This window comes from Lynx rufus, unplaced genomic scaffold (genome assembly GCF_022079265.1).
Source record: "Lynx rufus isolate CCGP_SWC_20201006 ecotype Redwood Valley unplaced genomic scaffold, mLynRuf1.p SCAF_43, whole genome shotgun sequence".
Taxonomy (NCBI): Eukaryota; Metazoa; Chordata; class Mammalia; order Carnivora; family Felidae; genus Lynx; species Lynx rufus.
Window position 1 is genome coordinate 542,584 of NW_025814860.1, and position 275,245 is coordinate 817,828.

General features: G+C 56.1%; 13 protein-coding genes and 2 long non-coding RNA genes across 39 annotated transcripts in view; 8 read left to right on the forward strand and 7 right to left on the reverse strand.

Moving 5' to 3' along the window:
• The first annotated feature begins 6,348 nt into the window (after window positions 1-6,348).
• Window positions 6,349-22,862, forward strand: LOC124525565 (uncharacterized). 2 transcript variants are annotated; one of them, XR_006965525.1, is made up of 5 exons: window positions 6,349-6,622; window positions 10,132-11,551; window positions 14,270-14,366; window positions 22,154-22,379; window positions 22,768-22,862. It is a non-coding gene; the product is annotated as an uncharacterized LOC124525565 (long non-coding RNA). The 2 variants fall into 2 exon arrangements; XR_006965524.1 differs by having other exon boundaries at window positions 10,183-11,551.
• Window positions 22,863-46,998: 24,136 nt separating this feature from the next.
• MEIOB (meiosis specific with OB-fold) lies at window positions 46,999-71,317 on the forward strand. The gene is made up of 13 exons (XM_047098058.1): window positions 46,999-47,067; window positions 48,651-48,708; window positions 51,070-51,201; window positions 52,871-52,943; window positions 55,015-55,210; window positions 58,357-58,457; window positions 59,355-59,407; window positions 59,501-59,596; window positions 62,813-62,914; window positions 63,466-63,619; window positions 66,444-66,627; window positions 67,341-67,427; window positions 71,207-71,317. The coding sequence occupies exons 1-13, from the start codon at window positions 46,999-47,001 to the stop codon at window positions 71,315-71,317; spliced, it is 1,416 nt and encodes a 471-aa protein (XP_046954014.1).
• An 8,861-nt stretch (window positions 71,318-80,178) lies between these two features.
• FAHD1 (fumarylacetoacetate hydrolase domain containing 1) lies at window positions 80,179-81,818 on the reverse strand. The gene has a single exon (XM_047097866.1). The coding sequence runs from the start codon at window positions 81,536-81,538 to the stop codon at window positions 80,873-80,875; it is 666 nt and encodes a 221-aa protein (XP_046953822.1). The 5' UTR covers window positions 81,539-81,818; the 3' UTR covers window positions 80,179-80,872.
• Window positions 81,752-100,906, forward strand: HAGH (hydroxyacylglutathione hydrolase). Of its 4 annotated transcripts, XM_047097864.1 has the most exons (10): window positions 82,049-82,120; window positions 82,332-82,462; window positions 84,622-84,797; window positions 85,354-85,418; window positions 89,331-89,448; window positions 90,414-90,522; window positions 93,295-93,398; window positions 93,678-93,779; window positions 100,037-100,116; window positions 100,624-100,906. In XM_047097864.1, exons 3-10 carry the CDS (start codon window positions 84,678-84,680, stop codon window positions 100,721-100,723), a joined length of 798 nt encoding a protein of 265 aa, XP_046953820.1. In that variant the 5' UTR covers window positions 82,049-82,120; window positions 82,332-82,462; window positions 84,622-84,677; the 3' UTR covers window positions 100,724-100,906. The 4 variants fall into 4 exon arrangements, with proteins under 4 accessions (XP_046953821.1, XP_046953819.1, XP_046953820.1 ...); XM_047097865.1 differs by lacking the exons at window positions 82,049-82,120; window positions 82,332-82,462 and adding an exon at window positions 81,752-81,819; XM_047097863.1 differs by lacking the exon at window positions 82,332-82,462 and having other exon boundaries at window positions 82,045-82,120.
• Window positions 100,713-108,101, reverse strand: LOC124525479 (uncharacterized). 3 transcript variants are annotated; one of them, XR_006965514.1, is made up of 5 exons: window positions 108,058-108,101; window positions 107,891-107,967; window positions 101,700-102,187; window positions 101,082-101,378; window positions 100,713-100,805 (listed from the first exon to the last, which is right to left on the reverse strand). It is a non-coding gene; the product is annotated as an uncharacterized LOC124525479 (long non-coding RNA). The 3 variants fall into 3 exon arrangements; XR_006965515.1 differs by lacking the exon at window positions 101,700-102,187; XR_006965513.1 differs by lacking the exon at window positions 101,700-102,187 and having other exon boundaries at window positions 101,082-101,272; window positions 106,961-107,967.
• A 2,791-nt stretch (window positions 108,102-110,892) lies between these two features.
• On the forward strand, window positions 110,893-115,031 carry IGFALS (insulin like growth factor binding protein acid labile subunit). The gene has a single exon (XM_047097971.1). It carries the CDS (start codon window positions 112,492-112,494, stop codon window positions 114,808-114,810), a length of 2,319 nt encoding a protein of 772 aa, XP_046953927.1. The 5' UTR covers window positions 110,893-112,491; the 3' UTR covers window positions 114,811-115,031.
• A 599-nt stretch (window positions 115,032-115,630) lies between these two features.
• On the reverse strand, window positions 115,631-119,363 carry NUBP2 (NUBP iron-sulfur cluster assembly factor 2, cytosolic). 2 transcript variants are annotated; one of them, XM_047097981.1, is made up of 7 exons: window positions 119,315-119,363; window positions 117,772-117,890; window positions 117,479-117,677; window positions 116,749-116,903; window positions 116,537-116,647; window positions 116,344-116,413; window positions 115,631-116,236 (listed from the first exon to the last, which is right to left on the reverse strand). In XM_047097981.1, the coding sequence occupies exons 1-7, from the start codon at window positions 119,328-119,330 to the stop codon at window positions 116,091-116,093; spliced, it is 816 nt and encodes a 271-aa protein (XP_046953937.1). In that variant the 5' UTR covers window positions 119,331-119,363; the 3' UTR covers window positions 115,631-116,090. The 2 variants fall into 2 exon arrangements, with proteins under 2 accessions (XP_046953937.1, XP_046953940.1); XM_047097984.1 differs by lacking the exon at window positions 119,315-119,363 and adding an exon at window positions 118,163-119,270.
• A 148-nt stretch (window positions 119,364-119,511) lies between these two features.
• SPSB3 (splA/ryanodine receptor domain and SOCS box containing 3) lies at window positions 119,512-125,233 on the forward strand. 4 transcript variants are annotated; one of them, XM_047097976.1, is made up of 7 exons: window positions 119,520-119,786; window positions 120,836-120,973; window positions 123,397-123,574; window positions 123,668-123,855; window positions 123,975-124,077; window positions 124,167-124,292; window positions 124,506-125,233. In XM_047097976.1, exons 1-7 carry the CDS (start codon window positions 119,613-119,615, stop codon window positions 124,844-124,846), a joined length of 1,248 nt encoding a protein of 415 aa, XP_046953932.1. In that variant the 5' UTR covers window positions 119,520-119,612; the 3' UTR covers window positions 124,847-125,233. The 4 variants fall into 4 exon arrangements, with proteins under 4 accessions (XP_046953928.1, XP_046953930.1, XP_046953931.1 ...); XM_047097974.1 differs by having other exon boundaries at window positions 119,515-119,786; window positions 124,167-125,233; XM_047097975.1 differs by having other exon boundaries at window positions 119,517-119,786; window positions 123,397-123,855.
• Window positions 120,226-128,678, reverse strand: EME2 (essential meiotic structure-specific endonuclease subunit 2). Of its 6 annotated transcripts, none has more exons than XR_006965519.1 (9): window positions 128,318-128,678; window positions 127,973-128,109; window positions 127,595-127,687; window positions 126,852-126,943; window positions 126,571-126,667; window positions 126,286-126,401; window positions 125,911-126,100; window positions 122,982-125,825; window positions 120,226-122,300 (listed from the first exon to the last, which is right to left on the reverse strand). XR_006965519.1 is itself a non-coding variant. In XM_047097979.1 (9 exons), the coding sequence occupies exons 1-8, from the start codon at window positions 128,676-128,678 to the stop codon at window positions 125,655-125,657; spliced, it is 1,257 nt and encodes a 418-aa protein (XP_046953935.1). In that variant the 3' UTR covers window positions 120,226-122,300; window positions 125,631-125,654. The 6 variants fall into 6 exon arrangements, 4 of the variants coding, with proteins under 4 accessions (XP_046953935.1, XP_046953934.1, XP_046953933.1 ...); XR_006965518.1 differs by having other exon boundaries at window positions 122,472-125,825; XM_047097979.1 differs by having other exon boundaries at window positions 125,631-125,825.
• Window positions 128,629-129,799, forward strand: MRPS34 (mitochondrial ribosomal protein S34). The gene is made up of 3 exons (XM_047097988.1): window positions 128,629-128,967; window positions 129,056-129,098; window positions 129,188-129,799. Exons 1-3 carry the CDS (start codon window positions 128,647-128,649, stop codon window positions 129,481-129,483), a joined length of 660 nt encoding a protein of 219 aa, XP_046953944.1. The 5' UTR covers window positions 128,629-128,646; the 3' UTR covers window positions 129,484-129,799.
• A 90-nt stretch (window positions 129,800-129,889) lies between these two features.
• NME3 (NME/NM23 nucleoside diphosphate kinase 3) lies at window positions 129,890-130,983 on the forward strand. Of its 3 annotated transcripts, XM_047097987.1 has the most exons (5): window positions 129,890-130,036; window positions 130,128-130,258; window positions 130,356-130,457; window positions 130,535-130,647; window positions 130,724-130,983. In XM_047097987.1, exons 1-5 carry the CDS (start codon window positions 129,991-129,993, stop codon window positions 130,839-130,841), a joined length of 510 nt encoding a protein of 169 aa, XP_046953943.1. In that variant the 5' UTR covers window positions 129,890-129,990; the 3' UTR covers window positions 130,842-130,983. The 3 variants fall into 3 exon arrangements, with proteins under 3 accessions (XP_046953943.1, XP_046953942.1, XP_046953941.1); XM_047097986.1 differs by having other exon boundaries at window positions 130,356-130,639; XM_047097985.1 differs by having other exon boundaries at window positions 130,356-130,983.
• A 2-nt stretch (window positions 130,984-130,985) lies between these two features.
• MAPK8IP3 (mitogen-activated protein kinase 8 interacting protein 3) lies at window positions 130,986-178,912 on the reverse strand. Of its 7 annotated transcripts, none has more exons than XM_047097967.1 (31): window positions 178,547-178,912; window positions 162,921-163,041; window positions 161,594-161,664; window positions 161,272-161,363; window positions 154,797-154,941; window positions 151,009-151,255; window positions 150,313-150,415; window positions 149,996-150,114; window positions 143,468-143,479; window positions 140,875-140,932; window positions 140,560-140,712; window positions 139,934-139,988; window positions 138,710-138,840; window positions 138,188-138,244; window positions 137,935-138,105; window positions 137,206-137,332; window positions 136,967-137,062; window positions 136,692-136,847; window positions 135,943-136,108; window positions 135,105-135,287; window positions 134,821-135,010; window positions 134,598-134,717; window positions 134,440-134,520; window positions 134,288-134,355; window positions 134,054-134,202; window positions 133,482-133,653; window positions 133,282-133,395; window positions 133,047-133,085; window positions 132,692-132,871; window positions 132,456-132,605; window positions 130,986-132,383 (listed from the first exon to the last, which is right to left on the reverse strand). In XM_047097967.1, the coding sequence occupies exons 1-31, from the start codon at window positions 178,862-178,864 to the stop codon at window positions 132,262-132,264; spliced, it is 3,966 nt and encodes a 1,321-aa protein (XP_046953923.1). In that variant the 5' UTR covers window positions 178,865-178,912; the 3' UTR covers window positions 130,986-132,261. The 7 variants fall into 7 exon arrangements, with proteins under 7 accessions (XP_046953923.1, XP_046953925.1, XP_046953921.1 ...); XM_047097969.1 differs by having other exon boundaries at window positions 137,281-137,332; window positions 139,907-139,988; XM_047097965.1 differs by having other exon boundaries at window positions 139,907-139,988; window positions 154,797-154,938; window positions 178,547-178,911.
• Window positions 178,913-182,572: 3,660 nt separating this feature from the next.
• JPT2 (Jupiter microtubule associated homolog 2) lies at window positions 182,573-200,478 on the reverse strand. Of its 2 annotated transcripts, XM_047097994.1 has the most exons (6): window positions 200,393-200,443; window positions 196,429-196,554; window positions 193,661-193,809; window positions 188,722-188,864; window positions 186,187-186,235; window positions 182,573-185,261 (listed from the first exon to the last, which is right to left on the reverse strand). In XM_047097994.1, exons 3-6 carry the CDS (start codon window positions 193,803-193,805, stop codon window positions 185,074-185,076), a joined length of 525 nt encoding a protein of 174 aa, XP_046953950.1. In that variant the 5' UTR covers window positions 193,806-193,809; window positions 196,429-196,554; window positions 200,393-200,443; the 3' UTR covers window positions 182,573-185,073. The 2 variants fall into 2 exon arrangements, with proteins under 2 accessions (XP_046953950.1, XP_046953949.1); XM_047097993.1 differs by lacking the exon at window positions 196,429-196,554 and having other exon boundaries at window positions 200,393-200,478.
• Window positions 200,479-200,905: 427 nt separating this feature from the next.
• CRAMP1 (cramped chromatin regulator homolog 1) lies at window positions 200,906-258,328 on the reverse strand. The gene is given in 22 exon segments (XM_047097840.1): window positions 200,906-204,770; window positions 207,174-207,319; window positions 208,270-208,434; window positions 209,086-209,317; window positions 209,856-209,924; window positions 210,374-210,552; window positions 210,738-210,842; window positions 211,653-211,734; window positions 214,018-214,092; window positions 214,187-214,368; window positions 216,207-216,384; window positions 219,532-220,239; window positions 220,241-220,675; window positions 221,100-221,181; window positions 222,436-222,559; window positions 222,986-223,071; window positions 232,180-232,228; window positions 235,075-235,158; window positions 239,772-239,925; window positions 245,892-246,094; window positions 255,600-255,952; window positions 258,083-258,328. Coding segments are annotated over 21 exon segments (3,855 nt in total). The 5' UTR covers window position 255,952; window positions 258,083-258,328; the 3' UTR covers window positions 200,906-204,605.
• Window positions 258,329-264,177: 5,849 nt separating this feature from the next.
• Window positions 264,178-275,245, forward strand: part of IFT140 (intraflagellar transport 140) — a 71,161-nt gene continuing 60,093 nt past the window's right edge. Inside the window, exons 1-8 of the mRNA XM_047097841.1 lie at window positions 264,178-264,351; window positions 265,907-266,128; window positions 270,259-270,380; window positions 270,496-270,638; window positions 272,200-272,375; window positions 273,349-273,440; window positions 273,927-274,033; window positions 274,612-274,757. Coding sequence (XP_046953797.1) covers window positions 264,205-264,351; window positions 265,907-266,128; window positions 270,259-270,380; window positions 270,496-270,638; window positions 272,200-272,375; window positions 273,349-273,440; window positions 273,927-274,033; window positions 274,612-274,757 — 1,155 coding nt within the window. The 5' untranslated portion in view covers window positions 264,178-264,204. The remainder of the gene's footprint in view (window positions 264,352-265,906; window positions 266,129-270,258; window positions 270,381-270,495; window positions 270,639-272,199; window positions 272,376-273,348; window positions 273,441-273,926; window positions 274,034-274,611; window positions 274,758-275,245) is intronic.

A 275,245-nucleotide genomic window follows, 5' to 3' on the forward strand; every position in this document is an offset into this window, starting at 1 on the left:
GCAAAGCGGGGAGACACACAGGCTGACGAGAGAGTATTGCTGGGGTACAGACTCACAGGCAGGCCCAGAAGAGCAAGAAAAAACAAATCCGGGATTCCTTTGCCCCTAAGGAGTTCAGCACCTCATGATGCGCTCCAAAAGAGCCCAGAAGTCTGGGGAGTCAGAAAGATCGGGAAAGAAGGAAAGGAGACAGACGCCAATGATGATAATGCCTACTGGAGTTTCCTGGGCGCAGAAGAACCTATGAAAGTTCTCAATACGGTGTCAGGACGAGGCAGGTGTTCGACCAGTGTTATTTTATTTTATTTATTTTTATTTTATTTGTTATTTTATTTATTTATTTATTTATTCATTTTATTTATTTATTATTTTATTTTATTTTATTTATTTTATGTTATTTGATTTATTTTTTATTTTTTTATTATTTATTTATTCATTTTATTTATTATTTATTTTATTTTATTTATTTTATTTGATTTATTATTTTATTATATTATTTATTTATTCATTTTATTTATTATTTATTTCATTTATTTTATTTTATTTTATTTTTATTTTATTTGTTATTTTATTTTTATTTTTATTATTTTATTTATTTATTTATTCATTTTATTTATTATTTATTTCATTTATTTTATTTTATTTGTTATTTATTTTATTTTTATTATTTATTTATTCATTTATTTATTATTTATTTATTTGATTTATTATTTTATTTTTATTATTTTATTTATTTATTCATTTTATTTATTATTTATTTATTTTGTTTTGTTTTATTTATTATTTTATTTTATTTTATTTATGTTTATTTTTGAGAGAAACAGAGTGCGAGCGGAGGAGGGGCAGAGGGAAAGGGAGACACAGAATCCAAAGCAGGCTCCAGGCTCCATGCTGTTAGCCCAGAGCCTGACGTGGGGCTCAGACTCATGAACCTCAAGATCATGACCTGAGCTGAAGCCGGTCGCACAATCGACAGAGCCAGCCAGGCGTCCCAATCAGTGTTATTTTAGTTCCGCGTCAGGTAGCTGTGTCATTACCCTGTTTTGCAGATGAGTAAACTGAGGCCGAGGAGGGCCACGGGTTACAGGAGCTGGCAGGGCACACATAGCCTGCTTCATCCGCTCACGGCTGAGCCTCCGTGCCCGAGCTGCAGTGGGAGGGGGCCGTGTGCATGCCCCCTCACAGCCATACCCTGGGTGGACAGGGGTGGCCGGCGGAACCCCGAGATGGCTCCCAAGACTTCCAGCCCTTGCTATGAATGTCTATAAACTGCCCCCCCCCCCCCAGCTTGGTGGGGGACCTGTGAATTCAATGCATGTTGCTAATCGGCAGACTTTGGGTTTCATAAGGGAGAGAGGCTGGAGCGAGGCTGACCTAATCCGTGGGGCTCCTGGAAAGGGGTCTAGTTTAATGGGTTGGGGGTGATGAATGTTGTGCAACAGGTCAGAGGGGTGGGCGCACAGCTTTGGGAGTGCACTAAATGTCCCTGAATCGTTCCCTTTGAAATGGCTAATTTTATGTTCTATGAATTTCACCTCTTAAAAATCAGAAACAGAAAGGGAGAGTCTTAGCATGAACTGCAGCAAATAGCACACACGGGGGGGGGGGGGCGGGGGGGATTCAGACAACACACGTGTACTGCTCACAGTTGTGAGGCTGGAAGTTCAGGATCAGGGCGCTAACAGGTCCGGTGTCCGGTGGGGCCGGCTTGCTGGCTGGCGGAAGGCTGTGGCTCGGGCCTCGAGGGGTGGAGAGCAGAGAGAGGAAGCGGTTCCCAAGCCTCTTCTGATGGCACTGGTCCCCTTCCTGAGGCCCCACCCTCATGGCCTCATCACTCCTAAAGGTCCTGCCCCTAATGCCGTCACCTGGGGGCTTGGGTTTCAACATATGTTGTTTTGGGGGCACCTGTGGTCCATAATGGGGGCTAGAAAGGCAGGGACTCAGTCACGCTAGGGAATGGATTCGGCCGACAGCTGCGTGAGGCTGGGAGGAGCCCCCAGACCCCAGATGACACCCCCTACCCTGGCCCAACCTTGATGGGAAGCTTGGGACGCCTGACTCGTGGAGATGGCGAGGCCCCAGTGGGAGCTGGATTTGTGCTCATTTGTTACACAGCATCGGAAACTAATACAACACGGTGAGCCAGCTAGGAAGAATGTTCCGGAAGTGGGAAGCCAGGCTGACAAGGTTCATGCCGCCCTCACTTTCTGGATCGTGAGGTGCGAAGGATCCGGAAGCTAAGGCATGGTGACTCTGTCTGCACCAGTGGTTCCTGCCCGTGGGCCCACGTGGGCGGGCGGCTGTCCCAGGTCACCTAGGCTGCCACTTCTCCCCAGGCGGGCTGGGAAGGCTGGCGCCGCTCTGGGTGAGACCCAGTGGGGGTGCAGTCTGGTTTTCATTAAGTATCAGAAGCTCAGCGTTAATCCGCGCCAGAAGCAAACATTTACTCCCCGCCTCGCTGTAAACACGAGTGCTTTGAGACATGGGTCCTCAGGCCATTGGGGAGATGCGCGTGGTCCTCCAGAAGCTCCTGTCTGCACAGCAGAGCTTGGGTCTGGAAGACAGGAGGGCCGGGGTGCACACACCAGACCTGACGGTGGCTGTGCGGCCGCGCCAGGCCCGAGCTGGCGGACAGCGGCAGGCGCGGCCTCCATCCTCGTCCAGGCGGCGCGTAGGGGTTGTGAGAGGGCATGCCCTGTCCCAGAAGCTTTTCGGGGCCGTTTCTAGTCCCGTGACCTGCTTGATGTGAGATTCAGGCGGGGATCGACTCTTCAGGGCCCGAGGTCCTGTGCTCTGTGAGGGACCCCCTCCCAGCCTTGTCTGCCAGCGGAGTTGGAAGGTGAGGCTGGAATTCAGGCCTTCGGTGTGGGGGGGAGGGGGTCCTGCCCCAGCAGACAGGATGCGAGGCCACGGAAGCATATCTGCTGCAGGGGTCCGTGGTGAATTGCATAGTGTCCCCCCCCAAATTCGTGTCTACCCAGAGCCTGTGACCGCGACCTTGTTTGAAACAGGGTCTTTGCAGATACAATTAGTTAAGGATTTCAAGGTGAGAGCATCCTGGATCAGGGTGGGCCCTATCTCCAGTGACTGCTGTCCTTCTAGGAAGGGGTGGCCACACAGAGACGCACAGAGAAGGGGCAGAAACACTGAGGCTGGACGGCAGCTCCAGGAGCTGGAAGAGGCAGGAAGGGGCCTCCGTGTTTTAGGGGAGCCCAGCCCTGCGACCCTTTGATTTCATCCTTTGGCCTCTGGGGCTGTGAGACATTACATCTCTGTTTTTAAAGCTGCGCGGCTTGGGGCGCCTGGGTGGCGCAGTCGGTTAAGCGTCCGACTTCAGCCAGGTCACGATCTCGCGGTCCGTGAGTTCGAGCCCCGCGTCGGGCTCTGGGCTGATGGCTCAGAGCCTGGAGCCTGTTTCCGGTTCTGTGTCTCCCTCTCTCTCTCTGCCCCTCCCCCATTCGTGCTCTGTCTCTCTCTGTCCCAAAAATAAATAAACGTTGAAAAAAAAAATTAAAAAAAAAAATAAATAAAGCTGCGCGGCTTGTGGTGCTTTGTTGTGGTGGCCCCAGGACACTCACCAGGGTTGGGGAAAAAGAGTCTGGGCTTCCCCCACCCTGTGAAGGTCCTGGACTCGGGTGGGCGCCGGGTGTGGTTGGCCCATGTGTGCGGGGGACATAGCAGGACCTCAGTAACACGTGTGTCCCGCCTGTGGGACAGACACATGACTTCTGTTTGAGGGCCTGCCATCCACCTGAAGTCGCCCGCCGGCCGCGTTGAGGGAGGGAGCCTGGGGTTCATTTCCCACCGCTGCCTTAACAAAGCACCACAAGGGGTGCTTGGCTGGTTCAGTCTGTTAAGTGTCTGACTCTTGGTTTCGGCTCAGGTCATGATCTCATGGTTTCCTGAGTTCCAGCCCTGGGTTGGGCTCTGTGCTGACATCGAGGAGACTGCCTGGGATTCTTTCTCTCTCCCTCTCTGCCCCTCCCGTGCTCGCGCTGTCTCTTTCTCAGAAATACACTTTAAAAAGAAAAAAATCACCTCGAGCGCAGCCTCTTGAGGCTGCCAAACGTTCTCTCCCCACAGTTCCAGAGGTCGAAGCGTAGCAAGGGTCTCCCTAGGCTAAAATCAAGGTGTGGGCAGGACAGCATTCCTCCCTGGAGGCCTTGGGGAGACTCTGTTTGCTGCTCAGGCTGTTGGTGAAATTCTGTTCCTGGCGGTTGTAGGACTGAGGCCCGTTTTGCATGCTGGCTATCAGCTGAGGGCCACTCCCAGCTTCTGGAGCCCAGCCACTCCTTGGCTCCCGGCCCCTCCACCTTCTCCAAAGCCACAAACAGCGGGTAGGAGTCTTTCTCGTGCTCCTGATCTCCATGACCTGCCAGGGAAAGGTCAACGCTTTTAAGGACACCTGTGAGGACACATTGGGCTTGTCCAGATAACCCAGGACGATCTGCTCCTTGACTTAATCCCAGATGCAGAGTCTCCTTTGCCACATAAGGCACATATTCACAGGCTCTAGGGATTAGGATGCGGACACCTCGGGGGGCCATCATTCTACCAATCGCAGACCCCAAAGCAATGACCCCAGGATCTGCCTTTGTTTGGGGGCCCCAAGGCGTCAGAGTCTGGGGGTGGCAGTGACCTCATTGCCTGTGCCTGTGGCACAGCCTGTGGCTGGCTGTTTCCACTTGTTGGGCTTTTCTCCATTTGGGGCTGAGTCACCTGCTGCTGTCTAGCAAGATGGCCCAGACTCTGCAGGCTTGGCTGCACCACACACCTGGGGGAATCTCCACAGGTCCATGGGGCTATGGGTTTCTGCGTAACAAGCTCTCGGGTAATTCCGCTGCCAGGCTGGGGGCTGCAGCCTTGCCCACCCTCAGTGCTCCCCCAGCCACACTCAATGCTCCCCTCACCACCCCCAGTGCTCCCCGGCCACCCTCGATGCTCCCTGACTGCCCCTAATGCTCCCTAGCCACCTCACAGTGCTCCCCGGCTGCCCCCAGTACTCTCCTGACCACCTGTGGTGCTCCCCGGCCACCTCTCAGTGCTCCCCAGCTGCCCCTAGTGCTCCCCAGCTGCCCCTAGTACTCCCCGGCCACCTCCCAGTGCTCCCTGGCTGCCCCCAGTGCTTCCCGGGCTACCCCTCAGTGCTTTCCGGCCGCCCGTAGTGCTCCCCCAGCCAGCGTAGTGCTCCCCCAGCCAGCATAGTGCTCTCAGCTGCCCCCAATGTTCCTTGGCCACCCCCCTAGTGCTCCCCAGATGGCCCCAGTGCTCCCCCGACCACCCACAGTGTTCCCCTGCTGCCCTCAGTGCTCCCCGGCCACCTAGCAGTGCTCCCGGATGCCCCCAGTGCTTCCCCTGCCACCCCTCAGTGCTTTCTGGCCGCCCTCAATGCTCCCCCGGACAGCATAATGCTCCCCAGCTGCCCCCAATGCTCCTCGGCCACCCTCTGGTGCTCCCCCAACCACCTGCAGTGCTCCCTGACCACCCGTAAACGGTCCCCGGCTTCCGTCAGGGCTCCCTGGCCGCCCTGAGTCCTCCCCGGCCACCCCTAGTGCACCACCAGCCACCTGTGATGCTCCCCGGTTGCCCCCAGTACTTCCTGGCCACCTCTCAATGCTTCCCAGCTGCCCCCAGTGCTTCCCTGGCCACCCCTCAGTGCTTTCTGGCCGCCTTCAGTACTCCCTGGCCACCCCCCCCCCGATGCTCCCCCAGCCACCCGCGGTGCTCCCCGGCTGCCATCAATGCTCCCTGGCCGCCTGCAGTACTCCCCCAGCCAGCACAGAGAAGCAGGCTTGGCCCTCCTCTCAATACCAGGTCACGCTCCTCATTCGAGCCCCTTCACCCGCAGCCCTGGGGTGTGTGAGTCTCCTTCCCGAGGGCCGAGCACCCGCTCATTCCGTCTGGACGTGGGGCGGCCCCGCCCCGGACAGGGCTCCGCAGACGCCAGCACAGGGCTGTGCGTCCTCCCTCCAAAGAGGGGAAAGCAGGCGGCCTGGCAGGAGGCCCCTGGAGAACAAGATCGCAGGGGGGCGGCGGCGGGCGAGCCAGGCAGCCGCCGTGTGAAGCCCCCTTCCCGTGGGCCCCGGGCGCAGAGACCCTGCGAGCCGCCCCCGGGCGGGGCTTCCTCCGAGGTGAGCAAACCCGGAAGGGGAGGGGACGCTCCCGGGGCTGCAGGAAACGGGCCTCGTGCCGGCCCACCCCTCGCTGGCTCTTCTCCAGCTCGCTCTGCTGGCCCGCCTCTCTCTCTCTCTCTCTCTCTCTCTCTCTCTCTCTCTCTCTCTCTCTCTCTCTCTCTCTCTCTCTCTCTCTCTCCCCCCCCCCGCCCCCCTCTCTCTCTCTCTCTCCCCCCCCTCCCTCCCCCCCTTTTTCTCCCTCCCTCCCTCTCTCCCTCTCTCTGTCTCTCTGTCTCTGTCTCCTCCAGGGGAAGCCTGGCTGCAGCTCCCAGGGCTGGGCGGGTTGCCCCCTTCCGGCCTGAGACACGGGGGTGGGGGAAGCTGGCGTGGCCAACAGCACCTGGAGCTGGCGGTGGGGTGCTGACCAGGACGGCGTCACCGAGGCCGCGTGCCCTCATCCCCGTGCGGTGCAAGCCGTGTTTCTTGGCGGTCTTAATGGACTTCAAGAGGTGAGTGTAACCACTATTCCCATTTTACAGAGGAGAAGACGGAGGCTGTGAGGACCTCACTGAAGCCCTTGCTGCTGAGAAAAGCCCCCGCCGGGCCTTCAGCCCAGATCTGCCTGGTCCGGAGCCCAGACCCTTCCTCTCTCAGGATCCTGATGGGGTGTCTGGGGCCCAACGGGGCACCTCGGGATCCAGGAGGCAGAGGGTGGAGGCGGGGTCGCTGCAGCAAAGGTTTCCAGGAGGAGGTGGGAGCCGGGGCTTTTGCAGAAGTCGGACGGGGAAGGCTGGTCTCCAGAGAGGGTCCCGGGGCCGCTGGCCCGCGGGGCCCGACCGGCCCTAGGTGGGAATTCGCCTGTGCCCCCTCTTGCAATCATGTCCTGGGGTGGTTTGTGCGTCTGTCCCTGCCCCAGCTGAGGATACGCCACTAGAGAAGGCTCGAGGCTCCAGAACCCCTCCCGCCCAGACTAGGGAAAAAATCAGAGCCACGTCGCACTCCTGAGAGGGGCAAGAAGTGGCAAGCCTGGCCAGAACCAGGGGTGGGCATTTAAGTTGTAACCCACGGGCTCCTGGGGGTGCTCAGGCCGTTAAGTGCCCGGCTCTTGATTTCTGCTCAGGTCATGATCTCATGGTTTGTGAGTTTGAGTCCCGCGTGGGGCTCTGTGCTGGGTGTGGAGCCTGCTTGGGACTCTCTCTCTCTCTCTCTCTCTCTCTCTCTCTCTCTCTCTCTGCCCCTCCCCCACCCGGCTATTTTTCTCTCTCTCTCAAAAAAAAAACCAAAAACCAAAAATCATAACCCAAGACCCTCTGGGTCACGTCCGTTCCTGGCTGTCTCTTGCTCCCTCCCCCTTCCCTCTGCTTTTTGGTTTTAATGGTCTCTTTCAGCTCCAGGTTCTGGTGACTTGGAATAAAAAAGAATGAGCAGATTTGTCAGCCTTCTTCTAAGCAGGGTGGTCACGCTCCCCAGGCTCCGAGAGGCCACCTTCAGTCCGGGGGGCCAGGGCCGGGTCGGGGACGGGGTCACGTCCCCTGTCTGACGGGTCCCGTGCTCTGTGTCGAGGGTGCAGACGCAGAGGAGATTCAGCTGTACGCAGAGAGCACACGCAGGCAGGTCAGAGTCAGAAGGTTGGGAGGAGGAAGAGAGGCAGGGAGCCAGCCAAGGACACTTGCGGGTGACTGAGGATCGTCACAGGCACCCAGGGGCCTGGTGACTCATGAAGGCACACACGCTCCAGCCTGACAGAGGCCCTCCTGCCTGCCCAGGACCGATGAGTACGCCCTGGCCGGGGTACCCCGAGGCCAGCACCCCATTCCCGTGGGCCCAGGCGCCAAGCCATGGTGACAGGGCCACCCCAGGTGTCTTTTTTTTAAGTTTATTTTTGAGAGAGAGCATGAGCAGGGGAGGGGCAGAGAGAGAGGGGGACACAGAATCCGAAGCAGGCTCCAGGCTCTGAGCTGTCACTATAGAGCCCGATGCGGGGCTCAAACTCATGAACCTTGAGATCATGACCTGAGCTGAAGTGGGACGCTTAACCGACTGAGCCCACCCAGGCACCCCTGGACCACCCCAAGGATCTTTAAACCACCACACCTGGGCACGTGGGTACCTGGCTGGATGGGAGTAGGCGAGAGGCTCACACCTGCCAGGACCAGGGTGTCTCTGGGGGTGCAGAGGACCCGGGACCCTGGTCTCCCCTCCCTCGCCACCTAGTCTCAGCGCAGCCATAGTTGCAGGGTGGGGAGGAGGAGGGAGAGTGCGGAGAGTTTTTTTATTTAGTAAGTGAAGATACAGGATGCCCAGTTAAATTTGAATGTTGGATAAATCAATAATTCTTTCGCCTGAGCATGTCCTATGCTTATATTTAAGATGTATTCTTTGTTTATCTGAAATCTGAATTTAACTGTGCATCCTGTGTTATATCTGGCGACCCTGTGGGCAGGTCCAAAGCCTGAGAAGGCTGAGGAGTGGGTGCCCGAGGTGGGCGGTGAGGTGGTGGGAGGTACCCTGCACGCTGGGAGTCCAGGGCCTGAGGATGCTTTCTTGTCTCGTTGGACTTCACTTACAAAACACGTGCTCAAGGATAGCAAGAGTTTTAAGACAGTGACAGAAGAGTGTCAGGCCAAGTGTGGGGTCCTTCTGAGAGGAGGCGCTGTGTGGTGCCATTGCAAAGGGCCACACCCATGAAGCTAGCCTTGGGTATGTCCCCCGATATGTATATTAGAAATTAAACTTGAGAGGGGCGCCTGGGTGGCTCCGTTGGTTGAACATCTGAATTCAGCTCAGGTCATGATCTCACAGTTCATGGGTTCGACCCCTGCATCGGGCTCCTTGCTATCGGCACAGAGCCTGCTTCAGACCCTCGGTCCCCCTCTCTCTCTGCCCCTTCCCTGCTGTTCTCTCTCTTTCTGTCTCTCTCAAAAATATAAATAAAACAGGGGCGCCTGGGTGGCTCAGTCAGTTAAGTGTCCGACTTTAGCTCAGGTCATGATTTCACGGTTCATGGGTTCGAGCCCCGCGTCAGGCTCTGTGCTGACACCTTAGAGTTTGCAGCCTGCTTCACATTCTGTGTCTCCCTCTCTCTCTCCCCCTCCCTTGCTTGTGCTCTGTCTCTCTCTCTCAAAAATAAACGTTTAAAAAAATTTAAAAAAAACATAAAAAAAGAAATTAAACTTGAGAAAATTTAAAATATTAACTGATTTAAAAATAATAATAAAAAATTAAAAAGAAATAAAAATAACAATAATAAATCCCTTAGCGGTTAACTACAAGTAACATGTTTTTATGAAAAATGATTTTATTTCAAAAAAAGAATTTTATTAAAAAAAACCCCACCGGAATTAGCAAGATCTGCTTTTACATTTTTGCAAGTCTTTTTACTATTTGGCCTCACAGAAGACTCCGGAAGACAGCTGGATTCGCATATCTGCCTTTGCATGCACCCATTTAAAGTGGCCACTGCCACATTCAATTTTAGAACGAATTTTAGAACGTTTTCATCGCCCCCAAAAGAAGTCTCATACCCAGTAGCGATCACACCCCACTCCCTGCCCCCTGACCCCTGGCGACCACTGGTCTACTTCCTGTCTTTCTGGATTTGCTTATTCCAGACATTTGATATGAGTGGAATCATACAATAGGTGGCCTTTTGTGACTGGCTTCTGTCACTGAAGGTGATGTTCTCAAGGTTCATCCACGCTGCGGGGTGTGTCTGTGCCCCCTTCCTTTTGATTTGATTTGATTTTATTATTATTATTTTTTTAATGTTTATTTACTTTTGAGACAGAGAGAGACAGAGCATGAACAGGGGAGGGGAGACCCAGAAACCAAAGCAGGCTCTAGGATCTGAGCTGTCAGCACAGAGCCCGACGCGGGGCTTGAACCCACAAACCGTGAGATCATGACCTGAGCCGAAGTCCGACGCTCAACCGACTGAGCCACGCAGGTGCCCCCATTTGCTCATTTTTAAAATGCATTGTCTGGTTTTTTTTTTTAATTGTAATAGCTTTTTATAAAGTCTAGATATGAGCCTCTTACTGGACGTATGACGTGTAAATATGTTCTCCAGGCTGGGGGGCTGCCTCACAAGTCGGGTACTCAAATGTCAAGAGGTGGAGGAGAGAAGCTCCAGCTGGAATGTTCATCTGGGAGCGCCAGCGTGCAGGGGGGAGTCTAAACCCCGAGACCGTTCTCCCTCGCCCGGGGGTGATGGCTGAGGACGGGACAGAGAAGCCTTGGGGTCCCCCAACATTTAGAGTCAGGGGCCGGAGAGGGAGCCAGCCTTGGGACGGGCAAGCTGTGGCCGCTGACACAGGAAGGCAGCCAGGAGAGGATGCTGTTCTGGAGCCCAAGTGAAGGACGTCTTTGCAGGCGGGGGTCATCCGCGGTGCTGAGTGCGCTCATCCACTCGCCTCACCTCGCACGGCGACCTGGTCTGTGGTGGGGGTCGTCCTGCGTGCTGCTGCTAACACCCCTTTCCGCTTGTGACAACCAAAGATGTCCGGACATCGTGGAGCATCCCACAGCGGGACAAATCACCCCAGCTGAGAACCCCCGCGTCAGGTGCGTTTAGGGACAGGGAGGCCTGTCTTAGCCACCTCCTGTTCACGGTGGACGCTCAACACCCGATACTGGACAGATGACACCAGTCGTGGCTTACCAGTGACGTGGACTAACGGCCCAGCCACGCAGGGCCACGGCAGTTGCACTTGGGAACAGAGTGAGCCCGCCGGGGATGTGGGTAGCAGGCTTTGTGGTAGCAAGACGGCGAGGTGCCCCCTTCCTGTGGGAGCATCTGACGGGCCCATGTGAACAATCTCGTGGGCTGACAAGGGACCTGAAGCCCGCTGTTCAGGGCCGAGCAGGTGCTGTGCTCCGTCTGACAAGGACGAGCCTCTCCGTGGGAGCTGGAGGGAGGCCTCCGGCTCGGTCGCTCGAGGCCCCCTGGTTTCAGGTGTCAAGGCAGGATGTCACATCGGGTCTTAATTCTAGGCCTTCCACTGAAGGCCCCTGGGCTCCTGCATGGCAGGGGCCGAAGCCGTCCCATGGCCGGGTCACTGGGGAAGGCCCGGCGTCGCCAGCAGGGTCAGTGTGTGAACACGGGCCGTGACTGCTTCCCTTGAGATGCCCGTGGCCTGGAGCTCGGTGGGACCGTTCCTCCCCACTCCCCACTCCTACGCGCTTCGGTCGACTTCCTTTTCTACGTTGTATTCACCTGTGCAAATGTTTGCGTGCCCAGCTCCCGGGGTGGAGCTGCGTTTCGGAGGAGAGAGGCTCTTGCTCTCACTGCTTGTTTAATTCTTTTCCCCTCCCAGGGACACTCAGCGTCTATTTTCTCCTGCACACACGCACAGGTCCTGTCTGAGGGGCGATTAAGAACGCTTTGCCTTTCTGCCCTGGAAGTGAACCTGCAGTGAAAGGTGATTCACCGGAAAAGAGTGAGTGTGCATGTTGTCTGCTCCTGGTAGGAGTCAGCGCTGGGAGGACCGTGCGGGTTCCGGGGTCTGTCCCTCCGGCTCGGATCTCAGGCTGCGGGCAGCATGTCCGTTTTCGCCGTAGATGGATGGGCAGAAAATCAATGTTTTGCTCTGCTGACAAAGACACCCCTGACAGCTCAAAGGCAGGAGACCATTAAATACCACAGATACATGATTCACGGCGGAGGTGAAGCTTCGAGCGACCGCTGGGGGTGCCCCCCGCCCCCCTACCCCAGGAGTGCGGTGGCTAGATGCGGGAGAGCAGAGTTTTTTCTTGGTTTTTTTTTTTTTTTTTTTTTTTTGACATTTGAAAACTTTTTATTATGAAAAAATTGTAGACTTAAGAAGCGTCCCGGAGATGGGGCGCCTGGGTGGCTCAGTCAGTTAAGCGGCCGACTTCGGCTCAGGTCATGATCTCGCGGTCCATGAGTTCGAGCCCCGCGGCGGGCTCTGTGCTGACAGCTCGCAGCCTGGAGCCTGCTTCGGATTCCGTGTCTCCCCCCTCTCGCTCTGCCCCTCCCCCGCTCACGTTCTGTCTCTCTCTTTCTCAAAAATAAATAAACATTAAAAAAAATTATAACTTTCGCCCCTACTCTTGGCATTTGTTGGTTCATGGAGCGTTTGGTTTGAGTTCCAGAAGCTCTATGAGCAGCCTTCCCTCCCCTCCTCTGCAGAATCAAACTCAGGCTGCCAATAGCCTTGAGGCAAAGTCCTTGTAAAGTCCGCTGCGAGTTAGCGGACCCAGGGAAACTGTCACTACGCGTGTCACACATCAAGGTGACACAATTACATGAGCGGCTCCAAGAAGCCGTTCTGTCCAGATATTCCTGTGACAGAAATGACCCAGGGGCTCTGCTCGTGTCTTAGGTTCTGGTTGCACATGTGACTTTTAGGGTTCGATCAGAAGTCACCCGTGTCTTCAAGCCCACATTGCTGCCACCAGCGTGTCACTTCTGTCAAGAGGCGTGTGTGCAATTAATACACGGGAAACCAATTATAAGAAACACATCAGGTATCAGCAGCACAGCACAAATCCGGCCTCCCATTGACTGATGCCAATCATCTTGGACACACACGCCCTCAGCCCTGGTTTTACACCTTCGGGACTGTTCTACTTTGTGTCGGTCTGTCACTTTGCGAGTGTGCTCACTGCGGTCTCTGCTTGGCGATGCACCTGGGGTATGTGTGCACAGAATCGCGAGGGTGTTTCTCGCTGCCAGTAGTCTCGCTGCTTTGTTCCGACTCTTCTCTGGTACACGACGGAAAGCGTACGGGAAAAGAATAAAGAAGTAAGACCCGAAAGGCCAAGCGGGGAGATTAACTGATGGGGGTCACGGGGGCAGCCAAGGCTGGGAGGCTGGTGTGCACCTGCCGGAGACCAGGCTCCCACGGTCTCAGTCACTGGCCTTCTGGGCGGAACGCTTCGTCCTCCCTGGCCTGGTGGGCGTGGCCTGCCAGTCGCTGGCACAAGCCACAGACAGGGGCCCCTCACTCCAGAACTTTCCGAGGTGGCCCACCTACTGCTGGACGGATGGGCCGCTCCAGCATTCCTCCCTCCAGCGGCGCGGGCTGAGGACAAGGCTCCCGCAAAGGGCAGGGATCTTGAGTTCAGCTTTCAGCCCCAGAGCCCAGCCCAAGGCCTGCCCACCCCCAGCCCAGCTCTGTGCTCAGCGAAGCTTCCTGCGGGCGAATCAGGGGAGGCGCTCAAGCCCCCAAAGCCTCGCGGGCCTCCGGAACATCCGGAATGTCCTCCAACAGAACACCCTGTTTGCTCAGCGCTTGATGTTGAGTGTGTGGCGCTCGATGTCGGTTGACGGTGTCCTGCGTCGATGAAGTGTTCGGCTCGGGCTGGGAGCGAGGGGACAGGAGGCGGTGCTGTTCCCCTGTGGTCGGGCGGCCCAAACGCAAGCCCTGGGGCTGGACATGCGTGTGCGGATCCCCCCCTGCAAACTTCAGAGGAAAGTCTCAGAGTTATTTCGGGGCCGAGGACACTTGCGTGTCATAAGAGAGAATCGCAGACCCTCTTCGAGGGGCTGTCAGGTGAGGGGCTGGATGGAATTGTTTTGAATTAGTTGTCATTGCTGGGGTGGGGGGGGGCGGCTGTGCCCCTTGCCTGTGGGCCGGGAAGAGTCCAAGGAAGTGGCTTTGTGATTCTCCCCGGTGAGTCAGGTGAGTGGGGATTGAGGGGCTGAGGGCTGCCGGTCGGTTCACTTACAGCGTCCAGAACTCTACTTGTCCCGGGGGAGGGCACCCCAAAATACGGGCTTGGCTGGGGCTCCTCGACCAAGGCGGGGGGGTCGTGCTGGTAAGGGACTGCTGTCATGGTCACCTCTTCTCGCATCCAGACTTTTCCATGGATCAGGGCCCCCGGCACAACACTGGGCCCACCTGGCTAATTCAGCATCACCATTTTGTGAGGGCAGCTGATTAGAACCCTCAATTCCCTCTTACCAGGGAACCTAACGTCGTCACATCTTGGGGGTTAGGATGTGGCCGTCTTTGGGGGGCCATTGTTCTGCGGACAAGACCCACCACCAGGAGGTTTCGAGCCCCTGAGGGTGCATCCCAGACATGCCATGCAGAGAAGGCTCTTGGCATAGCCGCTGCTGGGTGGCTGGGTGGCTCGGTGGCCAGTGCCAGGAGGCAGAATCTCAGTACCTGGTGCCTCCGCTCCTGCAGACATTAACAGGACATCGAGATGACCACAGGCTTCGTTCACGTCTCATTCAAGACAGAACGAGAATGTTCCGGAGCCACAGGAGGAAAACAGAAACTGGTAAGAGGAAATTTAATGACAGATTTGATAGTAGCACTTTAACGTGGGGTTAATATACATTATCACGAAGTTATCTTACATTCTTGTTTTTTGTTCTTAGCCTTTGAGGTCCGACGTGTCTTTTACATTTACGGCACATCTCATTTCAGACCAGCCACGTTTCAAAATGTTTTTATTTTTAGTTATTTAGGGGTGCGGGAGGGGCAGAGGGAGACAGAGAATCCCAAGCAGGCTCCGTGCTGTCAGCACAGAGCCCGATGTGGGGCTTGAATTCGTGAACCGGGAGCTCGTGACCTGAGGTGTAATCAAGAGTCGGATGCTTGACTGACTGAGTCACCCTGGTGCCCTCAGACCAGTCACATTTCAAAGGCCACACGTGGCTGGTGGCCCCTGTATCAGCCAGTGCGTTTCCAAATCCCTAGGAATTCACAGAGAAAACGGTTTCTAGTTCAGAAGAAACATTCCCTGTTTCAGGTGGAGACATAACCATGTGGCAAGTTACCGTCATTGTCCTGCCTCCTTCCCTCCTTCTCTCCTTCCGTCTTTTGGGGACTGGGGCTGTTCTCCTCACCCCCGGGGGGAGCTTGCGTGAGTCGCTTACCCTTTTAAATTTTTTTTTTTTTTCAACGTTTATTTATTTTTGGGACAGAGAGAGACAGAGCATGAACGGGGGAGGGGCAGAGAGAGAGGGAGACACAGAATCGGAAACAGGCTCCAGGCTCTGAGCCATCAGCCCAGAGCCTGACGCGGGGCTCGAACTCCCAGACCGCGAGATCGTGACCTGGCTGAAGTCAGACGCTTAACCGACTGCACCACCCAGGCGCCCCACCCTTTTAAAGCTTCTGTTTATCCGCCTGTAACGTGGAGAAGGTGGTTCTTTCTCCCCTGCATTGTCAAAAGGCCTGAACAGCACGCTCCTGGCACTGGTACTGGACGGATGGGGGTCCCTGTCCTCACCGTCATGGCGATCAGACCCGCTGTGGGCCCGGCTATAGGCCGGCTGCCACCGGGAGCTCCCTGCCCCAGAGGCAGGGTGGTTAAAGGTTTTCTAAAAACTAGGAAATGATGTAAGTCCAGTGCTAAACCCCCGGTGCTCTAAGGTCAGAAAACAACCCTGTGACCCGGAGGAGACACGAGCCCTGCGCGGGGCCTCCTGGGACTCTGTGTCAAATAGCAGGACAAAATCCCTGCTCCGTTCGTCTGTTCCAGCACCAGGGCGTGTGGCCGGTCCTACTTAGGTGTCACGTGGAGTAAATTCTCTTGATTCCTTGGTGGTTGAGTCACTGTGTGTCCCGGGGCCTGGCTTCCTCTCCAGGAGCAATCGGGGTTAGGGAAAAGACCTCTCAAACGGGTCAGCAGCCTGCAAGGGTAAACAGAGGCATCCTGGCATGTGGCTGTGAGGTCCCTGCCCCTTTTGTGGACGACTTGACATGCCTCAGCGGCACGGTGACAGGTACCCTAGAAGCCCGAGGGACCAGGCAGACAGCCCTCAGTGCTCCCATGCTTTTCTGCTGGCAAAGAAGCTTCGCAGTGCGGGGTGATTAACAATCCTGGGAGGGCTGTGTGGCTTTTCTCGAATTACCAAGAGAAGGGTCCCCCTTCCTTGTCATTTAAAACAATTTTCTTTATGTTTATTTTTTTAATTTTGTATTTATTTTCTTTTTTTTTTTTTAATTTTTTTTTTTAAATTTTTTTTTTTCAACGTTTATTTATTTTTGGGACAGAGAGAGACAGAGCATGAACGGGGGAGGGGCAGAGAGAGAGGGAGACACAGAGTCGGAAACAGGCTCCAGGCTCTGAGCCATCAGCCCAGAGCCCGACGCGGGGCTCGAACTCACGGACCGCGAGATCGTGACCTGGCTGAAGTCGGACGCTTAACCGACTGCGCCACCCAGGCGCCCCTAATTTTGTATTTATTTTCGAGAGAGAGAGAGGGAGACACAGAATCCGAAGCAGGCTCCAGGCTCCGAGCTGTCAGCACAGAGCCCGACGCGGGGCTCGAACTCGAGAACCATGAGATCATGAACTGATATGAAGCCGGATGCTTAACTGATTGAGCCACCCAGGTGCCCCATATGTTTATTCACTTTTGAGAGAGAGAGAGAGAGAGACAAGGAGGGGCAGAGGATCTGAAACAGGCTCCATGCTGACAGCACAGAGCCCGATGTGGGGCTCGAAATCACAAACCATGAGATCATGACCTGAGCGGAAATCAAGAGTCGGATGCTTAACCGACTGAGCCACCCCGGGGAACTCCCAATTTTTTTCCTTTAAAGTGACTAGTCCTACATGACTTGGTGACCATGGTCTCCAATATGACCCTCCAGTACAGCCTTGGACGCACGATCAATGCACCCAAACACATCCTGGTGAAAAATTAAACATTCTCATTGAACCCGTGCAAATAGATATCTTGCCATGAAAAGAGTTTCCGAATTCTCAGGGCTCAGTGATAATCAGATCATTTTTAAATGGTTCAGCTTCTGAAAGCAGTTTTACTGAATTGCTGTGGACTACAGATGGCTTACCAAGGGACGGGGCTTCCTTGTGTCCCCAGAAAGTAGAACATTAGAAAGACATCAACCATACCCCAAACAAGTACCTGCAATAACCCTTCCCTCCACATCTTTTAGTCCTATGTGCAAAGCTGTGTTCCCCGGGGGCTCGGCTCTCGGAAAGGCTCCTGATTCTCAATTAGGAGAGTTTTGGAAATCCAGACTTGGAAAACCATTGCCGTCCAAAAGCCCGTCTGGGCTCAGAGGTCTGTCCTCCGCAGTTTCTTCTGTCAAGTGTCAACAATCTGATCAGAAGAGTCCCTTCCCAGGGGGCTGGGGCTGTTGGAGACGTGCCGGCAGGGGGCTTAGGGCAGGGCCCATAGGGGAGCGTGACTGTCTGTGCCTGCCGAGACTTAGTGGCTCTGGTTACTTTATTACTGCGAGTTTTCAGATCCGAACGGTCTGATGAGAGCTCATAATAAGAATGCGGTAACTTCGCAGGGAATCTGGTTTTCTCCAGGGCACACAAAACAAGGTAATAAAACCGTTCTGAGTTTTTTTTAGACAAAGTGTCTCTAAGGCTAATGATTAAGCCTGTTTTCAAAGCAGTCACTGAATATTACATCTGATTTATAACAGTGAACGGACATAATTTTTATAAAGGAAAAAAAAATCTCATGACAGAACATGTAATTATTCTGAGACATAATCCTCTTTTTTTTCTTTTTTTAAGCCAACAATATCAAGTAGAGAGATTCAATAAGTCTTTGGAGTAGACATCTTAGACATCTTTTTTTTTTTTTAACGTTTCTTTATTTTAGAGATGGGGGGAGAGAGTGGGGGAGGGGCAGAAAGAGAGGGAGACACAGAATCCGAAGCAGGCTCCAGGCTCTGAGCTGTCAGGACAGAGGTCGATGCGGGGCTCGAACTCACAAACTGTCGAGATGGTGACCTGAGCCAAAGTCCGATGCTCAACCGGCTAAGCCCCCCAGGCGCCCCGTAGCTCTGATGTGCATCTCTCACTGAGAATCTCTGGGCTAGAAAACGTTCCATTTAAATTAAAGAAGTAAGGTTGAGGACCCCATTCTAATAGTAACTGAACGGGTGACGTAATTTGATTCCCTTGTGGGCAAACAGAGGCATAGTGCCCCCAGGATACTGATAAGTACAGGAACTAGGACGGGATTATTTCATAAAGGGATTTGATCCGTATTTTCACCTATGTTAGCAACTATTTTAGAAGCCAGGCCATTAAAGAGGATCCAGGGGAGACTCCCAGGTAGCCCAGCATTTCGGAGACACTTCTGTAAATAACAGTTTCGTCCACCAACATGCCTGGGCGGTGGGCTGAGGGCCTCTTCTGACTTGGCCGCTCTTCCTGTGTTGTCCTCATGCTACCCACACAGGCACAAACCCAACTATTTCTAGCACCCACTTTTATAAGGCGAGAGAACAAACCTTTGTGGCCCTGGGAAGGATCTGCTGGCAAATCGTAGAGATGGTGTTAAGTGAAAAAGATATTCGGAGGGTTTTATTTATTTATTTTTTTCTGCATTTGGGACCCCATTCTAGGAATGCAAAAAGGAAAACGTTGTCTGCGGAGATTCGGACACTTGGCTGAGATAGGGTCACGAGTGAGGCGCCTGGGTGGCTCAGTGGGTTAACCGTCCCACTTTGGCTCAGGTCCTGATCTCGTGGTTTGTGGGCTCGAGCCCCGCGTCGGGCTCTGTGCTGACAGCTCAGAGCCTGGAGCCTGCTTCGGATTCTGTGTCTCCCTCTCTCTCTGTCCCTCACCCGCTTGCATTCTGTCTCTCTCTCTCTTGAAAATCAATAAACATTAAAAAAAAAAAAACTTAAAAAAAAAGATAGGGTCATGAGTGCCTGGGAACCAGTCCTAGGTTACCTATTTAATCAAAGTGGAAATAAAATTTTGAATGATACACACAGAAGGCAATCTGCTGATAAAGAACATTAGCTCTTTTATAGGTGCAGTACCTCTGGGGGTTGGTTCTCCTCTTGAAAAATCGACAAAGTTGACATTGAGCACAGACACGTATTCTTTTTTTTTTTTTTTTACGTTTATTTTTATTTTTGGGACAGAGAGAGACAGAGCATGAACGGGGGAGGGGCAGAGAGAGAGGGAGACAGAATCGGAAACAGGCTCCAGGCTCTGAGCCATCAGCCCAGAGCCTGACGCGGGGCTCGAACTCATGGACCGCAAGATCATGACCTGAGCTGAAGTCGGACGCTTAACCGACTGCGCCACCCAGGCGCCCCTGACACGTATTCTGATAAGACCCAGAATCTCTGCTATTCAGGCAATGGAATGAATCGCTTTCACGTGTCCGGAGGGCGCATCAATCAGTAAACTAAGAAGGAAGCCCAGAAAGTTGAGCAGACCTCTCTCAAATTTTATCACGCTTCATAGCTTCTTTCCAGACCCAAGTATTATGAACCAAGGCAAACAAAAATCACTTCTCAAGTTTTGTCCTTTCATATTCTGGAGCAAACCAGCTGTCATTTTAGGACCACGTTTCTGTGTCAGGGGGTCTGAGAGATCAAAACAAATTTCATGATCTCATGAAGACATTATTTGTGTTAACACATGGCACATTCATCAATGCTCTCTGAACACCGATCAGTACATATTTCAGAAATGTCATTTGACCCAACAGTGTCCTTTATAACATTTTTCCCCCAGTCCGTGATCTCATATTGCATTCAGTCGTCGTGTCTGTAATTCCTTCTAATCTGGAACAGCTCCTCTGCTTGGCTTGTCTTTTGTGATGTTGACGTTTTCGTAGACGACAGCCCAGCCCCACCAGAAGAAATAGAATGTTTCTCATTTGGGGGTTTCTTATATTTCCTCACGTTTGGATTCAGTTATTCGCCCCCAGTCAGAATTCCACGGAAGTGGTCTTTGCAGGGTGTCACGGCTCCAGCTACCCCTGATGGGGGACGTGATTTCCAATCACTCATGTCAAGAAGTTCTGAGACAGAGCCTCAGTAAGAGTTGCTGGTTTTCCCTGGTGACCACTAAGCAGTATGTGGGCAGATGCCGTGCAAACACCCTGCTCCTCGTCCATTTGCCCCATTAGATGTGACATCCGTTAATGACTCTTGCCTTTACCAGTGTCTCTGTGATGGGTGCAGAAGGGTGATTTTCCGATTCAGCAACCTTCCACCCACACCAGTCGGCATTCTCCTGAAGCGAGAGCCCCCACTTCTGCCCCGTTTGTTAATTTACGTATTTATTTTTGGTGTGGACTCATGTTTCTTAAAGATAAATCTGTGACAATTTCTTAATTGTCTCAGTGTCCAAATTATCCCAAGCGTGATCCGTGGGAGTCCTGTCAAGCGGGCTCCTGGGTCCTGTAGACCCACCCCCGTCATACTTTTGGGAACTTTTCCTTTCTTTCGGTATAATGAGGTAGTTCCGGCTCATTTTGGCCTTTTCTCCCCAAGTCCTGGAAAAATCAGCCATTTTTCTGGGGAGCCTTGGTTCCTGTTAGTGAGGAAGGGTGTTAGGGGCCAAGTTCTGGGTGCTGGGTGTGCTCGGTGGAGTTGGGGTGTCTTTGTTTAGAGACTCAGACAAAGCTAGAAAGTAAACACACGTGTGCACGCACACACACAGATATCCACGCACACAAATGCTCGCATTCACGCATGTGCCTACTCGGAGGTCGTGTGTCTGTGCCGATTTCTCTTCTTCCCACCCATCCTCCAGGCCACATCCCACCACCGTCGATACCTTTATTTGCTCAGTCCTACAATAGACCTAAAGGAGCTTCAGGACTGCTTCACAATTTCTACCACAAACAACAAATCTGGGAAAGGGTCCAGGAATTGCTAGCAGTTTTCCTAGTGTGCTGACTGCCCCTGCCCTTGGAGACGGAGTGTGGCTTGTATGCAAAGTGAAATCCTGTATTTTTTTTTTTTTAATTTTTTTAATCCTGTATTTGTGAATGCGTGGGATTCTTCTCAGGGCCTTCCGGGGGGCAGGGGGCAGTGACAGCCATTCAAAATGCAGTTGAATTCACGTGTTTTGGTTTTCTTTAGTTTTAGGGCTTTGGTCTTCCCATCCTTGTTCATTTGCTTTTACTTTTCAAGCATGCGGAAGGCGTTTGAAACACTTGAACCTATGCAAACAGGTTACACATAACATCGAAATTACTCTTCTAACCGTTTTCAGTGCACAGTCCAGTGGCTTTAAGCACCGTCGCACCGTCGTTCAGCGACCACCCTCCATCCCAGAATTCTTTGTCTTCCCCAACTGAAATGCCGTCCCTATGACACACGGACCTCCCCTCCCCCATCCCTGGCGCCCACCATCTACTTACTGTCTCTGTGAATTTGGTGACTCTAGGGACCTCATATAAATGGAATCATATGATATCTGTCCTTTTGTGACTGGCTTATTCCACTGAGTGTCATGGCCTCCGTGTCCATCCATCCTGGAGCAGGTGTCAGAATTTCCTTCCTTTTTTTTTTAAAAAATTTTTTAATGTTTTGTTTTTTGAGAGACAGAGACAGAGCGTGAGCAGGGGAGGGGCAGAGAAAGAGGGAGACACGGAAGGGGAAGCAGGCTCCAGGCTCTGAGCTGTCAGCATAGAGCCTGATGTGGGGCTCGATCTCATGACTATGACATCGTGATCTGAGCCGTAATCAGCAGACACTTAACCTACTGGGCCACCCAGGCACCGCCTGTCCCTTTTTAAAATGAACTTTTTGGGGCACCTGGGTGCCTCTGTCAGTTAAGTGTCTGCCTTCAGCTCAGGTCATGATCTCACAGCTCATGAGTTCAAGCCCCACATGGGGCTCTGTGCTGACAGCTCAGAGCGTGGAGCCTGCTTCAGATTCTGTGTGTCCCTCTCTCTCTGCCCCTTCCCCACTCATGCTCTGTCTTGTCTCACGAAAATGAATAAATGTTAAAAATTAAAAAAAATAACAAAATAAAATGAACTTTTTATGCATTCAGATTGGGTTGAACAGGAGGAAAGGCAGCCAGGTCACCACTGCAGGAGCTCTGTGGTCTGCTGTGTCCAGCCCGGGGCTCCAGGAGATGGGAACACTTTCCACCCCCTTCCCTCTCCAGGGTGGGCTAGACTTACTGACTCATTTCACAGTGAAGGGCCTGGAGAGGGGGAAAAAAAGTAACTCTGCAGCTAAGAAACCTGGCAGGTGCACTTGGACCAGGTGATCAAGGTGAGCGGTTTGCGTGGACGTGAGGCATCCCAGCCGTGATGTGGTGAGAAGGGCACCTGACCTCTGAGGTTGTTCCCCCAAACCCAGAACCCCACTGTAATCTCAAGAAGACATCAGACAAACCCAGGTTGGGGGACACTGAGCACGACGCACGACCACCCCGAGACTGGCAGGACCACAAGGAGCGGCGGACGACCGAAGGAGACCGGGGCGCCTGATGGCCAAACGCAGTGTGGTCCCTGGATGGGCTCCAGTGACAGAAAGAAGACCTTAATGGGAAAACTGGTGAAATCCAGGTCAAGCCTGGAATTTGGTTAGTAGTAACTCGCCACTCCCAGCCTCCCAGTGGTGACAAATACGCTATGGTTATGTAAGACGCTATGGGGGGTGGGGCTGGGGGAAGGGTATTCGGGGCTCGCTGTACTATCTTTGCAACGTCTCTGTAAATATAAAATTGTTCCAAAATAGAAAGCTTATTTTGGAAAACTGCTAAGGATCAAAAAGCTGGCACGCGGGCTCTCAGCATATTGAAAATGCAAACACCAGTTAAATAACGGTGAATCGCAGGGACATTTTGATCAGAAATGTTTTTTGTAGGAAACAGTATCTTGAAAAAGTCATTCTGCGTGGGGTTTTTAGACACCGGCGAGGTCCTCTGTATACTGATCACGTTTCTGACAAAAGCTTCTGTATCTTTTCAGAGAGGAAGCTAAACGTCAAAGTGGTGACAAATTGGGCGTCTGGGTGGCTCAGTCGGTTAAGCGTCCAACTTCGGCTCAGGTCATGATCTCCAAGTTTGTGGGTTTGAGCCCCTCATCGGGCTCTGTGCTGATGGCTCGGAGCCTGGAGCCTGCTTCGGATTCTGTGTCTCCCTCTCTCTGCACCTTCCCCACTCACACTCTGTTTCTCTCTCTCAAAAATAAATAAACATTAAAAAAAAAACAACAAACCAACAACAAATTGGTGACAGTTCCTTCCCTGTGCTGATGTCAGCCAAGACGTCCCCATCCTTCAGCTCCTGACCTTCTGGCAAGATCGACAGGTGACCTCTTTGCATATGGTAATCATCTAGGTATGTTACCTTCGTGATGACTTCCTCTGAATGTAAGTGTCTAAGTCATATTCTAGGTGAAGTTACCTCTGAATTATCCAAAGTACATTTGAGAAGTAACATTGTTTCCAGGCTAGTGTAAGAGGTTCTCCCCAACTGAGTAATTTGGTGGCACCATTGGTGGGTCATTTAAGGATTTGGACGGTGGGACTTGATAGGTCCAGGGAGGAGGATGATTTATTGCTCTTCAGGTGATTGGAGGAGGTGGTGGGTGAGGTGGGACATTGAGGAGGTGCTGATTGGACCAAATTAAGATCCGCCTCCTTCCACCACAGGTGTGGTAGCCAGATTTTAAAGACTGTTCAGCCAATGTTGAATTCTCTCCAAGCTAATCATTTCATGCTGGTTTTGATTTATTTTATTTATCTTTTTAAAAACATTTTTTAACATTTATTTATTATTGAGAGACAGAGAGACACAGAGTGTGAGCAGGGGAGGGGCAGAGAGAGGGGGAGACACAGAATCCGAAGCAGGCTCCAGGCTCTGAGCTGTCAGCACAGAGCCTGATGCAGGGGCTTGAACCCATGGACCACATGATCATGACCTCGGCTGAAGTCGGACACTTGACCGACTGAGCCACCCAGGCGCCCTGAAACGGGAACCGAAATTTAACGGGGACTATTCTGGCTAGCCAGGGCTTTTCTGCAAGCCAGCACAGTAATTGTATCTGCAGATCTTGTCTCCTCGGTTTTCAAGTCTGTGTGTGCAAGTCCCAGGAGCGTTACTTTACTGGCCCAAGCAAGGGGCATGCACGTGGCGGGGCCTTGGGGGTCCAGGAGGACTGAGCTGGCACCCTGGATCTCCCCAGCTTTCATCCTTCATAGGAATAACCTCTTCCTCATCTTTGTGTCTCGGCATGTGGTGCCGCGTGGGCTTTGGACTCCTGGGAGGAGCTGGGTAATCAGCATAAAAAGGAAATCAGGCTTTTAATTGATCATTAGGAATTGCTTCTTTCCATGCCTGGCTCTGGTGTTGCCCTCTGGGCTCATTTCCTACAAGGTAAGAAGTGTGATGAACTGTCCATCCCGGGTACGGTGCAGACGCAGCCGTTTCTTGTGATTCGCAGTTGCAAAGTCTAGAAAGTCACGCTGGACCCGAATGAGCACACGCTGAAGCCTCTCTCCCCGGGGAAATGCGGGCCCAAATGCCTGCGGGCCTCTGATCCCGTTTTCATCGACAGATCAGTACGTAACCTGTTTTATGACGGGCTGTGTTCACAGACACCTTATTTAACATACACGGTGAACTCACGGCCCCCGGTGGTCTAACTCCAGCCTGAACAAAGCCTACGGACAAGGTACTTTGCCCACGAGCCCATCTCGGCACCCTGCACTAGGGAGAGGGAACGTCTTTTCCAGCGGCAAGATCATCAGCAGATAGACACAAGTGAGAGCAAAGCGGGTGTGAACAGATTCGAAAAGCACACTTCTCTGCAGTGGGGGAGCTGGGGCGAGACGGCGGTGGCGGACCTCAGCTGGGTCAGGAGACTCCAGGCGTCTGCCCTTCTGAACGTGTCCGTGAATGACCGCCAAAGTGTCGGGCACGGCGTTTGGAGTTACAGGCACATTTTATCACGTGGGCGGTTTCCCAAATACGGAATCTGTGAATAATGAGAACCGACCGTCTACCTGGGGAAAGAAACGTTTTCATCGAGAGTGAGTCTGGAAGGTGAATGCTGAATTATTTCCTTGTATGTATTATCTTTTTTTGTGTGTTTATTTTTGAGAGAGACACAGACAGACAGAGTGCGAGCCGGGGAGGGGCAGAGAGGGAGGGAGACACAGAAACCGAAGCGGGATCCTGGCTCCGAGCTGTCAGCACGGAGCCCGATGCGGGGTTCGAAACCATGAATTGCGAGATCATGACCTGAGCCGAAGTCGGATGCTTCACCGACTGAACCGCCCAGGTGCCCCTGGATGCTGAATAATTTTAGAAGGTTGATTCTTTTTTGAAAAACTGGATGATCAGGGAAACAGCGCCAGGGCAAGCCCCATTTTCGCTCTACTGCCATTGTGGCTTCTGAACCGGAAGGGAGGAATTCAGCACGGTGATGCCCCCCTCCCTCCCTGCAAGAGTCCCTTGAAGATCAGGACAGCGGCCGCAGGTGGAAGGCCCCCAAAGCAAGCATGTGACGCGTGAGAGAACTTATGAATGTGCGCAGGTGATCTGTCCACACGGGTGTCGGTTTCCCTGCTCGTGGAAAACACTCTGACAAAAGACGTTTTTTTTTTTTTTTAAATTTTTTTTTTCAACGTTTATTTATTTTTGGGACAGAGAGAGACAGAGCATGAACAGGGGAGGGGCAGAGAGAGAGGGAGACACAGAATCGGAAACAGGCTCCAGGCTCTGAGCCATCAGCCCAGAGCCTGACGCGGGGCTCGAACTCCCGGACCGTGAGATCGTGACCTGGCTGAAGTCGGACGCTTAACCGACTGCGCCACCCAGGCGCCCCTGACAAAAGACGTTTTTAAAAGACGGAGGGGAAAGGGGGAAAGGAAAAACCTACAAGCCACTCACCTTGTCTTTATCCCTAGAGTAGAATGGGGTGCATTGAGTTTCCCGAGCCATTTCTCTGGAACCCAACGTCTCGGGGAGCGGAAGGTCGACTACCCTAAAATCTGATAAGAGTCTCATATTCAGAACGGCCCAGTTCTGTGCACAGCCTCAACGGGAGACACAAGCCAGGTGCTTTCACGACACACTGGGATTGTTTTGTGATCCAGCCGAGACACCGGTGTTATCGAAGGGTGATGGGGTGCCCTTCCGACGTCTATAGTGCGTGCATGCGTGTGGCTGCCGGCGTGGGACACTTTTTCTGGGGTCAGCGCCATTCCCTCTCTCCTCTTTGTCGTGTCTTCTGTAGATCTTGGGATGGGGCAGGGATGAGGGTGCACGAGGAAAAAAGTGGAGCTATTTAAAGGAAACAAGCAGTATTTATAAAAGTCTGAGACCAAATTCAGTCTGTGCGGTTTATGCAAATTACATACACACGTTGGCATCTCCAGCTGTATACGTCTCTAGAGTGCCCTTGGGAGTTTCGGATTCGAGACCCACAGAGCAGCCCTGATCTCGACGGATGACCCCACCGTTCCTCTCCTGTGGCCCGGCAGCCCGGCCCACCGATGTGCTCACACGCAGCGCTTTGACCGTCACACAATAAAGGTAACTTCTCTCACAATGAAGCTGTCTCAGACGGAATGTATGTCATTCTACAAAGGCTTCAGGGCACATTAGGGAAGAAACTTTTTCTTTTCAAGCCAAGAATGTCCTTTGCTACGGGACAGCCTGTAGCAAACAGGGGGCTCCCAGAAACGACCTGTGCAGGTGTTCACAATGGATTCCTGCTGGAAGGTTCTGGATGTCTCAGAAAATAGGTTTGGGGCCCCCCCGGGGGGCTCACTGGGTTAAGCCTCCGGCTCAGGTCATGATCTCACGGTTTGTGAGTTTGATCCCAGCGTGGGGCTCTGAGCTGACAGCACAGGGTCTGCTTGGGTTTCTCTCTCTCTCTCTCTCTCTCTCTGCCCCTCCCCCAATCCTGCACTCATTCTCTCGAAATAAATAAACATAAAAACAGAAAATAGGATTAGAACATAATGTACTTAAAAAACATTTTTTTTTAAAATTTTTGAGACAGAGAGAGACAGAGCATGAGCAGGGGAGGGGCAGAGAGAGAGAGAGACACAGAATCTGAAGCAGGCTCCAGGCTCTGAGCTGTCAGCACAGAGCCTGACGCAGGGCTCGAACTCACAAACCACGAGATCATGACCTGAGCTGAAGTCGGACGCTTAACCGACTGAGCCACCCAGGCGCCCCAGAACATGATGTACTTTTAAGAATGCAATGGAACGTAATCTCAGAAATGGTTAACGTAACCCAGGGTCCAGTGTGTGGCCTCTGTTTAATGGCACCAGAATGAGAAGGAATAAGTCCCGTACCTCTCAAGGCAGGGATGCTTTCAGAGATAGGAAGTCGAGGGAAGGCCGCCACATGGCGTGTCAGGGTCCTGGGGCCCGTCCCTCGACCTTGGGCAGCAGGTCTGTCCTGGCAGTACAGCAATGCTGTGACATTCGGTGTTATGACAGTGGCATCACAGCCAAGAACTCAGGACAGCCTGACTGAGCCAGAGTGTGGACGGGCGCACGACCCCCATGTCACCCCTCGAGAGCAGGGGAGCTGGGGCGGCGAGACCAAAGGTTTGGCACCCGAACCTGTGCCTTCCTTATCATTTGCTACAGGCCTGGAAACAAATGACGGCATCCCGGACCTCTGTGTCCTCGCTCAGCGGACACACCAAGGTACTGGGTCGAGTGCCGTCCCGCCACAAAATTCACGTCCCGTGGGAAGCTCAGAATGCGACCTAACGTGGGAATGGGGACTTTGCAGGTGCAACTAGGAGAGGTCACACTGGATTAGGGTGTGCTTGGAGTCTAACGGCTGGTGTCCTTACCAGAAGGCAAGACCCAGACGCACACGGAGGGACAGCGCCGCCTGCCAGCAGGAACAGACTGGAAGGATGCGGCCACCACCCGAGGAAGGTCAGGGACGGCCAGCAGCACCCCGGAGCTGGAAGAGGTCAAGGACTCTGCCCGAGAGCCTCTGCGGGGAGTGTGGCCCTGCACACACCTTGATTTAGGACTTTCGGCCTCCAGAACTTGTGTTGTTGGAGGCCTTCGAGTTTGTGGTTGTTTGTGACCATAGCCCCAGGACACTGACGAGGGTGCCCGCAGGGGCCGCTCCACCAACCAGACGTGTCCCTGGGGACACACCTTTGCCCTTCCTGCCTTCTGCACAAGCCAAAGCTACAAGTGACAGCAGAGGGAAGTGAGGCCAGGCCAAGCACAAGACTTCAGAACCATTTTCAGAACAAGCAGGGGCTTTGTTGATTGACGGCATCTCCAGCAGTGCCTGACACAGTGTATTTTTTTTTTTTAATTTTTAAGCTTTTTTTTTTTAATGTTTTATTTATTTTTGAGAGAGAGAGAGAGACTGAGCACAAGCAGGGGAGGGGCAGAGACAGAGGGAGACACAGAATCCGAAGCAGGCTCCAGGCTCCGAGCTGTCAGCACAGAGCCCGACGCGGGGCTCGAACCCACGAACCGTGGGCTCATGACCTGAGCCAAAGTTGGGCGCTTAACTGACGGAGCCACCCAGGCGCCCGAGAACTGTGTATTTCTTGAATGAACGCATGAAGGACGGAGTATGGAGCACAGGATAAATCAGTGTTGCTGCTTTCCAAATGGAGGCAACAGGCTAAATGAATAATAAATAAATAAATGAAATGAAAAGGCAACACACAAAATGGTCACGAATATCATGAGTGTTAGAAGGAAGTGAGTAGAGTGCTGAGATACAAAATAACCGGGCGACCCAGGACGGAATCACATTGGCCGGGAGAGGCCTCTTTAAGGCAGGACATTTAAAAGAAAGAAAGAAAAAAAATAAAAAAGCAGGACATTTAAGGTGAGACTCATTAGTAAGGATGAGAAAGAGCCAAGCTTGGGGAGAAGGATTCCAGGCACACAGCAGGTGAGTGCAAAGGCCCTGGGGCAGAAAAGAGCTGAAATTGTTCCCAGCACTGGAAAACCCCTCAGGACATGGCTTGATGGCTTGGCCGAGTTGTAGATGAAGGGATAAGAGGGGAGGTCAGGAAGGGCTTCAGGGCCCGATCACCCCAAGCCTTGACAGGGTGAGCTGGGGGGGGGGTCAGATAAAATACAGGACACATAAGTTTGTAGTATAGTCATGTCTCGTGCGATATTTGGGACACATAAAAAAATGATTCATTGTCTGAAATTTAACAGACGTCCGGTATTTTTATCGGCCAACTCTGGCAACTCTAGTTCTGAGAACTGAAAGAACTGTGTCAAATGACTCAAGACTGAAAAAATGCTAAGTGGTCTTTTTCAAATAGAATTTCTCTTGTCTTAATGTTTATTTATTTATTTTGAGAGAGTGTATGTGTGAGCAGGGGAAGGGCGGAGAGGGAGAGAGAGAATCCCACGCAGGCTCTATGCTCAGTGCGGAGCCCAAAGCGGGGCTCGATCCCATAAACCCTGGGATCATGACCTGAGACGAAACCAAGGGTCAGACGCCCAACTGGCCGAGCCACACAGGCACCCCCTACTCAGAAGACTTTTACTCTGAAATTCGTTCATGCTGCTTTCTCCCTTCCCTTCTCTGGGGCTCCCGACCAGCAGGTGTAAGGGACGTACAGTCTCCCCACTTGTGGGTGGTGGGCGCCGGGGGTTTGGGTTTGCTTGGGGAAGTCTCTGGAGGAGGTTAGCCAAGGAAGGTACATGTTCTGGGTAATTTTTTTTTTCCAGCAAAGATTTCTTTGTATCGAGGTGGAATTCATATAATGTAAAAGTAACCGTTTTCACGTGAACAATGCCGTGACCTTCAGTGTTAGAGAAGACGCAGAGATCATTCCCCCCTACGCCAACTCCACGGGTCCCCAGCGGGTCCTCTGCAGATCGTCCATTTGTCCCCTGAAGCCCACCCCTCTGCCCGAGCCCTCCCTCACGCTGACCCCATTTCTCTCCCTGGGCTGATCTGTTTGCTTTCAAACCCACAGGTAACAATAGTAAAAATAATCGTGAGCAACTAATGGGAACTGATCGCAGCCTTAGATGCTGGGAACTCGCTTGTTTATTTGCCCGAAGAGCTCTGTGACTAGTTTCTATCATTATCCCCCTTTTAGAGTGGAGTCCACTGAGGCACAGAGAAGTTAACTTACCATTTTCTTTGTGAAATGTGTGCTTGGAGTTTTAAAAAGGCTTTCTGACACCTCAATAATGCCTACAGTTATGAATCCTAAACCAGAAGCCAGGAGAGTCGGTAACAGTCGCTCACTACAGGGTCAGAATGAGAATTTAGATGGATATGGCTCGTGTATCGAACATTCGCGTTACCACTGGCATTGTTCTGTGGTTTAAACATCACTGCTGCTAACATCGTGTTCCCAGCCATGCAGCCGCTGGCGGGAGGAAAGAAAAACCAGGACCTTTACGGCTTCTGACTTTTATAGCCCCTGGTCTGACGGCGGAGGATGAGTTCATAGGTGCTGTCGTCACATGCTATAAATACAACTTCATATTTTGTGCCTCGAGGTGGGATTTCGATACACCTTTAAGGGTAACATTTTCCTGGGTGAACTTTTTAAAAACATTTTTCATGTTTATTTATTTTTGAGAGAGAGAGAGAGAGCATGTACAGAGGACGGGCAGAGGGAGAGGGAGACACAGAATCAGAAGCAGGCTCCAGGCTCCGAGCTGTCAGCAGAGAGCCCAATGTGGGGCTCAAGCCAGTGAACCGTGAAATTGTGACCTGAGCCGAAGTCAGGCACCTCGCCCACTGAGCCACCCAGGTGCCCCCTGGGTGAACTTAAACAAGTGCGATAGATTTTTTAAGAAGCAGAAAACAAGTGGATGAAATTCTTGTCTACACTGCATGTAGTATGGATAAAAGCAATATGAGTTCCCATTGGAAAATGGTGTTAATCTTGAGCAAATGACTTTGTGAGTTGTTGGATGCTACTGGGACCCGCCTATTTGTGTTATCGGCGAATTTGGAATTGATTCTTTCCAGGAACATTAACCACAGTGAAATGTTCTGGACAGGGGTATTAGTAACATCTCCTAATTAATTAAAAAAGAAAAAAGGTAATTACATTCTCTGTCAGGGCCCTTAAATCATTTTCTGCTTATGAATTCTTGAAGCTGCTTGAGATTTGCTCAGATCTTTAGTTGAGCTGGTTAAAGACAGACAAGCATGAGCTTGTAATAAACATTTAAGAGTGTGGCGGCTGCCCGGGTTGGGTCAAGCGGGGTTGGAGGAACTAGGAAGTTTGTGGAGAGAATCCGACGAACCCGCACCCACCCTCCAGGCACCTCCCTCACTCCCCCCTCCAACCACCCTCCCTCACTCCCCCCTTCCAACCACCTCCCTCACTCCCCCTCCAGCCCCCTCCCTCACTCCCCCCTTCCAACCACCTCCCTCACTCCTGCACCTGGAGATTGGTTTCTGGACCTTAGCACAGCAGCCGGGCGCTGAGGCTGACAGTGAACAGAAGGAGTCTGTGGGAACGAGGGCTGAGCCCCCTATGTCAGCGTGTCCTTCCTCAGCCCCATTGATGCTTGGGGTCGGATTCTTTATTGCGGGGGCTGTCTGATGCGCATGCACAGTAGGATGGTGGGAGCACCCTGTCCTCTATGCACCAGGCGCCCCCCCACCGGCTGTCACATCACCACGTGTCCCCTGGGGGACAGTCACTGAGCTTAGTTGGCTGGAGGAACTGAGCAGGCCATATTTGAGGGTGGGGGCCAGATTTAGCAAATGAAACTACAGGACGCTGGGTTAAAGTTGAATCTCTGCTACACAATGAATACTTTTTTTTTTTTAATTTTGTATTATATGTCTCAAATATTGCATGGGCCGTACTGGGTCCCCTGTATTTTTTTTTTTTTTAAGTTGATTCATTTATTTGGAGAGAGAGAGGGAGAAAGCCCCAGTGGGGGAGGGCCAGAGAGAGGAGAGAGAGAGGATCCCAAGCAGGCTCCACGCTGTCAGTGCAGAACCCGCTGTGGGGCTCGAACCCATGAATCGTGAGATCGTGACCTGAGCCAAAATCAAGAGTCGGCTACTCAGCCGACGGAGCCACCCAGGCGCCTCGCGAATGTGTCTTGTTAGCAGACTCGGTTCCCCGTCAGCTTTCCGGCTTTGATGGAGCCAGTGATGGCCGGCAGCTCAGGCCGTCCGTCCAACAGACCTCAGATTACTGAGTTCTGCCAGCAGCCGCCCGAGCCTAGAAGATTCTTTCCAGCTGAGCCCCTTCAGATGAGGCCCCAGCCCTGGGTGACACCCTGAGACGGCCCCGGGAGACCCCGCGCAGAGGACCCAGCAAAGCCATGCCCACCGCCTGAGCCACAGAGACGGTGATGACAAATGGGCTCGTCCCCAGCTCTGTTTTGGGGCAGCTTGTAACAGAGCAATAGATTCCTCGTGCCTTCCCTTTGCACAAACGAGATCGCACGCTGGCCGCTGTTGTGAGCGCTCTAAGAAACTACACACAAGAGCTGCTGGAACGAGGGCCAAGGGGTACAGACTGACGGTGCCTCCATCGGGCACAGAGCGGTGCCCTTGTCTCCCTGGGTTTTTTCACCAAACAGTAACTTGCTGCCCTAACGGTGTGACAAGTGAGGTCGGTGTCAAGCCGTACGTAACATCGAAGGAAATGTGCAAAAAGGCTGGGCCACCTGGGTGGCTCAGTCAGTGAAGCGTCCAACTTGGGCTCAGGTCATGATCTCACAGTCCATGAGTTCAAGCCCTGTGTCGGGCTCTGTGCTGACATCTCAGAGCCTGAAGCCTGTTTCGGATTTCTGTGTCTCCTTCTCTCTCTGTCCCTCCCTGCTCGCGTGCTCTCTCTCACTATTTATTTATTCAAAACTAAATAAACATTAAAAAAACCAAATAAATCAAATAAAAGGCCAGATAGTAAATATTTGCGGTTTAGTGGGGCATGTAGTCTCTGTTGAAACTGTTCAAGGCTGGGGCGCCTGGGTGGCTCAGACGGTTGAGCGTCCGACTTCGGCTCAGGTCACGATCTCGCGGTCTGTGAGTTCGAGCCCCACGTCGGGCTCTGGGCTGACAGCTCAGAGCCTGGAGCTCATTTTCGGAATCTGTGTCTCCCTCTCTCTCTGACCCTCCCCTGCTCATGCTCTGTCTCTCTCTGTCTCAAAAATGAATAAACGTTAAAAAAAAAAAAGAAGAAAAAAAGAAACTGTTCAAGGCTGCCATTACCACGTCTAAACAGCTCTAGATTATACGAGTGCCAGTGGGCGTGGTTGTGACCCATTAACACTTTATGGACACTTAAATTCGAATTTCGTATCATTTCCACATGTCGTGAAATAGTCTTCTTTGGATTTCTTCAACCATTAAAAAAAAACAAACGTAGAAAACATCGTATGGCTCACCAAGTCGCACAAAAAACAGGTGGCAGCCAGATTCAGTCCACAGTCCACTTGAAAAAATGCCGTGTGTCATTCTTTGGGATTTTTATTTTTTTATTTTTTATTTTTTTTTAATGTTTATTTACTTTTGAGAGAGAGAGACATAGTGCTAACTTCCCTTCCTCCCTTGGTCCTTCTCCCATTTCATTCTGTTGCTCACATTTAGTCACCATGGATATATTTTCTCTTATCTGATATTAGGGATTTCTTAAGGACAATAATAATATTTTTCAAGGGATTTTAACACTTTTCCTCCATATATCTCTTGTAGCTTCTCCTTTCATTTAAATGCTTCATCCCAAACTATTTCGCATGGGTCTTGTGTCTCAAAGTTTCTGAGGCCTTGGATGTCTTAAGAACAACATATATTTTAAAGTTTATTTATTTTGTAAGGGAGGGAGAGAGAGAGAGAAGGAGAGAGAGAATCCCAAGCAGGCTCTGTGCTGTCAGCTCGGAGCCCAATGCGGGGCTCTATCCCACGACCAGTGAGATCATGACTTGGGCCAAGGTCAAGAGTTGGCTGCTTAATTGACTGAGCCCCCAGGCGTCCTTTAAAATTATTACTATTGAGGTATAATTCATATATTGTAACATTAATTCTTTTAAAGCGTACAGTTCGGCAGTTTCTAGTATATTCACAAAGTTGTGCAACCATCACCACACTGTAACTGGAGAGCATTTTTATCGTGCAAAAAAGAACACCCGTGTTCATTAGCAACCACTCCCTGTTTACTCCCACCCCCAGTCTCGGACAACCTCTGCTCTGATTTCTGTCTCTAGGGATTTGCCCATTCTGGGCTTTTCCATGTCATTGGAGGAAACCGTCCTCAACTCTACAATCATTAAACACCCCCTCACATCAGATCTTTACCAACTCTTCTTCTTATGGGTTATATTGTGTCTCCAAACTATGTTTCAGTCCTAACCCCGAGGACCTCAGAATGTGACCTTATTTAGAAATAGGATCTTTGCAGATTTAACCAGCTTAAGATGAGGCCATTGGGGTGACCCCCAATCCAATATGATTGGTGTCCTTACAGGAAGGGAAATTTGGGCACAAAGGGAAGTTGATGTTAAGATACAGGGATAAGATACAAGAAGTCTACAAGCCCAGAAATACCCAAGATGGTGGAAAAACACAAAAAGTTGGAAGGAGCGAGGTGGATCCTTCCCTGGAGCCTGCACAGGGCTCCTTGCCCCATCTCCTTCCTGCACGCCGACACCCTGGCCATTCCTCAGTTCCTTGAACACAGATAGGACAGCTTGGACCATAAGGATGGGACCACACGGGTGAGCTGGAAAAAGCCTGGGTCCCTGACAGTTTTGCCAAGTAACCCTGGAGCGTTTGCCTTTGGACTTACACGTGAGACAGAAACGTCTATCTTGCTTGCGTCTCTGGTATTTGTTTACTGTTATCTGCAGTCAGAATCAACTTCATGGGTGTGCTTCTTGCGTGGTGGCCCAGGGTTCCCCACCTGGAAGGGCCCTGTACCTGGTTTACCATCTGCTGTCGCCATCTTGAAATTCTGATTAATATTGGAACAAAGGGCTCTGTGTTTTCATCGTGCACTGGGCCCTGAAAGTCGTGGAGGTGATTCTGTTTGCCACTGGATCTGATCCCCAATAATACAGCCTGACTCTGAAGCCTGCGCTCTTTCTACTTCCTGGACAGCCATTCTTTTAGTGATCAAGTTCCAACATCAATCGTTTGTGCCCGGAGCGTCGGGGATGTGGGTTGTTTTTGCTCCTTGGTGTCCATTCGCCTTTCTGTTAGAAGGACAGCAAATTTCCTTTAAATTCAAAAGTTTGGGACAGTGGGGGGGGGGGAGGAAGGGGGGAGGGAGGGAGAGGGGGCCCACCCTAGCTCCAGGGTTGGGCATTTGAAGTAGGCTCATCAATGCTTTCCATTCCCTGGTCATAGGGATTGATTCAGGGTGGGGACAGTGACCCATTTCCAGACAGTGACAGTCAGACCAGAATCTGTATTTCATCCGTAGGGACAATGAGCCCCATAGGGGACGCAGAGAAGCTGAGACTTGGGTTTAAGCCTCCGGATTGGGTTGTTTGTTTGTTTGTTTGTTTTTGAGAGAAAAAGAGTGAGAGAGAGAGACAGAGCACGAGTGGGAGAGGAGGAGGGACAGAGAAAGAGGGAGACAGAGTATCTGAAGTGGGCTCTGTGCGGACAGCAGCCAGCTGACACGGGGCTCAAACCCAGAAACTGTGAGATCATGACCTGAGCCAAGTCGGCCACTCAACTGACCAAGCCACCCAGACACCCCAAGAGTTTTGTCTCAACTATCCCGACTTTTACTAGAACCAGTAAAATCCACCACCAGCACCACGATCCGTTTCCTTGAAAGCCAGTTGGATTGTATTTTGTCACTTGCAATGACAAAGGCCCTAATTAACCCATAAAATGAACCCATAAAATTTTCTCAAACAAAGCGCTAACCTTCACAGTGCTATCTTAATGAAACTATTAAGGACTATCCTACTCACAGGATTCTGATGCGTTGTTGTTGCTGTGGTTTTGGGGGCTCCTGTGACACAGCAGATCATATCTGGCAAAGTGACCAAGATATCTCATAGGGGCTGGGCAACTTCTGTATCACAGGGTCAGAAAGAATCTATCTGTTTAGCTATAGTACGCATTTAGGTCTTGAAGAAGTACACTCAGATGCACAGGGGGAAAGGGAAAGGCGGTGAACAACATAAAAAGTCTTTATCCAGGGGCGTCTGGGTGGCTCAGTCGGTTAAGCGTCCGACTTCAGCTCCGGTCATGATCTCACGGTTCGTGGGTTCGAGCCCCGTGCCGGGCTCTGTGCTGACAGCTCAGAGCCCAGGGTCTGCTTCGGATACTGTGTCTCCCCCTTTCTCTGCCCCTCCTCCACTCAGGCTCTGTCTCTCTCTGTCTCTCTCTCAAAAATAAATAAACATTAAATTTAAAAAAATTAAAAAAAAAGAGAGCCTAGCAAAATATAAATGAAAGGATGTGATATACAAAGTCTTTTTTTCCCCTGTTAATCCATAGCTTTAAGCCTTTGAAATAATTCGATCAGTGGTTGGTATCACGTGAAATGGTGACCCCAGGGCAGTCTGTCAGTTCCCTGTGTGCCATTTTTCAACAGCATGGCGTAATTATAATGGACTTTATTGACACAATAAATATGGGAGCACAGGTGGTATCTGTTTCCAGTTGTCTAATTGAAGAAATAAAGATCTTGTAATATAGACTTGACATGGAGAATTTGTCAAGCCACAATAAAATTTTGCAATAGCTCTGACCTTGGGGTCATAAAAAGACTGATCAGGAGGAAAAAATTTTTATGATCTAGGAGCGATTCCATTGACTTATTTCACTCTTCGCTGGAATGCCAAAATGGAGGGAACCGCTTCCCACTGCTGCTTTTCTAAACCCGAGTGGGAAAATCAATACAAATACTGTCTGAAGTCATGAGCTACCGTTAAGTAATAAAACACAGGCAACTTTTATTTTTAAGAATACTGACCCCGAAAGAGTGAGGGATCCTGGAATTTTTTTAAAAAAATTTTGTTTTTAACGTTTATTTATTTTTGGGACAGAGAGAGACAGAGCATGAACGGGGGAGGGGCAGAGAGAGAGGGAGACACAGAATCGGAAACAGGCTCCAGGCTCTGAGCCATCAGCCCAGAGCCCGACGCGGGGCTCGAACTCACGGACCGCGAGATCGTGACCTGGCTGAAGTCGGCCGCTTAACCGACTGCGCCACCCAGGCGCCCCAAAATTTTGTTTTTAAAATTTACATCCAGATTAGTGAGCATCTAGTGCAACAATGATTTCAGGAGTAGATTTCTTAGTGTCCCTCCCCCATTTAGCCCATCCCCCCTCCCACCACCCCTCCCGTAACCCTCAGTTAGTTCTCCATATTGATGAGTCTCTTGTGTTTTGTCCCCCTGTTTTTATATTATTTTTGTTTCCCTTCCCTTGTGTTCATCTGTTTTGTGTCTTAAAGTCCTCATAGGAGTGACGTCCAGGATATTTGTCTTTCTCTGACTAATTTCACTTAGCATAATACCCTCCACTTCCATCCATGTAGCTGCAAATGGCCAGATTTCATTCTTTTTGATTGCCGACTAATACTCCGTTATACATTATACCACATCTTCTTTATCCATTCATCCATCGGTGGACATTTGGGCTTTTTCCATACTTCGGCTCTTGTCGATAGTGCTGCCATAAACATGGGGGTGCATGTGTCCCTTCGAAACAGCACACCTGTATCCCTTGGATAAATGCCTAGCAGTGCCATTGCTGGGTCATAGGGTAGTTCTATTTTTAGTTTTTTGAGGAACCTCCATACTGTTTTCCAGAGTGGCTGCACCAGCTTGCATTCCCAAGGGGTCTTGGAATTCCCGGTGTGAGAGAAAAAACATTGGTGATTTTCTTCAAAACAGATCAAAAGATCTTGTAATATGGAGTTGACATGGAGAACATCATCTTATCTTGTACAACTCGAATAACGTTTCACTTAGGGATAAACACAATAAGAATACCAGTTACGGGATTTCCTTCCACATTTTCCCATCCATCATTTCCCAGGGATGACTACCCCAACTACGGCCCTGAGGTGTGTAAAAAAGAAGCCGGGGGGGGGTCATGTTTATTTACGTTTGACACAAAGTAGATCATGCCCCCAATTCAGCTGCAGGCTAGAGCTAGAAGCAGCCCTACAATGTGAATCTGCTGGTCTCCCTGTCATCACCAGAACCACCAGAACGTAAAGGCTGATGCGGCTCAGGTCATGATCTCACAGTTTGTGAGTTCGAGCCCCATGTTGGGCTCTGTGCTGACAGTTGGGAGCCTGGAGCCTGCTTCAGATTCTGTGTGTCTCTCTCTGCCTCTCTCTCAAAAATAAATAAACATTAAAAAAAAAATAAAAACAAAAACAAAAAGCTTCGGTCCAGGAGATCGTGACACATACACAAATAAACACACTGTGTTTCCCCGCAGGGTTTGTACTTTTGTGTTCATTTGTGTCCCGCTGGACCTGTCCAAACCCTTTATTTGACAGATAAGGAAAACGAAACTCACAGAGTCTTGACCGACACCGCTCATTAGTGGCAAAGCTGAAATGTGACCAGACAGCTTGACTTTTAGTTCCTGTGATTCCTGCTAGCCACTCCTAAACCCCAGGTATTTCCTCGTTTTAGATACGTGTGTGCGCAAAGAATCCGCTACGATAAGAGAGCTCTGATGAGTGTATATGGAAATTAAGCACAACGAGACCTATCTGTCGTCCTTTTCTCAGTGATGATTTTAAATTTTGAAACGTCTTTCATAATTGGGGTTTTCTCGTGCTTCCTTTGGCCCGTGCCAAAATATCAAACAACAGAGATAAACGATCGTGCTCTGAGCAAATTACTGAATGTGTAAACAAACCTAACAAAGGCGAAGCCTGGGATTTGGACCCAGAATGAGAAAAGGGTGGTGCTGCGCACAGCTTTTCCCAAGCACCTGTATTCTTACCTTGGAGGACTTTTGGACTCTGGGATTGGCAGACTGAGCAGGAGTTATCATCCAAAGCGGTGGGGTGCCTTCATTCCAGGGAGCTCTGAAAAATCTTTTTTTTTTTTTTTTTTTGAGAGAGAGAGGGACAGGGTGTGAGTGGGGCAGGGGCAGAGAGAGGGGGAGACACAGAATCTGAAGCAGGGTCCAGGCTCTGAGCTGTCAGCACAGAGCCCGACGCGGGGCTCGAACTCACGGACCATGAGATCATGACCTGAGCTGAAGTCAGACGTTTAACTGACTGAGCCACCCAGGTGCCCCTCGAGGGAGCTCTTATGAAAATGTTTTCTAGAAGTAATAATGCGATGACGAACGTGATGGACAATGAAGCGAAGGCAATGGAAGTAAAGACATTGTGCTCACGGGGTCACCAGGTGTCATATCTTTAAATCTTTTTTTTGTTTTATTTGTTTATTTTGAGAGAGAGAGAGAGAGAGCATGAGCACAAGTGGGGGAAGGGTAGAAAAAGCAAAGGAGAGAGAGAGAATCCCAAGCAGGCTCTACGTTGTCAGTGCAGAACCTGACGCAGGGCTCGATCCCATGAACCGTGAGATCATGATCTGAGCTGAAATCAAGCATCAGATATTCAACCGACTGGGCCACCGAGGTGCCCCATGAAATTCATTTCTAAACATAAATACATTACCTACGTGCAAGTCTTGGGGAAATGGGCATGTTTTAGAGAAATGGTGGGAAAGAGGGGTAGCGTTTTAAACTGAGTCCAAATTCTAGAAAGCGATGAATGCCAAACTAGGGAATTGTGACTCGAATCCAGGGGTCTGTAAATGATGGCTCACAGGCCAGACGTAGCCCACTGCCTGTTTGGTAAATGGAGTTTTACCAGGACACAGACATGCCCATTTGTTCAGGTATTGTCTGTGGGTAGTTTTGTTTTGTTTTGTTTTGTTTTTTTCACTATAAGGGTAGAGCGGAGTCATTTCAACAGAGACCATATGATCCCTTCCAGAAAAATATGGATTCACTCGATGATGGACAGTATTGAAGGTTCCAGAACAGAGAAGTGCTGTGGTCAGTCTGGCATGGGGGTGTAGGACGGGCTGGAACAGAGAGAGGTCCGAGTCATGAGACAGGATGCCACTGGAACCCAAGTGAGAGTGGTTGCCATAAACATGGGGCGACAAGGACAGGTTCAAGAGCCATTCCAGGAAAAACGGAACCTGCCACCTGGTTAGAGAAAAGCGGCCCAGAAGACGGGATTCAAGGCTACCTTTGAGGCTCTGAGCTCCGCAGAACTGGAAGACCAGCGGCTGGCCCGGGGTGAGCGTCTGACTTTGGTTTTAGCTCTACATCCCTGGTCCCTCGGGTGGGGCAAGCGCCTGGGACGTTGCTGATGTGCGGCTGGAACGTGAGAGGTCTGTGATACAGTTCACGGCAATGCCACTGGTAAAGGTATGTTGCCATAAGCTAGGAGGGTTTTAACAAGTTGTGCGTGTCTGATGTGCACTGTGATATAAAGTGGCCCATGACAGCCCTCCAGAGAGGTGCGCCCTTCGTGATGTCACAGCAGTAACTTCCTGGTGGGATCGACTGAGGGGCAGCCAGAGTGGGCTCCAAGGACCAAATGTGTCAGGTCTCCCCTGGTGTCCCCTCCCTCAGCGCCTGTGGACATCAGGCACGGGGAGCACAGAAGGGACACACTGCCAGGCGCAGCAGTCCCTGTGCGTGGACGACAGGCACTACGGGGTGCCCAGCCCGCTCACTGCTCACTTTACCACGGAGCATTGTGCACCTGGGGCCCTCATAGGTTCTCCAGTCCCTTCCGAGTTCCACCTGGATTCCGGCTGCTTCCGGTCAGATGTTACTGTTCTGTTTCTCCTCTCTGCTGGTGGAACAAGTCAAGTTCTTTCCGGCTTGGGCCACCCAGACTTGAGAAGGGATCTGTTCTTCCCATAGCCCCCTGGATTCTGACTCAGCAGTTTGTATGGATCTTCCCCAGAACTTTCCAGAACGTTCTTGGGCTCTTGGTGCTTGGGCTACTACTCTGGAGTTGCTAGTGGTTTGTTTTTTTCATGAATTCTCTGCCTTCTGATGCTTCTTCAAACCTTCCCGAGTCCTGCTCCCCCCAAATGTGCTTTCACTCTCCTCTCGTTTGCCCCAGTAGCCCCTAATCACTTTGTATTGCCCTTGAACCCTATATAGTTCTTACTGTCCCATTCATGGGCTGCCTCGCTCCTCTTCTCCAGACAAACGTGTGCAAAAATGTACACAAATATCTGTAAGCGTTAGCACATCTACAATCTACTTAAATGTTGGCTGGTCCCTGGATGGACAGAGGAGTGGGGAGTGACACTAATGATTGATCAGTCAGTATTTCTGCACCCGGGACGGATGTTGTAATTACAGGATCAACTTCAGAAAAGTTATTTTGTTGTTAAGTATATTAAAGGTGGTGTTGCAATTCATTAAAATAATTGCCAAGCTTTTCCTCCCGATTAGTAAGTGTAAAGTTGATTACTATATATTTTTCCTGTCACTCCTTTGTGACATACCCCTAAGATGGTTTGACAGCTGGCATGCTCTGGGGAGGCGACGGGCACAGCCTCATACCATTTCTTTAGGCAGACACGCAAGCTATCTTACCTCTGACCTTTGTTCGCTCACCCTTGACTTCTCCATCAAGTGGCAAGCCTAGGCATTCCTTGTCCTTGCTTCTGTTCACATCCATCCAAAACGCATTGACAAGTCAATTCTATTGTTAAGAACAAACCAAGTTGACAGAATTGCTATAAAAAACGGATGAAACGAATTCTTTTCGCAACAAGAGGGTCCCAATCTGATTATTTACATCAAACAACCCCACTGTTTTAGGCTCGTGTTTCCAAGCAGCATGTCTTATGAAAAGCCTTTTGTGTCCTAGGCTGACTATGCTCGCTTAATCTCAGATAGCTTTCAGCGAAAATTAATTTACTAAGATATGAAATATACAAACAAAAGTTAAAAAAAATGTGACTCCCCTACTGAGGCTCAAGTGAAAAATGCTTGCAAACTGTTTTTATACTTTCTTTTTTTCCCTTTAAAATTGACTTAAAATGCCAGTTCATTCTTTTTGGAAAGATCACGATATGTTCTTTTAAAGACAAAGACTGGAGAGGAAAACGGACAATTTTTTTTTTTTTAAATTTTTTTTTTTCAACATTTATTTATTTTTGGGACAGAGAGAGACAGAGCATGAACGGGGGAGGGGCAGAGAGAGAGGGAGACACAGAATCGGAAACAGGCTCCAGGCTCCGAGCCATCAGCCCAGAGCCCGACGCGGGGCTCGAACTCACGGACCGCGAGATCGTGACCTGGCTGAAGTCGGACGCTTAACCGACTGCGCCACCCAGGCGCCCCGAAAACGGACAATTTTAAAAAGCTTTCTCTATTCAATTTGATATGTTGGGCATGTAGGTACTTTATTTGGCTTTTGATTGTTATTTGGGAAATTGAAAACTAACAAATGAGGAAAAGTGAAAGCTATGTTGGGATGGTAACATAAACTTGCCTCTGATGTTGTATTTTTCTTTTTCTTTTATTTTTTTTAATGTTTATTTATTTCTGAGAGAGAGAGAGGATGAGCAGGGGAGGGGCAAAGAGAGGGAGACGGGGAGAGACAATCTGAAGCAGGCTCCAGGCTCTGAGCTGTCAGCACAGAGCCCCGACACGGGGCTCAAACCCACAAACTGTGAGATCATGACCTGAGCCAAAGTCCGACGCCCGACAGACTGAGCCACGGTTGTACAGTAAGCACCAAAGTTGTTTCTCCTTTTAAAGGGAGAAACTCAACAACTTCAATAATGGTACACGTGGACAAATTTAATAGCTCTAGCTGCTGGATCTTGACTCGTTTGCCCCTGGTTAGTACTCTAGTAACAATAATTCGTTTATGAGTCATTACACTAAAGGGATTTCCAAATGGGGGTAATGAAAATCACGAAGAGCCGGCAATTTTTGTCCGGCTCACCTGAGCCCAACAGCCGGCACCCGTAGTGGCCCACCCGGTTGGCACCTGTGCCCCTCCCCCACCCGACACGCTGGAGACAGCGCCCCGGGGCCGCCCGCGCCCTCCTCCCCGGGGGAGGGGGGGTTCCTCCCGCGGCCGCACCCTCAGGCACAGGCACGCGCACCTGCAGAGCCTCGTCCAGCCGCGTCCTGGGACCCTGGGACTTCTGCTGGGCGCCCGACGCGCGTGCGCAGGCGCCCGACCTTCCGCAGCCCCGCCGCCCCTGCCCGCTGTCCGGGCCGGCGGGGACGGCAGAGCCGGGGGCCACGCACGCTCTAGTCTCCCGGAGCCCCGCCCCTCACCAGACGCGGTCGGAGCGGGACCTCGGGGCCCTCCGGGCGGCGGAGGGAGCGGGGCGGGGCCAGAGCGAAGCGCTGGGCGGAGCACGCGCCAGGGTGGAGGGCGCGGCGAGGCGAGGCGCGGAGCGAGGGAGGGCGGGGCGTAGGGCGGGGCGAAGGCCGTTAGGGGCGGGGCCTGCGCTGAGGGTCTCGCGGCGGGCGGGCGGCGCCGCGCGCTGTGGAGAGGCGGCGGAGCGAGGGCAGGGCGGGCGCGAAGAGCCGCGGGGCGCGGCGGCTGAGGTGAAAGCCGCGGTCGCGCCCCGGCCGGCCTGGCCCGGGCGCGTGGGGCCGGGGACGCAGGGCACTCCTTGGGACCCCGAGCGCGCGGACCGGCGCGGTCTGTGAGGGGCGCGCGCGCGAGGGGCCTGCGGCGACGCGTCGCGCGGGGCGAGTCGGGGTTCGAGTCGCGCGGCTCTCCTTTCCTTTGCTTCCCCCTGCGTGCGGGGCGCGGCCTTCCGAAGCGGGGTTCGCGAAGCCGGCTGGCCGGAAGCGCTGTCGTCGCGGCGAGGGGACTCCGCGGCCGCGTGTCACGGAGGGTGGCCGGCGGCGGGGCGGGGGTGCGGCGGACCGCGGCGGCGGCGGCACCACTTACGTTGGCCCCGGGGCTCGCTGGTCGGCGCCGTGCACCTGTGCCCCGCAGCCGAGCCGAGAGGCGCTGTGGGGACGCGGCCGGGCGAGCTGAGCGCGGCGCCGGCGTCGCGGAGCCGAAGAGGGACGCCGAGGGCGGGCGGGGACGCGGGCAGGGCGGCGGGAGCGGTGTTCTCTGGAGACCGGCAGGATGTGCGGAGCCCGTCTCGGGAAGAACCGGGGGGCTGTGGGGGCTCCTCGGGGGGCCGGGGTCGCGTCGGGGGGACTGAGCGGTTTTGGGGGGCGTGGTCTGGCAGAGGCCGGATGAGCTGGACGTTCCAGGGCCGCACCTCCGCGTTGGGACGGAACTCCGTGCGTGCGACCGAGCGAAGTGTTGAAGCAGTTCTCTGTGGTGTGGAGAGGGGAGGGAGGGGGAGGCAAAGGTGGAGGTAGGGAGGAGTAAGGAGGTCAGGGGGAGGGAGGAGGGCAGGGGAGGCAGAGAGGGGTACGGAGGTCAGGGAGGTCAGGGTCGTGGCGCAGGGCAGGGCGTGGGCGGGATGGGGGAGGCAGAGAGGGGTACGGAGGTCAGGGGGAGGCAAAGGTGGAGGTAGGGAGGAGTAAGGAGGTCAGGGGGATGGAGGAGGGAGGGGGAGGCAGAGAGGGGTACGAAGGTCAGGGAGGTCAGGGTCGTGGTGCAGGGCAGGGCGTGGGAGGGATGGGGGAGGCAGAGAGGGGTAAGGAGGTCAGGGGGAGGCAAAAGTGGAGGTAGGGAGGAGTAAGGAGGTCAGGGGGATGGAGGAGGGCGGGGGAGGCAGAGAGGGGTACGGAGGTCAGGGGGAGGCAAAAGTGGAGGTAGGGAGGAGTAAGGAGGTCAGGGGGATGGAGGAGGGCGGGGGAGGGCGGGGGAGGCAGAGAGGGGTACGGAGGTCAGGGAGGTCAGGGTCGTGGTGCAGGGCAGGGCGTGGGAGGGATGGGGGAGGCAGAGAGGGGTAAGGAGGTCAGGGGGAGGCAAAGGTGGAGGTAGGGAGGAGTAAGGAGGTCAGGGGGATGGAGGAGGGCGGGGGAGGGCGGAGGAGGCAGAGAGGGGTAAGGAGGTCAGGGGGAGGCAAAAGTGGAGGTAGGGAGGAGTAAGGAGGTCAGGGGGATGGAGGAGGGCGGGGGAGGCAGAGAGGGGTACGGAGGTCAGGGGGAGGCAAAAGTGGAGGTAGGGAGGAGTAAGGAGGTCAGGGGGATGGAGGAGGGCGGGGGAGGGCGGGGGAGGCAGAGAGGGGTACGGAGGTCAGGGAGGTCAGGGTCGTGGCGCAGGGCAGGGCGTGGGCGGGATGGGGGAGGCAGAGAGGGGTAAGGAGGTCAGGGGGAGGCAAAAGTGGAGGTAGGGAGGAGTAAGGAGGTCAGGGGGATGGAGGAGGGCGGGGGAGGGAGGGGGAGGCAGAGAGGGGTACGGAGGTCAGGGAGGTCAAGGTCGTGGCACAGGGCAGGGCGTGGGAGGGATGGGGGAGGCAGAGAGGGGTACGGAGGTCAGGGGGGTGGCGGAAGCCAGCGGATTCAGGAGGCAGTTGGGAGAATGCGCAGGGCCGGCCAGGGCGGTTTGGGATCAGTGCCTCGAAGGACAGGATTTGGTGGCGGCCGAGTCTGAGGCCGGCTCCACCGGACCGCCCCTGGCACCCAGGCTTCCCGAGTAACACACCCCTTCTGGGCTCCGGAGAAAAAAGTCAGCGGAGTGTGTGGCAAGGGCCCGTCCCTCCCTCTGCTCCTGACTGTCATCCTAGGCCTCAAATCGGCTGACTGTGGCCTGCTCAGAATTGGGGACGATGGCCTCAAATTCAGAGGGTTGGTAGGGTTTGTCCTGAGGGTCCGGCTGTGAGCCAGACGCCTTAGAGCCAGCAGTGGGGCCCAGGGCCCAGCCATGCCCTCACCAGGCCTGAAACAAGGGGCCGGAGGGAGGTTGCCTTTTATTTTTCCTAGTTGCTTTTGTTTATTTATTGTTAATTTTCAAATGTTTATTTTTGAGGGAGACACAGACAGAGCATGAGTGGGGGAGGGGCAGAGAGAGAGGGAGACAGACTCGGAAGCAGGCTCCAGGCTCTGAGCTGTCAGCCCGACGCGGGGCTCGAACTCACGAACTGCGAGATCATGACCCGAGCCGAAGTCAGAGGCTCAACTGACTGAGCCCCCCAGGCACCCCGACGATTTTGTTTTTAGAAATCATCTTTCGTTGACCGAGTTTGCCTTTTTATTTTTTAAAAGTAATCTCTATACCCAACGTGGGGCTTGAGCTCACAACGCCAAGACCAGGATTCGCATGTTCTACTGCCTGAACCAGCCAGGCGCCCCAGAAGGTTGCCCTTTGAAAGTGGGAGGAGGGCCCAGAGCTCAGGAAGGGGAATTTGGGAGATGGGGGGTAGGGCAGCCCGAGATTGTCATGCTGTGTCTGATGTCCGTAGCGTAGAGCCAGCTCGGAGCAGGCGCTCCACAGCTGTTCCCCGTGGCATTGCCCCCGTGTTCCCTCTACCCTTGCCAGGGATCTGGATCCGTGGCCCTGAGGCTGTACACATCCAGGCCTGCATCTGACCCTCTGTTTTCACTGCTGCTCTGAGGCTCCTGGGTGAGGGACCAGCTCCCAGCCCTGCCCGTCCTGATGCAGGGCCTGTGGCAGATCAGACACAACCTGCACGTGTTGAGTAAATAAGTGAAGTCGAATAAATCTACCAGTTTGGTGCAGCTGACAAAGGTTGCTACACTGAAACCTCTTACAGTACAGTGAGTGATGACCCTGAGGGCGGGGCCACCATCCGATATTTTGGTATCATCCATTTGATATTGAGTGCTTTTTATGTGCAAGGTAGCCTTGAAATACACTCATGAAAATCTCTGAGGTGCCATCCTTCCCTCATGGAGCTTCCCATCTAGAGATGCGGGTAAAACACTACCTCTCCCACACACAGTGTAACCAGATTTGAGGTATTTACCAACAGTTTGCTGTATTTCCAAAAGTAGGATTTATGCTAATAAATATTTAAGTCTGCAAGTGTCCCATTGAATCATCTTTACCTGAAACTCTAAACTTGCAGGGTGCTCAAAAATTGCTAAATTTACATGTTTCTGGGAAGTGGAAGTTAAAAATTACAACCTAACTATATCATTCAAAACTGTAAAAGGACTTTTTGAAACCTGTTTTTTACAGGTTTGATCTGTACTGACTTATGTATCACTGTTAAAATAGAAACTTTTCCCAAAGACTGAATAAAATATCTGAGGCTTTCCTAGACGATTTTTTAAAATCTTGGCACTTTTCATGGTTTTTTCAGTTATTTAATTTATGCATTCAAGTTATGTTTTCTAAAATGTAGGTAGAAGAATGGCCAACTCCTTTGCATCAAAGACCTTCACGGCACTTGCAGATCTGTATCCAAATATGGCTAACCTGGTAGGTTTTAAGATCTAGTGGTTTGGGTCTCTAATGAAACTATTTGGTAACATTATATTCCATCAACATTATTGACTTGACACGTGCTTATATAATTGACAAGATACTCACTGCATCAGTACCATTATTAGATATTAGGTACCCCGAAACCGCTTTGAATTTATGTCAGCGACATGAAAATTAGTCTTTCTTTTGGTCAGAGGGTAGGACATTGTAGGTATGATTAGCAATGGTTCAAAATAATCAAGTTTAGTTGTATTGTTTTAATTAAATATTTACTAACAGCTCCAATTTAGCATAATAAAATTAAAACATTTTTACTCAGCAAGATCTATTCTCTGACCAAACTGTACTTAAGTTATACATTTAAATACTTATCAGTAGGCTCCTTTTATGACCTAAAGGTACACGACAGATACAGTTGTGAAATATGTGAAAATTCATTTTTTACTGAAGGGCTGCAGGGGGAGTCCATCATTTCAAATATACGAAGACTTATTTAGTCAAACAAAATCTAGATGGAATCCTATTATCGTAAGGTAGTCACACCCCCTTACCTTCCCTGCCCTAGCAAATCTGTTGTTTATATCTGGCATTTACAAACCCGGTTTCTTAAAATGGGATTAAATTTACTTGTAACTGTAATAATGTGTAATGAGAAGTTTGTTAATGTTAAAAAATAATTGTTGCTGTTATAGTGTTTCTTGAAAGGTAAGCTATTTGTTAATTTCCTCATCGGTTAGAAAGTTGTACTCGATATTTCCATTAGGTGTATTTTTACAACAAAATTTGGTGAGATCTGCATGCATATGGAATTTAAGAAATAGCAGTGTGTCTAAAAGTAGTGAGACTAGTTAATAGCTCAGCTAGAATGTGGTAGTCTTGAAAGTTTGAACATATTTTAAATGTAACAGATTATTGCAGGCTTAAAATCAGCTGCTAGAATTAGTAATGTAAGTTTAGATTTATCTTTTCAGGAAAACATTTTTATTTCTTAAAGTACTTTTTCAATTTTTCTTTGGTAGTCACTAAAGAGAACGTTAAAATGTTTAGGGAGATGTTAATATCTTTAAGGTTAAGATCTACGACTTCAGAGCATAGATTTATTAGCATTAATATACAAGTTTTGTTACAATCAAATTTATATTACCGTTTAGCGTGTTTGGATTACAAAGCTAAGCAATTTTATGTGGCTTGTTAGAAAGTCCTATATTAAGGAAAGCTTTGAAGACCGTGGCAAATAAAACTGTATATACATGTGTTTTGAATGAATTCAGTAAGAATGGATAGCAATGCGCAGCGACTGCGCTCCACCTAGTGATTGAAAGTAAAGTAGAAACTTGCTAAGTATTAAATGATTATATTTGCAGTGGCAGTTAACTGTCTTATTGCTTCGTACTATTCCTCGTGGAATTGAACATTTATGAAGTTCTTTTAGATGTTTGTCTGGAGTAAATCTATTTAAATGGCTCCTAGTCAAAAATGTTTGTTAGAGCCAGTAAAATATAACAAGTCCATGAAATTAAATTTACCATCTACATCTGTGTTTAATATTTGTCTTCTATAACCCTTTTGTTTTTCAGAAAATAATTGGTATAGTTATTGGGAAAACAGATGTCAAAGGCTTTCCAGACAGAAAAAGCTGAGTTCTGGTTGACTCTTTGCTTCATTTTTCATCAAGTGTGGCTTATGACTGCAACAAAGTATATTTAAGTTATTGAACCTCTCATGCCCATTGAACTCCTTGAGGGCAATGGCCATGCTCTCTATTGTATGGTAAAGTACTTGATTTAAGGCCATATGTGGAAGGACGTTAAAATCATTTTTAATGACATGTACAGCTGTGTGGCCATAGTAAGGACTCTACCTTAACGATCACTCTCAGCCTCAGAGGTGCACATACACAGGTACAGCTAAGACAGAACATGACAAAGGACAGGGGTTTTGAGCACGGATGTGTCATGATAGAGTCGTGTTGAGGGAGAGAAGTCCAGCAGCACATCTGCATGTTTATTCAACCAGACCACCCAGTGGAAAAAATCCATTTTTTGTATGCGGAAAATACAGTTACCTTTGGTTTTAGTGGTTCTCACTGAGTTGTTTGACCTATGTAAAGCTTTTAGGACTATGAAAACATAATCCAAGACTAAAATTAGATTTTCAAAATCAACTCGTTTTCAAACTATTGTAGGTGACACAGAACAATACCATATAAAACGCCAAAACTAGCGACGCATTACTGTTAGCTTTTCAAACGTCAGTGCTGCGTGTTAAAGGTTGCAGTCTGAGTGCTTCTGGACCGCTGGAGGGAGGTCAGAGCTCTCATTAGACAGAAATTTTGTTTGAATCACCTGAGTAATTATGCCTATCTTTTTTTGACTCATGGTAGCTTTCTTTTATTTCATGGAATTAAAAAAAAATTTTTTTTAACGTTTATTTATACTTGAGACAGGGAGAGAGACAGAGCGTGAGTGGGGGAGGGACAGAGAAAGAGGGAGACACAGAATCGGAAGCAGGCTCCAGGCTCCGAGCGCTCAGCTCAGAGCCCGAGGAGGGGCTCGAACTCGCAGACTGTGAGATCTGACCTGAGCCGAAGTCAGACGCTCAACCGACTGAGCCACTCAGGCACCCGTATTTCATGCGGTATTCTTAAGTTTGATGTAAATAATGAAGATGTCATTTTGCACCCATGCTTGCTTACACCTTCACTTATTTCATCATGATTAATTAGATAGAATTATCATTTGAATAGTTTGAGCAAATCCATATATCTGTTTTCTAAGCTCTAAAAGGAATAACTTAAAATACATGAATTAGAAAAATGTCAGTATTTAAACATTTGCTAAAATCACAACAGTGAAATACAATTTTTACCTATCAGACTGTGAGGGTAGAGAGCTGTTCCTGTGGTGTTTGACTACTCTTTATGCGTATATGCACAAAACTCCTTTTGGAGACAAGGCGTGCTTACTGACTTTAAGGAAACATTACACATGTATTAATATGTTTTCACTAAAAATTCAAGCAGTTACAGAAGGTTATATAGTTGAAAAATGAACTTTTTAATTCAGCCCCCAGCTCTTCTGAACCTAGTCTCCTTCCCGAAGGTAAACGCTAATAACAGTTTGGTAGATACCTGTAATTTATACATGAATGTTAGGTTGTATTTAAAAACATTTTTTTTAATGTTTATTTTTTTTTGGGGGGGGTGGGTGTTGGGCAGAGAGAGAGGGAGATAGAATCTGAAGCAGGCTCCAGGCTCCAAATTGTCAGCACACGGCTTGACATGGGGCTGGAACTCAACGAACCAACCATGAGACCGTGACCTGAGCCAAAGTCAGTTGCTTAACTGACTGAGCCACCCAGGTGCCCCACTTTTTAAAAAAAAATTAAAAAAAAAATTGTTTTAGTGAGAGTGAGTTTAGGAGAGGGACAGAGAGAAAATCCCAGGCAGGTTCCACAGCCTGACGCGGGGCTCTATCCCACAACCCTGGGATCTTGACCTGAGCCAAAATCAAGAATTGGTTACTCTACCGTCCGGAGCCACCCAGGCATCCCATGGTTGTATTGCTTTTTTAATCAGCAAAAAAGCAGGGAAGAAATTTTATTTAAGGAGGAAAGGATGTTCCTGCTGACCCCTAGTGGCGCATTTGGTAGCACACATTTATTTATTTGAAGTAATTTAGATCTGAATTATGACTTAGTTTAAAATAATATCAGTAAGAGAGAAATTGCAGAACCTAAGCTACTATCTGTATGGTTCAAGCCTATGTGTCATTTCCCTCGAAATCCACAGATAACTGGGGAAAGAGAACAGAGGGGTCAGTCGTGAGGGGAGTTACCGACTGGCAGCTTTGAGATTCATACAGGCATAACATCGTAGAATTTGTATCTGAAATAATATTTTTACCATGTGTTTGAGTATGTTTGTTATCATAATAATCCTGTTTATTCAAACTTAAGAGTTTTCATTTGAAACATGAAAGCATTGGTTTCCCTTAGATGTTGGATCCGAGAGGTACACTTTCAGTTTTACCATTCGGGACTCACCAGCCCATTTTGTAAATGCAGCGTCCTGGGGCAGCGAAGGCTATATCAGATCTCTTTCTGACAGCTTTAGGATTGGAGAGTGTGGTAAGTGGGCATTGGTTCTTAAACTGTTTCTGTTAGACTGTTATTCCTGTGATGTATTTGAGGGAGTCAAAATAAAACACGGTTCCTAATTCTCAAGAACCTTATCAGAAGGAAGGCGTGCAGCTTTTCATTGCTTGAAATCCATTAATGTGATACTCCCGTATTTTTACCAGGTAGCTTTACGATCTTTGGTTTCTTTCCTTTTTGAGTTTGCGTCAATACCTGTTGTAGCGATAGCCACTTGTCTTTCCGCAAACATGATAAGGCTGCCAGGTAGCTTTTGATAAAACATAATGTTTGAATTTTAATGGGACTTTAAGAAGCTTTGCTTTCAGATTCAAATACCAAGTCTTTGGTATCCTTTGCCCATCCCAGGATCCCTCTGATGGGCCAGTGTACTGTACTAAAAAACAAGGACTCTGGAAACAGATCTGGGTTCAAATCCTGGTTCCAACACTTATTTACATCATGGCTTTGAGGAAATTTCTTAACCTTGTTGAGCCTCAACTATACATTAGTGCCCTGTAGATTCTCGTGAGTGTTAAATGAGGTTGTGCGCCTGGTGTCAGTGCAGAACTTTGTCATCCGCTGGGTGCCAGCTCCAGCCTCGTGCGGGAGACAACACGTACACCAGCCCTCTTTCGTGGTAGGAAAAAAAGGGGAAGAGTAGCGCACATAATTGAACTATTCCTCTCCAGTGCTGCGGCATCCAGCAGGGTACTACGTGTTCCTGTGGCTTAGCACCTACTCGTACATTTATTCCCTTGTCTTGTGAGCTGGCAGCGTTGTTTGTAGTGTCTCTGTAACTGAGTGATAACATGTGGACTCTGAAGGCAGAAAACTGTGCAAACTTCACAGGGCCCAGGACAGTGAGAAACATTTCTTGGATGAATGCCAGTACGTTAGTTATGTGGAGCTCAAGATATATTTTGGTTTTAAACCATATGTGGATGGGTGTGAGGGTGAATGAGATAAGGGATTCTGAAGGCATTAAGGTTGACGATAATGATAAAGCTAAGTAGGATCTCAGTGTGGTGGAGTGAAAAGATTACAAATTTTGGACCAACAAGTGTAAGTCTAGCTCTACTACTTTCTAGATATAAAACCTAAGAAAGTTATTTAACCTCTGTGACTTCTTTATTTGTAAAAAGGGATCATCATGGAGTGGTTGTGTGAGGAATTCGCAAAACGGCACAGAGAGGTCTCATGTAGACCATAATGAGGAAACAGAAGCCCTAAAATGTTAAGTCATAAAGCTGATGAGTTGTGGAACTGAAATCAGGAGGTGGATTTTGTATCGCTCTTTCTGCCCCAAGGCTCTCGTTTCCCAAGGCGACAGTGAATGGGGTGAAGTTCACTTAAAGTATAGGATTTATGGAAGGGCAAGTCATGACCAGATCACATGTTGAGTGTGACTAGTCAACAAAGCAACGTTAAAACAGGTCATCAGTTGGGATTGAAACCCAAAACACAAGAAATGTCATCTGGGATCAAATTGATGGTCAAACCCTGGGCTTCTGTGCCTCACCGTGCGGTAAGAAAAGGACCATGAAGGATGTGTAACACTGACTCAAGTTAGAAATAACATTGTAATGTTCATTGTTAGGAACACCTGTTCTTTATTTATCTAGTTACTCTTCTGTGATAGTATCTTTTCCTCCTCTTGTAGTGATCATTGAAAATCCTCTCATCCAACGAAAGGAATTAGAAAGAGAAGAAAAGTTCAGCCCGGCAACTCCTGGGTAAATATTCCAGCACAGAGTCAACACCTTTGTGCGAGAGTGACCGTCGCTGTTAAGTGCCTGTGCGTCAGGTTAGCAGAGGGCTTAATGAGGGTAGAGGCTTCAGCCTAAAAATTAGAAGTTTAGTTCTTCCTCACAGTATTTACCTTTGATTGTGAAGTAATGGACGTTGATACAGGAGTACATGAAAACTGGCTTTGTTACCTTTATTCTCGTGCTTACATTTAGACAAATTTGACTCTAGTCACATTAAAGCTGAGCAACAGGAAGGAGAGCTAAATCTTGTAAGTCCAGTATATGTGTCATAGCCAAAAGGTACGACTCTGGCTACATGCCTTACTCTCTTAGTTCGTGTTGTCTGGAAGCAGAACCAGGAGGAGCTTTTGTGTGCAGGTGGTGGCTGTCAGGGGCCGCCTGTAACACTAGGGTCAGGGTAGAGCAGAGAGGCGGCTCGACCGGAGCCAGGAGGGAGCTCTGGAACGTGAGTGGCACCCCTGAAGGAAGGGCAGTGGGCTTCGGGCCCCGTGTTCGCAGGCCACTGGCGGCGTTCCATTCCCCGCTGCTGGCATTTCTGATGGAGGACGGTTCTCCAGAGAAAGGTGAGGCTGGTACAGGGCTGTCAGTGGGACTCTGTCCCACTACACACATACCCTCCCCCCTTCCATTCTGTCCTCGCCATATACCAGACCCCAGTTCTCGTTTCTCTTTCCACTTTCTGAACACACTGGGCTCCGTGCACCGACACCACATGCATTTCACTTCCCTCTGCACAGAGCAGTCTCCTCTCATCTGCTTTGGACGCTTGCTCCTTCTCCTCAGTGAAGTGTACACTTGAACGCCACCTCCTTAGGCCTTCTCCGTTTACTTTGTGTTAGTGGCCCTGCCAGTCCCTCGCTGGGACCTCGCCCTTTGCCCTTATCATCATAACCTGCGATCTGAAATGATTTCATTGCTGTCTGTCCCCCACTCATACCTGTGAGCTCCATGAGATCAAAGGTCTTGTCCGTCTTCTTACCACTGTATTCCCTCTGCCTAGACTAGGGTTTGGCACATAATAGCTCTCGGCAGATATTTATGGAATGAACGGATGAATGGATGGAGGGAGGGTCAGGAGGAAGAGCATTTTTGGTAGAGGGAACAAGCATGAAACCTCCTGGCATTTTCCAGAACAATTAATAGTAGGTTGAAGCATAGGAAACTGTTGCTATTTGACTATATTTGGTCTAAAAACTAGTGCGGGTGCAGGTGTACGTGTCACTCTCATCATCTAGTATCTGATGTGGCTGGAATACAGGGCAAGGGCAGGGAGCAGTGGGAGGGAAAGCTGGAGAGAAGAGCAGAGAAACCTCACAGGCAGCTCTGCCTGCCTGCCTACCAACTTCATTCTCTGGCGATGGCTAGCCCAGAAGGTCTTTGAGCTGGGAAAGAATATGTTCATATTTGTGGTCAAGGAACATCACTTCAGCTACCTGAGCGGGGAAGGAAGCTTAGGAGACAAAGCAGTAGTTGGGGCGAGAAGTGATAAGATAAAACCCTGCAGAAGTAGGGGGGGTATGGGAAGAGGGCCTGGGTTAGAGGGCTGGACAGAGGCTCCCGGAAGGGACTTGGGAGTTGATTGGCTGCATGGGGAGCGCACCTCAATTCAAGTTCAGTATGTAGATGTTGGGCATCTATTCCACAGAGAGCATCATTGGAGGAAGTCTGTGCACGGTCCTGATGCAGGCAGGGCAGGGGGTGTCAAGAGATGGCAATGATGGGACACCCCCACCGACATTTTACAGTACTTTTATGCCCCTCTTTCACAGAGAACAAAACAGAAGCTCAGAGTTTTGGGCAAGGTCAGAAACTCGTATGCTTACAACTCGGGCACGGATTGGTCATCAGAACATTTTCTTAATGAAAATACATTTTAGACAAAAAATATTGTACAACATTTTTCACTGTTTCTGAGGGTATAAATTGTCTTGATATAGTCTAAGTCACAAGCAAAAAGATAATTTAATGTGAACCTGGAAATATTTTTCTACTAGAAAGTCACTTGATTTTAACTATTTGTGTGTTTACAATTTAGCAACTGTAAACTATTGCTCAGTGAGAATCACTCCACCGTAAAAGTTTGTTCCAGTTATGAAGTGGACACCAAGCTCCTTGCTCTGATATACTTACCTATTAAAGACTCTCGTGATTACTATTCACTGGGTGATATTGTTGCAAATGGACACAGTCTGGATGGAAAGATTATTAACGTGCTTGCAGCTGTGAGGTCGGTGAGTTAAAGCCTCAACAAAGCCAACCTCTCTTTGGCAGGGAGTCCTATCACTGCATTTCTGTTTGGAAAGTATTAACCAGTTGGAGTAAATTTTCTTGATCCATAGTCACTTGAATTCAGAAAATGGTACACGTTCTCATCAACATCAAAGTAGCATTTTATCTGTGAGTGAGTAGCAAAAGAAAATCATATTTGAGTGTGAAATGCAGCACACCCATAAATGATCTACTAACTGTACGAGAGCTTTTCATACTTGGCTTAAATAAAGACACGAATGGAAAGGGTAAATTCATTGACTTGAAGATCTGCAGGAAGTCTCCTGAAGGAGTGGAAGTTGGAAAACTCATGTCGTCCATTCGTGTGTGTGCTCGTGATATCCTGAGATGGGGGTGAGAATATCCACTGTGTGGCCGGTCTGTGACCTAATGCAGGCATCGTGGGGGGCTGCGGAGCCCCTCACCAACGGCACATCATCATCTCTCTCTCTCACAGTTGCTGCAGTGAGTTTCAAACTGTTGGTCAGACTAGTCACTTGGCAGGCATTTAGAGGGAGATCTCAAAAGTAAGGTTTCAGGGCCCCTGGGTGGCTCAGTGAGTTAAGCATCTGACTCTTGATCTCAGCTCAGGTCATAATCTCAGGGTCATGAGTTTAAGCTACTCTGTGCTGGGTGTGAAGCCTACCAAAAAAAAAAAAAAAAGTTTCACTAAAAAAAGCTCACGAAGAAGATGAAAGGAGCAAGACCAATTCCTCAGTATATATAGTGATGATAGTCAAAGACCATATATGTGTATGTATATGTATATGTATATGTATGTGTATGTGTATGTGTATGTGTATGTGTATGTGTATATGTATATGTATATATATGAAATAGCCCTGGGTATTGAAGATAATGTAGATAATGTTGTAAGTAATTGCTCATTGCTTTTCTGTATTAAATGACAGGGTTGATTCTCCCTGTTGACAGACCTGTGATGGTGAAGCCACGTCTGCTTTGCTGTCCACCTTAGCCCCAGCCTAGCACAGTGCCTGCCACATAGTGAGCCCTCGATATAATTCAGATCAGAGGAATAAATACCCTATATGAAAATATTGAAAAACAGAAGCGGTGCCTTGGTGGCTCAGTCAGTTAAGCATCCGACTTTGGCTCAGGTCATGATCTCACAGCTCCTGAGTTCAAGCCCCGCGTCAGGCTCTGTGCTGACAGCTCAGAGCCTGGAGCCTGCTTTCGATTCTGTCTCCCTCTCTCTGCCCCTGCCCCTGCCCCTGCCCCACTCATGCTCTGTCTCTCTCTCTCAAAAACAAATAAACATTTAAAAAATTTTTTTAAATTGGAGAGATCCCTTTCTGGGCAATTTATCTTGTTAAAAAAATTTTTTTTTCAATGTTTACTTATTTTTGAGAGAGAGAGAGACAGACAGACAGAGAGAGGGAGACACAGAATCTGAAGCAGGCTCCAGGCTCCAAGCTGTCAGCGCAGAGCCCAACACAGGGCTTGAACTTATGAACCCTGAGATCATGACCTGAGCCTAAGTCAGACCTTTAACCAATTGAGCCACCCAGGCGCCCTGGGCAATTTTAGCTTCTTAGGTAAAGGCGAAATATGATCTCAATTTCCCTGCAATTCCATATAATGCCATTATATTACAATGTAGTAAGAATTCTCTAAAACTCAGTATCGAGTATAAACAGAAGCCTGCAACAGCTTTTCCTGCTTAACCGCCGTGGGTCTGGTACTCTCTTTTCTGGGATGATGTTACCTCTTTGTTTTCCCATTCTTTCTTCTGCCATTTTGCTTCCATCCCTCTTTCATTTCCTTTTCTTCACATTTTTGTTTAACCCTTTCTCTCTTCTCTCTTACCTCTTTCTCTTCACTTTAGAGGCCTTTTCCTGCAATTCTCTCGTGTGCTGTGGTGCGGCAGACCTCTGTCCTCCTCAGGCTGTGCTTTCCTCCGACTTTCCTTCTAGATCCTGCTCTATTGCTGGCAGCTGTGTCTTTCCTCAGCTCCTTCCCCCGGAGCTCAGCCCTGCCGGGAGATGCAGTGGTGACAGTAGCTTAAGGAGCAGCTGGCTGGCCGCCCATGCTTGGGCCACTGCTGTGCGGCTGTCAGAGGGGCCTGCTCTTAAATTTGAGAACTCCCTGGGGGGACAGAAGGGCCCCTGAGCTTACCTCCACTTCCGTGATCTTCTTCTCCGCAATGTGGGTCAAATGAGATGGGGGTCAAAGTGCCCTCCCATACGTCCCTCATTTGGTCCTCACCACCTTATCCCTATGGAGGCGGCAAAGAAGGCATTGATACCATACCTGTGCTAGCAAGAAGAGGTTGCTGAGGCCTTGGAAGACTGAGCTCATTCAGTCACTTATACTCCATGCCAGGCTCTGAGCCAAGCCACGGGGATCACAGGGTGTTGAAAATATACTTTCTATCCTCAGTGAGTCCACCTAGATGCCACCCAGGGGCTTGTCTTGGAGCATGGTTTTTGACATGTTGAAAACATCCCATAGTCTTAAAGCACATATTTCTGTGTCTCTCTTTAATCAAAGTGTGTAACTTATAACTTCAGCTAAATATACCTAGTTTAGATAAAAGATGTTAAAAAAATTTTTTTTAATGTTTGCTTATTTTTGAGAGCGGGGGGAGAGGGAGGGGCAGAGAGCGGGAGACTCAGAATCTGAAGCAGGCTCCAGGCTCTGAGCTGTCAGCACGGAGCCTGATGTGGGGCTCAAACTCCCGAACGGTGAGATCATGACCTGAACCGAAGCCGGACGTTTAACTGACTGAGCCACCCAGGCACCCCAGAAGATGCTTTCTAAAACTGTGTGTGTGCACCCCAGAAGATGCTTTCTAAAACTGTGTGTGTGTGTGTGTGTGTGTGTGTGTGTGTGTGTATGTGTGTGAGAGAGAGAGACAGAGACAGAGAGACAGAGAGAGAGAGAATCCCAAGCAGGCTGCACTGAGCCATTCAGATGACCCCTAGATAGAAGATTCTTTTAAAATCACCAAGTATATAGTAGTGATTCTTTCTATTTTGATATTTTAATTTGATATTTAAAAGATAAAGATTTGAGTACTTCCATTAACAAACATTTAAGTACCTCTACAACTATAGGTGAAGAGTAATTATTTCCTTCAATTCCTAAGGTTGGAGAACCAAAATACTTTACAACTTCAGACCGAAGAAAAGGCCAGAGGTGTGAGGTGAAACTCTATGATGAGACGGAGTCTTCTTTTACAATGACATGGTAACCTCCCACCTCTGTTCCAAACTGAAATCCCTGCTGTTATCACCAAGACAGAATGCTTTTGTTTCACCAAAAAGATGATGGATTTCATAGTAGGAGAGGGGTAATGACTGGAGAGAAATAATTATTGGAGACTTTGCTCTTGTACATTGACTTGTTACACTCTGTGCTGTAAGATTAACTTAAAATGAGATCTGTAGGCAGCACGGGATTGTTTAGATGGACTCCACTGTGACTGGTTCATTCTTGTTCTCTGCTTTATAACAAACAATGATTTATTTGGTCCCATTGGTAATAAACCAGCCAGATTTTCCCTGATTGCCTGGGTAGCGTCCTGGAGTCAGGCTGTGGGAAGATGGTAGAAAAGCAAGTGTTGTCCCAGGCTGCACCTGGGGCACCGTAGGGTAGGACGTGGCATTATCTAGACACCAGAAGCCAGGGCACCAAAAAAAAAAAAAAAAAAAAAAAAAAACCACAAAAACCATTAATGTGAAACAGGCCTTCAACCCATCAGGTCTCCTGAACAGTTTATCCAATGTGGGAGCCCCCTCTTAATGGTCTGACAGAGAGACTTTAAAGGCTTTCAATTTGTAGTGACTCAGTTCTAACTCGCCTGGAGTGACCTAAGTAGTGGGCAAAGATGGAATTGATGGGGCAGAAGTTGTTAAAGATGAATAGTATCAAAGGAATGATTTATCACGCAGTTGTTAAATGCTTTGTGAAATAGACCGTGTGTCCTGCAAAATGCAGGAGAAGCCAGCATCCTTAACTTGTGCCTTGATAACTTGGGGAATCGTTAACTCCAGCCATTAGGACATTCTTTTTTTGGTAAATAAAGTGGTCACTGCCAGTTTTCCCTAATGTATTTGACTTTTGTTTCTTTTTAAAAATATGCAGTTGGGATAATGAATCTATTCTAGTTGCACAGAGCTGGATGCCACGAGAAACAGGTATGATACTGTGATGCTTGTGTTCACTGTTTGTCATTTTTTATACCCCCCCCACACATAATAATTTTAAAATGGCTTTTTCCCCCTAAACAGTAATATTTGCCTCAGATGTAAGAATAAGTTTTGACAAATTTCGGAACTGCATGACAGCAACAGTAATCTCAAAAACCATTATTACAACTAATCCAGGTAAAAGGCTATCTGAAATTTCTTATCCCTTTGGAAATGTCTGTCTGACACATTTCAGTATTTGTGCAGTATATTTAAGAATGAAAACAGTGCTTGGATTTCATTTGAATTAAAAGTGAAAACTGCTTTATCTGCTTTACATCTATATTTCTTAAATTTGCAGCAAGCTGTCTCTTTGCTGTCTTTACTAAAGAAATGTGAAAACTAGATTCATTTTTAGAGCATCATCCCTTGTAATCATTTCTGAGAGATCAATGCTATTGATCGGATTACCTAAATTTCTGTTTTAAAAATAAATTCAGTTTTACTATATTCAAATAATTTCATACTGGAGTACTGAGAACATATACATAGTATCATTAGTTCATAGCATGAATGAAATACCCCTAAGGCCCACAGGCGTGGATGTTGAAAGCAGTCACAGTTTATTCCAGCATGCAGTCTGGGGAGCGGGATCTGGGGAGACGTGAGGGGTTGGTGCCTTTAAGGACCCTCAGAGCACTTTGTACTGCAGATAGAATGCTTAGCCTGGCACCAGAGCCGGAATGACCCTTCACAATCTCAGGAAGATGTAAATACGACAGCCTTCCCTCTCGAACAGCAGCTCACTCTGCCGGCCACTAACAGAGCATCGACACTGACCGGGAATTACAAAGCAATTTTCTGTCTTTGAGCAAACCATTAGCAGAATTTTTTAAAGTATGACCTAAAGCGACAAGACTCTGTTGTCTCCGTAAGTGCACTGGACCTTGCACATCTGCCCAGGGACGCCGTGTCCCTGAAAGTGGTGTCGTGGAAGGTGACGTGATGTGCCCTGGCTTGCCTTCGTTGAGATCTCATCTGCTGTGCACATGCTGTGTGCCAGGAATTCTCCTGGGGTCCAGTGACAAAACACAAATGTCTCTGCCCGCGTGATGCTCACGGTCTAGCAGGAGAGAGAGATAAGAAACAACAAAGATAACACATCTGTGGGTTATGAAGTATTTAAGAAGAAAAAGAGGAATGGGGTCAGGAGGGGCCAGAATGACATGGTGGGTATAGGGAAGGTTGGCCTCCTTGGGAAGGTGACATTTGAGCAGAGACGTGGTGAGGCAGTGAGAGGGTTAACCACAGGAAAGAGCGCCAGGCAAAGGAGTAGCCAGTGCAAAGGCCCAGAGGCTGGACGGAGCCTGCTTGTGGGTGGAACAGCAAGGAGGCCAGTGTGGCTGCAGCTGACGGAGCACAGGCAGGAGGAGGTGTCAAGGTCAGAGGGGAGGGTGGGTCTCAAGAAGGCTTTATAGGCTAATGAGAGGTCATAGGGAAGGGGAACCAGGTCAGGATTTGGAGCCGAGGGTGGAATTTTCTATGAACTAAAAGGATCGCTCTATCTGCTTTTTATAAACCGATGGTGGCACAACTGTGATCTATTGTCAACATTTAAGACAAGACTGCACTCTTTGGTTCCTTTTCTTTCCATTTCTTTCCTTGAGAGGAATACTATGGTTTATTATTTTTTAATAATTTATCAATATTAATAGTTTTAATAGTATTATATAGAGTAATGTCAATGATTAAGAAATCTCCATCCTTTAAGGGTAAATTAGGCCTGGGAAAATTTCTAAAAGACATTTGGGTTTGTCTGTTGGAAAAGGTTATCAAGCTCATTAGGACAAAACTCAAAGCTAAGTTAATGAGACACATATTCAATGGATGTTGTCTATTTGGTTCTGAAAACAGATGCAAAGGTGAAATGTCAAAGTGTTTGAGCAATGCCAGCATCACCTGTATTGATGCTGTGAATAGACAGTGAAGAGACACCTGTTTCTCAAAGAGAAAAGGAGAGTACTCAGGAGGGTGTGTGAATTTTCATGTGCATATTTCAAAAAAAATTTCAATGTTTGTTTGTTTTGAGACAGATAGAACATGAGCAGGGGAGGGGCAGAGAGAGAGGGAGACACAGAATCTGAAGCAGGCTCCAGGCTCTGAGCCGTCAGCACAGAGCCTGACGCAGGGCTCAAACTCACGAACCACAAGATCATGACCTGGGCTGAAGTAGGTCACTTAACCAACTCAGCCACCCAGGCGTGCCTCATGTGCATATTTAATCACCCTTATTTCTAATTTCCTGGGCTATACCAGCCAAGTAGAAATTAAAAACCTCTACTGGCTTAAACTGTCATCCTAGCTTTGCTTATGGCTTTCTCTGCCCTGTGAGTGTCCACCACACAGGCCTGAGAACCTTGTCGTCGGCAGGGATCTTCATAGCCACACCTGCAGGGGGGGTAGGGGGTGGGGGTGGGGGGTCGTGGTTGGATTTCTGTGACCCCGGTCCAGCCCCTGCCCCTGTCTCCAGTGCCACAGTTCCGTCCGTGGTTCTGAAACATGCATTCATTCACTCACTCACTTACAAATATCTGTTGAATGCCTTTTATTTGCCAAGCACTGAGATGACGTGAGTCCTTTCTGGAACAAGGCCGGACACGATGGATGGATGGTCAGATGAGTGAAAGGACAGTCCCTATACTGGGTATGAGAGCCTCAGGGCTGGAAAGGCAGAAGCCCTGCTCACAAGGAATTTCAGGATGGTTCTGTGAAAGCTCAGTGATAGGACTCCTGGTTGAACAGGAGCGAAGGAGAAGTGCCTGCCTCTGCCCCGGGGCTCAGTGGGGAGGGGCCCCCGCAATGGCAGGTCTACAGAGTGTTGGAGTCGGTCAGGGAGGGCTGAAAGGCCGTCAGGTGTTGGAGGTTGGGGGCTTGGGCTGAAGGTGTCGGGGTCACATGGAAACCTTCTGGTACACGTTCTGACTATTCCTGAGAATACTTGTATTCCAAGTCGAGGAACAAGACTTTCAAATAAACTTAAAAATTTTTTTCTGATCAGAAAAGAAATGCATATAAAATTCAGAAAATACTAAAAGCAAAAAGGGAAAACGACACCTATACTCCTACTATTTTACAAGAGAATCATTTCTTTGATACATACTCTTCCAGATAACCTTGCATATCTGTGTGTGTGTGTGTGTATTTAATTTAAAGGAAATTGTTCCACATAGTTTTGTAAGCTGCCCTTTAACAATGTCTGGTCTACATCTCTTCACTGAATAGACTGCTGATGGCTGCACAATATCCTATTTATGTTTTCATATGCCTTTACTTATTGAAAATCATTTTGGGTCACTTGCAGTTATCTAAAAAGTGATCCATTGTTTTTCATTTATTGTGCATTTTCGATTTAAGATACACCAGAAGCTAACATCCTGTTGAATTTTATAAGAGAGAATAAAGAAACAAATCCTCTGGATGGTGAAATCGACAGTTATCTGAAAGATTCCATAAGTTGTAAGCGACCTTTAAATGTTATTTGGATTTTTAAAAGGAAGTACTTTGTTTTACACAGTAAAAGATACCATATTCTTATTCTGTAACTGCTATATTTCCACTTTCTCAAAGGTTGTATAAAACTTTTAGAGGTTTCTAAAACCTTTTGCCAATCTCATGGGAGCTACAAACTTGAGTTGACTGTCTTTTTCTTACTTTTAAGAATTATTTATGTATGTAGATAGGAGTCCTTTTTATCCTCTAAGGTTGCTAGCATGCCCCACTCTGAGGCTTGCCTTCCCACGCTTTTACTGGTGTCTTCTGATGACCAGAAAGTCTTCAATGAAATAAAATGAATTAAAATTGCCATTCTTTTCCTTTTTTTTTTGCTTTTTTTTGTTGTTATGTCCATTTATATAATCAGGTTTAATATAGCAGATATAATAATTTTTCTGTTACTTAACTGAGACTGTTACACGTTCTCATTTGAACTTTATAGTTTTTCTATTTGGATATAATCTTTCGGAGTTCTTCGAATACATAGAGAGCTGTTAATTACTTTTTATTTTTAGTAAATGCAATAGTTGATGTCTATACAGTTGAACAATTAAAGGTAAAAGCTTTGAAGAATGAAGGGAAAGCTGACCCTTTCTACGGGATTCTTTATGCTCACATTTCTACACTGAACATTGATGGTGCAACCACAACTGTCGTTCGACGCCGATGGTAAGCAGACCTATTACTGTCAGCAAAGTCATTCTTGTAAGAAATAAAGACCAACTAACGTCAATAAATTTTAAGCCCTACGAAAGTTAAAGATATTCTTTGAAATAACAGTGGTTATATATTTGAACGAAAGGTATAAATGAATAACCCATACTTAAATTTCCAAGACAGACTACTTAGATTGAAAGATTATAATTGCCTTAAATTTTTTTTAATGTTTATTTACTTTGGAGAGAGAGAGAGAGTGAGTGAATGAGTGGGGAGCAGAGAGAGAGGGAGACACAGAATCCCACGCAGGCTCCAGGCTCTGAGCACAGTGCCTGACGTGGGGCTCGAACTCACAAGCCGCGAGATCATGACCTCAACTGAAGTCAGATGCTTAACCAACTGAGCCACCCACGTGCCCCAATAATTGCCTTTAAAAAAAGATTTTAAGTAATCCCTATACCCAGTGTGGGGCTCAAACCCATAATCCTGAGGTCAAGAGTGGCACACTCCACTAACTGAGCCAGCCAGGTGCCCCTATAACTGCCTTTAAACAAAAAGTTCCTTTTTTTTAAGAGTCTCATGCTCTACCGACTGAGCTAGCCGGGCAAAAATTTCCTTTTTTTAAAATATTTATTTTTGAGAGAGAGGTAGAGCATGCAAAAATGGAGGCGGAGCAGAGAGAGGAGGGCAGAGGCTCCAAAGCGGGCTCTGTGCTGAGAGCTCAGCCCAACACGGGGCGCAGACCCGCAAACTGTGAGATCATGACCTGAGCTGAAGTCAGACCGCTCAACCAACCCAGCCACCCAGGCGCCCAAGCTTTCTCTCTCTCTCTCTCTCTTTTTTAATGTTTATTTATTTTGAGAGAGAGAGAGAGAGAGCAAGGGAGAGAGGCAGGGAGAGAGGGAGAGAGAATCCAGCAGTCTCCATGCTCAGTGTGATGTGGGGCTCCATTCATGACCATGAGATCATGACCGAGCCAAAATCAAGAGTCAGCTGCTTAACCGACTGAGCCACTCAGGTGCCCCTATAATTGTCTTTTAAGGTAAAATTTGATTTGCTGTGTTTCTGTAGTCACAAAATAAAAAGATATAATACTGCCAGAAACTTCGAACTGAGATGACAAGTGACAGCATTTAAAATTTTTCCTTGTTTATTTTTGAGAGAGAGAGAGCACATGTGCATACCCACAAATGGGGGAGGGGCAGGGCAAAGGAGAGACAGAATCCCAAGCAGGCTCCACACCCTCAGCACAGAGCCCGACTTGGGACTCAAACTCACAAACCGTGAGGTCACAACCTGAGTCTAGATCAAGAGTCAGACACTCAACAGACGGTGCCACTCAGATGCCCTTAGCATTTAAAAAAAAATTCTTTTCAGCTGTGGGCGCCTGAGTGGCTCAGTCGGTTAAGCATCTGACTTCAGCTCAGGTCATGATCTCATGGTTCATGAGCTCGAGCCCTACTTCTCTGTGTCTCTGCTCCTTGTGGTATTTCTCTCTCTCTCTCTCTCTCTCTCTCTCTCTCTCCCTCCCTCCCTCCCTCCCTCCCTCTCTCCTTTCTGCCCTCCCTCGTCTCTCTCTCTTAAAAAAAATTATTTTCAGCCACATGGTAAATATGATTTCTAGCCTCTCCTAGGTCAAAGTTATTGTACAAAAGCAAACCCCAGTAGATTTAATAATCTTAGCCAAAAGATGCTTAGCAAGAAACATCTAGGACGTTACTATGAATTTTTGTAATTGAAAATTTTATTGAGATAGTTGTAGACTCACATGGAGTTGTAAGAACTAATAAAGAGAATCCATGGATACTTTCTCCACTTCCCTCCGATGGTAACATTTTATGAAACTATAGTATTACATCGTAGCCAGGGTATTGATATTAATTCAATCTGATGATTTTTATTCAAATTTCACCAGACTGACATGCAGTCATTTGTGTGTGTGTGTGTGAAGTTCTATGTGGTTTTATTACATGTGTAGCTTTGTGTATCTACCACCACAGTCAGGATACTGATCTATGGATTTTAAAAACATTTTATGATTTGGTATTAAAGTTGAAAAAAAACCAGTGTGGAGGTGGCAATGTATGTCAGGTGTTTACTTTTTGAAAAATATTTTTCAAAAACTTTTTGAAAATTTTAATGTCTTTCTCATTTTTTCCTACATCTTTAATATTGATACGTGAGGAAAAGCATCTGAAATTTAGCTTAAAAGTGATACGTGCCCAGACAAGAAAGCACCGTCTTCAGATCGCCCCTCCACTTGAGAAACTTGTCGGTCTTTCTGTTCCACGTGGCTAAAGCAGACTGCTCCAAACATATGGAACAGCCTGTAATTCCCCTAAAGAGAGAAGAGTGGGCTCCTGGCAGTACTGACAGCATTCAGGGTGTGAACTTGACCACCCCTAGGATTTTTCTGTCAACATGTGGAGGCCTAGTACAGAAGCATCATGTGAGCATTTGTCGAACCCGGGCTTTCCGGGGACAGGGCATGATCCTTGCCCTCAGCGCCCTGAGCCAGGGAGACTAGACGGACGTACCTGCAGTGTCAAGGAATAGGCCGTGACAGATTTCCAGGGCTGAGAGCCGGTCCTGCCGCTGTCTGCAGAAGGGAGGGGGTGAAGGAGCCCCAGCAGGGGGATGCAGGGCAGTGGAAAATGGGATTGACCGCAAATTGTGGTGTTGCCTGCTTCGCCCGTCCGTCTGGCATTGCACTGCTCTAAGGGCTCCAGAAGTCCTTACTCTGCTTTAGACTTTTAAGGGAACGTGGTTCTTCAGCTAGAGATCAGGTTGGTCATTTACGCCCTCACCTGTTATCACTGTCTTTGTTTCTTTTCAGCTCGGGCTGTGGATACGTTATGAAGGAAGCATCCGGCACCTGCCCTACTTGCCACCGAGATTCTTTGGAACTTAAATCTGTTTTTCTCAGCTTCCACTTGCTAATTGATGTCACTGACCACACAGGCACCCTCCATGCCTGCAGCCTCACGGGAGGTGTTGCAGAGGAGACTTTAGGCTGCACGGTAAGTAGCAGAAAGGAACGTGTGTTTAGAAATAATTCCAGATTGAATTCTCTTCCCCCGAACATAGGTTATTTCAGTGGACATTTGATAGAAATTAAGTCATTAATAAAGAGGTCTGGGGGAAAAAATCAGTCTTGATGGAAACACACATTGCTTTAGTGAAGAAATAATTGCACGTTTGCCAATCACCGCTGTCTTGCTGCTGGGAATAGTGTTGGAGGCTGTTGGCTGCAGTGGAGAAAGACCTTCTCTGTCTGTAGTCACAGTGGGCAGAACAGCGCATTGGGGGGTGCCGATCGGTGGTGAGACAGAAGGAGGGTTTGGCGACGCGCCACGACCAGCTGCGCAAAGTGAGCCCGATGCAGTCAGCGCACACGGTGGCCTCCATCGGGATGGCAGCAGATATTTAGGGGCGTGTGGGCTTGATGACAGGCATGTGTTTTCTATGGTGAGAACCCGCTCCTGAAGTTTACCATTAAACCTCGGCCCCAAGCGGTTTCTAGTTTGTGAAGGGGAGTTTTCTGGACTGAGCCACCTGACTCCCTTCAGGGGTTTCCTTCAGAGCCTTTCTGACCTCTCCTCCATTTAGAGAATTGAGCTGTCACTTGTGTGAATAAAATCCCAGTCAAGTGAGCAAAGTGAAGCTCCACATTGCTGTCAAGATGAGTTATTTATACAGACTTCGGAAATGTGTGTTTGATCGTTTTAACCAGGTGAATGAGTTTCTTACAATGACGGATGAACAGAAAACAGCGCTGAAGTGGCAATTTCTTCTGGAGAGAAGCAAACTTTACTTAAAAGTTAGTATATTTTACAGTACTATGTTACTCTGTATATTCAAGTAATAAGAAAATCCTAGAGTAAGACCTAGAAAGTTCGGGAATTTGTTATTTTTAATGCCCAATTCCACATGTGCAGAAGGACTTGGCTACTGTGGAAACAATGCAAGTCATCTGTTGTTTTGTTTTTTTTTTTCCCGTAAAGTATAAAGGGACTCCACAGGACACCAAAGAAATAGACCAGCAAGGGGTGCCTGGCTGGCTCAGTCGGTGGAGGGTGGGATTCTTCATCTCAGGGTTGTGAGTTCAAGGCCCACGTTGGGTGTAGAGATTACTTAAAAATAGGATCTTTAAAAGAAAGAGAGAAAGAAATAGACCAACAAAGACACTATATGTAAGGTTAACTCCAAGGCAGTGCGCTGGGCTGTCAAAGCTGGTCCTCGCCCTGCCCCACCTGTGTGGCAGTGCCCCTCAATTCAGTAAGCAGAACTGGATGGCACGGTCACATGCGTGGGTGCGGGGGGCTACACAGTCTCCGGGTTTGAACTCTAATCCCGCCACTCAGCCTCTGTGACCCTCTAAAACGCTGTGGTCCTGCTGCTCTAACCAGAGCAGGGCCTCAGCATTGGGGGGAGGGGGTGGTGTCACAGAATCTTAGTATTCAAGGGGAAAGGGGACTGAGACAAACTCCTGTTGTTTTGCAAATGCGGAAAATGGGACCAAGAAATACTGCTACTTGTGCCAGGTCACAGGTGAGATAGGGCTGCAGCCTACGTGACTCCTCTCCTTCTGCCAGTCTGAAAAGTTTTCTCCTTCACACTCTTCAAAGTTTTTAAGCTCCTCTTTCAGAGAATTATATCTGTCTGTATTTACTGCACGAGGACGTAACATCGAGAACAACCTAAAACACGTTCATGAGCACACATTCCTTTAACAGTCTGCAATGTCGTCATCTCATGTTCCATAGCCTCTGGAAAACCACCGTGTGTTCTGTGGAAGAATGAGAATAAAAAGGCCAACCGCGTCTTAGTATAATCACGGAAGTAGTTGTGATCTCACAGAGACTCTAAAATAGTCTTTGAGAACACTGCATCTCCACCAGCCCAGCCTCAGAAGCAGGTGTTCCCATTTTCCAGTGGCTTCTTTCCTTGTGGCCTCAAGCATATCCGAGTGGGTTACCGACATGGAGTTACCTATGGTCTCACTGATATTTCTAGGACCTTGCTTTGAGACTTCTTCATTGCTAGGCCTAAGGGGGAAATTGCAAGGATATGCTGTGTCTCTTCCACCATTAGCATGGGTCCATGTGAATACTGTCCGTTCCCAACTCAGAACATACTCAGATCTATGACCGACTTTGTTTTCCCTCCAAATATGAGGTGCAAGTTGCTAATGAATTTGATCAATTTAAATTCATGGCAAGTTACTTGCAGTTTTCCTAACTCAATTCAAACATACCAATACATTGCTCTCAAGTAAATATTGTACCTTCCCAAAGAATATTTTTAAAAAGTATTTAAGTCAGATTGAACAAAGATTTTAAGCAGATATAAAATGGTCATATCACAGGGCCACCTGGGTGGTTCAGTCAGTTAGGTGGCCCATTTTGGCTCAGGTCGTGATCTCATGGTCTGTGAGTTCAAGTCCCGTGTTGATCTCTGTGCTGACAGCTCAGAACCTGGAGCCTGCTTGGGATTCTGTGTCTCCCCCTCTCTCTGCCCCTTCCCTGCTCACTCTCTGTCTGTCTCTCAGAAATAAACTAAAAAGTTAAAATGATCATAATACAAAATGTAATAAAGATCTTGGGGCGCCTGGATGGCTCAGTCGGTTAAGCGGCCGACTTCGGCTCAGGTCATGATCTCACGGTCCGTAAGTTCGAGCCCCGCGTCGGGCTCTGTGCTGACCGCTCAGAGCCTGGAGCCTGCTTCAGATTCTGTGTCTCCCTCTCTCTGTGACCCTCCCTCGTTCATGCTCTGTCTCTCTCTGTCTCAAAAATAAATAAACATTAAAAAAAAACTAAAAAAAATGTAATAAAGATCTTGAGAATCAAATACAATTTATCAATTATTTTAAATCAGTTAAAAAATGACAAAAAGTATTGTTGTACAGATGGGATATTTTGTATATGCATATTTCAATTAAAAATAGGGGTGCCTGCGGGGGCTTAGTCGGTTGAGTGTCCAACTCTTGATTTTGGCTCAGGTCATGAGCTCATGGTTCGTGAGATCGGGCCCCACACACTGGCTTCCGCGCTGAGTGTGGAGCCTGCTTGGGATTCTCTCTGTCCCTCTGCCCCTGCCTCTCTCTCTCTCTGTCTCTCTCTCTCTCTGTCTCTCTCTCTCCTTCAAAACAAACAAACAAAACTATGGCTACTTCAAATGGTTTAGTTGGAGGGATTTCAAAAGAAGGTATTTTAATGTTTTAAAACACATGGTGATATTACTACAGGTCCTTTTAAGTCTGATGTTAGTGTCAAATGATTTCCAAAAAGGGTAAAGCCATGACTGTCATACAAAAATAAAATGAACACATCACAGATTTAATTCAATTCATTCGTTAGTGAAGAAACCAGGAATGTGTCCTCCCTGAATGAATTCAGAGGAGAACCGGGAGAAGAGGCATAAAGGCAGGCTACCAGCAGTGCTGAAGCGGGCTTCTGTGCACCTGCAGAGTGGTCCTTCTGCAGGGCAGAGTGGTCGAGTCCTCACCCAGATGGAGTTTATCTGGATTTCTCCGAGCGGGACCACTATTTGCTTCACTATCTGTTTCCTGCAACTTAAAAACCGCTCCATCAAGGCCCTGAAAAGTGCTGCCGAATGAGGCAGCTCCAGCGCTCCGGCCAGCCGCACCCCGACTGGGGGAGGGGGGTGGGGACGCTCCATGGGAAGGTGCCCACGGAGCTTCGTTGCCCAGTTCAGTCTCGCAGTGTTTCCTGCCAGGAGTCTTTTCCTAGTAGTCTTTGAAAGTAAACCAGCTAGCTGATGTGCCCTTCTGCCCTGCGTTAAATAAAATGTTGGTGAAGGTGCTTTATTGTCAGAAGGGAGACGTTGTTATCAATAAAGCACATCACCACGTCCCCATAGCCTGACAGATTAGGTCGCCACCACGGGTTAACATCTGTCACAGCTGCTGGCTTGACACACTTTATTTTATGCATGATTGTACGCATGTAACCTCTGCACCCAATGTGGGGCTTGAACTCATGACACTGAGATCAAGAGGTACATGCTCCACTGACTGAGCCAGCCGGGTGCCCCTTGAAGACACTTTAAACCCTTCTTTTTGTTAAGTACTGGATTTGAAACTCCAATTTTCCTACCAAAGAGAAATGTCATGAAACAAATAACATAGATTTTTACAAAATCAGCATCAGGAGCCACATCTGTAATTTCTCTCCAAACTGGCCCTGGGACCGGGACTCTCTCAGGTGTATGCTCACACCTGCAGAACAGCTCGTCGCGGCTCTCTTGTGCTCACTGGTTTTCAACTTTATATATGTGGTGGTTTTTATTTTTTTTATTATTTTTTATTTTTTTTAATGTTTATTTATTTTTGAGACAGAGAGAGACAGAGCATAAACAGGGGAGGGGCAGAGAGAGGGGGAGACACAGAATCCGAAACAGGCTCCAGGCTCTGAGCTGTCAGCACAGAGCCCGATATGGGGCTCGAACTCACGGACCGCGAGATCATGACCTGAGCCGAAGTCGGACGCTTAACCGACCAAGCCACCCAGGCGCCCCTATACGTGGTGGTTTTTAAAGTTAACTCTCTCTCTCTCTCTCTCTCTTTTCTCCCTGCAGTTCTTTTTATCACATAGAGCAAGGGGTGGACTGAGAGTTAGCGTGCTCTCGTGTAAGCTTGCAGACCCTACTGAGGCAAGCAAGAACTTGTCTGGACAAGGAAATACTTAAAACAGGGTATTTTAAACTCTGAACAAGGATATGAGCTTGGACTCCCTGGAAAGTGGAAAACGAGTTTGAAGATTATGGATGAAATTGTATTTTGTTCAAATGTGGTAAAAATGTTTCTATAAATTGTTATTATGTTACCTTCTGGAGTTGGTTGAGAGGGGTGAATCTTAAAATCTCTCATACAACCCAGCTCCTTTGTCAGAAGTCCTTTTCTTCCAGCTTTGCCCAAGTTGGAAAACGTTTGCATGAATTAATAAACAAGTTTAATCTTCCCCACAGATATGAATGATTTCTTTTTTTTTTTTTTTTAATTTACATCCAAGTTAGCATGTAGTGCAACAATGATTTCAGGAGTAGATTCCTTGGTGCCCCTTCCCCATTTAGCCCATCCCCCCCCAACCCCTCCAGTAACCCTCTGTTTGTTTTCCATATTTAAGAGTCTCTTCTCTTTTGTCCCCTCCCTGTTTTGATATTATTTTTGCTTCCCTTCTCTTATGTTAATCTGTTTTGTGTCTTTTTAAAAAAATTTTTTTAACGTTTATTTATTTTTGAGACAGAGAGAGACAGAGCATGAACGAAGGAGGGTCACAGAGAGAGGGAGACACAGAATCTGAAGCAGGCTCCAGGCTCTGAGCGGTCAGCACAGAGCCCGACGCGGGGCTCAAACTCACGGACCGCGAGATCATGACCTGAGACGAAGTCGGCCGCTCAACCGACCGAGCCACCCAGGCGCCCCTGTTTTGTGTCTTAAAGTCCTCACATGAGTGAAGTCCTATGCTATCTGTCTTTCTCTGACTAATTTCACTTAGCGTAATACCCTCCAGATCCATCCACGTAGTTGAAAATGGCAAGATATCATTCTTTTTCATTGCCAATATATGAGTGTATTGATATACGAGTATCGATAATACTCCATCGTATAAATATGCCCCATCTTCTTTATCCATTCATCCAGCGATGGACATTTGGGCTCTTTCCATACGTTGGCTGTTGATAGTGCTGCTGTCAACGTAGGGGTGCATGTGTCTCTTCGAAACAGCACACCTGTATCCCGTGGATAAATGCCTCGTAGTGCCACTGCTAAGTCGTACGGTAGTTCTATTTTTAGTTTTTTGAGGAACCTCCATACTGTTTTCCAGAGCGGCTGCACCAGCTTGCATTGCCACCAACAATGCAAAAGAGATCCTCTTTCTCCGCATCCTCGCCAACATCTGTTGTTGCCTGAGTTGTTCATTTTAGCCACTCTGACAGGTGTGAGGTGGTATCTCACTGTGGTTTTGATTTGTATTTCCCTGATGACTGATGTTGCACATTTTTTCATGTGTCGGTTGGCCATCTGGATGTCTTCTTTGGAGAAGTGTCTATTTGTGTCTTTTGCCCATTTCTTCACTGGATTATTTGTTTTTTGGGTGTTGAGTTTGATAAGTGCTTTACAGATTTTGTATACTAACCCTTTATCTGATATGTCATTTGCAAATATCTTCTCCCATTCTGTCGGTTGCCTTTTAGTTTTGCTGACTGACTCCTTCACTGTGCAGAAGCTTTTTATTTTGATGAGGTCCCAGTAGTTCATTTTTGCTTTTGTTTCCCTTGCCTCTGGAGATGTGTTGCGTAAGAAGTTGCTGCAGCCGAGATCAAAGAGGTTTTTGCCTGCTTTCTCCTCGAAGATTTTGATGGCTTCCTGTCTTACATTTAGGTCTGTCATCCATTTCGAGTTTATTTTTGTGTCTGGTGTAAGAAAGTGGTCCAGGTTCATTCTTCTGCATGTCGCTGTCCAGTTTTCCCAGCACCACTTGCTGAAGAGACTGTCTTTATTCCATTGGATATTCTTTCCTGCTTGGTCAGAGATGAGTTGGCCATACATTTGTGGGTTCATTTCTGGGTTCTCTATTCTGTTCCATTGATCTGAGTGTCTGTTCTTGTGCCAGTACAATACTGTCTTGATAATTACAGCTTTGCAGTGTAGCTTGAAGTCTGGGATTTTGATGCCTCCTGCTTTGGTTTTCTTTTTCAAGATTGCTTTGGCTATTCTGGGTCTTTTCTGGCTCCATACAAATTTTAGGATCATTTGTTCTAACTCCGTGAAGAATGCTGGTGTTATTTGGATAGGGATCGCATTGAATCTGTAGATTGCTTTGGGTAGTATTGACATTTTAACAATATTTATTCTTCCTATCCAGGAGCATGGAATCTTTTCCCATTTTTTTTTGTGCCTTCTTCAGTTTCTTTCATAAGCTTTCTATAGTTTTAGGTGTATAGATTTCTCACCTCTTTGGTTAGATTTATTCCTAGGCGTTTTATGGGTTTTGGTGCAGTTGTAAATGGGATCGATTCCTTGATTTCTCTGTTGCTTCGTTGTTGGTATATATGAATAATTTCTTTAAGCCCCTTTCCTCTTTGCCTTGTTTCCATGGAGAAGGATCAGAACTTCTGAAAATGATGTCCCTGGAGCTTGGCAGGGGCTGACTGCTCTCCAGGAGCTGGGGAGGGGCGGGAACAGTAGAAACCGGGGTCAGTGCTGGGCAGTGGCTTTGAACGCTCAAGAGCTTCTCTGATCCTCTCCTGTGATGACACATGAAGCCGCTCAACGCTTATTGAGGCTGGCTGACTCAGGGCTGACAGGTGTGAGCCCGACTCAGCTGGGAGGAGACCAGCCTCAGAAGTTCTTAGGGGCGGCGCCAGCCTGGGGCCTGGAAGGATGAGGGTGTCCCGGCAGGACGCCACCCCCACCCCGGCTGTCCTGCTCAAAGCCCCGGGGCGTCCTGCTCAGCCCCGGCCGTTCCACACTTGCTGCATAGACCCACCAGCACAGTCAACACTGGCCCGCAGTCTGGGAGGTTTGGCCTCTCCGTCCCCCACGCCCGGAGTGAAAAACAAAAGGTAAGTATATGAAACTCTTAGAAAGCAGGTGTTGGGACATAAATTTGTCAGCAGTGTGGTGTTTGCTTTTACCACGGGCAGCCGTGGGTGGACCTGGTGTGTCCAGACCGTGGTAAGAAACAAGATGATGGAGGACTTGCCCGAGTTGGGCAGGCAGGGAGTGTGCCCGATGAAGCAGGGTACAGGTGTCCATCCAGACGGCAGGCAGGGAAGGAAGGAGGAGGGTGGTGGTGGTGGGGGGGGCGGTGGTCATGCCCTTCCCATTGGAGCGGGCAGGTTCAGGGTGGGGAGGAGAGGGAAGTTGAGGGTGCCCGCCTGGTGTCCACATTCACACTCTGTTGGTTAAGCAAGAGTGGGTGTCCAGGAGCCCAGGAGACGAGGCAGGACACCGGGCCCTGATGGTGTGTCCCGACCTGCCGTGCCCGGCCCCCTGGTGCCCTGACCTCTAGCAGCGGGTCCCCCAGACCAAGGCCTGGACCACAGGTGCCAGGACCAGGTGTGGGCTCTTACGGTCCATGGGCCTCAGCTGCTCTGTTTTGCCACTGGCTTCAGCAGCCTCATACAGACGCCTTCTGAGCATTGGGCTGTGAAATTGCACGGGCATTCTGAAAACACGGGCATTCTGAGATTGGGCTGTGTTTCACACTCCGTGTTCTCTAGCCACAGCCTGAGGACCCTAGCAAGGTGGCAGAGGGCTCTGAATGGCCTCCGCGCAGCTGCCTTGGTGACCTGTGAGTCCACCAGCATTTACTTAAGAAGACCCCGTACCTGTCACTGGAGGGATGCCCTGACTGTGCGTTTCTTTTTTAAATTTTTATTTATGTATTAATTTTAATATGAAGTTTATTGTCAAATTGGTTTCCATGCAACACCCAGTACTCATCCCAACAGGTGCCCTCCTCAATACCCATCACCCGCCCCCCATCAATCCTCAGTTCTCAGTTTTTAAGAGTCTCTTATGTTTTGGCTCCCTCCCTCTCTAACGTTTTTTTTTTTTCCTTCCCCTCCCTCATGGTCTTCTGTTAAGTTTCTCAGGATCCACATAAGAGTGAAAACATACGGTATCTGTCTTTCTCTGTATGACTTCTTGCACTTAGCAGAACACTCTCCAGTTCCATCCACGTTGCTACAAAGGGCCAGATTTCATTCTTTCTCATTGCCACGTAGTATTCCATTGTGTACATAAGCCACAACTTCTTTATCCATTCGTCAGTTGATGGACATTTCGGCTCTTTCCATAATTTGGCTATTGTGGAGAGTGCTGCTATAAACATTGGGGTACAAGTGCCCCCATGCATCAGCACTCCTGTATCCCTTGGGTCAATTCCTAACAGTGCTACTGCTGGGTCATAGGGTAGGTCTATTTTTAATTTTGTGAGGAACCTCCACCCTGTTTTCCAGAGCCGCTGCACCAGTTTGAATTACCACCAACAGTGCAAGAGGGTTCCCATTTCTCCACATCCTCTCCAGCATCTGTAGTCTCCTGATTTGTTCCTTTTAGCCACTCTGACTGGCGTGAGGTGATATCTCAGTGTGGTTTTGATTTGTATTTCCCTGATGAGGAGTAATGTTGAGCATCTTTTCATGTGCCTGTTGGCCATCTGGATATCTTCTTTAGAGAAGTAAGTGTCTATTCATCTTTTCTGCCCACTTCTTCACTGGATTATTTGTTTTTCAGGTGTGGAGTTTGGTGGGGTCTTTATAGATTTTGGATACTAGCCCTTTGTCTGATAAGTCATTTGCAAATATCTTTTCCCACTCTGTCGGTTGCCTTTTGGTTTTGTTGATTGTTTCCTTTGGAGTGCAGAAGCTTTTTATCTTCATGAGGTCCCAGTAGTTCATTTTTGCTTTGGAGATGTGTCAAGAAAGAAATTGCTGCGGCTGAGGTCAGAGAGGTTTTTTCCTGCTTTCTCCTCTAGGGTTTTGATGGTTTCCTGTCTAAAATACAAATGGTTTCCTGCCTAAAATACAAATTTTAGGACTGCTTGTTCTAGCTTCGAGAAGAATGCTGGTGCAATTTTGATGGGGATTGCATTGAATGCATAGATAGCTTTGGGTAGTATTGACATTTTATTTCACCTGATGACACAGGAAGTCTATAGGGCCAGGGGTCAGGCCACAGCGAATCATAGGGGCGCCACAAACTGTAACTCACACCTTTATGAAATGAAGATGACAAATTGGTTGGTACCTAAGTTTGGTTGTAGATTGGCCAGAATTCACACACTAACAGGTAAAGAAGCTACTCCGTCCCACAAAATACACAGGCCCTTGTCCGGGACCTGCACTCCCCCGCTGCTCTCCAGGAGCTGCTCTGCCTGGTCTCTGCGTCCTCGGACCTGCAGCTTTGCTCTGGCTGTCCGCAGTCGCATGGCGGCTGTACGATTCTTCCTGATCCACTAGTGGTTCATTTCGGGAAGATCCTCCTCTCCTAATGCTGCGCCGGTGAGTTTATTTGCCTGATACTGTGCACGTGGCAGAAACACGGTGTCCGTGTGTCCGTCTGTCACTCATCTTGAGGAACCCTGGGGTGGTTTCTGCTTTTTAACTATATTTTGTTATAAAGTTTGACGTGTTTATTGTAGAAAAATTAGAAAATACTAGATAACAAACGGGGAAAGCCCTAACTTCCCGCCCCCGAAGTCCTTCCCTGGTGTGTGATGCATTCTTTTCTTGTGTGTGTGTTTTTGCTGTTGTTTTTTGTGGTAAAATATACATCACATAACACCATTTTAGCCGTTTTTAGGCTTACAGTTCAGTGGCATTAAATACATTCACAATGTTGTGCTGCTGTCACCACCATTCATTTCCACATGGTGGTCACCATCCCGAACGGAAACTCTGCCCCCATTAGACTAGAACTCCCATTTCTGCACCCCCAGCCCCTGGGCACCTCTAATCTACCTCATCTCTGTGAGCTTGCCTCTTCCAGGGGCTTCATACACTGTGTGACCTTGTGTGTCTGGCTTTTTCTCCGAGCATCATGTTTTCACGGTTCACCTATGTTACAGCGTGTGTCAGTCTCATTCCTTTTTATGGTTGAGTAGTTTCCGCCGTGTGGATGGAAGGGAGGCTAATCTGCTCATCTGTCGACGGACGCTTGGGCTGTTCCCACCGTTGGCTCTTGTGGTCAGCCAGTCAGCGCTGTTACAGACGTGCGGGTACAAGCACTTTTCATTTTCCTGTACGTCTTTCCTGTCACGTATCTGTCTTTCTTTGTGAAAACATACAATTTGCAAACGCAGGTTACATTATAATCTGCTTCCACACTGGGAACTTTGTGATCACTTACTACTGGACACAACTTCAATGGCCGCATATCCTCTCATCACAGGAGTGTAGGGTGCTGAGTGTCATCTACCCAGTACTGCTAGACATGTTAGGTGCTCCCCAGCTTTTGCTGTTGTAAACACCAGCTATAGCTAAGTGTCCACATTCTTACTTCCTTGGGATGAGTTTCCGGACATTAAATTGCTACAATAATACCAATAGCTGACATTATCGAGTGCTTTCTACGTGACACATTGTAACAAACACTTTACCTATAGTATCTGATTTACTCAAGTACTGTGTTTCCAGTAACAAAACATTTGAAACGTGTGCAGCCTGCCGGGGCTGCCGGGCCTCAGCCAGGTCCCTTCACGTTCAGCTAGACATCTCCAACCCTCAGCTTCCCTGGGAGGCGGAGAACCATGTGGGGAAGTCATGGGAAGGGTGGGGGCAGGTCCCAGCAGTGACTTCCCCTTGGGACGGCCAGTGCACTGAAGCTCGCCTCTAGCTCTGAGCCCACCACGTTCTTTCTTAGCTTGCTCTCTGCCTTTTGCGGTTCCTCTTGAGTTTTCTCCTGAGGGTGGTCCTTCAGTAAGTCACCTGAACAAGAACCCCACTCAGCTCTGCCATAGTACCAGCCATAGAAAGGGATTATGACACAGCCAGAGAAAGGGATTACGAAATCTGTATTCACTGACCTGGAATGATGTTTCATAGTCTATCAAGTGGATGTATTCATTTTTTATAAAAGCTCAAGAAACACTAAAGAACAAGCGCAAAAGAACAAATGTGAACCATAGGTTCTACAGGAACTACTACCGCATGGGATTTTTCCCTTCAGGGTGCTGACGGTATTGTGTGTAAGAAGGTCCCTGTCCGTACGAGATGCGCACTGGAAGGGTAGAGGGTTTCTGCAGTTTGCAGTTTTCCAATGCAAGTGCGCTTAGGCATATGTCTGTGTGGAGGGGAGAGGGGGAGAGCAAACATAGCCAATATTGACAATTACTGAATCTAACGAAGGGTGTACGGAGCTCATTGTATTATATTAGTCTTTCAACTTTTTGGTAGGTTTAGTTTATTCAAAATAAAAAGTTGGGGGGAATATGCCTCCTGGGCTTACAGTGATTTTAGCAAGAGCAGGAATTGTGGGAATTGGTGTCTCTCCGTGTTTTATTCTCCCAGCCAAGGACTTTCTGTGCTATAGGTGCAATGCTGTAGTCAGCCATTTGTGACAAAGCCCATGCCACCACTGCGGTGGACGCTGACCTCAGGGGCACCCTGCGCTCCCTGGGAGCTGGCTTGTGCCACTGGGCGCTGCATGTGAGCACTGCTCCTGCCTCCTACCTTTTGGCTTTGAAGGTCTGTCAGCTCGATGGACTCGTCTCAGTTGAACCTTGTATCCTAACCTAGTTAGACTGACACACTTTCAATACCAGCGGGCCCTTGAGTCAGCTCTTCCCCTTAGGAGAACCAGCCGGATGAAATAACTGCAAACGTGCTCACTCTACTAGCAAGTAATGAGAAACGATTTCAATTGCCAACAATGGGGGGACGGACTTGAGAGTCTTACGCGGTCACTGAAATCAGGACTGCAGAAATGTGCCAACCGACATAGCACAGTCACAATGTACGGTGAGAAAAACAGGTTAGAAAATTGTGTTATGAGCAGATCTTCTTTTAAAAAATCACAGGGGCGCCTGGCTGGCGCAGTCGCTTGACTTTGGCTCAGGTCATGATCTAGCGGTCTGTGAGTTCGAGCCCCATGTTGGGCTCTGTGCTGACAGCTCGGAGCCTGGAGCCTGCTTTTGGATTGCGTCCGCCCCTCCCCTGCTTGTGCTCTGTCTCGCCCTGTCTCTTAAAAATAAATAAATGTTTAAAAAAATTAAAAATTACAATGTCATCCACAGGTTTGGAAGCAGGTAGACTGCATGCTTCACTGTAGCTGGCTCTGGGTGAAAGAAATTTTGGGTGTTTTGCTTATTCATGTTCCCTACCTCTTCTGTAATAAGCGTATACTGCTTACGCAGTTACAATAAGAAACCTGATTAGAAAAGAAGACAGTGTGACACTCAGTAAACAAGTCCAATCCCGGCACCTCACAGTAAGTGTGGAATTAAATGTGAGGGTTGCCTAATACCTAAACGTCTGAGTCTTCTTGTAGATCTGCTTACAAGATGCAGCCTGCCTTGTGGTCAAGACTTCAAGTTCTGGTCTTAGGAAAGGTGGGTTAGAGCACGGCTCTCTCCCTCAGCTGAGTGACTGTGGAGCCAGGCCGGCTGGCCTCTGAATCCACATCTTCCTGTGTGACAGGGACGGCAGGCAGAGCAATCTCACAGCTTTGCCGAGGGTTCAGTAATACGCGGAAAGCTCTTGGCACGGTGCCTAGCAGTACTAAGGGTTCAATAAATGTGAGCTATTATTAAATGAGATGTCCTCAGCTTTCTGGGAGGGGCCGGCGGACGCTGGCACTGTGCGTCCTGCCGAGACTCTCCGTCCGAGGAGGGCAGGCAAGAACAAGAGTAGCTCTGCCAGGCCATTCAACTTCCCCGAAGCCTCCTGTGTCCGGCTGGAGGTGGAGCTGCTGATTAACTCTGTTAGTAGAGCACAGTGCTCCAGAGGCCAAAGAGCAATGATCAAGGTTTGAAGCCCCTTCATGCGAAAGCGTCCTTCCTAGCCACTACTGGAGGAGAAAAAGTACACTTTAAGGCCAAACAAAAGATAGCATATTTATTTGGAAAATAATCGTTTCAAAATGATCTCCCAAATTCAGAATCTACGGGCCATGGCACAGATGGGTGAGGTCATCATTAACTGGTCACTTATTACAATCTTAAATTAACTGATTACGGGAGCAGTGGTTTTCCCCAGTTCCGTGATAAGAATCACTTAGAATGCTGGAGATTAATTCTGCCAATTAATATGGTGGGCCTGGTATGTGTCAGTAAGGTGGGAATTTTTTATTTTTACAATACCTCCAGATGGTTATCGTGATCAAGGAATTTTAGAAAACATGATTTTCAACTTCCTTTGCAGATTTTCAGTGTTGAATTCCTGATCCCAGAATGACTCACGGAAAAGTCTTATCCAGTCTGGTTTTAGGAAAGGAAAGTAAGGCCTCTGAACATTTAGTTTGATAAATTCTCCTCTTTGGAAGCTTCACGAAAACTTTGTTTTTTGTTTTTGTTTTTTTTCCTAAAAGACAATCGTTCTTTCCATTTCTGGCCCAGCTTTTCGATCACGTTTTCCTGGAAGAGTCCGTCTTCCTTAAGTCATAACAACCCAATTAAGTCATATTTAAAAATTATTTCTTATTAAAGCATCGTTGCATTTAACAATTTTGCTTGCTTCTTCTGTCCACCTCCCTTCTCTCCTGAAACTTAAGAAGTCCGGGTGCTTTGTACAGACTCAGTACTCTGGCCTTTCGACCTTAAATCTCATACTGACGACCCCGTGTATGCCGGCCTGGATCTCATCGTTTTCTTTAACGGGTCCGACTCCCTTTGGCGTCCCGGTCAAGATAATATCTCCTTCTTCCAAGGTCATTATCTTAGAAACGTAGCTGATAATGTAGGGGATGGAAAAGATCATGGAGGACGTGTCACCCTCCTGCCTTAGTTCGCCGTTGACCTTGAGCCAGAGCTTCAGGTTGTGAGGGTTGGGGATCTTCTCTTTGGGCACGAACGCGCTGACGGGGCAGGAGGCCGTGAAGCTCTTGGCGAGGGTCCAGGGCAGCCCCTTCTTCTTGCACTCGTCCTGCACGTCTCTGGCGGTCATGTCCAGGCACAGGGCATAGCCGGCCACGTAGTCCATGGCCGCGGCCTCGGGCACCGCGCGGCCGCGCCTGCCCATTACCACGCCCAGCTCGAGCTCGTGGTGCAGGTTGCGGCTGTAGGCCGGCATGAGGATGGCCGAGCCCTCGGGGGCGTAGGCGGTGGACGGCTTCAGGAAGAGCACCGGCTCGCTCGGCACGGCGCTCTGCATCTCCCTGGCGTGCTCCGCGTAGTTCCTGCCCACGCACACGATGTTCTTCCCCCACTCCCAGAAGCGGGACAACGGCCTCGGGGCTGCCATGTCCCGGCCGGGCGACCCCGAAGTCACGTGACTCCGCAGGAACCCGGTCACCTGATGCCTACGGCGCCCGGGAGAGAACCAACTACCTCTGAGCGCCGTCCCGTCGGCTACGGCCAGTTCCGCTCTGCGCTCTACCGGGCGCTCGGGAGTCGCAGCGCTCGAACTCCTGGAAGCCGCTGTCCAGCAGCTGCCTCGGCCATCGGTCTGGTCCCTGGAGAGAGGCGGAGGCCCTGACGCTGCTCTCCGGTCCCCGCCTCAGCCGCCTCCCGGCCCGAGCTCAGGTCCGCCGCTGCCGGGCCGCGAGCGGGCACGGGTTTGGACGCGAGCGCCGATTGGTCGGGGTCTGGGGCGGGGGCGCGAGACGTACGCCGATTGGCTGGGGGGCGGGGCAGCGGGCGCCGATTGGCCGCGGCGCGCCTTCGGCGTGTGCAGCCCGCCCGCCCCTCGCGTCGCCGCCGCCGCCGCCGCCGCCGCCGCCGCCGCTGCCGCCGCCGCCGCCCCGGGTCATGGTGCTCGGCCGCGGGCTGCTCGGCCTCCGGAGCGTCTCCGCACTGGGAGCCGCCTGCGCCCGCCGCGGCCTGGGTACGTGGGCCGGGGCTGGCCGGTGTCTGACGAGGCGCGCGCCTGACAGGGGTCGGGGGCGCGGGGACCGGCCCGCGGAGGGGATTCCGCCTGCGTCGCGGCCGGGTAACGGCGGTTAGGCCGCCGCGCCCGCCCGAGGGGGGCCGGGGCGCCGGGGACGGCCGGGAGGCGCCGGTCCGCCGCGGGCTGACGCTGTTTTCTGTCGACACAGGCTCGTAACCCCCGCGCAGGCAGGCCGCCTGGGGTCGGGAAAAGGCGCCGCGGCGCTTGAGTCAGGCTTGGCGGGGGCTGAAGACAGCGGGGTCACTGGTCAGCTGGGGGTTGCTGCAGGAACTGTGCCCGGTAAGGAGCCTCGCGCCGCCTCCCCGCCCCTGCGGGCCCATAGCCCCGGGGAGTGCGTTCTCGTCTTCTCCTCCAGGAGAAACCCGGGCCGCACTATTCCGAGGTGTAGACAAAGGGCACAGACCCGGCGCGGGTCCCGGGAGCCGTGGGAACCTTGACCCCCCCCCCCCCCCCCAGCTTCTCTGCCTCACCACCCAGCCCTCCAGACTGAGAGGCGTGGGACGCGCCGGCCCAGGGGCCTGCTCCTGCAGCTGTCACAGTCACCGTGTTCCCTCCCGCCTTGAGGGAATGTTTTGACCTTGATCTTGAAATCTTTTTCCTTATTCCTGACGTCTCTTGTGGCTGGTGTAGCGGCAGGGGCAGTAGGTTAACCTGAGCCTTTGGAGATGGTTAGTCGTTACCCGAATGACCACACAGCTGTTAGGGACAGGAAGCCAGCCCCTGCAAATCTCAGCGAGCGCTCTCAGGGGTCTGGAGTGGGTGAGCTGTTGCCCTTGCTAAGGGAAGGGCCCCCGGAGACCCTCACCGACTGTCAGGGCCTCTGGCAGATCGCCTGTCTGGGGCTTGGTTTCGGCTCAGATCATGATCTCATGGTTTGTGAGTTCAAGCCCCGGGCAGCCTCTGTGCTGACCGGGTGCAGCCTGCTTGGGCTTCTCTCCCTCCCTCTCTCTGCCCCTCCCCCTGTTCGTGCTTTCTTTTTCCCTCAAAATAAATAAACTGAAAAAAAAAATCCATATGTTAAAAAGAGAGAGAGAGAGAGAGAAGCCACTCAAAACAGGTCTCAGGACTTGGCCCCGACTACAGGCTGCAGTCCTGTGCCCTCTGCTTATACACAAGCAAACTGGTTGCAAACCAGTGAGCTGGAAGCACTTCTCAGGCATATAATTTTTGGAAAAGGACTAATGTTTCTGGTGGTGCCTGCAGAAATAATTGTGAGTTCCCCAGGCTCCCCAGGAGAAGCCTCAGCACAGGTTGTAGATAGTGTTCCTTCACTGGTAGCGCTCCTCTCCCAGCCTGCAGAGTCTTGCTTTAATCCTTTAATCCTGTCACCACCCCCCCCCCCCACCCCACTCTGCTCTGCAGTCCTTCCTGGGCCCTGATAGCACTGGACTTTAGCAGAGGTGGAATATCACAGAGACTGGATGATACAGAAATGTTTGTTTTGCCGTGGGCGAGAAGGGCCGGGGAAATGCCAGCCGCTTGTCAGAGGAAGGGGGAATTGGATACTTGGTGTCCTCTTTAAAGCTGCGGTTCGGCCAGTTTCCCCATGAGCACGCCACCGCCCCTGGGGCCGCGGTCCGTCAGTCAGCTGGTGCTGCCTGCGTTTTGGATCCCTTCCGGGAGAGGCCCCCCCATCCCGGTACCGACCCCAGAATTTCACGGCCGGGTCCTGTCACCTTTAGTGGTGCTGATCTTTTTTTGCGTTAAGACTTAGAGTATTGTTGGCGCCTCTGTGAATTTTTAGGTCGAATAAGTTTGTTGAAAATATCTTGGCACCTGACTCCTTGGTGGAGGATGCTTTTGGCTCTTGCCCTGGCGGGGTCCTGTGGCTCAACAGATGGTGATTCCGTCTCCTACGCACTTGAATCTGGAACCCTGGTGGCCCCTGGTGGGTTTTGGGGGTTATCCAGACTTCCAGTTCTGCCCTTTGAAAGTGGATATCGTTCTCTTCTCTGGCTGGAGGCCTGGGAGGGGCGGTGAGCCCGTGTGACTGAGGCTCTGTTAGCTGGGCCGCGGGGCACTGAAACGTAGTCCCGCTGGGCATGTGCCCTTGGGGCTTCCTCTCTTCCTGGTCTGAGTCAGGTGTGAGCACCCAGAAAGAGCGGCGGTCACAGCTGACGGTGATTTGATCACAGCCACAAGCTGGTCCTTCTGTCCTCTTGGAACCCGCGAGAAAGAAAATAAGGATCATGGTCTGAGAGAAATGATTTGTGAATATGCACATGAGTAATTTTCTGTATTTTCCTTGCGGATATGGTAAAGTGAGGATATTTTCTTCTTTACCAAAGGAACTCAGAGAAGCAGACACGGCGAGCCTTACGCTCTGTTGCTCGCTGTCACTTCCCCAGGTCGTGGCATCAGGACGCCAGGGCTCCTGTGCCGTGTCAGCCTGGCGCGGCCTCCTGTGGACGCTGACCGGGGCTGCCCTTTGTCTTCAGGTCCGGCCCTGCTGGGCGTCCTTCTCCATCACACGGACTGTAGGAAGAGCTCCACCATGGACCAGGGAACCCTGAGGGTCGAGTTGCTGCCCGCGCTGACCGACAACTACATGTACCTGATCATCGACGGCGAGACCAAGGAGGCCGCCATCGTGGACCCGGTGCAGCCTCAGAAGGTGGGAGGCCCCAGCGCCGCGTGTTTGTCCCCCCGCCGGGGTTCCTATCTGCAGTGTCCTCGCGGCTTGGCCGAAGCTAAACCGAAATTAATCCATTTGGTTTTGAAAAACAACTGAACTAGTGTCCGGCCACTCTGCTGTGGGGCGGAAGGCCAGGGAGGGGTGGGGCCGGCAAAGGCTGGGGCGTGGAGAGAAGTGGGTTTCTGTCTGTAAGGTCCCTGGTGGGGGGCGGGGAGCAGGAGCCCCCTCAGCCTGCCCGCCCTTCCACGAGGCTTGCTGTCCCTCCGCACTGCCTCTGGGGGCGGCGACATCGTCTGGAGGGGCTCAGGTTGTGGCTGGCACGGAGCTGCCACTTGCTGCATGAGAGAAAAAGGCCACCTTTGCCCTGCGCTGCTGGAGGGGTGTTGGGGGGCGGGGGGGGCACGGGTCGGCAGGGTCAGGTCAGGGCCCAGCCCCTCCCGGCAAACCCCGGGTCCCGCTGGGCACCGCCGCGGGCTTTGGAGCCAGTGCTGGGGGCGTGGCCACGGCCCATGTCTTGTCTCACGTTTGGCTGCAGGTCGTAGAAACGGTGAGAAAGCACGGCGTGAAGCTGACCACAGTGCTCACCACCCACCACCACTGGTAAGCTCTGGAGCCCGAGCTACCTCCACGTCAGTCGAGCTGCCTGGGCCTGTACGCCCCAGGCTGGCGTCCGCGGGGGTCGGCACCTTCAGGCTCCCTGGACCCTCCCACAGGCGGAGGCCTGGGGCGTCGGGGTCCCCGGAAGCCGTCCCTTCCCAGCTGTATCCTCTGCGCAGCCGAGGGCTGGCCCCGGCGGGACCGTGAGAGGACTCGAGGGCGCCAGCCTCCGGGCTGCTGCCCCTCGACCTTGGCCCCGGCCACGGGCTCTGCTAACTCCGGGGCTCTGTGGGGAGGACCTCCAGCCGCATCTTTGAAGGCTCTTGGGCTTGTGTGATGGGAGACCGGCTTTGATGTGGGGGAAGAAACTAGTCTAGACGTCAGTGTTTTTAAAAATCAAGCAGGTGTATTTGGAGAGGTTGTGGTTTTTGAAATTTGAAGGGAAAAGGATGAAAGGAGCACTTGTGTTTGGGTTTTAGACCCTCCTGTGGGGTTTCTGAAACTTTTGAGTTTCTTCTCAGCTGGAAAAAAATCTTTATTTGGCTCATTTTCTTTTCTAATTAAGTGCCTGAGGGCAGCCAGCCCCTGACAGCCCGTCCCCGAGGCTGCCGCTGCGCTTGAGTCTGCGCGGGGCGTCTTCCCCGTGGGAGTGTCCTGGGCACGTGGGTCGGCCAGTTTGCTCTGTGGTGGCACCTTCTCGGTCGATGTAACTAAGCCGATGAGAGTCTATGGGGGCGTCAGGTGTTAATTCCTGGTGCTGACGGATGGGTTTACTGCCGTGCCCTTGGCCGCTGCCCAGCCAGCTGCTCTTTCTGGAAGGTGCCCCGCGGGCTGCGGTCTCCTGCGCCAAGTAACCACCACGTCACTTTGCTGATGTTGCGATGCTTTGAGGTTTTTCACGCGTTTGTGTTGGAACACAAGATCCCAAACTGGGTCCCAGGCTGAGCCCCAGGGCGTAGGCGCCTCCCTCTCTCACTGTCCTCGCTCTCCTCGGTGGAGGCGGAGGTGTTTCTGCAGGTCAGTGGGGGACAGTGCTGGGATGCTGGCCTGCGTGGAGCTGACCTGGGGGTGGGGGAAGGGCCTGCCCCCGTTATCTCTGGGCTCTGCCGTGTCTGGGCCCCCGGAGGACTCCGCAGATAAATGTGTGGTGAGGAGCAGGCGCTCTCTGGCCATCCACAGCCCTCGCCTCGTCCTGGGAAGGCTGGTCTGGTGTTGGGACACTAGCCCTGCTCCGAGGTCAGGGCCCTGGGCTCACGCTGGCGTGGTTCCAGCCCCACAAGGCCAGGGGTGGAACTCTTTTCCTGTTTCTGAAGCGCAGGTCAGGCTGCCCCCATTGAGCGCTGGGAGCCCTGGAGGAGCGTCCTGGCTGAGGTTAGAATCCCTTGCAGGGTGGGGGTGGGTGGGGGGCGTGTGTCCAGGGCTGGCCTGGCCCCAGCTCGCCCTCTGCCTCTGCCCGTTTGTGTGTGTCTATTTGTTTGTTTAGATATAAGTGTTTGTGTTTTAAAGTTTTTAATATTTTAATTTTTAACATTTTATTTTAGAGAGAGCATGAGTGAGGAAGAGGGCAGAGGGAGGGAGGGAGGGAGAGAGAGAGAGAGAGAGAAGAGAGAGAGAATCCTATGCAGAACCCCACAAGGGGTTCAATCCCATGACCGTGAGACCATGACCTGATGAGCCTGAGTCGGGTGCTTAACTGACTGAGCCCCCCAGGCACCCCTAAAGTGTTAATTTTGACTCCAGTTAACGTACAGTGTTACGTTAGCTTCACGTGTACGGTACAGTGATTCAGCAATTCCATACGTCACCTGGAGGTTGTCACGACAAGCGCACTCTTAATCCCCATCCTGTTTCCCCCGCCCCCTCTGGTGACCATCAGTGTGTTCTCTGTAGTTAAGAGTGTGTCTCTTGGCTTGCCCCCCCGCCCCGATTTGTTTTTCCCTTTGCTCGTTTGTTTTGTTTCTTAAATTCCACATATGAGTGAGATCACACGGTATTTGTCTTTCTCTGACTTATTTTGCTTAGCATTGTACTTTCTAGACCTATCTGTGTCGTTGCAAACGGCAAGAGTTCATACTTTTTTATGACTAATGTTCCGTTGTGTGTGTGTATGCACATAAATATATCGCATTTTCTTTATTCGTTTATCAGTCAGAGGACACTTGGGCTGCTTCCTTACCTTGGCTGTCGTAGATAATGCTGCTATAAACATTGGGGTGTTCTTGTATCCCTTGGATAGATACCTGGCAGTGCAACTGCTGGGCCGTAGGGTAGTTCTGTTTTTAATTTTTTAGGGACCTCCATACTTTTCTTCAGAATGACTGCACCGGTTTGCATTCCCACCAAAAAGGGTTCCCCTTTCTCCGCATCCTCGCCAATGTCTCTTGTTGCCTGAGTTGTTCACGTGAGCCATTCTGACAGGTGTGAGGCGATACGTCATTGTGGTTTTGATTTGCATTTCCCTGATGATGAGTGATGTCGAGCATTTTTTCATGTGTCGGTTGGCTATCTGGATGTCCTCTTTGGGGAAGTGTCTATTTGTGTCTTTTGCCCATTTCTTCACTGGATTATTTGTGTTTTGGCCTGGACGGTCCCCTATGTCAGGAGCATCACAGGCACATCAGTTCGATAAGTTCTTTATAGATTTTGGAAACCATCAACCCTTTATCTCATATGTCATTTGCAAATATCTTCTCCCATTCTGTCAGTTGCCTTTTAGTTTTGTTGATTGTTTCCTTCGCTGTGCAGAAGCTTTTTATCTTGATGAGGTCCCAATTTTTGCTTTCGTTTGCCTTGCCTCCAGAGGTGTGTGTAGTAAGAAGTTGCTCTGATTGACGTCAAAGAAGTTACCGCCTGTGTTCTCCTCGAGGATTTTGATGGCTTCCTGTCTTCATTTAGGCCTCTCATTCATTTTGAGTTTATTTTTGTGTCTGGTGTAAGAAATTGGTCCGGGTTCATTTTTCTTCATGTTTGCTGTCCAGTTTTCCCAGCACCACTTGCTGAAGAGACTGTCTTTATTCCATTGGATATTCTTTCCTGCGTGGTCAAAGAGGAGTCGGCCATCTGTTTGTGGGTCCATTTCTGGGTTCTCTGTCCTGTCCCATTGATCTGAGTGTCTGTTCTTGTGCCAGTACCCTACTGTCTTGATGAGGACAGCTTTGTGATACAGCTTGAAGTTTTGGCTTTCCTCTTCAGGGTTGCTTTGGTTATTCGGGGTCTTTTGTGGATCCATACAGATTTTAGGATCGTTTGTTCTAGCTCGTTGAAGGATGCTGGCGTTATTTTGATAGGGATTGAATTAAACGTGTAGATTGCTTCGGGTAGTATCGAAATTTTAGCGATTTTGTTTTTCTACTCCACTTCTTGCAAACGCTTTTGTTCAGTGTATTATAGTTCTCAGAGTACAGGCCTTTCATCTCCTTGGCTAGGTTTATTCCTGGATATCTTATTCTTTTGGGTGTAACTGTAGATGGGCCTGTGTGCTCAGAGCGGCGGGTCCCAAACTGGGACGAGGGGGCCTTTGAAACTCCCGCTGTGCCAGCCACCCCCCGGCCGACGGCGTCAGGAGCGGGGCAGAAGCCAGGACTTGGTGCTTCTTACAGATCCTCTGGAGACTCTTATGTGCCCAAAGCTTGGGAGCTGGAGGCTTGGGGATTATCCAGGTGTTTGCGATTTGGGTCGGTAGCTCCAGAAGCTTCTCCCGCAACAGGGCAGGGGCACAGAAGTGCCTCATTTGGGAATGGCGTATCTGAGAGCGTTCTTTTCAGTGGAGCCAAATGACACTGAGGCCAGTTTCCTGTGTTGGGAGATGCGTTCCCGCTTCTGAGAAGGTAACCAGGAAAGAACATCCGGTCGGGGTTCAAAAGCAAGCGGGTCCCTCCCATGAGCAGGAGCCCAGGTCTCCTTTCCAACTTCCAGGGACCACGCTGGTGGGAACGAGAAGCTGGTCAAGTTGGAGCCTGGGTTGAAGGTGTGTGGGGGCGATGACCGGATCGGGGCACTGACTCACAAGGTCGCGCATCTGTCCACACTGCAGGTGAGCAGCGAACGAATGGAAAGCACTCGAACATGGTTGGCCTCTGGGCCTTAAGGGGGCGGGGTGTGGCAGGGACACTTGCCCTGCTCCTGGCAGTTCCCTCCCCTACCCAGGGGCCCAGAGAGGACCTCGAGGGCTTGGGATCGGAGGCAGCATAACCTGCGAATGGGTGGAGGGCCTCTCGGGGCCGCCTAGGCCTGCACGGTCCCCAGTGTCAGGAGCATCACAGGCACGTCAGTAGGCCGATGGTCCCGGCTGCGGGGAGAGGCTGCCAGGCAGGGTTTTGAGACCGTTGGGGAAGTGGAAAAATAGAGCACGCACGCATCAGGTTCTCACATCAGCGTCACGTCTCTTGGAAGTGATGACGATGTGCGGTTAAGCGAGGGGACGTCCCTCTCCTAGGAGACTCAGCTGGAGCCTTTAGGGGCGATATGTCAGCGCGTGCGCGACTCCAGGTGTGTGTGCACAGGACACGCTGCGGACGGGCGCACCGTTAGCATTTGGTGACCGGGTAGAGGTCACAGAAGTTCCTCTTTTTTTCAGTTTTTTGGTAGGTTTGAAAGTTTTTTTTTAAAGTTGGCAGGAGGGCAGTGGGAGACAGAGAAGGAAAAGCAAACGGAAGGTCAAGTACTTAAGAAGGAAAGCTAGCTTTTCTAGCACGACACCTAGTTCAAATTTGGCCCGATGTTGAGGAAGAAAGCAAAAGAAGCCCCTTTGCTTTTGCACACCAGCAATACCAGGTTGCAGGGTGCGCCTCGCCTCTGGGGCGCCCTCGAGGTCGGGGTCCCACGGTCACCGGCGAGATCTGTGTCCTGCTCAGTGGAGCAGTGGCGATGGGAGCCGCGCTCTCCTTGGGGCGTTGAGGGTCTGAGGAGGAGTCCGTGGGATCGGTGGTCCACCTCCTGGAGCCCGTGGGCGAGTTCGCGGTGTGCCGGGAGCCCATGCCAGTGCGTGCTTCGTTTAAGGTGGGGTCTCTCAACGTCAAGTGCCTGTCGACACCGTGCCACACTTCCGGCCACATCTGCTACTTCGTGAGCAAGCCCGGGAGCTCTGAGCCTCCTGCTGTGTTCACAGGTGAGGAGTGTTCTGATGTGCGTGCTGGGGCGGGGTGCACTTTAAAAGACCCCCGTGACTTAGGTTGTCTGAGAGCTCGGGGCAGAGAAGCCGAGCGTTTGCGGCCAGGCTTCCCGAGCAGGGCTGTGGCAGGGGGCCGCAGGGGGCCTGCAGCCCTGGGGGCAGAGCACGGGAAGACCGCTGTTTGGATGCACCCCCGGCCTCGGCCTGCGTGAGTGGCCGGCAGGTAGGCCTTTCCAGCAGTCGAAGGGGCTTTTCCCTTCGGAGAGAAAGTGAGAGAATGTTGCTGCTGATGGGGGAGCCGGTGCGGACCGGAGCGGCAGAGCGTATCAGCCCCAGCCTCGAGCAGGCCCTGCGGCGGCCAGAGGCAGCGTGGGGGCCCAGAGCGGCTCTGCAGCCGGGCGGGTGCGTGTGGGGATCCGGGTGGGGACCCATGTCGGCTCTGCGGCGGGGCTCAGTCAACAGCCAAGTGCGGCGCGGGTGACATGAGACGTTAACTTGGGGAAACCACAGACGGAGCGTGGGGTGCACGGGGCCTCTGGGACCTCCACAGCGCTCGTGAGCCCCTCTTCCCCCGTCGAAGCCGACTTTAAAGACTGCAGCCGTTCTCAGTGTCTTCGGTGGTGCAGCAGCAGGAGGTGTGGTCCCTGGGGTGACCCCGAGTTCGGGCTGTGCAGCCCTGAGCTCGCTCTGGGCCTCGCCCGCCTGTGTGGGGGCAGGTGGGCACCGGGCCCGGGAGAGTCTGCGCCCCTGTCATTGCTGCGTTGGGTGGGTCCTTGGACGTCAGTCTGCGCATCTGCCGGGTGGGCTCTTGGGGGTTGGAGTGAGGCGGGTCCCTCGGGACGGCACAGAGGGGGAGAAGACGTGTCCCCGCCTTGGAAGGCGGGTCTGCCTGCACAGAGACCCCGGTCTGAGCCCAGGCCCATGCGGCACGTGTGTCCTCCATGAGACCACGGCCGGCGGGGGCGCGTTGTACGTGCCAAGTCACGTGTGCCCTCGCGGTGCCGCTCAGGTGTCCGCGGCACGGACGGTGAGGACTCAATGTGTGCGAACCGGGACGTCTGGCAGGTCCCGGTGTGGAAATAGGGGAAGGCCGGGCCCCCGAGTCTCCTGTTCCTGTGTGCACCCCGGCCTCCTCTGTGGTCTCTCTGGGTTCTAGCTGGTTCTGACTCACCCTCCCTGGTGGGGCTGTTCAGGGGCACAGCCCAGTCCTGACCCCACTAGGATGTCCTGTCGTCTTGTGGGGACAGTACTGCACCACACTGTGATGGCCCCACGGTGGCACCCTGGTCCTGGGTTGTGGTCCCAGCGGCCCCCCCACCCCCACCTCGGGGAAGAGTGTGGCCTGCACTGATGGAGGAGGACTCCCCGCCACCGGGGCCTGGAGAACAACGGTGCCTGAGCCCCCGCTTGGCACGGAGCCCTTCTCAGGGAGGACCCAGGGCGGGAAGCAGCAGCCCACAGAGCCTCAGTGGGGATCAGGAGCAGGGGTGTCAGGAGGAGGGGAGTCAGGAGGAGGGGTGTCAGGAGGAGGGCCAGGAGGAGGGGTATCTGGAGGAGGGGTGTCAGGAGGAGGGTCAGGAGCAGGGGTGTCTGGAGAAGGGTCAGAAGGAGGAGGGTCAGGAGCAGGGGTGTCTGGAGAAGGGTCAGAAGGAGGAAGGTCAGGAGCAGGGGTGTCTGCAGAAGGGTCAGAAGGAGGAGGGTCAGGAGCAGGGGTGTCTGGAGAAGGGTCAGAAGGAGGAGGGTCAGGAGCAGGGGTGTCTGGAGAAGGGTCAGAAGGAGGAGGGTCAGGAGCAGGGGTGTCTGGAGGGCCAGGAGGGGAGTCAGGAAGAGGGTGGAGGTGGGTCAGGAACAGGGATGTCAGGAGGAGGGGACGCCCCTCTAAAGGGCTGAGGCAGGAAGGGGGTCTGTGAGGCGGCAGGCTCGGGTCTTGAGGGCCCGGGTGGTGGCCGGTGGGATCCCGGGGGTTCTATGGGCTGGCACTGCCGCCCAGGATGAGAGGAGACTTGGGGAGGGGCCCTGGCTGGCTCAGTCCGTGGGGCACGTGACTCTCGGTCTCGGGGTTGTGAGTCGAGCTCTACATTGGGTGCAGAGATTACTTAAGAAAAGAAAAAACAACCCCCAACACGATTATAAAGAAGTAAAAAGATGGGGCGCCTGGGTGGCGCAGTCGGTTAAGCGTCCGACTTCAGCCAGGTCACGATCTCGCGGTCCGTGAGTTCGAGCCCCGCGTCAGGCTCTGGGCTGATGGCTCGGAGCCTGGAGCCTGTTTCCGATTCTGTGTCTCCCTCTCTCTCTGCCCCTCCCCTGTTCATGCTCTGTCTCTCTCTGTCCCAAAAATAAATAAACGTTGAAAAAAAAAAAAAAGTAAAAAGAAAAAAGAGGCGCCTTAGGGAGGTGGGCCTGGGAGGGCTGCTGGGTGAGTGGGGACAAGGGCTGGTGGGGGGTCTTGGCGCTATGGGGACAGGCTAGGACAGTGAAGGGAGGAGTCGGGAGACCCTAAGGGGTGGGTTTGAGCCGCTGTTGGCGGGACTGGTAGTGCCAGTTAGCAAGACTTGACCGGAGAGGTTGGGGCACGGGAGCCGAGAGCTGGGTGTCTCTCTGAGTCCAACGTGGCAGTTGGGGGTGGCCCATCGGGGGTCTGGTAGAGGCCGGCTGTGGGTACAGCCATGAACGCTTGGTGTCCAGTGTAGCTCAGGAGCTGGCCACCAGCCCCTCAGGGGGTGTCCTGCCGGCAGCCCCCCACTGCTCCGTGGCTGTCCCGTTTTGCAGGCGACACCTTGTTCGTGGCTGGCTGTGGAAAGTTCTACGAAGGGACAGCGGACGAGATGTACAAAGCCCTGCTTGAGATCCTGGGCCGGCTCCCTCCAGACACGGTAGGTGGGGCCCCACGGGGCGAGGTCCTCACCTCCCACCCGTCCTGTCCCCCGTGTTGGGAAGAGTGGGAAGGCAGAGGCATTTCCTCTGGAAGCGTGGCTTTTCTTGTACTATTTATGGCTGTTTAACGTACACGCGAGAAATGCCCGTTGTCCTCAGGGACACCTCGGTGCGTGTCGCTAAAAGTACCCGGCCCAGAGCCCCGCATGCGTGTCTGCGAGGGCTCTGAGGACAGATCACGGAGATTCTCTGAACTCACAGTTTGGTGTTCTCCTCAGAGAGTGTACTGCGGCCACGAATATACCATCAACAACCTCAAGTTCGCGCGTCACGTGGAGCCCAGCAATACTGCCATTCAGGAGAAACTGGCCTGGGCCAAGGTGAGTGGGGTGCCCCGGGCGGGGGTGGGTCCGAGGGTCCATGATCCCGAAGTGCCTCTCTGGGAGCAGCGCTGTCAGGGCGCGGTGTCCAGTGTGGGCAGAGGGCGCTCCTCCTGGCGGGCAAGCCAGTCTGGTCTCGGAGCGGCCCTCCTGGAACTCCGCGAGGAAGGCCCAGTTCTCTGGTTAACGTCCTTTCTGACACAGTGGGGCCGGGTTGGGCCTGGGAGTCCGCATTTCCAGCAGGTGCCCGGGTGAGGCCGGCGCCGCGGGTCCCTGATCTGTGCCCCACGTCCTGAGCACAGGGTAGGGGGGACCGTGAGTGAGCACCTCCGCCTCCCGTTTGGGGAAAGCGCACCTGCCGGCCAGCGGCGGGATTTGCCCCAGAGGCTGCTAGTCCGGAAGGCATTGATTTCCGTGGCGACCCCTAGGGGTGCTCAGAGGTGTGGCCGCAGGGGTGGCCTACTGTCCCGGAGGCGTCTTCAGTGGGGCGTCTGCAAATGCTGCTGCAGGTGGGTGGGCTGAGGGAGGTGCCCCTGGACTTGGGGGCCCTTCCCCATCCGGTGGCTGACGGGTGTCAGTAAGCCACACCTGGAGGCCTCAGGTGCCGCTGGGCCTTCTGCTCCGTTCGTGACCAGTGCTACTTTGGAGTTTTGTTTCTTAATATATCACCTGTTTTTTTTGAGCATCTTTATCAGGTTTTGGACACGGGCTCACAAAATAACACCTGTAAGACTTCAGACACTACCTCTATCACTTGGTCAACATTATCCCTTTTTTTTCGCAGTGCACGTAGGCGAGTATTTTAGTGATCTCCATGAACTCACCCTGTGTATGTACCACACGTACTGTCCCCTTTCATTTAGTAATGGGTCCTGCTGCTTTTTCCATAGCAATCTATTCATACTGAACTAATTCGCTTCGTAGTTACCTACTTTTATTAAAAATTTTTTTAAGTGTTTATTTTTGAGAGTGAGAGAGACAGAGTGCGAGTGGGGGAGGGGCAGAGAGAGAGGGAGACACAGAATCTGAAGCAGCTCCAGGTGCTGAGCGGTCAGCACGGAGCCCGACGCGGGCCTCCAACCTACGTGGGGCTCAGGTCATGACCTGAGCTTCACTGAGCCCCCCAGGCGCCCCCGTGCACATTGCACTAATTTGCTTCATAGTTATCTACTTCTAAAAAACTAATCTTAACTGAGGATACTTTCCATTTGATAAAACATGCCTGTGTTGAGTGAGCAGTACACGGTTTGATGACTTTTGACAGTATGTGCCCCTGTGTGAGCCCCCCACCCCCAGTCGAGATTCAGAGTTTCCCTGGTCACTCTGCTTTCACCCCCCAGCTGCAGATCGGCTGTCACGTAGGTCACTCTGTTCTGGAGTCTCAGAAACAGAGCCGTAGAACACTGGCCGTGTCTGGCTCTTCAGCTCAACGTCACTGGAGATTCATTCCCGTTCTTGGTTTCTGAGCGGTGCGCTGTACTGCAATTTGTTTATCCGCGGTGGATGGACTCTTGGGTCGTTTCCAGCGTTTTGCTATTGTAAACAAAGTTGCCGTGAACCTCCGTGCACACGTCTTTGTGTGAACACAGGTTTCCCGGTGTGTGGGTACAGACCTGGGGCAGTGGGGCCCGGCCGCCTGAAGTGTACGTTTAACTTTGAAGAAGCTCCCGAGCCTCTTGGCCCGCCCTCTGGGGACGTGTAAGCCCCAGGGGCTCCCCGTGCATAGGTATCGCCGACGTTTTCAATTTCAGCCGTTCTAACAGGCGTGTAGCCGTGTCTCCCTGTGGTTTTAAAGTTTCCGTTGCTCTGGTGGCTGTCGGCCTCTTGCAGGCCCTCTTTTGTGAAATGTCTGTTCAAATCTTTGGTCCATTTGAAAAACTGAACTCCGTTGCAAGAATTCCTTATGTATTCTGCAAACACGTCTTTACCAGATACATATCTCAAATATTTTCACCCGGTCTGTGGCCTGCCCTTTTATTTTCTTAAGTGTCTTTTCCGGAATAAAAGTTTACACTTTTGATGAAGTTCAGTTTGTTGATATTTTCTCTTTACACCCTTTGTGTCCTAAGAAATTTTTGCACACCCCTTGCCGCCAAGACTCTGTGCTGTGTTTTCTCCTGAAAGTTGTATGGTCTTAGCTCTTACGGTCATTCAGATTTATACTTAGGCCCGTGATCCTGCTCGTATCGACGTCGGTGTCCGTGTGAGGTCGGGGTGCGAGTGCATTTGCTTTTGCCAGTTGACATCCTACTGCACAGCACCATTTGTTGGAAAGATCGTCCTTTCCTTGTTGGATTACCTTGGCGTCTTTGCTAAGTAAAACGGACAGTGCAGGCGTGAGTCACCTCTGGACCCTCCTCGCTGTTCCGTGGGTCTCTGGGCTTCTCCTCCATCAATAGCAGATGGTCTCCGTTACCGTAGCTTGTGGTAAGTCTGGGAATCAGGCTGTATGAATCCTCCAACTGTGGTCTTTTTTTTAAAAATTGGTTTTGGCTCTTTGAAGCGCTTTGCATTTCCATAGAAATTTTAGGATCTTGTTAATTTTTACAAAAAAGTCAGCTTGGCTTTTGATTGGGACTGTGCTGCAACAAAAGATTTGGAGAACTGAGATCTTCACAGTATTGAGTCTTTTCATGAATATACTGTCGCTTTCCATTTACTGAGGTCATCAGTTCCTCTCGGCAGTCTTTTATAATCTTCGTTGCCAAAGAAGCTGTGCAGGTTGTTAAATGTATCCTTAAGTACTTCACATTTTTGTATTTGGCTGAAAATGATTGTTGAAGTCTTCAGCAACACAAATGATACTTGTTTGATCTTGTATCGTGACCTTGCTAAGCTCCCTTACTCTAGCGTCTTTTTCGTAGATTCCTCAGCACACAATCACATCATCGGCTAAAGAGACACTTTTCTTCCTTCTTTTCCGATTGATGTGCCTTTTATTTACTTTGTTGGCCTAATCACACTGGCTGCGGTGTCCGGTACGATGCCGAATAGAGACGGTGGGAGCGGACACCTCTGCTTTGTTCCCGGTCTCGGCGGGGAAGCATTCGGTGTGTCACCTGTACGTTAGCTGCAAGTTTTTTGTGATCTTTCTTAGGTTAAGGGCGTTCCCTTCCATTCCTGGTTTTCTCAGAGTTTTAATCACAAGTGGGTGTTGAATTCTGCAAACTGACTTTTTCTCTAGTGTGTAACCATATTTTGTTTTTACTGTTAATATGGCGGGGTACATCGATTGGTTTCATTTTTTTTTAAATTTCTTTGGACAGAGAGGCAGAGAGAGGCTCCGTGCTGATGCGGGGCCTGATCCCACGAGCTGTGAGACCATGACCTGAGAAACCGAGATTCGGGTGCTTAACCGGCTGAGCCCCCCGGGTGCCCCCTCAGTTGGTTTCAAATGTTAAACCCACCTTGCTTTCTGGACAGATTTTGTCATGCTGTGTTACGCTGCCACAGTCCCTCTGTGTCTGTGTTCACAAGGGATATTGGCCTGTAGTTTTATTTTCTTGTAACGTGTTTGGTCTTAGTACTGGGGCAGAGCTGGCCTCATTAAGTGACTCGGAAGGTGTTTCCTCGTATTTTCTGAAAGAATCTTTCTGTGATACTATTTTTTTTCCTTTAATGTTAGAATTCACCATTGGAACCATCTGGACGTTGAATTCTCTTTGTGGAAAGATGTCGTCGTCGTTGTCAGAAGTGGTGTCTGTCTTTTGTGTAGGGCTCCTAGATGTTTGCATCTTCTTGAGTCCATTTTGTTAGCAGCTTCTGTCTTTCAAGGAACTGTGTACATTTTGTCAAGGTTTTCAAATTTGTTGACGGTTTTCATGCTGTCTTTCTCGAGTGTCAACTCTGTGGCGGTACAGTTCACATGTGATAAACCGCATCAGTTTCAAGTGAAGGGCCGAGTGAATTCTGACAGATAAACTGACACCACTGAAACGACGACCATTATGATGAAGACACAGAACGTTCCACCACCCCCAAAAGGCTTCTTCACACCTCACTGTCTTCGCGGCTCCGGACACCTACCGATCTGCTGGGTGCCCTAGAGCCGTTGCGGTTTTTAGAATTTCGTGTAAATGGAAGGTACCTTATGCACGGTCTCCTGTTCACTCAGCAGCAGGATTCGGAGGTGCACCCCTGCTGCTGCGTGTCAGGAGTTGATTCCTTTTCACCGCCGAGCAGTATTCCATTGTTGGGTTTATCCGTTCCCCCGTCCATAGATGTTTGTGCTGTTTCCGGGCGTTGGCTGCTGTGAACTTCTGCGCACAAATCCGTGTGTGACACACCCTTTCGTTTCTCTCGAGTAAATACCTAGGAGTGAAACGGGTAGGTGGTAGCGGTGTATGTTTGACTTGTCAACTTTTATTTATTTTTGGGACAGAGAGAGACAGAGCATGAAAGGGCGAGGGGCAGAGAGAGAGGGAGACACAGAATCGGAAACAGGCTCCAGGCTCTGAGCCATCAGCCCAGAGCCCGACGCGGGGCTCGAACTCACGGACGGTGAGATCGTGACCTGGCTGAAGTCGGATGCTTAACCGACTGCGCCACCCAGGCGCCCCAATGTTTGACTTGTAAAGGAAGTGCCGAGTTGGCTTTCTAAGTGGCTGTCATTTTACATTGGTGTCAGCCGAGTGTGAGAGTTCCACTCGTTCCACAAGCTCGCCAGCCCTCGGCATCGTCACTTGTTGTGGTTTTAGTCATTCTAATGGGTACGTAGTGCAGTCGCATTGTGGTTTTAGCTTGCATTTCCCTAGTGTCTCAAAACGTTGAGCGTCTTTTTATGTGCTTATTGGCCATTTTGTGAACTGTGTGTTCAAATCTTTTGGCCATTTAAAAATCTGAACTAATTTTCGATCACAAGAGAATTTTGTAAGTATATGCTGGACGCAAGTCCTCTGTCGGCTGGTTTCTCTCGTTCTGTGGATTGCCTTTTATTTTTTTGACAATGTTTTTTGAAGAGCAAACATTTTTAATTTTGATAATCAAGTCCAGCATATTAACTTTTTTATGGTTCATACTTTTTATCTCTTATCTAAGAAATATTTGCTTTACCCAAGTTCAAAAAACATTAAAAAAAAAATTTTTTTTTGACACTTATTTATTTTTGAGAGAGGGGCAGAGAGAGAGAGGGAGACACAGCATCCGAAGCAGGCTTCAGGCTCTCAACTGTCAGTATAGAGCCTGATGTGGGGCTCGAACTCATGAACCGTGAGATCATGACCCGAGCTGAAGTCAGACATTTAACCAGGCGCCCCAGCACTCATTTTAATAGATAATCTACAAGGTGATGACCGTGTATGGTCCTCTGACTATACGTGTCAAGACGTGTTTTAGAATTATCCTTAGAAGCGTTAACTTGTTTCCTTCCCTCATAGGAGGTGGAGAAGGAATTCTCAGGAGGAGTGAATACTGGAGGAAGCAGGGAATATTCTAAAACACCCAGCTTGTTTTCACCAGAAGGGGAGGATCAGAGATTAGCGACAAGCCTTCATCTTGACCTCCCACCAGACCCCTACTTGGCATCCCACCAGCGGTTGAAGGATCACCTCTTGCCACCACTGGTCACGTTTGGGGGTGGCACCGGGACCCTTGGGTGTGAGGGCCCTGCGTGTGGGTGCTGACAGGTGCTGTCCAAGCTCTGACCCTGTGGCCCTTGAGATCAGCCCGGCAGAAGAAGGGCAGGGGCCGCAGGGAGGGCGGAGACCCCCAGCTGCCAGCTGACGTCCCGCACAGGTCTGTACAGGAGTGACCAGTGGGCCAGATGGTGCTGATCAGGAGTGAAACCATCCCGACCGGAGGGCTTGTCCTGGGTTTTTCTCCTGGGGAGCCTGTGACGAGAGCTTGCCGCCTTCTAGAGGGGCTGTGAGCCCAGGGCAGGGACCATGGGCACCTGTCACCTCGCTCCTGCAAGCAGTGAGCTGTGCGTGGCCCATGACTGGTCTTGGTGCAGGGATGGTGGTGTTTTCTTCTGCGTTTTCTGCGTTTTTGCTGGTTATTTTATCATGTAAAACACACACTTCATATCAGAGTAAAAGTTTTCGCGTCCCCCTCCACTTCCAGGACAGCAAGGGGAGAAGGGACAACTTGTTGGTGGTGGCCGGGACACTCGCGTCTCCACAGCGGGAAGGGGCCCGTCCTTGCACTGACCTGACCCCGTTCACTTTGCCTTCTGAGTTGGATGGTATTTTAAGATTAGAAAGTACTCTGAAATGTTCCTTTAGATGTTTCTGTGTTCACGTGACCTCTGTCCTCTGCAGGAGAAGTACGGTATCGGGGAGCCCACAGTGCCGTCCACCATCGCGGAGGAGTTCACCTACAACCCGTTCATGAGAGTGAGGTGAGGGGCGTGGGCACCTCTGGGTCGCCCTCGTGCCGCCGGCGGGGGCCCGCTCACCAGTCCCTGCAGCTCCCGGGTGGCTCAGGCGACGCCACGGGGTCTTAGCAAGTGCCCTGAGCCTAGGAAGCAGGTGGCTTTGTCAGGGGTGCTCTCCTTACACATGGCCAGGGTGTGGGGTCCTTTCTGACACCGCAGTCAGGATCCACGCGTGGGCAGGCACGGTCCCCGGGAATCTCGTGGAGCTCTGTCACCGGGGCGCTGCCGGGAGCCAGCGTGGAGTCCGTGTCCCCCGTCTCTGGGTCACTGGCAGGACGGCTTGGCCAGCAGGCCTTCTACCGTTAGGAACACGCGAGTTGGCCGTTAGCGCCGGCCTTTCGTTTCGAAGAATGTCCCGACTTCTGCCTGCTCTTTTCTTCCCTGGGGCCCCGGGACCCCAGGGGCCCTGGGGCGGGCGGTGGGCCGGGGAGCACCACGTGCGGCCTGCAGCCTGGCCTTCGGCTTCCGCAGGGAGAAGACGGTGCAGCAGCATGCCGGCGAGACGGACCCGGTGACCACCATGAGGGCCATCCGCAAAGAGAAGGACCATTTCAAGGTGCCCCGGGACTGAGGTGGCCGTAGGGCCTGGGGCGCCCGTGGCCGCTGCCGCCTTCAAGCACATTTTGGGTGTTCAGATGTTTTAGGTGAATTTCCTGCCAGGAGTGCAGGAAATTCAATCTTGGCTTAATTTTAAATTAATTTCAGAGCCCTTTGCCCGTGTTATCAGATGTTCTAATGCATATTTATAAGAGAAGTCTAGAAAGTGTATTATTCCCCGATGCTCTGCTTGCGGACTCTCTGTTCTCTCTGGCCTTCGGTGGGGCCCTGGTCCTCGCCGTGTGAGCCCCACATGGTGCCCTGTGAGAGCCGGCCCTCTCCCCGCCCCGTGCCCCCAGAGCAGGACGTTTGGGGGACGGCGTCGCCCTCACCTCCTTCTCTGGTGGGTCCTGTGGCGTCCTCTTCACAGAGCCGTTTCCGTGTGGACGTGGAGTAGAACCCCAGCCCCACCTGGGGCACTGGCCTGGGCCGGGGCAGTGAAGGGTTCGTTGACACAGCGTTTCTGTGCTTGGGGCCTCCGCCCCGCGGTGCCCCGATCCCTGAGTGCCTGGTCCTGGGCCTCCTGCAGGGACAGGCGTGGACACCGTGCCTCGTGTGGATGAAGGAGCTCTCCGACGCGACCGCCGGCACCTTGCCGCCCCCGCTGAGGTTTGATCCATCTGGCCCCCCTGCAGGGAGAGGCCCCCATCACCTTCCCCCTGGCCGAAGTGCGGGGAGGCCGGGTCCCTGACCTGCGTGTCCTTGTCCTGAGTTCCCTCTGCTTTTGCCGGAGGAAACCCCGAAAGCCGCTGTCCCAGGCAGCGGCCATTTCCTTAGCCAGCCGCCGCAGGCCAGACCCGGGCTGGGGGTGGGGGAGCGGGGCGGGCTCTGGCTGCACCGAGCCTCAGCCCAGGTGGGGGGTAGCGGGAGGACCCAGAGGCGGGAGGGGGAGGGACGAGGCTCGGGGCCCAGCGGGGGGGGGGGGGGGGGGGGCAGGACGGGCTGCTCACGTGTGCACCCGGAGGTCTTCCTGGTTCAGACCCGACCTCCTCCGCTCGGCTCTGCCCTGCGACGCACGGCGCCCGAGGCCCTGCCTGCCCCACCCTCTCCTGCTGGACGGCCCACGGTTAGTGCTTCTCGTCCAGCTGAGGTTGTCTCCCGCCACTCTCCTCAGACGGCCTCCGGTTGCCAAGGACCGGTCCAGGTCCTGGCTCCGCAGCTGCCCGTGTGGCCACGGTGCCGTGCGGCCGGGGAGCAGTCACCCTTGTCCAAAGAGGATGCCTTAGGTGGAGCCTCAGCCCCCCTGCGCCCCCAGGTGTGTCAGGGAATGGGGTTTCTGTGGGTCCTTCTAGATGCTTCATTTTGTAGCTCTGTACCGCCAACTGGGCGTAGTGGCGTGGGCGTCGCAGGATGCGTCGTGGTGCTTTGCGAGGCCTGTCGGTACCAGAGAGCGCGGGTATCCGGTGTGGCCCTCTGCTGTGCCCCCTCCGGCCGGGCCCTGTGCGTGAGCAGTTCGCGTGTAGCCAGGGACCCCACGGCCACCGCCTCCCCAGCCCACCTCCCCCCCCACCCCATGGGGATGTGTTTCCTTAGTTTGCGTGTTACCGACTGCACGTTCAGATGCCAAAGAAGAGAAATAAACGTTTCTGAAACGTACGAACACAGAAGCGCGCCCCTGCACCCGGCCTCTCCCCACCCCGGGAGCCCCGGATAGCAACTCCCTTTGCACGTGTTGTCCTTGGTGGTGGGACCCGCTGGGCCACCCCCACTGGCTCTTGGGCTGTGGCGCGGCTCAAACGCTCTCACGTGGGCCCCAGCTGGCCGTGGAGGACGGGCACTTCCACGCGGGAGAACGTGTTGGCCCATCCGGTGGAGGAGTCTTGTCCGCCGCACGAGGGTGTGGACCGCCCTGGGGCTGCTCCGCGGGCGTCGCGTGTGCTGGCATCTGTGGCCCCCCGGGAAGCGAGCAGGGCGCTCCGTGGAGGCTGCACGAGAACCGGCGGGGACGGGGGAGGCTGGCCGTGTGCGTTTCCGACCCCGGGCTGCCTCTCCTCGGGCTTCTGGCCAGTGTTCCGCTGGCTTTGCTCCTCGCCGACCTTCCCCGTTGAGGGTCAGCCGTGCTCCGGTCACACGTGTTTGAGTTGGTCGCTCCGCACCCTTTCGTCTTATTGAAGAAATCTTTGATGGAGTCAAGCTCGTGTCTCCTACTTTCCGTCCTCTGCTGCCCTCCTGGTTACGTGCTTGCTTCTGACACTCGTGTTTGTAATTCACGTGAAGATGCTGTTAGGCCGGCGGTCGGTGGTTTGCCTCCCTGGAGGCACTTTACGTCCCCCCTGCTCGTCTGCACCGCCAGCCCGAGGGCCCGCATCCGGGGCTGCAGACCCGTTCTGAGGCCCCACATTCCCCCTTACTACAGCTTTAGAATAAGTCTTCGTTTCTAGGAAGGGACACGGCCCCACCTGGCCCTTTGCCCGTATGTACGAACGTTAGAGTATTGACGGCTGTGGTTTGGGCCGGAATAGGGTTCACCGGATTTCTGGACTTGTGACAAGTGTCAGGCCATAGACATGCCCCCCCGTCTGGCATTAGGGTCTCTGCTGCTCTTCCTGCTGCTAAAACTCGTGTAGTGCCAGTGTCCGCGTGGCCCTGTGACGGAGGCTCGCGGTCCCCAAGGAGACTGTCCCCTCAGATGGCTGTAAGCTTGGCCCCCCCCCAGGCCTCCTGCCCTTCTGACCAACTGGCGGCGACTTCCACGCATTCCCACTGACCCCTCACCTTCCGTAGGTCACCAGCATGACTCCTAGAACTCAGAGAAGTGCCACCGTGATGATTTCGCAGTGTGATTATAATGGGCACAGCCAAGCAAACAGGGCCCGGAACGTGGGCTGTGCCCGCTGTGGCACACGTGAGCCTGTGTTGAGGTGCTCTGGGGTCACTGCGTCATCCCTGGCCCTGCGAGTGAACTCTTGCCACCGGGTGGGTCCTTTTGGTAGGACTGTCCCCCTCGAGTGACCGCGTTAAGGTAAATTCAGGTGTGTTGAGGTTGCTGTGACCATGTGGGAAATTCCAAGGAAGTAGAGACTCCTTGCCCAACCCAGGGGAAGGCAGAGCGCCACGCAGCACTTGCCTGGGTGACGTCGGGTGTCACGGCTTCCTTCCCAGACGTCGGTTCTCCGGGAACGTCAGTCCCAGTCTACTTTGTTCTTGTCGTAAATGGCGTCTTTTTCAGATCACGTCAGTGCTCAGGAACGTAAAGGAGCGCAGTGAGCTTTGTTTAGGGAACCTCCTTTTCCCCACGTGGGCTCCGTTTCCTTCGTGAACTTTCTGCGGTCTTGCTGCTTGGCCTTTTGTCCCGTGGGTCTCCCGTATTGAGGTGGGGGGAGGGGAGAGGGGCACTGCTCCTCGTCCTGAACCCCAGTGACCGGTTTGACAAACACCTGGGGGCCGAGGCCGAGCTACCCTCGGGGTTGAGTGAACACAGAAAGCCCTGCCCTTGTCGAATTTCTGTCCCGGTAGAGGGACGGAGTGACAAGATGGACATCCTGGGCAGCTCGGACTGAGGAAGCACTAAGGAAAATAAAGTGGGCAAGGAGCAAGCGGGAAGCCTTGTGGCCAGGGAGGTGACGTGAGCAAAAACCAAAGGTTCAGGGAGAGGGCCTTGCTGATCTCTGGGAGAGACCAGCGAGTGCCGAGGCCCTGGGGCAGAAGTGCGCGACAGGAGCCCAGTGTGGCTGAGCCGTGAGGGGAGGCGACTGGGGAGCGGTAGCAGGCGGGTCGCTGGACAGGGTGCGGGGGGACCCTGGGGGCCACTCGCAGCCGTGCGGAGGTGGGGGCGGGCAGGTCTCCACGGGATCTCGAGTGCGTGTGGGGCCGCAGGGGAGGCCAAGGGGTTCGCAGCGTGAGCCGAGCAGTGAGCACGCAGTTGTGGGGGGTCCAGCTGTGTCCACTGGGGCGGGGGGCGGGTCCAGGCCGAAGCGCGCCCTCGGGAGTCGCCAGCACCCGGGAGGCTGGGCGCGCTAGCGGGGCAGTGAGGTGGGGACGCTGGGGCGCCGGCAGGTGGCAGGACACGCAGAAGTGTGGCCGAAAGTCACCCCCAGGGGAACCGGGCTTCGTCACACGCTTTCCTCTGGTCTGGCCGACTCTACGTGAGTGTGTCGGCGGCTGCACTCTGGCCTTCCTTGTACAAGCCCGGTCTGCTTCCTCTAAATGACGGCAACATGGGGGGGGGGGGTGGCAGGGGGAGGTCTCTTCACTCGTGGGGAGCTCGAAGGAGGTGATTCTGCAGGGAGCCTGGTGCTCGCTCTGTGCACTTTTTCACACCACCGGCTCCCTTCGTAAACGGTTATGGGCTGTCCCTCCGTGGGTTTCAGCCACTTGGGGAGACGTCTTTGTTTGCAACATTTTCTCTTCTCTCTTTTCAAGAATTAAATCTCCATACCCAGTGTGGGGCTTGAACTCACATCCCACTGAGCCAGCCAGGCACCCTCCTTCCAGCATTTCCTGAAGGGGTCAGGGGTGCCCTCCTGCTCGCTGATCTCTTGCTGCGGCTCCCGCCTCCTGGGCTCCTAGGTGTCGCCTTTCTGAGCACGGATGCAAAGCTGGGAGCCTGTCCGAAGCGTACGGTGCGGGGCACGGCGGTGTGTCTGGGGCCTGGCGTGGCTTCTCTCCTTCACCTCTTCCCTGACACGTAGGGGCTCTGAGGCGGCCCGTCCTCCTCCCATCGGGCACGAGCCCAGGGCCCCCGCGGCCCGGGGAGGAGTGCTGAAGTCTCTCCCTAGGGCCGTGCGCCTGCTTTCCTGGCTGAGGTCTGTCTGCCCTGCTGTGGTGCTGCTCTCCAGCTAGGAAGGCGCTGGGGTCCTAGTGGTGACCGGGCCTTACTAATCAGAACCTACCACATGTCTCTGTGTACCAGGTGAGGTTCACAGCAGTGACCCGAGTGTGTGTTTCAGGGCCTTTGAGGACATTCATCGTGGTGTAGCCCCCTGAACTTTTCATCATCAACGTGTCAGTGAAACCATAAAAGCAGAGGCTTCTCTTGGTCCGTCTCCCCAGGATGCCGATCCTGGGCCGGGGCAGCAGGGAGGCCTGGGACGTGGTCTGGTATGGGGCCCACAGATCCAGACGGCGAGACACCCTGTGCCCATGTGCCGCCGGGGCTCTGTCTGCATCACAGGTCAGCCCTTAGCAGAGGTGGGGGTCAAGCCCATCCGGGGTCCCACGGCGGCCAGGTGGGTGTGTGTAGGCGGGGAGAGGGGGGCGAGGAGGCAGGACACCACATCCTGTGTCTTCCTTCCCCGGCTGCCAGCTCAGACAGGTGTCATAATTATGTGTCACCTGGAACCCTGACTTTCTAAGAGTCCTCTGATGAAGCAGCAAATGGCTCCTGTCCACTGAGTGGGCGTGGCAGCCCCTGGGGACAAAGAACACTTCGTATGTACAGCGTACGCAAGAGTACAACTGAGAACTCGCAAGGAAGATAAGTAATGTAGCGGTAAGGATTAGAGGTCTTGATTCTCGGCAAGAGCCAGACCGCGTCGATGCCATCGCCAAGGACGCGGAAGGAGCACGGCGCGCGACTGCTCGACGGAACCCGCCTGGGTTCAGAACGGCCCGCGCAGCGGCGGCCTCAGGCACAGACCACAACTCCGGCCACGGAACAAGTCGTCCTAAGTTTCCAGAAGCCAACGCATACAAAGTACGTCCTCTGACCCCAGCGGAATTAGTTACCTGTGGCGGAACGAAGTGAGGAAAACCTCCCCCCGTTTAGAAGTGAAGTAACAGATCTCTAAGCTTGGGGGTCAAAATAAGCAAAAGTGGACACCAGCGTCTGTCAGACACAGACAAGCCCAGGGCCTCCTACACCTGCACAGAAAAGGCTTCTACCTCAGGAAACTAGAGAAGAGCAAGAGAAACACAAAGGAAGGAGAAGAAGACAGGAAATCAGCCGGACAGTAAACCCAAAACTCTCTGAAAAGATCATCAAGTTGACAGACCCACAGTGATACAACACCCAGGTTCCCGAATTCACGCGGGAGACGGGACCGGACCACCCACCCTGCAGAAATAAACGTCAAGGCCTCTCCAGGAATGCAAGTGAACGACACCGATGAATTCCTACAGACACAAATCACTTAAATGGACTCAGAAAAAAACAGAAAAACACCACAGACCTGTAATAAGAAACCGAATTAACACAGAAAGTCTAAAGTTCACACAAAGGAAGAGCCTGGTGACTTCACGGAGCATTCGGTCAATAACACCCATCACTCACAAACTGTTTCAGAAGACAGAGGGACGCTTCCCAGCTCCTTTGCGACGCAAGCCTGGGCCTGACAGAAGACTAGACATCGGTGTCCCTGGTGAACCCAGATGTTAACTTTGTAACACAGCATCAGTAACCCAAATACGGCAGCACTTGCACCATCAGCCGCACACCGGAAAACCAACAGACGTCGCGGCCCATCCTAGGGGAACGAAGGACAAAATCCACGGGATCAACTCAACGGACGCAGCGAAACAAGGAACGAAACCCGGCACGTTCGTGGTGAGAAGTGTCCCACCGCGGGAAGGCAGCTTCCTTGGCCTCAGGATAAAAGACACCCGTGCGAAGTTTCCTCGCGGACCTCGTGCCGGCAGCCTTGAGTCGGACCCGGGCCACGCCGGACCACAGTGTCTGCGGGGCTGCGTCCTCCCGGAGGCGTCCTACTGCCGGAGGCGCCCACGTTCCTCGGCTCCTGGCCTCCTCCCTGTCTACTCCCCACCCGTGGTTGGGGTCCTCTCACTGCCTACGCCCGCCCTTCCTGACCCCCCCGCCTCCACCGTCAAGGACCCCTGTGGTGACACTGGGTCCATCTGGAAAACCCAGGTTAGTCTCACTATCCAGGCCGATCGGCACCTCCACTCCCTTTGCCCGTGTAACCCGACACAGTCCGGATTCCGGCGGAAGGACAGGGTATCTTCGAGAGCATCGTTCCGCCTGTCAGAGCATCAGAAGTCATGGTGACGGGCCGACTGCTCACCTCCAGCACCAGGAGCAGGCGAGGGAGGTGTGCTCTCGCCTCCGTACTCCACATCGTACTGGGCGTGCAGCGAGGCACAGAAAGGAACAGAAAAGGGGTAGTACACAGACTGGAGAGAACAAGCGAACACGTTCTTAGTCACAGCTGATAGGGTCCTACGGAATCCAGATACATGCACACACCTGGCCGGTGAGTTTGACGGTCCCGGACACAAGATCGGTAAGAGAAATACAGGATCTTTCTACCTGCTCATGACCACCTGGAAATGAAATTCAGACCACTTCATTCACAACAGCACCAAGACTAATAACATAAGTAGAAACTATTTTATCAAAAACACAAGGGGCACCTGGGTGGCTCAGTCGGTTAAGTGTCCAACTCTTGCTTTCGGCTCAGGTCGTGATCTCAAGGTTGTGAGTTCAAGCCCCACATCAGGCTGGTGATGAGCAAGTATCCTGCTTGGGCTTCTCTGTCTCTCTCTGCTCACGCTCGCTCTCTTGCTCTGTGTGAAAATAATAAACGTTAAAGTTAAAAAAATAGTGTCAAGTTTAGAAAACTTAAGGAAGATGTGAGTAAATGGGAAGGTACTCCGTGTCTCTTGATCAGAAGAACTTTGTGATCTTGGGTTAGGCACACAAAAAGCATGAAACACAAAAAACCTCAGTAAGCTGGACTTCACTAAACTTTCACGTTTCAAAGGACAAGGTTTTTTTTTTTTTTAATTTTTTTTTTTAACGTTTTTTATTTATTTTTGAGACAGGGAGAGACAGAGCGTGAACAGGGGAGGGTCAGGGAGAGGGAGACACAGAATCTGAAACAGGCTCCAGGCTCTGAGCCATCAGCCCAGAGCCCGACGCAGGGCTCGAACTCACAGACCGCGAGATCGTGACCTGAGCCGAAGTTGGCCGCTTAACCGACTGAGCCACCCAGGCGCCCCAAGGTTTTTTTTTTTTTTTTTTTTTTAAATTGGTAAGCCACAGGCAAGGAAAAGTATCTGCAAGTATCGTGTCTGATAACCGACAATTAAAGTCTGACAACTCAGAAAACAATTTAAAAACGTGCAAGACTCAGATCAACACCCTGCCCGTGAAGACGAGGACCACTGTGCACATGAGAAGGCGCTCGGCCCTATCTGTCCACGACACGGAGGGTCGCGGGATGGGAGCAGCTGACCTGCAGACAGCACACCCCGCGTGCAGGTGAGGACGAGACCCAGCTTTTGAGAATGGTTTTTTAAAAAGTCAGACATAAGGGGTGCCTGGCTGTCAGGAGAGCACGAGAGTTGATCTTGGGTGGTGAGTTTGAGCCCCACGTCGGGCATAGAGGCTACTTAAAAATAAAATCCTTAAAAAGTTATACATAAATATCCTGTGAAGCAGCAATTCCACTCCTGAGAACCTACTGGAAGGACGAGACACATGTCCACACCAAGACTTGTATCTAAGCGTTCACGCCAATGCTGTAGCAGCCCCCAAAACAGAAACAAAGCAAGCGCCCATCAGCTGGCGAGTGGACCCACACGTGGTGCAGATCCCTAGGGCGACAGCCGTTCAGCCAACAAGGCACGAAGGACTCACACGCTGCTGTGTGGGGGACGCACAAGACCACAGAGCGCACACAGGGTCCTGTAGCGGCGGGGGGGGGGGGGGGGGGGACGCCGTCCAAACCGCAGGGCTGTGCACTTTCTACGCATCACAAGGCTGTTGGCGCGGAAGAGAGCCGTCGGTGAAGGCGTCGCGCCAGCTAACGCTCACTGTGCCACCCCACAAGCGACAGGCGCGTCCGGCCCGGACTGATGGGAGACGGAACCCAAGGGAAAAAAAGGGATCAAATAATATCAAGAAGCAACAACCACCTAGGAGAAAACCTACACACGACCCGAGATCCCAGGAGCACCGAGAGCACCGCGTGTGGGGGCGGGAAGACAGCATGGTGAGAACACCCGTCCGCCACGAACCTGAGCACGACCCTCACCCCGACAGGCTCCGGTTTCGGCTCACACACCCGGCAAGCTGCTCCGGCGACATGTGAGGAACCAAAAGGGGCCACGTGCAGGTGGCTGGACTGCTCCGGCGGGGATCTGCTCCACAAGCCACGGACACTTCCCCACACCCTCTGGCCTCGGGGGCAGCCCCCCACGGCCGGGGGCCCCGACATCGTGTCCACACGCACATCCACGGTGCAGTCTGGTCCCTGTGGCACACGGGATGTGACCACACGAGGGTCTGCACGGTCAGGACTCTGGGTTTGCTGTCCCTCAGGCTGGCACCCGAGGAACCCAGCTCAGTGACCCTGCAGGGTCTAGGGACAGCAGGCAGGATGCCACGGCCCACACGTGCCCGATGGGGGACTTGTATCCGGAGAAGAAGTTTTTAAACACACACATCAGACTATCCGACAATCGAACAAAATCACAAAATGGGACATTCCCCAGGCGACAAGCCCGAGGTGCTGGTGCGTCACCAACATTTGAGAAACAAACGACAGCCGACGTTCACTCCCCTTTGGGGCCGGGGACGGCCGGGGACGGCCGGGGCGGGGGTGCGGTGTGCGACTCGACCGCCCAGAGCAATCCAAGTGTCGCGCCCCAAGGTCTGAGCTGGACGCCGGGACCGCTCAGCCTCCACGACAGCAGCGGCCAAAGCCAGTGCGCTAACCCCGTACACAGAAGCTTGGAAGCGAAGGACGCCGCGCGCCTCGGGCAGACCCTCGGGCGGTCAACCGTGCGTGGCAGGAGCATCGAGGGACCCGGCAGCCGGGACAGGCCGCTCTGGGAGGCCTGGGGCGCCGGGGACAGGCTGGCGTTGCGGCAACCCCCAGCCCCCCGAGTTCTCCAGCGCCCCACCCGGGATCTGTAGACAGCACGGTCCCCTCCCCATGCTCACCCTCCCTTACCGACGAGGGTCCTCGGCCACGAACGTGCTGAGTCCGCACTTTGCGCTGTGTCAGTGCGTGTTTACCGTGTAAATTTCTGGGCGTGGACTTTCTCCCGGCAGATCTATAATTTCTCAGAACGACCTGGAAATCAATCAAAGCTCAATAAAGGGAGAGATAAAGCTGCCCTCACCCCCAGGCATGAGCAGCTCAGGCAGGGCAGGGGCGAGGCAGGGTGGGGGGCTGGGGAGGGGCGCCGCAGCTGCCCACTGTCCCCTCCACGGGGCTGTGAAGCAACCGCCTCCCTCCGGTCGCCTCGCGGTGGGGGCGTCACGTTGGAGTCTGAACGTCCGTCCGCAAGCCCTGCCTCCAGCCCCGCCTGCGCAGCCAGAGGAGGGCCCCGTGGGCAGAGGCCGGGAGGCGGGGCTGGAGGGCCGACTGCACCCCGCCAGCCCCAGGGAAGAGGGGTTCTGGGCAGCCAGAGCAGAGGCCGGTGGATGAAGGCGCAGCAGGGCTCCCCTCGCTCGAGCAACCAGCACCTTGCGGCCCCCCTACTTCCTGGCCTGACCCGGGGCTGCCCGCAGGCCAGGCGCTGGGCCGCCATCCTGTACGGAGCGGGTTGGCCGTGCCCCCCCCCCCCCGCCCCCGCCCCAACAGCTCTGGGGACATCAGGAGTCCCAAAGCAGGTGGAGGCTGGTCTTGCGGCGCAAGACCTGGCCCCCAAGGCTGGGCCTCCCTCCGCTCTTCCCGGGAGGGCAGTGCTAGGAAAGCAAACACGAGGTGGCCGGGAGCCCGGCTGCTGTTCCTAGAAGAGGCTGGGGGAGGAGGAGCGGCCAGACACCAGCTGACCCTGAGGTCGCAGAAGCCCCGGGGAGTCCTAATGAGGACCCCACCCAGGCTGTTAGGAAACGGGCAGGGGGAGGGAAGGTGTGGCCAGCATGCCAGACCCAGCTCCTACTTAACTCCCACGTGGCCATCTGCTGAGCGGGGAGGGCCCCCACAGCGGCCCGAGGGGCCCCCACCTGGGCTCCGGGGGCTGGCCGAGCAGCGGGGCCTCCTCTCCCCGCTTCCCCAAAGCTGTCCCAACCACAGGCTGCTGCAGGGGAGACCCCTGCCCCCGCACGCCTGCTGCCCCAGCTCTGCTCCGCTCAGCCCTGCAGGGCGAAGGTGGGGGGACACGCCCGTCCCCCAGAGCTGCACCACCGCCCACCTCGATCCCCAAAGGTGGCTTCGGGGTGAACGCGGCACCCCCCGACTCTCCCCTGTGCTACCTGCACTCTGGGCACTCGGGGCCGATGCTGGCAGCCGGGCACGAGGGGGTTAATGGAACCCGGGTCAGCAGGGCTGGGCTGGCCTGCGGCAGGGTGCTGGCTGCCCCAGCAGTGGGGAAGTCAGAGGGCAGGAGCAGCCGGCCCCAGCAGACGCACCCCTGCTCACTGCCCGCCTGTGGTCTGCTCTGCACGCGGGATGGCCCTGAAGAGAGGTGAGGCGCCCCCAAGTGCCCCGGCCCCTCGTTCTGGGGGCAGCCGCCCGGCCAGGGGCGGGCCTTTCTGGGTGGGCCGATGGGGGAAGTGGCCCTGCTGGGGTCCCAGAATGCCTCAGGTCCCTCTGTCCACCTCCACTCTGGTCCCAGGGCCCAGGACAGTGGCACAGGGGAAGGGTGGGAGTCCCCTCTCAACCCCCAGAGACCCTCCCCTGGGGACTGCTGCCCTTCCAGCCCTGTGGGGCCTGGTCCCGTCCACAGGGGATGGGGCATGCTCTGACCTCACGCTGAGTCCCTGAGCCCTTCCAAGGGCCGGGACAGGCCCAGTTCTGTGGGTAGCCCAGCGTTCAATGCAGGTTTTGGGGTGGCGCTGCTGTGAGGCCCAGCGCCCTTTGTCCTAACACACCCCTGGCCCCTGGTGAGGGGATGGTGTTCTGTCCACCCTGCTTCTGTCCCCATGCCGGCAGCGGGCTGCATATGCCAGGGAGCACCCGTGTGAGGGCCCTCCAATCTGGGGGCAACGGCCGGCGCTCGAGGGCAGCGAGCACACGTGACCCGGGCCTGTGCCAGAAAGCCCTCCCGCATTCCCCCTGGGCCCACCTGGCAGCCTGGCCGGTGCCCGTGTTCGGGACGCAGACGGCCGCCCGGCTCTACGGGCAGGTTTCCTCCGGGAAGGGGCATCGCCGCCCTGCCGGGTGGAGAGGACGGTTGGTCTGGAGCCGGACGACAGCTGTCCTGTCTGGCTCCGCTTCTAGTCCCGGCGGGGTGAGTACGACTCGGCTCCCACCTTTCTGCCGCCTGACTGGCAGCGCCTGTCTTTACGGTCACGTGCTGTGGTCTCGGTGCCGAGTTCCACACTGGGCTGCGGGCGCAGGCCGAGGCCTGGAACGTCCCGGGTCTCGCTCGCCCCGGGACTCACGTCCTCCGGCTCCTCTCCTTGCAGGAGGCCCGGCCCTGGCCGTGCTCCTGGTCTCCTGGGCAGCGCTGGGCCCCTGCGGCCTGGAGGGAGCGGAGCCCGGGGCCCCGGGGAAGGCCGAGAGCCCGCAATGCCCAGCCGTCTGCACCTGCGGCCACGAGGACTATTCGGACGAGCTCAGCGTCTTCTGCAGCTCCAGGAACCTCACGCGGCTGCCCGACGGCATCCCGGACGGCGCCAGGGCCCTGTGGCTGGACGGCAACAACTTCTCCTCCATCCCCGCGGCGGCCTTCCAGAACCTCTCCGGTCTGGGCTTCCTCAACCTACAGGGCAGCGGGCTGGCCAGCCTGGAGCCGCGGGCACTGCTCGGCCTGCACAACCTCCACCACCTGCACCTGGAGCGGAACCAGCTGCGGGGGCTGGCGGCCCACACGTTCCTGCACACCCCGGGCCTCGCCTCGCTCGGCCTCAGCAACAACCTGCTGGGCAGGGTGGACGAGGGCCTCTTCCGGGGGCTGTCCGGCCTCTGGGACCTCAACCTCGGCTGGAACAGCCTGGCCGTGCTCCCGGATGCCGCCTTCCAGGGCCTGGCCGGCCTCCGCGAGCTGGTGCTGGCGGGCAACAAGCTGGCCTACCTGCAGCCCGCGCTCTTCTGTGGCCTCGGCGAGCTGCGGGAGTTGGACCTGAGTAGGAACGCCCTGCGCAGCGTCAAGGCCAACGTCTTCGTCAAACTGCCCAAGCTCCAGAAGCTCTACCTGGACCACAACCTCGTCGCCGCCGTGGCCCCCGGCGCCTTCCTGGGCCTGAGGGCGCTGCGCTGGCTGGACCTGTCGCACAACCGGCTGGGCGGCCTCCTGGAGGACACCTTCCCCGGCCTGCTGGGCCTGCACGTCCTGCGCCTCTCGCACAACGCCATCGCGGGCTTGCGGCCCCGCACCTTCAAGGACCTGCACTTCCTGGAGGAGCTGCGGCTGGACCACAACCGCATCCGGCAGCTGCCCGGCCAGGCCTTCGAGGGCCTGGGCCAGCTGGAGGTGCTCACGCTCAATGACAACCAGATCCAGGAGATCGAGGCGGGCGCCTTCCTCGGCCTCCTGAGCGTGGCGGTCATGAACCTGTCCGGGAACTGCCTGCGGGCGCTCCCGGAGCAGGCGTTCCGGGGCCTGGGCCAGCTGCACAGCCTGCACCTGGAGCGCAGCTGCCTGGGCCGCATCCGCCCGCACGCCTTCGCCGGCCTCTCGGGGCTGCGCCGGCTCTTCCTCCGGGACAACGGCATCGTGGCCGTGGAGGACCAGGGCCTGCAGGGGCTCGCGGAGCTCCTGGAGCTGGACCTCACCGCCAACCGGCTCGCACACCTGCCCGGCCAGCTCTTCCAGGGGCTCGGCAAGCTGGAGTACCTGCTCCTCGCCGGCAACCGGCTGGCGGCGCTGTCCGCGGACGCCCTGAGGCCCCTGCGGCGCGTCTTCTGGCTGGACGTGTCGCACAACCGCCTGGAGGCCCTGCCCGAGGACGTGCTGGCGCCGCTGGGGCAGCTGCGCTACCTGAACCTCAGGAACAACTCCCTGCGGACCTTCGTGCCGCGGGCCCCCGGACTGGAGCGCCTGTGGCTTGAGGGCAACCCCTGGGACTGCGGCTGCCCCCTCCGGGCCCTCAGGGCCCTGGCCCTGCAGCAGCCCGACGTGGTCCCCCGCTTCGTGCGGGCAGCGCCGGACGGCGACGACGGCCAGCCGCCCGCGTACGCCTACAACAACATCACCTGCACCGGCCCCGCAGCCGTCGCCGGCCTCGACCTGCGGGACGTGGCCGAGGCCCACTTTGCTCACTGCTGACCGCGGGCTCGCCGGCCCAGAGCCCGGCAGGGACACGATGTCCGCCTCGGGGGCCAGGCGTCACCTGCTTGCTTGCTGGGGTCCCGTCCCTGGGAAAACCCAGGGCAGCCGGGGGGTTCTGCTGGTGGGGGCACCGCCATCACATAGCACCCCCCCCCCCCCCGCAGTCGGTAATTAAAAGCAATCTAACACATGCGTGTGACCGCAGGGGTGTAGCCTGGGGGGGGGAGGTTGGGAAGAAGGGTTCCATCCCGGGTCCCCGTCCTGTGTCCCCCCACCACCACACCCCTCCTAGGACGCCCGCCCACACCTGAGGGGCAGCAGCACCCACCCCGGGGCCCCGGAACCTCGGCTGTCCTCTTCGTGCAGTGTCCCTGGAGGCCCTGGTCCTGGGAAGCCGAGGTTCAGCCGGGACAGCCTCCATTGCCAGCTGGGACACCGGTCCGTGCCCCCAGCTCCTGGCCAAAGTTCTCGGCAGTGCCCCCTTTGCCGTCCTTTCCACACCCGGAAGCATCTGTCCGTGGCGCGCCCGCCCCTGTCCCTCAGGAAGTGGGACCGGAGGTTGCCCTCCACCTCGCTCCTCTCTCCTGCTCTCAGCTCTGCCCTGGGCCCTGGGGCGGGGGGAGGCGGGAGCGGCTAAGCCTCCCCCAACGCACATGCCTCTCCGCCATCACCAAACCCTCCACGTGCTGCCACCACACTTGACCCAAACGTATCCAGGGGGCTCGGGGCCAGGGTGCCTGCTGAGAAGTGCGCAACATGCAAAACAGAGCCGGGACCGGGAGAGGAGAGTCTGGAAGCATCAGACCTGTCACCGCGGTGAGAGGTGGAAGGGAGAACGTTTAATTGTGGGTTCCTTTGAAGTGACAAGCTTAACACCTCACGACACGCTCTCTTCTGTCACCACCCCCCTTCTGTCACAGGAGTCCCGAGGACAGCAGAGGCCCCAACGATTTTCCAGGCACGTGGGCTTTGGGGCCCAGGGGGAGACGGCTGCCGTTTGGGCACCGTGAGACCAAGTGGGAACGTGCCAGCCAGGGAGAGCTCAGGCCACCGGGACCCCACACGTCCCCCTGGGCCCTGCCACGGGCCGACCTGGGGGAACCACTCACTGTCAGCCGCTCTGCTGTCCAGATGCTACGGGAGCACCGGACTAGCTCCAGGGGCAGGGCTGAGGGAGGGAATGCTGGCCCCACACCCTTCTGCTTGGGTCTGCATATACTCGGCCAGGAGGCCCGTGGTGGGGGGGCTGGGCCGGGGTGGGGGGGGGGAGGGTTCGATCAGGGGACGCGAGCAGGCGCCTCGGTCAGAACTTTCTGGGCTATAGACAGGAGCGCAGGGAAGGCTGGGCTCTCAGGAAATTCCCGGATGAAGTCGCGACCCTCCTCTAGGCTCTTAGTGAGCTCTGGGTCCAGGGGCACAGAGCCTGTGAAAGGAGACGGCAGGGGAGGGGCCGTGAGGGCGGCGGGGAGGGCCCCGCAGAGGGGCTCCCAGAGCCAGCCCAAGGGCCAACGGGGGCCGCAACGCACTCACCCAGGAAGGGGACTCCGGCGTGCCTGGCCAGCTCCTCCCCGCCTCCCCGGGAGAAGATGCTGGTGCACTCCTACAACAGACACGTGCTGCTCCCTCCGTCGGCTCCCCCACGCCGAGGGGCAGGTCCCGGGCTGTCCCAGCCGGCCCAACCCCCTCAGGGGCTGCTGACCCCCGCCGAGTCCCCACGACTCACCGCGCAGTGTGGGCAGACGAAACCGCTCATGTTCTCCACCACCCCGAGCACCCGCAGCCCCGTTTTCCTACAGAAGGTCAGCTCCCGCCTCACGTCCCCCACGGACACCGCCTGGGACCGAGGAAGAGAGGACCGTGGCCAGCGGGTCACTCTGCCTAGCCCTGGGTGTAGGGTCCCAGACCTCCAGGAGACCGAAGGAGCTCACGGGGTACCTGGGGTGTGGTGACCACGAGGGCCCCCAGGGGACCGTAGGGACGCAGGGCGTCCACGGTGGCCATGTGCTCATCAGACGTCCCTGGTGGCGTGTCTACAACCAGGTAGTCCAGCTGCCCCCAGGCCACGTCCGACACGAACTGCTTGATCAGCGCTGTAGCGACCCAGGGAGGCCCGGGGGCAGGTGAGGCCAGGGTCTCACGGGGGCCTCTCCAAGTCCCTCGCCAGCAGCCAGCCTCCAGCAGAGGGCCGCCCGAGGGCAGCAGAGCAAGCCGTTCCTCTGGGAGACGGAAGTGCACCGCGCGGCAGGGAGGCTCCTTCCGGGGCCCCCAACACTCCTGCTCAGGCCTTAGCCGGGACCCGGGACCCTCCTGGGGGTGTCGGTGCCCGGACCCGGGTGCACCTCAAGCCTTGGCAGCTGGAGGTGAGGCGGCCTGCAGCGACGGCCCGCACAGGCACGCCCCGAAGCAGCCCCCGCGCTCAGCCTGCTGGGGCAGAAACCCCAGAGCCCAGCCTCGCCGGGGCCTCCTGCCCTCATCCCCCGCACCGGCCCGATGGCTCAGGTGGGCAGCAGGACCGTCGTGGAAACAGGGAGCCTGCCGTGGGAGTCTCTGCTTTACCCAACAACGTGGGGAGGGCCCGCGGTTCCTGCGCTTTCTAACGGGAACAGCTGAGGCGAGTAGGAAGGCTGGCCGCCCCCCTCCGCCCGCCATTACCACCGGCCATTACCATTCTTCTTGGGCCCCCTCCACACCACGGCCTCGTCGGGGTTCTCCAGCAGAAAGCCCACGGACATGAGGCAGATGCTCTGCTCCTGGTCCACATAGACGGGCACCCAGCCGCCGTCACACTGGTGCACGGCCCTGCCCTGTGCCCGAAGCATGCGGGGGATGCTGGGACCACACAGGTCCACGTCGAGGATCCCCACCTGCAAGGAAGCGGGACGTCCACACTGCGCCGGGGGCTCCCGAGGCAGGGGCAGAAGGGACGCCCGCGCAGTGGCCGGGTTGGGGGGTGCTCACCTTCTTGCCTGCATGGCGCAGGGCCAAGGCCAGCTCCGTGGAGATGGTGCTTTTCCCGACCCCCCCCTTTCCTGAGAGCACGAGGATGATGTGCTGGACGCCTGCCAGGTTTCCAGCCTCTAGCCGGAAGGGAGGAGGGCAGAGGACCTCAGTGCCAGGCGCTCTTCAAGGCTCACTCACCGAGGGGTCGCCAAGCACCTCCCACGCCCCAGATTCTGAGACCTGCCCCCTCACCCTGACGTCAGCAAACACCCCAGGCGGAAGGTCTTCCAGTCGCCCAGCCCCAGATTTGACCCTCGGGTTTTCTGAATGCTGCCACCACAGCCCCTGCCTGCAGCCAGGCTGCTGGGGCGGGACTGACCGGCCTCGAGCCGCCCCTCACACTGCACACCTGTGAGCTCGCTCACACGCGGCCCGCACGTGGCGGGTGAGCCGAGGGGCTGCTGGCTCCCAGCTGACTCCAGGGGAAAACAGGCGAACACGGAAGACGATGGGGGATCGGCTCATCGTGACAGATGGCAGGTGCGTCTGTGCTGGGGCGGCCCCCACCCCCCCAGCCCCGCTCCTAGGACGGACCTGTGGGTGCCCAGCGTCCTCTTCTCGGGAAGGACGCTTCTGGCTCCGGGGACCAGAACCGCCTCTCCGACTCAGACCGGTCCTTAAACCCCACGTGCATTAGGGCGGCCACAGTTTGCACCTGCATCCTTGGCTATTCCCCATGAGGGCCCGGGTCCAACAACCGTGGATCCCCGCTGGCCGTTGGCCACTCTGCCTCAGCCTCCCTCTCCTTTCAGGGAGCCTGAAATGTCACTGAATAGTCGCCATTCCCACCCCTGCCACCCCCAGGGGCTGTCATCTGCATCCACGCAACCCCTGTGCGACACTCTCTTGTTACCTCAGCGCCCTCTGGCCCTCGCCATCCAGACTCCTGCCCGGTGTCCGACAAGCGACTTTCCCCACCACCGTCGCTGCGAGCCCGGGTCCTCAGGCGGGCTCCACAAACAACCGTACTGATACCACCCCCCTGCTCAACGCTCCGTGGGTAGGTTCAAAGGCTCCCACCTGCAAAGCCTCCACGAGAAAAACCGAGAGGGACAACTGGCCCGGCTTCTGGCGGGTCTCTGTCACAAAAGCACACAGTGCCTGCCCCAGGTCTGCCCCGAGGACTCGGACCGGACCGAGCACGACTTCGAGCCGCGCGCGGCAAAGCGCCGCTACGGAAAGTCTCCTCTGCACGCCCCGCCCCGCCCCGCTTCTCTTCCTCAGCAGGGACCTTTAGAAAGTTACCCTAGTACTTCGCGCAGAACCAGAAGAGACGTCCGGGTTCGCGTTAGGACCCCCGCTTAACCCAGAACTCTACCAGTACATCGGTTACGACCTGAGCCTCCGACCTTCCGGCACCAGCAGGCCCCCGAATCGGACGCATGGGGCGCAGTACGGCGACCCCGCGCCCGTCACCTGCCTGCCCGCGGCTGAAAACCCAGGGCCGCGCCCCGCAGCTGCGCGCCGGACCCTCCCACTCCCGAGGACCCCCGGCGCTCACCCGCCGCCGCCTCCATCCCGCCGCGCCCCGCGGCCGCTTTCCGCTTCCAGCGCGCAGCGCCCGCCCCCTGGCCGTCCTGATAGGGCCACTCGCGCGGCGCCCAGCCAATCACGTCCCACGTAAGGTGCACGCACGTTGCGGTGCGCCCGACGAACCGGAGATGGACTCACTTCCGTGTTGGGCCCTTTCTCGCCCTATGCCGAACGGGCGCACGGGCCCTCTCCCCGACGGCTTGAGATGTGACCAATAGGGATGTCGAGTCAGGATTGACAGGCCCAGCATCCTGTCGGCAGGAAACATGTGCCGCGCGGCCCGCCCCCTGCTCCGGGCCGCCAGCGCCCGCCAACACCCGGCCGCGGCAGCAGGGCCAATGCGGCGCGGGGGGCGGGCTGCGGGGCGGGGATTGTTTACGTCTCGTTCGGGAGCTGAAAGTAGGTCACGGCCGCCCGGCGGAACGCGGCGGCGGCGACAGGTGAGCGGCGGCCGGCGGCACGCGCGCCCGCTGGCCTGGCGGTTCCGCTGGCGGCGGGAGGCCCCGGTGCGCCTTTGTTCGTGCGGGCGGCGGTGCCAAGCGTCCCCGTCGTAATTCCCGCCACCGCGCGGCAGCGGACACCCGCGGGGACCGGGTCGGGAGCGCGTCGCCTGCTGTGCGCTGCGGCGGGGCCGCCACCTGCGCCGAGCGGGCGGGGGCGCCTGGGCTCCGGAAGCTCTCGGTGCAGGGGACCGCCGGGACGGTTACAGAAGCCGGCAAGGAACCTGCGAGCCCAGCACGGGAGGGGAGGGCATTCCGGGCAAAGGGCAGGGCAGGGCTAGCAACTGCAACGGGGCCCTTGCGGCTTGGGGAAGCACAGGCGAACTTGAAGGTGTTGCAGAAATTTGCATTCTCTGTTAATGATGCAAGGCTGGAGGGGTTTCAGGGCTTTTTAAGGGTTGTTTAATTTTTAAGATTTGTGTTTCCGAACACAACCTTGGTTGTAATGAGTGGAGTGGGAGGAGCCAGGAGGAAGGTGAGCTGTGGTTGGGAAGTCTGGCGACCGCAGGGATGGAGAGGTGTTCAGGCCACGCCTTGGAGGTGCTGTGACGCTGTTAGGCTACCGCCCAAGGAAGGAAAGGGGTGTTCAGGATGACTGCGGTGGGTCTGGCATGAGGAACTGGGCGGTTGGAGATGCCATTTGTCAAACTGGGCAACAGAGGAGGAGCCAGACAAGGTTTGAGATGCCTGAGGGACACGCAGGCAGGACAGCTGGGCTCAGTAGGCTGAGCTCAGAGAGGGGCTGAAATCCACACTCGGGAGTCATGGGTGTCTGGATGGTGTTCTATGCTCTCTGTCTGGCTTTTAGCAAGGTGCTTGCACGCTGGAGGGAGGTGTGAGGTCAGGAAGAGTTCCAGAGCCCTGGCTGGGCACACACGTGGCTCCTAAGAGCGGCCACCTTGAGATGGGCCTGGCACCGCTGGCTGAGGACAGAGCGTGGGAGTTGGTGCCACAGATCTTCTTGGCTCAGAACCTGGGTTTTCTTCCAGATCCTGTCCACCATGGCCAGGCGTCCTCGCAGCAGCACAGCTTGGCATTTCGTCCTGAGTGCAGCTCGCCGAGATGCGGATGCCCGGGCCGTGGCTCTGGCGGGGAGCGCTAACTGGGGCTACGACTCAGATGGGCAGGTAGGTCCTGGGGGGGGAGGTGGACATGGCTGGACCGAAGGGTTGAGACGCTCAGGACGGGCACTGCCTGAGCCCAGACTGAAAGATGAAGATGCGCCCGAGGGCAGAGGACGGGCCCTCCTGCCTCTTGGGTGCTGTGCTCACCCAGGCAGTTTATCTCGGTTGAGGACCCACCGGTCCCGGGGTGACAGGACCCAGGGCAGATGCTGTATCCTTCTCTGTGCTTTCCATTTTCTGTCAGTTTATTCAACAAAAGCTTCTCTGTTCCACTCACCTGACCGTTTCCCAAAGGTAGCTATCGTTAACCGAACGTGCGTGCTCTTGCCTGGACAGATGTGCATTTGACGTTTATGCATATGCACACGTGTGTGTAGGAAGACTTCCGATTCTTGGAGGCCAAAGTTGCAGCACCTTTCCTCCGTTGGCAACTCCAGAGCTCCGGGAAGGCCAGGAGCCAGGAGCTGTCCACAGAGTGGCTTGACTGGGGTGCAGGGTGCCTGACGCAGCCGGGCCAGGATGGGGCGGCAGGGCTGCTTGGCCGTTGTGCCTGTTGGCTGGGTGGGCACCGTGGAGGGCTTCCTGAGTCTCCTCGACCCGGGCAGGGGTTTGGTTCTGCCCCGAGTCCCCTCTGGCTGCCTGCAGGGATGATCCTTGGGCGACTCACGTCTGCCATGTCACAGCCACCCACCCTTTTGCCCCTGCGCAGCCAGGTGTTCTGGGAGGAAGGGGTTGCATCTCTTCGAGAGCGAGTGTGGCCGAGCCCCACGGAACCTCCAGACCTGGAGGCTGCAGTTCTGAGTTGGGGCGGCAGCCCCTTCCTAGGGCCTCCCTGCCCCAGCCAGCAAGAGGCCAGAGGCCTGCATTCCTGTCCTGTCTCTGGCTCCCCTGGACCACGTGACCCAGAGCAGTCTGTTCTGTCAGTCCCTGCCTTTACCAGCTCATCACTGGGAGATGCGGGAGGTGTTCAGGGGCCGGGTCACAGCATCTGACACGCATTTGCTGCTCATCTGTCACCTGCTGGACCTGGAGTACTGGATTGTGTGGGTGGGCCCGTCACCCCGAGAACCTCTGAAGGACGAACACGCCTCTCCCTTGTTCTGCTCTCGTCTGTGACCCTGGCTGCTGACCGAATGGGAAGGGGGCTAGGGTCCGCCCCTGGCCAGTAGAGCCAGTCTGCCTTGGCTTTTGGGGATCAGCATTCCATGGTAGTGGGGTGCTTGGGGTCTCCTTCCTGTATCCCTTTGGCATCGGTCTGTAACTGAAACTTCCCATTCTCTTCACTTGGTCTCTGCCACACGGCTTCTGGGTGACGACCCCGTGGCCCCAACTGTAACAGAAAAGAAACAAGGACCGGGTTCTCTCGAGGGGCTTCCACTCCGGTGGGAGAAGGGAGGAGAGAGATCTGCGGGACGGGGAGCACAGCAGGGGATGGAGGGGCTGGAAGAGCCTCTCTGAAGTGACACGCGGAAGCTGCGGTCTGAAGGCGGACCACCCTCACCCTGTGGGAGCAAGTGGACAGGCCTGTGGGGGGTTGGGAGGCTGTGGGCCTTCGCTCAGAGCAGTGGCTTGCCGAGGTGTGCCAGGCCCAGCCCGGGTCTGAGCAGGGGCTGCCGGCCTGCTGCGCGGAGGGCACTTCAGGGAGTGAGAGGAGGGCCCAGAGGCCAGGAAAGGGAGTTGGAGGGTGGGGCCGGACCAGGACCCCAGCCCCTTGCTCGTTGGCCTGGAGTCCACGGCTAAGGCAGGTGTCCAGAAAGGCCTGTGTCTTTAGAACAGGAACAGCTCCTGTGCACAGAAAGCGTCCCTAACTGGCCTGCGAGAAGGATCTGGCTCTGGGTCACCATTAGGCCTTCAAGACTTGGAACACGTGCCCTGACGACTGGGCCCCTCAGGCAGAAGAACAAGTCTCCACTCAGTGTTCTCCTACTGTAGAAGTGGCATGGGGCCACGGGGCTCCAGGGTGCCCCACCACGTGGATAGGGTGCACGGGCACTGCCACGGCGAGGGGCACCTGCTGGAGTCTGGCTGTCGCCCGAGGGCACGGCCCTCGCCCTGGGGCTCCCTGGCTTCCGGCTGCCCTCGGGTGGGGCTGCGGCGTATCCTCAGCCTGGAAGCTGTGTAGAGAACGAGGAGCGGTGGAGCGGGCGGGCGGCCCCCGGTGGCTCAACATCAGCTGGAAGCCCAGTGCCCCTGGCTGTGCGGAGACGGGGTGGAGCCCTTGAAGCCACTGCCAGGAGGCCGGAGCTGTCCAAGGTCACCGTGGGTGGCACTGGCAAGGGTGGGCAGCGCGTGCGTGGGAGACCCGGGAAGCCCTCCGGGGCCAAATCCCCGGGTCCCTTCCTGGGCCGTTAGAGCCGCTGACCTGCGGGCCTAGGGACGGTGGGCGGCGGTGCCCCACACCCGAGCAACCAGTCTTTCCCTCCCAGCACAGTGACTCTGACTCGGACCCCGAGTCCTCAGCCCTGCCGCCACCCATCCCCAGCGCCGTGCCCGTGACCGGGGAGTCCTTCTGTGACTGTGACAGTCCGAGCGAGGCCTCCTTCTGCAACAGCCTGCACGCGGCACACCGGGGCAAGGACTGTCGCTGCGGCGAGGAAGATGAGCGTGAGTGCCTGGGGGCTCCTGGGGGGGAGGGGCGGGGAGGAGCCCGGGGCCAGCCTGCCCTCCAGCCCTGGCCTCTGGCCTCCCCCTTCGCAGATTTTGACTGGGTGTGGGATGACCTGAATAAGTCTTCGGCCACCCTGCTGAGCTGTGACAACCGCAAGGTCAACTTCCACACGGAGTACAGCTGCGGCACGGCGGCCATCCGGGGCACCAAGGAGCTGGGGGAGGGCCAGCATTTCTGGGAGATCAAGATGACCTCTCCCGTCTATGGCACCGACATGGTAAGCAGCCGGGGGACGGGGGGCAGGAGTGCCTCCAGGGCCCAGGCCCGCCCCCCACCTCCCCAGCTGGCGGGCCTTGGCAGGCCCTTGACCCCCTGTGCCCGCCCCGCTCTCCCCAGATGGTGGGCATCGGGACGTCAGACGTGGATCTGGACAAGTATCACCACACATTCTGCAGCCTGCTCGGCAGGGACGAGGACAGCTGGGGCCTCTCCTATACGGGTGCGCGGGGCACTGCGGCCGGTGGGGCGGGCGGGAGGCCGGGGCGGCATGGCTCACCCCTCCGCCGCCCCCTCCCCCCCCCCCCCCAGGGCTCCTCCACCACAAGGGCGACAAGATGAGCTTCTCGTCGCGATTCGGCCAGGGCTCCATCATTGGTGTGCACCTGGACACCTGGCACGGCACGCTGACCTTCTTCAAGAACAGGAAGTGCATAGGTGAGGGCGGCTGGGCCCGGGCCCCCGGGGCCGGCAGCTGGAGCCCCAGGCCAAGCACCCCAGGCTCCCCAAGGGGCTGTCCTCACAGAAGCCTGAGGCGCCGGGATCCCCGGCGCGAGAGTCGTCAGGGATGTCCGCGTCCTCGGATGCCGTCGGGGGACACGCAGCCCCCACAGGGGGCCAGAGCTCAGGCTATGCTCCCTGCTCCCGCAGGCGTGGCGGCCACCAAGCTGCAGAACAAGAAGTTCTACCCGATGGTGTGCTCCACCGCGGCCAAGAGCAGCATGAAGGTGATCCGCTCGTGTGCCAGCGTCACGTCCCTGCAGTTCCTGTGCTGCTACCGCCTGCGCCAGCTGCGGCCCGACTCCGGGGACACGCTGGAGGGTCTGCCCCTGCCGCCCGGCCTGAAGCAGGTGCTGCGCCACAAGCTGGGCTGGGTCCTGAGCATGAGCTGTGGCCGCCACAAGCCCCCCGCGCCCTCGCCCAAGGCCATGGCCGATCCCGGCGGCCCTGAGACCCGGCGCTGCCAGAGGAAGCGCTGCCGACGGACCTAACTTGTTTTCCAACGAAAACTGCTTTACCGGGCCGAGGTGGCGCGTTCTCCGTCCCTCCCTTTTGGGCCACGCTCCAGGGCAGCAGACGGGACGGAGCTGAGGTCCGTCCCTCTGCCACCCGAGGCTGGGACAGGCCCCGCGCTCCTGAAAGCAGAACCGTCCAAGGGCACCTGCTTCCTGCGTTGGGTGTGGGGGCGGCCGTCCTGGCTCTTTGGGACTGACCGCGGGCCCGGGCGGCTGTTGTGGGCTGCGGAGGACACACGTCAGAGGCGGCACCGCGGCTGCCGCCAGCCGGGGCTCTTTCTTAACTTGCCTTTTGCATGTCGTCAGCTGCTGTTTCTCCCGTCCCAGGCTGAAATGACCCTAATAAACTCGGCGTTTGGGCAACGCCTCGCAGTGGTGGTGGGACGAGGCCTGGGGCTCTTTCCTTATCAGGTCCAGCCGCATTACGGTGCTTTCCAGGAGACAGCCTGGCTGTCTTTCCTCCCGCAAGACCCCATCTTACCGCTTCTTCCCCTTCCTGACCATTCCGCTGGGGCACCAGGCCCGTAGCCGCCGTGGACCGGACCCAGGGCAGGGGAACCTCACCGCCACCCTCTCCAGCCAGCGTGGCAGCTCCTGGCAAGAGCGTCATCTCCTGCTCCTCCTGGCACCACCCCCTCGGGGCCAGGGGGCCAGACCTGACTGACCACTCCACCCTCCCATCCCCCACATGCAGCGCTGTTCCCTTCCCTCGGCCTGTGGTAGTTTCCAGTTAACCCGCTAGGCAAGGCGGGCGGCGTACCCCCTTCTGGTCCTGCGGACGTGGTCAGGAGCCCAGGTCCAGCAGGAGCTCAGGACTGGTCGTGGTCAAGAAGAGGCAGATGCGGCGGGCAAGGTCAGGGCCCACCCTGCGGGGCCGCGCACCATCGCCCGTCTTCACGGGGAGGTCAGCCAGGAGGGCCGTGCGCTCCTGCTCTGTGTTGCAGGTCCTGTAGGCCTAGGACAGGCACGGGGATGAGCAGGGCAGGTCCCGGGGACCTGGCTCCAAACGTGGGGGGGAGGGGCAGTGCAGGGGGACCCACCTGCTGCAGAAGGCGGGGGGAGGGGAAGGCGGTGACAACAGCATCGGCCACGGCCGGGCTGACCCGGTTGAACTGCCTGATCTGCCGCCACCAGACCCCCCGAAGCCCTGTGCCATCTCTTGCCACTCGCTCACCCCCTGCCCAGCGTCCAGCCACACAGAAGGAAAAGGCACGGGACTCCCGGTACTGCCTGCAGACAGAGAAGGATGCAGGGGAACTTCTAGAAACTTCTCACCTTCTGAACGTCCCACTCTCCAAGCTCAACAAAGCCCTCAGTCTTCCCCGCTCCCAAAGCTATCAGAAAGGTACCACCTCTCCAGGCACTCCTGTCCCCCCTCCCGGCTGCAGCCACCAGTCAGGGTGGTGGTCACGCACTTGAGGGGGCGCTGCGCGAAGGCCTTGGTGAACGCACACACGTGCCGACTCAGCTCCTGCCAGGAGGCCACCAGCAGCACATCCAGGTGTGCCCAGAGCTGCAGGAGCACCAGGGCCTGAGGACATGAGCCCAGAGTGGGTCAGCGGAGGTCACCCTTGGGGACACCCAGCTGAGACCGACCCCACATGCCGCCTGGGACCAAAATCGGGGCTGTGGGGCCTTGGAGAGCAGTCCAAGCTCCAGGACCAAGGCCAAACACCTCACCCCACCCAACCAGCCCTCACCTCCTCCACCCTGGGCCAGCTGAGTGCCACTGCCGTACGGGCCACTGCTGCAGTCTCCGGCTGCCTCGTCTCGTGGATGTTGCTGGGCTGGTGAGACCTGAGCAGAGGTTGCCTGTCCCTCCGGCTCCTGCCACCCTGCCATTCCCACCCTCCAGTTCTGTTTCCCCGATCTGCCCAAGGAAGGGGGACAGCTGTGTCACAGCCACCCCCAGAGCCACCACCTTTCCCCTGAACCCTCCCATCCCAGCTGGGCCTATTGAAGGCATTAGGGTGACCGGTACCACAAGTAGGCATCCAGCCCAATGACGGCTACGTGGGGGCTGGCGGAGCCCTCAGGAGAGATCCACGGTACCGAGCAGGGTGGGCCACTGGTCTGCAAGCCAAGGATGAACACACCCGTTTTGGAGGCTGTGGCAGGCAGGACCCACGGGCTACCAGGCCACAGCCAGTTTGCAGACAGAAAAAAAAGCGAGCTTGGGAGTAACTGAGGGGTCCTGGGAAAAACAGGCACAGTCTCTCTCTGGTCACCCAGCCAGCTCCTGTTGGAAACTGGCTTTACGCCTCTAGCAAAGGCAAAGAACATGTGAAAGCCCCGGGCACGTCCCAGGTACTGAAAAGAGCAAGTCTGAGTCCCCATCCCCCATTTCTGCTCTATCCCTGCACCCTAGCCTGCCCTGTGGCTGGCATATGACACGTTTGATAAGTACGTGCAAAACCTACAAAGAGTCTGATTGAACGCCTCTGACTTCTCGCTAGTTTCTCTGGGAAACCTTCCTCATCCTGACTCTCATCCTGTGGAAATGGCTGTGGCTCCCATCCACTTCCAGGCCAAGAACCCACTTGGCTTCTCCATCTTGCCCACAACAGCTCCACAGTTGCTGATGAGAACTCCAGACTGCTGCATGCATGCCCTGTCTGACCCTCTCTCCTTAAGCAGGGAAGGGAGACACGCAGAACAGCTCCCCCACGCTAAGAAACCCAGCCCCTGGAGATTTGTGGACGACTACCGCCCCCACCAGAGCACCTGGGTCAGCTGGTTGACGCCCTGCAGAAACTCCTCCGGCTCCAGGAGCAGCAGGAAATCCTGTTCACCTGCGTCCCGCACCTCAGAAGGCACCTGCGGGGCACCCAGGTGGCTCTGAGGCTCCTGGCCACAGTCAATCCCAGGCTCCACCAGAACTACTCTGCTAAAAAACCCATGTCCCATCCCCTGCCAGGTCCAAGGCCAGTCGGGTTCTAAGGACAGGAGCCCTGCAACTTACCAGCACAGTAGCTTGGGCCCCACCCACTCAGTGTTCTTCCTTCCCAGTTTACCGATCTGTAAAACGTGCACGGTGTGTGAAGCCTCGCACGTAAAACACTCTGGCCAGAATCGTACTCTGTTACAAACCAGGACACTCACGGTGCGGGGGCAAGAATCCGGCTTTGCTCTGGTCCACCTGAGGCTCCGGGCCAGGCGCTGGGTTTCCACTTGGTACTCACAGCCCAGAGTGCTCAGGGCCTCCAGCAGGATGCCAGCACCAGCATCTTCCAGAACGGCTGCGAAAGGCCGCAAGAACACAGCGGTCACTACTTCCCTGCCCCGCGGGCGAGGCCACCATCTGGTCGCCCCCAGGCCACACGCGTCCCCGCCAGGAAACCCACGCCAATTCCTGGACGGGAGGCGGCCTTGGGGATGCGGCTGCCCCTGGGGCGCCCGCAGGGGGAGGTTCTGGGTCCCGCGGCCACTCCCCGCGCCCGCCCGCACCTGGGTCCACGCGCACCGCCACGCGCCGCAGGGCCTGCTCGGGCCGCAGCGCCTTGGCCGCCGCCCTGCGCTCCTCCGCCGGGCCGGGCACCCTCGCACCCTCCTCCGCGCCCGCGGGGCCCTCGGCGTCCGAGTCCGAGACCTCCCATGTCGGGGGACGCCGCAGACACCCGCCCCGGCGCGAGCTCCCCGCCCTCCCCGCATCCGTCCGCGACATGGCCGGCCCGGCCTCCAACTGGCTTCCGGCCGAGCCCGGACGCCTTTGAGCGGGACACCGGCCGCTTCCGGCGGCGGCGGCGGAGCGGCTTCCGGTCGGCGGGGCGCGGACCATGGCGCGGAGGAAGTTGCGGCCGCGGCTCATCGCCGAGCTGGCCCGTCGCGTGCGGGCCCTGCGGGAGCAACGGGAGCGGCCGCGCGACTCGCAGCGCTATGCGCTGGACTACGGGACGCTGACGCGGCCGCACTCGGGCCGCCGGCTGCCCGCGCGCGCCTGGGCCGACGTGCGCCGCGAGAGCAGCCTGCTGCAGCTGCTCAGCCGCCTGCCGCTCTTCGGCCTGGGCCGCCTCGTGACGCGCAAGTCCTGGCTGTGGCAGCACGACGAGCCGTGCTACTGGCGCCTCACGCGCGTGCGGCCCGACTACACGGCGCAGGTGCGAGCGCGCGCCCGGTCCCCCGCCACCGCCTCCGGGGCCGCGCGCGCGCTCTGAGCCGACCCCTCCCTCTGCCCTTGCTTTGCAGAACTTGGAGCACGGCAAGGCCTGGGGCATCCTGACCTTCAAAGGTGAGGCGTTGGGGCCCCGGGTGGGGTGGCCGTCGGCCGCAGCCTGCCCCGCGAGCGTGTGTGCGATGCGCGCCGGCCCTCTTTCCCAGGACATACGGAGAGCGAGGCCCGGGAGATCGCGCAGGTCATGCACCACGACTGGCGGCTGGTGCCCAAGCACGAGGAGGCGGCCTTCACGGCTTTCACGCCGGCACCGCCCGAGGACGCTCAGTGCCGCGTGCCCTACCCGCCGCTCCTCCGGGCCATGATTCTAGCGGAGCGACGGAAGAGCGGGGACACCAGCACCGAGGAGCCCATGCTGAATCTCGAGAGGACGCGAGAGCATCCCTGGGACTACCCTGCGAAACAGGAGGCGAAGAAAAAGGCCAAGGCCGCCGCGGTGTAAAACGCCAGAGCGGGCAGGCTGTCGGGGAGGCGTACGGCGCTGGGCCCCGGTGTGAGAGCGAGAATGAACCCCCGGGAGCTTGCATCCGACCCGCCCCCGGCGACTTGTGCTGAAAAGGACGGGCCGTTGCCCCTGCGTCTTTCCTTTGTCCCCCAGCTCTGTGATGGCTGCTGGGGGGAAGCCGCGGGCGGCGGGGCTGGCCGTGGGCCGCCCTCGCGCTGGCGCCTGTACCTTCCAGGCTCTTTCCCCGACCCCGTCGCGTGCGGCCTCTGCCGGGACTCGGGCAGACTGCACGCGAATAAAGGCAGAAGCCATAGCCTTGGGGTGTGGTTTCTTTGAGTTTGGGGCTGGGTTGGAGGAGTCTGGGGCTTGGGGAGCGCCCGGCGGGTGTCGCAGGGGTCCTGGGGTGGGCGTGAGCCTCAGCGCCCGCCCTCCGGGCCGCGGCCCGGCCCCTTTAAGCGCAGGCCCCGCCCGGTCCGAGCCGCTGCCACCACCGCCGCCGCCATCATGATCTGCCTGGTGCTGACCGTGCTGGCCCACCTCTTCCCGGCGGGTGAGCGGCGCGGGCCGGGGCGGGCCGCCGGGGCAGAGGCGGGGGGCGGACGGACCTGACGCGCCGCGCCCCGCCCCGCGGGTCCCCGCAGCCTGCGCCGGCGTGCACGAGCGCACCTTCCTGGCCGTGAAGCCCGACGGCGTGCAGCGGCGGCTCGTGGGCGAGATCGTGCGGCGCTTCGAGAGGAAAGGCTTCAAGCTGGTGGCGCTGAAGCTGGTGCAGGTGAGGGAGGGCGAGGGCGGGGGCGGAGGCGGAGCGCAGGGGGAGGCGGGCGGGGGTCCAGGCGCGCGCGGCCCGACCCCACCCCGGCCCGCCGCAGGCCTCGGAGGAACTGCTGCGTGAGCACTACGCCGAACTGCGCGAGCGCCCCTTCTACGGCCGCCTGGTGGACTACATGGGCTCGGGGCCGGTGGTGGCCATGGTGAGTGCCGGCCGCGGGCGGGAGGGCGGGCGGTCGTCCCTGGCCTCGCGCCGAGCACCCCGCCGACCCGCTCACAGGTGTGGCAGGGGCTGGACGTGGTGCGCGCCTCGAGGGCCCTCATCGGGGCCACGGACCCGGCCGACGCGGCGCCCGGCACCATCCGCGGGGACTTCTGCGTCGAGGTTGGCAAGTAAGGCCGCCAGAGCTTGCGCCCAGCCCGTCGCGACGCCCCAGCGGCCGCCGGCGCTCACGCGGCTCTCCCGCAGGAACGTGATCCACGGCAGCGACTCGGTGGAGAGCGCCCGCCGCGAGATCGCCCTCTGGTTCCGCGGCGACGAGCTGCTGTGCTGGGAGGACAGCGCCGGGCACTGGCTGTACGAGTAGCCCTGCCCGCGGGCCCCAGGGGCCGCCCGGTTTGCGACCCGCCTGGAAACGCACTCGGGCCAGCGCTGAGGCTGGCCGGCACTTCTGTTTACAATAAAGTGAAGTGCTTACGCTCACGTTGGTCTGGGCCCAGGGACACAGAGCTACGTGTTAAGACATTTATTACATACAGAGCAGATACGTGGGTTTGCTTGCAGGGCCAAAGCCTGAGGAGAATGTCCGCCCAGCCCCTCCCCCCCAGCCGCACCCACCCAGCTAGCCCCCGAGTCACTGCACGGCCTGTGGGAACAGACAAGGGACTGAACGTACATCACAGTGGAGGGTGGCAGGGTGGCGGGGGGAAGCCTGCAGCTGCACGGGGCTGTGGCCAGGCCGGCTGGGCTCCTGGGGAGGCTGCCGGAGATGTGTGCTTCTCTGGTGGGAGGTGGGTGGGCAGCAGGGCCGGGGGCTGCCCCAACCAGCGCCCCTCTCCGGTAGGTTCAGGGAGCAGCAGTCCAGGGCGGCACCCCTCAAAGCAAGTGGCCATCCACACCCAGAGCCGGCCACACTGCCAGCCCTAGGCACTTAGAGTGTGTCTCGGGAGCTGGGCTCCTTGGAAACCGTGGGAGGCAGTCCCCAGACGAGTTCCCCTGTCACCCTGAGGCTGAGCCTGTATCTTAGGACCGACCCCAGGAGAGGCCAGGGGCCTCCCCCTTCTTCCTGAGGCCTGGGCTTGCCCTGGCAGCCTGAGAAATTCCACCCTAGGGGTTTCTGGGATGGGTAGGACTCCAGAGCCTGCTCCCGCCAGGGGGTCTCCTGCCCGACAGAGCGAGCACAAAGAGGGCAGCTGCCTTAGGCAGGCTGGTCACGCGCTTTCATGCCAGTTCCCGGGGTGGCAGGGAGCGGGGTGGGGAGCGTCCAGGGAAGGCTAGTGGCTGGGCCGGCCCCCCTAGGGCCAGGCCCCGCCTTCAGGCAGCAGGCAAAGGCTAGCGGGCTCCGGCTGGGAAGACTTGGCGGGCGGAGATCCCTGCCTCCTGCTCCGGGAGCACGGGAAGTGGGGGGGCCCCGGGGGGCCCCGGGAGCTGCCTGTGGGGCCTCCTCGCAGCCTGACCTGCCACGGGATCCTGCCTCGCTCTGGCCCCAAAGGGCCCCTGGGACGTGGGAACTTGGGAGGGGGGGCCGGCCACAAGCTGCCGGGGAAAGCACGTCTGTCTGGAGAGGTCCTTCCCCTCCCTGGTGAGAGCGCCACCCGGGTTCCCTGCCTCCCTGACCCACGTCGCCGCCCGCCGTCGGGGACGCCCGGCCGTAAGGTGAAAGCTGCAGGTTGAGAGGTTAGAAGAGGGGCTGGCGCCGGGCTGCCTGCAGGGCGGGCAGTGGGCAGGCGGGCGGGGTCGTATGTACACGTTGGCGTCGGGCAGGAGGGGCGCCGGAAGCCGAAGCCTCACTCGGGGCTGTAGGACACCTGCCACACGATGATGTGGCTGCGCTCGGCCTTGGACAGCAAGGGCTTCACCTGGTTCACGTCCCCCGCGCTCTCCTCCGTGTCGTCATCCTCTCCGTCGCCTAGGGAGACAGCAGCCGCGGTGATGAGGCGGCCCTGCTGGGGACACGCTGACCCGGGCAGCGCCCACTCACCGATGCGGAAGTCGATGTAGCCCTCCCCGCCACTCAGCACCAGCACGTTCTTCAGCTGCTGGCCCTCGGCTTCAGAGGCAGGGGCGGCCGGCCCGGGGCTCTCGGACGGGCTGTCGAGCACGCTGCCGTTGAGAGTGGCCAACACGTTCCCTGTCGGGGCACAGGGGCCTCAGCGGGGCAGCTGAAGGGAGGCCACGCACGGCCCTGCAGCGGGGGTGGGCCCGGCCCCTCCTCACCTGGCACGGAGACGAAAAACTTGACGGCGTCGCGGTGCCCGTGAAAGCAGAGCTGGGCCTGGGCCATGGAGCAGTAGGGGATGAAGCTGCTGGCTGATTTGTCACTGCTGTCGTCACCGTACACGTGGATGACACCCCCCGGACGGGCCCCCTCTCCGGAGGTGGGGGAGGTCTTGTTGGCTGGGGAGAGAGCAGGGCCCCAGGACCCGAGCCTGAGTAGGAGACCAGATCTCTAGCGGGCGAGGGGCAGAGGGTGGGAGTGCGCCCTCGCCGAGGGGCCGGGCCGGCCTCGGCCCACAGGGCCTCTCAGGCGGGGGCTTCCCTCTAGGGGCGGGAGACAGGTGCTCTGACTTACCCCGGAGCCCCAGGAGCTGGCCTCGGTGCAGGACCACGGCTGGGGGAGATGGGGGGGGACGGAACATGGAAGAGAGAGGAGAGGAGTCACGGGAGGGGCGGCGGGGGAAGGCGCGGGGCAAGGCCGCAGCCCGGGAGGCACCCCAGTCCCCCAGTACGGCCCGGCAGAGCCCGCCCCGCAACCCCGGCCCTGACCCTCGCCCTTTGGCAGCAGCCGTCGGTGGGGGGTGACTCACTCTCGGTCAGCGGGATGGAGATGACGACGCCGTTGCCGGTGCCCACCCAGAGGCGGTTGCCCGCGATGAGCAGGGCTGTGATGCGCACGAAGGAGAAGCCCAGCTTGCCTGTGCCTGGGGGGGGGGGGGGGGAGGGGGAGTCAGCATGGCGGGGCCAGGGGCCCTCCCTGCCCGCCCCCCGAGCCGTCGCAGCCCCTCACCCAGCATCTTGCTGACATAGGGTTCGATGTCCACGTCCTGCAGGTGCTGGTGGGTGTGGGCGTGGTAGAGCCTCAGCGTGGAGTCCAGGCGGATGGACACCCACACCCCGTCGCCGATCCACGCCAGCTGCCGGACCTGGCTCTCCCGCCGTGGGTGGGCGTCAAACGATTTCTGCGGAGTCACGGCAGCTTGCGTCAGTGGGGGCGGGGGGGGGGGGTACTCTGACCCCGCCACGGCCACCGGGTCACTGCAACTTCCCCTCTACTGCCTGCTTTGCTCCTCAAGGTCCAGGCTCCTAGGAGGAGCTGTCGCCACCCCCCGGCCCCCTCCGCGCACGGCCAGGTGGCCGAGGGGAGGCATGTGGGGCCCACGTGGTGTCACTCTGACTTGTCACAGAGTGCAGCAGCAGGTGGGATCCGGACAGACGCACTCGCAGCCTGGCCGGTGACGCCGTCTCCCCGAGCACGTCTCCCGTGACCCCACGAAGCCCCCAGTGCCTGTGAGAAGGCACGTTGGGAGTGACCTCAGCTGACCGCCCCTGCACGGAGACCCTCCTGCCGCCAGCACTCACCTCGATCTGCATCGTCTTGGGCTGGATGACGTGCACCTTGTTCTTGTAGCCGCACCAGACGCGGTCGTACACGACGGCCATGCAGCGGATGGAGTGGTGTGGGTGGCCCAGGTCCATCAGGTGGTAGTTGCTCAGGTCCCACTGGCCATCTGCAGAGAGCCCAAGACACCTGCTCACACCTGGCCAGGGCCCAGCTCCGCTCACACAGGGGTGGCTGCTCGGCCCAGGCCTCACCTTCGCCTCGGTGGAAGATGGCCAGGGTTCCGTCTGCCAGGGCCACCAGCACTCGCCCTTTCACGTGCCTGGAACGGAATGGTGGTGAGCGGGTGGAGGCCAGGCCACCCCGGGCCCCTCCCGTGCCCTGGCCTCTGCTGGCGGTCACATACACCAGGCTCAGGACGGAGTCCTTCAGCTTGATGGAGTGCAGACACTTCTTCCAGTTGGCCACAGCCGAGTGCACGTAGAGCCTGTGGGAGGAGGCCGTGGTGGGCAGGGGTGCTTGCCCGGGGACCCTGCCCCACCGTGGCCCCAGGGCCCCACCTACCAGCCGTTCTGGGCTCCCAGCCACATGGTGGGGGCAGCGCTGGTGCTGGCCCCCGCAGGGTCTGCACTGGGCTCCGGCTCTGGCTGCACACCCCCCGTGTCGGCCTCCTGCCCGTTCTCGCTGCAGGAAGGATGGCGGCTCCAGGGTGGCCTGTGGAAGCCCGTCCCCGCCCGCCTCTGCCAGTCTCCCTCCCCTCTGCCTGCCCCGTCCCGAGATCGCCCACCTGCCAGGCTGGGTGCTGGGGGCCGGGGTGGGGGCCAGGTCAGTGAAGACGTGCTCCGTGAGGGGCCCGGGCCGCACCGCAGCTGCCTCCGCCTCGCTGGGCCCAGAGTCTGGCACCTCCGTGGCTTCTGTGGCCTCTTCCGTGGACTGAGCTGGGTTGACCTTCCCGTTGGCGACGGCAGCCACCTCCCCTGCGTGAGGAGAAGGTGAGCCTGGCTGGCTGGGCAGTGGGGAGGAACGCGGGGCTCAGAGAAGACAGCCGCCCGGGCTCAGGCCCAGACTCACCTTGGCCCTTGTCCAGCACCGGGGTGTCCCCTCGGGAGGAGCAGTTGCTGCGTGGCACGTTGCAGCGGGTGGCACAGCCCACCAGGGTGATACCCGCCAGCACACCGTCTGCACTGGAGTCTTCTGGGTTTACGTCGCCGTCCAGGAAGATCTCCCCCGGAGGGTAGTCGCTGTCACTGGCCGCTGGGGGGAGAGTCACCGCCCCGTCACTCCTCACCAAGAAGCCCCTACTACAAGACCACACCCAGGGCTCCTGTCCCCGTGTGGGTGCTGGGGGAGGAGGTGGGCCCCAGGCTCTCCTCTCAGGCCAGCCCAGCCTCAGCACGGGGGCCTGCAGGCCACCACCGCCTGGAGGCCTGGGAAGCCTGCGAGAGTGGAGTAGTGAGACTCCGGGCTCTGAACAAAGGACTGTGGTCACATGACAGAACCTTAAGAAGTCTGAGGAGCTTGGAGTCATCTCAGCAAATGGACCCCGGCAGGGCCCTGGCCACCCCCAGGTGCTGGCATGCGGCAAAGCCAAGCCTGGGGGGGGGGCCCCAGCTCTCCCTGCTGCAGCCGGGCAGTGGGAGCTGGGCCCCCCAGTAGGTCCACGTTCAGCACCCGACTGACATTTCCGTCTGTCCCGGGGCCCGACGCATCTCCTAACAGTTGGGTGAGTGGGCCTCACCTTGGGTCTCGCCAGGTGTTCACAACGCTAATGGGGACGCCCCCACAGGCTCCCGAGTGTCCACACCATGTCCCAAGCAAGGCCGGGGCCGCCTCTACGTCGCAGCCACGTGCGGAGCGGCACAGACCCCAGCGCTGTGGCTGTGGGCGTCCACGCGGGGCTGGCCCTCACCTGGAATGCTGGAGATGCACAGGACGTGGGCATTGCAGACGGTGAACTGGTCCACCACGGTGCCCGGCTGGTTGGCATCGATGATGACCACCTTGCTGGTGGTCAGGGTGCTGGTGAGGATCCACACGCGGCTGGAGGTGGCATCCACCTCGGGGAGCTCTCTTGCCTGTTTTGGGGCACAGGAGACGGGGGCTGGTGCCGGGTGCGGGCCACACCAGCAGCCGCACGGGGCGGTGGGGCCACCTGGACTCTATCAGGAGATAACCTTGCCTGTGGCCTTAGGGGAGACGGCTGTCCTCCCTTGTAGCAGGGCGACAAAAACTCAGGACTGGACTTTCTACCAAGACCGCTGGCATGTGTGGCCTCACTCCCATGGAGAACTGAGCTCCTGAGTCTAAGTCCCTGCCCCCCAAGTCAGCCTAGGCCACAGAACAAGGACCCGTGGGTGAATCATTTCCTGCCACCCTCCCGTGCACAGCTCGCAAGGACAGAGATGCGCCGGTGGCCTGACCCCTCCAGCCCTACCGCCTGCAGAGCGTCTGGGCCTCCACACTTCCCCACCTGCCGAGGACAAAGCACAGGTCCCGCGTGCCCTGGACAGGGGGTGGGTCCTCAGATGAGCCCAGTCTCCAGCCCTGGCCTTAGTCATCCTGTCTCTGTCACTCCCAACAAGACTCCAGTGCCGGGCACAGCCCGAGTACACACACGGCAGCAAAGCAGGTGTCCCCGGCCCTGCCTTCCACTCTGACCTTCTTCTCGGGGGACGTGTGATTGCTCTTGGTCTCTCCTTCCACTTCCCGGTCGCAGGTCAGAGGGTCACGGCCTGGCGGGGGCTTGACTCCATTCGCGGAGTCGTCCTCGCTCGGTTTCCACCCACTCAGGTTGACGCCCGCAGCACACCACAGCTGGGAGAAGGGTCGTGTGGTCAGGAGCCCAGTCCCCTCCGCTGGCCCCTGGGGGCGGCGGGGCCTGAGACAGGTGCTCCCGCCCGCCCCCATGTGCCAGGCCGACTGGGCCGGCTCACCTTCATGGTTGGGTCCTTCTCCACCAGAGGGCGGCAGTACACGGGGACAGGCACGTTCTTCATCCGCGTGTCCTCCTGGCCCCCATTGGGACTCAGCTGCAACCACAAGGCCGAGCGGCCACGTGGGCGCGAGGCGTGGGGCAGAGGGCCGGCCCCGGGCAGGAAGGGCCGCGGGGGCACTGCAGGGCTGCCCCAGCACCCTCCCCACCCCACCCCGCGCCCCGCGCCCCCTGCAGCACCTGCTTGTACTTGGCCGGCAGGCTCCAGCCGCAGGCCTGCAGCCGCCCGTCGTCATTGCGCACGTGCTCGCGCACCTGCCGGTACTGCTCGCGCTTCTGCTCCCGGCGGGCGGACGAAGTGCAGTCACTGGGCAGGAGACGCGGCAGGTTACTCCTCGGCCGCGCGGGTCTGCCCTGTGGGGCGTGCGCCCCGTGCCCCGGTGCCCGTTCGGCCGTTGCTGCCACTGAGGGCTGGCTGGCAGGGCCCTGCAGTGAGGTGCCCACCCCCCCCCCCGCCCCCAACCCTTAACAGGGCAACTTCAGTCTTCTGATGCACGACACAGAATTCCCCACTTCTGCCCTGGAGCCAGATTCTTGGTATCAAAACTAAGGAAAACATAAAATTCCGAAGGACGCCTATTCCCCGGAAGAAAGCTAACCTTGCTGGTAAACTTCCCATCAGCTCCAAGCGTCCCTGTGGGGCGCAGGTGCACAGGCCAGGCGGGGTTGGGGGGGTCCCCCAGGGCAGGGGAGCGCAGCTGAGAGACTTTGTGCAGGGACTGAGGGGAGGGACACCTGGGGCGCCCCGTCAGGGTGTGGGCACAGAGAGGTTAGCCTCCTTCCCAGCAGGGACCCCGCCCCCAGCACAGGCCTCACGCTCCTGCCTCGGAGCCCAGAGGGGAGAGGCCCCGGGACACACCGCGTCCTCCTCGCCCCCCGCCCCCACGCAGGCCAGTGGGAGACACTCACTCATCGGGGAAGAACTCCAGAGGCCGGCTGCCAGCCGAGATCTGGCACATGGCATGGCTGCGGCGTTGGCTGAAGCCGGCCGTGGTGGGTGATTTGTAGTGAATGTTCACCGAGGGATAGGAGCGCTTGGCCGGAGGGGGGCTGGAGGAGGAGCTGAAGAGGCGGCTGAAGCTGCCAGCGGAGGCATGAGAAGTGAGGGGCGGCCAGTGGGGAGCCGTCCCTGCCCCCACCCCACCCCGGTGCCCCAACTCACAACTGCCAGATGGTGGACTTCTTCTTCTCCTGGACAGACGGATGCTCTCGGGACGCTCTGCGGGGAGGGGCCGGGAAGGAGCCCCGCTCGGCCAGCGTCCAGTGGACTTGCCCACACACCACACCCCCTCTGGGCCCTACCCAGTCAAACCCTGCACCGCTGTTGCTGGACTTCTCTGGCTTCGCTTGCCCAGGACCTTCTCGGGGGGTGGGGCGGGTGGGGGGGCCCTCCCCGTGGCCAGGAACGGAGCCTCGGGGAAGAGGGGTCCCTGCGTGGGTCGGTTCAAATCCCCCGAGGGGTTCCAGCACACCAGGCCCAACATGCCCCAGCCCAGCTCTAGCTCCTGGCCGGGTCGGGGCCCCCAAACAGCTCCCATGAGGCCCCTCCAGTCCTCCTATGAGACACGGGGCTGGGGTGCAGACCAAACTCAATCCCACCGTCAGGGCCTCCTCTGGGGGTCACAGATCACAAAAGGAGATGGGGGTGCCTTCCAGAACCCCAAGGGCAGCCTGGGGGACCCACCTGATCATCTCGGTCCACCGCACGGCCTCCTGAAGCTCCATGAGCCTTTCTTTGTACTGGTTCCGCTCCATGAGCACACGTGCCATCTCCACCCGCGTGAAGCGGCGGCGCTGCGCCATGGGGATCTTGTCCTGGGGGGGGAGGGGGGCGCTGCCGGTCAGCCAGCGAGGGGCCTGCTGGCCGACTCACACTGCGCTTCCTCGCCGGGCCGGCCCAGGTGTGGGCGAATCCCAGGGCGGGTTCCCACGGAGCCTCAGGAAACGTGGCGGGGAGGGTGCGGGCAGGGGATGCCGGGGGCCTGCCCGCCCCCAAAAGGTCACACGATACACTTGAGGGCTACGACACGGCCCCTGGACACCCTGGCGATCCCAGGTGAAACCGTCCGTCAACGCTAACAGGTGAGGCCGGTCCCAGGTGGAACCATGGGAAGACAGGTTCTAGGGAAGGTGCAGTGAGCAGGACCTGGGGTCACACGTCCGAGTAGGACGTGGGAGGTTCTGGCAGATGTGTGGGGTCTGCCGTCTGTGGGTGCTGTGGCAGGGCCAAGTCCGCTCCGAGGAGCTGTGTCCTGGGCTGCTACAGTCTGGCACAGGGGTGAGGGGCCAGGGGGAGCTGCTGGGCCAGGGAGCACGAGACCCCGGCCCCACGCAAGGAGGCACGGGCCCCGACTGGTGCCTCCCGTGGCTCCACGATTCACCCGCACCTTTGTTTCTGCTCCTGGGGGTGGGGTTCGCTGGGCTCAAGGAGCACCTACTGCGTCTCGGATGGCTGCTACGTGAGCAGCACCCTGACACCCCCGAAGCTAAGAGCTGACAAGAGGTGCGGCCAGGACGCACCACTCACTTTGGGACGAGGAGCTGGGCCCCACCCTCTCCTGCAGGAAAGCGGCCCAGTCACCAGACCCGGGCTCTATTCCGGAAAGGAGGCCAGAAGGGGTCCACGAATTACGGGCAAAGGCCCCTACAAACATTCCCTGCATGTCAGGTATGAACCCCCAAGGAGCAGAGGGCTCCTGAGAACATTCCTTGCACCTCAGAGGGGGCCCACAGGCCGAACGGGGGTTCCCGCTAAGAAGGGGCAGAGGAGCTGACAGAGGAAGGATGAGGACGGCCCAGAGACCCAGAGAATTAGCGCGCCCCGGGAGCCCACCCCGCACCACCCGCCCCCCCTGCCCCGCATGTTAATAGTGGAATATACCAATTCTGTACAGAGATAGCTGCTTACATCCTCCACCTCTTCTTTGGGTTCGCGGCGGGCGATGATGGCTTCTGACTTCACTCTGCAGGACGAGGAGGGAAATGTGACTGTGGGGAGGGGGGGGCGGAAGCCCACAGCCCCGCTAGCTCACGCCCGGAAGCCCAGATGTCTCTCCTGGCGGCCCAGCAGGGCCGTGGGGCCTGGCTAACGGGCAGGCAGGGCCACGTGCACAGGCGGCAGGGCCGCAGGCCGGCCCCAGACAGGTGTGCGGCACCTGCAGGCCCGACAAGTGCCGCCTGCCCCCCCCCTCCTGTCACACCCCCACTCCGGTCTGGAGCTACAGGCACCCCTCGGATGAGCATCAGGCTAGAAGAGAAGCCACAGGGAGGTGCAGAGTGCTGGGGAGGGGACCCCAGAGCTTCCTGGGTGCCTGAACTCCCTCCTCCTCAATAAACATAAGGCACGAGAGCGGCAGGACACCCAAGGCGCGACATCCATGCCTCCTGGGGGACTCCCGGGAGGATGGGGAGAGGAGGCCCACAAGTGAGCTGGAACAGAGAGGAGGTGAGGCTGCCGCCCGGGGGAGGAGAGGACTGGGGTGGGGGGCGGGCCTGGCCCCTCTTCCTCCCAGGAGCCTCCAGGCCTACGCTCACCTCCTCAACTCCTCCTCCAGGTCCTTGATGCGGCCCTCCAGCCGGGCTTTGGCCTGTCTGGCAGCTTCCAGGTCCCCTTTCAGCACCTCCTGCTCCCCGGACAGCTGGTCCACCTTGGCGATGAGGTCATTCTTCACCACGTTCAGAGCGTTTCTTTGGAAAGGCAGAAAGACGAGGGCTCTGCGTGAGCCAGCCTGCTCGCTATGATGGGGGCCTCCAAGGGGCTGAGAGGTCACAGCTCCGGGTTGCTACAGGGAGGCCCGGCCCTGGGGGACGGCCATCTCAGCAAGCCCTGTGCCAGACAGGAGTCCTTACTTGGTTTCTAGAAGCTGTGAGTTCTCCAGCAGCAGGTTCCCCACTTCCTTGCCCATTCCTGCAACAAAAGGCACAGAGAGATTACCTGTGCCTGGCGAGGCCAGACCCTGACACTACTATACCTGCCCCAGAGTACCAAAAATCCTCCCTGGGGGGTGGCTCAGCCCTGGGAGGGCAGAGGCGAGGGCGCGAGGCCAGCAGTCTGGTCTCCGGGAAGCCAGACAATCCCTGCAGAGGGGTCTCTGCGGCTCCTCAGGTGGGCTCTCAACCCAACAACGCGGTCAGGAATGCAAGCCCAGAACAGCCCCTGGAGGGTACTGAGGAGGGCCCTGCTGCCTCAGTGGGCACGGCAGCCCTGGGTTGAGCTCCCGCGGCTATCCACGTGAGGTCAGCGTGCCGCAGGGCCCAGCCGGCACCAGCGTGAGCCGGCCCCAAGGACCACCTCAATCTGTCCTCTCTGCCAGCATCCTCCTGTCTCCCCTCGCCCTTCGGGAGGCACACCCTTTGCAGGGCTGTCCCCGGGAGAACAGCGGTTGGTGCTATGGTGATGGGGACAGAGAAGGCAGCTGGGGACGGCACAGAGCCCCCGGCCAAGGAGATGGGATGGCCCCATGGTAGGCGCGGCCCTCCACCGGGGCCAGGAGTAGGGCTGGGGGAACCTGGCCCGCCGCGGTGGGGACAGCAGGAGGCAGGGGTAAGGGAGAGCGGGGAGGACACGCTCCCCGGGGTTGGTGCCCAGAAGGGCCGACCTGGCCCCTGTAAGCCAGCCCCAAAGTGGACCCCGCCGTCTGAGCTTTGCAGGCGCGCCACAGCAACTCCAAAGGACTGAACCTCATCTGTTGGGACAGAAAGCCCCAGAGACCCAGGGTCTGTTCCTCCCATTCACCAGCCCCCCCACCCCCGGTATGAGGCGATCGTGAGACGAGCCCCCCGACACACACGGTGTGCGCAGAGTGGGTTCTGACGGCTGTCCCCACCTGCACCCCCTGGCCTCGGATGTGGCCCGCCCCCCCTCCACCTGTCCAGGGTGTGCTCGGAGGGAGGCGGCTGGGGGGCTCAGCACTGCAGCTCCCCACTCGAGCCCCAACCCCACCCTGGAGCCAGGAGTGCCTGTGGCCCCTGCTGACCCCACCGCCAATCCCACCATGCAGAGCAAAGCAAAAGGCTCAGGAAGCACGAGAAGGTGGGAGGCAGACAGAGGAAGCCAAGAAAGGGAGGAACGCAAACTGAAACAGGGCCTTGGGCTTACCAAAGAAATCATGGCGCACTGCGAGAGTCGTCCCAGTGCGGGAGCCCAGTGCGGGAGCCGGGTGGCGGGGGGCGGGGGGGGGGGCAGGGGAGGGAGGGAGGGAGAGAAAGAAGCGCATTAAGCCTCAGTGAACAGCAGGGCGGCGGTGCCGTGTGGCTGCTTCTTGCTGTGTTAGAGGTGGACACGGGGGAGGGCAGCAGGGCCAGGGGGGTGGCACGGAGCCTGCTTCTCGCCGGGCTAGGGGTGCACACAGGGGAGGGCTGGGGGGGTGCACACAGGAGAGGGCGGGAGGGCCGGGGGCTGGACACAGGAGTCGGGGGGAGGGAGGGCTGGGGGGGTGGACACAGGGGAGGGTGGGCAGGCCGGGGTGGCGGCACAGAGCCTTCTTCTTGCTGGGTTAAGGGTGGGCACAGAAGAGGCCAGGGGTGCCGGGAGGTGGATGCAGGGGAGGGCTAGGAGGGCCAGTGGGTGGACACGGGAGGGTGGGAGGCAGGGGGGGTGGACACAAGGGAGGCCGGTAGGGCCGGTGGGTGGACACAGGGGAGAGCTGGGAGGGCTGGAAGGTGGACATAGGAGAGGGCTAGGAGGGCCGGGGTGGTGGACACAGGAGAGGACGGGAGGGAAGGCCGGGGGGTGGACACAGGGGAGGGCCGGCGGGCAGGTGGGATGGACACAGGGGTGGGTTGGGAGGGCCGGGGGGTGGCACGGAGCCAGCTGCTCCTTCTGGACATTGCATCCTTGGCTGCACAGGTCACCAGGCCAAGGGCAGCGGGTGATGAGATGAGGGGCCGGGCAGTGTACTTGACCCCGTGCACCAGAGTCCTGGGCCGTGCGGGTGGTGGTTAAGGGCACAAGTCTGCAAATGAGGGAAAGCTGTGCCCGGGGACCCGGCACGCCTTCGAGTACACGGGGGAGGCCGCGTGTGGACGGGCCGGGGCCTCAGAGTCTCCTGCTGTGAACAATCGGAGAAGCCCGGAGCTGGGCCATCTGCCACGTGGGCATGGGACCCCTGACCTCTGGGGTGTGCCTGACAGGGGAGAACCCTGAGAAATATCACTGGGGCACTCTCTGCCTTTGAGGGACAGGGTCCAGGGCACAGCCATTCTCCCTCACGTGTCAGGGCCATTGTCAGTGGGCTAGTAGAGCAAACCAAGAGAAGCTTCCGAGCGGCAGTAGGCTGGTAAGCAGAAGCACGTGTGCCTTAGTGGCCTGGAGGGGACCCAGGAAGGGACAGGCCGCACAGCCTGTGGTGACTGGACAGCAGTGGGGAGTGTCCCCAGGATGCCCCCCACCGCAGCCGGACAGCGCCGTGAGGAGGGGTGGCAGACGGCTGGAGATACGCACCTGAGAACTCCCCTGGGGCCGTGTCCAGCAAAGCACAGAGAGACGGGGGAAGGAAGTGACAAAGGTCAGTTGGTGACTGGAACCAACAAAATAAAGAAATTCTTATTACAGAGAAAGCAACAACGCGTGAAAGAATACAAGCAGATGTCACCAGGCCTGTGGGCGACAAATCCCACTGGGGACGGCAACCCTGAAGGAAAACAGAGACCCCGAGCGCCGGGCCCCACGCCTGCTCAGCCCTCAGGAGGGCCAGGCCCCCGAAGACGCAGCAGCGACGGCCGGGGAAGGTGAGAGGGTGTGCGCGCGGGGGCTGCGCCGGGGGGCCCGGGGCGTCCAGGCCCCAGGTGCCCCCAGAGCGCGTGAGCTTGGCCTCGTGGCCCCCCGCCTCTCCCGCCAGCCCAGGCCTTTCAGGAAGGGCGCGACCTCAGGGAAAGGACGGCCCGAAAAAGAGGAAGAAGCAAGGGCCCGGCTGGCAGGGAGGGAAAGGCAGGCAGAAAGCAGGGGCGCTGGGGACAGGGGTGGAGGCGTGTGGGGCCGGCAGTGCCTTCCTCCTGGGCTCCAAACTTTTCCCAGCTGAAGACTGGGTGCAACAGTACTGTGTACGTGGTCACTTCGTCACTTGACGTAAATGACACAATGCACAACGTGCTGCAGGAACTGAAATGATAAAGGAATGTGCCAGCTCAACAGTGGACGTGACCGCTCGTCTCGACGCCCCAGGGCGACCGTGCTCAAGAGCTGATCTTCTGTCTCTCAGAACTCTTTCCAGATAAACACCAGCTTTTCTTTTTAATATTTTTATTTTTGAGAGACAGAGACAGAGCACGAGCAGGGGAGGGGCAGAGAGAGAGAGGGAGACACAGAACCTGAGGCAGCTCCGGGCTCCGAGCTGTCAGCACAGAGCCTGACGCGGGGCTCGAACTCACGAACTATGAGATCCCGACCTGAGTTGAAGTGGAATACAAGTGATTGAGCCACCCAGGCGCCTTGAAGAACACCAGCTTTTAAAACACAAAACCAAAGGGGCACCTGGGTGCCTCAGTCGGTTAAGCATCTGACTCTTGGTTTTAGCTCAGGTTATGGTCTTGCGGCTTCGTGGGTTCCGGGCCCACGTTGGGCTCTACGCCGGCAGTGCAGAACCTGCGTGGGATTCACTCTCTCCCTCTGCCCCTCCCTCCCCACGCTGTGTCTTTCTCTCTCCCAATAAATACGTACATACATAGGCACATACGCACAAACCAAGGGCAAATACCCAGCCTCTTGGGCCGTTTGCTCTGTCCCACCTGACGCCGTGTCACGGGACTGTGCACTGGAGATCTGCGCTCGCCTGGGATGAGTGCTCAGCGCACAGGGGCGTGCACTCACCGCCCAGCACCCCGGACTTCCAGGCGGGGACGGGTAGGAGCGACCGCTCACCTCACCCCGCCAGCACGGCTCCGCGGGCCGCACGACCACCTCCCGGCCGTGGGCGCCCTAGCACCTGCTTCGTGTTTGTTGCTCTTGTGAGAAAAAAACAAAAACAAAAACTCATCTGTGTTTTCTCTTTTCTGTCCTGCCTCATTCTTGAAGTTGAACATCTTTTTGTGGTAGGTGGGCATCTTCTGGGAACTTCCCGATTTCATCCTCTGCTCAGGTTCCACTGTACTTGACCTCTGTCAGCGAGGGAGATCCCGTATATGTTGACTTGTGCGTAGCCACACCTGGCAGCGCTTTCCTCTACGGTTGTGGCCATGCAGAGAACACTCTCCGGCGTTCTTCCGGTCCCGCTGTCCTTGCGTGTTTGTGTTTAGGTCCGAAGTCCCCCTACAAAGTCTTCTGTGTACGGCGGGAGGTTGGGACCAGACTTCATTCTTCACCAAATGGCTATTCAGCTAATCCACCCGTTTTCCGGTGACGTGAAGCACCACATTCAGCGTCGGTGAATTCCCACGCGGGGCCAGCTCTCCTCACACGAACCGGAGGGGTCACCGGTCTGTTGCCACCCCGGGTCCGCCGCCCTCCGCGTCACAGCTTGTAAACCCTCTGGTGCCTGGAGCGTCAGGCAGCCCTGCAGCCTGTTCCTTCTTAGCCCTTTCCGGGCTCTTCTCACATGTTCTCCTGGGCGGAGTCTGGAGTCTGCTCACGAAGCTCTTTGGCCGGGGCTGGGTACGGACAACGGGCTGAGCCGTGAGGCCACCCGGCAGCTTTACAGAGCTCAGCCTGCAGACCCGGAGCGTGCAGAAGTTCTCGATGCATGAGGCCTTTCGTGTTCTTTTCTTCAATGTTTATTTTTTTCTGAGGGGAGGGAAGGGCAGAGAGAGAGGGAGACACAGAATCCGAAGCAGGCTCCAGGCTGTCAGCACAGAGCCTGACGCAGGGCCTGAACTCAACGAACTGCAAAATCATGACCTGAGTTGAAGTTGAATGCTTAACCGACTAAGCCACCCGGGCGCTCCTTTCTATGTTCTTCCATCATGTTCCCGAGTTCTGTGCACATGGGCTGGTCTCTCTCTCAAGGTTAACGTCTAGACGGCGTCTGGGTCTGGTTGCCACGGGGCAGGACCCCGCTACCTGGGCACAGTGCACCGGGTAGAATGCACGTCCGGTCGGCCTGTGCGGCCTTCAGACTCCAACTCAGTGACGCAGGGTGCACTGCCTGGCTCGTCTGAGCCTCAGTTTCCTCGTCCATGAAGGAGAGACGTGACCTCCGTAGCTCGGGCTCCCTGGTAGACGCCCAGCATGTGCTACATGGTCACTAGGTGCTAACTCCTCGGCTCCCCAGCTACGTCAGCTCTGAGAGGCGCACTCTTGAAGCACGGCACCTCTGAGACGGCGTGCTCTCACGATCGAAGGCGTGTCCCCCTTCAACTTGAAGCAAGGGCTTCCTTTCCTGGAGATTTCTAAACTAACGGTGTATCTTACAAGCGGTGCGGTCAGCTCAGTGAAATGTAACAAGACAGGCCCGTCCAGGGATCTTCCTTCTTTGCTAAAGGAATTCACAGTCCAAATGCCGTGGCGAACAGACACGATCCAAATGCCCGATCCAGACACGCGGAGCTTTGAAGGACGCCGTCCTCAGCCACGCCGACAACATCACCGTGTTTCTGCTATCGCAGGACCTTGCCACTGTGAGGACGGCCGCCCACTGGCCGCAGGCTTTTTGCTGTTTAGCAGCCACACAGGGAACGCAGGGGACAGGCGCGAGGCTCTTCAGAAAGACTCTAGCCGAGCCAGACGACGGGGCTGGGCTGGGGCCCCTCGGCGAGGGGTCTGGAGCCGACCACAGCCCGTTCCTCCACCCTGCTGGGCAAAGGGAGGGCTCCTCTGCCTGGCGCCCCACTGACACAGTGTGACAGCGCCTGATTCCTTCTCAGCTCCCCGGGGCGGCCTGCCTTTCAGATGCCCGTCGTGCCTAAGGCTCTGGAAGGGCACGCCCAAGAACGGGGCCCACGCCAGCCAGAACAGAGCGGTGCCCAGGGTGGCCACCGGCCAGTGACCAATGACGGGACGTGCTGGCGGGCAGGCCACCCAGAGTCACGGGCGGCGACGAGGCCGGCCAACTCCAGTCATCCTCCACGACCACGCGAGGGACCAAATGTGGAGCAGAAGCATCAGCCACGATGGCCAGCAGTGGATGAACGGCCACGTGAGGTGGGGGCCCGTCTGTGCCACGGAGCACCGCTCTGCCGGGGAAGGATGGAACGCTGACCCCTGCTACAACACGTACAAACCTCACGGGCCCTCGTGCACAGAAAGAGGCCAGGTGGAAGAGGAGGGCCAGGTGACAGGAAGCGCCCGGGAGGGCAAGCGCACAGACACGGATGGGTCACTGTGCGTGGGCACAGGCTTCCTTCGGTGGGGACAGTGCTCTAGAGCTGTGGGGTGCTGACCTCACGGCCCTGAGCTCACTCAGAGACACTGGACCGTGCGCTCTGGGCAAACCCATGACGTTCCATCCCTAGCAAGCACAGAGGGCGGTCAGTCACGCCAGCTGCTCTGGCTGGACCCGGGTTCAAGTCCCCATTGTGCGGCTTCACTTCACCTTCCCCGGGCTCAGCTTCTTCATCTATGAAATGGGGGCGGCGGCAGCACCCCAGATTAAAGGCAGACGCGCACATCTAACGCTGGTGTGACTCTTCTCGTGACCGTGTCGATGACTGGAACCGTGTCGTGAGACGAGACTGAAAAGCACAAGGTCTGGGACTCCAGCTGGGCGCCTCCCCTACGGTCCCCTCCCCAACCTGCGGCCGGCCCCTAAACACGGCGCGGGGCAGCTGAGCTGCCCACGGCCAGGAACTCGAACGTGGAGCCGGGCCGCGGACACGCGAACGCCGTGTGCCTATGCGCTCTTCCAGGGAGAAGGCCGCCACCTCTTTCATCAGAGACTCAGGAGTGCAGCACACACGAGGCCCTCACGCCCTCACAGCCTCCAAGGTGGGCCTGGCAGAAAGGTGCTCCTTCGCGGACACACACGTGTGCCCGGTCGCCCACTACAGCCTTGCTCCCGGGCACAGACTCTAGGGACGGGAGTTCCTTCCCATGCTGCTCCCGGCCTGACAGGTGCAACGTCTGAAGAACAGCTAGGCACAAGCCCCACGGAAGCCACATCTGGGAAAGCAACGTGGAGCCAGCGTCAGGAGCCCACATCTCTACGCTGAGGTTCCCACCTCTAGAAACCTGTCCTAAAGAAGTCTCCAGGGGGGCGAGCTGATTTACGCCCATAGGTATCTGTGACCGCGGTATCCAAACAGCAAAAACCAGAACCCTGGCAGAACGGGTTGAGTAATTTACAGTCTCATGCCACAAGGTGAAGCGCACTGGGGGTATTAGCAGGTCAGAGAGATGGTAACATCGCCCACAAAGGGGAGGACAGACATAACCCGAAACCCTCCACGTGCCACGTACGTGTGTGTGCTACGGCACCTGGGAAGGTGCACTCGTCACGATCGTCTGGTTTTTACGCTCTTATTGGCGATTTCTGGTATTATGCGAATATTGTTATAAACGCGTACTACTTTTCCAAAAATAAAAATTGGAACGTATATAGGATTACCTGAACTCTATAAAGGAGAGGGGAAAGGTGTCAGAATATTGAAAATGATTTCCTCTAAGTACCTTTTTTCTATATGTTAACAGTTTCTGTTATTTTTTTAAGTAGGCTTCACCGCAGGCGGCTGTGCTCCCGGGGGGCCTCTGCGGCCCGAGCGAGACAACCAGCAGGGCCGGAGCTAAGAGAGTGAGGCTGTGCAGATGGAAACCACCAGCTGGTGGCCCTCCCTCGTGGGCTCCAGCCGGGCCGCGTCTGCAGCCGGAAGCCCGGCCATCCACCGAAGACACTGCCGTCCGCACAGGGGAGCTGAGCCCGAGGCAGACACACTCTACAAATGTCCTCAAGTCCCTGATGGCCAAAGGTCACCAGTGCAGAGGGACAATGGTGGGAAGTAGAACTCTTCGACGCAAGGGGCGCCTGGGCGGCTCAGTCGGTTGAGCGTCCGGCTCCTGTTTTCAGCTCAGGTCATGATCTCATGGGTTCGTGGGTTCGAGCCCCTTCGTCAGACTCTTGGCTGACAGTGCAGAGGCTGCTTAGGATTTTCTGTCTCTGCCTCTCTCTCTGCCCCTCTCCCGCTCTCTCTCTCTCAAAATAAACAAACATTAAAAAACAAAACAAAACAAACCTCATCCACGTGAGGCAGCTCCACCTCCTTGGGCAGCATGTGACCAAACCCGGGCCATAGGGCCTGCAGGCGGCCTCACGGATTTCTGGGCTGAAGTGGCACCGCCGACTGGCTGCCCCCTCCTAAGCCACGAGAGCTGGGGGTACCATCCCTCCACAGAAGCCGGCGTGGGGAGGAGAGGACAAGCCAGAGCCACAGATCCCCCACAACACGGTCACCCTCCGCCCCGGAGGCTGCCTTGCTGGGAGGAAGGGACCGAGAGCTCTGGTCCTGCAGCAGGCCTTCAGGGGATGAGGTCAGCAGGGGCAGGAGCTGGCGGGGGGGGGGGGGGCAGTGGGGGTGGGGGGTGAGGCGTGCCACTGCAAGGATCCGATTTCCCACCTGGCCCCGGACCCCGAGGGCAGTGCTCGGCCGCATACATGGCCTCTACATGCCTGACGCCCGCCCCAGGACAGGAAGGAGGCCCCGGAGGGAGTCCACACGGGGAACTGTCTCTGCACCCATTTCTGACCCAGGTGCAGGGAGCTCTGGAGGCGACCACGGTGCCGAGGGCTTGCAGATGGGCACCGACCCTGTCTGGGCATTTTCTGCGAGGAGCACAATTGCTAAAAAGTGCACCGCCTAGGCACGGGCACGGTTTTCAGGGTGACGGAACGCTCTAAAATTAGGCAGTAACACAGCTCTGTGAGCACCCTGAAACCCACCGAACTTTATACTTTAAGGGGATACCTTTTATGGAATGTGAAATATATCTCGACAAAACTGTGAAAAGAAACCCCTAGGTTGCAGCTGACAAAGACTTTGCTTTCATTACGAACAAAAGCAACGGCAGCAAGCCCGAGGCCCTGGGGTCACGGGGGTGGCCTGAGTTTACCTAGCAGGTCCGCTCCTTCATCCACGTCCCCGATGACCTCCGACCCCGCGGTCGACAGTTCGTGGTACAGGGAGTCAGTGTTGATGCCAAAAGCCTTGTTCACGATCCCCTGGGTTGGGCTGTGAGGACATGCGGCCGGGGGAGGGCAGGGTGAGTGGGCAGCGTTCTGGGCTGCGGGCGGGGGCTCTCCAACACCGCCCAAGGGGCCGCTCAATGCCAGCGCTGCCTGTGCAAGAGGCTGCAGGGGGCACCTTCGCCAAAGGCCCCACCTCCACAGTGAACACTGAGCCCACCCGGCCCCCGGGCTCCGTGAGTACCTGTTGCCCGTGCGATCGAGACGGGGCTCCCGACTCATGTCCAGCTCCGGAGTGGAGTCGATGATGTCTTGAACATCAGACCACTCGTCACTGCTGCCCATGCCTGAGGGGTGGGGGGGGACACACAGGAACCCCAGGGTTAGGGGGGGCGCCTGCCCTCTGGCCCCGTATCTGGAGACCCCACACTAGACCCCCGCCAGGCAGGGACCGTCAGGAAAGGGCTTCCTCCTTGCCGGCGGCCACGTGGGGCCCCTTCCTCAGAACCGGGTCTCCTTTTCATGACCTCCAACGACCAGACCCAAAGCCCTATGTCTCCTCCTGTCCCTCCTCTAGTGAGTGCATCTGCTGGGTGATGGCAGTGTACCGTCAGAAGCCGGGTTGCCCCCTGAGTCCACGCGCTGAAGCCACAGCCCCCGGAACCCCTGCATGTGACTGCATCCGGAGATGGGGACTCTGAAGAGGTGAAGGCCACACGGGCAGGCCCTGGTCTCATCTGACCGTGTCCTAAGAGGAAGGGACGACCCCACGAGGACACTGCCACCCTGATCGCTCCCTTCTGGCTCCGTGGCCGGGGAGCCCACGAATGTCTGCGCTGTCTGTGCTGGCACCCGAGCTAAAAGCGGTAGCCGGAAGGGACGGCAGGATAGCAGGTGGGGGGGGGGGTGCCGCCCGGGAGCACGCGGGCGGCCGAGGCACCTATGCTGACGTTCCGCATCTCCTGTGTGACCTGGACCTCCATGTTGCGGCTGTTGCGCTTCTCCCGAGCCCGCTTGCTGCTCTTTGTGCTGGCGCCGTAGTCCCCCAGCGGCTGCAGGCTCTCGTTGAGCGGCGTCACCGCCGCCGAGGGCACGGAGGACGTGGGCGTGTTGGACTTGGTGCCCGTGGTGCTGGGCGTGGCAGCCGCGGAAGACTGGCCCGACTCGGACATCTCGTCCTGCGGACACTAGGGCCAAACACAGGGAAGGGAGAAGCTCGTCATGTGGGCCACCACGCCCCCAGGCTCTGGGTACGGCCGGGCACGCCGTGCAGGGCCAGCAGGGGCCTTGGTCACCTCCACGGGGCCCCCGTGCTGGGCTCCCTCGGCCACGGTCAAACGGCGCTCTGTGCCGGGACCGGGAGGGACAGGAGGACCCCTGCTCTCCTGTCGGGCCAGCTCCTCGGGCCCGGTCCCTTGGTTCACCCAGCCACTCCTCCCACTTTGCAGAGGCTGCTGCCACCTTATTTAAATGCTGCACATCGGGGCTTTTAGCCTACACGCTCCCGGGAACAGCCCGCCGATGCCGCGTGTGATGGACATGAAGCTAGGTGAACGTGACAAGCAACCCTTTGCAGCCAGCGGGGGGGGGGGGGGGGGGGGGGGGGGCGGAAACAAGGTGCGCCTCAGGGCGGGGCGGAGGGCTCTACGGGGCCTGGGAGGAGGCTGAGCATGCCTTCGGATCAAGCTACGGGTGCTGCTGCGGCCGGCCAGCCCCGTCTCCCGCCTCCCACCTCCCGCCCCCCACTCCATCTCCCGCTCCCAGTGCTGGCCGCAGCCAGGGGCTGGGAGGGGCACAGACCTCCCAAACGAACGAACGCAGAGACTAGAGGGAATGTGGAATTCTCGGCCCCCACGGCTCAAGCACCTACACATCTACACAAATGCCAACAAACTGTGACTCTTCTTCCACGGAACGGGTCACCCTCAAAACATTCCCGGAGCGGACAGAGACCGACCATTAAAATGCGCCCTCGGCCGCTGACCGTGAGAGCCTCCTGCCGCGAACGCGCTCTACTTGAGGAAGTACGACGCAGGAAACCAGCCCGCTCCTCTCCCGGTCTTTCCTCCTGAAGCTCCTGACAAGATCCATAACCTGGCCCCACGCGGCTACGAACACCGACAACCGTGACTCACCCCCAACCCGGTCCTCGGTGGGCGCGCCAGAACCTGCCGGCAGCACCCCCAGGCCCTATCACCACCCTCTTGCGGGGCCCAGCTCCCGGTGCACACCCCAGTCGCCAGCGGCAGTGGCTCACACGGTTTCTCCAGAAGGGGTGCTTCTGGGGGCGCTCAGGGGAAGGAGCTGACGGCAGGGGTGCATGGCCTTCTCCATAAAGCTGGACACACGCTGGGACCCACTCACACCCGCCTTCAACTAGGAAGGCCTGACCAGGCTCCCGTGGCTGCCTCTAGGTGACCGGGAGGCAGAGCTGGTTGGGGACCTCTGAGACCCGCCTTTTCCTGACCCGCGTGGTCAGTGTCAGGCCAGGGCCTGGGGTGGTGACCTCCAGCTTCATCTAACAGGCTGCGGGGACGCGTCTGCCTGGAATCCAAATCGACACCCTCCTCGACCCGGCGGCCAGGTCCGCGGCGATGTGTGTTGATGTGTGGGAACACCCGTGGCTCTCACAACTGGGGACGGGTAGGTGCTCCTGGGGTCCAGTGGGTGGGGGCGGGGGTCCGCTCACTATCCTGCAGGCCACAGGACGGCCCCCACAGCCAAGAACAACGGGCCCGGATTATTAATGTGCTGAGGCCACAGGCCCCGCGTGACAGGTCCTGTCTCCCTGGGGGCACCCCGTCCAAGCATTTTCTATTTGGGTTCCACTGCCTAAGGCCGATTTGAGAAGGAAAAATCCTCTTTGTGACACGAGGCACACTGACAGCCTCTGTGATGGAGCTGCCCCAGTGGTCTGTCCACCCCACACGACACAGGCTCCCAGGCCTCCCGCGGGCAGGGGCCCTCTGCTGCACGGAGCCCCGGGCCAGCACTCGAGAGACGGCCGCAGGGGACCCGAGGCACGGGGAAGTCCGAGAGGGCCGAGGGAGGCCGGCATTCGAGTCCACACCTCTCTGGACCACACGTTTTCTGGGCCGCCTCCTCAACGGCCACGTCCGGTGGCCTGTCTGTGCCCCGCCAGCTGGTGTCTGCGGGTCTGCAGCGGGCCTCCTCGCCCCCAAAGTCACCGAGGGGAACCGTGCGGCGCAGCCAGGCCTCCCCCAGCCCCTGGCTCTCCCTGAGCCTACAGGCCGCCGCCTACCCGCAGGACGCTCCCCTGGCCACCACTTACCTAACGGCAAACCTCTCAACCTCCTAAACCATCAACGTGTGGCAGTGACCTCCAAATGCAAAGAACCCAAACTCTTAGCGGTCATTCCTCACCATGAGTAGCCACAACTGTTTGGTTAAAACACTGAAAATACAGCACATAAAAACAAAAAACAGAACAAAAAAACAACAAAAAAATTAAGAAATTAGAAAGACCTTAAAACCTAGAACACAAAATAAAAAGAACTTAAATGTAATTAAAAAAAGGCAAATAAAACACATATACGAACTGAAACAGAAAACAGGTGATGAAGAGTAAAGCTACTTTGGACGTCGCAGCGGCAGGAAGAGACGCAGGAAGAAAGCTGGTGGGGGTGCGGGCAAGAGGCGGGGCTCAGCGGCCCCGCAACCCCCGCGGCCACCTCCCCCGGCCGCCCCGCATGAGCCGTCACCTCCAGTGGCATAGCCAGGCTCTGCCGGGGGGGCGCACCTGGCCCCCCAGGCCCCTGCCCTTCTGCCCCACCCCCCCACACGGGCAGGTCCATTAACAGGTGGGCCGGCACCCAGGTCAAAGGTCGCAGAGACATGCTCAGTGTCTGCAGCAAAAGCAAAAGCGAGTGGGGTCACTTGGTGACAGAACGGGCAGCTTGCAGCCACCTCCAGCAGTCAAGCTGGACGCCCAGGGACGAATGGACAGTCAGCCACAAGCTGCGGCAGGGAGAAGCTCCACAAGTTCAGGCCCCACAACCGCCAGCCCGCCCCAGTCCAGAGGCCCAGGGGCTTGGCCTTCCACAGGCACCTCCAACAGCCTCTGCGGAAAGGGCACCAGGCCTGGGTCGCCTCCTCCAGCCCTGGGGGTGGCATCCTTACCTGGCGATGGGGCCACAGCCTGTCTGGTGAAGGCAGGCTGAGCTCACAGACCGAAACCGGCAGCACGTGACCAGGGGCCCTGAATCAGTCCCTGCCCCTGGCTTTCTCGGGGACCCCGCTGAGGCGTGCACTCCCCAGATAACTGCACACACCCAGGACAGCCATCTCCCCAGACTCGGAGACCCAGAAGTCAGGAGCACAGTAAGGACAGTCTAGAGGAGAAGAGGCCGACCCCTCACCCTGGACTTCCCCGCAACTGGCGTGCAAACCTCAGATGCTAGGAGGACGGCACGTTTTGGGCCGGTGTCCAGTCTGGCCACGGGGCTCATGCTTTGGGGCGAGTTGAGGAGCAGACGTGGTTGTGCCCCCAAACAAAGGGTCAGCTCAGCCCTGGCCTGAGGCCCACGCCCCCCAGAGCAGTCCTTCTCTCCAGCTCGGACGCCCCTCCGCGAGAGGCCCTGCGAACCCAGGGGCAGCTGCAAAGGGTTGGCCGCAAAGACAGCTTCCTGAATGAGCATGGGACGATGCGGGGACGGGACGGGGGAGAGGAGACGGGGGGACCCTCACTCCACGGCACGGCTACAAAACCTGGTAGCTGGAGCTCAACTGCAGCTGGCCGAGGTCACTCAGGTGCCAGTGGTCCCCCGCAGGCACGAGCTTGCCCCCCATCTGTGCACGTACCATGCCGTCGGCCAGGGGGAAGACGTTCAGAGAGGTGGGGCGCTCCTTCCTGCTGAAACATGAGGGAGAAAGGAAGGAAGTGCACATTAGAGGTGGCTCACCACTCGAGAACGGGACTCGCTCTGGACACGCAGGGGCCTGCTCTGAGGGAGCGGGGTCCTGGGTGGGGGCACAGGGGTCGCCTGCCCCGAGTTCCTCTGGAACCAAACGCGGTCTCATGTTCAGGGGAACCTGGGCTGTCCTGCGGGCCTGTGTGATACTTCCTTGTTTCACCGTGACTCACGTTTGGTGATTTCGGTCTTACACCCGCTATGTGCACTAAGAAGTCCCACGGGGGAGCCAGCAGCAGGCCCCCTGGCAACGTGGCCGCACAGAGCGCTCCCGGGGGGAGACTTTATGATGGCGGTCTTTCCTATAGGTGGCGCAGCGTGCCTGCTTGTTGCTGTCGGCCCTGCGTCTGTGTCCTGCGGCCAGACAGAAGGGATCGACCTCTTCGCTCTGTACTTCGCTCCCTGTCCCCCAACCCGCTCCAATGTTCCTTCATGAGATCTCACTGCAAAACGTCAGAACCGACGTGTGCAGAGTGAAGAGGGGCTCCGTCCTCCTGTTGGGTGTCAGTGTCCTTGACAGCCCGAGGGGGCCCCTTTCTCCCACTCCACGCAGTTATTCCTGGTCATCATGGAGCAAAGACCCCAGAGGGGAGTTCTTTTAAAGGTGTGCCAGGAGACAGGGATGAAGCCAGGATGAAGCCGAAAGCTGCCTGCCAAGTTCAGTCCCCAGGGGACGTTCCATTGGGGGCTTCTGATTGGATCCTGGGTGGCACACAGCCCAGGCCGGCCCATGCATGCCCTGCCCCGGGGCAGACACACCACACCCGGGAGAAGGTGGTCCACTCGATAGCCCGTGCTGCCCAGAGCTGTTCGGGCCAAGAATTAAAGCCCCCGCACCACAGCATCTCACGCTTGGAGCCTGACCCCCAGAGAGTGTGGTGGGAGGAGTGGCGGGGGGCTTCTGCAGAGTTCCCCAACGGCCGGGTCCAGAGGCTGGACTGTTCTGGAGAGAGAAGACAGGCAGCTTCTTGCGGTGCTTGGAGGGTGCAGGTGACAGAGAGGAGACGTGAGGCCGTCACCCCTGATGTGAACTTGCTGCAGCCGGGCAGGGGCTTCGTGAGGCCTGGCCCTGGGAAGTGGGGGGGGAGGCTCTCTGGCCGCGGCCAGGATGAAGGAGAAAAACACGGGGTCTGAGTTGGAGTCCTGCTTCGTCCCCTTTGAGGCCGGCTCGTGTGTCCTATTCAGCAAGACGCTGCCTCCCCTGGACCCGCTGAGACCTGGCTGTGCCGTCCCAGAGTCAGTCTGTGGCAGGGACAGAACCAGAGGAGTGGAGTGCTCCCGGGGGCTGCACCCTTCAGGGCCTCTCAGGAAGCTGGTTTCCCGTGGACGACCTCAGGGGCCTCACGCAGCCCTCGTCACCCGTGACAGAGGACGCGTCCTCAGGCGTGTCTCAGCTGCTCACGTGAGAGCTAGAGACTCAGATCTTAAGAAAGACATCAGGTTAGCAAGCTCGGAGCCTGCAGGTCCATCAAAACCTCAGCAAGCCTGAGGCTCAGCCGGTGCTCAGGCTGCCTCCAGCCAGCAGCCCGTCACGCCCCCCTGCCACGCCCAGGTGTCTGGGAAGGCAGCGGCCGCCACACGGTCAGCACATCCCCAGAGGAGGGGCCTGGTCTCAGGCCACAGCGGCCAGGCTCGCAGGAATGCCCATCGCCTGCCCTTCCCCCTCGGGCCCCCGGGGCCAACGTGGGGATCCCTCTCCTCAGGCCTGGCTCCACCTCCGGAGAGATGCAGAGTGGGTCCCTGGGCCCCAGGTGGAGGGCAGCGTGTAAGCATCCCGCCTCGGAGGACACGTGTCCCCCACTTCCATGGCTCTGTGCACAGACGTGCCTCGTGAGCAGTCAGGCCGCTCTCTTGCAAGGGCGTCCTCCCTGGGGACCCAACATCATCTCCTCTCTCTGCTCCTCACACAGCCACGGGCAGCCGGGTCCACAGTCCCCTGGGCACGTGCTGGGCACTGCCCACCTGTGGCCCAGACCTGTCCAAAGCTTGGCCGCTTCAGAAGCCGCAGCCCTAGGGAGTCACACCGCCTGCAGAGGTCAAGCTGCCCGCAAGGGTCACGGTCACACAGCGGGCTCTGGGCCCAGAATTGGGAGCGACGGTGAGTCCAGGACCGTGTGACACCAGAGCACAGGGTCTCCAGCCCTGCCCGGCCGGGTCCAGCGCGGCGGACCCAAGGTCTGATCTGAGAACAAGGTGGATGCTTGCCGGGCAGGGCCCCTGCACCACCACCTGGTCTGGGGCTGGCTCGGGAACCCGGGCCCAGCCCACTGCCGCCTCTCCATGGCCTCTGAGCGCCACATCCAGACTCAATGATCGGTAACACTGCTGCGAAGAGCAGGGCGAGGACCAGCCCTGCACCTGTAATTAAGAACCACTGGCCGGACTGACTCTCCCGAACCCCAGGGCACCCCGAGCGCTCCGCGCAACAGCGCGGACGCTGCCCCGGGCTTTACCTTTTCCTCCACGACTGGCGAGGACTGCAGGGCAGCGACAGACAAGGGCCAGCACACAGCGGCAACAGCACAGAGGGCGAGACGAGAAGACAGTATTAGAGGGCAGAGGTCAGGAGCTCAGGTCACACGTGCTCACATGGAGGGTGAGTGTGCGGTGCGGGCCAACGGCCAGGCACCCCACTCTGGACTTCCCTCCACAGGAACAGACACGTGGAAACACGCAGACATCTGCACACGACAGACACACAACACAGACACATGACCCTCTCCGCTTCACCGAGAGGCCCCCAAGTGGGGCCTGCGCAGGCGAACAGGTTGCACACATACTCTGCACAGGGAGGAGGGCGAGTGCCGTCTGGCACACGTGGGCACGTGGGGATGGAGCACGCGTCACACATACCCTAACCTGCGTCTCTAAAGACACACAGACTAAGAAGACCAAGCCAGGAGCGAAGAAAACGCCGGAGTAGGTTTTGCAGCGATCGGTGGCTCCCAGCACCGGCAGCCTCCAGGAGGGGCCAGAGAGACTGAACTTGGAAGCTGGGGCAGACGTACATCTGTCCCCAAAGGGCTGCGGCAGGAGAGGGACACCCTGGAGAAGCAGGTCAGGATGGTGGGGGGGGAGGGGCCTCCCCGGGCCCCCAGGTGCAGTAGCGCGGCAAGAGAAGGCTCACGCTTCCTGTTTCCACCTGCACTCCCTCTGGGAATGTGGGGTAGAGGCTGTTCACCCGGAAACAGTCCTGAGCAGTCAGACAGGCACAGTGCACCCTCAGAGAGTGTGGGCTGTGGGCACGCGATGCAGGAGAGGTGGCCGGTTTCGCGGGCTGCTGAGGAAGTTCAACGCCGAGGGGCCGGCTAGCAGGGCGATGGCGGCCGTGCAGACCCACAGCAACCCCCTCCACCCCCCACCCAGACAAGTGCCGCTCCGGCCATCACCAGGCAAGAGCACCTTCCTCTTCGTGGCCAGAGGGACCCGGCAGAGGCCGACCATATCCAAGGAGGTCTCGGCTGACAGCTCAGGTGCATTCTTCCTGCGAGTAGGACTCTCTCACACGGGTGGGGCTCTGGCTCAGGAACGTTTGTTAACGGACTGCTGACGGCCTAGAGACCATGGTGACTACATACCCCTCGACCGTGGGGTTTCCTTCTAGTAGGATCAAATCAGGGAGAAGAGGCTCGGCGGATATCCGCACCAGAGCCCCTCCCTCTCCTGGACAGCCGCCAGGTCCGTGTTACAAAAGAAGGGGCTCCTGTGGGCTCTTGCCAGAGTCCCCCCTCGCCCCCACCGAGGGCGGTACGGTCTACACCAACAGGAGGTGGACTGTCAGCTGAACGGAAGACACCCGTTCCTTGCTGAACAGGTTGTGGGGCTGCTTATGACCATCCTGGGGCCCGAAGGGAGGAGAGCGCACAGAGCTTCCACAAACGGCCGTGGGGCCTCGGAAGGGACCCTAGACGGGACCCTGTGAGCCGGCCCCTCTCGAGTTTGAGTCTTGACCAGCAGAAGGGTGGCACCCGCAACGGGCTGGAGCCCAGTTCCGACACCAGGGAGGCTGGAGGGCCTGGTGCCGTGCTCCGTCCAGACTGGCTCAGGGTCGAGGGAGCCACAAGACACGCGGGAGAGCAGGTTCCCAGACCAGGTCCTGCGTCCGGCGCACACGGAGACATCCACGGAAAGCAACCCCATCCTGCAACCGTGGGGCCTCTTCCACATCCAGGAAGAAACTGAGGCCTGACCCGGCCCCCGGTGACGGCCAGGATGCTCGGTGCCCGGCTTTGTAACTTGCGCGGCTTCTGCTTTTGGCTGAGCCTGCGTCATCCTGAGGTTCTGCGCATCCCTGGGGCCCAGAGTGCTGACCCCTCGTAGAACCCTGCACGCTCATGGCCTCCAAGTCCTGAATTCAGAAGTCACACCTTCCCGGTTTCTGGGAAAACTGGGCCCTTCTCCCTGGGCTCTCTCCTTTGTGACCTTTGAGGTGCTCCTGTCCTAAAGGAGGCTGGCAGGGAAACAGCCTGAAGGTTCTGGAATGCTGCAGCTCTCAGGAACTGGCCACGAGCCCAGCGCTCATCAGAGATGCCCAAACAGCCCAGCTGCTTCAGCCCCAGCCCAGACTGCCCTGACCAACTCCCCACAGAAAACAACACAAAGACCCCTGCCCCAGGTTAGCATTCAAGTGCCGCTGCTCAGAAATCTTCCCGGCACCTCTGAGTGCAGGAGTGAGGACCTCACAGCGCACTCAAGAGAAAATCTCAGCCGTGAACCAGTAGCTTGCAAGATCGCTATATCCCACCTTCAGACATCTGTGACCCAGAAACAATACCTACAGAGTTCTGTCACTCAAACCGTTCGGTCCGTATGCCCTCACTACCTGGTGCTGACTCAGCTAACGAACAGCACAGCGTGTGACACCTCCCTGGGGCGTGAGAATTCACTGCAGGGAAGCGTCCTCAAGGGCCGGCGCCCCCGCTCCCCGCGAGAAGCAGGGGGGCTGTGAAAAACAGGCTGACCGTCCCCGCACCTCCTTTCCTAGGTCCTGCTAGGCCTTCTGCACATGCGTGCTCGGTGTTTCTGTTTTCAAGTCAGACGCCTCTAGCACAGGATACAACAGCTCTGCCCGCTGGTAAAGACCGCGGTCGGCAACGGTCACAGCGGCAGGGCCCGAGCCCTCCCGTCTGCGGCGTGACCCATCGAAGAGGCGGGCACGGAGAAAGCTTTCGCAGCCAGCAAGGGCTTCATGCGACGTGACCATGACTTGAGGCCTTGGCCTGCAGGAATGACGGGCCACCGCTGGAAATGGACCCATCACCAAGCTCGATCTGGGGGACCTGGGATTCCAACCTCCGGCCCCTCCTCCGACCTACTAGAGACTTGGGACTTCTGTCCCGGCCCACCCGGCCCAGGTCCGTAACCTGGGTCTCCCCAGGCCAACTCCCTCAAGTTGCCGACACCCTCGGGAAGTTTGCTGACAGTCCGCTCCTTTGGGCCTTATCCCGACCGAAGGGCACAGAGTGGGGAGAAAGCAGCTGGCCTCGGCAGCCTCTCTCCACCCGCCAAATAAAACCAGCGGAGCTCCTGGACTCACACCAGCGAGGGCCTCTGGATCTGCTGGTGCCACCCTGGCCTGCAGTAAGAATGTGGCTCCACGCGGCGGTCACCGGGCTGTCTAGGCCTCTTCCCCACCCACGCATCAGTGCTCGTGATTCGAGGTAGTTAAGGCCCACAGTCACGGAGACCTGGATTAGCGAATGAGACACACGCGCCTCACAGAGATCAGCACCTTCGTTCCTGACTCCTCCTGGGAGATTCCACTTGCTATGTTTTACAAAGGAGAAAATGGGGTGCGGAAGAGGCTGCTCCAGGACAGGGGCCAGAGCTGGGCTTCCGACGTCCCTGAGCGGCCCCGGTCCGGGCGTCCCACACAACACTGCACCGCCCCGCCCGCCTCCACACTCTGGGCGTCTCTGCACCTGTCTGTGCGTGACCCCAGAAGCCCCACGAGTGTCGACGGGAGGCCACAGGCAAGTTTTAGTGAGTAGGTGGGTCCAGAAACAAGGCCCTGAGATGATCAGGAACGGCCACCCCATTATCCCAGGGCCTTTGTAATCGCACATGGCCAGCAGGAGGGCCACCCCGTTCCCCCGGAACCGACTCGGGCACCAGGGGCTCGGGCGGGGCACGTTCCTGCTCCAGCCACGCACCCCGGCCAGGAACCCGAGTCAGGGAGAAGCAGCTCTCCAGAGCGCCCTCTGCCCTCCCGGCCCAGGCACCTCGGGGATGAGGGAACCAGAGAGCCTGCCACCTCCAGCTTCCCGCCTTACCTCCTCCCGGGCAGGCTGCCCTCGGTTTGGCTGTTGCCCCCAACCTGCTGCATCTTGGACCTCTCGATATGTTCTACGTAGGTCTGGATCATCTGTGGAGGAGGAGGCTGCCATGTGAGTCATTCCCACTGACCCCAGCCCCTCTCCCCTCCTCTAACTGTGGTACTTTCCAGGCCCGCTGTGCTCCGACAGCAGTAAAAACGACGCTCGCGAAAGGGAGTCTGGCCAGCACGTGGCTAACCGCTTTCCGGCTGGGGCAGGAGAAACCGGAAGTAAAGGCCAGAAGCCTCGCACGGCTGCCGGGCCGCGGGCGGGCACCCACCTCGGTGTGTCGCTGGTGCAGGGCGTTGTACTCCTTCTTCATCTCGGACTCTCTCTCCTCCAAGCGGGAAACTAGAAAACACAGCCGCCGCGTGTCAACGGCACAACCCGCATCTCCACGCCCCCTCACTTCCCCTCCGGGCTCGGCACGTGGGCAGAGGGTCCCAGGACAAACTGACGCCTGGTGCAGAGGGCCGCCCTCAGGAGAGAACGCCGGGGCCGCCAGAAGGCAGGTCCTGGCTGGTCTGGGCGGCGCCTGGTGTGCTCAGTCCTGCCACGAGGAGAACCAGGGTGCCTGAAGCTCGGCCACGGGCGACTGGCTGCGTCTGAGCTGGCCGACGGCCCCCGAGACGGAGTCAGGTGCAGACAGGACTCCAGCAAGTGGCTTGTACAAGGGGGCAGAGTTCATACGTGAGTAGCCTCCGTGCCGAGGCAAAGAGCAGAAGACATCTGAAATGTGGGACGGGACACACAAGTGTCCCTTACACGTACCAAAGGCTGCAAAGACCACGCCGTGACCTGCCACCTCCGGGCACGGGGGTTCCCCCTGAGTTGACAATCCCTGCCCCTCAGCAAGGGCCTACTCTGGCCGCGAAATGCAGGGAAGTCACCCGAGTGCCCCACTGGCCTGCTGGGGAGCTCACGAGGCAGCCAGGCACCCTGCACCTGTGCCCCACCGAGCAAGCGTGCGGCCAGGACACCTTCCGCCTGTGGCCCTCTGTTCAAACTTCAGCTGTGTCCTTTCTCCGTCACGAAAACTTCTACTCGTGGGTCACCATAACGTTGACTTTTAAACAAAGACTTGTGAAAACCGAAACAATGCTTCTTATAACAACCCTCTTCCAAAAGCACTCCATTGCCCCTGCATGCAGGGGACACGGTGATCCTGCAGGCCCCCGGCCAGCCCGGCACCCCCAGGCAGGGCCACGCCGGCGGGCTCCCTCAGCAGGCCTGGCCTCCCGACCACCCAACAGCGGCGTCCCCTCGGTGCCACGCAGACAGGGGCCCGCACCTCACGGGAGCTGTAACCCAAGGGGTCACACGGGATGGCGCGCTGGCCCAGTCTGGCTAGGACTGCAGCCTGAAGCCAAAATGCTTTGTCATCAAAGGAGCCTCGTTTACTTATTTCCACAATCGGAGGCTGATTACGGGAAACGCGTGGCAGCGTAAAGAGGTAAGACAAAGGGTAGGGCGAGTGACAGTGCGGGTAGAATATGGCTGTCCCGGGCTCCCTCGCTCTCCTTTCATCAAAGGCTCTCAACAGCTGGGGCCAGCCTGGGAACAACAGACACATTCAAATGCCGGTCCCCCTCTGGCGGGCCACTTACTCTGATCCGCGTAGTTCTTGGCCTTCAGTTCCAGCTGGCGGGTCTGAAACTCATAATGTTCCACCTGGATTTGCAGCTCCTTCTTCTCCTGTTCCAGGGCATCTTCAAACTCGATGAATTTCTACACGCGGGAGGAGAAACAGAGCAGGCGTCGTGAACGCGGGATGCCAGGCGACAGCAGCCTCTCACAGAGGGGTCAAAGGCTTCCGGGACCGACATTCACAGGCTCCCGAGGCCACACGGCCTGTCACCCTCAGGCAGCAAACCCCGACACACGGGGGCCCCTGAGGAGGGGCCAGAGTTTCCCAAGAAACCTTCGGTGTGCATGGGGGGCTCCGTCGGTTAAGCATCAGACTCTTGATCTCCACTCAGGTCATGGTCTCACGGTTGATGAGTCTGAGCCCTACGTCCGGCTCTGCACTGATGACAGAGGCTGCTTGGGGTTCTCTCTCTCGTCTCTGTCCCTACCCCGCTTGTGCTCTTTCTCCCTCTCTCAAAATAATAAATACCCTTATTAAAAAAAAAAGGGGGGGGGCTCACGCCTGGTTTAATGTTCTGCTGTTGCCATCCTGCAATTCCTACTAGTATTTGAACAAGGGACCCCACAGTTCCATTTCCACACTGGGCCCCACAAGTCGGGTACCTGGTCCTTTTGCAACAGAGTGACGTTACTCCTCTCGATACCACAACACACCTAAACGAGGTCAAGTCTACTTGGCTCTTCATCTGTATTCCCATTGCCACTCAGTTCAGGAAGCCATCACTACTGGAATAACCAGCAATGGAGATCGGTCTTGGGAATCTTTCCCTTACATGCTAATAGCTAAGCAAAATTACCATCAAATCAAGTGAAAAGAAAGCACTTTGGAAAAAAAAAAAAAAAAAAAAAAGGACAATTCTTGGGACTCCCGGGTGGCTCAGTCAGTTAAGCGTCTGACTCTTGATTTCCGTTCAGGGCAGGATCTCAGGGTTCATGGGATTGAGCCCCGCATCAGGCTCTGTGCTGACAGTGTGGAGCCTGCTTGGGATTCTGTCTCCCTCTCTCTCTCCCCCTCCCCTGCTCACACTCTGTCTCTCAAACAAACATCAAAAGCAAATGATTGCTACCAACAATTACATGACACGCAAATTCGTGAAGCGTTCCCTATTTTTGTGTTGTATGGAAACCAATTTGACAATAAATTTCATATTAAAAAAACAAAACATAACAAGCCTAGTAAAAATAAATAAATTACAATTCATTTGAAAAACAAAAAGCGATTTCGTTTGTAGGAAGCAGGAGTAACAGCTACGTTAACACATGAAGAGTTTCTCAGAAGATGGGAATACAGGGGTGCCTGGGTGGCTTCGCCGGTTAGGTGCCCAACTTCAGCTCAGGTCACGATCTCATGGTTCCTGGGTTCGAGCCCCGCGTCGGACTGTGTGTATTGGCAGCTCAGAGCCTGGAGCCTGCTTCAGATTCTGTGTCTCCCTCTCTCTCTGCCCCTCACCAGCTCACATGGTCTCTCTCTCTCTCTCTCTCAAAAATATACAAACATTTAAAAAAAATTTTTTTTTAAAGAGATGGGAATATAAAACTGATGGCTGGTTTTGGGTTTCGGGCATCTGGAAGAGTGCTGGAATAACTGCACCCAGGACCCAGTGGCTCAAGGCCTTTGTGTCCCAAGCCGACTTGTCAGTGCCCAGCGGGAGAGGGCGGGAACCCCGGGGGAGGGGCAGACAGGCGCCCCAGGAGCAGGAAAATACACGCTGATAGTGCGGCTGCGCACAAAATACAAGTCAGTTGTTCTGTGTGCTTGGGACTGAACCAGTGTGTGAAGAATAAACTGTTGTTAACAGACTGATAAGGATATTTTTTAAACTGGGTAATTTTAATTCCCATTACTTAAAAAAAAATTATGGGGCGCCTGGGTGGCGCAGTCGGTTAAGCGTCCGACTTCAGCCAGGTCACGATCTCACGGTCCGTGAGTTCGAGCCCCGCGTCAGGCTCTGGGCTGATGGCTCAGAGCCTGGAGCCTGTTTCCGATTCTGTGTCTCCCTCTCTCTGTCCCTCCCCCGTTCATGCTCTGTCTCTCTCTGTCCCAAAAATAAATAAACGTTGAAAAAAAAATTAAAAAAAAAAAATTATGTTGGGGCGCCTGGGTGGCTCAGTCGGTTAAGCATCCAACTTCGTCTCGGGTCACGATCTCATGGTTTGTGGGTTCGAGCCCCGCGTCGTGCTCTGTGCTGACAGCGCAGAGCCTGGAGCCTGCTTCGTATTCTGTGTCTCCTCCTCTCTCTGTCCCTCCCATGCTCATGCTCTGTCTCTGTCTCTCAAGAATAAATAAACATTAAAAAAAATTTTTTTTAAATTATGAAAATAATGAAACGTAGGGGCGCCTGGGTGGCTCAGTCGGTTGAGTGGGCAACTCCTGATTTCGGCTCAGGTTATGAGCCCAGGGTCGTGGGATGGAGCCCCACGCTGGGCTCCATGCTGAGTGTGGAGCCTGCTTGGGATCTTTCTTTCCCTCCGTCCCTCCCTGCTCATGCTCTCTACCCCTCTCTCAATTTAGAAAAAAAAAGAGAGAGAGAGAAAACAATGAAATGTAAACAACATGTGCTTTTGTAGGAAAATCAGGTGAGAGCGTGAAGTAAAAAGAAGGCTATTTTCAAGAAACCACAATTCTACCCTCTGGAGTCGGTTTAAGATTAGGAGGTGTTCTTCCAGATGTGTGTGGGTGTGGGTGCACAGGGCAGACGCGCAATCTCTTGTACGCAGGGTCGCGTGGCCTGATTTACTCGGTGGCTTCGGGTGGAGCTTCTTTCTACATCCAGAAACACTCTACCACCTCCGCCGTGAGAAGCGGGGCGTGCAGAGCAGATTCCGTCCCGTGGATTACCCGCTGTCGGGGCTTCCGGGCTGCTCGCACACGCCCGTTATTGGGGTCACCGCCCGCGCAAAGGCACGATGGCTACCTGCTCTCGAAGGCTGTGGTCGCACTCGGCTGACGACCCTTCGGCAGGGTCGCCCAGCTCCGGCTCCTCCGGGGCTAGGGCAGCAGCCCTTCCCAGAGCCCCCCCGCTGCCTCGGAACAGAGCTTAACCAGAATGCTGCCAGCCGCATGCGTGGGAAAGCGACCGGCCACGATCGTCCCGGCTTTCAGTTCCCTGCTGACTCTGCTAGTGAACATTTTCCACAAACTGACCGGGTACATACTGCACCTCTTCCACGAGCAGCTCGCTACATCCTGGCCCAGCGTCCTACGACCGTGTCCCCGCTGCTCTCCGTGATCTGCAAGGACATCTACTGTGCCTGCTCGAGTCTGTCTCACAGGCTACAGACGCGCCCCAGGACGCGGCTGGGTGCGCACACTGTGCAAGTTGACTTAATGGTCTCTCCTGTCCCGTTGCTTTGAAATGCCACCTTTATCACAGGCAAAACCCCAGTAGAGATTTCGGTCTGTCTGTGAGCCAGTACCAGGGGGCTTTCTGAACGTGGACTGTTAACGTTACCCTTCAATACCTATTCCACACTCATCCTCTCAAGTCCCCTTTCAACGTTTTCTTGGTTATTCCCACTTGCTCATCCTTCTAGAGTGGAGCTTCTTTCTACATCCAGAAACACTCTACCACGTCCGCCGTGATAGAGCACCGTCTGGAGTCACTTCTGTATTTATTTTTGAAGAAGCAGTTTCCCTGTCTCTAAGCACCAGCTCTCTGCACCTCGGGAAGGGGTCCCGGTTTTTGGTGACCAAGTCCTCAGGGCTGGGATGAAGAGAAAAGTCATCACGAGCCCGTCAAGGGCTGTCTGACAGAAGACGGAAAATTCTCCCTTCCTTTACACCGACCCCACCCGGGGCCAGTGGCACCACTGTGGTTACACACAAAGAAGGGGCCACGTCGTGACAACCGCCCCGTCTCTATTTCGTCATGTGTTACTTGCACTTGACATGTGGAGACCAGCTAAGGGATTTCCAAACTAAAGACCGTGTCAGAAAGCTGTCCTTCCCAGGTTCTTACGAAGCTCAAGACAGACTTTAAGTGTATCCTGATAGGTGATGATTAAAATTTTTTAACGTCTATTTTTGAGAGACAGAGAGCAAGCAGGGGAGGGGCAGAGAGAGAGGGAGACAACAGAATCCAAAGCAGGCTCTAGGCTCTAAGGTGTCAGCACAGAGTCTGACGAGTGGCTCGAACCCACGAACCATGAGATCATGACCTGAGCCGAAGTCGGACGCTTAACTGACTGATCCGCCCAGGAGCCCCCCCGACCCCCGATAGGTGATCATTAAAATCAACCTAAGTGCCAGTGCCAGAAAGCTTTGCCATGGGACACAACCACCGACGTGTCTGCAGATTCCCGATGAAGCCAGCCCCGAACCAGACCACAGCAGAAGTCCTCTGACCTTGACATGTTACGGCTTTCAGCGTCGGGAAGGATGGAGACACTGACCAGGAGCAAGCACCAAGTGAAGCTATGAACACGGGCATCCTTAAGGCCAAAGGCGAAGGGCACGCAGGGGGCAGGGACACAGAGCCCACGGTGGGTAAGCAGGGCATCTGTGGTTCTCGGGCTGCGTGGAGCCCTGTGCCCAAGGAATGGCCCTACGGGGCGGGAACCGCTCCATCCTTAGGGATGGGTCTCTTCCACCCTCTCGCACCCCTGCTCAAAGGCGCGTGGGCGCTCACGTGGAGCAGCCTCTCGGGTGAGCCCAAGTGACCACCAGCAGATGTGAGGACCCCGGCCTCGGGCCCACGCTCTCCACGCTGGCTTCTGGACCACGGCGTGTGCGGCGGGGAGCCCCTGTTCCTGGGCTCCCTGACGTCGGCACCCTACCAGACAGAACCGACTGGGGGCCCCGCAAGGCCTCCGGGTCTGTGACAGCATTACAGACACGACGTGGCATGGACAGCTTGCAAGAAATCCTCCTCTCTTCCCCTCTTGAAGGAATTATTTCAGTGCCATTAAGGTAACTCTGGTTAACAACAGCGCAAGCCCGCCATTCACCCGAAATAGAACACGCAATGGAATCTTCATCAAATATTAGAGGGAACAAATAACGTGGAGGAACAGTGCCTGGCCGAGACGCCATACGGAATCTTTGCGTTTTAGCAGGACACGCTCAGAGCTAGACTCGGGAAGAAGCGCACGTCATCTGGACAAGTGAGGGAGAAGGCAGGGGCGCCCTGGCTGGCAGCGAGCTCAAGAGAGAAGCAAGGAGGCTGCCAACCCCAGCTCCCCGGGCACAGGGGTGGGCCACGTGGGGGAGGGGCTGGTAGCAGGACACCGTATCATCTGGGTGAGCAAAGTCACCCCAAATTCAATAGATGGCTTCAAAAAAGCAGAAAATATTAAAAAAAAATTTTTTTAATGTTTATTTATTTTTGAGACAGAGCATGAACGGGGAGGGTCAGAGAGAGGGAGACACAGAATCTGAAACAGGCTCCAGGCTCTGAGCTGTCAGCACACAGCCCGACGCGGGGCTCGAACTCACGGACCGCGAGATCGTGACCTGAGGTGAAGTCGGCCGCTTAACCGACTGAGCCACCCAGGAGCCCCAGAAAATATTTTTAATTAGATACCACTTAGTTTAGATTTAAGGGAATCAAGATTTTTCAGTGCTGGCAGACAGGGTAGGGTGGAGAATAAGTAAAGTCTGTAAAGAAAATCTTCCAAAATTTTAAAAGTAGGATCTGACGAGGGGCGCCTGGGTGGCTCAGGCAGTTAAGAATCTGACTCTTGATCTCAGCTCAGGTCATGATCTAACGGTCTGTGAGTTCGAGCCCTACTTTGGGCTCTCGGCTGACAGGGTGGAGCCCTCTTGGGATGCTCTCTCTCCCTCTCTCTGTGCCCCTCCCCCACTCGCAGGAGCTCATATGCGGGCTTTCTGTCTCAAAATAAATCAACAAACATTAAAAAAAAAGAATCCGTGGGGCGCCTGGGGGGCTCAGTCAGTTGAACACCCGACTTCGGCTCGTGTCATGATCTTGCAGTTGACGAGTTCGAGCCCCGCGTCGGGCTCTGTGCTGACAGCTCAGAGCCTGGAGCCTGCTTCCGATTCTGTGTCTCCCTCTCTCTCTGCCTCTCCCCCGCTCATGCTCTGTCTCTCTCTGTCTCAAAAATAAAGATAAACGCTAAAAAAAAAAAAAAAAAAAAGAAAAAAAAAGAATCTGTTACAAAATAGGACTACAACTGACAAGAATAAAAATTTGATCATCAGCATTTGGGCTGTGTGGGTCTGCATGGTACCGAAGACACAAAAACAAAAATCTCCCACCTGAACCCACTCTACACATAGTAGCATCTCAGGCCCAAAGGTGTCCGGAAGGCGTGACTGCAGCAGAGTGAAAACTCGGTGTACGTGCTGACTATACGTACCACGGGTTTGAGTGCATTTGAAGTTAACCATCTGTCTAACCAAGTCTCCTCAAAATATCACGAAGCACAGGATAACGCACTGTGTTTACGGTCACTCTTGTGACAAGTCTTTTGAGCGCCCCAAAGAGCAAGGACCGGCCAACACACAGTTGAGGAAAACGCGTCCTATTCTCAGCATCTAGACATCAAACACCGAAGGCGCACTTCTAAATACCAAGAGACCACACAATTCTCTTTTTCGATTTGTTTTAAGGAGTCTGCCCCCTCTCTCCCATGAACAAACTGCTGTTTTATTTTATTTTATTTAATTTTTTTTCAACGTTTAATTTATTTTTGGGACAGAGAGAGACAGAGCATGAACGGGGGAGGGGCAGAGAGAGAGGGAGACACAGAATCAGAAACAGGCTCCAGGCTTTGAGCCATCAGCCCAGAGCCCGACGTGGGGCTCGAACTCCCGGACCGCGAGATCGTGACCTGGCTGAAGTCGGACGCCTAACCGACTGCGCCACCCAGGCGCCCCCAAAGTGCTGTTTTAAAGTGAAACTAGGGGCGCCTGGGTGGCTCAGTCGGTTAAGCATCCAACTTCAGCTCAGGTCATGATCTCATGGTCTGTGAGTTTGAGCCCTGTGTTGGGCTTTGGGCTGACAGCTCAGAGTCTGGAGCCTGCTTTGGACTCTGGGTCTCCCTCTCACACTCTCCCTCCCCTGCTTGCGCTGTCTCTCTCTCTCTCTCTCTCTCTCTCTCTCTAAAAAAGAAATAAACATTAAAAAAAAGTTAAACGCAACTTTGGTTTTCGAACTTGCTTTCAGGTGAATTTCAAGACACACACTGAAATAACCTGAGCGCGGGCTCTTTCTAACTCAGAACCAGAGAATTTCCTCAGTGTTCCATGGAATGAGGTCATTCATCCCAGTGTGTCCATAAAAGCAAAGGTAAGAAGTAAACCGACCTTTTGTGTCAAATATAAAATTAAAAACACAGCAGAAATCAGTATCCCTAATTCCCAGAACGTAAGTGAGATTATCAGGTAAACACTTTTTATAACGTAATCATTAATTCTGGCAACTTCCATAACACAAGGTTATTTTAATGGCAAAGTAAGTTAACATATTCAATCTAATCCTTCCCTCATATGTGTCCTTTAGGGCAGGGTCATACACAGGAAATAACTCAACTCTGGCTGGTTTGTTAGAAGAGAATCCAGGGGCGCCTGGGTGACTCAGTCAATTAAGCATCCGACTCCAGCTCTGGTCACGGTTCTCACAGTTCGTGGGCTGGAGCCCTGAGTCAGGCTCTGTGCTGACAGCTCAGACCTGGAGCTTGCTTCGGATTCTGTGTCTCCCTTGCTCTCTACCCCTCCCCTGCTCAACGTCTCTCTCTCCCTCCCAAAAATAAATAAACATTAAAAGAAAAAAAATGAACCCAACAGAAATCAAAGACCTTGTTTTTTTGCATCAGTCATCATTTAATTCCTTCTGGGGTGGTGCAGGGATAGAGTAGATTTCCAAAAAAGTCCTCTTTTTTGGACTTTTAGGCAGGCAGGGCAGTGAACAGTTGGGGTGCTGGGCACAGACTTCATGCACAGGGGGAGGCGCCCTTCTCCTGGAGGCTGACCCCCTGTACGGTGATGGCATTCGTGAAATGTTTACCGGGCTCTCCCTGGGGCGATGAATCCCTAAGACCTCACACCACAGATGTTCTTTTACAGCTTGCTTTCCAACGGTGTCACCACGTAGACCATGAAACGCAGTGCGGGCAGCGGGGCAGAGCAGCCGGGAAGTTACCCCCAGGTACTGGCCCCCTGAGCCCGGTGGGGGGGGGCCCACAGGGTGAGAGAGGAAAGTGCGCTTTTGTATTCTGGTAGGACGCACACCTGTGGGGGGCCAGGCCGTGCAGGAATCCAAGAATCAGGCTGGATTCACAGAAAAAGCAGAAGTTTCTCACATTCATGTCACAGGGACCACTGGTTTAGCATCCGCCTGAACCGAACCCCAACAAATGGCGATGGTTTACTTCACGCTGACTTCCAAGGATTGGCAAGACAGGAAAAATATCTTTATTTTTATGTCTCAAAAAAGATTTTTAGGGGTGTGTTTACATACCAAGTATTAACATATACTTTATATGTTAAGTATATGCTATATAAAACACACACGCCAGATACACAAAATACCTGACGTGGGTGGTAACGTGGGACAGAAGGAAGGGAAGATAAAACTAAGAGCCTGACTGTCCCAGCCTGGGACAGATGGCCGAGTCTCTCTCAGGGGTGTGCCCGGCTCCTTGCACGTGCTTGCCCGCCCCGTTCGTACCCGGCCCCTGCTCCTGCGAGGCTGAGAGCACGCGTGCCAGGGGCACTCTGTCTGGCCGTTCCGTGGGCACAGGGGGCTGCTGTCTAGAGATGAACACGGCAGGCGTGACAGAGACACTGAGCCACACGCGTGAGCAGGCACCCACGGGCTTCCACAGTGCCTAGGAGGGGGCTGGGAAGGCCGGGGAAGGACCCATGAAGCAGCAGGGCATCTGGACAGCGGGCAGAGTTCCTGGGGACGGGAGCCCAGAGACTCTTATGAGAAGTGTTGCTTTGAACCTGTCGCTATTGACAATCAGAATCGAAACTTGCCAGCCTTTGCCCCACAAGGCCTCCCGAACAAGGGGTAGTCCTCGGGGACAAGGACCTGTCCCCACCTAACCTGGCATTCCCCAAATCTCCTGGCCATAAGAGGTGATGACTACGCGGGCTCCAAGTATCTGCTGTCAGCCACCCACTGCTCGTGGCCTCTCCTGGGTTCGGGGTGTCTCCCCAGGACCCCCGCAGGCAGGGGCTCCCGGGCTGGCCTGTCCCAAGCTACAGCAGCAGGGCCTTGGGCCGCGGACAAATGCACCTCCCCACTTCACCGGCACGGGCGGGACGGACAACGGGGCCGGCTCAGCAGTCAGGGGAGGGTACGGACAACACCTGCAAGAACCCGGATGAGTCTCAAAGTCATTACACAGAAAGACGCCGGACCAAAAAAAGACCAAAAAACTGCACGATTCTATTTATATAAAGTTCTAGAAAACGCAAACTAATCTACTGTGACGGAAAGCGGATCAGCGGTTCCCTGGGGGTGGGGGACGCAGGGAGAGGCCACTGAGGGGCAGAAGGAAACTTCAGGGATGGTGGCGACCATCGTCACCCTGACCGCGGGGACGGTTTCTGGGTGTGAACAGGTCAACACTCGCCACACTGCACAAACGCATACAGTGTAGCGCGTTGAAGGGAAGACGCAGCCGGGGTCCCAGATCTCCACCTGGGCCGTGACGCCAGCCATTTTGTGGGCGCTGGGGATTTCTCGACAGGTTCTTCCCAGCCTTTCGAGAATTCCCTCGCCTCCTGCTCTTTCCCGAACAGCTGCCATTCCTTTGTTGTTGCTTATGTCACAATATTTTGCTTTCGTCTGGTCTCCTGTGTCCAATCCTCCTGCTCTGGGTGCTCTCCTCTTTCGGACCACAATCACTGCCAGCGGCTCCCTTTCTGGCCCGAGGCTGTGTAAGGGGATGCCTCCTGCCTGCCCTGCCTGCTCTGCCTGCCCGGGGCGGGGCCGCTGATGCTGTGGCTGTTTACGGGAATTAAAGTGACATAAAGTAAAAACTCACTTCCCCTGTGGCCCGAGCCACCTGTGCAGTGTCAGTGATGCCATGTGGTCACTGGCTATTGAACCGGAGAGCTGCCCTGTAGACTCAGTGGTGGAGGCCTTGCCCTCCGGGAACTAGAAGGACGGTTGGGTGTGGTGTGCACTGAGGCAGAGGGAGGCCGCTTCCCTCATCCTCATGCGCAAGGGCGGAGCCCACTCCCGGGTAGGGTGGGCCGACTGGGGCGACAGGGCCCCTCCCTCTGGTCGGGCACTCATCCATCCAAGCACCCAGCATCTGGATGTGTCCACAAAGCCCCTGCGCCAGACGCTGGGGAAGCAGGGGTGCACGGGGACTGGAAGACCATGCAGAGGGGCAGCGTGGGGGGAGCAGAGCGTGGTGCAGGGAGCTGGCCAGAGTGAGGTGGGCCTGGCCGGTTCAAGCATGGGGGTGGGGTGTCGTCTCTGTCCATCTACCCACAGTAGTCCCGTCCCCACTTTTCACCCCGCATCCCGTGCCCCCACTGCACGGGAACATGGAGCGGCATCTCCCCCCGTACCTTCCCCCCCAGACCTAATCCCCAGAGCCTGCAGCCGAGCCTGGCACTCAGCGGGCTCTGGTGAACGAGGACACGGGTGGGTGCAGGCCCGGATGGGACGTGTCTTTGGAAAAGTCCCCTCTGGTGGAGGGGGGGCTGGGACAGGGAGAGAGGCTGGCAGGCCAGCGTGACGATGCCGACTGGAACCAGGACCGCGGCAAAGGAGACCAAAAAAGCACGGGAAACCTAAAGTCAGGCCACAAGAATGGCCAGGACTCAGTGAGTGTGGGGCTTGGGAGGTAACGTCCTGACCTTTCCCAGAGCACAGGAAACCCGTGCCCGAAAAGGCACATTGGCCCTGCCGCTGATGGCGCCCCTGGCTGTCCGCTGCAGCTCTGTGTTGGCACAGTGAACAGGCCATCCCGCCACCCTCACAATGAATGGGACCTGAGAGAGGTGCCTCCGCCCGACACCCATCTTGTACACAGCAAGGATTTCAGGGACCCCAGGAAATGCATGACGTCACCTCTGGGGGCTCTCTGCTGTCCTGAACCCGGTCACACGGTCACGTGAAAGCCAAACCGAGGAGCGTCCTGCAAAACCAGGGGCCTGTGACAGTCTCAAAAAGTAGAAAGCGAGGACCCGATCCAGGAGAGAGGACCAGCAGGACCCCGGAGTTGTTGGCAGAGTGCGGAGGAGGGATGGAGAGAGAGAAAAGCAGTGCAGGGGGCACGCGGGGGGCTCAGTCATTAAGCCTCTGACTCGTGGCTCAGGTCATGATCTCGCAGTTACAGTTGGTGAGACCCAGCCCCGCGTTTGGGATTCTCGCTTTCCCTCCCTGCGCCCTGCTACCGCGTACACGTGCCCTCTCTCTCAAAAATAAATAAACGTTAAAAAGTTTGCGAATAAAAAGAACAAGGTAGAAAAGTGCTCCTATTTGGGAATGTACGCAGAGTATTATTTGTGCACCCTCTATAAATGGTTCCAAAACAGCAAGTTTTAGAAAACTTAAAAATAAAAAACCCAGTGGGGTGCCTGGCTGGCTCAGCTGGTAGAGAATGTGACTCTTGATTTCAGGGGTTGGGAGTTTCAGCCCCGTGGGGGGGGGGAGGGGCAGAGCTCATTAAAAAAAATTAAATTAACACCATTAAAAAAACCCCCAGGTATTAACTTTAATTTAGCATCCGACTTCGCTTCAGGTCATGATCCCCCAGTTCTGGGAGTTCGAGCCCCGTGTCGGGGTTTTTGCTGGCAGCTCAAAGCCTGGAATCTGCTGCAGATTCTGTGTCTCCCTCTCTCTTTGTCCCTCCCATGCTTGTGCTCTCTGTCCCTCTCAAAAACAAACTGAAAACATTATAAACAAACAAACAAACAAACAAACATACATTAAAAAAGAAGCCCTCGCTTGGGAAGAACTCACACTAACTTGTTCCAGTCCTTGACCCCGCTGTCTACCGCCACCACCAGGCCCGGAGGGTTCCTGACACGGCAGGACAGGCAGGTGGCAGGGCTGTGGGCCCAGGGGCCAGCAGACCGAAGTGGGCACCTTCCACACGTTTGCTCTGGCCGGGCAATGCCCCAACCTGTCTGCACGTTTAAGGGCGATTCGGTGGTTCTCTGGGAGACTCAGGACAGCTACAGCGGGCCAGCCTTTAGAAGTAACCGGGAGAGGCAGTACTGGCCACTAAATCTTAATGGCTTTATCTAAAAAAAACCTTAAAGGCTTTTAAGAACTACTTTTAACATTACAACGTGGCTAAATCAGAAGATGACATGCCTTGTCCAAGCACCAGCGAATTTACTATTTGTCATCTGGGAAACAAGAAGAAAAGCTTCTGATTCAGTGCATTAATTCACTTATGAGAAGAGGCAAAATGATCGTCTCTACAGAGTGGATCCAGCTTAATCCTATCCAAATGTTCTCCCGAGAAATAAATTACTTTTACAGAACCAGAAACAGTTTGGGGCAAAACTTTCTTCCCGTTGGATGCCTTCCTTTGGTAGCACCAAATGCCGAGGCATCGGCACACGTTTCTCTGAAAGGGCATCCACTTGGTTGATTTGAATGAGTTGGGGGCACAACAAGTAGTCTCTTTAGGGTGAAGATGATTTTGATGCAAGTAACGGCTATCAAACTCACATCTGGCCGAAAAACGACTGTTTTTCCTCCTATGAACTACGTGCCTGAGCCCTGCCCTGCCCCGGGGAGCCCTCTGCCTGCCTGTTCCTCCCTCAAGTCACACTGGGTGGGCAACTACTTGCTCTGTGTTGCTCTCACCCAACTGCCCACCGCCACCCTTCCTAACAGGAAGGAACCTGGTGGATTTAAAAAACAACTTCCTGTCAATCAGATAAGGATTCAGAATTTTTAAGGTCTCCGTAGAAATTTTAGAGCCAGCAATAGGTCCGCTTAGCTGCACAAGCTTGAGCAGGACTCCGAGATCTCAATTCCAAGGGCAAACCCCACACAATCAGAGACCGAGATGCCCAGTGCTTGCCGTCTGCAAATCCACCGAGGTGCTCTCCCCTGACTCAACTAAATCTGCCTCGCCGCAGTTCTCCAGGCAAATGACAGCCAACGAGGAGACTTGGCACTTGGTAGGAAAAGAACTTCGCAGCTGGCAAGCCGCTTGCCCTACAGAGGTGGCCACTGCGGCCGGAAAGGGGCACACCAGGCGATGCGAGTGCAGCTCCCAAGCGCAGGGCTGGTGCTCAAGCCCATGTGGACTCCAGGGCTTGGCCCCGCTGCTTGGCCCCCACCGTCTCTAGCCGCCCTCGCTCCCACCAAATGAGCCATCCCAGAACCAGAACATGCTCGCAATCCCTGGCTGCAGTGATTACGGGCAGCAGTAGGGGGACATGGGTAGTTGCTCTGCTCAAGGCTTTTTAAACAAAACCTGCAGATTCTGTCTGCCTGGAAGGCTACAGTGGCTCAGGTTACCCAGCTGTGACTAAGCCTTCTTGAGCAGAGTGGCCAGGGACGCAGGAGCTACTCTGCGCCACGAACGTGCCTCAGCCTGTGACGTTCCAGCTCCTGTGTTAGGAGACACACATCTGTGATCTCGATTCCCTGCCTAGAAAAGAAGTGGTCTTTTCCACAAAACTGGAAATAAATGTCTGGCAGATTTAAGGAATGAGATAGAATGCCAAAATGGTTACAGTATTTGGCCTTTTTCTTTACTCGTAACATGGCCTGAGGTCTTTCCAAGGGCGTCCTATTAGCAGCTAATCACAGCCCTGGGCCGGCTAGCCAAGCATTTGTCTGCTTCATGGCTTTCTGCTCAGGAAGCTCTAGGCAGCTTCTCTCAAGAGCCGGGCGATGCCGATGCCGGGTCTCGGCCTCAAAGGCAGTGTCCTGCTAACCACACGCACACCCCCCAGCTTGTAATCCAGGCGAGTGCAAGTGGGAGGCAGGAAGCACAGTCACTCATGGCTGCACTCAGAACTGCACAGAGCAGAGCAGAGGCCTGATCCACACCTCGCTAATTTTTTAAGCTGGAAGGTTATCATCGTGAGCCTTACGGTGGTCAATCTTGATCTTCCCCTTTCATCTCTTCTCACCCACCATGGGGACCAGACAGGCACAGGAAGAAAGAAAACACATTATGGGAAACATCAGTTAGACATCACGTGGCTGCAGAGAGGAATCAGAGAAGGGGAGGCCGCAGCCACTCCCCACCACCACGGCCGGGCAAGGGTAACCCCCGCACTCCACTTTTCTGGGGGTGCAGCTCTCTGACCTCTCGCGATAGCATGATACAGAAGAGACCAGGCCAGGAGTCCGGGTAGACTGGGTCCAGCCTGGCTCTTGTAGGGCTTGTGACCTTGTCCAGCCCCCCCACGTCTCGGGCCCACTTCCTTCCCCAGTTAGGGCCACTCTGAGCACTAAAATCCTATGAGCTCTTGCACCCCCTCCAGCTGAGAACTTTAAACCAGTGGCCAGACTGGTACCCCAACGAATACACAACAGCCTCTTGACAGATGTGTGACCCCAAAGGCAAAATAACTACTCTGAGTAAGAATGACTTAAGAACCAAACTAGAATGTAAACCACTCCGATTCAAGAAAAAGCCTGAACACCCAAACAATCTTCTGCTTCAATACTAACAGCAAAAATTGCGCTAAGCCAAACGAACTGAAAAGAAATGTGGCCCATGTAACAAGCGGCTTCGCATTCATACATCAAAGACTATCACCTGATGCCTAGAATGAAAGACCCTCAGAGAGGCTTAGAGATTGTCTAGAGCACCTGATTCATTTGATGGAAAATCAAAATCCAGAGTGGGCAGGCGATGTGGACAAGGTCACAGAGGCAAAGCAGGGCTGGGGACCCACACCCCCTGCACCCGCCCGGGGCTGGCGCACAGTTGGCACTGAGCATTTGAGAGCGAATGAGTAAGTCAAGCGGTGTTCCCCACAACGCATGGTTCTTCTAACTGGTTCGTAAATAAGTGATTTCCAGGTTACGGAGGTTCCCTAGAACGTAATCAAATATTTCAAAATTCCACTCTTAATTTCCCAGAAGCCAGGGTGAAATTTCGCAGCCTTTTCCACGTAAGCTAATAACATTCCCAACTGAGGGAACCACAAGCCAAAGACGTCACCTCCAGAAACCTGGGGTCTTTCCCCTGGTGCCAGAGGAGCAACCCAGGTGCCGCTTCAGTTAGCTGTTTACATCAATCACCAAATTCATCCATGTCGCTGCACTGGGGCCTAAGGGAAAGGTGTTGGGACAACACCCCGCTTCGGGGCGCAGAACCTCAAGGCCAGATGTCCCGTTTCGGGGAGGATTTAGAATGGCAGCAGCCAAAGGCAGTAACGGGGGGTGGGGGTGGGGGTCTAGGAAACGGCTTCGCAAAAACACACACACGGGCCAAGAGAACGGACGCCTGGAGTGAGAGGTGGGTGTGGAGCGGGCAGAGAGGCCTGGCCAGAGGCTCAGGCCGCTCAGGCTGCCTGGTGCCGCTGGCTGGAGCAGCGGGGTCAGGACCCGGGGAGCGGCCGAGGGGCGCGGGGGGGTGGGGGGAGGGGCCCGGGCGGGGCAGGGTCCCCCGGGCGGGAAGGGGTCCCCGGGGCGGGGCGGGTCCCCCTGGCGCCGCGGCCCGGCCCACGCACCTCCTCGGCCTGCTTGCGCAGCGCCTTCTCCCGCTCGTACTGGGTGAGCAGCTGCTCGTTGTCCTCGCGCAGCAGCTCCAGCTCCACCTCGTGCTCCTGGTTCTCGCTGAGCACCGAGTCCAGGTTCTCCAGCACGTTGACCACGAGCGGCATGAGCTCCTTGACCACCTCCTCGTCGTAGCAGTGGATGAGGCGCTCGAACTCGCGGTAGATGGAGCCGGCCAGGCCCGACACCCGCTCCGACATCACCGAGCCGGAGCAGTAGTCGTCCTGGTACACCACCACGCCGCCGCCCTCGTCCATCTGGATCTCCATCATCGCGGCCACCGCCGCCGCCAGCGCGGCCCGCTGTCCGCCGGCGCGCCCGCCCGCCCCGGCTGCCCGTAGTCCGCAGGCCGCGGCCCGTCGCTTCCTCCTCCTCCGCCTCCGCCGCCGCCGCCGCCGCCGCCTCAGGGCTCGGGCGCCGCCGCCGCCGCTGCTGATGCTGCTGCTGCTGCCGCTGCCTAGGCTGCGCCCGTCAGTCAGCGGCCGGAAGTTCTGCTGCCCGGAAGTCCCGCCCGAGCCCCGCGGCGCGGCACCACTTAAGGGTCGCGGGGCCCGTGACGTAGAGGTAGCCCGCCCCCGGGACGGAAGCTCGGCCGAGCGGGGCAGGGAGCACTTCCGGTCTGGCTTGTCACGGCCGCTGCTCGCCAGCGCACGTCACCCTGAGCGGGTTCCCGCAGCTCCCACGACACTGGTCCGACTTTAAACGTCACCTCGCCCTGTCCCAGGAGCATATGGACACGGTCGTTGGGCCGTAGGGGCTGCGGCCGCAGCAGCCACCCCGCGCCTGCCGCGGCGCAGAGCTGCCTGCCCCTGAGCTCCGCGCGCGTGCGCGCGTCCCCGCGCTTGTGCCCGGGTACCAGCGAAGTGACGCTGCCCATCTTGTCCCCAAGTCCCCGAATAAGCTCTTCCATCCGGGCTGCTGCGCTGTCCTGCGTTGTGTGTAACTTCCTCAGACTCCCCGGCTTCGCGATAGCTGTAATCACCCCACTGGGTTCTGAATTTCAGGGGTTGTCCTTTGAATTTGTCCTTCTTGACCCTACATTCTATGTCTTGATAGGCTCTTATTTCCTCCACTTGCATCCACTTGGATGAAATCTCTTTAGCAAGGTTTTTTTTTTTGTTTGTTTGTTTGTTTTTTAAATCATAATTACAGTATCTGCAGCCTTTGCGAATCTGATTATGCGGTCTGTTGTTTTGGTTGATTCTTGCTTAGGCTGCTCCTCCTTTCCCTTCTGAACTAGGATCCCTTGGATCTTTGTGGAAACACTTTGAAGTGTGAGTTTAGAGTTGCTCCACAGGGATCTGCATTTGCTTTCACCGGTATCTGAGGACACCAACGCACAAGTTACACTTGCATCTTGAGGGTCACACAGGTAGTAGTAGTTGATTAAAAACAACAGCCCCTAAACTTGTCAGAGCTTAATACGAACAGAAATGCTGTCATCCCTTTTACCTAATGAAATGCTTCAAGGTCAGTTCATCCTAACCTGACTGCACCAAATCAATGAACTCTCCTGCAGATAATGATGTCCTGAATACTATTGCACAAATTTTCCCCTTGCAACCTAATTTGCTGTGTGGATGCTCACCCACCCCATTAGAGATAAACTAAGGTTTCTGTCTCAGATCCAGATTATCTGGATTAAAAAAAAATTTATTTTTGAGAGACAACATGAGTGGGGCAGGAACAGAGAGGGAGACACAGAATCCAAAGTTGGACGCTTAACCGACCGAGCCACCCAGGCGCCCCAAGATTATCTGGATTTTGATGCTAGCTGTGACACAGTCACCCCATTTCATTTCCAAACTGAGCCTAAAAATACTACCAACCTCCTAGGAAAGTTATGAACATTAATAAGCTAATCCATTAAAGGGGCTTCATACATTTCTAGCAATATAGTAAGGGCGCAATATAGAATTGTTAGGTTTATTCTCAAGATGAAGAGTCAGGACAAACAAGTATGTGTAATTTTTCTTTTTGAGCCAATTACAAAAAAAGCTTGTGAGTGTTTTGGGGAATGTTCAAGACTTCTGCCTCAGGCCTTTTTTCAGAAACATGACCCCTCTGAACCTTCTTAGTACCAAATATACAGTAGGGTAGCCCCCGCTGTGAGGCCAATTGGTCACCAACTTTATTGGTTTCTATTACTAACATAACTGGGCAGATTTACTTGAAACTGGCTAAAACAGAACGAAGTTTTAACACGATGAGCCGCTGGGCAACTCCTGATGCGTACTTGAGGACGCCACTCGTGTACTGGGGTGACATAAGCTAGCACTTGCTTTAACAGACTTCCATTCAGATTTGTAAGCTAAATTGGGGCACAATTTTTTTTCCCTCTGCACATGACCCTAAAATGTAAGGTGAGTACTTGGGTTTCAAAAGTGCTGCTTTAGCCCGGCTCTGTGGCACAATGGATAGCATACTGGACTTCCAGGAGTGTGCTCGTCATGATGAGCAAAGGGCGATGTATCAAAGTGTTGAATCGCTACACTATACACTTGAAATAGTACACTGTTTGTTGACTAACTGGCATTTAAATAAAAACTTTAAAAAGGTTATACTTTAATTTGCTAGGAAGTCACCTAGGACCCTGTAATGTCTCCCTTAATTCTTCCTATGCTGAATTTTGATGGCACTTCGTGGTCAAACATACAACAGGAATATTTCACTCGTGATCTTCAAGAATGCTAAGGATTAAGGAGATAATAAGAAATGACCGGGTAACACAGGAGGAATATACATTCTTGCCACACTTGAAAATAGAACAAGTTCCGTTCCGCTAATGGAGCCAGTACATTCTGGAGAAAGCACAGGACGTGAAATGGCAACCCTTTCATGTTTGTCGATCGCTCCCTCACCGTAACATTCGTAGAGTTACCTTGGTCCTTTCAGACGTAGCCACTGCCCAGCTGCTGGAGACAAATGGGTTGTGACTCTCCAGGACTGAGCTGCCCTGTGGCTGGGGCCGCTTTAACGTTACCAGTGCCTAGCGCACGTCTTGGGACATGCTCTGCACTCGAACACGTTTTCGGATGAACAAACGAAGATGGCGTCCGTGGCGTATGTCCGGTTTCTTTCTGATATGCTATTCTGGTGCTGGCTGTGGTCCAGCAGGGAGAATGGTGTGCAGCCTCCTGTGGGGTGGGGCTGTGAGGGGGGCCTCCCAGCAGGTGGTCTGAGTGGTTTCATCACCCTAGGTCCATGTAATGCATATTGTTTGCTTTTACGACATAGGGAAATAGCTATCATGTAAGAGGGAAAGACATTCAATCTGCTTTTTTTTGCAAGACTTTAATCTAATGGCAGACTAAAAGCTCAGCACCACATCTACTTATTACCAAGCTTGTTACTGGAGTTGGAAAGCCCACTCAAGAGGCAAGTTCAATGCTGTCATTTCTTTAGGAAAACAAGTGTCATTTCTTTAGGAAAACAAGTGGTGCAAAAAATGATTACCTTTAACTTACCTACAGAAACCCAAAAGGACACTGGCAAATTCCTGTTCATTCTATTCAAAGTTAGGTCTTTGGTTTCCAAATTTAAAACTGTAAACCCATGGGGCGCCTGGGTGGCGGTTAAGTGTTTCACTTCAGTTCAGGTCATGATGTTGCAGTTTGTGGGTTCGAGCCCTGTGTTGGGCTCTGTGCTGACAGCTTGGAGCCTCGGGCCTTCTTCAGATTCTGTGTCTCCCTCTCTCTCTGCCCCTCCCCCACTCGTGCTCTGTCTCCCTTTCTCGAAAATAAACCTTAGAACAATTTTTTTAAATAATAAAACAACCCCTGTAAATCCATAACCTCTGAGAAGATTCACTTGGGCATCCTCTGGCTAAATGGTGCAGGGGTGGGGCGGGGAGGGGGTGAAGGCAAACCCCTTCAGCAAAGAACACCTGTGAGGGAAGGTGCAGGGTCCAGGCATCTCGGGAAACGGATGCTGAGAAGCACATGTGAACGTGCACACAAAAGACTGACCCAGACTTCGAGTACGTGATTGCGAAGTTTAATTCAACGTGTATACCCAGTCCTGCTTTGTAACAAGATGCCCCTATCAAAACTACATTGTGCTGTGAGTACAGACTTCTCGTTTTTGATACAGCTCTAGAAAAAAGTTGGCACCAAATGCACATAAAAAAAATTTTAAGGCTTAATAAAAATACAGACATAACTTCTCAATGCAGCTGAGAGATTGAAAACAGGATGCTGAGTTAATGAATCTTCCAAATACAGGCAGTCCCCAGTTACAGAGCGTTTTCCACACAGGAATGGCCACCCCACTGGCTCACAGGAGCAGAAAGGCCTCTCCTGCTCCTCCCAGTGACCAGACCACCAGGCACCCTAAACTTGTTTCTGCGGCCCCAGGGAGGGAAGGATGGAGATCAAAGGCAGCGCGTCTGTCTCCACCGCACAGAGGCTCTGGCTACAGTTCTGGTTTCCCTCCATTCCCACCCCTACCCCCCCATCTGTGCCTGAGATCCCTGCCGGTGGACAGAAGTAGAGAGCTCCTCCTTGCTTCCTCTCGCTGGGTGGGCAGCGAGGGCAGGGGTGAAGCCACAGGGGCCAGCACTACGGTATCAGGGTTCCTGGCAATCCAATTTGGAATTCACAAATCAGTTTCTTGGACACTGAAAACCACAAGACAGAGTCATAAATGGTTCTTCATTTCTACCACGAGAACACTGTGTTAAGCACGTTAAGGTGTGTTTGGGCTTAAGCCCTTACCACCATTTATGACATTTTTTAATGGGGGGGGGGGAGATGCTCTGAGTTCCAACCAACTTTCCTATAAATGGCCATTTGAAAGGTGGAGACAGGAAGTACTTGCACGAGACAGGAAGAGTTGCATGGAATGAGTTTCTTGGCTCCAGAGAGCACAGGGCAGTTGAAAGGGGGGAAAACGGTCTTTGGTTGACAAAGCCACGTGCACCAGGTGTAAGAGTGGAGCTCGGCAGGTGGCTCCCGCAGGCACTTAGGTGTCTAGGCCACGGTGGGTGTGACTGAACCCAGCGTTGTTGCTTTTTTACACTGTGATAAGGATGCAGGTGTTTTTAGCACATGGCACTGGCTTTGTAGGCACTCGTACTGACAGGTACCCCCACCCAAACCCCGTCCCCTGTGGGCTGTTGGTCCAATGTGAGTGAGCCTAAGAACAGAGAATGTAGCCCTGTAGGGGCAGGCGGGAGAAGCCTTCGCCCGACAGATCAGAGCGACAGGACTCTGGCCAGCCCGTTATCTCAGCTGGCGAGTAGCAGGAATTGGCCAGTTGAGACTTCGCTATCGAACCATTTCATCTTCTGGCCCAAGGTCTCCAGGTTTCCTCTGGAAACTGAACATGGTCCGGAGGTTCTGCAAAGCTTTATAAAGAGCAGCTAAGCAAGCTTTGCTTCCTCTTTACTCTACCTGAGCAAGTGACTTTTTCCTAGAAAGGTGTCAGAAACAGATCAGCGTCCACAGTCACTTATGTAAAGCTGGGATTTTATAATAGCTCTTTAGATATTATTAAAGATTCAAACCTAAGAACCCAAGGTTCAGGAGCACTGCTTCCTCCCACCGTCAACAGGACTAAAGATGTAGGAAGGATTTAAGTAACCCGCTGTCTGGATGCATGTGGACAGTTTTAAAGCTGCAGAAGTCAGGGGGGCTGGCCAACAGGAAGATCTGACTTGAGAAGGGGTCTGTCCGCCTGGCTGGCGATGGGCACGGACCCAGCATGGAGGCCGCTGAGGAAAAGAGGGGACAAATCACAGTGAAACCAGCCTGCGCACGGCCAAGCGTCTGGATGGCAGACACGGAGCACCTCAAAATGCTGCCACAAAGCGTGAGACTGAGAACAACTTTTTGGTTTCTGCTGACAGCTGCCGAACACAAGGAACTGACGTGTCAGGAAATGTGCGGAGCCACACGCTGGGGCTGATGGCAAAGGAGGCACCGGGGGGCCACAGCGGCAGGCACGGGAACCGTCCTGCGGTCAACGGGGTGAGGATCTGAGGGGCCAGCCACCCAAAGACCCCACCCCCACCAGTCCCCGCCCGTAGTGTTCTGGCCAACACCTTGCTCCTGTATCCCACGGCAACACACATGTTGTTGTTGATTTTCTTGCCAAGGCTTTAAATTTAAACTCTGCTGCCGTGTTAGTGATTTCTGGACCCCCGGCTGGCCAGCAGAGTGCCAGTGCGGCAAGGCCGAGGGCAACCCCATGCCACCAGGACTCACCGTGGCCCGGCCCCACTGGCCCCCGCGCCCCTCGCAGAGCCCCATCACGTCTGCAGTTACAAGCAAGGCCCGTCTTCTACCCACCAAGACAGGTCTCCCGGCAGTCTGGAAGGTGAGGTCCTCCGCGGCTCTGGGATGGCCACGTGCCCGAGCTGCGGCTTCAGATACACAACAGACCCTTTCCCCACCCGGCTCCTTTGGGCTACAAGACTACAGTATTTGAAATCCTATCTCTCCGGTGTTTTGTCTGGCTACAGGGGAAGCGGCAGCCCCTCTTAGTAGAAGGAGATACTGGATTTGCCTCCAGGCGGGTTCAGGACTTTGTTGTGAGAACGAGGGCGGGGGCCCAACCTGGGCTCGTGGCTGTCAGCTGTGGGCATGGGCACAGGCTGCTGGGTGCGGCCTGCGTCTCCAGGGCCGCCCTTCTGCCCCAGCTCTTCTCCTGGCGAGGTGCTGGCTGCGGCTGTGGGACAAAGTCAGCATGCCATCCCGTTAGAGGCGGCCCAGCAACCAGACAGGCGAGCTCCACATATAGGCTGGCACAGACCAGCCGCCAAGGGCACACCATAACGAGCACAGAGCAAGGCTTCCGTCTTGTCCCAAGAACACATACCGATTAGCAGAGGGCATTCTTGAACCAGGGCTTCATACCATAAACTCCTTGGAAAATTCCTTAAGTTAATTATTCCTTTACACTGCTTTTTGGACCCCATTCCCCTTTCTTCCACGTCAAGAACAAATAACAAACTTTCTCAACTTGAGCATGACGAGGAAGAGAGGGATCCAGCAAGGTGAGGCAAGGCTTGTGGACAGTCACTCAGCCTTTCTAGATGAAGGGACTCCCGTTTATCTTGGTTCCCCATCGGGGGAGTGGTGACTCTCAGCACAGCCAGCTGGGAGGGCGAGGCACAGGCTGGCACGCACCTGCCAGCGGGGCAGCTCTCCCCGCCACACACCGGCCTCACGGTCCCCCCCCCCCCCTTCCCACTCCACCGGTCTTGCTGTCCCCTGTGCGCTTCTCTTCTGCATCAGTGCTGCCTGCGCTACCCTCGGTCATATGTCCATTCAAGGCTTCAGATCCCTGCCCTTCACTACATGACATCAGCTTCTAGAAGGGGACCCCCAGTCTTAGACGTCGGCTGACCACCAATGACAAGAAGTGAAGAAAGGCCCATGGCGGCCCACTGGGAAGTTTTCACCCACCCAACTGAGCCCACGTCCCTGGCTTTCTTCAAATACTACACATCCTCTCAGCAACAAACACGACCTTGCCTGTTTTTGTCAGCAGGCCGGAAGGGGCATGGAATATTCCCTCATCCCCTGGGGACACACCAGCAACTCTCCCAGAGCGAGCACACTCAGGGGAGGGACAGAAAACAGCAGCTCACCTTTAGGGGCCGACTTTGGGTCTTCTCCTTCGCACAAGAACACGTGGTCCTGCAACAAGGCAAAACGCAGGTCAACACATGATTCAGAAACATTTTACCCACCTTCAAATGTATGATAAAAATCGGAGCACAGACGGGTTTATTTACTTTTAACTTTTAAAAATGTTTTCACTGTGGAGAATTTTACCCACGGACGGTGACACAAACCCCCACGTAACATACTGCAGCGACAGAGACGTGAGCTCTCTGCCGTCTGGGGCTCAGCCACACTTCCAACTGCGATGTTGAGCGCCTTTTTTTCCCTCTAATTTATTCTGAGAGAGACCACATGCGCATGTGAGCACAAGCAGGGAAGGGGCAGGAGAGAGGGGTAGAGAGAGAATCCCAAGCAGGCTCTGCACTAGCGTAGAGCCTAACGTGGGCCTTCACATCACAAACTGAGATCCTGACCTGAGCCAAAATGAAGAGTCGGACGCCTAACCGACTGGGCCCCCAGGCCGCCCCTGCTGAGCATGTTTTTATGTGCTTACTTGTAGATCTTCTTTGGGGGAAATGTCCAGTCAAGTCCTTTGCCCATTTTTGAATCAGACTGTCTTTCTGTTGCTGAGTTTCGGAAGTTCTTTATGTATTCCTGAGAATAAACTGCTATCCGATGATAGGATTTGCAATGCAAACGATCTCTCCTGCTCTATGGGTTGTCTTTTCATTTTCCTAACAGTGTCTTTTGATGCACTTAAGTCTAAAAAATTTCTTTTAAAGATTTTTAAGTAATCTCTACATCCAACGTGGGGCTTGAACTCATGACCCTGAGATCAAGAGTCACACACTCCTACTGACGGAGCCAGCCAGGCGCCCCTAAAGTTTTCAATTTTAATGAAATCCAATGTACTTACTTAAAATTTTGTTCCCAGTGTTTAGTGTCACGTTTATGAAACCACTGCCAAAGCCACGCAAACACTGATCAGGCACCCGGCCAGCTCCGTCAGAAGAGCTCTTGGGGGTCATGGTCATGAATTCGAGCCGCACGTTGGGTGCACGTTATTTTAAAATGAAATCTTAACAAACACAACAAAACAAAGCACAAAAAGATTGTGAAGAATTGTCCCTATGTTTTCTTCTAAGAATCTTACTGCTTTAACCCTTCAATTTCGATCTTTGATCCATTTTTAGTTCCCATCTATACACAGTGTAAGCTAGGAGTCCGCCTCCACTCTCTGGCGTGCGCATATCCAGTTGTCCCGGCAGAAGAGACTGTCCTCCCCCATCGAAATGATCCAGGCGTCCTTGTGCAAGTACCAATTAAACCCGCACGTGAGGGTCTATTTCTCAGCTCTCCGTGCTACTCCACGATCTCCATGTCCTCAGGCCAGCACCACACTGTTTGGACGAATGGAACTTTGTACCGAGTTCTGAGACTGGGAAGTGAGAGCCATCCAACTTTGTTCTTTGTCAAGCTGTCTGGCTACTCGGCGTTCCTTGAGATTCCCTATGAATTTTAGGGTGGGTCTTTCCCTTGTTTACAAACAAAAAGTAAAACCAAACCAAACAATGTGGTTGAGACTTTGATAGGAATTGTATTCTTTTAATTTTTTTTAACGTTTATTTATTTATTGGCGGGGGGGGGGGGGGGGCTCGAACTCTGGAACCATGAGATGATGTGAACTGGAATCAAGAGTTGGATGCTCAACCCGCTGAGCCACCCAGGTGCCCCAGAAGCGTAATGTTCAATCTCTTTTTAACCGTCAGGATTACTGACTGGCCTCCTGTGACTGCTACGTAGAGCCCTCTATTTTGCATTACTCTGCCTGAATCCCTGTGGTATCAATTAACGTGAAGTTCGGTCTGACTCTGCCTCGATTTTTTGACAAGAATTCAAAGGTGGTCTATGATGTTCTATCAAAAGGAACAGCCTGTAATTTCTGGTGGTCCCGTCTTGTGATGTTGTGGCGTAAGCCCGGGGGATTCCTAAGCTTATCCCCCACATGACGTCAGCCACAGATGCTCATCGCCGAGATCCACAGTTTCATTACAAGTTGGCAAAATGGTGATATTTGAATTCTGTTATTCCTTCGTCATTTTTGGCTGAGTACTCCTGTAAAAGGAAAACTCCCTCCACAGCAGCCACCCTGAGGTGCGGCTCACGCGGGAATGCTGGCACATGGTACATTCTGTCCTCCGGCACTCTCCCGGCAACAATTAGACTTTTCCAAGTATGATGATGAGCCCGTGAATTCGAAACGCCGGAGCAAGTTTAATCTAATGGGGCTGCTGTGCTCCCGGTGACCACTAGCACCTGCAGGGAAGGACGGTCGCCCAGGTCGCCCATCGGCACACGAGACCAGCTTCCCAGGCTACAGTCATCACGAGGCTGGCGTGTAGTCTCCCGTGATTCAGGGGAGATGGGAAACCCTGTGTCTAGTGACCGCACTCAGGAAAACCAACGTCAGCCACCTTGCCTCCTCCCCCTCACACACCACACCTGCCTCAGAGCCTGTTTTTCCTACTTTCACGTGTGCTACCTGACGTAGCCCATACCTTGGGTTTATTTGGGTGTGCTGAAGGCGACGTAGCAGCAACTGGGGACCCAAAGATATCGCTGGTCTTCCCACCGGGTGGGTTGAGACGTTGTCGCGTCTGCACAGGCGTGGATTCGTCAAAGATACCGCTTCCTTTCCCCCCTGTGGAAACAATTACACAACAGTGAGCAAACCCACGACATCCATCTGGTCCCATCCTCGACGTTCATTACTTCAGAGACCTCTCCTCCTTGGGACACCTCGATGCCAGTCCCTGGTTTAGGCCAACAAGGTTGGGGTGATTGGGTTGATGAGGGTCCCTAAAGCCTTATGTCAGACCTGCTTTTTTGGGGGCCTTCTGGGACCTTCATTTCTGGAAGCTGAACCAGGCTGGCCTCTAGAGACAAGACGGTAAGGTGGCATAAAACACCACTTCCCATCTACTAAAATTTCCTTAACTTTGAACTTGGTGTGTTGTCTGTTGAACAGTCTTCTTCATTAAACCCGTGAAAAGTTCTTTATGTTAAAAGCAAATAGCTGTTGCACTTTTAGGTCAGACAGACATAAATGAATTTAACAACATGTCATATTCAAGGCAGACCTGTAATCTGGAAAATAACACACATCAGTCATTCTTCTGACCTCATTCTGGCCAGAACGCCCAGTGACAACTACATGCGTCAGCAAATTTCAGACACGGAACGCCTTGCAGTACAGGTAAGTGACTTGATGAGCCATAATGAAGATATGCATCTAATGCCTAACTTTTCACAGCTGATGACTCTGGCCAGACACCAAAGTCAACGCCCAAAAGCCTCCGTGAAGCAGAGATGGCTGTCACACAGTGCCAGCTGGCCGTCTCTTCACTCCACAGATGCCAGCTCCTCTTGGCACGCGGGGGCGGGGGAGGGCTGTCACAGTCACGGCCCTCATGTACCAAGGATGTACCTTAAAATCTCACAAGAGGAAAAAAGATGCATCCCACTAACTAGCTAGGTGACCACACACAAATTACTTGGCCTTTCTGTGCCCGCACATCCTCAACTGCAGAATGAAAGGACCTTGCTCACAGCGCTGTGAGCGGATTCAATGCCTCACTGTAGCTCACACATCACATGCTTAGAAGGATGCCAGGGACACAAATGCTCCAGAGCGTTTGCTGTGTTGTCTACGTACCGATAACAAAACATCTCCTGGATGTATATACTGCTCAGCGACAAAAGGCACACAACATTCTGTACAGCGTATATTCACCTGTATCTGAATCAACAAAGTGGTTACTCCACGTCCCCCCACCCCGCCCCGGGGGGCCGTGTGCACACAGGACACGGGATGGACGGGGTACAGGACTCACGACTGCTTATCATGTCATTTTTCGCAGCGCTGAGCTTTGCCTACTGTTTAAGAAAGCACGTGGCGAGCAGTCCCTGCTTGGCTCTAGTAACACGCACAGCTGACACGGAGAAACACGAGCACGCAGGCCCGTGGGCTCCCAGGGGATGGGCTCCACCGCCAGAGTGGATGGTGACCCAGAGTGGCTGCTGGGATGCCAGTGTCCCGGGGCCACCTGTGCAGGAAGCGGGCGCATGCTCGTGTCCACACACCTTGCCCTCCCAGGCCCTGCACACCGGGCTGGGGAAGCCAGCACAGCATGGCACGGCACTGGACTGCGGGGGGAGCTCCTGAACAGCCACTTGGCAACTGAGCCTGGACAAGTGGCTCCAACCCTCTGGCCTTGTGTGTCAACTGTCAGGAGGCGACACGTAACAAGAGGACCGACCTAGGGCGGCTGGTGAGGGGGCAGCGAGTCTAGGGGGCAGAGCGGGACCGGGCAGACGAGCCCTCAGTGATCCCCAGTGATACTGCTGAGCTACAGTCAGCAAAAGCGTCTCCACCACAAAGCGGAGAAAAGTACTGCTGAAGGTCGTCCCACACTGCGTTGTTTCTGGTTGTGCTACAAAGCCTTAATTAAATCCTTTTGAAAATGTGCACTCAGCTTTCAAAAAAAATGGAACATAAAAGTAACTCAATTTGGGGGCACCTGGATGGCTCAGTCGGTTAAGCGTTGGGCTCAGGTCACGATCTCACGCACGGTTCTGAGACTGAGCCCTGCTTTGGGCTCTGCGCTGGACGTGGAGCTCGCTTAGGATCGATTCTCTGTCTCCCTCTCCCTCCCCCTGCCCTCCCCCGACATGCGTGCACGTGCTGGCTCTCCCTCTCAGAAAGACAAACAAAAGTAACTCAAGTTGAAGGTTTTGGCTAAAGACACTGATCATTAAGGAAAAAAACCTTTTTTTAATGTTTTATTTTTTTAAGAGCACATGACTGGCAGAAGGGCAGAGACAGGGAGACAGAGGATACGAAGCAGGTTCTGAAGCAGGCTTCACGCTGACGCACAGAGCCCGACACAGGGCTCGAACTCACGCACCTCTAGATCAGGACCTGAGCCGAAGCCGGACGCTCAACCGAGCCACCCAGGTGCCTCCAAAATTTTTTTTAATTATAAAATGTAACTGAAAATCTCCTAAGACATAATTGTCTCAAATAACGACACAGCCAACACCCAGGTCACCGCCGGCCGAAGCGTACAGAGGACGACCAGCTCCCAGAAGCCTGCGTGTCTCCCCCACCCCAGGTCACCACACGCCTGAGTTTTGTGGAGACCGTGGCATTGTCGGTGTGCTGCTCCTGTGTGTAGGTCCAGCCCTACACAGTACAGCTCTGTTCCTGCCCTTTATGAGGGGTCAGCCTGCGTGTCTGCTGGTCGACATTTACCTGGGCAATGAATTCAGCTCTGAGGAAGGAAAGGTGCTCGATGCACTCATAACCGAAGGAAGATAAAGTCAAGGTGCGCTCTTTGAAGAATCAAAGTGCGTAAGACAGACATGGTGTCGGCAGGGTGGGGAGCACGTGCGGCACAGGGGGTGGCCGACATGGGGGGCAATTTTAAATGATCCCGCAATTCCATTTCTAGACACTTATCACAACTGGTTTTCCAGGTGGTTAAGTTCAGAACACGAGCACTGGAGTCCAGAAAAGTGCCACCGGAGGGCTAGTTCCGCCCCTGGCGAGGTGTGAGGTCCAGGTGCTGCAGGGAACCCCCTGAGCCTGTTTCCCTCTCTGTAAAGAACCCCGCCCCCCCAACCTCCTAGGGGTGTAGAGACAAAGCACCGTGAAAAATATCCGGTCCCTGTTGTTAGAACTGGAGGACAAGCTGTGGGAGATGTGAGCCGGGCAGCCAGCAGAGCCCACGCGTGAGGGGTCGGTGAGCACTGGGCCCGACCACGCCGGTGAGTCCTCAGCGATGATGGCGAGCTAAGTCACACCCTCCGCCCCGGACACGTGGGCAGGGGCTTAGGTCTGCGGGGCGGGCCACGCTGGCACGCTTCCCTTTCAGGCTTCCCTTGAGAGTTCCACACAGATGGTTTCCAAAGAGCACCTGGCAGGACCGAAAACAGGCCCCAAACGACAGGACCACGAGGTCCATGCAGGAACCCAGCCCAGGGAGTGAGTTCCGGCAGCTGTGGCCACATCTTGGGACCACACACCACACAGAGGCTCTCCTGTTCTCCCTCTCTCTCCCTCTCTCCAACCAGGAGGGGCCCAGGCTGCCCACTGGGGAATCACTGGAGGGTGTGCCAAGCAGCACCGCCATACTTCCCAGGGAACTCGCCACCCCAGGGGCAGCCCCAGACACCCTGCCGAGCCAGCGGCCAGTCGTAGGTGCAAGAGGCACATAAGGTAACCTACACGGCTATCGCTGACACACAGGAAGTGCAGGGCTGACCCCTCCGGCCCACACCTGTACGCCAGATACGAGGAGAATGTTGCTCACTTTGAAGAACTCCTGCTTCTTCTGCTACACCCAGAACTTTAACCCTCCGCCCTCCCTCGCCATAAGAAAACCACCAACCAAACACAGAACTAGCCGTTCCTCTAGGGTTTGGTAAAGAAACACGTGCAGCAGGGCTGCAGCGGCGTGGGGAGCCGTTCGAGCCTCGCTTCCGCAGCGTCTGCCATCTGGGTCCGGCCTCTCAGATCTTCACTGACGAACAAATGTTATTCTCCCCAGGATACAGGTAACTATCACCGTGGTCACTCAACTGGATAGTCTATCAGCCAAAAAACATTTTTCTAAGACTGTCTCACTGTGACTACTGGAAGGTGGGCCAAACGGTAAAGCGTTATATGAACAGAGTCATCTTTTTAGAGCTTCTATCCCATTGACAATCGGATTAAAATGCTCTCCCTAGGGGCGCCTGGTGGCTCAGGTCACGATCTCACGGTTCCTGAGCTCGAGCCCCACATCAGGCTTTGCACGGATAGCACGGAGCCTGCTTGGGATTCTCTCTGCCCCTCCCCTACTTGTGCATGCGCTCATGCTCTCTCTCTCAAATATTCTCCCTAAGAAAAATGTTTAAATGTGTAACCTGCACATAATTTCTGAAATCACAAGGGGCCCTTCAAACAACTGGGAGAGCCTCCCTTGGTGGGAACCGAACCCATTCGTCTCCTCTGTATCCTCAGGGCCTGGATTCAGCCAGGGTCTGTGGTCAGAGGAAGGAGGATTCAAGAATGACTGAGCCACTGTCAGACAAAAAGCAGAAGTCAGGATAAAGCTGTCCATACATTCCAGGGGCGCCCAGGGGGCTCAGTTGGTTAAGCATCTGACTTTGGCTCAGGTCATGATCCCACGGTTCGTGGGTTAGAGCCCCACGTCGGGCTCTATGCTGACAGCTCAGGACCCAGAGCCTGCTTCAGATTCTGTGTCTCCCTCTCTCTCTGCCCCTCCCCCACTCACACTCTGTCTCTCTCTCTCCTTCAAAAATAAACAAACATTAAAAACATTTAAAAAAAAAGGGGGGGGTCAGCACAAAGAAATAAAAAATGTTATCAAAAGAGCAGCATAGAACCGAACAGACAGAGGCAGAAGGATTAATGGCTCACAAAGGCCCTACCTGGGGGATTGGTCCTCTTAGGTATGTTCTGAGGCTCTTCAGTTGGTCCAAAAATATTAGATGCCATCCTATTGGGCCTGCTTGAAGGAGCAGCTTCTTCTGGACTTCCAAAGAGATTGCTGGCCTCTCCTCCCGGGGGCTTCATGGCCCTACAAGCACAGAGGGAGTGTGAGTCACTGATGGCCCTGGACATCACCCTTCAGGCAGTACGGCGTAACCACACAGGACAGATACACCTTCTGATGTCTAAGAAAAAATTACAATTATTTAACACTAGCCCCTCTAGAAATGGTACACTTGCAAATTATTGTGACCTGTGGTAAGTAAAATTAATTTCCCTAACACAAAGTGACAGCCACATTCAGTAGAGTTTAATGCTAATTTTAATTAGTACACAAGAGTACACAATACTACAAACACAATTGGGGTGCCTGGCTGGCTCAGTCGGTGGAGCGTGTGACTCTTGCTCTTAGGGTCGTTAGTTCAAACCCCACGTGGGGTATAGAGATTGTAGAAATTCCTTAAAGAGTTAAATTTAAAAAATTAAAAATTTAATGCCACAAACGCATTCGGTAGTGTTTAATATCGTAGCTGACATTTGTTAAGTACTTACTATTTCCGTCAACTGTTCCAAGGAGCGCACGCAACAAACCCTCTAAGGCAGGCAGTATTTTCACAGACGGTGCATCAGAGACAGAGAAAAGTCAAAGAAAGGTCGTGTGGGAAGGAGCAGAACCAGAAGGCAGGCCCAAGCAGTCTGGGTCTAGAGTGCAGACTACAGCCTCAGGCCTCTGTTAAAGGCCTCTAAGAAGAAACGAAATCACCTCGGGTCCTGAAGTCCGGTAAAACCAATAGAAAGCCGATCACAGAGATCGGAGGACACACCCGCCAGCACAACTGCTGGCTTCACCTCAGCACACAGGCACCACGTGACCACTCGGGCACCCCCCGCAGCATCTACCCCAAGTCTCGACCGGTGAGAAAACAGCCTGCATCATTTGGAGGCTTTCAGGAAACATTTATGAAGGGGAAGACCGGGACCTCGAGTCACTTTTTACTGCGGTAACTGAAGAGTTAAGAAACTTTCACAAAGCTCCGCCTGGACTCCCCCAGAGCTTCAAACCACGTCAGTAGAGCAGTGGCGCACCGAGTTCGTGTGCATCTTTGCAGAACACGTACAAAGATCTTAAAAATGCATTTTAAAGGCGAGAAGGCACTATTGAAACGGACTTTGAAACCGGGGAGCGGCCCGTGTGCCTTCACTAGTCCTGGGCAACCGGACCATGCTACAGACAGGGGGAAACTGAAGGAAACTCAGAGCTCGAAACCACGTGAAATGCATGAGGCTTTGCAGGCACTGCGCATGACTTAGGTCACAAGAAAAAAAAAAAAAGAAAAAGACATTTAAAATGCTTTTTGTTTCCTTAAAAGAGCTAGAAAGGGAGGGGTGCCAGTCGGTTAAGCATCTGACTGGCTCAGGTCATGATCTTGCGGTTTGTGGGTTCAAGCCCCATGTCGGGCTCTGTGCTGATGGCTGTGTCTCCCTCTCTCTCTGCCCCTCCTCCACTCGCACTCTGCCTCTAAAATAAATAAACATTAAAAAAATTAAAAAAAAAATAAAGAGCTAGAAAGGGAGCTGACCATGGACTATAATTTAAAGCGAAGGGTGTTCTCAGACTCTCTCTGGCTGTAGAGCAGGACTGCAGAAAAGTACCCCTCTGCTTTATACAGGGCAGATGACGTGCCAGCTGGGACCCAGACACACTCCACAGGCAAGCCTTGCTATACCACGTGCCAGCAGGCCTTCCACACGGTGCCGGTGCCGAATCCCTGGCTGCCTGGGAGGGTGGGGAAGGTGGATACCTACTCAGCAGTTAGTATTTCCTTAACGATTTGGTGAAGGAAAAAAAGTTACTTTCATTTGAGAGAAAAAAAAAAGAAAAAAGAAAACCAGTAACGAGATTTAAATTAGGAAGTTAAAAAAAATTTTTGTTTCTAACATTTATTTATTTTTGAGAGACAGAGCAAGGTAGAGCATGAGTGGGGGAATAGCAGAGAGAGAAGGAGATACAGAATCTGAAGCAGGCTCCAGGCTCTGAGCTGTCAGCACAGAGACTGATGCAGGGCTTGAACCCACCAACTGTGAGATCATGACCTGAGCCGAAGTTGGATGCTTAACCAACTGAGCTACCCAAGCACCCCAGAAAGGTCTTAATAAGGTCAGTTTCTGCAGTGACAGGGCAGAACCTGCTTGGGATTCCCTCTGTCTCCACCTCTCCCCCTCTTGCGCCCACACCCCTTGCACCTGTGCTCTCTCAAAATAAACTAAAAAAAAAAAAAAGGTCTTAATAAGACCTCAGGTCACCTACTTTGTTGGCGACCACACTAAGGCCATCTGACTTCTACACCATTTATAGATCACACAGCCCAGTCTCACACTCCTGGCTGGCTACAGCAGGCCAGACATTCTCGGGTCTCTACAACCATCTCGCTGACAAATGGGATGGGGATCTGCAATCTTCAGAACTGAACTGAATTTATCATCAAGCCTCCTGCTGAGTTCAAATTCCTATTTTACGAGTTTACTTGAAACATGGCTCTTCCTTCAACCTCCCAGGTCCTGCTCTAATCTGAAGCGGATTCCTTCTGATTCAGAGCTCTTTAGGACTCTCTCCACAACCCTGTAATCTCCCGGTCCCCTGTGCCCTGCACCCTTGCTTCGCTCATCTGGGGGCCCAAGTGCCTGTCCCTGGGCACGTGCACCATACCCTGTGCACGGAAAGATGGCAAGAGCAAGTCCTGAGCCTGGAGCCTGGAGCAGCCGTGCGCCGGGGGCTCTACTGTTCCAATCAGCGATGCCACTGAGCGCCGGGTCTTACTGGAACTTAAGATCTCTGTGGAGGAAGCAAGGCCCAAATTGAGTCTGTGGTCTCTGTGTGGGAGGGGTACTCCCGGGGGCAAAGGAGGGAAGCCAGAGTTATTGGAGATGACCAAATATTAATTTGGGGTGGTGGAAATATAGCGTTTATTACATGCTATGTACCTTCCTGAATTTTATTTTACTTTGAAAACAAAGGGAGCACAGGAAGCCCAGAATGCTGCAGTCAAGAGATCGCTGTGCCTACTGACCAAGCTACCTGGGTGGTGACATCTTCATCACAAGGCGTGGGGTGGGCGCTAGGGCTGCCCACCCTTGGAGCAGATCTGCAGACCACACAGGCTGCCCAACAGGATCTCAAATAAGGGGACTGAGAGTGAAAGAGGTTATTCTGATAAAAACAGAACCCATGGCAAAGGCTCTGAGTGGCCTCCAGGAGGCTCATTACCAGGTGCAGTTATCACTAGGACACTAACTGCAGGGAGGCAGATGGGAATACTGGTGAGTTCAGAACTCCCAAAGGAGGGGCAAGATCCAATGACCTTTTTCTCTCGTCTTACCCCTCAATATATTCCAATAAAAGCATTCAAGTACACAAGAGGAGCGAGAGGGCACGTGACAAAGAAAAGCCACAGATAAAGCTCAAGGGGACGGCGGTACCAGCAGAGGCAGGTCCCCGTGCCCCTGACCCTCCCTCCGAGAGCTCGCGTCCGGGTTTCAGAAAAGCTTTCTGGGGACTGCTCAGACTTGGAGAGAAGCGGTAACAAGACTTTCCAAACGCACAGTTTACAGCTTAGGTGGATGACCTCAGACTAATGCTGGCTGGAGTGTGACGCGTGGACGGCTCAAAATCTCTTTAACACAAGATAACCCCTTAGCAAGGGAGGAGAAGATGTAGGCTCTTCAAAGAGGAAATCCCGGCCAGGTGGTCTTGCAGCCACCACTTGACTCCCTCCCTCAACAGCCAAAGAAACGTGAGCCTTACAAGGCCCATCCGGCTAATCAATCCCTTTAACATGGCTGCGGAAACCCAAAGCTTGTGACCGATCCCAGCAGCAGCTTCCAATCACATTGAATCATTCAACCAAGAAGACTGCTTTTCCTTCTTCAACGTTCTCCAAGAAATTGTCTCCTGTCCATAATACCCTCTCCAAAGGAAGCGTGAACTGATACTTTAGAGCAGAGGCTCTGCAGCTCGAGAAGTCCATAGGACATCAGCGTTAGGGTGTTTATTCGTTAACGCCAACGTTTATTGGGCATCCAGTGCCAGGCCACGTGCATGACAGGGGACAGACCCAAGGACAGAAATGAGAAAGTGCTAGAAGGGGCCTCCACCCAGCGGGCACAAGTGATGCTCCCCAGTGGTTCCTGAGCACCAGAATATGGGTGCATTCTGGGCACTGCGGGATGAACCTCTGGCCCCCGCCAGTACAGATCTAGACGTATGTGACTGGATTGATAGCTAATTACCTGGTCAGGTGTAGAAGTGACGACTGCCCTAACTCCCCCGGATGTACAGGGTTTCAGCAAATCAAAGCGGTTCTCTGAAGGAATATTTACACTGTATCGATCTCAACAGCTGCTACACACACATATTCCCTTCTACTTTTAGGTCAAGGCTGGGGCACAGAAGAGGCTCACGGTAATAGGAACTTGTTGGCATCTACAACCCCCCCCCCCACTCTACAGTACAAGCTGGCTGCTCCAGTGCCAAGACAGACCTTCTCCCTAGCTCTGGCAACTGTAATCTATGTGACTTCTAATACCCACACAGCGTTTACAAGTTAAAAAGAGAGCTTGCCATGTGCTCCTGAATGTTGAAGCCGAGTCAGAAACCCAACAATTGGTCATTTGCTTCTACTACTTGCAGTAAGCCTGGTTCTCCATCAGCAAGGCAGGGAAGACACTGCCTGGCTCCCAAGCTATAGGGTTAGGGGAGGGCAGCGCCTGGTCCCACAAGGCCCCGGAATCAGGGGAGGGCAGCGCCTGGCCCCACAAGGCCCTGGGATCAGGCGAGGGCAGCGCTTGAGGGGAGGGCAGCGCCTGGCCCCACAAGGCCCTGGGATCAGGGGAGGGCAGTGCCTGGCCCAACGGGGCTGCGGGACCAGGGGAGGGCAGAATCCCACCACATGGGTCTGCGGGATTAGGGGAAGGCACAGGGGTTGGCCCCACGGGGCTGCGGGATCAGGGGAGGGCAGCACCCGGCCTCACAGGGCTATGGGACCAGGGGAGGGCAGGGTCTGGCCCCACGGGGCTGCGGGATTAGGGGAGGGCAGCGCCCAGCCCCAAGGGGCTGCGGGACCAGGGGAGGGCAGCTCCCGGACTCACAGGGCTATGGGACCAGGGGAGGGCAGCGCCTGGCCCCAGGGGGCTGTGGGACCAGGGGAGGGCAGCGCCTGGCCCCACGGGGCTGAGGGACCAGGGGAGGGCAGCGCTTGGGCCCACAAGACCCTGGGATCAGGCGAGGGCAGCGTCTGGCCCCACAGGGCTGTGGGATTAGGGGAGGGCAGCGCCCGGGCTCACAGGGCTATGGGACCAGGGGAGGGCAGCGCCTGGCCCCAGGGGGCTGTGGGACCAGGGGAGGGCAGTGCCTGGCCCCACGGGGCTGAGGGACCAGGGGAGGGCAGGACCCCGCCACATGGGTCTGCGGGATTACGGGAAGGCACAAGGGTTGGCCCCACGGAGCTGCAGGATCAGGGAGGGCAGGACCCCGCCACACGGGTCTGCTGGATTAGGGGAGGACAGGGGCTGGCCCCACAAGGCTGCAGGACCAGGGGAGGGCAGGGCCCCAACACATGGGTCTGTGGGATTAGGAAAGGGCAGGGGCTGCAAGATCAGGGGAGGACAGGGCCCCACCACATGGGTCTGCGGGATTAGGGGAAGGCACAGGGGTTGGCCCCACGGGGCCGCAGGATCAGGGGAGGGCAGCGCCCGGCCTCACAGGGCTGCAGGACCAGGGGAGGGCAGGACCTTGCCACATGGGTCTGCTGGATTAGAGCACAGGGGCTGGCCCCACAAGGCTGCGGGACCAGGGGAGAGCAAGGCCCCACCACATGGGTCTGCGGGATTAGGAAAGGGCAGGGGCTGCAGGATCAGGGGAGGGCAGCACCCGGCCTCACAGGGCTATGGGACCAGGGGAGGGCAGGGTCTGGCCCCACGGGGCTGCGGGATTAGGGGAGGGCAGCTCCCGGACTCACAGGGCTATGGGACCAGGGGAGGGCAGCGCCTGGCCCCAGGGGGCTGTGGGACCAGGGGAGGGCAGCGCCTGGCCCCACAGGGCTGCGGGACCAGGGGAGGGCGGGGCCCCACCCGAGGGGGCTACGGGACCAGGGGAGGGCAGGAGCAGGCTCCTCGGAACTGCGGGATTAAGGGAAGGCAGGGCCCCGCCACATGGGGCTGTAGGATTAGGGGAAAGCAGCGCCCGGCTCCTTGGGATTAGGGGAGGGCGTGGGCTGGCCCCACGGGGCTGCGGGATTAGGGGAGAGTAGCGCCCGGCTCCACAGGATGCAGGATCCAGAAGGACACCCACGGTGACCCCCCACCTCTCGGCCCCGTCCACCGCACACCGGCGCTAGCACGGGGTCCGGGAGGGCGGGTCCCCGTACGCACCGGCATGGCCCCGAGGCAGCACACCGCTCGGCCAGCGTCCCCGGGCGCGCCGGACACGGAAGGGAACGCGGGCCCGTGGTGAGACGCTAGGGGCGGCGCGCCTCGGGCCTTCCGCCGAGACCCTAGCGGGCGCGGGGAACGCGTCCCGCCTGAGCGCCCGCCTCTCGGACGGGGAAGAGGGGGCCTCGGCTCTGTGAGGTCACCCGTCACCCGCGCCCCGCCACGTGGCCGCGCCCGCCACGCACCTGGAGCCGGCCCGGCTGCCCTCGCTCTCCAGGCCCTGGAACATGTCGCCCGCTGCCCGGCGCCTCCTGGCCCGCTGTGCCGCCGTTCCCGCCCGGCCCCACGCAGCGCGAGGTCCGCCCGCCGGAGTCCATTAGATATCGCCAATGCCAGTCACGCCGCCGCAGCCAATAGCGACGCCTGGCCCCGCCCCCGCCCCACCGGACAGGCCCTGGACGAGGCCCGCGCCGCGCTCGCAGCCGATTGGTGAGAACAGATGCCGCTCAGGCCTCGGGCGCCGACATTGGGCAGCAGGGCGGCAGGGGCGGAACGTAGCCCCACCCGAAGCGGACGCCAGGGCCGCCCGATCCCCTTGCGCAGGCGCGGGCCGCGCACCCCGGAAGCGCCTCAGGGCCGGGGACCGCCGCCCGCCCTGGAGGCGCGCGGGACTGCCCGGCGTGCGGCAAGCGCCCGCTAGCCGGGCTGCAAAGATGTCACTCGGAGACCGCGCGAAGGAGAGGCTCACTCGGGAAGTATTAGATCAAGTATTAGTATGTATTTATGCACAATAATAAAAACAGATTTACAAGTTGAACTGGAAATTTAAACATAAGAAGTTTAACAGCTTTTGTTTATTATATTAAATAACCAAAACACCTTTTATTCCCAAAATTGGTAAAGAATAAATAATATAATTTACAATATGGTACAAAAAATAATCAGGAAGGACAGGCATTCTGCTTTATACATACACTGTATATGTATATTTATAATCTATAAAACAAATTCACATCTCAAACAAGCCGAAACCTTAGATGATATGGCTTAACGATTATCGAAAGAAACAGCGGTAAGTTCTGCGGCCCAGACCATAGCTCTAGCGTCAGCTATCCTGTTACAAAACAAAGGGTCCAGGTTGCTGTAGTGCTTCCAAGACTTAACGTGAGTTACAAATTACTGCGGGGTCCAGAGAGGTCTGACAGCAAAGGTTTGCGGTGGGTTTCTTCCTTTTTTTTCATAAGACAAGGTGCCCTATTTTCTCACAAATGCATTTGATAGATCTCAATGTCTTAAAAAAACAAAAACAAAAACAAAAACTGCTGCTTTCCTCCTCTACTGGTCTCCAAAATATTTTATTCCATAACTTTTCTTTGCACAAGTTTGGATCCCATGCTGTGATCAAGTTAAAAGATGCTATCAAACTGAAAAGGACACCCTTTCCAGGATTCTGATGCTAAGTTGGAAATGTGAGAAAGAAAGTAGATCAATGGATGAAATGTTTTCAAATATCCCCACTCCCTGAGCAAGTACTCTACACCTAGGAGATACGGAAAGATGAGGAAAATGTCACCAACAATCCTATGTGGGGCCTCCAGCTTCGACTTCTGTCTCTATTTTCTAGAGTGTAATGCTCATCACTGGATAGTCACCATAGGAATCAAGGCCCAAACATACCAACTCCCTGGAGACCAGCTATCTCCCGTCTCAATCTTTAAAGAAGATGAATCAGCAAAAAGATCCCAGACAGCAGTAGACTGACTCGGGAGGGATTTTCTGAGGAACAGCCCTGGTCTTACAATGTGCTCGAATGCACGAAGAAAGCCAGAGGTTCACACGGAGATGACAACTTTCGTTGGGAAGGCAGAGGAAGATAAAGGAAGAGAGAAGTTTCTCTGCTTGGGTCTTTTGAAAATTCCAGCCCTGAACATTTAGGCTGGTAGAAAACACACTCATCCTTTTAATGCTAACGACGCCACTTCCCCTTAGCGTGGCGAGCAAATGCTTATTTATACCTGTCTGGTTGCTGCAGAAGTGGCAGAATTCTCTGGAATCGTGTCAGCTTTATTACAGGTGAGAAGAATCCATCCACTGTCCTCATTAACCCACCTCCCAGCTGGGTGACACTCCAGAGAGTCTGTGGTCCAGCCCCCAAGGGGAGGAGACACTAAATGGCCTACAAAAGCTGATCCAGTTCCCTACTTTTCCTCCTTTTAGGTGTCATTGAGCAACCTGTGCCACCCTACCCACCAGAGTGCCTCGGGGCGTCCCCTAAGGAGAGCAGCTTAAGACCTTCTACCGTCTCTGGCAACGTGCACACTGCCACCAGGCACTGCTCCCAGCACCGGTGCTATAATGTTACTTGGCGTCTCTGGTCCCAGACAGTGGGAGTAGAAGCAAGTTATGAGTGGCCTGAACTTGGTCTGGTGTCCTAACCTACTAAAGACCTAACAAAGTCAGATGCCCAGGGACAGATCTGCTGATCTTATCACCTCAACAGGGCGCTAATTCCAGGAAACGGATGGATGGATCACAAAACCACATAAGCTAGTTTAAAGATGCTGTGGTTCAAGTGATGCCATCTGTATCTTTTATTAAAGGGGCACCATGTCCCTCTCTGACACATCTCCGGAGCTTTAGGACTTTCTGTAAGAGTCCAGAAGAGTGGCTTTATTGGTGCTATTTGGACCCAGACCCAGACCCGAAAGAGGGAAACCTCCTTATAGGCAAGAGCTCTGAGAGACACTTAAGACGAGGGAAGGAGGCTACGGCCCGGAAGCCCAACTGCCTGCTCTCCTCCACTGCTCGGGGGGAACGACCCTGCCCGCAGCCTGTAGCGGCCACATCCGTCTGCTGAGACGGTGAGATCAGGAGCATCCCCTCTGCTCGCATAAGACCTTTTCTCCCTTTTCACGCTGCCTCAACTCTTCACGGCGGACAGGGAGAGAAGCCCGTGTAGAGGGCCGGGGCTGGCCCGGGAGGCTGCCGCTCCATTCTGCTGCCAGTCGGGAAGAGGAAAGAGAAACGGTGGTCAGTTCTGGCGGGTTTCAGAAGCCAAAGAGCCTGGCTGCGGGGCGGAGGGTGAAGCAGCAGGTGGGACGGCGGGACGCAGGTTTCACTTGAGCAACACCACAGCACTGGCTCCCGGCCGCCACGGATACGGCCGCATGGTGCTTTGTCTGTGGAGCCTCCCAAGGCCGAGAAGCAAAGGAGCCTTGTTGGCTCCGCTCTGCGGGAAGACCGGGCACGGAACCATCTGCAGCGATGCCAAATGGTCACCGGGGCCGGGGAGCACACCAGAGGGATGTGGTTTTGTGTGCTCCGACTACACCCAGGCGTTCTGACCTCTGCTTGCGTTCCCCGCGCGGGAAGAGGAGAGACGGAAGGCCACGGGGTGGAAACAACGTGAAGGATGAAATCTGCGCGCCTGGGAGGCTCTGCGCGAAAGCCCATGGAAGGGACAGGAGATGCTGAGGCAGAGAAACCCCTCCCCACAAGGCCCGTGCCGTCAGGTGCCGGACAACAGCATGCCGGCAGATCAGGAGCTCGTTGGCAAAGGCTCAAGTGTGGTCCCAACAGAGAGAGAACATCTTAGTTGACCAAGAAGAGACTCAGATCGCCAGGAAGAAACTTGAACACAGGAAGGAAACCATTAAACTCTGCTCTTCTCTGACATCTCCTAATTCTCAAAACACGAGGAAAACTTTTTTCCAACAGTTTAGCAGAACTTTTCCCCTAAAAGTCCACACAACCTGCGTAAAACAGGATTCTTTCCTCCTTCCCATTGAGTCAGAACAAACCTCTAGGTTTCTGCGGTGATGGCACCCGTTAGGCCGCCCTGTGATCCGAGGGTCCTCTGAGGGGTCTGCTAAGGGTAGAGACCCCACGAGGCAGAGCTTAGGCCATGCCCTGCTGTCCCTGTCATCACTCTGCAGAGAAAGCAACCCAAGAGTGCATAGGTTTGGCAGAAAGAAAGCAGCGGTGGCTGGAAGCATCCCTGCAGAGAATGGGGAGGCCGCAACTCCCTGGGACCAGTGACTACGCCAAGGCACACCCATTCCTTTCCCTCAGAAAGAAAGCCCACTGGAACATCGAACACAACAACTGAGGCAGAAGCGTGGGCAGAAATGTGGTCGCTATGCTGACCCTAACAGGAGACCCCATGGCTGGCAGGGAATTGCTCCAGCCCCATGGCCACGGCTGACATAGGCCCTTCCAGAGAATTCGTCCTCGTGTCCCGTGCCACCACTGGCCTCTGCCCGTTGGGACGCGACTTGCTGCGTGTTGTGCGTTCTGGGGTGCAGAAGTTCCTCTGTTCGGACCGTCCTCTGGAGGGCCTGGGCTTGATTTGTGTTTTCTCTAGCCTGAAGAGGGCTACACCTACCACAGTTGAGGACCACCAGCCACGTGAGCCCTCCTCTGCAGCCTCCAGGATGCCCTGCCAGTGACGAGGTGTGGTCACTGGGACAGGTCACCGACGGGGGGCCCACCTCCACTGCCATCAAACAGGACCTCTCGGCGGCTGGGGTCGGCGATGGCTAGCTCTTGGGCCAAATCATTGAATCGAGATATGTAATCGATGCTGTTTTCATTCATCATGCACACCAGCTGGGAATCCACAACCTGTGGGGCAGAGGACACAAGGGAAGACCATGTCAGCCGGTGACTGGCTGGCTGCTGGACCGGAAGCGAATGGCCACCATGACGGGGACTTCGGTGGATGGCCAATGAACCTGGCGTGTGTATAGTGAAGATTAGAATCCCCCAGCAACCAGCCATGTCACAACGGCTATGCTGTCACTTTGAGCACTGCCTCTCTTGACAGGTGTGCACAACAGCTAACCAGGCTATCCGGCGGCCGGGATCAGAGTGGTAGTTCCCAGCACACAACACTTAACGGGAGACGATCAATAAGCAACGAGGCAAACGAGACGGAAGCAGAGATAGCGGGTGGCCACAGGGGTGGGGAGCACATGGCCAGGAAACAAATAACAAGTGCAAAGACCGTGAGGGAAGACAGGCTTTGGCTCTTGAAGACACGAGCAAGCTAGCGGACAGGGCAAAGGAAGGAAAACAGGGACAAAGACCAGCGTGTGCGGAGCAGAGCCCTGGGCACAAACACAGGAGACTCGGTCGTCAGTGTGTGTCGTCTGCCTCCTTTGCAAGGGGCGTTGCTTTTGTGCACTCAGGGCCCAGAGCAGTGCCTGGCATGGAGTAGGCCCCGGGTAAGTATTTGTCAATGAATTGCATGACAGAGTGAACAAATGAGAAGGCTTTGGAAAATTCTGAGTACAGCTATGGTAGGAACCCGAATTTTAAATTTTTTATGAGAGGCGCCCGGCCAACTCAGTTGGAAGACTATGTGACTCCTGATCTTGGGGTCATGAGTTTAAGCCCCACAATGCGATGAAGACGTTACTTAAATAAGTAAACTTTAAACTTTTTATGAGAAATATCATAGAAACTAAACTTCGTTTTCAAAAAGTAAAGCAAATAGTGTCTCTCTTCTCCATGTACGTCCCCCATCAGCTTCATCATTGTCAATCTGGGCCAGCCTGGCTCCACATTTCCCACCTACAACTCACAGCCATCGCCTCTGTTCACATCTTACCAGAAGGGCCTGGAGAGGGCCTAGGATGAACCCGGGCTGATCCTGGGAAGAACCGGGGGTCAGTCTAGCACGTGCCTGGGATGAACCTGGGGTGGGTCTGGGGTGGGCCTGGGGTGGGCCCAAGAGTCTACACTTCTAACAGCCCCAGACACTGCCGAGCTGCTCTGGGGACCGCCTATGAACCACGAGGTCCTGGCGTGCCGTCTACGGGTACGTGTGCTGCACTTGTCTGCACGGACGCTGAGCGCTCGTAAGCGTCCGCACACACACGGGAAGGGGGCAGATGGGCTGCGCACGTGACCGCAGAGCCATGGGGTTTAAGAAACGTGCAGGGAGGGTGGGTACGGCGTTCTTCTGTCTGTGTCTCTGTCTGGGCAGAAGATCTGTTCACATCCCGGGTCGGCTCGAAACTCTGCAAAGCCTCCCTGCGAGGCCCCCACATCTCCAGGCACAGGTGAGGACTCACAGAAGCTGAGGATCCCTGGGAGACAGCCGTGAGCGCCCTTCCCTCCAGAACCTGACTATAAAATCCCCAGGAGATACCGCTGACGCCTGGACGTCCCACAGGAAAAGTATGTAAGGAGTGTTGCTTGAGAACCTAACAACTGACTCGACCCTTCGGGGTGGGGGGACCTAGATGTGGCGTTCTCTCCCTCTTAGGCACATCCTCTGCCTCAGTCTGAGCGCCAGGGCTGCATGCCCCACACTAGCTCAGTGCACCTGTGTCCACTCCGTCGACGGGCACCTGTCCTCGCTGGCCTCACCTGCTTGTTGACACCATTCGCTCCTTGGGGGGGGGGTACCCGGGGAGCCTCGTGAGCAGACAATGAAACGGGCCTCTCAGACCGAGTCTCAGCTCCACGTCAAGGGTCTGCCATCACCCGACGCGGGCAGGAGCCCGGGGGAGCAGAGCCCACTCTCCAGCTTCGCTGGCCAGCAGCCTCCTGCCACGACGCAGAGGAATGCTGCCCGTGCTGTCTCTGCCTGTCGGGGGCAGCGCCGATGACGGGCCTCTACCGCTGCCTGCACTGTCCCTGTCTATCGGGGAGGGGCAGCAACGATGACAGGTTCCCTACCACTGCCGCCCACTCGGCTAAAACCAGAAGCAAGGCGGCGAGGAGCGGCACTCCCGCCTCAGGTCACGCAGCTGCTGTAGGACAGAACGAGATCCAAACCCTGGCCGGGCTGCCCCCAGAGGCCCAGCGGTTGGCCCGACGCCAGGGCATCCCAGGCTCCCAGCCTCCAGGGCCGAGCTGTCACTTAGGGTATGTCACGTGCCGCCGCGCGGGAACGGACGCCGCCTCCCTAGTCGGGAGAACTCGCAGCTCTCAGGCACCACACGGGCCGGCTGGAGGGGAAGGCCAGCTCCGGGAGGCAGGCTGGTGGTGGAAGTTGGGCGAAGGCTGCGCACTCACCTCAGCGACGTCAGCCAGTGACCTGGACACGAAGGAGTCTCTCGAGTTGCCATCCAGCAAGCTGGGGCCCAGCAGAGAGGTGCCGCTGGGGGGCCCCGTGGGGGTCGGCAGCATCTTCCGGCTCTTCTCTGGGGAGATGAAGCTCGCTGCCGAGAGAAGGAGAACGCATGCTGAGGCCGGCTAGCCCGGACCCGTCCAAGGGGAGGATCCCGCGGGCCGCACGGGGCCGGCATCAGCCCCATGCTCATGTGGGTGCAGCCGTTACGCGGTGCGTGGCCCTTCTCACACGGGGAGGCTGGCAGAGCTCTCCGTGCAGCGTCTGGTCATCACCCTCTCCTCCGTGTAAGGTAGTCTCCAACTCTTCATAATTTATATTTGACCTTGCAAACACCCGCACTGTCCTTTGCGATTTCATCATCGACGCTGCCTACCCGTACCGCCATCGACGGAGCCCCCACCGTTCGGGGCCACCAGGCCCGGTGCCCACACGTGCGCCGACCCGGCTCATCGTGTGTACAACAGCCCCTTTCAGGGGCCACCAGTCCCCTGACGACGCGCACGCCCGGCTGCCCTCAACACCAGGTGCGCTGACCCCAACGTGCCACAGGAGCTCCTCCTGTGTAGGCCACAGAGGCTGGTGTGGCTGTCCTTAGTAGCTCCTCCCACCATACGAACACCTGGCTCCTGGGGAGGGGACCCATCCCACGATGCTCTGATCTTCAGAACACGCTGAGGATGGGGGAGGAAACTGAAAACCCCCCGAGCCGCATCCGGCCCTGCCGACAACAACAAGGGCAGAAGGCCCGCGCAGGCAGGAGCCAAGATAGGGGGCGGCCCGTTGAAAGGCACAGGAGACTGAGGGGCGAGGCACCCATCTCAGCTGGGCTGAAGGTCACACGTGTCCACGTTCGCCATAGCACGGTGATGTGCATTTCCCCTGCGTAAGTGCCGCGGGATGCACCCCGAAACAGGATAGGAGTTCTAGGACTTCTGCCGCAGTGTGGAGACGTTAGACTCCAGCCCCCGCCTGATGTGCCACGGGGAGCCCGCTGGCGCCCTGCTGGCCTGCGATGACGACCCAGGCGCCTACACTCACCAAACAAGCTGCTGAGCGACGAGTCTGTGGGATCGCTGGGGCACCACTGGGGGTCGTGGGTGGGGGAGGCGATCCAGTCCGGCTGGGGGCTGCTGGATGGGGACGGAAGGCTCTTGGAACTGTCACTGCCATTCAGCTTCGCTGGAGAAAGAGGGACTCCCTCACCTGTCAACAGACACCCCGGATCAGAGATGGTGGTGGGGGGTGGGGGGGAGAGCACCCCACCTCCCCAACCTGCCATCAACAAACAGCAGCACGGCACAGTCGGGCACCACTGAGCGCCTAGACCCGGGGCCACGCGGGGCCCCGTGGAGGATGAACAATATTGGCCTGCAGGGGAGACGCGTGGTGGCAACCCCAGTAGCTGTGGTTATGACTGACAGGGCCAGACCCCGTGCTGAGGGCCACCCCAACCTGTCACTGGTGCCGACACCAGCCCTCTGAGGCACACGCTTCCCAGCTTCACCAGGAAAACGCACGACGGTGCGAGCTGAGTTGTGTGTGAATCCACAGCCGGAAGCCGACCAGCTGTCTGGGGAGCCAGGGAAGCCAGGGCCCCAAAGGCCCCAGGCCAACACCCTCCAGGGGCCCGCACAATCAGGATTCACAGCTAGCCAGAAAGAGGCCCTCTCTGAGCCTTGGGCTGCAGAGGCCTTGCGGGCCTTCCACTGGGGCCGCCCCCACAGGCAGCAGACCCTCCACACCCCAGAGGGGACTCAGGACGGGCGCGTGCCCAGCAAGTGTGCAGACACCTGACAGGAGGTCAGGTCCCCGGGGGACCTAGAAAGGAGAGCACACGGGCGCCCTGACCCTCACCATACTGGCCGGAGCTGATGGCGATCTCGATGATGGAGTCGCTGATGTGCGTGGCGGGCTCGCCCTGCGAGAGCACGTCCTCAGGCGGGCCGGGCAGGGAGATGTCCAGCAATGCGGAGACGTTGGGCGGGGACAGGCGGCTGCTGGAGCCCTCCGGCGCGGGCACGGGTGTGGGGAGCCCGTTGTGGAGGGGAGCCTTGGCCAGCTCGGATAAGGAGAGAACGGGTGAGCCCTGGGCGGAGACACAGCGGGTCAGTGAGGAGCACGGAATGCAAAATCAGCCTCAGCTTCACCAGCAGTGACACGTGACAGGCGGACTGCCGCAAACGAGGACCCAAGCGGTCGCTTCTTCCTCCCCAGCGAGGAACACGCGCAGGGGATTCACTTCTCTTGAAACCACTCCAGGGCGGGCAGCGCGGGAGGGCCTGGCGGAGGCGGCCGGCAGGACAGCTGGTAAACCGGGCAGAAGGGTAGTGCCGGGGGGGGGGAGGGGGGCGCTACCCACTGCCACCCTCCTCCGCCTTGGCCCAGGACACTTAGTCCTTCCAGGGGTGCATCTGAAACAGGCCGCCTTGCGGAGGGGAAGGAGGAAGGACTTGAGGCGAGGCAGGTGGACGGACAAAGCCACCGGGCGGCAACGGCTGTCTGTGTGCCCTTGCCACAACCTCCGGAGAAGCAAGGCGAGGGTCAAAGGAAGACCCCGAGGGTGGGGGCCTGGCCTAGGGGTCCCGGGGCAGGCACCGTGCTCAGCAACTGACAGCACATCCTACCTGGAAACTGTCCGTCACTGGCTCTTGCTCAGACCTCGAGGGAACGCTGACGAACGGGCCGCTGGCGCCCTACAACACCACCAGGACAGCCCGTGACCCTCCGCCCACACCTGGGGTCGTCTGCCAGTTCAGAAGGCAAGCCAAGTCCCAGCGAAGCCCGAGGGCACGGGCGGTGGGGGGAGCCGGAGGCCAGGCGGGGAGACAGGGCGAGCGACTTCTGCAGACAGACAAGAGCTCCACGCCTGTCTTAGCTCTGGATCCTGCCGCATCACAGCAAGCCTGTCCCCACTGCCTTTCTCGGCGGCTCTCCCCTCGGGACCACACGATGCTCACCCACGCCATGGCCTCCCTGGTTCAGGCACTCTCCTCCGGCCTACCAGGGCCCGTCCACTCCTCAGGCAGAAATGGGAGCCCAGCGTGACCTCAGCCCGTGGCCTTGGTGCCCACATATCTGGAAAGTGACCGACCTATCCCAGAAGCTGGTGGGGATGCGAAGAAGCCTTTCTAAACACACTCACCCCCACGGCAGGGATGGGGTCTCCGTTCTGGTGGGTGCCGGTGGAGTCCTGACCCGGGACGGTAGCGGTCACCTCGTCTGAAGAGAGCGGGGAGATGCCAGACAAGCCCTCAGTGTCCAAGACAGGCAGGGGGCTGCCGGGGATGATGCCGGCACTTTTAGCTGCCAAGTCGATAGCACCTAGCAGCAGAAAGGACATTTCGAACCTCGGCTCCAGGGACACCCTGACACGTGCCCCAGGGGGCTCCCTCACACCTCATTTCCAAGAAGGCCAAAGGCCCCGAAGGGTAACCACACACAAGGACTGCAGGAGAAGAGAACAGAAACCTCACTTGGAGGCTGTCGTGCTGACGACAGAAACTTACTGGCCAGATGGCCCGGGGCCTGGGGTGGAAGGGCCTTGGGCACAATCGGCCGAGACAGGGCCGCTTTGGTCAGGGAGGACTGGATGGGCCGGAACGAGCCTCTGCCTGTGAGGACGAGAACAGAGACAGACGCGTCGGCCTGCACCCTCCGACCGCACAAAGGGGGCCGCACACGGTTTCCTTTGAAGCCGCAGACAGAAGCTGAACCATTTCAGGAAGCACTGAGCCTCCCAAACCCTGGCTGACGTCTGACAGGGGTCAGACGGGGTCAGACGGGGAGAAAGCCCCGGCTCCCGGGACTCAGCGCCGCCACGCTCCCCAGGCCGCTGGAAGGGTGCAGTCGTACTGCCGCCGGCGCAGGCCCGAAGGGGGACGTGCGCCCGCACAGCCCGACTCTGCCTCGGCAGGTCGGCGCCCCCGCTGGACGGGGCAGCTGAGAGTGGGCACGAGGAGCCATCGGCACTCTGGCGCGTGCACCCGACAGGTGCGGATCGAGGCTGGCTTAGAGGGTGCGTCGCAGAGTGCGAGCTCCGCTCGCCATCCCTACTGTGTAACAAAGTGTCCCTCAAGAGCCAGGGCTCCTGCTGCGCTTCCAGACCCGTGGCAGCGTGCCATGCACACGCCAAGGTCACGCCTGCCGGGGGCGGACGACAGGTGCTCCCCGGACACTAGCGAGCAGAGCCTCCAAGCCAGGGCCCCCGAGCCCACCTGTGAAGGAAGCTGCCCGCACCCCACCTGCCAGCGGTCCAGGCCCGCCGCTCCACGGCCCCGGCCCACACAGGGGCACACCCGGTGTTTATGGACGGGACGCACAGAGGAATGCTGGGGAGGTCATGCCGAGAGCCAACGGCACAAACGTCTAGCGTGCCCAAAGATGAGGCCGGGTGTAGGGGAGGAGTGAAGCCAGGCACTTACCAGTTATGGAAGAATTGGACAGGATGGAAAAGGAACAGACGTTGTGGGACTGGTTTTCAGATGGTCGAGGAAGAAGTGTTCTCTGTGGAGGAAGAGGACCCTGTCATCAGGTGATGGAGTGGCCCTGGCACCAAGAATCACTCAGGGGATGAGTGACGGGCTGGAGGGGACATTCCAGGTAAGAGGGGCCCGAGTGGGGCTCTGGCACTAGAGCTGATGATACGAGGGCCCCCAGGGCACCCGAGGACAGCTGTGTCCATGGACCCCAAGTCCCTGAATACTGGAGCCTCTCTGGGTAGAGCCCTGGGGAGCGATGCCAGGCTAACCCAGAACGCCCCAAGTCCTGCACAACTGCTCACGAGCGCTGGACGGGGACAGTTACGAGACACACCCTAGATCTGGGACTCCTCACGTTTGCGGTGAAGAAAATAAAGTGGCTCCTTGCGACGCAGACGGGCAAAGGGCCTTCGCCACTCTGCCCACCCGTCCCTGCTCCTGGCCTAGGTCTCCTGGGTGTGAATAATTAAGTGCCAACCGGGCCACCGCCTGGTAGGGAATTATGGGAATTGCCGAAACCGTTAGTCACTGAAGTAAAACGTGAACGCGGTCTGACACCACAAAGCGTCACGAGACGCTGCCGGCTCTGGGTGCACAAGTGTAGTCTCCCTATCCCGCAGAGGCTCCCCGAGGCGTCATCACAGAGAGAAGGTGGCTGCTACCAGGGCCGCTAACGACACAGAGGGCCGACAGGTCTGCTCAGCTACCAGGAGGCAGCCGGGCAGCCCGCTTCCACGGCAAGGAGCCGTGCAGGTTGTGTGTTGGCCTCGCTTCAGACGCGCGCCGACGGAGAGGGGGACAGGAAATGCCGGGGCTGCAGCAGCCCCACCGCCCTGCCCTGGGCGTGTGACAGCAGCCTGGATGGCAGGGGAACGAAAGACCAGGGCCGTGTGCCAATGACACTTTCCATAAAACCGTAAATGCAAAAGAGCACATACTATGTGCGGTTCCATTTACGTGAAACGCTCAGAGGAGGCAAATCCACAGAGACAGAAAGTGGGCTGGTGGTGGTCGTGGCTGCCAACGTCTGGGGGGGAGGGGCAATTCAGGTAACGTGAAGATGTTCTGGGATCAGACGGCGGTGGCAGGCGCACAGCCCTGGGAACGTACTAACGCCACTGAACAGTACACGTCAGGCCTTTACGCCGCGCGAATCGTGAACCGATAGAGTCGTCACAAAACTAAAGGCCGCCACGGAAGGCCACGCAAGTCTGTAGTCCTGGATGGACTCCCACGAGCCAGCCAGCATCCTCCCGCTTCCCCGGGCAGGACTTGCGAACTTCACCCGACACGCAGCTTCCACGCGCGGCACACACGGGACCTGGAATACAACCGTCTCCCACATCCACAGGGGACGTGTTCCAAGACCCCCCCCGGAGGCCTCCAAGTGCACGTGGCATCAAACCCCGCGTGGGCTTTTTCTGTGTGGACACACCTGCGATCAAGTTTGTAAGTTAGGCACGGTAACAAATCAACAACGCCGAGTCACGACGCGGTAACACCATGACGATATACTGGAACGGGAACGTGTGAGCGTGGTCTCGAAGGATCTCGGCGCCGCACGGACTCCTGTCCCTCAGTTCGTCGCCCACGTGAGCGGCACAGGCACGTGACGCAGCGAGCCTACTGCTGCCCTTGTGACGAGCTGTCAGGACAACGTCTGCTCCCCGCTGACCTCGGGTACCATCCGTGGCTAAGGGGGGGGCTGCTCTACACCATTCTGCGTCAGCCCTGTCGTGTCAGCTCACTTCTAAGGAAGTTCATCTCGAGACAGGAAGACGACAGCACTAACAGAGACCTACGCGTTTATTCTCACGTAACACGTTGGTCAACGTCTAAGCTTACGGTCCTTTCAGAATCCGAGCGTCACCCCTTTTATCTTTTTACCTGTAAGTACAAATGGCCCTGCAGTCGCAGGCCTGTTGCTCCCGGGCTGTGCCCTCGGGGCCGCATGTGGCTCCTATGGGGTCTCTGGCACTCACCGTTAGGAGCTCAGGAGAGCCGTTCCGCCCACCTTGCCAACTGCTTCCACTGACTATGTACACATAAACAGAGGCTCCGACGGTCCTCGAACGTATCCCCGCCCGGGACACTCTTGGGACTCAAATCCCCACAACTTCCTGGTTGTTTTGCAAGGGCTTTCCAAGCTATGCAAAGATTATCGTTACTTCGGGGCACAGTCAGAGCCCCCGTTACTACTCCGTCCCAGGCATAAGGAAGGAAGGAGGGGCGGAGGCCTCGGTCTCACAGGAGGAGCCGCAGGAAGGCCGAGGGGTGGGAGCACCCAGATTCCCAAGGGCACCCTCACCTGGACCACCAATGGCTTCCGCAGGTGCCGGTTCCGCAACTTCCTGGGCTTCGGCAGGAAGAAATCCGACTGCATCTGTGAGGAGACGGCGCGGGCCTGAGAGCGAGCCCCCAGAGCCCCCGGGACGCAGGGCCCCCCCCTCTGCCGGCAGGGCGCCGCCCCCACTTACGCTGATGGAGTTCAGGTGCTGACGGAAAGTCAGTTCTGTCTCCTTACTGGGAGAGTAGAGCTTCCCGTGTCGGCTGTTGGGCGGCAAAGTAGTGGGGACAGCGAAAAGGCCACCGTCTGAGTCACTGCTGCCTGTGCTGGAGGGGCCAGCCACCAACAGGGGTCTCGGCGGGTTTCTCAGACCTAGAGACCAAAGGAGAGCCAAAACAACCACTCACCCAGCAGCACCCCCAGCGCAAACAGAGCGGTCTCAGGAAGAGAACTGGGAAGGAATTCGAGACAACTATTCCGATTTCAGTCCCCAAACCTGCTTCCTATCTTCTCCCTGGAACTCTAGCTCCCACTGTGAGTAAAACCTTGGCCCTCGCCGATAAAGGCACTCTGCCGCTTTCATCGACAGCAGGAAGTGCAGATAGGCCTTCAAAGACATTTAAGAGCTGGAAGAACCTTCCAGATCATCTTGCGTAGACCAGAGGTCAGCAAGCTTTCTCTATAAAGAGTCAGAGAGTAACTGCTAGCTTGCTGGGCCATACAGTTCTGCAGCTGTGGCGTAGGCGGCCGGCCCCCAGCAGCCTGTGCGCCTGCGCGAGGCCACGCGCCACGGTCTACCGGTCCCGGCTCTCAATGTCTGTTACACCAGAAACAGCCCGGAGATGAAAGGACAGAAAATATTTACTTAGGAACCACGACTTTGGGACTCTGCTGTTTCCTGCATGCACCCTCACTTCGTGGTGGACACGGGTCCCCTCTCCTTAGCTCATTTACAAATCTGTGGAATTCAGCTCCTACTCGTGCAGTCCAGAGACAGACACTCTAGGCACCAGCTGGACTCTGGCACCACAAACGTATTGGTCTAGAAGGATCCCCAATTCAGAAAGAGATGGGTGTCAGGGTGCCTGGGTGGCTCAGTCAGTTAGGCATCCGACTTCGGCTCAGGTCATGATCTCAGGGTTCCTGGGTTCGAGCCCCACGTCGTGCTCTGTGCTGGCAGCTTGGAGCCTGGAGCCTGCTTCGGAGTCTGTCTCCCTCTCTCTAACCACCCACCCCCCTTCCCCCACACTTCATGCTCTCTGTCTCAAAAATAAACATTAAAAAAAAAAAAAGAAAGAAAGAGATGGGTGTCCAAGAACGCACAGAATTATGTAATTTCAAAAACAGAACGGAAGGCAGGAAAAGACCACACCATCCACCAGCCAGCCCCACCATCGACACTTGAGCCTCCATCTGCAAGGACACCAGACCCAGTCTCGGTCACCCCAGAGGACACCACACGGTGCTCTCGTTCAACAGGCAGGCTATTCCCAACACACAGAAAACAGGAAGCTAGTGACGTGCTCAGAACGTCTCAGAAAACAACCCCGGAGAACCACTAACACACAGGACACTAAGTCTGTTCGGTCAGATTAAGAACAAGGCGTGGGGCTGGTGGTCAGCACGCAGAGACCCCGGCTGGCGAGGGACGTTCAAGACGTCCAGGACGGCCGAGGTCCTGTAGCGAGAGCACCCACCTACAGGGACCGTTATGACACCCTTCACACCTGGCGAGGACGCACAGCATGTGCCCATCCTCAACGCCTGTTGCCCCGTGTACCAGGTAACCCAAGTCATGACCCTGAACTTAAGCTGTTCCCCAGTTACAGCTGGGACAGAGGGACAGCGCAGACGGGCAGGCCAGAGTTAACTGCTCGGGAATCCCTCAACCTGAGGGCTGACTTGTAACGTGAAGGGAAACACTCCCTTCTCCGACTCGCAGCCGCCGATTCAGCATGTTAGAGAGGCTTCCGCTGACCTCACAAGGATCCCCCGAAGCGACCCAACTGTCACGGGCCACCCCTTGTTTCCCACTGGGAGCGCCCCAGGACCTCAAAGCCTTATGTGCCAGGCGCGTGCTCACCTCCCCGTGAGGGGTGGGGATTTCTGCTCTAACACCCGGGCCAGCGGGGCCGGGCGTCAGGCATCCCCGTGCCCTCAGATGACATGGCCCACGCGGCCAGGAAGTCACCGGGACGGATGGGTCTCACCTGAGGAGCAGGACGCGGAGCTCGGAGAGAAGGCCTTGCTGTTGCGCAGGGCGGACTGGCTACGCGGGCAGCGCGGGCTCCGGGAGCTGACGGTCACCACCTTCCCTGGCGGGGTCGAGGACTGCTCCTCCTGGGCGGGCCTCGCAGAGGCCGTGGAGCTGACGTTCCCTTCTGGAGCCTGGGACAGAAAAGGCCACCACAGGAGCCCAACTCAGCCCGTGAACAATGGTTCTGGGACGAGTGCCCCCGAACGGAAGGCAGGAGAATGCCCTCAAGCTTAGGGGACACCAAAGGGCTCAGAGACCACACTTCTACAATGGCAAAGTGCAGCGTCCCCAAATCACTTGGCAGAAGGCCACTTTTAAAAGCCCTCGGTCGGGCAGGCCCTCAGGGGCACAACCATTCTCTGTTCCTGGTTTCGCTGCCCGTAGGTGACACAGACAGGCCACCCCCTCGTGCGGTGACAGGAGGCAGAGATGTGTGAAGGTAGCGGGTCTCCCACCAGCCTACGAAGTGCTCGCGCTGCTGGAGGGAGCCGCTGGATGGCCGGTGACACCAACCACGTTTCAAAGGCCCGCCCGAGGGGGATGCACCGGCCTGTCCTGATCCTGAGCCGGACAGTCTCTACAATTAACCACGCTCACAGTCCAAAAGCCCTCTGCGGAGTCGGAATGCCAACCTCGGGGCTCTGCAGGCCCCAACGCGGGCTGCTGACCCGCAGGGGCCCCGGGGGGAGACACGCCCTCAGGCCCACCTCAGGCCTCACTCTGGTGACCTCCTCCCCGACCGCCCCCAGGGCCCACCGGGCCGAGCTTTCTGTGAATTAGGGAGCCCCGTCCCCTGCTGTCAGCACAACCTGGTCTGCTCTGCTTGCTCAGTGACCCTGCGTCTTCCTGTGCCCCCCCAGCCCCTGCCCACCTTTCCCGTTCTGTGGGACCCTCCCTCTCCGTCCCCTCCCACGTGGCTTATCCAGCGTCCCCATCCAACCAGCCAACAGCGCGCCCAGCAGCCTCCCGTCGAGGTCCCGGCTGTCTGGGGCCCGGGCGTCCGCTGCACTTGCTCGCAGGCTCAGCCGGCCCGCCTTTCACTCAAGGTCTCTGCGCTCAGCTTAGGCCTCTGCCCGCTGGTCCTCACACCTGAGCCGTATCAGAATTGCCTGGGTCCGGAGGTCCAGACGGGGTCTCTGGGCCACAAGAGCCTGCATCTCCCACAAGTCCCCAGGAGACGTGGAGGCTGCTGGGCCCCACCCTGGGGCCATGGGTCTGAGCACCCTGCTTTGAGTTCTCTGCAGTGTTTCCAAGCTGCTCCTCCCTCCTCTCCCAGGCAAGGCCAAGGCCAGGACCCGCGTCCCCTGCCGCCCCAGGCTTCTCAGGAGCTGGCCTCACTTGGCCTCCTTCCCCAGGGTGCCGGACATGCTTCTGTCTCACCAGGATCCTCTCCTGAGGCCTCCAAAACCCTAACTTGAGATTGCTTCCTAAATTCTTCATCTCTGTCCAGTTACCCAAACACGGCCCCTGTCTGCGCGCAGGTCGCCGGCCTCCACACCACTAAATCTAAAAGCTGCTGCTCACCCTCGGGCCACACCCATGCGGCCTCTGCAGCATCCGGCCGGTTCCCACCCACCCGAGAGCGCCACCTCCCCCACGGCACCACTCGCACCCTCCACGTACTAACGGAGCACCTCTCAGAGGCAAGAGCCGTGCAGGGACGCAGCCAGGAAGGGGATGGGGAGCCTGAGGGAGAAGAATGGGAGAGGGGGGAGGAGGCTCACCGAGGGCCGTCCGCCCAGGAGAAGCGGGTGTGCTGTGTAGACGGGACTTGGCACCGAAGGGTCCACAGGGACCCCACAGTCCCATTCTGTCCCCCAAGCTCCACTCCCTCCTGGCCACCATGTTCTGCCCGGAGCTCACGAACCCTCACGCTACCGCTGAGCCCACACAGCAACTTAGGAACCCGCTGCCGCAGACTCTGTTTCTTGTGCCCAGGAAAGCCCACCGGACTTTCTCATCGGTGGCACCTTCCCACCCCGTCTCTGCTGACTGGACGCCCCAGGAGGGGGTCACAGCCACTCCCCTGGCTTAGGGGCCACCTCATCACAGAGCCTCCTGAGGAGTCCCGGAGCCCTCACCGCGTGGGGCGGAGCCAGCACCCGTCCGTTCTCACCTCCTCCCTCCTCTGAGCCTGTGCCACCGTCCTCCAGGACGGCCACACTAAAGCACAAACTGCCCTGTCGTTCTCTCTGCTGAAACTCGCAACGTTCCTGACATTAGCCGAAGCCCAACCCCCACTGGGCTCCTGGAAGTGGCTGCTGCATCGCCGTCCCCTCGGCCAGCACGTGAGGGCTCAGCGTGATTACTGAGGCCTAGCAAGGCACGGCTTACTGGTCACTGTCGTCTTTGGAGTCTGGTGTGAGCCACGAAGGACAGTGCCCGGGCCTGGCAGCAAACAGGAGCCCTGCTCTGTGAAGCATGGCCTCTGTGGTCACCCCAGTCCCTCCTGCTGCCCTTCCAGCTGAGAGCCCTGGGGTACATGGTCACCCTGGGCCCTCCTCCCCTCTTGCTGAGAGCCCTGGGGCACATGGTCACCCGGGTCCCTCCTCCCCTCCCGCTGAAAGCCCTGGGGCACATGGTCCCCCCTTCTCCCCTCCCTCTGAGAGCCCTGGGGCGCATGGTCCCCCCGGTCCCCCCTCCACCTGAGAGCCCTGGGGCGCATGGTCCCCCCCTTCTCCCCTCCCTCTGAGAGCCCTGGGGCGCAGGGTCCCCCCGGTCCCCGCTCCATCTGAGAGCCCTGGGGCGCATGGTCCCCCCGGTCCCCCCTCCATCTGAGAGCCCTGGGGCGCATGGTCCCCCCCTTCTCCCCTCCGAGAGCCCTGGGGCGCAGGGTCCCCCCGGTCCCCCCTCCATCTGAGAGCCCTGGGGCGCATGGTCCCCCCGGTCCCCCCTCCATCTGAGAGCCCTGGGGCGCATGGTCCCCCCCTTCTCCCCTCCCTCTGAGAGCCCTGGGGCGCAGGGTCCCCCCGGTCCCCGCTCCATCTGAGAGCCCTGGGGCGCATGGTCCCCCCGGTCCCCCCTCCATCTGAGAGCCCTGGGGCGCATGGTCCCCCCCTTCTCCCCTCCGAGAGCCCTGGGGCGCAGGGTCCCCCCGGTCCCCCCTCCATCTGAGAGCCCTGGGGCGCATGGTCCCCCCGGTCCCCCCTCCATCGGAGAGCCCTGGGGCGCATGGTCACCCTGGGCCCTGCCTCCCCTCCCGCTGAGAGCCCTGGGGGCGCAGGGTTATCCCGATCCCCCCTCCTCCCCTCCCGCCAAGAGCCCCGGGGCGCACTCACCAGCCTGGGGTTGACCTCGGTGGAGATGAGCTTCAGGAGGCAGCTGAGCAGGCGCTGCTTGTGGAAGGTGGGGGGCGGGGAGCCGCCGCGGGGGCCCTGCGCCTGCCCGCCGGGGGCCTGGCCCTCGGGGCCCAGCACGGCCAGCCAGTCGTACTCCAGCTGCAGCTTGTTCGGCTTGCCCATCATGAGGTAGACTTCGGCCAGCGTAAGGCTTTCGGAGGTCTGCAGGTTCCAGCCCTCCTCACGGAGCTGCTGGGCGAGCCGGCTGGCAGGGACGTCCTTCGGAGGCTTGGCGGCAGGCTGTCCCTGAGGCAGGGGTTCCAGGGGGCTCCCCTTGTCCTGGGGCTCCTCCGCGGGTGCGTCTGCCAAGTCTTTAGTGCAAACATCTGGCTGGAGCCCGGGACTGGACTGAAGCTCTGGACCCGGTGGGGCCCGGACGGGGGATGGGGCCCCGGCCCGGGCAAGGTCAGCCGCCTCCGCGCTGCCAGGACCACGAGTCTCTGGGGAGGGGCACCCCGGGGGCCGCGAGTCCGCGCATCGGCACTGCTCGGGGATGATGAGGTCCTGACAGGACTTCATGTAGCGGGGGAAGGGGTCAAGGAGGGAGAGCTCCTCCTCCAGCTCTGGGAGCTGGCCGCAGGTGCACGGCACGTCCCCGGGCTCTCGGGCGGGGCCGTCTGCAGGAGCAGCCGTGGGGGTCTTCTCGAGCCGCGCCCCCCGCATCCTGGAGCCTGTCAGGAGTGTCTAGACCACCGAGGCTTGGGGCGGCCCCCTCCCCGGGGGCACTTTCAGGGGAACTCTCTCCGGAGCTCTGCGAGGCGTCGGTGGACGGAGGGGGACGTCCGGGGCCCTTGCCCTCGGTGCCACCCCGTGGACACTTCACCTGGCCCCTGGCCGTGCCCTGGCCGCTCTGGATGCCCAGGATCTGCGCTGGAGGCAATGTGTGGGTGTCCCTGGCGCTCTGCCTGCACCGGCCGCCCTCCTGCCAGTGCACCGTGCAGAACGCTTTGGAGTGCACCACGCGGGCCACGCCCGGGAGCGGTGTCAGCGTGCAGCTCTCTCCGGGGAACAGGTGCAGGGCCACCTTCTCCTGCGCGGGCGCCGCGAGCGAGTGCTGCAGCTGCCGGTCCTCCAGCGTCTTCCGCTGCCACAGAGGTCAAGGAGCAGCCGCAGCAGTGGGCCCCACCGGGCAGTGCCGGGCCTCGAGCAGACCACCGGCCAGGCACCTCCTCCCTCACCGATGTCACACCCAACGAGCCCCTCCCGGCTGGGGGCAGCCCGGGACACAGGAAGTCTTGGGCTGTCCTCGGCCGTGCCACTCAGCCTGCCAGCGGGGACGCCGTGCACGCCCCCTACCCCGAGCCACATGGACCAGATGCAGCCACCGGCAGTGTGGACAACAGGAAGGAGCTCACACCCGAGCCCCAGGACAAGGGGCTACAGGTTTAGTTCTGGTTCCACGTAACCCCGTGGGCCCGCTGTACTCTCAGGCCAGAGAAGCGAGACCCCACCCTCAGGCGCAGGGGCCGCGGGGTTTGGGCGAGTTTGTTTTAGTAGTAAAAGGATACGATCCGCACTTCGTGGAGCGCCCACTTCTGTTTTAAGAATTCGATGAGGCTGGAGACCTTCCGGTGGAGCTCCACGATCATCCTGCCGAGAAATCACAGGCAGGACAAGGCGGCCATTACACAGGGAGGGGACCTTCCGAAGGGCAGCGTGAGGCCATGAGGCGAGGCCATGGGATCGAGGAAGGGGTATCAGAGGGGCCGAACCCACAGTACCCCAGCAGGCCACACGCTCCTTGTCTTAGAAATGAACCCTTTAAATTGAAATAACTAGAAACTCACACGAAACCGTAAGAAGACAAGAGCAATCCCTTGTGCCCACTGCACACAGTACGGGATCTCCCTCAGGACACAGGCCGTGATATGACCCACCCTCCTATTCTGTTAGCACCTTTTGGGTCCAGAAAGCGTGGCCTGACCAGACTTAATCAACACCAAAAAACTTAAAACAAGGAAACAATGAGGTCCTGACACAAACAAACCTCAAAAAAGTCCTGCTCCCATGGAGCGCCTGGGTGGCTCAGTCAGTTGAGCATCCGACTTCGGCTCGGGTCATGATCTCGTGGTTCTTGAGTTCAAGTCCCGTGTCGGGCCCTGTGCTGACAGCTCAGAGCCTGGAGCCTGCTTGGGATTCTGTGTCTCCCTCTCTGTCTGCCCATTCCCCCCTGTCCCCCAACCCTGTGTCTGTCTCTCTCTCTTAAAAAAAAAAAAAAAAAGAAAAAGAAAAAAGTCCCGCTCCCTGAAAGAAGCCAGACCTAAGACCACATGGGCACCATTGTCTTTAGTGAACTGTCCCCGGCAGGCAAATCTAGAGACAGACTGCAGATGGGTGACGGCTGGAGGCTGGGGGGGGGGGGGGGGGGGGGCAATTTAGTGAAACGTTTCCTTTCAGGGAACCGAAATGTTCTGGAGCCAGACGGAGGAGATACTCATACAACGCTGTGCGAAGGTCCTCAAGGCCCCCGAGTCAGATGCCTTGAAGTGACCAACGGTTAATTGTACGTTATAGAATTTGACTCAACCAAAAAAGAGGAGGTATAAACGGAAGACGGTGCACACCCACCACGGGGCCCCGTACACGAATCAGACCTACACGTCCAGGAAGATGACGAGAGAGGAGCGGAAAGGGCTTTTGAGGGTAAACACAAGGGAAAGATTCTGGAGCCATCAACCTGGGAACCACATCATGCACCCTGTGCTTGGCCCACGAGCACCTGCCCAGGTGGGACTCCGGGTCTGAGGGCCACAGTGAGCGCACGCAGGGTCAGAGAGCGCGAAGGCCCGTTCAGAGCACTGGGGGAGCCCCACTGCTCCCCACGGATGCCAAAAGCCACGTTACCTGAGCCTCGGGTTCTGAGCCAGGCTCTGCACGCGGGCCCAGGCGTGGTTGTTCCTCGGCTGCAGCTCCACAGGGACTTTCAGGGGCAGGCGCACCGGCTTCTGGTCCTCGTCGTCACTCAAGCCTATGACAAGAAGGGGCCGTGAGAGCCGGGCACACGGACGCCAGTGCAAAATGTGAAAAGGTGCTCCAGGCAGACGGCCTCAAGAGTCTCGAGAGGGAGACTGGCAGGGGAGCCTGCGAGGCTCCACGTTCTGAAGGAGAACTGCCATGTGGCCGCTTGTGCATCTGGGAGCCTGAGCCACGGACCAGGCTGCGATGGGCCAGGAGAGAGTCACCTGCGACGCCGGCTGCCACTTGGTCTGAACGAGCCGGGGCCTCTGAGGGCACCCTGATCTCCTATGCGGATGCGCTGCCGTGACCAGGGGTTTCAACTGCAGGTGCCGCCAACCGGCAGGACCACATTTAGTAGACTCTGAACCAGCTCGAGACTCCGAACTGTCCATCGAGAGCCCGCGCGAGCCCCTGCCCCAAGTCCATGTTCACGTACCATCCGGGTCACACAGCTTCTTCAGAGCTCGGCACATGGGCGCTTTGATCCGCAGGTTTCTCCCTTTGTAGCGCACGGTGGTGGCCCTGGGAACAGAGTTTCAAGGAGACAGTGAAGCCTCCAACTGACCGGCCGCTCCCCACCCGGCACACACACAAGGGCCAGCCTGCCCGGAACACACAGAGCCTGGGTAGGTGAGGGTCCCCAGGAAGCTGCTAGGGTCACAACTGTGCATGGCGAGACCTCATCATGACCCGGGCGGTTCCCCTATTTTCCTGCCCGAGCCTCACACTGTAGAGGACATCTGCGCGCCCTCTGGCCTGGCGACCGGCGTGGCACCAGCTGCTGTCCATCCCCTGGAAAACCCACCTTGCAGAAACCCCCATCAGACATCAAACGCGTGCCCTTCTCTCCTCCCCTTCTGCCTCAGGTCCCGCGAGAGAAAGTCTGAGCCCCCCTCGCGATGAACACCACTGTAAACCACGGCAGTGGTGCCGGGGGAGTACGGGACACTCTCAGCCGGCAGGCACGGTGCCACTTGTTCGTGCTCTCCAGAACTGACCTGTGGGCACATCCACACTGTCACAGCTGTGGGTGACACTCCGTCTGGATGCTGCTATGGCCAAAATGTATATAGTACACAAACTAAAGTAATTCCATGTACCGACAAATAGGAAAACCACAATGGTAGCTCCTTTCAAAAAGCACACTTAGAATGCTCCAGAGATAATAACGGCCGGCTGCTCTGCAAAGCGGCAGTGAAGTCACGCACGGGCAGGACAAGTCCGAAAGACGCTGCAGCGCCACTGCCCTGGGCCCTGCTGCTCTCTCGCTCTGCCTCCGGAAAGTCACAAAGGATGCACGTTGGCTGGAGCTGCCGTACAAAACACGGACCTCCGGAACGAGCTACCCGATGCCAGTGAGCGAAACCGGTTTTCATTTTGGAAAAATGGTCAAGGTCTGTATACCGTTTACGACTGTGCGTTAACCAGTTCTTCGAATGCTGGCCAGCTGGGACCCCCTCCAGGAGAGCTGCTCTGTCCTTGCCATTTCTGAGAAAACCTCGGTGAAAAAGTTACAGAACGTGCGCGGTGTGCTTCCAAGGATGTGAAAAAAGTGACGGATTTCTATCTGTACGCGCCGACCTCAGAAGGACACGCGTGGAATCTGCGCACAGTTACTTCTGGAGAGGGAAGGGGGTGGGGGGCTGGGGTCCGCTTCTGTTTTACACTGAGGGTGTGCACCACTGACGTTTTTACAAGGTCGTACTGGCACACCACTCACGTAGCTTTACACAGTATCGCCCTGAAATGGGAGCTCTGAAGGCCAAGGGCACCCTGCAGTGGGGCGCGGCTGGGGGGCACACACATCGCACACGCCACAGAGCGTCCCAGCCTCTGCCTCTGAGGAAACAAGGCCGCACGCCCCTCCTCCTTGGCAAGGAAGCCGCTCAAATTTCCAACACGGGTCCCCTAAAGGGCAGACTTCACCACTGCCCCCCGTTGAGCGTTTCTAGGGCCAAGCGGGAGGCGCGACGTGGGGCAGGGCTGACGGCTGGAGACAGCCCGCTCGAACAGGAAGCTCAAGGATTCCAGCAGCGACACGCCCATGGCCTCCGCCTCTGTACCTGGCGCCCCCAGTGTATCGCTGGGCCCCCTGTGCCGGGAATCCGATGCGGGATGCCACGAGCGGCACTGAGGACGGGCAGGCTGCCCAGAGACCAGGGGACACCAGGAGGCCTCCTCCCCTGTATCAGGTGGCACAATTCAGACGGCGTCTATGCAGAACGTGCCCCTCGCTCCACTGAGACCAAACACGTGCAGTATAATCATCTCAGTCCGGGAAACGGAGGTGGCCACGTGCGGCCGGGGGCGTGCCACAGATGGCCTCAGTCCCGGCCCGTCCCCAGCGACAGCTCTGGGGCTGGCGGGCCTCTCTGCCCGTCACTTCTCATTCCGTCTGTGCCAAACCAACAACACAGAGTGGGAGGGGCCGTGCCAGGGGGCACCTGCGCTTGCGATAATCACATTTTCCGTTAAACTGCTCTTTTGAGACTTCCTTTTTTTTTTTTTTTAAAGTGAAATTGAGCAGCCTTTGGTAGGACCAGAACATTCTGAGATTACAATCCCTTCCCTATTCTCTCAAATGGAAGTTCTATGAGTGGCCTGAGGCCAGAGCCTGCGGGGGCAAAGCCGTACTTGAGCTCGGCTCTGGGAGGCCAGGCAGCAGCACCCCAGGGCTCGGCGTCTGCACGAGACTCACAGGTTGCCCTCCGACAGGTTCACACACAGAGGGCTCCATGCAAACCGCCCCCCTATCGTCACTTTGACACAACAGGCAACAAGCTAATTCCTCTACACGTACATGCACAGGAGCCTGGCTTTCCCGTCTGCAAAATCACGTGATGAACCCAGAAAGCGCGTGCTAAGTCTATGCTGCCCGCCTGCAACCATCCTAGGGAGAGGGGACCTCAGAGCTCTCCTCAGCCCGTCTGCTCCCGAGTCCCACAGATCTGTAATGAAAGGACACCCACAGTTCACCGAACAAAGCCTGCGTGAGAAGCAAGGATGGGAAGGCACTTAAATAAATGCCCCACGAGCTCCGGCCTTAAATAAAGCTGCAGTTCTCCACGGGCACCGTACGGATCCCCCCCACCTGCTTCACCTTTACGGGCCATTTGCTCTGTTTGTGGGAACCAGGGTCTGCTGCTGGAAGAATGGACACATCAGGCAGGGGGACACAAGGGAAACCTAGAGACAGACCCACACAGCAAGGCCCCTGGCTTCACACAAGGGCGCAAAAGAGCCAAGGGAGGAAGGACAGTGCTTGCAACAGATGCAGCTGGAGTAAGCAGTCACACAGCCCACAAAAACCCACCCCGGCATAAAGGGCACGTCACGTATCACGGACCAAAATTTCCCACCATAAGACTTGCATACAAAGACACGCAGCGGCGCGTGACCTTCGGGCACACGAAGTTCTCGGACGAGACCCAGAGGTCACGGCCTGCACAGAGAGATGGCGGACGGCACCCTGGCGGGACCGGGCACCTCGCCCTGCCGTGGGCACCACGAAAGCGGGACAAGCCGCGGACCAGGGGAAAACACTGCCCGCCGCCTACCCGACACGAGGCTCGTGTCTGCGAGGAGGGAAACAGAGGCAAGAAAAATGCAGTTTCAGGTAAGCCTCTTGACGGCCCGCAGCCCCCTAACACCCGGAGCATGCCTGTGACCTTCCGCGAGGAACTCATGGCAGCCTTCCTGCCTTAACGTTTCTGTTTAAGGACTAAAAGTTACCTTAGCCTAACAGGAGCTAGCCCCTCCAGGTCCTGAAAGCCTGCTTCCAAATTCCTTAGAGACTCACCCTGTCCCTAACCCCCACTAACTTAAAAGCATATACTCAGCCACTCCTCACAACCCCAGTGCGGCTTTTTCTGCCCACGGGTCCTGGCCCCCTGCTTTAATAAAATCACCTTTTTGCACCAAAGACGTCTCGAGAATTCTTTCCTAGCAGTTTGCTCACGAACCCCATCAGATGACACCTGGAGAACTTTCTAAACTCAGTAATAAGGAAACGGACATGAGATTTGAGCAGGCCCATCACCAGAGACAGACAGAAGGACAAGCACAAGACATTCAATGCGGTCTGTCGCCAGGGAAACGCGCACCAACACCACCGGGAGATGCTGCTGCCCGTCCCCAAGGACGGCTCAGGACAGCTGCCACGCCAAGCATGCAGGGCGTGGGCAGCGCCTGGGACGGTCACTGGAGAGCGGCACGCCATCTCCCCACGGAGCGGCACATGCTCACCTGTGGACTTGCCCAGGCGACACGGAACACACACCCGCAGGCGAAGGTTTAGAGCAGTTCCTTCTGTGTAACAGTCCACGTTCCTCACCAGGGGACAGACCAGGGGATGGCGCAGCAGGGACACTGCTCTGCAGGAAAAGGCATGAACTACGGACCCAAAGGGACCGATCTCAAGAGAGTACCGCTGAGTGGAAGATGCCAACCTCCGAAGGCCACACGTGGCATTACCCCATTTGGATGGCGTTCCGGGAAAGGCAGGACCACAGGGGTCAGAGAGCAGCTGAGGGGCTGCCGGGGCTGGGTGTGGGAGGCGGCCACGAGGGGGCGTGGGGGTGACGGACCCGCCCGTATCTGGATCGGGGTGGTACCCAACTCTGCACACTTCTTGGAACTCAGAAGAGCAAGTGAGAGGAGCCAGTCTGAAAAGGACGTCTGCTGTACGACACCAACTCAGCGACATTCTGGAAAAGGCAGCTGTGCAGACAGTAAAGGTGGGAGGTCACCAGGGGCAGGGAGGAGGGAAACGACCGGGGAGCATGGGGGACTCCCGGGACAGTGACACTACTCTGCAGGATCCCGGAACGGCGAAGCAAGACACTGCACGCTTCACTGTTGTTTACGGGCCATCGTGAGACACGGGCACACATACTGAAGACGTCAGCTCAAAACCCACTTACTGCCAGCGACACGCGGCACGGACCACAGACGAGTCCACGGTCCAGCAGGAGAAAAAGACACATTAAAACACAACAGGACAAGTAACACACGCCCCCACGCGCCTGCACACTCTGGATGCACTCCTGCACTGGTAAATCCAGGTGAAGGGTAAGGAGCTGTCTGCCATACCTCTGTTCCAACCTTTCCGATGTTTAAACTTTTTCACGATAAACTGCCTGGAAGGCCAACAGAGTGACCGTCTTGCTTCTTAGACACAGGCGAGTTTGCTGTGCGACACGCGTCTGTCCGAGCAAACAAAGCAGCTGGCAGCACCTGGCGTCGATGTACTTCTCCGCCTGGGATCTGCCGGGGGGCGGGGGGGCAGGGAGGGGCGCCCGGGGAACCCCGACGGACCGGTAAAGGGCCTGACAGGTGAACACCCGCAGCGCTGGATGGAGTGCCGTGCTGACCAGTCACACGCGAAAGACGCGTCACACCCAGACGTCACGGAGTCCCAGGGCCAGGGAGGGGCGGCCCAGTTCGCAGCTGAGGGACGAGCAAGAGCCCGTCACCGAGGGCACGGAGGGAGCGTCCCAGATGGGGCAGCAGGAGGAAACGGCAGTCAGAAACCCGAGTCCCAGTGAGGCGTGCAGCCTGCCACCCACAGCTGCGTTCCGGCGACTCTCCCGAGCACCGCCCCACCCCCAGCCACAGCCTCGGTGATGGGGCCAGGAGGAAGAAGGAAGAAGGAAGCAGGAGCCAGGGTACCACGCCCTGTGCTGAACCTGCCGCAGCCCAGGGCCTCACGAGCTCTGCACCAGAGCTGGCTTCTACCCGTCCCGGAGGGAGACCAGCACTGGGGGGTCTCCCTCACCCCAGAGCCCTCCAGGGGCTCCTAGACGGTCCTACCACCAGGCAGTGACAGCACCCATGCACGATGAGGCCCAGTCAAGGCTGAAGCCACAGATGTTACGTTTTCGCTGCCAGAAATACAGACAAATACGTTTTATAAACATAGCTCCACAGAACAAATGTGATTATAGCAATTTAAAGCTAATAAAAAAGAACACCTTTCCCCAACATGGAACTTTTCTCTCCTAAATAAACAAAGACACTATTATTAAAGACTCAAATAACAAAAGACACGTGTCAAGTCAAGAACGGGAACGCCCCACTGTGTGGGTGGCCCAGCTGGTTAAGTGTCCGACTTTGGCTCAGGTCATGATCTCACAGCTCCTAACTTCAAGCCCCAGGATGGGCTCTGTACTGACAGCTCAGAGCCTGGAGCCTGTTTCGGATTCTGTGTCTCCCTCTCTCTGCGCCCCTCCTATGCTCACGCTCTCTCTCTCTCAAAAACAAACCCTGAGGGGCGCCTGGGTGGCTCAGTCGGTTAGGCGGCCGACTTCGGCTCAGGTCATGATCTCATGGTCCGTGAGTTCGAGCCCCGTGTCGGGCTCTGTGCTGACAGCTCAGAGCCTGGAGCCTGTTTCAGATTCTATGTCTCCCTCTTTCTCTGATCCTCCCCTGTTCATGCTCTCTCTCTCTCTGTCTCAAAAATAAATAAATGTTAAAAAAAAAACAAAAACAAAAACAAAACAAACCTTGAAAGAAAAAAAAGAACGGGGGTACAAAGAGAACCCCAGTGTGAGGTGGGAGCCCCGCATCAAGCCACCTCACTGTGGCCACGCAGCCACGCACACACCCCGCCTCACTTCCAGAAAAAGAACAGAGGCCCCTATGTCCCGCCCAGGAACGGGTCTTCTCTGTGATGCCCTTTTGCTAGCGAGAGCCAATCTGAGATGTTACAAGCGTGGCTTGCCCATTGATCTGACCGCTCTCTAGAAGTGGGGTGGGGTCAGAGGGCATACGCACCGAGCTCCCGCTGTTTGCAAACACCCACTGTGGACGGCCGAAGCTAACGCCTCTCCATTCACGCCTACCACTGTGACTGTCTGCCTTCCTTCTTCTCCTGAGCAGAGGGGGGTGGTACAAGGCATCTAGGGAGGCGGGCGTTAAACGTTGACCCCCTTCCGGATCTGGGTGGGGTCATCACGCACTCACAGGGCTGTGCAGGAAGGAGGCTCCGAGGGCATCCCTGCAGCGGTCCCCTGGCAGCACGGCTCAGGGAGGGAAGTTGCTGCCGGGGGACTCCGGCTGCAGCCCCACACCTGTGGATTCAGAGAGTTCACAATGGAAGGTAGACACCCTCTCACGCCCTCAACGTGACCTGCTACTGTCAGCCTTGACCTTGTTCTCGGGGTGAGGTCGTGTCCCATCTGGCTCCTTCCCGCCTCCCCGCGCGCAGCCCACACCCGAGGGGGAAGGAGCCGTGCTCCCCTCCCAGCAGGCAGAGGCTCTACACAAATTACGTGGAACCTTGCATGGGAAGTTCACCCCTTGTCCCCCACAGAGTCACCCAATCACCGATGGCATCGGTCCAGACTCACGCGTGTTTAATGTTTACGGGTCATAACCCAACTGTAAACATTCAAAGCAAACAGAAATCCTTGCTTGTCCAGAATAATCCTGACCATCACGTTACCTCTGGGCTTTACTGTGATGGTTCCTCACTGAGACCGAGGGCGCCCGGTGCCGTGTCTGAGGTTACCTGGACCTTCGGACCCCCAGCTCAGGGCCCGGGGCTCTCCAATCTCTGGCAGCCCCTAAAACTGATCCTCTGGACACTTTCAAACTTATCAAAACACGCCTTCCTCACATCAGATCAACCATGAGGCATCAGGCCCGCGTGCCTTTCCAGAAGCCCAGGAGCCCACCCTCTCCCCGTGCGGGCCCTCCCAACAAGACCAAGACAGAGCCTAAGACAGAGCCAAACGAACTGGCTTTGCCATCAAGCTGGCCACACACGCCCTGAGCAGAAAGAACCAGGAAGAGTCTCAGCCAACGACTCGGGTGACTCAGGTACAAGGTCGAGTGAGAGCTCCCCCAAAATCGCATCCGGGGACAGCACTCCGCCTCAGGGCAGCTCTCGCCGGCTGGGCAGACGGTAGCGTCAGAAACCACCTCGACCAAGGACTTCGCCTGCCGTCCAAGGCTCCTTAGGTGCACACAAGCCGTTCAAAGAGCCCACAAACTCAGAAACTGTAGCAGGCGGCTGGCGGGGGAGGGGAGCCAAATGACCCACAAGGCCACAGCTGGTGGCCTCCAGGAGGCTCCCTCTGCCCAAAGACGAATTTTTAAGGTGACCCGCACTCCCTGGCACGGGGGGGGGGGGGGGGGGGGGCGGGGGGTGAATCGGGGCTCGCCGGAGCAGCGGTGATACGCACAGCCCAGTTACCATCGGGCCTGTTCACAGAAATAAGCCCCCGGAACTGAACAGGGGCATCTGTAAGGGAAGACGCCGGGCTGGAGCCAGAGCACAAGTCACACGGCTGGCCCCACTGTCGGGGGCTCACACCTGAGGGACAGGCCTGCAGACCACCCGACAACACAATCAGGGAGGAAAGGGACCTAGGTGCAGGAAGGCCGTGACTGCAGAGGTGGTAGGGCCGACCAGCCTTCCACCAGCAGGGGGCTGGGGACGGCAGGTGAGTCCAGCTGAGACGAGGAGCAGGGATCTGGGGAGAGTACACGAGCTCGGGGCGGGGGGACAGACACGGCAGCTGGCGACGGGGGCCAGGCCGAGAGAGAAATGCACGCACAAAGAAGCTGCAGACCGCCGAACGGGGGTGGTCAGGGCACCGGCTGGAGCAGCTCTGAGAGGCCGAGGGGCCACACTGCCTCCACCTGACGGGAAAAGAGCAAGCGGTGGCCAGTGGAGACCTGAGAGTGTGGGGTCGGGGCCTTTCCCAGAAAGAACTCCCAGAGGCTTCCAGCTGGGGCCCAGGAGACGTCTAGGGACACGACGGGATTTATAAATCGGGGCACAGAATTGGGGACAAGTTAGATTTGGAATCCCTCACCCACAAACGGGGACAGAAGCCCCGGGGAGCACTAACACGGCCCACGGAGAGCACGCAGGGGCACAGAGCTCAGTACGCCCTTGGGATGGTCCCAGGAGGGGCGAAGGAGGAGAGAAGACCGGGCAGTTACAGGGCCGGAGAGCCGCGAGTCAGACACTTGGCTGGGGGCCGGGATCACCTAGCAAGGCTGACAGCGCAGGAGGGCTCCAAGGCCAACACCGGAGTCGGGGCCAGGGGGCAAAGCACACGGTGCCACTGGGACGACGGGAGATGGGGCACGTGGCAGGGGCCACGTGCCACCTCCGTGGCAGGAACGGCCTCTGCAGTTGGGCTAAGCAAACAGGAGAACCCCAAGCTCCCGGACGCCGTGAGGGTGAGGGCAGAATGCAGCAGCATCAGACCTCGCTTCGCCTCGTGGGGCACAGAGCCCCAGCAGGTGCAGGAAGGGGCAGCACAGGAAAGGGACCCGGAGGGCGACAGAAAAGTGGAAGAGGGCTTGCTCTGGTGAGAGGAGAAGGCACTCCCCAACACGAGGTGGGAAAGGGAACGTGAGGCGAGAAGGGCCGCGTGGACGCTGCCACCCCCGTGGGGGACCCGAGGGAAGAACGAGACAGGGAGCAGCCCAGGCCAAGTCTCCCTGCTCTCCTGGGGCTCTGAGAGGCTATCAGCTTGAACCCTGGGGAGGTCAGCACTTCAGGGACCTCGGCGAGCAAAGGGAAGAAAACCCCACGCATCTTCAGCTCTGCATCTCAGGGAAGGGCGCACGCGTCCACACAACAGCAACGCTCCCCGAGACGGGCCTACTCACCCCGCCTGGATGAGCTCGTTCAGCTTCGTGGCATTCTTGTCGTCCATACCTAAATGCAAAATAAATAAACGTGAGCATGGAGTAGTTCGGAGCAAACTGGGTAAACGGTCCCAGGTTGTTATCTTCAAGTAGAAAGCAAACACCCCAGTTCCTTTACAGAACATTCAGGGATTTCCAGAACACAACCCCTCCGGCAGCCGCGGCTCCTCCGGCAAAGCCGGTGCTGAAGGTGCTGTCGGCACCTGCACGGCCCTCCTTCCCTCGGGACTTTCTCAGGGGAAGCAAGCGCTGCCTGCCTCCGGCCCAGACCCCCGGCACGCTGCACCTCTCCTCATCCCTAGCCTCCGAGCTCAGAGACTCGCTTCTCAGGGCACCCGGCAGGCACACTTCTCCCTCTGGGCACGTGCCATCCTTGGGCCCGGTATCGTCGGTCGTGGATGCCTAGGTGCCCGGGGTGGACGAATGACAAACCGAGACCCTGTGCGTTCACTAGAGCAGACGCCACGTTCCTCTGCCCTCCCAGGGTTACTGCTGTCCTCAACAGAAGACACAGGGACAGAGAGCACGCGGAGGTGGTGGGGGTTTGAGGGTCATTGCAAAATTCTTTGGACTCTTCTGTACGTTTTGGGGAAACGAAATTAATAGGCCATAAACACACAACCAGGCGGAAAAGCAAGACAAGAACAAAATCCTTAGAGCGGCCAGAGAAATGTGGCGCATCCCCTCCAGAGGCACGAGGACACAACGGTCAGCGGCCTCTCACCAGAAACAGCACAGGCCAGAGACAGGGGAATAACAGCTTCAAAGAGAAGACAGGGAAAACTATCAAACCAGAGCTCCACATCCGGCAAAAACACCTTTCGAGAACGAACACAACCTAAGGGCTCCTGGGTGGCTCAGTCGGTTAAGCGTCCGTCTCCTGATTTCGGCTCAGGTCATGATCTCACGGTTCGTGGGCTCGAGCCCCACGCTGGGCTGTGAGCTGACACTGTGGAGCCTGCTTGGGATTCTCTCTTGCTCTCTCCCTCGCTCTCACTCTCAAAAATAAATGTTAAAAAAAGGTTAAGAAAAAGAAAAAGAAAACAACATAAAGCTTTACAGATGACTCACCACTGAAAGAATTCACAGCCACACACGACAACCGCGTGGCGAGAAAGACCAGCGCGAGTCCCGCAGACCGAAGGGAAATGGCGCAGAGGGAGCAGCTGCTGGGAAAGAGGCGCGGCAGGGGGAGGCAGGTGCGCAGCCAAGCAGCCGCCCTGCAAAGAAAAGCTGCCCAGACACACGGGTGTCTCCCGGGCCCTCCAACACCAGCCCCTGTCACAGAAAGCCCCCACAGACTCAGTCCTGGGGGCAAGAAAACCTGTCACTTAATGGCCAAGGAGCCTACGGTCACTCGTTTTCATCCAACTGGAGCGTCCTGAGCCCCAGGGACAACGCCTAGGACAGGAGCTGCCACGATGCTAGACACGAGCAGTGCATGTCCGAATCCCAGGAACACAGCAGAGACACCACGTCCGCTGCTTCAGGATTCGTGAGTCTAGAGAGCTCAGGGAGAAACAGGCGTGTCCACCGCTGGCACGCCCTGAGCACGCTTTGTGCACAGCCCGGAAGCGGCTCCCAACGAGCAGTCACGAGAGGCTGTGGCCTGGGGGTGCCCTGCACGAGGCAGTACCCCGAAGCCTGCCCTTCCCTGCAGACTCACAAAACGACACAACAGTGTCCCCGCAAATGGACCCGTCAGGGGAGTGTTGTGGGGGGTTGGGCGCTCAGGCAGGGCCTCATGGGGTGCGTGTGCGAGAGAACGTTCAAGTGTGACGTGCAACTGGGCTGGGAGGAACTGACGAGGCACCACCGGCAGGACTGGGTCAGCTGAGCTGCAGGGCGGCAGGAAGAGGGGCTGAGGTCCAAGTGCAGGGGATCCTGCGATAGCCACGGAGGGTGACGGTAAGCCGCCTAAAGTTAGGGAGCAAGGCGCTGACAGATCAAGGCCAGCATCACGCAAAGTCAGACTGGCTGAGACACGGGCACGGCAGGGACAAAGAAGGGGCCCCACACACCACCCACCAGAGGACACAGGCGGGGAGCCAGGCTGGCCTATGCGGAGCAATCCGTAAACGCCCGTCCCCCCCTCCTCTGCTGCTTCCACGCCCCTGCCCCGCTGCCCCCTCTGAGCGGCCCCTCGCACGGTCTCATGGGGCCTCGGGAGCGGCCCTGTGGGTGAGCGCTCTTCCCCCGTGCGACGGTGGCCAGGGGCACCTGCGGAGACCAGCGCGCCCCTCTCCTCGGAGGTCACATGGGGAGGCAAGGTCGGCCACGAGCTGCTCGGTGCCCCAGGAAGGCCAGAGCAGCCGATGTCTATCGGAAATCTGGGTGCAAGGAGACGAGCACCGAGACACCCGCGGAGGGACCTGGACCCTCCCAAGTACCAGTGTCTCGGGAGACCAAACGTGAGGCTGTTCTCGTCTACGGGCCCAAGGGGTGCCACAGGCTCAAGTGGGACCACGTCCCCAGCTGGCGCCCAGACAAGTGCGTTGGGTTTTCCGGGAAAACTGAACGCGGACGGGTACTAGGGAAGACGGCAGCACGTCGAGTGGTGACAGGAAGGCGGGCACGCATGACAACATGCCTGGGTCTAGGACGCCTGAGCGAGAGGGCGCGCACGTGTGGGGAGGGGTGCACGGACGTGGCCAATGTCAACGACACGCCGGCCTGAGGGAAAGTGAGGGTCTGCGGGGCCGTGGTGCTCGCCAGCGCACCGCACGTAAGACGTTTTCAAGAGTCAAGTCGGGGAAAGGAGAAGAGCCATGGCAGCAAAGACCCAACGGCGACGGTACGGCAGGCCCCGTGAGGAGCAGCCACACGTGCGGGGACCCCCTGGAGCCCCATACTCACAGCCCCCAACCTTCTTCCGCAGCTCGCCATAGCAGATCAGACCATACAGCTCCTGGGACGACTTCTTCAGCCCACGGGAGAACACTGAAAGATGAAGGACGGACAGCGTTAGGGGGGAAGACACACACGCCGGGGTCGGCCAGCTCGTGGCAGGGAGGGGTGTGCGGGACGTCGACTCTGGGGACACGGAGTGGCGAGCCCACGGGAACACAGGGCCGCTTTTCAAATCTGCAAAGTGAGAAGTTAAACAAGAAACCTGGGGAGGGGCTAGAAGATGAGTGATGTCCAGGCAGCGCGATGGCCCCCAGGAGGAGAAACTGGGAGGGGGGTGTGGCCAGCTTCAGGGAGGCGGGGGGGGGGGGGGGGGGGGGCCGGGGGGAGGGCCGGGGGGGCGGGGGAGGGGGGCGGGCGTGACCACTCAATCTGTCACACATCTCTCTGCGCACACACAGAATCTGCCTGAGCTCTGTGTGAGGCCGGCAGTCCCAGAACCGGGGAGGTAGGGTGTCGGACCATCTCTGACCGCTGACCAGCCGGCCCCAGGCCCCGGGCCACACGGAAGAAGAGCCACAGCCCCTACGATTACAAGTATTGACACCCAAGTCCTCAGCAACAGTCCCCCTTCATGGGGAAGCGATGCATCCGGGTCAGACGCCACACATCCCTGCCCGCACCCTAGGTCCTGGCCTCTGGTGTGAGCAGAAGGCTTCCAGAAGCTCCTGAAATGACTGAAGACAGACTCGGGACAGAACATGTCCCTCTCACACACCTCTCTTTCCTGCTGAGTTGTTGCCTGGAGCCGTCCTGGACCCAGACAGCATGCAGGGACGGCAACGCAGAAGGAGGGCAGGCCCTAGGTCCCTGGCACCCGCCTGGACCGCCTATGCGCTGAGGTCTGAGACGCAAGAGAACCCTTCCATACTACCCAAGTTCCACGGCAGCTGCAAGCAACCTCGGATACAACTTATCAGCCCAGCCCCAGCAGTCTGGTGGCTCTTATGTCGCCTCACAGAGCCGTGACCGGTGCACCTGAGCCTCCACTGTCCTCACGACTGCTCTCTCCGGCCTCTCCTCGGAGACCCCTTTCCAAAGTCGCAACGTTCACCCATGTGTAATTAAACCACCAGGCAAGGAAAACTACGATATATTAACAACTAGAAAATAAGACCTCGAATAAATGATCGAAAACAAAAGCTCCAAACCTCGCACAGGCTGCAAGGAGCCGGGAGCTGCTAACACCACCGGTCAACTGCTCCTCAAGGTTCTCCTGACAAAGACGCAAGGTCTCGTTGGATTCCCACAGGAGATCGCTACTAAGGATGCTTTAGGGTCCGCTGGGCAGAGGACGAACAAGCACGGGTCGTACCGACAACAGAACGGTGACAGCCATACAAGGGAACGAGGCTCTAACGCCCGCAGTGACGTGAATGCACAAAGAAGACGCGATGCTCGGTGTGAGAGGTCACACGCAGAAGGCCACACACTGTTTGGTACCGTCTGTGTGAAGCGTCCAGAGCAGCCAATCTACGGCTGCAGCGGCTGGGCAGCACCGAGCCCTGAACTAATGCCCGTGCGCCACGAAGGGGCGGCCGGCTGCCACCAACGTGCACCAACGTGCTCGCTGGGATCGGCCAGAGACCCAGGCGGAGCCGCCAGCTCAACAGAAAGAAGGCTCTTCTCGTGGGCCACTATTCTTAGACGCCAAGAAGCACACAGGTCAGGTAAAGGACAGCAGGGACGTGGGCCACACCGTACAGAAGGGAGCCCTGGGTCTGAGCCCGCAGGGCCTGCTGTGGAACCGACATGAGGTGCAGGGGTGGGACCCGAGAGCGGCGGCTCGTCCACCCCTCGGCCCAGTAGGGGAAAGAGCCGAAGAGGAGTCGCACCTGCCGGGACCAGGGGGGTTCAGGAGGCCATCCAGGAGGAGGAGGCGACAAAAACACAGAAAACCGACCCTAAGTGCCTCTCAAATCCAACCAAGAAAAAACCCCTGTGTGTGGTACTGCATCTGCCCTGGGGACCCGAGTGTCCCCAAAACAGTGGCCACTCTGCCCACAGTCTGGTCGGCATGAAAGACAGTGTGTCCGCTGGCGGTCCCAGAGTCACCTCCCCCGTCTCGCCCTGCAGCTTTCTCACGTGAAGAGAGCTTTCTGGGACCAGCCCCTGGGGCAGAGCCCCCTCTCGTGGATGACTGAAAGCCGCTAGAGAACAGGATGTGCAACAAAAAAAAGTATAAAAAAAAAACACAAAGAGCCAAAGAACGACGACTGTGCCTGCGGCCGCCGGCACAAAAACATCTGTGAAGATGATGGATGTTATCGAGTCTCGGACTCGACACGACCTGGACCGGTGGTGATGTTTTCAAATCAATTAGAGATCCAAGCAGCGCTCTCAGGCAGGGGTGAGCACAGCCAGCAAACACACGGACGCCGTGGGGACAACCTGGTCAACGATGACACATGGCTGACTGGCCACCACGCACCCAGGCCAGCAGACGATCTTCCGTGACTGGTCACGTGGACACCGAAAGCAAATGAACAAAACAGTATCGGCAAGAGGGCTGCCGACTCTGACCGGATGGTCCCCATCCACGGAAGGGGCAGGCTGCTAGGAGGTGCTGGACCCACCCATCGCTCTGTGATCTGCTCCGCCCCGAGGCGCCAGCGGAAGGTGCTCCAGCAGTGAGAAATGACGACGCTTGCTGGCCAGACAGCAGCTCAGCATGGCCAACCCCTGGGCACAATCGTGCACTGCACACGGGGCCTTGGTGGGAAGGCAGACGTGCCGCGAGGGGGACAAGACACTCAAGATGAGACGCAGCTCGTTTCACCTGTCGTGTGAATTTACCCGAAGAAAGGATTTCTGGAGGAGACTGCCGTGTGGACAGGGACGCCGCATTACTTAAAAACACGAGAAGTGAGGTGCCGGTCTGAAAGGAAACATTTGCGGTAACGCCGACTCAAGGAAACAAGGCTGAACAGAAAGCACACGGAGAAATCCCACAGTGGCGGGAGAAGGTGGCCTGCAAGCCGACGCACAAAGGAGGGAGGGTGAGCCACTGTGCTGAGAACACGGCGGGGGCGTCTGGGGAGAGGGCACTGGCTTGGCCTTGGGGCTCGGCTCCCCCGCTTACCGTCAGGAAAGGATCTCCGTGTCCGAACCCGGGTTTTCTCGTGTGCCCTCGGGGTGGCGTGCTCAGCGAGCACAGAGCGGGCCAGCCAGCAGACCACAGGGGGCAGGGAAGGATCCGGGCCCGGCAGACGCGGCCCCGCTGTGGATCTGGCGACGTGAGGGGCAGACTAGGAAGGGCAGGACCAGACGGAGAGAAGAGCGATGCTCTAGAACAGGACCAAAGGGGACCAGGCGGTGGGGACAGACCCCAGAAGCTCTGAGGTATGACCAGCAGGACTCTGACTGGCGGGTCACAGATGTCCACAAGATTCAAAGGGAAGAAACGGCAAGGGACGGTGTCAGGTGATAACCGTGACCATCTAGAGCTTAGGCGCCCCCTCCCCAAGGGCTCCCAGACAGGCCAGTGGCAGCGAGAAAGGATTCCTCTAGGATAGTGGTCGCCAAATGCAGGCCAAATGCAGCCCACGGCCTCTTTTTGTGAAGGAAGTATTTGGGGAACACGGCAATACACACGTGTGTACATCTGGTCTACAAATGAGCTAAGGCGGCAGAACGTGGCAGTTTTGTTAAAGACGGTAAACCCCGAAGCCCCAAATATTTACCATCCGGCCCTTGACACAAAGGCACACCCCTTGAATCGTGCTCTCTGGGCCTTTCTAAGGTCAGAGGAGGAACCCCAGGTGCCAGGGGGAGCCAGGGAAGAGGGGCTGATGGGTCACCCTGGGTGGTGCTGGCTCCTGCGTGGCTAAAATACACCCCAATGTGCCGAGGGAACGGCCCACAGGCGGGGCCCAGGCGGCAACACGGGCGTCCCCAAGGGCTGACACAAAGGGCTCACGGCAAAGGCTCAAAGTGGGGATGACCACTGCCATCTCGGTCGTCCTACGTGAGGATTCGTATTGTTTACACAGAAGGGTCAGAAATGAACGCAGTCGGGAGAAGCAAACATCTGGAAGGACGGAGCTACAAAAGCGGTTGTGGAAGTGAAGACCAGCGTTGAGAAGGGTGGAATCAATGATCGAGTGCTGGTGTGACCCGTGGGGACAGAGGGGCTGGTCAGAATGGCTGCTCCAAGAGGGACGTCAGACCCGCACTGGAGGATGACCCGGGTGGGTGAACTGAAGACACGGCTACCCAAGCCTGGCCTCAAACCCAGACGTGAGCCTCGGGAGAGCTAGCCCTCCACCCCGGCCCTGCCCAACCCCCGCCCCGAGGAGCCACCATCGGGAAGAGAAGGGTGGGCGTTGGCTGTGTGTGCGCATGGTGGGGGGGTCCGATTCTGGCCTGCTGCACCTGTGGCCGCCTCTCCTCATCCACTGTGGTGACCTCCCCTCCCAGTGGGGTACGCAGGCCCAGAGCACGAGGAATGCATTCAGCTCAACGGCCGGCGGTCACCAGAGGTACCAGCAGCCGGAGCACCGCGAGGCACGGGAGCCCTGGCAGCAGGGCCGGGTGAGAACCACGCCGCGGCGTGTCCGATGGGTTTGCCGGAAACCAGCTCCGACCGGGAGCCGGCCGCGCCTCCCACCTGCCACCTCCCGCGAGCCAAGCCTCGGCACACTCACCGTTATCAAAGTCAATGTACTTGGTGATCTTGTGCCACGTGCGGTAGTAGAAGTGGCGGACCTGCTCTTTGTTCTTCACCATGCTCGCGGGCTTCCCTTTCTTCTTGTACTTGAGGGCGATGTTGTTCTGGATGGCTTCAAAGTCTTTCCCGTGCTGGAAAATTAAGCGCACGTTAAAGGCACAGAGCTTACAACAAGGCAGGCTTCCGTACCGCACAGACGCTTCCTGGGAAAGGAGAAAGCCGAACGGACCGTGCAGCGGTCAAGCACGTGTCCTTCACGGCATCAGCTTCAACCTCGCCTCTCCAGAACCTCAGGGGTTTTGTTTTGTTTTTTGTTTTTCTGAAACCCCAAAGATGTGCGTGAAGACTGAGGTCTTAAGTGGAATAATGGATAAGGCAGCAATAGAAACTCAGGGATAAAACCGTCATAGCACGGGAGACCAAAGAGTAGGACCCCAGAGCAGGAGGACACAATGCTCATGGCTCAGATGAAAAGCTTAATGCCCAGAGTCCCCTAGAGACCATGAAAGAAGACAGCACCATGAAGACAATTGTGCGAACACAGAACAGAAAGACGAAGGAGCTCAGAGTGTTGTATACGTGACCTCTTAAAACAATACAACTATCTAGAAACATCCTCACTGCTCTGGTCAAACAAAATGCATCCTATACTCAAATACGGGCCGCAAATATAAACACTTAGAGAACCACAGAATATGCTCTGAATACACCTATGGGCCATCCTTCCTTCAACATCTTCATGCAAAAGCTGAGAATTTCTAAGAATTTCAGACTGGAACTGATGCTCCAGAGAACACCGTCACCACCAGCACTGTTCCGGAGCTGCAGATGCCATCGAAGCTGAGGCAGTGAGGAGTCCTGGGGAGGGCCCAGAGATGACAGCATGCCAGCAGCACTGTGCACCCCCAGCACCCATATCTTGGTTTCTAAATCCCACTTCCCGAGAGGAACCAGGGCCTCTTGGAGAGATGGGAGCAGGGAAAGTACCAGTGAGGCTGGAATATCTTGCTGTGCACGGATGCAAGTGCCGACGGCACCACAGGAGCTTGGGGGAAGAACACAGGAGGCAACCTGAAGAGGCTCCCAGTGGACAAATCTGCCACAATCTGGGCAACAAAACCATCAATGGTGTGAATAGACTGTGACCCAAAGACTAGCCTACATATCCCTGAATCCACATATAAAGGAATTACTGAATTCACACCTAAATACGGGAGATGAAAGAACTTTTTCTTCAATGAGATTTCCAACTAATAAGTGTAGGAATAATGAAGTCAGAAAATCGTGACGGACAAACGCTGTAACAATGGTTATTTCAGATAAGAAGTGGCAATAGTGGCTAAAGTTAGTGGGGAAAAAATGAAAAATGGGGTATTTATTCACGTAGCCTCAAAAAAAAAAAAAAAAAAAAAAAAAAAAAGACTAGGCAGCACAGGACCTGGCAGGTGCCACCTGAATGCAGTCACCAGGGGTCACACCACGAGGACAGGACAGAACACCTCACACATTCCGGACAGGATGCACCCAGGACAGCCCACACTCCCGTAGCTTCCTTGACAAAAGTGCAAAGTGTGTTTAATCTTAAGGAAAGCTCAAAGAAGCCCAGAGCTAGGGGCATTCCACAACCTAACAGACCACAAGTCTTCAAAGGGTCCAGGTCTTGAGAGCCAGAAGGAGGTCCCCAATGGAGTGCTCAGGAGTCATGTCCACTAAATGCAACGTGAGACCCTGATCCAGAACGGACATCAGTGGGAACACCAGCTAAACCTAGTAACACCTGCGGGTCAGTAAATGCTACGGTCCCACGTCGAATCTCATCATGCTGGCCCCACTGAGGTTACGTACACATCGGGAAAGGTATATGGAATTCTCTGTCCTCTTTCTGCAAGTTTTTCCTCCAAGTCTGAAATTCAAAGTTAAAGGGTGCCTGGGTGGCTCAGTCTGGTTAAGCGTCTGATCTCGTAGTCCATGAGTTCAAGCCCTGCGTCAGGCTCTGTGCTGACAGCTCAGAGCCTGGAGCCTGCTTCGAATTCTGTGTCTCTCTCTCTCTCTGCACCTCCCCCACTCGCACTCTGTCTCTCTCAGATATAAACATGGAAAAAAAAATTTTTTAATGTAAAGTTAAGAGGCATCGGGGTAGCTTAGCTGGTTAAGAATCTTACTCGTGATTTTGGCTCAGGTCATGATCTCACAGTTCGTGGGATGGGGCCCCGTGTTGGGCTCTGTGCTGACATCATGGAGCCTGCTTGGGATTCTCTCTCTCCCTCTGCCCTCTGCCTATTCCCTGCTTGCTTTCCTCTCTCACTCTAAGTAATAAGCATTTTTTTTTTAATGAAAAATGAAAGTTTGAAAAAGAACTCGTTCATTGTTTAAAAAAACAGCTTGGGCACCTGTGTGGCTAAGTTAGTTCAGTGACCCACTTTGGCTCAGGTCATGATCTCACAGTTTGAGTTCGAGCCCTGCGTCAGGCTCTGTACTGACAGCTCAGAGCCTGGAGCCGGCTTTGGATTCTGTGTCTCCCTCTCTCTGCCCCTCCCCTGCTCATGCTCTGTCTCTCTCTCTCTCACTCTCTCAAAACTAAACATTGAAAAATTTGAAAACACACACACACACAACGGCAGGTAAAACACGAAAAGGCGTCTTCGATGCCCTCCTCTGGGCGCCCGGCTCTCCGCAGCCCCCCTCCCCCCCACAGCCCTTGATCAGAACCACAATGCAACGCGTGCAGACGGCCTCTCCATCTCTCGGCTTCGCTGCACGGCGGGAACCAAACCCACGAGGCACACGCTCTCAGTGGGCTGGAACCAGAATCTGGGTTTGGTGATTCCCCATCCCGTGTTCTAAGACGACGCTGCCTTCCGAGTTCCTGGGGTGCCTGTCAGCATGGACTTGCAACTTTTCAAGCTCCTGTTACACTCCCTAACCAGATCGGCCCTTCGGGGCGGCTTTTTCGCACCCTGGCACCGCTCCCGCGCTCTGTCCCGCAGGGGCCTGTACCCACAAGCTACCCGGGGAGAACTAAGCACGGGAGCCTGGCCACTGAGGCGGAAGTCACAAACGTGAAAAGGGAAAACGGGAAGTCGGCAACAGGCTTTGTGAAGAACCAACCAACACCGAGCGGGTAATGACGTCAAGGATGACAACAGTGATGTCAGCTCCCTGACAGGGGCCACAGCCCACACCCGTTGCCACAGCAAGAGTCTGGGACAGGCCTGGCCCGTTTGCGTCCCTCCCGGAACCGTCCCAAGTTTCGTGGGTGGCGAGGGTGGCACTCCTGCCTCTGGGAAGTGTCTGAAACAGGAGACAGCACAGAAATGTCACCCCCCACACACACAGGGTGACAGAGGCTCCGTGCTATCACTAGAGTCCTGCACGGGTCGGGCTTGAGACTGCCCCTCCCTGTTCCTCTTGGTCATGACAGCTGCTCAGTCCCTTGTGCCTCTCTGTGCCGAGCTGGGTCTGTGTCGCTGGAAGCACAGCTGAGTCCCACGTGTGCGTGGAAAAGGCAGGAATGACTGACACACACCGCAGGGGCCCCCGCGCCCCTCAGTCCAAGCCGTTCTGTCACCCCCCCCAACCCCAGCTTGTCAGCCCTACATCAAGGCCTCGCCAGGGTCCGGCCGAGCCCACGTCAGACACACAGCTCAGTGGTAAAGCACACACTCGTCCTCTCTCTCTCATGCACAAACACACACGACACGTGGGACACCCAGTCTCAGCTGTGGAAAGCATGAAGTGACCAGAAGCGTCAACTATTATGGTTAATCCAGGATTTCAGAAGATCTCAAACACCTCGCTGGCGGAAAACGTACAACCAGAAAGCTGGCCCAGCGACAAGGGACTGAACTAATTTACCCAAAGACGGGCGGGGCTGGTCACTGCCAGGGAACCCTCCCCGCACTTTTTAACAGACGAGCATATCTTCCGCCCTCGTTATGCACCCTGGCAGCCAGACCCCCACAGAGCTGCACCCCCCGCCACCCCCCGGGAAGGAGGGGCCACACCAAAGCAGCTAAGGTTTCAGGTGAGGGTCAGCTACACATTCAAGGCCAGTCCTCAGCCCTCCGGTCTTCCACGCCTAACACACAACTTCAGGGAGGCCTAGTCTGGGGACGTGAGTATACAAGACCAGCCCGTGCCGTGCTCTGAAACCGTCACGGGGAGGGAAAGAACACACTTGACCTGTGTGAGGGACTCTGCACCTGGCAGAATGAGCCTCAAATACACACTCCGTGATCTCCCCGGACGACTGAGTCCCTCGGCATGGACACAGTGGCCTCCTCCAACAGGGACAGCAGAACCGAAGCACTCCCCGGAGGGAGAAGGGCAGCCAGGGGACTATTCTGCCATCGGCACGGAGTCTTCCCTCCGCGCGGCTCTAATCTCTCCAAGGACACTTGGGCGTATCAGGTCCAAAGCCCCTTTCTGCCATGAGCCCTGTTTGCCAGGCTTGGGAAGACTTTTCCATCACTCCCATTACTTCGCTATTAAAGGAATCAGGCTCGGGGCACGTGGGTGGCTCAGGGGGTTAAGCCTCCGACTTCAGCTCAGGTCATGATCTCAAGGTTCGGGGCTTTGAGCACCACGATGGGCTCTGTGCTGACAGCTCAGAGTCTGGAGCCTGCTTCAGATTCTGTGTCTCTCTCTCTCTCTCTGCCCCTCCCCTGCTCACACTCTGTCTCTCTCTCTCTCTCAAAAATAAATAAACACGGAAAAAGTTAAAAAAAAAAATAAAACAAAGGCATCAGGCTCCCTGACTGAGCAACCCACTCGTGACACCGCACCCCAATGAGGCAACCTACAACACCACACGTACACGGGCGTTCACTCCAGCGCTACTCATCACAGAATCCGGAAGGAACCACCCCAATCAACAACACAAAGACGGTTAAACAGAGCAAGGGTTGGATGGAGGGTAAGCACTGAGGTGCTGCAGGCCACTAGTGTCTGCTGTCACTGCTCGATTTGGTCACTGTAGTCAAAAGCGGCCAGAAACCACGTACAAGTGAATGGGTGTGGCTGTGTCCCAAACTTCGTTTGTAAAAACAGTGAGCACGCAAGCCGGTTTGTTCGCACGTGAAGTAGAATATTTTTAGGCGTTAACAGTATACCGAGCAAAAGAACTGTAACGTACCACAAAAGGGTACTTGAGATTAGTAAAAAGGGTATGTCTGGGGCGCCTGGTGGCTCAGTCGGCGGAGCGTCCAACTTCGGCTCAGGTCACCATCTCATGGTTCATGAGTTCGAGCCATGCTGACTCAGGTCATGATCTCACGGTTCCTGGGTTTGAGCCCCGCGTGGGGCTCTGTGCTGACAGCTCAGAGCCTGGAGCCTGCCTTGGATTCTGTGTCTCCCTCTCCCTCTGCCCCTCCCCGGCTCATGCTCTCTCTCTCTCTCAAAAATAAAGTAAATGTTGAAAAAAAATTTTAATAAAAGTAAAAAGAGTATGTCCACTACGGTTGCAAATATTTGGGAAAGCAAAACAGAGAAGTGAGAAAGGTTGGCAGGGAGCACAGCGGGGAGCACGGCAAGGAGCACGGCAGGGAGCACGGCACCTCTCTTTGGACATTGGGATTGGGATCGGGGGCGGGGGCAGGGGGGGGCAGCTTCTATTTTTAGGACTTTCCACTCTGTCCCAGGTCAGCTGTGACATCTCTCAGGGTTGAGCTGCCTGCTCTGACTGATGTGCCAAGTGTCCCCTTGTCCCTCCCTGTCAGGGACCGACCAAGCCTCCCGAGTCAGCCCACTCAACTGCACAGGGAAGGCACAGGGACAGGACAGCGCTCTTCAGGAGAGAATGTTCCTGAGACAACGGAGAGACTCTTGGAAGAGAAGGAAAGGAATCCAACAGAGACGCTTCCTAACAACCACCTCACTCTTAACTGACTTTTAAAGTCACAGGGTGAGGACACAGGGCGAGGTCCATGGCGAGGCATGGGTCTCGGGGACCCACGCCTGCAGCCCACCAGGGGCTCCCCACCGAGCTGCTGAGCTAGGAGATCTGGTAGCCACGTGGCTAGCGAGGCAAAGGCAAACAGGGAAACGCGGACAGAGGCGAGAGGCTGGCCGTGCCGCCTGTCCTGGCCCCAGAGCTCACCTCGTACAGCCCCTCGAAGAAGGTGTTCTTGTCCTCTGTGCTCCACGACTCCCACTGCCGCCGGGCCTTCTTGCCTTCTTCCTTCTCACCGCCTGATGACCCCAAGTTCCGGGAAGAGGAGCGGGAGCCCCCGGCAGGGGCGGCAGGGGCGGCAGGGGCGGCCCCAGACCCATTTCCGGACGACGATCCGCCACCGTCGGCTCCTTGGAGAGAAAGAACTATACAGTGATCTGTTCTGAAGGCTGCAGGGCTCGGGGACGCCCCGCGGCACCCGCGTCAAGGGTGGCGCCACACGGGACGGCACCTGGGACCCACCACTTGCCCGGTGGGGCTGTTCACCGATGACCTCATGCTGACCTGACCTGACCTGACTCCTTCCGATCTTTTTACCGACAGCAAAAGCAGAAAGAGGTTTCTGTGGACCCACTGAGAGGGTACAACGTCCCCACCGGAGGCAGACTGCCCTTTGCCCCGTGACCTGAAAACACACGTCACGTGTCACAGCGTCTCTCTTTCTCAGATGTGTCTGGGGTGAAGTAATTCTGGTCTTTCCAAAAGAACGCAGTGAAATTCAAACTCAAGAAAACATTTAAGCATGTGTGAAATACCACCATCTCTTAGAAACAACCCATACTTCAGAATGCAAATCACTTGATGCCTTTAAAGGAACCTTTAAAAGATCTCAAAGGTCCTCTTTGTTGAACAACTTCCACCGACAAAATCTGACATTCCAGAGTGACCGGACAAGCCCGCAGGTGCTCTGCCAGCAACAGTGACGAGTCCCGGGAACGCACGCTGAACGGGAAGAGCATGGCGAAGTGTGACGGCTTGGCACTCCCGGGGGAACGCAGGCAATCCGCGAGGGGCAAGGGTCACCGGTAGAACACGTTTACGACCTAGCCCACTCCTCCCACCCACCTGGCTCCTTCCTCAGAGAGAAGGGAAGCCCCCGCACACACCCACGATAGCCGGACTCTCCCCCAGGGACCTGCAGGACCATCGGTGGGGAGCAATGCAAACTCTCAACGGCTGGGGACGGGGGTAAAGTAAGACCATAAAGATAAAAGCACTTGGGAAAGCAAAAGCGAAACCAACGCTGAATATCGTGAAATGCTTTCCCAGTGAGATGATCGGCGGCTTGTCCAGGGAGGCCGCCTCCCGGCTCGCTCAGGCAGGGCCTCCCGGCGAGGTACGCCCGCCTCACCCCCTTGACAGGCGTGCGCCTCCAGATCCGGGGCAAAGACGGGGAGTTCACAGCAAAGCACAGGACGTGCAAAACTTTAAGCCCACTGATCCATCTCTGCTGGCCAAGACCACCCTGGAGAAACACGAGGCGTGGAGCGGGGGTGGCCTGAGGGACGGGGGGAGGCAGGGTCACCGCGCACCAAGAGGTCTGCCGGACCGCGGCTCCACGTCGCTGTGCCGAAATAAGGAGCATTTTCCCCACGAGTCAGCCCCCAGAAAGCAGAATGCGTTGTCACACATGCAGAAAGATCACGCGGCTACGCAGAACGGGTGGGATTCTCTCACGTGGAAAAGTGTGCACAAGTTCAGGGACTTCAGAAGCCAACAAGACTGGGGCCCAGAAACCGCCGTTCGTCACCGCTGCCCTGTCCAAGTCACTGCCGCTACCACGAGAGACCCTATACACACACTAATTAAAACTCAATAAAACACAAAACTCATATCCTCGGTCACACCAGCCACGTTTCTAGCGGTCAGTGTCCCCAAGTGGCTAGTGGCCTCTGTGCGAGACAGCACAGACTACTTCTACCGTGGCAGGAAGTGCCAGCGTGGTGTCCGGGAGCTTGATGCCCACGGTCCCAAGCACGCTGTCGGAGGGGAAGACACAGTCAGGGTTTGCCAGCGCGGCCCGTGTGCCTGCCACTCATTGCGCCGCCCGCGCGCACAACAGAACCGTCCCCCGGGCGTCCTCCCTCCTCCCAGGGGGCTGAGGGTGTGCGCCACACACATCTGACTTCGTCCATTCCTCACCAAATCAAACCCAAGATGTGACCTAGCGAACAAACCCAACACCCCCCAGGACGCCTCCGACAGGCGGCGACCTCCGAGCACACCTGTCGGGACACCTGGCTTCACACCATGCCCTGTAGAGCCGGAGGCGCTTCTCCCGCCAGGGCACCGACACCCTGAAACCCAGGCACTCGTGGCTGATTCTGGAGCCTGTAATTCCTGAGGTGTAGCGACCCGAGGAAGGGCTGGCTGACCGCCCCTGCGCCACCCACAACAAAGGATTTCAGAGTCCTTTTCAACCTGTGACGAAACGCTCGCTTAGCTCTTTTTCCAAAACAAGAGCGACCCGCCCGGCAGGCCTATCGGTGCACCCGGGGCCGCCGGCTCCGCCAGCCCATGCCTGGGGCTGCGTGTGCTCGGAAGTCACACGCGCGTCTCTGCGGTCTACGACGCAGGCAGCCCGCCAGCTCTCGCGACAGGTCCCCGATCACGGTGCCGGGGAGACTCCAGATCAGGGGAGCGCAGCCTGAAGGCCAACAGGACCGAAGCGCTTCCGAGCAGAAAGGAACCTCAGGGACAGAGAGCAGAGTAAAGCGAATGTCTGAACATTCTTGTTCAACAAACAAAGCAAATCACGCCAAGTAACCATTTCTAATGTTTGCTGACCATCACTCGAGACCTCGACTGCTTCGTGAAAGTCAAGTAGGATCGCACAGCTTCATTGGGAGAGGACATGCTGTCCGGCCCATCCCCCAAATTCCGGCCGAGGACGGAGGGCGCCTCATCCCGGCTTATTCAAGCCCTCAGCCGCGGGCAGAAACAAGACGCAGGAGCAGAGACACTGTGGCAGACCGTGACGCTGGGTCCCCGGGAGACGCCACCACCAGTGCAGAAACATTCAGATGCCAAGAGCGACGCGTGAAGGGGGAGAGGGAAGCCAGCGAGGACAGAGGGGAGCTGCCGCAGGGGGAAGAGAAGACCGCCGTGAGCAAGACCGGGTTGGGTATGGGGGCTTTCTCAGGGCTGGGAGTGGATGCGCGCAGAGGACCAAGGCCCACGCCCCAAGCGAGGCCACAGGGAGAGCGAGAGCCTGCGTGACGAGAAGTCAGCGTCCAAGAAACCTGGAGGGAGGGGCGCCCGCGTGGCTTAGCCGGTTTGAGCCTCCGACTTCGGCTCGGGTCAGGATCTCACGGTTCGTGGGTTCAAGCCCCGCGTCGGGCTCCGTGCTGATGATGTGGAGCCAGCTCCGGATTCACTCTCTCTCCCTCTCTCATTGCCCTCTCCTACTCACGCTCTCCCTCTCAGAAGTAAATAAAAACCCTTAAAACTCAAACAAACAAACCTAGAAAAAAAACGTACAAGAGAAGGATCCCAACGGCGAGGTCGCAGAACGTAAGAACAGGCTCTGACCTTTCTGTGCCCAGGCCTGGCACCGGGCCTCACAGCGGACACTTGACGAGAGCTGGGGCACCGCAGGAGAGCAGGTCAGAGGCCCCCCGCCAGGCCCCGAAGCCCAGTGCCTCCAGAACAGAGCCCACCCTCCCTCTCAACCTGCTTCTGTGCCCCAGTCCTCCAGCTGCCCAGGGGCCGCCCAGCTTCTCCCCGTTCCCAGGCCAGCCCTGTACCACCCCTGAGTGAGACAACTTTAACGGCCTCCTCCCCCGTCTCCAAATCATCAACCCTGGCCACGGCCTGCCCTCCAGAGCGTGCACCTGACAAATGCACACGTGTGGCCGGGGTCTGCCGGCTGTCGCGGCCCACTCCCCGCCGGGACGAGCTAGGCCGTCTGCCTCCTGCATGCGCCCCCCCCCCCCCACATCTCTGCGGGAGCCCGGGGCACCATCACTCACGCCCCTCACGTCACCAGAATAGGAGACGATGCCCGCCTTCCGAATGGGAACACTGAGGCACAGGGACAGTGGCCTGGCGGGCACACCACGCAGCTGCTTGGACCAGGAAAGGAGCGTGGATTTCTACGGCATCTTTACAGCACGTTTGAACGCTTTACTCCTTTCTGTCTTCACGGTGTGCGGTTATTATCCACATTTCAGAAACAGGGAGACCGAGACTCCAAAAGCACGAAAGCCCTGAGGCCTCTGGGCAGCTAGAACCAAGCCTCCTATTCCAAACCCCGGCATCCTCCCCTTGAGCCACACAACACCATGGTGGCTGACGCCCGCATTACAGATGCTTCTGTATTTTTACTACACATCGAGCTGAAAAATCCACGGATTTCAGGACGGAGGGAACTTGACCTCGACATCCTTCCCTCAGCCTGCGACGCAAAAAGGAACGGACAGGTTCAATGACGTGCCCAAGCTCACTCGGCAGTCAGCGGCAAGAGTTAGGACTGGGGAGCACGTGTACCGCTGAAAACAAAACCGTGGGACGTGACCACGTAAGACACAGAAGACACGCTAACTCGCTATCCTGGACGTTTCCTTTCGAGTCTGGGGAGCCTCCTTCCAAAGGTACGAACGCAGAGACTGGCAGAAGACCCGCACCGCGAGGGGCTGCGTGACGTCCCTCGAGGGGGACTCGGGCGGGCCACCCCGCACTTCGTCCACCCTCAGCTAGAAAGACGTTCCGATGTCTGCGGACAGAAGCGCGTCTCCAGGCACCGGAACGCTTCCTCATGGCCTGGGTCTGCGGTGAGAGGGGACGGGGACCTTTCAGAGGCCGAGCATGACACACGCCGGTCCGTTCACCTGGCCGCCTCTGGTCACAACATGCCACGGTCGAGACAGGGGCTGCTTCTGTGCCCCTCGTAGCGCACGCCCTCCACGTCCGACGCCACAGCGGCCAGGCTCGCTCTTAGAGCCCAGCCGTGACTGAGGGGACGCCCTCGCCACCAAGGCCGGAAGGACGACGTGGAACAAGGCCCTTCCCGGGCAGGGCGTCGCGTCAGCAGACGTGGCGCACGCCGGTCTTCCGCAAGCTGCTTGCCTCCGCCAGGACGCCTCCCCCCTGCTCGGCCTTTGCCGGGTCTCCACAGAGCGCAAGGGACACCGCAGCCGTGCCGTCGGGAGTCCCTGCGTGGGGTCCCCGCCTCCGAGACATCCTCTTCCACCAGCCGAAGGTGACCTGGACCCGCACGGTCCCGGTGCGTGTCCCGGGCCCCGCCCGCAGCGTCTGCTGCGTCTCCAGCCTCCACACGACACCCAGCCTCGACCTCAACGCGCCCGGGGCTGGTCTCCCTCCAAGGCACACGAAACATACGCCTTTTTCAGCGAATGACGAGATTTTCTGCAGGTAACTCTCGAGACCCCAGGCAAACACGACACCCGAGAATCTCTTCGGCCTTTCACACGTCGGTCTTCGGCGCTAACGCTGCGGTCACACGAAGTAAGATGCTTGCGCACGCCACCGCCCACGACAAAGCTCGTTGTCGCGTTTCCTCTGTTCTCTTTACCACTTCGTGTAACCCAAAACGAGACACGGTGTACAGCGTAAAACGAAAATCCTATGGAATCCTCGGTGGGCCAAGGGCAATTCCACAAGCGGGCGCCGTAGAAACGGTAGTTCTGATGTTAACAGCCAGCGAGGTGTTTGAAAATCAGCTCCACCTTCCAGCCAACACTCGGATGTTGCCTTATCTACTCGCCTATGCTCTCTGTCCGGCTCTTCAACGTGAAGCCAGTGCAGTCTGTATGACCCTGAATTCAGTCTTTCACGGAGAGCCCCTGGGCTACGGGTGTTTTCCTCTCTATCCCGCACAGCTTCCTCAGGGCCCAGATTTGAGGTGGCCAGGGACGCAGGTCTCCTGACCCGATGTGCGGTCGGGGGTCACAAAGCAGCACCGTGTGTCAGGGCTACCGTGTCTTCTACAATGTGCCGCACCACATGGGGCGCGGGGGGGAACACCCCGCCTTCCTCCTCCTCTTCTCCCCAAGAGGTCTGAGAGCTCTTGGCAAAGCCTGTCCCTGCCCAGGCGGCCGCGGTGGGCTCCGTAAGGTCATCACTGAAATTTTTTTTTTTTTAATTTATGTTTGAGAGACACAGAGAACCAGCAGCGGAGGAGTAGAGAGAGGGAGACAGAGGATCCGAAGCAGGCTCTGAGCTGTCAGCAGACAGCCTGAGGCGGGGCCAGAACTCACAAACCACGAGATGGCGACCTGAGTCAAAGTCGACACTTAAACTACCGAGCCACCCAGGCGCCCTGCCGCCGCACCTGGTTTTATTAAACGTCACTTACCGACTGACACTGGGCACAAGAATCCCAGGCCTGGGGCCTGGCCCAAGAGCCCGAGAAGTGACAACACGAGCGACCGGAGCAGATGAGGAGCAAAGTGCCGGTGCCGACGGACAGAAAGGCCCCGGGGGGGAGGGGCGCACTCTGACCACGCCCTGCTCAGGGCTCTCCCAGAGGCCCACACACGCAGAGCTCCACCGACTTCACGGAACCTACCTTCCAGAATGCTCTCTTGAAACACAGAGGACCCACGTCCAGACTGCAAGCTGACCCCTTCATCCCTCAACATTACCTTAAGGTGGCTTTCGCCACTATCTCAGCCGACCCATTTGGAAAGTAAAGAACCTAACATTTGGGCCGCTGAAGGGACCTCCGTTTGTCCCACAGCCGAACCGGCCCCACAGCAGCTCCGGGGGTAGAACCTGGGTCTCCCGACTGCCGGCTCACCTCTCTTTCCAGTATGGTATTCGTCTCCCAAAGGCTGACCCCATTGGGGTGGCAGAGCTCACATGATGTCTTCTAAAAACACCTAGAAGCTACGAGTAGCCCACGGTTTGTGCAAAACATACGCAAGTTCTGCACAGGGATTTGCTGATTCCCTCAGAACGAGCACAGAGAAACCACGTGACACGGCCCAACTGTGGAGCCCGCACTTTCACGACCAGCCTGCCCGCAGGTGGGTGGAAGGAAGGGTCTTGGGCAGGGAGCAGGGGAGAGGGAGGGCAGCAATGGAAAGCGAGAGTCTACTCTGCACCCGCCTCAACTGGCCCGACAGGGCAGGTAGCAGCTCACGGGCGTTCCTGGGACCTCTCTCTCCCCCTCCCCACAGGTGACACCTGCCCGTGTCCACCTGCCCAGCCTCTCTAGCTCCCTAACCTCAAAACTATCCACGTTTCCTGTAACAGAGGCGTTGGGAGATTCTTAACGACTTACACCAGGGCTTAGCGGTGATATTTACTGCACCGAGGCAGACGTTGGCGTTATCCCCGTTCACAAAGAAACCAAGCCTCCGAGAGAGAGACAGGTTTGCTCAGTCACCCACATCGCGAACTGGCCAAAGGCAGAAGAGCCTCGAGAGCTCTGTGTCCTCGACCTGGTTCTTACAGATATGTGAATTCTGGGTTTCAGGCTCAAACACATCCTTGGTTTGCAGCTTACCTTCTGCTTAGCTAGAGCACGTCATTCAAACAACAAACTTCAGTTTCTGCACCCACTTGACACTGAGGTAACAGATACGAGATGCCCGGCACCTAGGTGCTAAATCCTGACCTTTAGAATTCAAAAAGAATTTAATGCAGGATCGTGCTAGAAAAAAGTCACTGTTTGTTGAAGTTGACAAAACACAGTCCTCTTGGAGAGCAAGAAAACAGCACTGTGGACAGCAATCCAGGGGGACTTCCTTCCCTCCACAAGACCGTCCCCCCCACACTCACCGCAAGCTTCGCACGCCTGTCTGCAAGCTATCGGCCAAAGAACCGCCAACAACCAGATGAATGGAAATCTCATTTTTTGAAAAAACTAAAAAACGCTAGGACTGTTCATTGCCCCCTGGATCTGCGCTCCACACCCCAGGTGGAGATTTCCACAATCTGTAAGACAGATGCCCCTCTAAGAAGTGTCTGCAAAGGTTACGGGGCACACAGTCAGAACCTGACCGTTGCTGGCTGCTAATGGAGATGATAAGCAAGCAGAGGTTCCCGAGACACGTGGCGGGGCACCGTGAAGTGTGGAGCCAACATGAGACCCCACCAGGAAACTCCAGGCTCAACCTTCCCTGTGAAGCAAAGCAGACATGCTTCCTACTCCTCTCCTAAAAGCCACCATTACGGTTTGACTTTACTCTCACTCCGGGAAATATCAGCTTGCTAAAATAAGAAAGTACGTAGCTCCCAAGAAGCACATATCCTGACAAGCTTCCGTTTTCCTAACGGAAAGTCGATCGCCACTCAGAGCCACACTCTGGGACAAGAACCGATGACGTGATGTGAGGCTCCTCCAGGGGCCCTTCCCCATCGGAGCCACACTCTTCTGGGCAAATGAAAGCAAACCTCCCCTCATCACCTGACAGCTGTGAGTCTAACCACACACCGAAGCCAGAGCGCCGCGGCACCTGACGCACAGCTGGCCGTTTACAGGTGACCAAGGGCTTTCACTTGGCCCGTCACACGTGAGCAGCCACCGCTGTGCCTGGTTTCTCAGGAGAATGGGCGCCTCTCTCTGGCAGATTCAAGAAGCCAAACAAGCAGACGAAAGGTCAGAGGGCCAAGTTGGCAAGGCCCTGAGCTCCGCCAGAGCTTCTGAAGCCACAAACCATCGACGGCATCCCAGGGGCTGAGCTGACTTACGCACCTGTAACCAGGAGCGGAAAAGCTATTTGGTTTACACAACAAATAAAGCAAATTAACGTTTTCCTAATTAACTGACAACTCTCACACCAACGTAAGCGTATGTGACCCAAGGTTTAATTTCTGAAACGTGCCAAATTACCGCACACTTACAACTTTACTTAAACCCCATGTACCAAAAACAAAAATCTGGTAAAGCTAGGATGATTTCAGAGGCCGGCCTCCTCAGATGAGGACAAGGCAGAACTCCGCTGAATCGTACACATTTGGCACAGGTCTCCAAAGTGGGTTCTTTCTCTGTTGGTTTCTGAAATCTTTCCTTCTTAAGATGATCAGGGCCGTCTAATAAATTTCACTTACCTTTTCCCAAGGAACTAAACATGAGGCTTTTTTTTCCTGAAAAACTCATTGGAACTTTGTTTCATTTGCTACCTGTAAAAGTGCTGCAGACTCGGCCTCGAACGAAAAGGACATTAAGAGCAGCTCTCTTACAGAGAAGAGCGGTACACGACGGAGAACAACACAGCAGCAGCAGCACCACGGCGCGGCTCTCCTCCCGGTTCTGGAAGGGACCCTAGTGAAGCTGCACTCCTGTCCATCGGGCCAGAACGCGGGGCCAACACCGCAGACGGTAGGTACGTCCCAGGCCACAGGTGTTCTCACTACCTCCTGCCCCAGGGGACAGCCTTTCGTGGCGCCCGGTGGAAAGTCTAAGGGCTGCATCCCCGTGTCCTCAGCACTTTTGAGCCTAGACTACAGGAGGCAGGGAGCGATGGGCCCAAGTCAGACTCTGTGATCCGTCACTTTTGGCTTCTTATGAAATGAGTTTCAAAAGCCCACTCCTTTGTTGTACGTCCACCAGCTCGTGTCCAGGAAAGAGACATGGTAGGTATTTCGCCTTTCCTCTCCCAACTATTGTCTGTGGTTTAAAGAGCCCACCGTGTAGGTCACCGAGGCTGCTCTACCAGGAAAACCCCCCCCCAGACTCAGGAACCCATTGTACTTGCCCAGAACGCATACTCACTGCCTCTTGCCGGAGTTTCAGCACGGAGAGCAACAGCCTCTTGGGAGGAGAAAGGGGGCACGTCCCCTGCCCAGTGCCACCTGAAGTGAGCGGCAGCGCGCGCGGGGACGCGGGCGGGGGTCCCTGTGAGCCACCCCCCCGGGGCACACCCTGGAGGAGCGGGGGTCCCGTACCTTTTCCTCGCGGCCCCGAGCCGCCGGCGCCGCCGCTCCCCCCGGCGCACGACGAGTCCTTCCTGAGCCTCTTGCTCTGCGGCCTGACGCTGGACCGGAGGAAGTGGTGCTGGTCCTGCGGGCAGGCGGGCGGCGGGGACGGGGCCTGCGGGCCGCCTGCGGGCGCAGGGGGGCCGTCGCCGCCGTCCCGGGGGGTCCTGGCGTCCCTCTTTGTGCCGCCGCTCTCCTCGGCCGCGTCCCCGCCGCCGGGCCCCTCGCCCTCCAGCGAGTCCTCCTCGGCCGACCGCTTGCCCAGCCGCTTGAGCCCGTCCTCCCCGCCGCCGCCGCCGCCGTCACCCAACTTCACTGTCATCCTGGCGGGGCAGGGGAGGGGACCCCGGTGAGGCGCGCGCCCGGCAGCCTGCCCGAGAAGTTTAGCGCACCGATGCCCTCTCAACATGGCCGCCGTTGTTTGTTCCCGATCCCCTCCCGGCCGCCCGCCGCCGCCGCCGCCGCCGCCGCCCGGCCCGGCCCGGCCCCCGGCCCCCGGCCCCCGACGCCGACCCCGGCGAACGGCGGCCGGCAGGCGCGGAGGCGGCGGGGCTGGCGGTCCGGGGGGCCGCGGCCGGACCGCCCTGCCCGCGCGGCGCCCCGGCCGGCGGGGTCGTGGGGTGGGGGTGGGGAGGGCCGGGGACGGCGGGCCCCGGAGGCGGTCCCGGGGTCCCGGGGCCGAGCCCCGAGCCACCTACCCCGTGGGGCCGCGACTCATGGCCTGCGCGGCGGGCGGCTCGCGCGCCGGCGTCTCCCAGAGCCGCCCCAGCCTCGGCGCCCGCGCCCCCGACCCCACCCCTCCCCGCCCCCAAAACGCGCGGGGCTCCGGGCCCGCGCACCTGCCCCACACGCCGCTCCCCAAAGTTGGCCCCGGAGCGGGGGCGAGGGGCCCGGATCCACCCCGCCAGGGGAGAGGCGCGGGCTCGCCTGCGTGCACAGGGGACTCCATGGTGGCCCGCGGCTGCCGGTCCGCCTGCTTATTTTAAAACACACGTAAAGAATAATAAGCTCGGGGTTTCTGGGAATCTTGCTTCCTAGGGTGGGAGGTGTGTGCTGCTGCCGAGATTTACGAATTAAAAATGCTTCTACAACAAAGGAGCCTGGGGCATGGAACAGGTTGGAGCCACCAGTGAACGTGACATCCGCAGACACGTCCAGATCCAAATGCAAGAATGGGCAGAAGACGGGGTCGTGTAAAAACTCTCGACAACCGTTGATAAAACCCTTGCATTAACTTTGTTACCCGCGGCAGTGTGAAATGTCAACCACAGAACTTGAGGACCCTAAAAATGTGCGCAAGCCCGAGAAGCAGATCCGCTCAAAAACTGAGTCAGGATCAGGAAGCATCACATTATAAGCCCCAAAAGGGTCAGTAATGTGTACCTGTGATAAAGCAAGAAAGATGAAAATTAGATTCCTCAACAGGTGATGATACTATGTCCAAACTGTTTGACATCCTCAACAAAGCTGCTGAGAATGGAAACGCTTCGTTCAAAAGGGAAAAGACAGCAAGGCATCCAGGCTATGGGTGAAATACAGGAATAGGGGCAATGGTCTCTCACGGAAACATTTAGAAAAGAGTAAAAATCAGCAAAAAATCATAGTAACACCTCCCACTGCTCCGACGTATTGTCACAAAATGATCTGTACCAGTTTTCATCTGCTGGAATTGGTCTTACAAACTATTCGAATTTAAGGAATGACAGTTAAGAAAACAAATACAAAAAAAACTCTGCCAAAGAATAAAACCATACAGGGCAAACACCCAAACTTTTTAGAGGACTTCACTGCACAGCACTTAAGGCGACCTATTTCTCAACCTATCGTTCGTACCTAAGAAACCTGGGAATACCCCAAAGGGCCTTTCTCTGGGTTATAATGCGGAGAAACCCACTCCCAGGGACCTTTTATCCCCAAAACTACCCACAGTCAAGCCAGGCAGGACCCACGCAGGGCATACACCGGCCACAACACAACAGACTTGCCTGTGTGCCTGGCTGAATACAGGGAAGACCTGAACGCAGAAGGACACGGCTTCTCAGAACCAAAAGGATATTGACACACTTCAGAGTTTTCCCCTACAGGAAAAGGAAACCGCGGGGATGGAATCCTTTGACCGAAAACCTCCAACGCTACTTCCTGACCGTTCGCAGAGGTGGAATCACCTCAAGCGAAAAATCCCGACTCGACACCGTTTTGTCAGGCTTCGGGAAGGAAAAAGCAAAACCCTCCCTCTCCCGGGCCGACTTCTGGCTGCACACAAAGAGCGCTGTCACCGCGCCACTCCTCGGTCCGGACTCCGCCGGGCCACCCCGACGGAGTACCGCGTGCGTAAGCACCGACGCGAGGGCACAGGCCGCTTCTCCCGCAGCCCCGCTCCACCTGGGGCCCGGGCCTCGCCATGACAGGCGGTCGGGGCGGCCCACCCCTCCCGAACCCCGGCCCCCGGTCACCTTCTTCATCAACGCCTCGCAGCGGCCTGGCTTCGCGGGCTCCCCGGGGGCCTCCCGGGCGCCCGCAGAACCGGCCGGGCCGGGCAGCCCCGGCCCCCGAGAGCCCGCTGCACAGAAGCCGCGACGTCGATGTGGTCCTCCCGCCTCGGAAGCAGTTGCCCGGGGGCCCTCGCCCCGGCACGTCCCCTCCGCGGCAGGCGAGCGGCTGACGAGGCTGCGGGCGCGGGTGCTGCCGCCTCTCAGCTCCCGGAGGCCCGGCCCGTCGCGCTCAGCAGCAGTTCCGGCTACGGCAGCCGGCGGAGACGGCGGGCACTGCGCGCGGGGCGGGGCGGGGCGGACGGCGCGCGGGGCGGGGCAGGGCGGGGCGACGCGCGCGGGGACGAGCACGCCCGAGTTTCCAGCGGGCGCGCCCCCCTAGGGGCGCTGCCATTGGCCAGCAGCGGGCGCGCGCGCTTGCACGTACGGACGCTGGGAGGGGGCGCGGGGCGGGCCTGCGACGCTGGTAGTGTTGTGGCGCCGGCCTCGCGGCCGTGCGGGCCAATGCGTCTCTCCGGATTGGCGGATAGACAGCCAATAGGGCCAGCGCCCTGGCTGTGATTGGCCGGAGCCGTGTTGACGGATGCGTGAGAAGTAAACGCCGCCTCAGCTCAGAGTCTTGAATCCGGCGCGAACCGGGTTTTTGACGACAAAGTATACAAACGCAACTGAGTGAAATAAATACGCCCTTTATTAGATTGAGTGTGTGCTTTTGAAGTTTCTTAGTGCAGTGGATGGCGCTGGGCACGTGGGTCATATTTCTTCGTCATGGCGATAAAGGAGTGTGTTCTAAATTCTCGCGTTTATTACGGAAGAGAGGATAAGCGGGGTGGTGTTCCAGGGTACAAACCTGGAAGGAGCAGCGAATGAGTCATAGAGCTCTAATGCACAATAACACGGATGCAGACGATAATATTGTACTTAGTTACGTCATATGACCGATGTCGCTACAGCCGCCACATAACATGAATGCATCAAAGTAACACGCAGTACACCTTAAACCTACAGTGTCTCATGTCAGGGTTTTTTTTTTTCCCCAATAAATGTTTTTGTTTCTGAAAATGAGGTCTTTAAAAACGGCATATTCCTTGTACCTATGTGATCCAGCACCTATCCTGTCGGATCCAGTAGTATCTGCATTTTCCTTTTATTTTTTTCACTTAATGTGGACTTCTTTGCTGTAGCAACATTTTTTTCCCTTTAACGACATGACTTTGCTGTGTTGTTCAAAGTTAATTTCCAAGTTTAAGCACGCCTGACCGAAAAGGCCAGGGCGCACGTTCTAGTGCCTTTGGGAATGCAATCTGCCGCCCCGAGTCACATTGGTTTCTAATGGGATGAAGCCATAGGTACCCTTGGCTACCATTTTCTCGCCAAAGGAGTCCATACGGCCCCCAAAGCGTTGCATGCACATCAAGTATTACGTCGAATCAATCGGCTTTGCTCAGAAATCCTCTTGAACCACACCCTCCTCCTTGAGATGAGACAAAGTAGAGCCCAGCAAACGGTGTACGGTCCCAAAGACCGAAGAAGATGAACCGAAGAGAATCTTAAGGAAGATGGCGTTCCATTTCTCCTCCACACTGTCAGCTGACCAACCCGTTTATTAAGGTGTAACTGCAGGAGCCGGTCCCAACAGGCTTTGCACCCTCATCACACCTATAAAAATGTCACCCGCTTCCCTTCTCTGCGCAGCACAGGCAAATGCTGGCCTCCTAGCTCCCCTTTCTGAGCTGGCGTTGTTGGTTGTAAACTGCGACGGGGACAAAATGCCCCGCAGCACCGCGGAGCTGGCCGCCGGCGGGGACCCGCCAGGGACTCTTGCCCTTGGCGCCTCACGAACACTCTCGACCGTATTCGGCTCTTTCCGGCCTCTCGAGGCGCTTCGGGTGGCCTCGGCTTCCGCCGCTCTCACGTTCGGCAGTTTCCGCGTTCCGCGCGCAGCCGTTGTCCGGGCAACGCGCTGCGGCTCGGCGGAGGTGAGTGGGGTCGAAGGGCGAGGGCTGCGAGCCGCCGGGTAGGGGCTCCGTGGCGGTCTGGGGCGGGGGAGCGGAGCGATGACGAGCCGGGCCAGACCCCGGTCCCGCGGACCCCCGGGCCATTTTCCTCCGGAAACCGGGCCTCGGCCGAGCGGGGTCGGGTCGGGGTCGGCGGGAGCTGGGCGCGGCGTCCGAGGTCAGCACGCGATGATGGCCACAGCGGGCGCAGTCCGGGCTCCACCGACGGCCGCGGGGCGGGACGAGCCCCCGGCCGGGCCCGGGAGGGGAGGCGGGCGGCGCCGGCAGGGCTCCCGGGACCCCCGCGGGACGGGGTTGGGGTTAGAAAACCGCCCCTATGCGCGGCCGGTCGGCCTTCGCGTGCAAGGCCTGCGGCTGTGACCCTGAACCGTCTGCGGTGAGGGGGCGCCGGCTGGGTGGCCGCGAGTGCCCGCGCCCCTGCATTCTGCCGCCGCCCCCCAGAGCCTCCCCCCGCCCCCCCTCGCTGCTCAGTCCGCCTGCGCACCCCGAACGCCCAGCTGAGCCGGGCGCCCCGAGGCGGTGGTCCGCGGCAGGGACTGGTGTCGGACAGGAGCAAATCGCTTAGAACTAACGGAATTTGCTTCTTTTCCTCAAAGTTTGTACATTTGCCACTTTTTTGTTGTTCTAGAGGCCCTGAGTTTAAGGAAAGGAAGTGCGCTTGTTTGCGAACTGATGCCACTGATCGGTGTCGTTAGGTAAGGATAATATTGTTAGTCACCTCTTCTTGTGTTTACTCTGGTAGCTTTTGTTTATGGTCATGCAGATAATACTTCTTCGTGGTGGAAAAACGTTGAAACGCAGGTACAAGGAATGCTGAGCAATCCATCACACTGGGTAAAAACGGACTCACCCACCTTGGCCGCTGTTTGCAATAAACCAGCAAGAGCATCTTCCCTTGCTAATCAATCTCTTCATCGTATTCGCCTGGAGGGGGTGCTGTTCTCAGGGCTGGGGGTGCAGCCAGGGACTCCCACCTGCAGCAGGTAGAGAAGTCAGTCAAGCACACATTTGCAATGAAGTCTGAAGGACTTTGCAAATGAAGGACCGGCCTGTGTGGCGACGCTGGAGAGAAGCCTAGAACAACCTGGTAGTGAAGTCAGAGAGGGATGGGGCTTCTGAATATCCAAAGGTGGAGTGGGGGGGAGGGAGTCTCCCAGGAAGTCCCAGGCAGAGAAAAAGTAGTTTAAAGACCTGAGAGTGGGCCGCCTGGCTGGCTTAAGCCGACTTGGGCTCAGGTCATGATCTCACGGTTCCTGGGTTCGAGCCCCGCATCGGGCTCTGTGCTGACAGCTCAGAGCCTGGGGCCTGCTTGGGATTCTGTGTCTCCCTCTCTGTCTGCCCCTACCCCGCTCATGCTGTCTCTCTCTCTCTCTCTCTGGGTCAAAAATAAATAAAACGTTAAAAAAATAAAACCTGTGAGCACCCATGCTTATTCCACAGTGATGTTTGAGACAAAAAATACAGGGGAAGCCAGGTTTTACCTGAAGTGCTGTGGTAACTCTTCCTTCAGTCTAACAAAATTAACGTGACTTATTTTTCAGAGCAATATTTTCACCAAGTAAACTTGTTAAACACGAGTACAAATTTGTCATAGCCCCAAATTTCCACCCTTGGTTGGCTGCGACACATGAAAACTCAAAAGCTTTCCTTTGCTTTAACGCAAACGTTTCCTTTCGTTTAAACGCCCCGATTTTTATGCGGTTTTTTTCCGTTGTACTGACTTCATTTGAAAGTGCATAAGGATAATCGGAGCCCCGTCCAGAGTGGATGTCCCCTTTGTGATGGGGGGGAGAGGTCTCTGGATCTGCCCCTTCCCCTGACTCCGGCCCCCCACGCCTCCCGCCTGTGCCTCCCTGCTCCACCAGCAGCCCCCAGCATGTGCTCTTTACTCCGTGGCAGTGAGAACACCACCTCAGAAAGTGTGCGTGTGTTTCGGACTCAGAATATACTCAGCAGAAAAAGGGGAACGTTTGATATGTGACTGTTCATTTGTACCTTCGTGCATTTAGCTTCTTCCTGAAACGGGTTTCCTTCTCTAAATCCAAGCTGAGACTTCGAGGCTTCCTCTGATACAATTATTGTTGCTGCTAAAGCAAATGGCATAGTCCATTCTCCACTCCGATGGTAGAACGTCGCAGCATCCTTTTTTTTTTTTAACACCATTTTTTTTCTTGTGGTTAAATATACGTAATATAAAATCTACCATTGTAATTATTTGCGTGTATACAACCGGTGACATTAAGCACATTGACGTGTGGTGTAACCATCCCCACCAACCCTCTTCAGTATTCTTCATCTTCCCAAACAGAAATCCTCTCTCCATTAAACACTAGCTCCCCATCCCCCAGCGCTACAGGCCCTGGTACCCAGCCTTTCACTTTCTGTCTCTTTGAATGTGACTGTGCTAGGTCCCTCCCAGAGGTAGAAACACACTGCATTCGATCTTCTGTGATTGGCTTATTTCGCTGAGCGGAACGTAACGTCTCCTACGTTCATCGATATTGTCACATGTCAGAATCTCAAGGCTGGTTCATTCTGTGTCCCGTACGTGCACCATATTGTGTTTCTCCATTCATCTGTCAAGAGACCGTGGTTGTTCCGTCTTTCTGGCTACTGTGAATAGTGCTGCTGTGAACGTGCGTGTACAAGGATGTACCCAACCCCCTGCTTTCAGTCTTCCGGGTGTACACCCAGAGGTGGAGCTGCTGAACTCTGTGTTTGAGTTTTCAGGAACCACCATACCGTCTTCCACAGCGTCTGCACCAGTTTGCACTCCCACCGGCAGTGCACGAGGGTTCCGATTTCCCCACATCTTTGCCAAGAGTTATTTTCTATCTTTCTGGTAACAGCCATTTTTTAAAAAATATAAGTTATTGCTGTGTTAGCTAACATACAGTGTATACGGGGTGCTCTTGGTTTTGGGGGTAGATTCCCGTGATTCATCGCTTACGTACAACACTCAGCGCTCATCCCAACAAGTGCCCTCCTCGCTGCCTATCACCCATGTTCCCCTTCCCCCCGCTCCCCCATCAACACTCAGCTTGTTCTCTGTATTTAAGGGTCTCTTATGGTTCGTCTCCCTGTTTTTTCCCCTTCCCTTCCCCCGTGATCTTAAGTTTCTCAAGTTCCACATATGAGGGAGAGCCTGTGATATCTTTGACTGACTTATTTCACTCAGCTTAATACCCTCCATTCCATCCACATTGTTGCAAATGGCAGGATTTCATTCCTTCTCATTGCCAAGCAGTATGTCTTCTATGTAAACCACATCTTCTTTATCTGATAACGGCCATTCTAACGGGCATGACGTTGAATACTTTTAAATGATAGCACACGAACCTGCAAATATTGTCTTATCTGCCAGTTAGCTGCCCCAGGCTGACTCAAGGGTGTGAGAAGTGGGCAGCGGGACTGGCCAGTCACGCACCGTCCCACCCTCCTGCGCAGGGCAGTACGCAAATCTTTTCCGGGAAAGAAAGACATTAAGTACGGAGAACGAATCAAGTTCACCGTCCCTGCTGTTGCCATGGCTTCATTTTTTCGATTCTCTAACAAAGAAGCCCTCTTGGCCTTCTACTACCTGAGGGTCTGATGTTGAAGACAGCCGTGGTCTTCAGGCTTTATAGCAAATCGAATACTAGGTTTTTCTATATGTTTCTGTGAAGCAGTTTCACTTCTATTTGGCTGGAGATTTTTGCTCAAAGGGCAGCTATGGAAATACAAATTGTCCTCCTTATGATTGGAATAAGGATGTCGTCTGGCCTGCTGGGCTTTACTTTATTGTTTTGATGGCAGTGTTTTCTTCTTTCCGTCGTGCCTGGATCATTCCGGGTCCAATTTCTTGCTTCTTATTGTACGCTTTCCCCCTGTTAGAGCTCTCTTCCACATAAAGTTGCCTGCATGGTCTTAAGGGGCCTTTGTCAGTTGCATCATGTTCCGACGTTGGCTTCATGATGCTCGTCCTTCCCGGTTCCTCGTATGGTCGCTGTCTTTGCTTTGTTCAAAACCAGCAGGACTTGGCCATCTTTCCCACGCAGGTTTGAGCCCTGACTTGGTCTGAGTGTCATCATGGCCCTGTATTTTGACCACCGAGTGGAAGCCCCGGACTCCGTTGGGTCTCCTTCCCACATCCACTGGCACCCTGTGCATCCGTTCCTGGCCGTTGCCTCCGTCAGCCCGACCTCAGGAGGCAGCGTGGATGTATACCTGGAACAAGTGAGTAGTAAGAAGCCACAGTGCTGACTCCCAGAGCTCTGGCTCTTGTCTCCTCTTCGTTCTCACGTATATGTGTGCACACGGGTGTGGGGGAGTGTGTGGAATGTGGGGGATGTGTGTGTGTGTGTGTGTGTGTGTGTGTGTGTGTGTGTATCACGTTTTCCTGGGGTTCAAACTCCCAATATTATAAAAGCCCTTCAGTGTGGACAGTTCTCTCAGCCCCGGCACTTAGGTTGGGGACGTGGTTAGGAGTGTCTAGCAGATTCCACAGTCAGCCTGTGGCCTCTGACCAGAGCCAACCCCTCCGTGCATCTGTGTGTCCCGGGCCAGTCTCCTGTTGGCCACGTTGGCCGTCGGAAGCTCTGCTGGTGTCCTGTGGCCGCCATAACGAATCCCCGTGAGCTGAGTGGCTTAAAACAAATCTGTCCTCTCACAGTCCGGAGGCCACAGTCTGAAATGAGGGCTCCTCAGGGCCACGCTGTCCCCGAAGACTCTGGGAGAGGACCGTGCCAGCCCTCATCCTGGCTTCCGGCGGCCGCCTCTGCTTGAACCCACATCGCTCCACTGCCATCATGTGTGTGTCTCTTTCCCCTTCTTGTAAGGACACCAGCCATTGGCTTCGGGCTCATTCTAATGACCTTTTCTTAACCTGATCATGTGCAGAGGCTCCGTTTCCAAATAAGGTCGTGGCACAGGTACCGGGTCAGGACTTCAGCACATCTCTTTCCGGGATGGCTCTTTGAGAGCTTTGTAGAAGCCCCCCCACCCCCTGCTCCCCACCGTTCTCCGTGCACGACACCCCTCACGTGTCACAAAGACAATCTCCCTTCCCGCTGCAACCCTCTGCAGCCCCACCGCACCTTCACCGGAGCGGCGAAGGTCATCAGTGATGTCTGCGTGCTTCTGGGTCCTATCTGAGGTCCCCCGCTCCTGGAAAACAGCCTGGAGGTCAGAGGGGCCGCAAATAACTTTGGCATTGCAGACCCTGGAAAGGCTCCTGGGGTCACCCAAGAGCCTGCCCTCAGGGGTGCCTGGGTGGCTCAGTCGGTTGAGCGTCCGACTTCAGCTCAGGTCATGATCTCGCCGTCCATGAGTTCAAGCCTCATGTCAGGGTTGGTGACACTCCCCCGCTTGCACTCTGTCTCTGTCTCTCTCAAAGTAATAAATAAACATTAAAAAACTTAAAAAAAAAAAAAAAGAGCCCGCACTTCTAAAACCTTGGGGTCAACGCACTTGACCTCTGGGCCTAGTGCTTATTTTTGTAAATAAAGTTTGATTGGAACCCATTGAAATGCTAGCTAGCAACCAAGCCGTTGTGAGTATGAGGTATGAGATCATACGCCTTGATAACCTGGTCAGCGTGGTCAGTTGAGTCTTAATTCTATGCGTTCATAGCCAAGGGTAAGATTGGTGTTTCTATGAAAATTAAGTAGAACATTTCCTTAATAAACAGATCTTTAGATCCTCTAGCTGATACCGATTTCATTGATCAGCCAGAAGTTCCAGAGTAGCTGTCTCCCTTCACCACGTGGGATTTACCTCTTGTCCGTTGTAGGGTGAGCATGCGCCCGATACGCATATCGAGAGGTCGTTCCGGGTCGCTTCCTTGTGCTGGCATCCGACGCGAATGATCCTGGCTGTTGGCTGGGAGACCGGAGAAGTGACAGTGTTTAATAAGCAGGACAAGGAGCAGCATGCGGTCCCCCCGACCCACACCAGCGACATCACCGTCCTCAAGTGGAGCCCCAACGGGAACTGCCTTGTGTCGGGGGACAGGGTAAGCAGACGTGGTTGTCACTGATTTCGGATCGCTGCATCCCCGTCGGTGCTGTTAGAGTGCAAGTGGGGAAGAGTGTTAAAGGTCAGAATTTGAGACATAGTGGTTGCTGACTTCACTTGACCTTGTTGGATGTCATGGCAGAATCTGTTTTATACTGAAAGTAAGGTTTGAAAATTTCGTCCTACCGTCATACTCTGGCAGAGGTGTGTCTGTAATTTTTTAAGCGAACTTTTCTAGGAAACTATGTTCATCAAGGTGAGGTGACTGTTACAGGTACTGTCACGTTTATGCTCCCCCCACCCCCCACCCCCGAATCAGCAGGTTCCCTGAGCACACTCCTTCGTTGCCTGGGAGGCCCTGGTCCTAATTGTCTAGCTCAGGGCTTCCTCATGGAGCTCACTTTGCCCCCGGGGGACAGTTGGCAGAATGTTTCTGCTGTCAGAGTGGCTGGAGGGGGCCGTCTACTGGCATCTAGTGGGTGAAGACCCGAGGAACTTCCCACAACACAGAGTTATCAGCCGAAAGTGCTAAGTAAGTGTTCCCAGGCTGAGAGTCAGCATTTATACCTAATTCGATTCACAGACAGGTGGCAGAAACTTTACACTGTGGTCATTCATTTCCCTTGGGCAAGGTAATACGTTTACGTGTCAAAGTCCACAGACTATGAAAAGGTCTCTACCGTGACAGGACTCTCCAACCCCATGCACTCCACTCCCCTCCACCCCGCCCTCCAGTGCCCACAGCTTCCCGAAGCTTCTCCCGTTTCTTCCGATTCACAGCAGCACATACCGATGCATTCTGTCCCGTTGCCACTTCTGAAAAATTTCAAGCTATTAAAGGAGTTGAAAGACTAGCCCGAGGAACACCATGTACCCTTCACGTAAATTCTCTGGTTGTTACATTTTGACACGTCTGCTTTCTCTATCTTTTCCCCTGAATACTTGAGAATTTGTCGCAGAGATCACACTTCACCCCAGGTCCTCTGGCGTTGATGTCTTGAGGACAAGGACTTGTACACAGCTGCCATGTGTGCGGCACTCGCGCTGAGGAAGGCGAGGGCTGAGGCGGCACCCTCTCGGGCTGTCCCGTCCTGTCCCGTCCACGGCAGGTGTTGTCCTAACCCAGAATGTGGCCAAGGACCACGTGCTGCGTTTGTCCCTTCTCTTTGGTTTCCCTGAATCACGAACGGTTCCCTGGTCTCATCTTTCCTTTCTTCTCTTGTTTTTGGTCTTTGGTGACATCACCAAACAGAGGAGTCCAGACAGGTTATTTTGTAGACTGTCCCTCAGTATAGACTTGTTGTGCTTGGCAGGGGGTGGCAGTTAGGTGACAGGTAGCAATGTGGGGAGCCTTGCAGGTTCCCGGAGCCAGTGCCAGCAGGGGTGGGGAACAGGGTTCCCCAACACCGAACACTAAGTAGTCCTTGTGCACGGGGTGCCCAGAATTCAACTCCATTCTGACACCGTGCACCTAGAGACAGCGCCAGGTCCCACGGGTCAAGGCCTCCGTCCCGCACCCCCACCCCGACCCGTGCTCCCGCCACAGGCCACAGAGTGGAGGGTCCTCCTCGGGCTCTTGCAGCCGGTTAGAGCGGCTCCCAGAGGCCAGGGAACCACGTACTCGCGCTTAGCGGTGTGTGGAGGATGCGATAAAGGACACGAGGCAGCAGCCGGATGAAGAGACGCACAGGGCACGTCCGGGGAGGGCGCAGAGCTCCCGAGTCCTCGAGTCCTCGCCGGGTGCCACTCCCCCCACCCCTCCCTGCCCGGAGGCCTGCGATCGCAGTCCTGGGCGTGCCACTCCCCCCACCCCTCCCTGCCCGGAGGCCTGCGATCGCAGTCCTGGGCGGTTATGGAGGCCTCGCTGGAGCCCTCTGACCCGTGGCGGGTCCTCCCGGCAGCCATCCCGCCCCTGGGCAGAGACCCAAAGTCACCTTCGTTAACGTGAGCGGAGACACCTCTGTGGCCCTTCTCACGGGAGATTCCGTGAACCGGTGGTGAGGGAACGTTTGGTCCTCTGAATGAGCGAGGACATATTTGTTATCAGTCAGGGTGTCGTGGGTCCTAATGTGTCACGGGTCACGTGAAGTGATGGTATGTCCCGACACTCACGTATCAACACACTGACTGCGCTTTCGTCTCGTACGACATTAGACTCTTGCTCGTGCGTGGGGCTGATTTCTTGTCTTCCGAGGTGACCTGTGTCTAGAGTGTATAAAACCGTGATGAATGTTGTCGCCACAAGGGAGACCGGGCGGCTCAGGTGTTGCCTCCGGTCTGGCACCTGGTTACCAGAAACCCGAGGGGGCTTTGCTGAGAGACTTTGTGTGTAAGTTGCCTTTTAAGGCCGACACTACAGCTGATCCTGGAACCACCTGGGAGTTAGGGGCATCAAGCCTCTGCCAGTCAGAGATCTGAGTATAACTTTGACTCCCCAGAAGCTTACCTGCTAACAGCCTCTGTTGACCCAAAGCCTGGCCAGTAACATAACAGTTGAATAACAACGTTTTACGCGCCGGGTGTATCATATACCGCGTGCTTACCATAAAGTAGGCTGGAATAAAGAAAACTGCAAAAAACTCACACGGCAGAGAAGATACGTTTACGGCACCATACCCTGAAAGTCCACCTATAAAGGACCCACCTCAAGACCCGAGTTGTTCGAGGGCCATCTGTATCTGGAAAGCACTTTCCCGTTTACGATGATATAGTGCTCTCGGGCCTGCGGGACGATCGGGGGCACGCTGAGAGAACAAAGGATGGGAAGAAGAGTGTGTGGCAGCCTCCTCGAGCGGGAGATGTGCCCTGACAGCTGCGTGGGCCTCCTTGCTGACGGATTCTATGGAAGTGGTGCCGTTTGGCAAAGCTCAGCATGCCTCCGCAGCCACGGAGGCCTCCTGGCCCGGGCCCGATGGCACCGTCTCCCCACCCGACCTCTCGCGCTCGTGAGCGCCCTAAGCTTGAGAGCTCGATGACTTAAAAATTGCACACGTAGTACGCCTGTCCCCAGGTGGTGGTTTCCTGGGAAAATGGCTGATCCCAGGACTGGGGCCGGGCCCTGAGCCCAGAGGATCCGGAGAGCCAGCAAGTAAGGGAAGTGCTCGCAGATCCCGCGGTCCGGGCTGGGTCGGAGGGACGCAGGAGCTAACGAAAGACCTCCCGGTGGCCAAAGCTGGAGCTCGAAAGTGAACCAAGTGGTGCTGGATTGTAACCCAAAGCGGAAAGTCACCGTCTGTGACATAAACAGGGGTATGAACCCGTGATGTAGTAATTAGTGAGTGGTGGAGAAGAGACAAATCTCTCGTCCTGAAGAACCCAAGCGATTATGTAGATGGTCCACACTCAAGAGGGTGACTTCGTTCCAAATAGTACGGGACGGAGAGGGGGGAGAAGCAAAGACTTCACCGTGGACGGGGTCACCCAAGGGACCTCACCGGGCGGAGAGGGTCAGCAGTGGCACGGATGAGGCTCGTCAGTGGCACCGATCACCCATGTGACGTGACGTGACAAGAAGGGCGCGCGGTCTCCGTGGCCTTCTCCCCAAACCTACAACCCAGCCCAGTTGCGAGAAGAGCGTCAGACGGGTCCCGACGGAGGGACGCCCCACATCATCCCTGACCAGTCCTGCAAGCTGGGGGGGTCAGAGACACTGTCCCGGCCCAGAGGAGCCTAAGGGGACGTGACGCCCAAATGTCCTGTGGCTCCTGGTGGGGGGGGGGGGAACCCAGGGAGAAAGTAAGTGTGAATAAAGCACGACTCTAGTCAATACAGTACGTCAGTGTCGGCTTGTTAAATCTGGGAAACGCACTATGCTAAGTAAGGTCTGCTCACGGGAGAAGTGAGAGGTGGAGAACAGGACTTCTCTGAATGATCTCTACTGCTTTTGATAAATCTGAGTCTATTCAAAAATTGAGTTTTGAAAGCTGGCTGTGTGGCAGGTGTTATCTGGGGGAGTGAGGGTGGCAGAGGGCACACGGAAGGCTCCTGTTCCTCCCACGTTCACGGCGCACACATAACAGTTTTGTGACGTGTCGTAAAAGGAACCGGCCTTTATTCTCTCGCACCACGTAACACTCCCACCGGTCACCGTAAGATTGTGTCTCCTTCACACGGTGTTGGGTTTTCCAGCTTGGTGTCCTGCTCTTGTGGAGGTTGGACCAAAGGGGTCGGGTACAAGGGCCTCCTCTGCTGAAGCACGACTACGGAAAACACCTAACCCACTGCATCTTCCGGCTCCCCCCTCCTGGCGAGTGAGTAAGAGCGCGGGGCTGGTGCGGGGCGGGCCGCGGGCACATCTGCAGTGACCACGCCTTCCTGTAAGGAACCTCTGGGAATCTGACTTCCTGTCGTGTCTGCCTTCCAAAGGGACCTCATTCAGCTGGCGAAGGCGGCTGTGAGTGGCGATGAGCGAGCCCTGGACATGTTTAACTGGAGGAAAAGCGGCTTTGGGAGTCTCCTGAAAATGGGCTCTCAAGAGGGACTGTCGTTCTTTGTCAGCCTGATGGATGGTGAGAATCTTAGGTGGGGATTCTAGGACATTGAAGCGTTTAGGGGCGTCTGGTAGGGACTGTGAACAAAGAGGTGATGTCTCTGCATAAAAAAGCAGTAGCCTGTGTGTGTGCCAGCCTTAGAGTGACGTGTCAGCGACGGCTGACCCATCACTGGCCATCACTGACCCAGCGTTCAGAGAAGGGCCTCACCTGGTCCTGATGGAGGCGGATGGGCTCGGCTTGTGTTTGGAGGGCTCTCAGGACGAGGCCCCGTTGGTACCTCACCCCGCCCCAGCTGCTCCCGTGTGCAGCTCCGGGCAGGGGGACGGTGCTGCCCTCTTGTTGTCCAGTCTGTGTGGCCCAGAAGCGCCCTGACCTGAGCTCTGGGGAGGGAGTGTGACAGGGCAGGACGGGCGGGGGCACCGTCTGTCTGGGTCCTGACTCCTCAGTGTGAGCAGGGACACAGGCACCCACGGCAGCAGATAAGTGCGGTATGGGGTGCGGGCAAAGAAGAAGGGTTACAGTCATGGGAGACACGAGTGTGCATGCCGCAGGAGTGAGAGCAGGGAAGGGGGGCTCACGACGGCTTCCACAGGGCGGGCCGCCGCGCAGCTCAGCCTTGACGGGAAGAAGAGAGCAGAGGGCAGCTGCCAGGGCTGGGCTTTGCCCTTGTTAGGGTAGAGATACCACTTGTTTCTGGAGGTAAAAAGAGACGGCTGATGGAGGGGGCTTGGAGGAGGTCCAGAGGGCCAGGCATGGTACAGAGCCGTGGGCGGTGCCGGGAGGAAGAGGCCAGCGCCAAGGCCCCCTTAGCAGGGAGTCGAGGAGATGATGTGGGAAGAAGGCCCAGTGGGCAGGGGTGTGCGGTGGGGACAAGCCTGGCTCTGGAAGTATCAGGCCTGCCCCTCCCACAGGAACTGTGGGCCTCGGGAGGGTCACCCTGTGCAGTCAGACCCCTGCCTGCGAGCTCGCGGGACACGTCAGCTGAGTGAACACGTGTGGGTGTCACCAAGCCTGCCACAGATGCTCGCTGAGGCGGTGCCGGCACGGTGACGTTGTGCTGACCGCGGGCCTCGGCACAACCTTGAACTTGTAAGGTTGAACGGGAAGTCACGTTATCCTTGGAAGCAGATGAGAGCAGACGGGGAGGGTGAGGAGGCTCCTGAGGGCAGCAGACGGGGCTGCTTGGCGGGCACTCACCGGAGGCTCCCCACCGACTCAGAAGGCTGAGGAGGGGCCGGCAGGCCGGGCAGAGCAGGGGAGGGAGGGCCTCTGGGTCGGGAGAACGCGTGTGGCTGCGGGAGGGCCGTGGCTCCAGGTCTCGGCGTCTGGGTGAGGGATGTGCACCTAATGTCAGCACAGCAGGGGGAACAGAGAGTTTTGAGGCCGCCCGGCAGGTGGGCAGGGCTGAGAAGTGAAGCTTATTTCAGACATGGCCGGGGAATCTGTGCAGACGGCTTTTCAATGTTTGGTTTGTAAAGTTTTATAATAGACGTGTTTATGCTTTGCAAACGCACCTAAGTAGCTACAGGGACCGCCGGCGAGTGCCCCCCACCTGGACTGACCCCTTTGCCCTTAGGGACGGTGCACTATGTGGACGAGAAAGGCAAGACCACCGAGGCAGCGTCCACGGACAGCTCGGTGCAGGCGCTCTTCTACCTGGAGAGGAGGGAGGCCCTGGTGGTGGTCACGCGGAGCCTGCTGCTGTCCCTGTTCGTGGTGAGGCCCGAGGGCGAAGCGGAGGAAGTGATGAAGGTAGGCGGGCAGCAGGGCGGCCGGGCCGGGCTTCACCCGACCTGAGCACCGCCGTCCAGGACCGTCACGAAGGTGACTCCGTTCCCAGGAGCTTTGCGGGAATCCGCCGACGGGCGGGGGCGGGAGAGGGCGGCCAGCTCGCAGCCTGGACACCCGGCTCTGACTAGGGACAACTGCTCACCCCGCAGCAGCAGCTCAGTTGACCTTCACGGTGGGAACGGGATGGGGGACAACGTCCTGCTTCCCACCCTTGTGCAGATGGGGCCCTCACTTCCCTCCGTCACAGCCGCCGCTGCCCCCCCTCCCCTGCACGCGCCCTGTTTTGCCCCAAGGCGTGTCAGTCGCCCTCCTGGGCAGCACACGTCCAGCTGTGGGGCTGCCGAGATCCAGCGAGGCCTGGAGCAGGTGTCTCAGCCCCATGTTGGCCACCGCTCTCGGCCTGCCGCTCAGCGAGGGCTGGTCCACCCTGCCTCTGGCCAGTCCCCTGGTTTGTACCAGCTGAGTCCACGTTCCTGAGAGAATTCTGAAATTCTCCTGACGATGATCCTGTAGGTTACCGAGCTGATTGATTTCTTGTGAATAGGTGTTTACACAATTACTTAGTGCCCCTGGCGCAGCAGTGGAAAATAGGGTCCTGAGTCATGTGGACCCGGGTCCAGATCCCCGTGAGCCTCTCACTGGCCGGGGGGCCCGGGCAGAACGGGGTCACGACACCTGCCCGAGAGCGTGTGGTCATGTCTGAACGGGGCTCGCCTTGGTAGTTGCTCTAGAAACGCGCTCACCATGCGCCATGCGTGGAAGCCACAGTCGTTAGCCATTTAACATACCACAGAGAGTCGTGTGGCTGAGTGGGCGTCGCCTTTCCATGTGTCTCCACCCACCCGGCTGGCACATCCCCACCAGGCCACCGCACACTGGACGCTCTGGGCTCCAAAGAGCAACGTGCTTCCTTCAGGTTGTTTCTCGTCATCAGGTCAAGTTGAGTGGGAAGACGGGTCACCGGGCAGACATCGCGTTGATCGAGGACAGTGTGCTCGTGACCGCCGTAGGGGAGCCCATCCTCAGGTAAGAGCCCGGATGCTCGGCAGGCACCGCCATCGAGGGTCAGTCCCTTTGGAGTCACATCCATACAACCAGCTCTGAGGTCAGAGAGTAGAGCACAGCACCGACCCAGGCGTCCCCTCTCGGCCCTCACCGGGCAGGCCCGTCCCGATTCCGACGCGTGGTTTTCTCGAGCCTGGCGTATGTGGAATCACGTCTTGGCTTATCTGCCTGCCTCTGCTCCATGTGATACTTGGGTTTCTCCCATGTTAATGCCTGTGGTTGGGGTCCCTTCGTTCTCGTTGTGACCTGGTGTGTCACGAACCCTGCTCCCTTTGAATATGAACAAGGCATCAAATAGATCTAAGCATAATGACGGTGGGCCTTTCGTGTCGAAGTCCCCTGGGCTCCGTCTGCTTCCCGATCGCTGTGCACATGGAGCAAGACCCTGGGAGGCGGGGAAGGGCGCGACATGGTCCCCTGAATGGCGCCATCTGCCTTTCATTGTAGATTCTGGGATTTGGAAGGAGGAGAGAATTACGTGCTGAGTACAGAAGAGAAGTTTGGTTTCGAGAAAGGAGAGAATATAAACTGTGTTTCTTACTGTAAAGTCAAAGGTGAGCCTTGTCGGGTGCTGGAGAGAGAGAGGCGGCCTCAGTCCTCGCTCTGTGGGCTGCAAAACGGCTGGTGGCGACTCAGAGAGCGGTAGATGGGTTGTAACTGTCAATCGCCTGAGCAAAGTCACTGGGGAGCGGGAAAATGACAGCACGTGAAGGTCGGCGGGTTTGCTCGACAGTGTGGCCACCGTGGGTACAGGCAGGTGACCCGTGTTCCCTCCTGAAACCGCGAGGAAAAGCGTGGGAAAGTAACGATACGCATGCATGTGCCTGTACGCACGTGTGCACGCGTGTATACACACGGAGGACAGGAAAACGGGCGACGAGCCAGGCCATCGTTTATTTTGCGCCTGCCGGGCACTGGGTGCCAGGCTAGCCCCGGAAGCAGCACCGAACGGGCACACAGGCCCCTGCTCTCGTGGAAAATTCAGAGGAGCAGCGCCAGCACCCCCGGCGCACGCGGGTGAGGGCGGGGCCGGTGCCGGAGCTCACCGGGCAGAGGGCTGGTTCGGATGTTTGAGAGCCTTTGCCCCTGCCTTTAACCCTTTCACCTCAGAGAGCTTCGTTTTTACCCGCAGGTCTCCTGGCAGCGGGCACCGATAAGGGGCGAGTTGCCATGTGGAAAAAACTGCCGGGCCCGCAGAGCGGCCGAGCGGCCGAGGGCAAGGACGGGTGGGCCGTTCAGACCCCCGCTGAGCTCGAAGGCAACATCATACACATCAAGGTACGCGGCACCGGGGCGCTGGGCACTCTCTCCACCCTGTGACGGCGGAGGACGTGATTGGCTTTGAACCTGCCAGTTCCTCAGCCTAGGGCCCTAGAAAAACAACAGAATGACTCTGAAGGCCTTTGGGGTTTCGGAACTGTGGATACGGGACTGTGGGTGTGTAGTCCTCGGTACCCGTGTTCTCCGTCCACCCACCCTCTCTCCGTCACCTCTCTCTACGCTGACAGCAGCTTTGTCGACATGGGTAACACCCTGGTTTTCCTTTCAGTGTATTCGGAGTGTGCACTCCTCCCCCTCCAACCCCCCATCCCCTGTCCTCTGTGCGCACACGCGCGCGCTTTCTGTCTCTGGGTTTGCCCGCACTTGGCGTGTCGTAGAGACGGAACCGTACAATCCACCGCTTTCCGTGTCCGGTCTCTGTCACCGAGCGTCATGTGTCCCCCGTCCGTGCCCGTTATGGTGCATGTGGGTGGTTCATCCCTTCC

Bases quoted from the DNA above. Each gene is read 5' to 3' on its own strand.
- MEIOB (XM_047098058.1), top strand. From the start codon at position 46,999: ATGGCCAACTCCTTTGCATCAAAGACCTTCACGGCACTTGCAGATCTG. The intron at 47,068-48,650 runs GTAGGTTTTAAG...TTTGTTTTTCAG, and splicing joins ATCCAAATATGGCTAACCTG to AAAATAATTGGTATAGTTAT. The intron at 59,408-59,500 runs GTATGATACTGT...CCCCCTAAACAG, and splicing joins CTGGATGCCACGAGAAACAG to TAATATTTGCCTCAGATGTA.
- FAHD1 (XM_047097866.1), bottom strand. From the start codon at position 81,538: ATGGCAGCCCCGAGGCCGTTGTCCCGCTTCTGGGAGTGGGGGAAGAAC.
- HAGH (XM_047097862.1), top strand. From the start codon at position 86,455: ATGCTGGCCTGCGTGGAGCTGACCTGGGGGTGGGGGAAGGGCCTGCCC. The intron at 86,787-89,330 runs GTTAGAATCCCT...TCCAACTTCCAG, and splicing joins GGAGGAGCGTCCTGGCTGAG to GGACCACGCTGGTGGGAACG. The intron at 93,780-100,036 runs GTGAGTGGGGTG...TGTCCTCTGCAG, and splicing joins AGAAACTGGCCTGGGCCAAG to GAGAAGTACGGTATCGGGGA.
- IGFALS (XM_047097971.1), top strand. From the start codon at position 112,492: ATGGTGTTCTGTCCACCCTGCTTCTGTCCCCATGCCGGCAGCGGGCTG.
- NUBP2 (XM_047097981.1), bottom strand. The intron at 117,678-117,771 runs GTGAGCACCCCC...GCTTCCTTGCAG, and splicing joins TGCGCCATGCAGGCAAGAAG to GTGGGGATCCTCGACGTGGA. The intron at 116,648-116,748 runs GTACCCCGTGAG...CCTCGGTCCCAG, and splicing joins TCGTGGTCACCACACCCCAG to GCGGTGTCCGTGGGGGACGT.
- SPSB3 (XM_047097972.1), top strand. From the start codon at position 119,613: ATGTGCCGCGCGGCCCGCCCCCTGCTCCGGGCCGCCAGCGCCCGCCAA. The intron at 123,856-123,974 runs GTAAGCAGCCGG...CGCTCTCCCCAG, and splicing joins CCGTCTATGGCACCGACATG to ATGGTGGGCATCGGGACGTC. The intron at 124,078-124,166 runs GTGCGCGGGGCA...CCCCCCCCCCAG, and splicing joins CTGGGGCCTCTCCTATACGG to GGCTCCTCCACCACAAGGGC.
- MRPS34 (XM_047097988.1), top strand. From the start codon at position 128,647: ATGGCGCGGAGGAAGTTGCGGCCGCGGCTCATCGCCGAGCTGGCCCGT. The intron at 128,968-129,055 runs GTGCGAGCGCGC...CTTGCTTTGCAG, and splicing joins GGCCCGACTACACGGCGCAG to AACTTGGAGCACGGCAAGGC. The intron at 129,099-129,187 runs GTGAGGCGTTGG...CCTCTTTCCCAG, and splicing joins GGGCATCCTGACCTTCAAAG to GACATACGGAGAGCGAGGCC.
- EME2 (XM_047097979.1), bottom strand. From the start codon at position 128,678: ATGAGCCGCGGCCGCAACTTCCTCCGCGCCATGGTCCGCGCCCCGCCG. The intron at 128,110-128,317 runs GTGCGGGCGGGC...GGCCTTTCGCAG, and splicing joins GGCGGTGCGCGTGGACCCAG to CCGTTCTGGAAGATGCTGGT. The intron at 125,826-125,910 runs GTGGGTCCCCCT...TGCCTGTCCTAG, and splicing joins CCCCCCGCCTTCTGCAGCAG to GCCTACAGGACCTGCAACAC.
- NME3 (XM_047097985.1), top strand. From the start codon at position 129,991: ATGATCTGCCTGGTGCTGACCGTGCTGGCCCACCTCTTCCCGGCGG. The intron at 130,037-130,127 runs GTGAGCGGCGCG...GGGTCCCCGCAG, and splicing joins GGCCCACCTCTTCCCGGCGG to CCTGCGCCGGCGTGCACGAG. The intron at 130,259-130,355 runs GTGAGGGAGGGC...GGCCCGCCGCAG, and splicing joins TGGCGCTGAAGCTGGTGCAG to GCCTCGGAGGAACTGCTGCG.
- MAPK8IP3 (XM_047097964.1), bottom strand. From the start codon at position 178,864: ATGATGGAGATCCAGATGGACGAGGGCGGCGGCGTGGTGGTGTACCAG. The intron at 161,665-162,920 runs GTAAGTGGCCCG...TGTGTTTTCTAG, and splicing joins CAAGAACTACGCGGATCAGA to TTTCCCGCTTGGAGGAGAGA. The intron at 135,011-135,104 runs GTGAGTCTGGGC...CTCCTCACGCAG, and splicing joins GGTGCTGGACAAGGGCCAAG to GGGAGGTGGCTGCCGTCGCC.
- JPT2 (XM_047097993.1), bottom strand. From the start codon at position 200,436: ATGTTCCAGGGCCTGGAGAGCGAGGGCAGCCGGGCCGGCTCCAG. The intron at 193,810-200,392 runs GTGCGTGGCGGG...CTGTGCTTGTAG, and splicing joins GGCAGCCGGGCCGGCTCCAG to GGCCATGAAGCCCCCGGGAG. The intron at 188,865-193,660 runs GTAGGGCCTTTG...TTGTTTCCACAG, and splicing joins TAAGAGGACCAATCCCCCAG to GGGGGAAAGGAAGCGGTATC.